At 40.2% G+C, this 288,358-nt stretch overlaps 1 protein-coding gene and 1 pseudogene across 3 annotated transcripts; one reads left to right on the plus strand and one right to left on the minus strand.

The window, feature by feature from the left end:
• The first annotated feature begins 42,834 nt into the window (after window positions 1–42,834).
• On the plus strand, window positions 42,835–212,483 carry PLCH1 (phospholipase C eta 1). Of its 3 annotated transcripts, none has more exons than XM_088020892.1 (23): window positions 42,835–42,913; window positions 127,013–127,159; window positions 129,600–129,843; window positions 140,808–140,937; window positions 144,475–144,645; window positions 157,435–157,528; window positions 159,824–160,027; window positions 168,654–168,774; window positions 173,963–174,134; window positions 177,751–177,858; window positions 186,379–186,540; window positions 191,417–191,488; window positions 193,596–193,690; window positions 194,905–195,002; window positions 198,201–198,380; window positions 198,472–198,579; window positions 199,604–199,728; window positions 202,889–202,973; window positions 205,236–205,382; window positions 205,614–205,693; window positions 207,200–207,259; window positions 207,675–208,029; window positions 210,403–212,483. In XM_088020892.1, the coding sequence occupies exons 1-23, from the start codon at window positions 42,835–42,837 to the stop codon at window positions 212,481–212,483; spliced, it is 5,118 nt and encodes a 1,705-aa protein (XP_087877018.1). The 3 variants fall into 3 exon arrangements, with proteins under 3 accessions (XP_087877018.1, XP_087877021.1, XP_027958965.2); XM_088020895.1 differs by having other exon boundaries at window positions 193,599–193,690; XM_028103164.2 differs by lacking the exon at window positions 207,200–207,259 and having other exon boundaries at window positions 193,599–193,690.
• LOC114209120 (small ribosomal subunit protein uS17 pseudogene) lies at window positions 71,590–72,064 on the minus strand (annotated as a pseudogene).
• Window positions 212,484–288,358: the final 75,875 nt, after the last annotated feature.

Genomic DNA, 288,358 nt, shown 5'->3' on the forward strand with positions numbered 1-288,358 from the left:
ACAACCAAAGTCTCCTTACATTTTGCTTTCCTTGTGTTGACATTTGTTAGTTTCATTCATGAGACCGATGTCCAAATGCTGGTTCTTCTCTAGCACATTTGGTCATGGTTATTCCTTGAGGGTTCTCTAGGGGCTCCTATCATAGTCCCCTGGATTGAGAGATTCTTACCTCTTTCTCTCCCTACCTGCTTGACTCCCAAGTCAGTTTAGTCCACAGCATTTTACTGTTGGATCCCCACCGCCAGGGATGGCAAAGACACATGAGTTTAATTGTGGAACGTGACTGGACTTAATCACTCCACTCATGGGTGTGTGTTGTGGGGAGTATTAGCAAGTAGCTTCAGTCCTGCCACTTTCCATGGTGTCAGTTCAACTTACAGGAAACTTGTGCATCTTTTTAAGATTTTTATTTATTTGAGAAAGAGCGCTTATGCGCATGCATGAGTGAGTGGGGAGAGGGACAGCAGACTCCCTTCTGAGCGGGGAGCCTGATGCTAACATAGGGCTTCATCCCAGGACCCTGAGATGACCTGGGCTGAAGTCAGCCACTCAACTGAGTGAGCCACGCAAGTACCCTGGAAACTCATGTATTCTTAAACTAAGTGGTAGGGATGCAAGCTATTCACCAGCCACTCACTCTCTTTTGCTTCCCTCTTTTTATCATGCTTCTTTCTCCTTCTCTCAGGTAAATGAAGTACTAGAAGGCTCTGTAGCTTAGCAAACATCAGAAAAAAGATAATCACTATTTCCTAACTTAGTGGAAACAGGATATATGGCACCCTCAGTCTAGTAGAAAAGGGAGTGAGGTGCTAATGTCAAATCTTCCTCCCCTGTGTGAACAGGAGAGAGAAGGGATGGTTGCTACTCCACAAATTCTAATTGTTCAACTCTTCCTTATTTCAAGACCTCTTATACATTTTGGTCCTGAAACCTTCTAAATCAGCTTGGTCTTTCCTACCACTGGGAAAGCCTGGGGAATCTGCAGCCAGAAATGCAATTTTTTATTTTTATTTTTTTTTAAGATTTTATTCATTTGACAGAGACACAGCGAGAGAAGGAACACGAGCAGGAGGAGTGGGAGAGGGAGAAGCAGGCTTCCCGCGGAGCAGGGAGCCCGATGCAGGGCTCGATCCCAGGACCCTGGGACCATGACCTGAGCCGAAGGCAGACGCTTAACGACTGAGCCACCCAGGCGCCCCCAGAAAAGCAATTTTTTAAGAACACCTGACTCAAAGAAAAATCAGGGCCACTGATCTCAATAGTTCTGCTATCTCTTGATATGGAACCAAGGCAAATGAAAAAAAATGAAATTTTCTTACTACTTATAGCCCATTGACAAGTCCTTGAAACAGGCAGGGTGACATTCCTCTAGAAATTCAGCTGCCTCGATGTTAATACTTTGCTAAGGGCAAAAGGCAATCTTGGCTTAACATTATCCCGACCTCTGGGATCCTGTAAGACTTCTTTAACATATAAAAATTCCTTTAACTTCTCTTATCTCTCCCCCCCAAGATATATGTTGGCAATCATCCACTAAGCATATGGTCCACTGATATACATCTAAAGGGTCTCATGACTAAGGTTTTACTAGACAGTAATAAATGCCCTTTTCCTAACAATGGCTAACCCCCTCAAGGTCCTGGAAACCTATAGACTTACAATGCCCCTAATAGACTTATGATGTCCCTAATCCCCCTCCCACCTTGAAAGTATATAATCACCACCCTTCACAACCCTAATGCACCTCTTTCTGCCCATGGGTCCTGCCCCTGTGCTTTAATAAAACCACCTTTTTGCACTGAAGATATCTCAAGAATTCTTTCTTGACCATTTGCTCCAAACCCCAATAGGTCCTCATCATCTATCATTTATTCCTGCTCTTTCAGGTGACTCTGAGAATAGTAAAGATCCCAGCCAGTACCTCACACCGACCTGGTGCATTTGCAAAACCTGCTTTGGAGAATTAACCACATCTGAGGCAAACAAATAATGTGCTAAGAGTTCATCTTCTTCTGGATTTCTCCAGCATCATTTGGTTCCTCACCAAGGTGAAGTTTGTAGGGGGAAGGAAAAATAAATTTCCTTCTACTCTTCTAGGTTCTTGGCTGAGACACACCTGTAATAAAGACAGATTAACAGAAGAAAAACAGAATTTAAGAACGTGTTTACCTCCTGTATACCTGGGAGATACCAAGGAAAACCGAGTAACTCCCCAAAATGGCCTAAGCCATCCCCTTAAATAACATCTCCAGCTAAAGACTAGAAGATGTTGGGGGATGGGGAGGCCAGTTATGAGAAGTTACCCTGAAAAGCCCAGTAAACAAGGGTAAGGTTGTTATGCAGATTTAAATTCATGCCTTCTCCACTGATAAATTTCTAGAGATTTAGAGTCAGATTTAGTTTCCTTGGTACACACACACACAGAAAGAGAGAGAGAGAGAGAGAGAGAGACAGAGAGAGACACCTTTACAAATGGAGATGTCCCTTATAAATGTAAATTGTTCTTATAAAAGAGTAACTTTTACTTGGTTTTTAGAACTTGTATCTGCAGTTTCTTAAAAATAATCAGCTCAAGGTAATCCTTATGCCAAAGAGCCATATTTTGGGGTGACCTATTTTGCTCCCGTACATTTGCATCTTTGAGACTTGAGTCTCTCCGTGTGTTGTCAGGGACAGTTTGTCCTAAATCCAATGGTTGTATACGGCATTGATTTGAACAGTGACTTTTCAAAGACACAACGTGATTCAGGAAGCCAAGAAACAACAGCACTTCAGAATTCATGGCACCAACGGAATGATTATTACTTAAGCCACCATTACTAGGGATGGCAGATACACTAAGGAGCTCAGCTACTGCTGGGATAGCGGGGGTGGGTATGGCTTCCGGACTCTTCTTTGTGGTGTGGGGAGGAAAAAGTTTTCCTCTACCTTCTTTGGATCCCTGGCTGGGTCTGAAAATTAAACTGATAAAGACAGAGTAACAGGAGAAAAGGATATAAATTGATTTAATGCAAGTTTTATGTGACATGAGAACTTTCATAAGGAAATAAAGACCTGAAGAAACAGATCTCCAGCTATAGGGAAGGCACTTCTCTCAGGAGGATTTTGTGACCAGTTTCAGGGAAGAAGGGCAAGGGAGGGAGATCGGAATGACCTTCCTGCTCCTGCTGTTTTCTCCGACTCCTTCAGCTTAAAATACTCACTCTGCCAAGGTGCCACTTTTGGGATAGTGTGTCCTGAATCCCATCAGTGGTTTGGAGCTTTCCTCATGCCATTACCAATGCAACTATTTCAATGAAGGCAAGTCACAGGAAGAAAGTAATGCAAAAAATTTTTAAGATTTTATTTATTTGAGAGAGAGAGAGAGAGCACAAGCAGGGGAAGTGGCAGAAGGAGAGAGAGAAGCAGATGCCTCTGCTGAGTAGGCAGCCCAATGCAGGACTGGATCCCAGGACCCTGGGATCATGACCTGAGCCGAAAGCAGACGTTTAAGCAACTGAGCCACTCAGGTTCCCAAAGTAATGCAAATTTATAAAAAGACTGAAGAAAATTAAAAGTGCAAGATTAAAAATTAAAATATTAAGAACAGGGGCACCTGGCTGACTGTCTTTAGAGCATGTGACTCTTGATCTTGGGGTCATGAGCTCAAGCCCCACGTTGGGCATAGACCTTACTTTAAAAAAATTAATTAAAAAATTATTAAAAATATTAAGAACGGAACTTTAAAAGGGAAGTAATAAAAAAAGCTTTAAAATGAACTAACTCTACTTCTGTTTCAAGATGGCTGTTGAGCTCATTCTTTTAACTTCCATTCAAATTACATTAAAATATCAAATATTAAATTAGAAAAAATTGGTATCAGTGATAGAAAACAGGGGAAGATGCCATTAATTAGCTAGATAGTTTTGCAAACCATGATGAAGTGGAATTGGATTGAGATACGATTCCACGGTTCAGTAGTCTTCAGGAAAGAAGGTGATGTTCAGCCAGGAATTAAGTCAATGCCCTAGTTTGGGATCTCTGAATGATATGAATTCCTTTTGGTCTGGGCAGAGTAATTCTTCATGATTTGGAAGTGTAAGGCCAAATGTCAAATCACCCAGTACCTAATGTGGAGGGAAAATAGGATGTCAGGAGTTCATAGTATATATCTTATTCAGCCAGACAAGGATAATGTTGTCTCCCAGTCCTGCAGTGTGTGAATTTCTTGGTCAGTCCTGTCTGGATTTTCCATCTCTGCTCTCCAGAAGATTTTTCCTTATCCTCCACAGCTCTTCAAAGGCTCATCCATTAGGGAGGATCTACCCTTTGAGGGCTGGACTTTAGTAGCTCCTTTTTGTTGATGTCGGTTCGTGGTCAAAGGGTTCAGCAATCACAGGCCTTTTTTTCTCCCAGAGACTTGATCTGTTTGCTCTGAGATCTATCAATTTGCTGGACAGAAGGCGTGCACTGTTGACCACACTTGTTTCTATTCTAAGCACTACTGCTTTGCTGCTTCATTTTTTTTTTTTTTAAGATTTTATTTATTTATTTGACAGAGAGAGACACAGCGGGAGAGGGAACACAAGCAGGGGGAGCAGGAGAGGGATAAGCAGGCTTCCCGCCGAGCAGGGAGCCCGATGTGGGGCTCGATCCCAGGACCCTGGGACCATGACCTGAACTGAAGGCAGAAGCTTAACGACTGAGCCACCCAGGCGCCCCTGCTTCTTCATTTTTAAAGGACATACTGGATCAGTGTTTTTCAACTATTGGCGGTGAACTATTAGTGAGGTATGAAGTCAATTTAATGAGTTGCCACCAGCAATTAAAAAAGAAAGAAAAAAAGAACAGAATAGGGGCACCTGGCTGGCTCAGTGGTAGAACATGCAACTCTTGATCTTGGGGTCCTGAGTTCAAGCCCCAAGTTGGGCTAAGAAAAACAGAACAGAATAAAATACATTGAGTGTATTGTACATAGCAAAGATAAGTGTTGTTTTGTTAATTTTTTGCATGTTATAAATATATTTGAATACGTGTACTGGTTTGCAGTGCAAAAGTATATGGGTTACTGAAAAATCACTGCAGGTCTCATTTCCTAGCACTCTTATGAAGAAGCCTGATGAAAAGATTTCCACAACTAAATTGAGGACAAGTAATTCAGACAGAAGTAGAGTTTTTTAAAAAATTGAGGTATTGGGATAATTCTATTTTCTGTTTTGTTTTGGTTATCAAAACATAGCTTGTAGATACTTTAGCAATGAAATTGAAAAATTAGTGCCCTCTTCTGTTCTTCCATAACACTGAACACCTATCTATTTTAGCACTTGTCACATTATATTATAATTATTTATCTGTCTTCTCTCTTTTCCAAAGTAGAATGGATCCTGTAACTCAAACCAAACTTTACAAATATTGGAGCATTGCTGCTTTCTCCACAGCATTTAGTTCAGTTTCTTGCTCATTGGCAACTCTAGAAATATTTGTTAAATAAAGGTATGAAATAAAGAATGAAGTAGACTGCGGGGCCTGGCTGACTTGGTAGAGCAAGCAACTCGATCTCACGTTTGTAGGTTCAAGCCCCATGTTGGGTGTAGAGATTACTTAAAAAAAAGAGGGGGGGTGCCTGGGTGGCTCAGTCGTTAAGGGTCTGCCTTCTGCTCAGGTCATGATCCCGGGACCCTGGGATCAAGCCCCGCATTGGGCTCCCTGCTCCGCGGGAAGCCTGCTTCTCCCTCTCCCACTCCCGCTGCTTGTGTTCCCTCTCTCGCTGTGTCTCTCTCTGTCAAATAAATAAATAAAATCTTTGAAAAAAAAAAAAGAATAAAGTGAACCATTCCTTTTGCCTACTCATTTTGACCAGAACCTATTTTTTCAGTCTCATTTTCCTCTATACATCTTGTGATCCTACACTGTGAAGATTAATTTGCCTTCAGTGGTCTGAAAGAACATTTTAAAAACTTGTCAATTTTGAAAATGATACTTATTTTGGGCAAACCACACCTCCTTGATACATATTTAGTATAAATATTTAAACAAATGCGACAAAAACTAACATGGCTTTTAAAATACAGTTTTTCCTTTTACTATGTTTGTGTGGACAAACCTAAACATTTGTCTCCCGGTTAAAGAAAAAACAGGTGTTAGTAATAAGAGAAGGCATACTCCATTAGGATTCCAAATAGTACAGAAGTAGGAGAATTTTCCTTATGGTGTAAATTGCCTTACCCCCTCCTCAGCTTTCAAAGCTTTAGAAATTGGTTTCTGGCTTACCAGTTTCTTCATTTTCTCTTCACAATACAATTTGCTCATTTGCATAAACTTTTGTTCAATGTCTATAATAATGATTGCTGTATTACATGACTAATCCACAATTGGATAGATTATGAAGATACATGTTTCTCTTAGTTATATTATGGGATTCTGAAGGAATTTTTAATGTGCAATATATTCCATAATGAAAATATGTAATCCTAAAGTTTCAATATTATTTCCTGGGTCCGAGAAATTACTTCAGTTATGTTGGTCCTGCCCAGCAGGCTCTGACCATCTTGAAAGTTGTAGATACTGGCTCTGTGGGAGGTCTTTCTGGAACAAAACTCACAAAGCTGAGTTGTGAAGCTCTTAGGAGGCAGGAAATGGAGCTCTGTCCTCTGACACTATTGTTTTCTCTAAAGTACTTTATTCCCTGCCCCCCAACCACCAGGAGAAAACGATGAAACAAGTTGGAGAAAAATAGAAAATGGAATAAGTTCACTTTAATTAGCATGTTTTCTGCCTTTTAAAAAGTACTCATTCTGGGGCCCCTGGTTAGCTTTTTGGGAAGAGCATGCGACTCTTGACCTTGGGGTTGTGAGTGTGACCCCCATTTTGGTGTAGAGATTACCAAAAAAAATACACTTAAAAAAAGTATTCACTTAAAAAAAGGTATTTATTCTGTGGTGGGAACTGAACATCTTTTAAGAAGTATAACTGGGGTATAAGTAAGTCTTAGTTGAATTGAAGGACTTCACCTAGACAGGCACAATTGTATTTTCTCTTCACCCAGCATTGACAGGCTGGATTATTTTGCCAAGGTATTAAAGTAGGGAACCTGGAGTTCAGAATTCCGATATCTAGTCCAAGCTCTTATCTGAGCTTGACAAACAATTTAACCTGTATCTCCTTATTTGTAAGGTGAAAAGTGCATGTGCTTATAATATATGTATATATATATATATTTTTTTTTTTACAATTTTTATTTTTTAAGTAATCTCTACACCCAATGTGGGGCCTGAATCCACAACCCTGATATCAAGACCCACATGTTCCACTGACTGAGCCGGCCAGGTGCCCCTGCTTATAATATTTTTGATATTTCCATATAGAAAGGGGAAACAATTACATAGGCTTGTTCTAGAAAAAATATGAATAGCCCATTTAAATGGAGCACTTCAGGGTGCCTGGGTGGCTCAGTCATTTAAGTGACAGACTCTTGATTTTGGCTCAGGTCATGGTCTCGGGGTCCCAGGATAGAGCCTCATGTTGGGCTCCCCGCTGGACAGGGAGTCTGCTTCAGGATTCTCTCTTTTCCTCTGCCCCCTGCCCTCTTTCCCGCCCCCCCCGTCTTGTGTTCTATCTCTCTCTCAAATAAATAAATAACTCTTTTAAAAAAATGGAGCACTTAAAAATATCTACTGGCGAAGAGTTTAGCCTTAACTTTTTTTTCCTCTGTAGGCCAAATACATTTCAATGTGTAGACTTTGCTAGCATTTAAAAGCTTTAAATAGGTTACCATTAATAATAGTAATTTTTTTACTAAGTAATCTCTACCCCTAATGTGGTGTTCCAACTCACAACCCCAAGATCAAAAGTTGCATGCTCCGCCAACTGAGACAGCCAGGCACCCCTAAAAAAATACTGACATTTTTGAGAGCTCATTTTGTACTAGGCATTTTACTAAGAGCTTCACATGTAGTAGTCTTATTTAGTTATTTTGTAGGCAAGCATTCCTTCCATTAACCAAGATCCCAGAACTGCAAAAATGTGTTAATTTATGAAATTAAGTATTTCAGGGGCACCTGGGTGGCTCAGTCAGTTAAGCATCTGCCTTTGGCTCAGGTCATGATCCCAGGGTCCTGGGATCGAGTCCCACATCGGGCGTCTTTCTTAGCGGGGAGCCTGCTTCTCCCTCTCCCTCTGTTGCTCCCCCTGCTTGTGCTTTCTCTCTCTCTCTCTGACAAATAAATAAAATCTTTAAAAAAAAAAACAATTTCAGTGAATTCCTCACATTCCTGAAGAGATAAATGATTATCACAGTATTTTTTTTTAAAGATTTTATTTATTTATTTGAGAGACAGAGAGAATGAGAGAGAAAGCACATGAGATGGGGGGAGGGTCCAAGGGAGAAGCAGACTCCCCGCTGAGCAGGGAGCCCGATGCGGGACTCGATCCCGGGACTCCAGGATCATGACCTGAGCCGAAGGCAGTCGCCCAACCAACTGAGCCACCCAGGCGCCCTGATTATCACAGTATTAATAATTGTTAAAACTGGGTGACCGATACGTAGGGCTTCATTATACTATTTTACTTTTGTTTACATATGAAAAATTTTGTGACAAAAAGTGAAAGACACAAATATGAAGCAACTCTTCCCAAGATCAGCCATCCTGCTTATGTTCCTTTCTCTCTGTTTTCACCTTAGTATGACAGTTGCCTACATATGGGGATGAATGTTTCTCTAGCTGGGGAGGGAAAGATTGGTGGCATTATACTGCGACCCATCTCCCCAGTTCTTCCTAATGGACACAGGAAATTTCTTTTCTCACTTTTTTTTAAATCTCTGTCATACACATAGGAATCTATACAAAAGTGTTAATGGCTTTCTTTGGTGGCAGGTTCAATGGCACAGGTGGGGACCTTTGCTCATTTTATCTACCAGAATCCATTCCTACCCTCATTTGGGAAGAGCAGTTTCCTTCCTATGGGGACCAAATCCTCCCTGACTCCTTATAGTTCTGGTGGGGCTGCTACTCAAAGTACCCCGCCTCTTGGCTATGGGGTTAGGTGTATATCAGAGACTGGCTATACATACACACTCTACTTGTCGTTGACCACATTAATTGACCTATGGATGGACACATGACCTGAACCAGGTCAATTAGGATCCTTTCCTACAACCTTATTTACAGATGGTAAAACCAAAAAAAAAAAAAAAAAGCCTCTCTTTTCCCTGCGATCACTAGCTGAGATCATGGAGCTGTCCTTGGTAATGCTTTCTCCACCCACCACCCTATAGAAGAAGCTCATATATAATAGGAAAGAATAAGGTTGAAACATTGAAAAAAGCAGGGAGAGAAAGGGTAGGATCAAAAGTGAGAATGAATGTGGGAAAGAAATGATGATTCTGAATTCCTGGATCTAGTCATTCCTGAAGCCTTTATTCCTTCCTCTGTTGTAAGGTGGGAGTCAGTACACTGGCTACTTTCCTCCGGTTAGTTTGAGTTGGGGTTTTCTTATTTGTATCTAAAAGTAAGGCCATGAGGAGAGCTACTGCTCTGTACTTCAGGAGTACAATCTGAATTCCAGCTAAGAATTACCATCCAGCGTAGTGTCTGGTACATGGCAAGTACTCAAGAAATAAGTTGGGAGAGATATAACTCATCCTTGATAATTGCTAAGCTCTTTGGTTATTCTTGTGACTTTTTGGTGCCTTGAGTAAAATAGAGACAATATTCATCTTCTTCACTTTCTTGCTTTCTGGATGTAACTTGAAGATTATTGCTGATTAAATTCGACTATCGACTATTTTTGCAACTGAAAGCACCATTTTTGCACAGCTAAAAAAATCGACTTTCAACACCGATTCTTAGTGCAGTTTTCTAAGAAACCCGTTATGATGTGCAGCACAGCGGGCCCTCCTCAAAGCACATCAATCATCTTACCAGCTATCAGGCACCCTTTACAGGATTTTCTGTGATCCTGGTGTCAGCGCACATTCAGTATCAAGGCAGAGGTGATATGTGGAAATCTGGCAGCTATTTAGAAGGGAGGCCAGGCAGTGCTGTGCCAGTATAATTAATGAGAGTCATCGCTCTGGAAGCCAGGGGAGAGTGGGGGCGGGGAAGGATGTCTTTCACCAGTAAATGGCATTTAAGAAAAATCGGTGCTTTCATAGCCCTTTTACTGCACAGAGGAGATTAAGTCAAAGGACTGCTGTAAAGGGCTTTCCGTAACTCGCTGCACAGATGGAGGTCCCCGGGTACGGGGAAGCAAGGAAGATTCAACCCCAGACTTTTCAGCAGGGCTGATTTCAACCTTGAATTGAGCTGCCAGCAGGAGTCCCTTATACTGGGAAAAGGGGTAAATCCTACAAAAAGATTGTAGTTTAGGTGACCAAGAGACCATTCAAAAAAGGTACTGCTATATAGGACTTTTGTTCTACCTGCCCAAAGAACTGTTCATCTAGATCCCATTTTTTCCAATTCCCTTATACGCAGTGAAGGAAGGGGGTATTATTTGTTTTGTTTTTCTATTGACTATTCGGTAACCATGGAAGGGTTTGTGTAACCTAGAGAGGCTGTTTACTACCCACTGTCTAATCCCTTTGTTATCATTCCCTCTGTCACCAGCAGGGAAAAATAGTTCTGTCTGCCTTCTAAACACTTAGCAATGTAACAATATTTTCTTGGTTTTAGTTAGTGATTTTTCTCTGATTAATGGTGTTAAAAAAAAAAAAGCTCAGAGGGAAAAGATACCTTAAAAGATTTATGGATCTATCCATATGTCCTAAACGCTTAAGACCATGATTAAGTATGATTCACATGAAGGGAGGGAGAAGGGCCTGGAGATGGGGTTTTAGGTGTTATCTGTAATGCTTAACTTAAAAAAGAAGGGGTAGGAAGCAATAGTATTATATGGGTATTTGCCTTGATTTCGGTAGGTTTGAAATATCGCATAGTGAAAAAGTTTTGAAGTTCATACAATTATGGAAATTGATTAAAACTTTCAAAATAAAGACTGCATAACAAATAAGTGCTCTTGTTGTGAGCTTTGTGTCTGAGCTTATTTTAACACGTGCATCTGTGGTTTTTCAGGTATAAGAAAGACCAACACAGGAGGTTTGGAGTGGGTAACTTCTGTGGTGGCATGAGGCGTTGTCTTAGTGTGTCGCTCTCTCTCTTATTCTCTCTTGTTGGCCTTCCTATTCACCATGGAGATTACCAGCAAAACAAAGCTCTAAAAAGCAAACGTTTGTGTGCAAAGCAAGAAGCAGTTTGGGGGTAGAAGAGTAGTTACCTGTTTAATTTCTTATAAATTGAGGATTTTTGTACAGGCATGTTAAAAGAAAAATAGGGAGCTTTCTTTCTTTGGAGCCTAAGGACCTTATATATCTTTTCCCAAAGTGAATTTTTCCTGGTACCCTGACATGAAGAAATTCAAGTGACTATTCTGGTGGCTTTTTCCTTTTTTTCCTTTTTTTTGAGCGTCCAGGATTGCTTTCAGGATAAAGTTTCTTCTTGCCCATGGTGCTTTGCTGTGACATTGTAATTGCCTCTGTTGAATTGAATAATACAAATGGGTTGTTTCTATGGTATCGGCTAAGTGGGATGAAAAGGTGAAACCCTAGATCTTGCGCTGAGAGGTCACGGTGCTACCACCCCCCACACTAACTGTCAGTCAAAGCGGACGGGCAGCCCGGCCCGGGTCTCCTAGCTCGAGCACTCATTTGTAACTTCCTGAGCAAATTCACGCATGAAAAAGAAAATGACTTTAGTTTATGTTGTCACTAAGCCCAGAAAATCCCTGCCAACCCTATCCTGCCAGCTTTTCTAGGACCTTCTTATTGGTGGAGAATTTTAAACTGAAGGTGAGTGAGGAGCAGAGTCTCGAAGTCCCTCCCAGCCAGGCTTTGAACTAACAATAGGGCAGGTTGAATGAAGGCTGATAAATGCAAATCCTGGAATCTTGAGACCGGATCACACGGTGGCTGCCTAGGCCGGCGGTTGTCAGCCTTCCCGCCGCCGCACCAACCTGGTCAATGAGCACGTCTTTGCGCCCAGTAGATCTCGTCGTTTCCGTACTATTTGAGTGCCTACTGTGTGCAGGCTTTCCTCCCCCGTGGCTGTGCTCTTACTCACCGCAGGTTGGACGCTGGAGTCTGCCAGCCATTAAATTAATTTGATTGCACAATTGACCCGTTAACATGTAGGAGAAGCATCTGGAAGAAGAGACGGCGGGCGAAATAAGAGTGTTACCTACACTCCTCCCTCTTGCTCAGTCTTAGCTGCACTTTACTCAAGGCAGATCTCCTTGATTATAACAGCATAATAAGTGCTAGTTTCTTAGAATGGCAAGAGAAGGTGACATAAGATGGGCGGTTCGAGATTTTCTTTAAGGTGTGGTTCCGACACTTTTTTTACTTTAGTGCAAGCTGCAAACCGTTCCCATTCTCTGCTCTCTCACTTCCAACTTTATTTCTCCAAACTTCTTTATCCTACAACCATGGAGGCTCTTGGGAACACAGCCTAAAACGGAGTGTCCCTGGGTTTGGGGAAGCTTTGAAACCTACGCGGGAGAAAAGAAGACTTTATTCTCAGAGCTTCTGGCTTTTGCCTGCCAGAGGGCCTCGCAAGGGCGCGTGGCCCAGGGGTCCAGGTCCAGCCCTCGGGCCCCCTACCCCTGGCGGGCTGGGGCCCTTGGAGGCGGTGGGAGCTCCAGTCCACTCTCTCTGGCTCCAGTTCCTGATTTCCTCGGGAGCTGCGGGGCTGGGAGGGAGGGGGCTCCAGTATGAGCGTAAGGATTTGAATGAGAAAGCAGGTTGTGGCGGCGGCGCCCAGCTCTTCCCAGCGCGTCCCGGGGGCTTCTGCTGGCTGTGGGGAGAAGTGCGCTTCTGGGGGGCTTTTCTGGCCCTCGACAGGTCTTTCGACTTGGGAGTCACAGGGGCCCACAACTCATCACCCCAGCACTTTGGAGGTTGCTCCTGTGCCAAGGACTCCCAGGAATCCTTCAACTGCTGAACACTCAAAGTTGGGCAGGTCAGTGCTTTGGGGGGGAACTAGGCGGAACGAGAAACGGAACCTGGTAGACCAGACCAGGTGTGCAAAAGAGCAGGTGGCCCGAGTTCCTCTCTCCTGTCCCGGCTCTTTAGGACTGTGTCAGTATTGTTGTGCGTGGGGAACCCCCAAACCCCCTGTGCGGAGAACTGGACCACCGCTGGTCGTGTGTGTGTGTGTGTGTGTGTGTGTGCACCGCTGGTCGTGTGTGTGTGTGTGTGTGTGCGTGTGTGTGTGTGTGGTGGGTGTCTCGTAATTCATAAGATGTGGGTATGCGTGTGCCCGCACCAGAATTTAATTCGCGAGTCGCCCGTAGTGGTGAGCGGGGTTTCGCCCGTTGGAGGGTGAAGCTTTGCTGCAAGATGCTTCACCCACACGCGGGGTCCCAGGAACCCGTCTCTGACCTCCCCACAGCTCCGAGAGAGCAGGTCCGCGTTTCCCAGCAAGGGGAGTGCGGTGTCCATTACACTTGGGGAGTCTCACGGCTCTTCCTGCGCTCAGTGACCCCACTCAGGACCCTCTCGGAGAAGACCGGGTACGTTCAGCGCCAGGAGGATTTACTCCATTACCCTTTCCTGGAATAAACGAGAGCACCAGAGCGACGCCGAGCGGGGCGGTGGGGGCAAGTCCCGGCCGCGCGGCGTCGCTCTCTGCGCCTGCGCCAGGTTCCCATGGCGACGGCGCCGCAAGTCCGAGATGCCACCCGGTTCGCCCCTAAGCCCAGTCCCCTGTTGAGCGTTGCGGGCGAGAGCCCCTTCTCTCCTCCTCCTTTTCTTTGTTATTTGTAACTCGGGATGAGTTTATGATTTCATTTTTACGTTAGCAGTTCAGCATTAAAACAATAACCAGCTAAACTGAAATGGAAGACTGTCCCCAACCCCCCCGGCCGTTTCGCATTACCATTTTGATCTTAGACGGAAGAACATGGTGAGAAATTGCTTATTGGGGGCAGTAACTGAGACTGTACTCCCACTGAATAAAATATATTTCCTTGGAGGTGAGATATTTTTAAAAAATTCAGTCCGGTGCTTGCTCTTGAGTATTAAGGTTACAGACTTGTGCTTCCTTTATGCAGGTGGTGAGTGGGATGTGTGCAAACTCGAGCACCTGTGTCCTCCTTATGGCATGTTTGTGAAAAGAGATGAGCTCCAACATGGACCGAAGTAAAATGCCAATGAAAAGAAACAAAGGCTTTCCCAGAGGGGGTGATTGTTTTTCCAGTTGCCCCTCAGTTTTGGTCACTTCTGGGGTTAATCTGCAGGGAATGTTTCAAGAAGCCCTTGAGGGGAACCAGTCAGATTTCTCAAGCCTCCTGTTAAACGTGTCATTTTCCTTTTCTTGAAATTGTGAGTCTTGACGGCTCTGTCCCTTTCCAGAAATCCCACTGGTTTACACACAGGTTAGTATTTGGCAAGGGTACACACCTTAAGGGTTAGGTAGAAGGAGCTGCATCTTGTTGCTCATTTTTCTAAGGCTGCAGGATTTCAATATTTGGCAGCAGGATTAATATGCTTACTTGCCATTAAATAAACATTGGTTAATATCAGCATAACTAATAAAAGTTTAAAATGGAGTTACTCTTTCTGGAATAAAGTGTGGCATAAAAATACCCTAGATGAAGTACTAGGGGTACTGTCTTGCTGTACTCTACTTTTAAACAATTTGCCTTCAAGAATAGCAAATGTTTGTGAGTGGTAGAAGTTTTCAGACAATATCCTTCCACCATCAGCAAACAAAGTCAACCTAATATTACTTTCCAGATGATTAGCAAGTAACGTGCTGTTAAAAGTTCTCTCCCCCCATCCCATTCATTATAAATGCCTAGATATGATGTAATCCATCTAGTTCAAGTGTTAAAAAATGTCCAATTGAGTTTTTTCCCCTTTTCTCATAATTAAAAAAAATAGAAAACTCTTAATTTTCAGGTTCAGATACTTTGTGACCCTATTTGGCGGTTTGTAACTGGCTCCAATTCCCTAATTCTCAGTGACATGTGTTTCTGCTGGTTCCAGGAGGTAAACTGCAGTTTAGCAGATCACGGGATAATGAGATTGCGAGTGCTTGGGGGAAGGCTGGGGAAAGGCAATGGGAAGGAGACAAAGGGAGGGAAGGTTGTTGGGCAGAGCCAGGATTTATAGCTGCACCAGATTCTGCATAAAAGCTGTGAAAGGTCCTTACGTCTGTCTTCTGGATACATTTTCTCACATCATCAGTATCAATTAAACTTATTTTTAGAATCAGTCTTCTAAATAATTAGAAGGATAGACTTATAAAAATAGAATATTATAATGGTGCTTTATGTTAGCGTGCCATAATGGAATATACTGGAAAAACTCTTAATTAAATGTTTTCTATGTAATTTATTCATTTAATCCAAAAAGATTTATTGAAAACTATATATAAGGCAAGATGAATCAATCCAGAGTCCTGCCTTCAATAACCTTAGAGTCGAATTCTGAAATCATTCTAACGCTGTTTCAGGTTTTCAGAGTAGATACTTACAGTGCCCTTAAAGAGAACAGTTGATTTAGTCTTGAGCAATCACACATCTAGATTCAGAAACAAATGCTTAAACTTCAATTTAAAAAATACCCTGAACACTGTTTTTGAGCATTTTAGATAAAAAATATATATAGTAAGAAGCATTGTGTGCACCTATTTTTTTTTTTTTTTTTTTTACATTTTTGTAGTACAGACTGGGACCTAAAACTTACTGTCTTCACAAGTGCAGCACTGAGTTTGGGAGGAACAGAAAAACCCTGTAATTCTCAGGTTTCTTAGATGAAGATAAGGTGAGTGATTCAGTAGTCCTTTGTTCTCGTTCCATGTTTCGTGACATCATAAACCTCCTGCAGCTCCCTTCTAAGAATAGTGTTGGTCCGCACGCTTGAAGGATCATGACTGTTATTTCTCTGGGGAAAAAAAAGAGAGATGTAAAATTATGATAGAAGGATGAAAGGAATACAGTAGGGCATTTACACATTTTAACTTTTGAGCTGGCATACTTCTAGGCATTTTTAGTGAGTTTAGACTCTATTGAAATCCACTAGAGCCATGACACCTCCCCTGGCATAATACTGACCAATATTGACAAACTCTTCCTCTTTAGTAGAACACAGAAGGGTAGGGAGGTGGTAGTCTCTTTTTTTCCCTACCACCTCATGGGTTTAACAACAGTATCAGTTCAGAGAATCTTGCTGAAGAGCATCCCTATTTGGTTATTGCTCTTTGTCTAGGAAAATCAGATTCAGCTGTGAAGTGTGGACCAAGTGGTGCAGAACTCATTACTTTGAACAATGCCGCCTCGGCCTGGGAAGCATGTTTTCTCTTCTAACTCGTAGGGGCTTATTCCAGGCTGGCTTTGCTCACAAGGAAAATCATTTAGACACAGTTCAGTGGACACTCACTCACATCTCTTTGACATCCATGACCATTTTTGTTTAAGGAGAAATCGAGGACTGCTGTGGTAGGGTGTGCCGAATTAGAAGTGCATTTTAAGAAGTCCACGAAGAAGTTTACACAGCTTTGTCTTATTATCATCAGAGTCTGTGTCTTCTGTGCTTCAAAGTAGAAGAGGACAGGATGGGTGCAGAGGAAACACCAGGAGAACTTTTATAGCAAAGTTAAAAACATTCTCACCGGCTCTGTATTTTGGATGCACTAAGCTAAGCACCTGTACCTCACTATAGTCATAAGATTACAGAGCCTGTTTCTGATTTCTAATAATCCTGCTGTTTCCGGGAAATCAAGGGCAGGCTCCTATGAAATCCTTGCTCTGGACTTGAAATTACTATCGTTGTACAGGTAAAATGGTCAACAGCAATGTCATATGATTTAATCTAATTTCATTGGGTGCCAAAAAGTGGGCACCTTTTGATTATATATTTGGTTATACACATGTGTATCGCTTACGAACACATGGCTTGCATATATGAAAAAGAGTCTTTTTTCACTTAGTATCTATTTTGGCCTGAGGAATTCTGGCATCATTATGATTTAATATAATGGGGAACAGTTTTTCTGGCTATTTATTTAGTAAATATCTTAAGGAGTTCTGGAAGAAAAGGAGAAAATGAACATTAATATGTTCCAACCACATGCCTAGACATTTACTGTCTCTTTAAAGCCCACAATAATCAAGAGGCAGGAATTATGTAACTGATGAGACTCACAGAGGCTTGTTTCTTTGCCCAAGATCTAAGCCAGCGTAGAACAGACTTGGAATTTGAGGTCTCTCTGCCTATACGTTTTATCGTATCATGTTGCCGCTCAGGAAACAAAGACTAAATTTACAAAAAATACGGAGTTGGTTTTCTTTTCAGACTCACAATTCTATCCAAAGTACGGATAGCTAGAAATGTTTCTGATCGGCTTCTTGGTGAGTGGAGAAGTTGCATTCACTATATGGAGTTGAGAAGGTTATAAATTCAGGCCTGGTTCCAGAAAAACAGTCAAGACTTTGTTTATAAACTGTGTTGGCTATTTGTTTAGAAGTGAGGGGTGTTTAGGTTCTCTTCTGCAGAGGCTTTTCCACATCAAAGTGGCCCACTTACTTATCACTTCTGGATTGTTGTCAAATTGCGGTGGGTCTAAGAGGACCCCTCATGATCTTAATGTGTGTTTTCTGGCATCCCAAGACTTAGATATTGGCTTTATCGTATATAACCTTTGTCCACCTATTTCCTTGAAATAGTATTGAGAGACTTACTGCTGGAATGAACCAGAGGGTGTCTTCCAAATTAGAGATCAGAATTATTTGGATAGTTGCTGAAAATTTATGAACTTAAGCTGGAGTTTTGGTGCTCCTAAGACAGCTCTGCTTTGTTGTTGGGAAATTGAAACTGGATTATACTGGGCTGGTTTCAGATCTGTAGTATTTTTGAGCTGGTTTATCCACGCAGAAACAAGCTTAGGAATGTCCACACTTACACGGCTGAGCTGGGGCTTGAACCTTGACGTTGCCCGCAGACCTCTGGTGTAGTGTCCTTGGTAGCAAACCATGCTTTAAAAGCACACCTCTCTCCCGGGCCTTCTTTACTCCCTATGTCTGATGCTAGTGGGAAAGCGAAGCTTGAGGGTTTCAGAAAATGGATGCTGGGCTCCACTTTGGAAATCAGTCTCGGCTTCAGGTACCAAACGGGACCCTGGAGGGTTCTCTGGGTTTCCCTCTTCTTGAGTCTCTGTGGCTTACCCTACTAGTGGCCTCTTTTCTCTGTGGCTGGTTCTTCTGTACTTCACAAGGGACTTAGGCACCTGTCCAGCTGTTCAGATGCCAATGAATGATCAATTCCCACCGAAAGGCAGAAGGATTTAGATTAGCGCTAGCATATGTAGGTTACTGATTAACTCATCTGAGGCAATCCTGGTTTCTTTTCATCTGCCTTTGCTTCCTTGTTGCTAATCCACAAGAACCAAACCTTCGAATTCAGCTTCCTACTTCCCTCTTCTCTCCCTCTTCAGTTTCACTGAAGGCCCCTCTGAACCGTGGAACAGAACAGGTCTCCAGGGGGTGTTAATGTTACCTCTGCAAAACTACTTTGAAGATCTATACAGTTTTTTTCAGGAATCAGAATCGTGGACCAGAAACTCAGTGAGTTGATTTGTCGTGTAATTGTATGCAATTTAGTTTTGTAGATCTTTTTTTTTTATTCCAAACAACTCTTAACTTTGAGTGATATGGGAGATATTGAAAAGAAACATCTTTTTTTTAAGATTTTATTTATTTATTTGACAGAAAGAGAGACACAGCGAGAGAGGGAACACAAGCAGGGGCAGTGGGAGAGGGAGAAGCAGGCTTCCCGCTGAGCAGGGAGCCTGACGTGGGGCTTGATCCCAGGACCCTGGGATCATGACCTGAGCCAAACGCAGACGCTTAACGACTGAGCCACCCAGGCGCCCAAGAAACTTATCTTTTTAAAAGAGATTTCTTTATAGAAAAGAGTAATGTGTTCATATAAGGAGTTAAAATTATGTAAAGATCCCTTGATTTTTATATCAATTTAAAGACTTGGTTCCATACAACCATTTGTGTAAAAGAGAAGAAAAGGGAAGGTTGAGGAAAAAAAAAAGGGAGGATTTCCTTGTATGCATATAGAATATCTCTGGAAGAATATATATGAAACTAATAATGTTGGTTGCTCGGAGACAGTTATCAGGTAAACTATTATTGTATACCCTTTTGTGCCTTTTGAATTTTGAAACTTAAACTTACTAAAAGTAAAAAAAGAAAGAACACTTGGGTTTCAATAATAAATAAGTAATCATATCTTGACTCCTAAGTGGTAGACGTAGGAGACTGGGAAGAAATTTTAAAGAAAAGTAATTTTCTTACTACCTTTTTTTTTTTAATTCCAGTATAATTAGCATACAGTGTTATATTAGTTTCGGGTGTATAATGTAGTGATTCAACAATTCTATACATTACTCAGTGCTCATCACAATAAGCATACTCTTAATCTCCTTCACCCGTTTCCCCATCCCCTCTACCTACCTCCCTTCTGGTAACCACTAGTTCTCTTTACTTAAGAGTGTTTTTTAGTTTGTTCTTTTTTTCTTTTCTTTGTTGTTTGTTTTGTTTCTTAAATTCTACATGTGAGTGAAATCATATGGTATTTGTGTTTCTTTGACTTTTTTCACTTAGCATTATACCCTCTAGATCCACCCATGTTGGTGCAAATGGCAAGATTCATCCTTTTTTATGGCAGGGTAATATTCCATTGTATACATAGATAACCACATCTTCTTTATGGGTTGCTTCCATAATTTGGCTGTTGTAAATAATGCTGCAATAAACATAGGGGTGCGTATATATTTTCAAATTTGTGTTTTTGTATTCTTTGTGTAAATACCCAGTAGTGGAATTATTAGATCATATGGTAATTCTGTTTGTAATTTTTTGAGGAACCTCCACACTGTTTTCCATAGTGGCTGCACCAGTTTGCATTCCCACCAACAGTACACAAGAGTTCCTTTTTCTCCACATCCTCGCCAACACTTGTTGTTTCTTATGTTTTTGACTTTAGCTGTTCTGTCAGGTGATATCTCATGGTTTTAATTTGGATTCTTTCTTACTATCTTTTTAAGTCTCACCAAAGTTTACATTTAGTAATTTTTAAAAGCAGTTTTCCTTAAGCTCTTTTGGATTTCAATAACAGGGTTGGGGAAGTTTTTTGATTTTTTTTTTTTTTTTTTGTAGTTTTCTTCCCTCTCATAAAACATCACCTATGGGCTGCAGTCAGACTCAGTGGGCCAGTGGCACTCAGACTTGTCCCATCCCTGAGCAACTAAAACCGTCTTCTGCTGGCAGTGTGTCTATGGCGCAAAGGCTAGAAAGTACCCTCCACCCCCTGCCCCATTATTTTCTCCCATAGAGGAATCCCTGCATTGTGATTATTTTTTTATTTTCCTGAGCAGTATCTGAATGTAAATGTCAGAGGAATCTTTTATTCTCCAATTGAAAAAGAAAAAAAAGCTTGTATACAAATGTCTTATTCTGAACCCTAGCTTTTTTTGTTTGTTTGTTTTAAATGGGTTGTGAATTGGAAGTATTTTTCTGTTTACTGAGTGAGTCATTAAAATACAGTCTTGGAAGAGAGTGAACGCAAACTGTATACAAACTTCTTTTTCACTTGTCAAAAGAGAGAAATGTGAAAACTATTATTTAGCATCCAAGTTTCAGTCAAAAGCAAAAACTCAAGTCAAGACCAGTTCTCAACGCATTCTTAAATTTCTCCTCTCAAATTTGGTGAAGTAAAAAATTATATATCTGCTTACAAAATTCTTCCTTTTTTAAGTTTTTTTTAAAGATTTTATTTATTTATTTGACAGAGAGAGAGACAGTGAGAGAGGGAACACAGCAGGGGAGTGGGAGAGGGAGAAGCAGGCTTCCTGCCGAGCAGGGAGCCCGATGCGGGGCTCGATCCCAGGACCCCGGGATCATGACCTGAGCTGAAGGCAGACGCTTAAGGACTGAGCCACCCAGGTGCCCCCCCCCTTTTTTTTAAAGTTAACTATTTTTCTTTTTCTTTTTTTTTTTTAAGTAGGTGCCATGCCCAGCCATGGAGCCCAGTAAAGGGCTTGAACTCCCAACCCTGAGATCAAGACCTGAGCTAAGATCAAGAGTCAGACACCCAACCTACTGAGCCATCCAGGCACCCCTCCCCCAAATTCTTCTTCTTTTTTCTTTTTAAAAATTGTATCTATTTATTTTAGAGATTGAGGGGGAGAGAGAGGGTGAGTGGGGGAATGGGCTGAGAGAGAGACTCTCAAGCCGACTCCACGCTGAGCCCCACACCCCTTGATCTCATGACCCTGAGATCATGATCTGAGCCAAATCAAGAGTCGGCAGCTTGACCACCTGAGCCACCCAGGTTGCCTCCTCCAAATTCTCCTTGCTACGTTACTTTTTATTTGTTGGAAAAGAATGACTGAATAGATCATATGTTCTTATGTTTAACAATTTAAAAAACTTAGAAGGGCATCTAGTGAAAATTCTCTCTCACGTCTGTCCCTCAGCCATCCAGCTGTTTCTCTAACAGACCAACAGTATTACTGATTTCTTATGTATTTTTTTTCAAAACAATACATGTGTGTAATTATGTGTATAATATACAGAGTAGTCTCTCTCTTTTTTTAAATTTTTAAAGATTTTATTTATTTATTTGACAGAGACACAGCAAGAGAGGGAACACAAGCAGGGGGAGTGGGAGAGGGAGAAGCAGGCTTCCCGAGGAGCAGGGAGCCCGATGCGGGGCTTGATCCCAGGACCCTGGGATCATGACCTGAACCGAAGATAGACGCTTAACAACTGAGCCACCCAGGGGCCCCCAGAGTAGTCCCTCTTGTCTGTGATTTCACTTTCCTCAGCTTTAGTAACTGGAAGCAGGAGATCCTCCTCTGACTTTTTGTCAGAAGGTGAGTCACAGCCTAACGTCTGTCACAGTGCCTACGTCACTCACCTCTCTTCATCTCCTCACATAGTCATCACGTGAGTGAGTACAGTACGAGATATTTTGAGAGAGAGACCACATGTATTACATACATAACTTTCATTACAGTCTATTGTCATAATTGTTACACTTTATTAGTTATTATTGTTAGTTTCTTAGTGTGCTTAATTTATACATTAAGCTTTATCATAGGTCTGTATAGGGGAGAAAACATTGTAGGTTAGAGCCCATAGTAGGTATATCCACCATTTTAGGCATCCACTGGGAGTCTTGAACATCTTTTGTGTGGATAAGGGGGGGACTGCTCTATATGCAAATACATATAGATGCTTTTTTCCTCCTCTTAAAAATAGTAGTGCACTAGTCACTTGATTTTGCATTTTTCTTGTAACAATGTAGTTTATCATTCTATATCAGTCTATAGAGCTTCTTAATTCTTTTTTAAAAAAATTATTTCTTTAGAGCAGTTTTAGTTCAGAGGAAAATTGAGGGGAAGGTACAGAGATTTCTCACATACTCCCTGTCTCCACCTGTGCACTCCCTCCCCCATTATCAACGTTCCCCACCAGAGTGGTACATTTATTACAATTGATGAACCTACATTGACATCATTATCACCAAAAGTTCATGGTTTACCTTACGATTCACTCTTGGTGTTGTAAATTCTATGAGTTTGGACAAAGGTATAATAACATGTTCCCATCATTATGATTTGGTACAGAATATTTTCACTATTGTAAAAATCCTGTGCTCTGCCTTTTCATCTCTCCTCCACCCTTCAATTTCTGGCAACCGCTGATCTGATTTTTTTCACTGTTTTGTCTTTTTCAGAATGTCAGATGGTTGAAATCCTATAAAATGTAGCCTTTTCAGATTGGCATCTTTACTCAGTAATATGCATTTAAGGTTCTTCCATGTTTTTTCATGGCTTGACAGCTCATTTCATTTTAGCACCAAATAATATTCCATTGTCTGAATGGACACAGTTTGTTTACCCATTTACTTGCTGAAGCACGTCTTGGTTGCTTCCAAATTTTGGCATTTATGAATACAGCTGCTATAAATACGTGCAGGTTTTTCTGTGAATATAGTTTCTTTCTAAAGATCTTATTTATTGGGGCGCCCGGGTGGCTCAGTCGTTAAGCGTCTGCCTTCGGCTGGGGTCATGATCTCGGGGTCCTGGGATCGAGTCCCACGTCGGGCTCCCTGCTCCACGGGGAGCCTGCTTCTCCCTCTCCCACTGCCCCTGCTTGTGTTCCCTCTCTCTGTGTCTCTCTCTGTCAAATAGATGAATAAAATCTTAAAAAAAATATTTATTTGTCAGAGAGTGAGAGAGCACAAGCAGGGGGAGCGGCAGGCAGAGGGAGAAGCAGGCTTCCTGGAGTCCGATGCGAGGCTCGATCCCAGAGGACCCTGGGGGATCATGACCTGAGCCGAAGGCAGACGCTTAACGACTGAGCTACCCAGGCGCCCCACTGTGAACATAAGTTTTTAACTCCTTTGGGTAAATAACAAGGAGCACGACTGCAGAATTGTATGGTAAGAGTATCTTCAGTTTTGTAAGAAACCACCAAAACTGTTCCAAAGTGACTATACCATATTACTTCCTACCAGCAATGAATGAGAGTTCCTGTGTTCCATATCCTTGCCAGCATTTGGTGTTGTCAGTGTTCTGGATTTTGGCCCCTCTAATAGTTATGTAGTGGTATCTCATCATTATTTTAATTTTCATTTCCTTGATGACATATAGGGATCATCTTTTCATATGCCTATTTGCCATCTCTATATCTTCTTTGGCTGGTGCCTGTTAAGATCTTTGGCCCATTTTTAGTTGGATTATTTTCTTGTGTTTTGAGTTTTTTGTGTATTGTGGATAATACTCCTTTTTCAGTTGTGCCTTTTTTTTTTAAGATTTTATTTATTTATTTGACAGAGAGAGGGAACACAAGCAGAGGGGTGGGAGAGGGAGAAGCAGGCTTCCCGCGGAGCAAGGAGATGCAGGGCTCGATCCCAGGACCCTGGGATCATGACCTAAGCTGAAGGCACACGCTTAAAGACTGAGCCACCCAGGCGCCCCTTATCAATTCGTTCTTTCATGGACAGGGCTTTTGGTGTTGTATCTAAAATGTCATTGTCATGCTCAAGGTCATCTGAGTTTTCTCCTGTGTTACCTTCTAGGAGTTAAAAGTTTTGCATTTTACATTTAGATCTGTAATTTTGAGTTAATTTTTGTGAAGGATGTAAGGTCTTTGTCTGGATTCGTTTTTTTACATGTGGGTGTCCACTTATTCCAGCACCATTTGAAAAGACTGGTTTTGCTCCATGGTATTGCCATTGTTCTTTGTCAAAGATCAGTTGATTCTATTTTTTTTCTTAGTGAGCTCTATATCCAATGTGGGGCTTGAACACATGACCCCAAGATCAAGAGTTGCATGCTCTACTGACTGAGCCAGCCAGGTGCCCCAATCAGTTGATTCTATTTATGTGGGTCTATTTCTGCACTGTCTATTCTGTTCCATCAGTCTGTTTATTTTTTTGCCAATTCCAGACAGTCTTTCTTAATTGTTGTAGCTTTAGAGTATGTCTTGAAGCTGAATAGTGTCGGTCTTCCAAATTTGTTCTTTTTCAATATTGTGTTGGATCTGCTGGGTTCTTTAATTGTTTTAATGGCTGCATATTTTCCACCAAATGGGTATACTGAAATTTTTAAAAATATTTTATTTTTAAGTAATCTCTATACCCAGTATGGGGCGTGAACTCACAACTCTGAGATAAAGAATCACATCTTCTGTGGACTGAGCCAGCCAGGCACCTCTGGATGTACTAAAATTTAACCAGATTAATGGACAGTTAGGTTGCTTCTGATATTTTGAAAACAATGGTGCAATGATTCACCTTAAATATATACCATATTACACATGTCTAAGTACAGCTATAAGATATATTTTTGGAAGTAGAATTGCTAAGTTAAAAGTATGTACACTTGTAATTTTGATAAATATTGCCAAATTGGCCTCCATAGAATTTGTATGTTTTTTACTCTTACCAGAAATGTATTACAATAACAATATCTCCACACTCTTATCAACACAGTTTGTCACCAAACTGTTGATTTTTGCTAATCTGATAGGTAAAAATTAGCATCTTGGTACAGATGAAACTTGCTTTTCTCGTACTCTCTTAGGGGTGTGCAGAGTGTCACGGTAAAAGGTGTCACTTCATTTTTTCCAGTAGAGATCAAAAGATCAACTTTGAAAAAGAAACAAATGAGGGGCGCCTGGGTGGCTCAGTTATTAAGCGTCTGCCTTCGGCTCAGGTCTTGGTTCCAGGGTTCTGGGATCAAGCTCCGCATCAGGCTCTCTGCTCCGCGGGAAGCCTGCTTTTCCCTCTCCCGCTCCCCCTGCTTGTGTTTCCTCTCTTGCTGTGTCTCTCTCTTCTGTCAAATAAATAAACAAAATCTTTAAAAAAAAAAAGAAAAGAAACAAATTAATAGTTTTTTTTATTACTGCCTTGTAGAAGAGCAGGGTCAGCACATTTAACTTTTCTTAGATAATGTGCATTTAGTTGCCTTTCAAATCTCAATGTTTCCCTTATCTCCCTAGGGCTAGGAGAGTTATTCTTTTTTGTTTTTTTTTTAAGATTTTATTTATTTTTCAGAGAGAGAGAGAGAGAGAGAGTGTGAGCATAAGCAGGGGGAGCAGCAGAGGGAAAGGGAGAAGCAGGCTCCCTGCTGAGCAGGGAGCCCGATGCGGGACTTGATCCCAGAATCCTGGGATCATGACCTGAACCTAAGGCAGACGCTTAAGTGACTGAGCTATCCAGGCGCCCCGAGAGTTATTCTTTGATTCCCGAAAGCACCTCCTGTCATACATGCTGGCAGGATGGTATGAACATCATATAGATTGGCTGTGGCCCTGCTTGGTTCCAGTCCTTGGAATTGAAGCTAGCTTGAATTCCTTATTGTCCTTTGTGGCTGCATAGGTTCTTATCTCCTAGCATTACTGAAGGAAAAGAGGAAATGTTGGACATTCAGACTTCAGTGGATTCTGATGCTGTTTGCTTGGATACTCAGGAGATCCCTGCTCTTCCTTGAATGGAGGTGAGATTCTCATGGAATAATGGAAGATTCTGAGGGCAGCTGTGAACAAGACCCAGCCACTAGAATATTGTATCCCCACTCCAGTTCCCATGATTTTAAAGTGAACATATTAGGTATTCAAGGGGAGGAAACTATGCAAGAGAATATAGTAAATGAAAACATAGAGGCCAGTGACAACCAGGAGTTAATTGCAATATCTTTAATCTTTTTTGGAGTAGTTTAAGAAAAAACCCACCAAAATCCACATTACAAATTTCATTTAAGGAATTTATAATACTGTTTGGTTTTATTTCCCAATTTTTCTCATTAGTGTTTTCTGTGACACCTTTCTTTAGATGACAACTTCAGACAAGTTGGTTATTGGTTAGACTTAAGAAGAAAGAAGAACTTACAAGCTTGAAGCGATCAGTTAATGTGAAGTTCAGTGGATGTATTTAACTTGCAATATCTTCACTAGCTTCCTGTTTTTCCCAGAGCTGCTATTTTTTTTGTTTTGTTTTTTAAGATTTATTTATTGGGGCACCGGGGTGGCTCATCCGATTGAGTGACTGACTTTTGATTTCAGCTTAGGTTGTGATCTCAGGGTTGTGGGATTCTCACTCTCCCTCTCCCTCTGTCCCTCCCTGCTTGTGCACGTGTTATCTCTAAAAGAAAGTAAATAACAAAATAAAATTAAAAAGGATTTATTTATTTTAGAGAGAGAGAGAACGTGCGTGCACATGCGTGTGTGGGGGAGGGGCAGAGAGAGAGGGAGGGGAGAATCCCAAGCAGAGCCACCCCCCAACCCCAGCCAAGCGTGGAGCCGGTCATTGGGGTTTGTTCCCATGATCCCGAGATCACGACTTGAGCCTAAATCAAGAGTCCTGGTGCTTAACCGACTGAGTCACCCAGGCACCCCCCCAGAGCTTCTTAAGAATTAAGATTTCAGGGGTGCCTGGGTGGCTTAGTCAGTTGAGTGTCTGCCTTTATAGGTCATGATCCCAGGGTCCTGGGATTGAGCCCCACATGGGCCTCCCTGCTCAGCAGGGGAGTCTGTTTCTTCCTCTGCCACTGCCACTCCCCCTGCTTGTGCTCTCTCACTCTCTCTCAAATCAATAAATAAAATCTTAAAAGAAAAAAGAATTAAGATTTCAGCTCATGAAAAAGCTGATTTGCCACAACTTCAAAATATTTGGCTAGATTTTTTTTATGCTCTCTTGAGCTTGACTGTGCTTATGACCAACTCAGGTTTAATATCCTGTCTCCTTTTGTAACTATTGCTTTGAGGACTTTTTATATTTCCTTCTTAAAATTTCTTTGAAATTCTTGGGGTGCCTGGGAGGCTCATTTGTTAAGCATCTGCCTTCGGCTCAGGTCATGATCCCAGGGTCCTGGGATCCAGCCCCGCATCAGGCGCCCTGCTCAGCCGGAAGCCTGCTTCTCCCTCTCCCACTCCCCCTGCTTGTGTTTCCTCTCTCGCTGTGTCTCTCTCTGTCAAATAAATAAATAAAATCTTAAAAATTTTTTTTTTCTTATATCTGCATATAGCAGGAACTTTCTGTTAATCAGTTAGAGGGTTAACAACATCTCTGCTGGCTTTAGAGAAACTAAACTTTCACTTTATTACTATTATCTTAGGCTAAAATCTTTATAAAATGTCTTAGTATTGCCATTATCCTTCTAAAGAGAGGTCTTTCTCAGGGCTTGCATTCTGAATAATTTATGTTTAAAACGTCCTTGGTGAAATGTTATTTTTACCAGTTTCCTTATATGTTCTTTGTTATATCACATTGCATTTAAACAGCATACTAATAATGTATGTTAGTAATTTTTACCTGGATAACTGAGAGCAGTATTTTGGGCATCTACCGTTCCTTTCTACTAAGATGTCCTTTCCACCTAACCCTCCCTTACCTTCTTCCCTCTTTTATTATTATTATTATTTTTTAAGATTATATTTTATTTATTTGTCAGAGAGAGAGAGATAGAGCGTGAGCATAAGCAGGGGGAGTGGCAGGCAGAGGGAGAAGCAGGCTCCCCACTGAGCAGGGAGCCCGGATGCGGGACTCCATCCCAGGACCCTGGGGTTATGGCCTGAGCCAAAGGCAGATGCTTAAACTACTGAGCCACCCAGGTGTTCCTTATTATTATTTTCTTAATTATTTCTTAAGTATGCTCTACGCCCAGTGTGGGGCTTGGACTCAAGACCCCCAAATCAGGAGTCACATACTCTACCAACTGAGCCAGCCACTTGCCCCTCCTCTTCCCTCTTTTAAACCAACTGATCCTTTGAGATCGGGCTCTATCCAGGCACTCTTTCCTGACTGCCTTGGTTTCTTTTTTTCAACTCCTACAGTATGCTTCATTTGCCGTCTTTCATATATCCTGCCCTTTTCTGTGTAGGTTTTCTAGCAATCATTTTTGTTTCTCTGTATGTCCTGTTTTCCCATCTGGACTGTTAGTTTTTTTTTTAATTAATTTTTAATTTAATTTTTTTAAGTCATCTCTACTGTCAACGTGTGGCTCGAACTCATGAACCCCAAGATCAAGAAGTGCATGCTCTACCAACTAAGCCAGCCAGGCTCCACTGGATTGTTAGTTTCTTGATGGCTGGTACTATGTTTAGGCATCACTCCATCCCCTCAGTATCTATAGTGCCCATTGTAGGGTCCAGAGCATACTTGTGGGTTATTAGATTCATAAACTGATTGGGGGCAGTTTATAGCCTTTTGCATCTTAAAGGCCCCTGGACTCCTAGTTTTGGGCAAAAAAGGGGATGCACTTTGCTGCTTGCCCTGCTGTCTTAATTGGGAAGGAGAAGGAATGTTGACTGGAGGTTTAATTGACCAGTTGAAAGTAGATCTCTTATTGGAGGTACAGTCATTGCTAGGTGGAAGGGGTTGGGAAAGCAGGCAAATATGAGAATCCAACACATTCCCTGTGATAAGTAAGCTTCCTTCTTTCATTGTTGGGTGTGGAAGTAGAAGAAGAGGGTAAGGTGAACTCAGGAAAACTGGGAGATCTGCCCCTCTTTGGGAATGCCTTTTCTGAGAATTTTGGACATCCTTATATATGAAGGAATTGGGGGCAGAGCTATTCTGAAGTCCATTTTCAATATTTAAAAAGTTTGGAAATTTCTGGTTTAGAGACTATTAGTATGAATCAAGCCTTTTTAGGTGTTAGAGCTACACATAGTAGATGAAATTAGAATTGTAAACAAAACAAAACAAAACATCTGGGGCACCTGGGTGGCTCGGTCGGTTAAGCGTCTGCCTTTGGCTCAAGTCATGATCTCAAGGTCCTGGGATCTAGCCCTGCACTGGACTCCCTGCTCAGCGGGAAGCCTGCTTCTCCCTCTCCCACTCCCCCTGCTTGTGTTCCCTCTGTCGCTGTGTCTCTCTCTGTCAAATAAATAAATAAAATCTTAAAATAAAAAAAAGAAAATAGGAAAGCCTGGATTTCATTAGTGACTCTGTCCTACCTAGTAGCATGTGCCATCTCTCTTTATCTTTCTGTCTTTCCCTCTCTTATGTTATTTATTGAGAAGCAAAATTACATGGATCTTAAGAGTGCAATCTTTGGAAAAAAAAGTGCGATTTTTGGAGTTAGATTTTTTTGACTTTAACTCCCAGTGTTGTCACTTGATAGGTGTGGACCTTAAGTCATTGCTTAACATCTCTGTGTTTCTGAAAAATGGGCCCTTAGGATCATTGAAAGGATTAAATAAAATAATACAAAATATTTACCACAATACCTGGCACGTAGGAAGTGTTAAAATATCAGCAGTTATTACAAAGTGACAGGCACCGAATTAATACATTTTTGGGCTAGATCAAGTCCTGATTTGGCTGTCGAACTCCAAGGCTCTGTGGCTTTAAATGTGAATTCCCAGTGTTGAGTTCTCTTTCTAGCAACATGGTTTACCAACACTCTGACTGAAATAATTTAAAGGTGCTGGATACAATGGAATGTTAAATGCAATGAACCAGTATGAGAGTAATGAATATTTAGGCCAAAAGCTAAGTGAGGAGGGATCTATTGCAAAGAAGCTGGCTTTTTCCTTGAGGGCATTTGCCAAACCAGTTTAACTTGTACTTCTTTTTTCATGGTCTTGAGGACACAAGGGATAAGAGACTAGGTAAGACATCTGAGTGGACCCTTTGGTTATAAACCTGGGACTCGGGTGAATTAGAGTGAAAAACAAAAAACTCCTCTCTCTTTCAAACTGTTTAAGACTGTAAGAAAAATCACCTATCAAAAACTCTGGTTCTGAATAAATGCTTGATATTTGGTCCTGAGAATTTGTGAATCTATACCAGCTCTAATACAGATGTGTATGTAGAATTGCAATAACTAGGTGGTCAGAAAAAACCTCAAGATGAAAATTTGATTTAAAGGAGTTCCTATAGGGTGACTGGCTGGTTCAGTTGATAGAATATGGGACTCTTAATCTCAGGGTTGTGAGTTCAAGCCCCATGTTGGGCATGGAGCCTACTAAAAAAAAAAAAAAAGCCTACATTGCAAGTGTCCCTGGTACTGCGCAAAAGTCAATTTCCACCTTTCTTTTGGAGGAATCTATTTTTGTGCTAGACTTCAGAGAATCCCCATCAATACAATTTGAACAAAAATAAGCATTTCATAGTAAAAAAAAAATGACTAAAAACAAGATGTGAGCTGAAAAATAAGAAACTGTAAAGGTGAACCAACTTATTTGAAAAACAACCATACAGAGCTTGAAAAAATAAAGATAGAATAATTGAAAATCAGAACTCAGTGAATGGATTTAACAATAGACTAATTCAGGCCGAATAGGGAAATAGTTAACTGAATGGTCCATCTGAAGAAAATTTCCAGTGGTAACACAGAAAGGCAAAGTGATGAAAAACCCCAAAGAAAGGTCAACGGTGTGGAAGTTGGAGAATTCAGGTCCCACACGAGTTTATAGTTTCAGAAAGAGAAGAGAGAAAATGAGAGGAGACAACATTTAAAAGATAATGCCTGAGAATTTTCAAGGACCAAGAAAACACATCACTGCCCATAATTCATGAAGTCACATGAATCCTAATCATGAGTAAAAAGACTTCCACACATAGATAAGATATAATTAAATTGTAGAACATACAAGATAGAGAAGATCTTAAACAAGGTCAGAAAGGAGAGGCAGTTTATCTTTAAAGACATAAGGGGCACCTGGGTGGCTCAGTCAGTTAAGTGTCTGCCTTCAGCTCAGGTGATGATCTCAGGGTCCTGGGATCGAGTCCCGCATTGGGCTCCCTGCTCAGCGGGGAGCCTGCTTCTCCCTCTCCCTCTGCCGCTCCCCCTCCTAATGCTCTCTCTCAAATAAATAAATAAAATCTTAAAAAAATAAAGACATGATAAATTATCCTGATAATGCAGCAACAGAAGATAGAAGAGAATAAAATATTATCTTTCTTGTACTGACAGAAGTTAACTGTCAGTTTAGAATTTTATTTCCATTAAAAATATCTTTAAAAAATGAGAGCAGAGACTTTGCAGACTTCACAAAAACCTAGAGTTTGTTCTAGCAGATTGTCACTAAAAGCGTATACTTTAGGCAGAGGAAAATTATTCCCAGATGGATGGCCTCAGAAACAAAAAGTAATGAAGAGCAAAGAAAGGGAAAAATTTGTAAGTTAAAGCACATTACTGATTGGATAAAATAATAGTGTCTTCAGTGGGAACTAGAAAAAATAAATGACGTAAGTTGGAGAAGTAAAAGGAGTTACTTTTTTTTTTTTAAGATTTTATTCATTCATTTGACAGAGAGAGAGAGACACAGCGAGAGAGGGAACACAAGCAGGGGGAGTGGGAGAGGGAGAAGGGGGCTTCCCGCTGAGCAGGGAGCCCGCCGCGGGGCTTGATCCCAGGACCCTGCGATCATGACCTGAGCCGAAGGCAGACACCTAACAACTGAGCCACCCAGGCACCCCAAAAGGAGTTAATATCTTATAAAGTTCCTGCATAGTTTGGGAGGAAGTTAGAGATACTGGTTAAATTTAGATCTTGATTAGTGAAGTATGCATGTTAAAATTTCTGAAGCAACCACTAAAAATGACTGAACAACTTTCTAGCTAATGGGGAAAATTGAAATGAGCTGATAGACATGAAAATCACTATATCTCAAAACTGCATAATATGGATTTTTTTCAAACACACATAGAACATTTATAAAAAGTGACTTCAAACTTTGTTACCAGGCAAGACTTAACAATTATTTATTTATTTATTTTTTAAAGGTTTTATTTATTTATTTGATAGGGAGAGCACAAGCAGGGGGAGCGGCAGGCAGAGGGAGAGGGAGAAGCAGGCTCTTCGATGAGCAGAGAGCCCGATGCGGGGCTGGATCCAAGGACCCTGGGATCATGACCTGAGCCAAAGGCAGAAGCTTAACGACTGAGCCACCCAGGCACCCTGAAGTCTTAACAATTATTAAATAATTGGTATCATACAGACCAGATCTGTGACTACAGTGCAATTAAGCTAGAAACTGATAAAAATATAACTATGAGTAATCATAGAATGCTTCAAAAGACCTTTGCTTCAAAGAAGAATTCATAATGGAAATCAAAGTATTTTTAACTGGAAGATGAGAAGAATACTACGGGTCAAAATTCGGGGTTGGGAAAGCAGCTAATGAATGTATAAATGCTTATATTAGGAAAAAACCCCTGAAAATTAGCTAAATGTTGAAGTTAGAAGATTCAAAAAAGGTGCAAAAATAGATTCAAAGAAAATAGAATAGTAGTAATAATTTCCTGTTATTAGAGAGGATCAGTAATGACAAATTTTGGCTTTTGTAAAAGCTAGTAATGTTGATAAACATATGGTAAGATTGACTTAAACAGAAGAAGAGAACAGTGTAAATAAACAATCTCACAAATGGAAAAGCAGATGTTGTAGATACTAAAAAGACAGTATTATGAACTAACATGCTAAAACATTTGAAAGCTTAGAGGAAATTAATAAATTACTAGACAAATATAACTTACCAAAACTGAATTTGAAAAAATAGAAAGGCTAAATAATCCTAGAATTTTTAAATAAAATAAACCGGTAGCCAAATATTTCTCTGAAAGGGAGGTCTAGCCTGAGGTGAGTTTATGGGCAAGTTCTACCAAACATTCAAGAAAAAGATAATTTCAAACTCGCATAAATCCTTCTGGGGAATAGAAATGCGTGTTATAAAACTCTAATAAGTTCAATACAAAAAGTGTCAAGAACAATAAGAGAAATGGAAATTGTAGGCCAACGTTAGGAATATACATGTAAAAATCATAAAACATGAGCAAGCTGAATCATCAATGTATTAAAGAGATAATACATTTTGAACAAATTGGATTCATCCTGGAATTGCAGGGCTGGTTTAACATTGGAAAATTTACCACATTAACAGATTAATGCTGAAAGATCATATCACATACAGAGAAAGTGTGTTAAAATGTTTAATGTCATGTAAAAAACTGTTTAAGAAATTGAAATAGAAGGGAACTTTCTTAATATGATAAAGAATATTTACAAATAATCTACAACAAACATCACTGTTAATGGTGAAACGTTGAAGTATTTTTTTTTAGATTTTAGAGCATTTTCAGCTCCTGATTGCTGTAAAGAAATAAAACACACCATCAACTTAGGGTTTAGTGGTGTCCCCTGTGAGCCTTAAAAAAAGTGAACAAAGTACCCTTTTATTTCTTTCCCTTTGTGTACATAGCTGGGAGGGGGCTAGCTATGGAATTAGGCTGTTTGTAGGGTCCTTTAACAACCAGTTTGGCAGTGCTTAGAAACCTGTGGGAAGAGGGGAGGGAGCTTGTGACAAGGGGTGCGGGGATGGGTACAGGACAGAGACCTGCCAGTTGAGAAGTGGAGTGGGGCACCTCTGCCCAGGGCCCTCCACGCCTCACCCAGGCAGGGTTCTGAACTGCTTTGAAAAGCTGGCAGTTTGGGTCTGGTCCAAAGGAAGAGGAGCTGTGGCCCTTCATACCCCATCCTTGCACTGTGTAATTCTCGTCACTTGAAACTAGTGGACAAATGCAAAGGGAGCAGCTTTCTTTGAAATCTTAGCTTTTAACTGGATTTGGTTTCTCAACTTCTAGGGATACCTGGGTGCAGAAATCCCCAAATGCGTTGTTAAAAGCCATGAGATGCAGGACGCAGTTTTGGAAGCTTCTCCCCTATGCCTTCCCTTTTTTTTTGTTTGTTTGTTTGTTTTGTTTTGTTTTTTAAGATTTATTTACCTATTTTAGAGGGGGAAGGGGCAGAGGGAGAGAGAGAATCTCAAGCAGACTCCCCGCTGAGTGCGGAGCCCCATACGGGGCTTGATCTCACAACCCTGAGATCGTGACCCGAGCCGAAATCATGAGTTGGACACTTAACCAAATGAGCCACCGAGGCGCCCCTGTGCCTTCCTGTTTCTAAGCACTTATTATTTTATGAACATTACTGTCAGAGCCTATTAATTATGTCTTTTATCTCCCAGCGAGGCTTCAAGAAAAGGAAATCAGTACTTCTCCATAGAAGTTAAATGCTATATTGCTAATGGGAATTAGCTGTGCTTTCTCAGGGCTATTTTAATTCATAATTAAAGACGAAGGGATTGGGATATTAAGGAGGGGTTGCCCATAATCCTTATGAATAGAGTGTGGAATATTAAAGGCTGGAAGCCCTGAGAGAGCATCTCATTCACCACCACCCCTTTTTTGTTACACAGATAAGGCAGCTGAAGTACAAGGGAGTGAAGAGATTTACCTGACAGTTTAGTTAGAGGTAGGGCTGGTTTGCACCTCTACCCTCTTAACTTCCAGTCAGGCATTTTCCCAGTGCCCTTTGATGCCTTACTACATCCTGTGAACTAGTTACTCCTTTTCCAACAGCAGGGTGACTTTATGCATTATGTTTTAATTTCTGGCTATCGCCTTCTTCCCTGTTGTTAGCAATTCGGAGAATACACAGGTCTCTCAGACAGTTTTCACAATGCTGCCTGGCCAGTAAACTTGGCCTTGGTGTTTCTGAACTTGGTCCAAGTAGCTCCAACTCAAATTTCATTGCTAAGAAATCTCCCACCATTTGATAACCAGAGGACTGACACTTTACTCTGATCCCTTGCAATCTGTCTACTTCAAAGCCTCCTGGCTGGAGGAACAGGGTATGCAGGTTTTTGAAGTAACATTTCATTTAAGCCTCTCCTCCTGCCTCCTCTCCTTCATTGATTGGCCCCTAGTGGAGTTGGATTGAAGGGTTGGGGTGGGAAGAATAAATCTTCCTGCCTATCACGAGTAACACAGCTCTAAGCTCCTTCCATGGGGAAGCAGAGAGTCAGGGAAGGAACACTGCAGGACAGAGTGTAGCCTTGGACTGGGCCAGTGGATTTGGAGTCAGAAGACATGGGTTTGCAACCTGTTGTTGCCTATTAACCTCTTTGAACTCATGCGTAATAATCAATGACTCCTAGGGCTATTGTAAGTGTCAGTTTTTTCTTTTCTTTTCTTTTTATAATTTAAATATTTATTTTAGAGAGAGAGAGAGTGCGCATGCACAAGCGGGGGAGGGGGAGGGAGAGGTAGGGAGAATGTCAAGTGGATTCTGCACTGAGCACGGAGCCCACCAAGGGGCTCCATCCCAGGACCCCGAGATCGTGACCCAAGCTGAAACCAAGAGTTGGAAGATTAACCGACTGAGCCACCCAGGTGCCCCAATAAGTGTCAGTTTTTTAAAAAGGCAAGATATAAATGGAAATATTGTATAAACCATAAAGTGATTTGCAAATAATATATTATTAAGAGAGAATGGGAGGAATGAGAGTGGGAGTGGCAGTTCTTATGGAAGAGGTGTGCCAAAGGAGAATGGGCTGTGGTGGTAGCAGTTGCAGTAGGTAAAGAGGTAGAGGTAGTAGTCAGCATATAGTAGACAATCCCTCTACTTAAGGGAGAGAGAGGGAAAAAAAGCAACCACGTGGATGGATCTAGAGAGTGTAATGCTAAGCGATATAAGCCAGTCAGAGAAAGACAAATACTATATGATTTCACTCATATGTGGAATTTAAGAAAAAAAAGATCAGAGAATAAAAGATACAAAAAAACAGACTCTTAACTATAGAGAACAAACGGGGTTCCCAGAGGGGAGGTGGGTGGGGGCATGGGGGAAATAGGTGATGGGGATTGAGAGTACAGTAATCATGATGAGCCCTGAGTAATACATGGAATTGTTGAGTCACCATATTGTACACCCATAACTAATTTAACACTGCATGTTAACTCTACTGGAATGAGAAGAATTTAAATATTATATATGTATGTTTTTGTGTATATATATATATATGTTCATGTATATATATATAATGTTCCCTTCATCCTGCAAAGTTCTTTTAAAGATTTTCCTATTTCTTTTGATTCCTTTAGCGTAGTATTAGAACTCTGATTTCCATACATGAACTTGAGTAGTTATCTTTTTTTTTAAAGATTTTATTTATTTATTTGGCAGAGAGAGTGAGAACACAAGCAGGGGGAGCGACAGGCGGAGGGAGAAGGAGAAGCAGGCTCCCCGCTGAGCAGAGAGCCCGATGCGGGGCTTGATCTCAGGACTCTCAGATCATCACCTGAGTCGAAGGCAGACGCTTAACCGATTGAGCCACTCAGGCGCCCTCCTTACTGAGTTTTTGGAGTGTGGAGTCTTTGAGTAGAGTTAATTATAATTTCTTTTTCAAATTACATTTATTTTATAGAAATATGTTGATATGGCTATCAATATATTGTTAGTTGTTGATATGGTATCACAATATATTAGTAAGTTACTAAATAAAAAAAGCAGATGATTGAAAAATAGTAGGGCCTGATTTGTGTTTTAAAAAAAGAAAATAGGCCACAGTGTCCATGGCAGTTGTCTCTGGGTGGTAAGTGATATCACAATGTATGTTTTTTGAGCTTTTCTGTGTGTTTCAAACTCTAAAAATGGATAAAAATAAATTGTTAAAGGTAAATGCATTTATATAGCATTTCCTGTAACTTTACCATCCACTAAAAAAAGAAAATTCCTATTAAGCTTGTTCTGGAAGCAGAATCTGAAGCTAGTTTAAATAGCAATCAGTTACTTCCCTATATAATGTTTCTTAGTCACAGTAAGTTATTAATTTTGTGAATCATTGCAAGGATTGGGTATCTATATGTTTTATAAAGAGTTCTAAATGTAACATGTATATTCCACAGACCTCTTAGGAGGTGGAGTGAGCATTTTGTAAGTCCCAAAGGAAAGTTGAATTAATTTTTAAACATCTCTGCTTTTGCTTGAATATTTTTTTTAAAGATTTTATTTATTTATTTGACAGAGAGAGACAGCAAGAAAGGGAACACAAGCAGGGGGAGTGGGAGAGGGAGAAGCAGGCTTCCTGCTGAGCAGGGAGTCCGATGTGGGGCTCGATCCCAGGACCCTGGGACCACGACCTGAGCCGAAGGCAGACGCTTAACGACTGAGCCACCCAGGTGCCTCTGCTTTTACTTGAATATTAACCAAACAACTTCAAATTGAGTACATGGTGCAATGGAAGCACATCTCTAATGTAATCTAAATTGGTATTTTTTAAAAAATCAATTAAGTATATTTTAGTAGGTATTTTCACATATTGTGTTCACACAAATGGGACCATGAAACACTCAAGGAATCCCTGCTTTGAGACTCCTGAGGCTGGGTTTCCTGCCAGCTTTATCTTAACAGCTATGCTCTCTTGCAAGTTATGCATCCTTTTTGGGCCTCAGATTTTTTTCTGGCTTCACCATGAGAGGTTTAGCTTAGCCAATTTCTAGGGTTCCTTTCAGTCACTTCCCCTTAGTGAGGACTGTGTCCTTGGATTATCTAAATCTGGTGGAAGCCAAGATCGGGTTTATTGTACAACTCTCTCTCTGCCCCAGCCCTACTGATTCCATTAATCTCCACCTCCATCATCTCTAAATTTTGAAATCATTTGCTCTGATTCTAGAGGTCAGAGAAAGCCCTTTCTTCCTTCAGTTTCCATCAGGCAGGAATCCAGGAAATGGGGCATATAAGGAAGGCGTCACTGATGTTTACTAAGGGCCTGCAGTGTGTGCACAGCCTGGGTCTGGCACTCAGAGGCAGCTTACAGCCTTCCCCTGCCCTTCAGCAGCAAGCAGATGCCAGGAGAGGTAAGACGTGCGAGCAATTAAGCAACATAAGGAGGCAAACAGCCTGGAAGTCATAGGGTTCAATTACTTATACCTTTGTACTGTAGCTCAGTCCTTTACATTCTCTCTTAAAACACACCCCCAGAAGAGTTTCTTCAAGGAGTAGAGATAATAGACATGAAGAATGGCTTTCAGCTTTGGTTGTATTTAGAAGTCACCCTGTGGAGCTTTAAAACCCACTGATGCCCAAGTCCCACCCCCAGAGATTCTGATGTAATTGGTCTAGGGTGTGGCCTGGGAGCCTGGGTTCTATGGCTTCCCAAGTGATTGATTTTAATGTGTAGTCAAGGTTGAGACCCCATGATGTAAAGCCTTATCGTAGTTCCTGATACGTAGTAGATACTCAATAATTGGTATGTAGGATTACAGTAGTTCAGCGCATGAGAGAGTTTTAGGTAAATTGGAGGGAGAGATCCTGGGGGCATTTCAGGAAGGCAGTAGCTTTTTTTGTTTGTTTGTTTTTTTGTTAAGATTTTATTTTTTTAAGTAATCTCTACATCCAGTGTGGGTCTTCAGTTCATGGCCCTGAGATCAAGAGTTGCATGTTCTACTGACTGAACTAGCCAGGTGCCCCAGGAAGGCAGTGGCATTTTAACCAGTCCTTAAAGAAAAGGGCAATGATTACAGTGTGAGCAAAAAGATCTGGAAGTTGGAAAGGTGGGTCCATAGAAGACCAGTGCTCAAGTATCTCAGTATTACATACATCTGTGTGAGTTTGTATTTCTGTCTTCAAAGAGTTGAAGGTCTTAGTCCTCACTGAATGTGTCCAAGGATGTTATCTATATTCATTCTCTATTGCTGTGTAACAAATTACCCCAAATCTTAGTGTCTAAGGCAACAATAATTATCATCTTTCATTATTTCTGTGTGTCAGAAATATAGATGGGGTACAGAGGGGATGACTTGTCTCTGTCCCTCTGTATGTGGAGTTTCATCTAGAGGATTTGAAGACTGGAGTTAGAATCGTTTATAGATTCATTCACTCACATGTCTATGGTTGATGTTGGCTCTTGGCTGAGGGCCTAGCTGGTGCTATCAGTTGGAACACTCATATCTGGGCTTTCTTACATGGTGGTAGCTGGATTCTCAGGGTGAGCATCCTGAGAGAGATAGCGAGCCAGGCAGAAGGTGTATCCTTTTTATGGTCTAGTTTTGGAAGACTCATGACATCAATTACAACTGATTTTGTTAAAAATGAGTCACTGAGTCCAGCCTATATTCAAAAGAAGGAGAATTAGATTCCACCATTTGAAGGGAGGGAGAAATGTACAAGAACTTATAGGACATATTTAAAAACTACCATACTGGGGGGTGCCTGGGTGGCTCAGTTGGTTGAGTGACTGCCTTCGGCTCAGGTCATGATCCTGGAGTCCCGGGATCGAGCCCCACATCAGGCTCCCTGCTCAGCAGGGAGTCTGCTTCTCCCTCTGACCCTCTTCCCTCTCATGCTCTCTCTCATTCTCTCTCTCTCAAATAAATAAATAAAATCTTTAAAAAAAATAAAAATAAAAACTACCATACTGGGGCACCTGGGTGGCTCAGTCGGTTAAGAGTCCCACTCTGATTTCGGTTCAGGTCATGATCTCAGGGTCATGGGATCGAGCCCCGAGGCAGGCTTTGTGCTCAGTGGGGAGTCTGCTGGAGATTCTCTCTCTTCCTTTCCCTCTGCCCCTTCCCCAACACTCACCTGCATGCACTGTCTCTCTCTCCAATAAATAAATCTTAAAAAAAGAAGAAGACCCCACCATATTGTATAACAGTCTAGTTCCTTCTAGCCTGTTATGGCTAGAATCTTGGGTTTGGAATCCGAAGCTATGATTTCCAGTCCCATTGCTACCCTTTCCTAGCAGCATGGGTGACTCACTTATGTTAATATTCTCTTCTTTCCTTCTTCCATCTGGTTAAGAGGAGGCCATGTGAGAGTCAGGTATGTTCATGTGCTTTGCTAACCATATACAAATGCACATTATTTTTTCATCTTCTGGTTCCACTAACCTTTCCTGGATTGAGAATGAACAGAGTGCAAAAGAAAGAATGACACAGGAAACCATAAGATCAAGTGAGTAAGGAATAATGAGCATAAATACAAACAGGATTCTCTTTAATTCCATGAAACTCAAAGTATTTCTAATATGAATAATCAGGGCACCTGGGTGGCTCATTCGGTTGAGCATCTGCCTTTGGCTCAGGTCGTGATCCCGGGGTCCTGGGGTTGCGTCCCACGTTGGGCTCCCTGCTCATCAGGGAGTCTGCTTCTCCCTCTGCCTCTGCCCCTCCCCCCATGCTCTCTATCTCTCATTCTCTCTCTCTCTCCCTCCCTCAAATAAATAAAATCTTTAAAAAATATGAATAATCAATACACTTTGGTAGAAAATTGGTACTATTGATCACACTGAAATTATTTCCAATTCTTGCAAAAAGGTATTATTAAAAATACAGATGTCCCGCATTGGGCTCCCGGCTCGGCAGGGAGCCTACTTCTCCCTCTCCCACTCCCCCTGCTTGTGTTCCTGCTCTCGCTGTCTCTCTCTGTCAAATAAATAAATAAAAATCTTTAAAAAAAATACAGATGTCTTTGGGGTGCCTGGGTGGCTCAGTCAGTTGAGCATCTGACTGATTTCAGCTCAGGTCATGATCTTGGTGTCCTGGGATCGAGGCCTGCATCAGGCTCTGTGCTCAGTGGGGAGTCGGCGTGAGGATTCTGTCTCCCTTTCCCTCTGCCGCAACCCCCACTTGTGCATGTGCACACACACTCTCTCTCAAATAAATATTTAAAAAAAAATAAAGATGTCTTTAAAATTGCATGTATGTATATGTATTTTATACATACACACATATACATACATACATACATACATATGTAAATGCATAGAAAAAGAACTGGAATGATACACACCAAACAAAAGTGGTCATTCCAAGAGAGGGGCATGGAATGAAGAAGAAGGGTCTTTAAATTTTTAAGGATTTTTGATGAATTTCAGTGTTGACTTTAAAAAAATTAATGAACATATATAACTACATTATATATGTAGTTTTTTTCTCCTTTTTTAGAGGAGAGCTCTTTGTAGTATTCAGTATTGGGTGGGAGGGGATATTGTCTCCAATAATCAGCTGTTTGCTGTCATCTTTTACATTTGGATCCGTAGGTGATTTTAACTTAGATTTGTGGGACTCATTCTTTTTAAAGATTTTATTTATTTGAGAGAGAGAGAGAGAGAGAGAGCACACAAGCAGGGGGAGCAGCAGAGGGAGAGGGAGAAGCAGGTTCTTTGCTGAGCAGGGAGCCCGACGTGGAGCTCGATCCCAGGACCCTGGGATCGTGACTTGAGCCAAAAGCCGGCACTTAACTGACTGAGCCACCTAGGCGCCCCATCTTTAGCCTGAGGAAGTAGGAGTAACAGCCCGACTTCGCTAAGTGGGAATGAGGCAAGGAGAAGTGGGAGTTGAGGCACAAAGCCAGAAAAAAGGTAGGGTAGGTTGGAGTCAGGTAAGATTGTTGCTGGAGAGGGTTAGGAAGGAGCCTTTGAGCCAAGGAGAAGCTCTGGCAAAAGCTTTGGGAGTCTTCACCAATTATTCCCTGGATGAATAGACAAAGCTCTGATTATTTCTTTCACCGAGTGTCTGACTTCATCCTGGAGTATCTTTACAAAACTCTAGATTGTTCTAATAGGACAGACAACAAATCGTTTCCCACCTGTGGGTTTTCCTTCTTGCCAGCCCCGCTTGGTGTTGCCTGGCCTTACTCTGTGACAAGAAAAGAAGCTGGAATTCTGAAAAGTTGCTTTAGCCAAATCCTGTGAACAATGGGGGCCTTGTTCAGGGTTTTGCACATCAGCTTTTGGAGGAGTTTAATTCATCAGCTCAGATCTCTGCTTTTGAAGCTCTTGCTCTAGTTAGCATCGTGTTTCTCTATGGAGGGGCAAGCCTGATGGAGGGGTAGGCACTGCTTCTTACTCACCCAGCTTGAGACATGTGCCCAGTTCTACTTACACCAAAAAGTGCAGTGTGGGCTGATGCAGGCCTTAATGGTCCTGAATGGACCACCAGTGAATCCAAAAGAGGGAGATGAGCTTTGTTACTGTGTTTGGCTTATCCATGGCTACATGGACACTTAAAATTTCTAAGATTTCTGTGGATTGATTGCATGGTCTACCAGAGGGGTACTGAGCCAAAATTCAGGAACTGGGAATGATGGTCACCTCCCCTCCTATAGATGAAATTTCCTGAGAAGTTATCGGCTTTGGCTGGTTTGGATCCTGGCCACTTATTCTCCGATGGTAGATTTATTCCGCCTTTAGATGGCAATAACTGAGTCCCGAAAGGTGCTGTTTGAAAAAGCTACCGTTTTGGTGCGTTAAATGATATTCTACCCTCTGGGAAGACTTGTGGGAAATTTCTTAGGACTTAGGGGATTCCAGTTCCATGTATGGAGAAGTTGTATGCTGCCTGTGTTGCCTCATCAAGCTGGGTAACTGATGCATTATGTTACCAGGGTGAGCGTGTGGCTGCCATTTTCTTCATTTTTGTCTCATTCTGTTTCCCTCGACAGAGCAATTTGGTTTTGATGCTGTGCCAGAAATCTTCTGACAATGAGCTACTGGAACTTGGAGAAAAGAAACTGTGTGCAGTACCGCAGGCATTTTCTGGTGGACAACAGTGTGTTTCATGGTGAGCTGCCTTTTGTATTTGTGGGGCTGGAGCTTTTATTTTGTTTCTGACAGCACTTTTATTCTAGCACTTCGGATGCAAATATGGTGTCATCGTCGGGTTGATCCAAGAGCTTGAGTTAACTTGTTTATGGATAATTTGCCTGAGAAGCCCCACTTATCTCATCCCCTATAGGTGTAAGCAATGTGCCCACCCCAATAACCATAATGGTGTCACCACTATCTTCCTTACAAATTAGTTTAGATCAGTGCCTTTCCTCTTTTATGCTGTCAACTCCAATAATATCCCTTTCTGATGTCTGAAATTTTGGGGGGCTCGACCCATAGTAAATGTTCAGTTAATATATGTGGGTCATCAGTCAGTGCTTGTTACCAGCATGCTGTGTGTCTACTATCAGGCCACATATAAAAACAGAACAGAGCCTTTCACAGCACTTACCTATCATACTCAGGGTGGATTACTGCAGCCACAAATCAGAAAGGAATCAATACTTCTCATTTTTCCTGGCAAACTAAGATGATTTGCCTTTACCCTGCTGGGGTGTGTGTTTTGTGATACAAAGTCAGGGATAAGTCTGTCAATCCCGCTATCAGGATACCCTTGAATGAAATTTGTTTAAGAGTCAAAGATTTACATGTGGCCCGGATTTTTGGAGTAATCTCCATCAGAAGCCAGGGGAATCGTAGAGGGTAGACAGAGAAATTTCCCAGGGATCAAAGTGCCGTTTAACAATCCTATAATCTAAGCTGCCTTAGATTTTCCAAGCTTAGTGTTTCTTCCCCAATTTGGTGATAGACTTACACTTTATTATTGCTTTCAATTAAGTTTAAGATAAACTCAGCCTTACTTACTTTATTAAAGTACTTCAGAGGTTATAATTTTTTTTGTTCCACATTCATTATGCTACCCCACTACAGGACTTTCCTAGGTAAGGCGTACTTTATCTTACTACAGGTCAAGAAAGGGAAGCAGAAATGACATGACTAGCCCAAGTTGACCTAGTTAATTATTAGCAAGGTCAGAACTAAAATTTCTACCTCTACCTTTCCAGACTGGCTCTTCTGGCATAGCAGTGGTGAATGCAGGTGAATGTCTCCTTAGGGAAAGAGACAGGGGAGTTGTGACCTTACCCTGTGACCCTGAGTTCTGCTTTATTTTGTGAACCTTAGCTAAGGGTTCTGATCATTGCTTCATCTCTCTCTCTCACACAACATTTGCTTTGGGGTATTTTCTGTTACAATTTTTTATTTGTAATAAAAGAGTAAATATGATACGTGAAGAAACACAGGCATTAGAAAAACTAGCTGTATTTTTTCAAGTTTTATTTTGTGCCTGTTTGGACAAAGTTCAGATTTAAATGCCTTCATATAGTATTTTAGAATGCCATTGTCCAGAGATCTCAAAGGCTTTAATGATTTAAAAACAACTTTCTATGTATTTTTATAGTTGTATTATACTTAGTATATTACTATATTATGCTGAGGGCTTGATGAACACTCGTATTGCTTTCTTTCAACACCTTTGCAATTGTTATTATTCATTCTGTTTCACAAAGAGGAAGCTGAGGCTCAGGGAGGTGGTGAAATGGTGATCTAAATTTCAAACTCTGATCATTCTAACTCTAAAATGCCATCATTTCTTTTATTCTAGGCTGCTATCTCCATTTCAGGAGAGAAATTAGCACTCAGGCTTAAGTTCCATTCAGTAGTATTTGCTCTGCTATTAACTAGCCTTTGCTATGATCTGGAGCAAATGGTATAATCCTTCAAGAGCTCCATTCTCTCCTTGTGAAATGAGCATGCTGGTCTTGATGATTTCGAGGTTGTTTCTAGTTCTAATACCTGAGATTCTATTGGAGTACTTCTGAGAATTAAAATGATGGGATTTTGTGAGCTACCTTTTTGCTGAACACGAGATACACAAGGGGGCAGTAGAATACTTAAAATATGAATTGGTTGCTGACATGTTAGAACTACTCTTTTGGAAGGAATTAGAGATACCAGATTTTCCCAAGATTAAAAGGATTAAAGCCAGTTAGAATTATGATTTTATTCATTTATGATAAAGCAATAGCTTTAAGTATTTCTGATAGTGTAAAATATCATTTTGGACTTCTTTGCCTAAGGATATGTAATTCAGGAAAGAATGATGCCTCTACTCTTCCTCTTTATTTACCTCTGCAAAAATGAATGTCTGTTAAGATAGGAACTTACTTAACTTAAATGGAGAGCTGTGAGAAGTCTTGGTATATTTTAAGCCAAGGGAGCTCTAGTGATAATATCTTTGTAGAGGATTTCAGAATGTGCCTGAGAGAAGAAAGAGGGCAGGACCTGTTGAGTCAGAAATGTGGGATATCTTTTGGAAAAGGCTTCTGGAATATGGGATGTGCATTTGGATGCTTTTTCCCTACTCTCTTGGCTTCTCCCTGTCTATTTGATAATTCTTCTCCTATAACCAAATCAATGAAAACAAAAAGAGAAATCTCTTCTATTGCAAACAGAAAAAAAGCCCACTTCTGCTGCAAGATAATAGACTTTTAGACTATGCAGACTTCCCTGTGCAAATTGTGCTGGTCAGACTCTTTACATACAGATTTAAGCAGTAGTTTGAGGAGAAAAGAGCTACATGAAAATGGACTATGTGGGCTACAGTGATCAATAAAAGTAAAAATTACTTTTTTTTAAAAGTAAAAAAGTAACATTCGTAACAAAAGTAACAAAAAAGTAAAAAGTAACAGTTGTATACTGTTTCGCAGTTCATAAAACATATTCATACCCTCATTTTCTGAGTATGGAGGTGGTATGTTTCATTACCCACAATCCCACAACCCAAAGAGAAACACTGTTAATAGTCTGTTTCTGTCTAGTGTTTTATCTTCTCTTTCGTCTTTGCAACAGTCCTAATGGTAAGATTGGAATAGTGGGAAAACTTAGGAAATGATCTATATTGGCTGACAAAATGACCTGGTTGAATTGACATAATTTCTGTGTTCAGTGATGTGAGGAACCCAGATAGGAATTATGAAAAGCTGTTTCTTATTTCCCACTCATCTGTCCTTTGCCCAGATTTTTAGGGAATCTATTGATCCAAAGGGATTGTGCACCTACTGAAGAAGCCAATCGCTGAGGTTTTTTGTACTTGGCTTTTATTCACCTGCTGTGTTTGAAATGGCGGGGGGGAACTGGGGCAAAGATGATTTGTGTTGTATGAATCTTGTTTTTTTTTTAATATTTTATTTTTAAGCAATCTCTATACCCAATGTGGAGCTCAAACTCATAACCCTGAGATTGAGAGTTACATGCTCTACTAACGGAGCCAGGCAGGTGCCTCTGAATCTTATTTTAATAGATTGTACTTGCATGAGTTATTATTATTTGAAAATTACCTACACTGTGTCCTGTTTCTCTTGCTTGTAGTGCATTGTGGTGTTTTTTTCTGACCTGGGACGGATTCTTAAACCAATAAACAGTGTATTTGCAATTAATATATACATTTTTTTATGCACTTAGTTTTTCCACACATTTGAGTTCCTTAATAGAATAAATTTAGAGATGATTTAATTTTTGTTTTCATGCACTGTTAATTATAATTGTGATGTTGGAAAGAATTATTAGTTGCTTTCCTATAAGTTATTATGGTATCATCCCAACTTATATTGAAATTTATTTCTGTTGCTCTCATGTTATATTGAATGTTTCTGAATGACCATCACAAATCTAGAGTAGAAAGGTTTTGAACTGAATTATGAGTCTCTCTTACTACCTAGGGATAAAGTGAAGCATAGTTCTCTTATTAAGTGTGTAATACGTTTTTTCAAAAAGTGCCTTATATGTACTTTTACTTTGCCTCAAGCAACCCTCTAATGCAATGGATTCATTTAGTTAATTGATTTAATGAGTTACTTTCATCTGACCTCCCTTTCTTGGCCTGAGGCCTACTTGGTGATGTGAATTTAGAAACTTGACTACCAATCTGTAAAAGAAAGTAGGCTCGGATGGGGTCCTGGAGACTAGTTCTGTTCCTAGTTTCACTACTAACTTGTGTTGCCTTTGTCACCTTTGGGGATCCTCAGTTTTCTTCTTTCTAAAATGAGGGTTTCACCAGCTTCCAAAGTTCCCAGTAGCAGTAACGCTTGAGATCTTTGTGTCATCAGACATGAGGATGGGTATGTAGTGAATGAGAGTGTCCTACAGTCCAGAGTGTAGGATGGAAAGGCGGGCAAATGGGGATCAGGAGGAGGTAAAATTGTAAACTTTGTAGTTAGCTTTGCACTGGCAGAACGTTACCTTTCTCTTTAGGGAGAAGGTGTGTGTGTCTGTGTGTGCGCATGTGCGCACAAACATGCACGCACCTATAAACGCTCATGAGTTCTCCTGACCATGGAGAGACCCGTAATTAGGACTGATAAGCAAGCTTTCAGCACAAATGTCTTTATATTCAAAAAAGAAGAATGGACAAGTTCACTCCCCCTACACTGGAATTCCATCTTTACTGGAAAAAGAAGGAAGAATGCCAGATCCTGCCTGGTATATATGAAAGGACAATGAAATTACACAGAAGTGAATTATGATTCTCATTAAAGAGGCTGTTTTATTAACATGTTTTGATTTGAGCAGCAGCTTTAGGGGTTTGGGGGCACTACTAGATTTTATATTAGTGTTATTACTGAGCTTAGCTTTTCCATCCAATGATTGTATAAACGTCTTCTAGGTCCAGAAAATACTAGTACACATAGAATTACTATTAATGCAGTGACAGTCAAAATTTTGCAAGCTTCATTAAGGTGAAAAGTATTACCTCTTGGGAGCGCCTGACTGGCTCAGTTGGTAGAGCATGCAACTCATGATCTTGGGGTCATGAGTTCAGGCCCCACATTGGGCATAGACATTACTTAAAAAAAAGTATTATCTCTTGGAGAGTAACTCTGCACGCAAAAAACGTCAAGCATGAGTTAAGAGAGAGGGTGGGAAAAAAAAGTAGACCATAAGGGAGAAAATGTATTGAGTCATTTAAATTTTATAAATTGTAATAGAAGTAATTCTGGAAGCAGCCTCGCCCAGTCAATTCCTCTTTAGCCCTCTTCTCAAGTCTCCCCTCCCGCATCCCTCACCCCCAAAGGATGGCCACCAAGGCAGAAAGCATCTAGTGAGGTATTCTTTCGGGTCTATGATGTTCTGGTGCACCTTGCAAATATGCCAGTGGCAGTGAAGGCCTGGGCAGAGCAGGTGTGGCCTGACCTAGGTGTGGCACCTTGCAGGGACTGCCCTCCAGCTGGGTTGCCTTAGGTGACTTCTCCCTCTAAGATCAAGTTGCCATGTCAGCAAAATGCTGTGACTTAGGACAAATGACTTAAACACTTCTTTCTAAGTGCTTGTGTTTAAAAACTTTTTATTTTATTTTTAACCTTCTCTCCTCATCCCACTTTTAAACAGAGGATAATTGGAGAATTTGCTGTTAATTACCTGACAAAATTGATTTATGCACTTTCCTCTTCCCATTGTCTGAGACAAATTACAGCCAGCCTTACAAAAGTGGCTACTTATGTACTAGTTATAACACAAAGGAAATAACCTTTAATATGAGCTGGTATGAAACAAAACGATTCTATAGCTTTTTGGGAACATGTGCTGTTCCTTCATTTCCTGCACTTAGAGAAAAATTCTCAAGGAAAGCCTCAATGAAATGCTATTTACTTTATGTTTTGAAATTTGAGGTTCATTTCTTTTTTGTCCTTCTCTATGATGGGCATTCCATCTGTGGCTGGTTCATGGCGTATTCTCAACTGAGGGTAGCATATTCAAGAAATTGTTTAATTTTTCTCCAACGAATGATTTTAAAAGTACTCTTTGCAACATTTTGGGTGGATTCTGTAACTTTCTGTCTACTTTTTGGTTATTGAGGGTTTAATCTAATTTAAGACATTCATCTCAAACGCCTTTGTGTCCCATCTCCTTCCTGGCCCCTAGCACAGGCCTGAGCTGCCTGTTGGGGGTTGAGGGTGGAGGCTCAGGGGGCTCTGCTGTACATCTTCCCCTTGAGGAGGAATTCAGGCCTGGCTTCTCAGATTTTGGTACAAGGAAGAGAGATGGGGAAGCCAAGTTCTAGAAGCCACACCTGGGCACCTGGTTTGTATGTCAGTCGTGGCGAGGTGACCCAGCCTCCCTCTGGGTCCATCCTCTGTGAATGTGTAATTGGCGCCTCACCAAGGGACTCTTTTGGAGAGGGCCTGCTGTCTCCCTCCAGCCCCACCCATTGTCCCTTCCGAATTCCCTCGGCTGAGGCGTGGCTCCCTTGCCCCGAGGACACCTGGGCAACTGTCTGGTCCCTGCCCTTCTCTTATCTCCGTGTTTGTTCACAAGGAGTTTGCAGACTGCTGTGGGCTGTGGAGGATGAGGTGGGCTGTGAAGGTTCTGCCTGTTCTTCCCAGATCTACTGACTGTAGTCTCTTGTCTCTTCTCACGCTATTAGAGGGGTGACTCCAGAAGCCTAAAGAAATCTCTGAATCATTCTTTGGTAGCTCTTCCCCTGCTTGTCTCTGGGGGTGAGGGGTACTTCCTCTGATTTTGGTCCTCAAGAGGGTCATCCTGCCACTCCAGGCTCGAGGCTGTACACACAATAGGGGATCAGGGAATGTGACTCTGAATGGATGGAATGCTATCCCCCTAAACCCTGATAGTTCTCCTTGGACCCCTCCAGAGTCTCTCCATTCTGGTTTTTGTCCACTAAGATTTTGAATTAGGGTGACTTAATTTCCCCAAAGATTCTGGTGTTCTTCATTGTGCTCGCTTTGTGCAAGGTTATGTAGCTGGATTGATGGGAACCAAGCAATCATCTAGACTCATATATGTAAGTCCATGCCGAGATGTCTTAGCCTCTTTTCTCCATTAGGGAATCTAACGATAGGGAGATTTTGCTGGGTAATTGAATCCACTGTGATCTTCTTTCTTGTCATGCTTTCTATGTTGAGGCCACTCACATTCCATAATGACAGAGGGGATGAAAAGATCTGGGTAGAGTGCAAAATGGTAAACAGGAGGTCTGGATATTTGGGAAGCCCAGATGGACGAGAAGTAACAACGTTCAGTCTTTGAAGCTTGATGTAGCTTTAGTTGTTAGAAGCAATGAGCCTGTTGCCTTTAAGTGAAATCTGTGGCGGGCCCTTCCTGTTGGACTCAGGTTCTTTCTCTTAAACCTGGCTGTTGGGAGTCCAGCCAAGCAGAAAGGCCCTTGATGGTTTTATTTCTTTATGCTTGGGAATACCAATTTTCTGATTACTAAATTAGAAAGAAGAAATAACATGTCTAATAAACAGTCAACGTTTCCTTCAGATTTGCAGACTTCTCACGTTTTAAATGGTTGCTTATGAGAATTATTTCCCCATAGACCTGTGTTACAAATTTAAGCCTTTGTTCTTTAAGCTGCATTTCCATAATTATAATTAATTTTCCCCTGCTCTCTCATTTCCCCAATTGTCTTTTCTGTGCCTAATATATGCACAGAGATTGATGGGAGGATGAAATGTCTTTCCATGAGTAGATTCGGGGTTCTTTCAGGGCAACGTAATTGTTTAATTTAGTTGCACAAAAGATCCAGGTTTTTTTTTCTTGGACCACAGTAATCATTATTAGTGGTTGCATCTGTAGTCACAAAACCTTCCTATTTCACATTTATCAAAACAGAGGTTAAAAAATGCAGTTTGTCCCTTCATACTGTGTAAATGAAGTCATCCCAATGGACCTGTGATACTTTATATTTTCTTAGGACTCGTTTCTCTCAGCAAGTATGTCTGAGGTTATTACGAGTGCAAACTCTTGGTGTCAAAGGGATGTTCAGATTTCATATTTAAGGCTCGTGGCCTAGTGTGAAGTGGTTTCACCCTCCCACAGCTTCAGCTCCTCTCCACACGCTGGTAACTCCCAACAGCGCCCCCTGGCTTAGAGGGCCCCTTGGTGTTCCATACCGCGATGCACCCTCTCACCTGACACCACTGATGTGGTGAGGACCAGGTCCTCAGACTCAACACACCTGAAGCAGAACTCCTTCCCTGGTGCCCCTCAGCCTCGCCAGCCTCAGTTTCCTCTTCCCCTCCCTCATTAGGCCCCAGCTATGCTGACCTTTGCATTCCTTGCTCCCAAAACTTACTTCTTCTTCCCTTGTCTGGCTTTCAACTTGTTCTTCAGACCCCAGAGTAAAGGTCCTTTCTGCAGAGAAGCCTCTTCTCACTTCCCTGCCTACGTCAGGCCCCTGTTTTAGGCTCTCCTGTCACCCTACACGGCTGCCTCACTGCCTTATCACTGCTCTAATCAACCAGTTTCATGAAAACCAGTTTAATTTCTGTCCCCCCATTCCTGCTAAGTTCCAGGAGAATAGAGACTTTTCTGACTTCTGTTTCCAGTACATAGCAGAATGCATTGCATGCATTATAGTAGGTGCTCAGTAAAATACTGCTGAATGAATGCACTCATTTAATAGGGGAGGTAAGAACCATCTACCCTTTCATTATTTTTGCACTCTAAGCTTGGCTTTTAATCTTTGTGCTGTGGAATGTATCTGTTCTGTGGCCGCAGACCCTCTTCTTTCCTTCACTCCTGCTTTTGCCGTGGGGAACAAAAGAATACCCATAAACCATCCCTTCCTGAGATTGAGAAGGAAAAGGCCACTTCTGCTGAGAATCCTAGTGTGCTTTAGAAAAGATGATTACAAATGTATAATGCCTTGAAATGGAAAAGGACAAACTCATTTCTTTAAAAGAATTTTAGACTTTTTGAATTCATTTAATACTACTTTCCAGAATTTCCATGTTGGTTATATGTGTGTTGAGTTTATTCAACTCTGAATATGGAGGTTTCACTCATTAAAATAACACTATCAGTAAAACCTGCCTAATTGCGGTATTTTGCATACTATTAAAATTCTCTGCTGCCTGTGTCTGAAAAATCTTCAGTCCACAGAAGTGAGTGTTGTCTGTGGACTAATTCTTACCACAGAAGAGCATAGAATAGACCTGCACCAAAACAAAAGCACCAGTTTTCTCCGTAAAAGAGGAGGCTAGGAGGCCTGGGGTACATGAGAAGAATAATCAAACAGCATAGGGCTTCTTTAAAACTTAAGGAAATGCACTTTTATTTCAGATTTACAAACAAGAAAAATGGTCAGCATCTAGGCCTTTCATCTAAGAATCCCAAGCAATAGAAGAGTACACTCCTGACTTCCAGGTAGCAAAGTCACTCAGAAATAACACCTACCTGGGTAAGATAAATGTAGAATTTGAGAAAACATTTTTTGTCCAATTTCGTTTTGCACATTTCTGATCCTGGTCAGAATATGTGACATATCACAGTGTTCTTAGGATATTTCATATTTAAATATAAAAGATGGCAACTTATGCCCAATTAAAAGGGAGAACAGTGAACACATTTATTATTTAGTGCCTATTTTTATTCCTTGCCAACTTGCAATTGAACATCGATGGATATTCACAAATGACCATTCTTTGAAATTACACCAGTGTCAGAATTTCAAGGTATTGTGCTTTTAAGCTGCCAGGAGCTTATCTCTGGATGTGGAGACTTGTATTTATTAACTCTTAAAGCCAGTGGTTCTCCCAGCCTCGGCTGCACATTGGAATCACCTGAGCGTATAAAACTGTTGTCTGCGCCCTCCGATATTCTGATCTAATTGTCTGGGGTGTGGCCAGGGTGTGGGAGAAGTTTTAGAACTCCCTGGGAGATGCCATTGGGCAGCCAGTTAGATTCTGGTGGGTTGGAAACCCCAGACTTAAGGTGACAAATACATATTGTCTCAACAGAGCCACAGAATTCATGAGTTTGATAATGGTTATTTTCTATGATAGCCTATACTTTACTAAATCTTAAAAGTGCGGGAAGAGGGGCATGTAAGAAGAGTCTGGATACAAATAGTGTGAGTATAGAGGAAGCAGGAAAATGGAGAAGCGTCATTTATGCTTGTGATGTTGTGGATGCTGGTTTTCTTAAAAATTTTTTTCGCTTTATTTTTATGATGATAGCAATACAGGCTCACTGTAAGAAAGTTGGAGAGTACAGAAAAGACCAAAGAAACAGGGAAAACAATTGATAATCTCAGTATGTGTTTCATTTTATTTTATTTATTTTAAGCAAGCTCTCTGTGCAACGTGGGGCTTGAACTCACAACCCCGAGATCAAGAGTGGCACGGGTGCTCTACCGGCTGAGCCAGCCAGGCACCCCTCAGTATGTGTTTTATGCCTGCACTTCCTTAAAATGATTTAACAACCAAAGATTAAGTAGCAATTCTCAACTCTGTTTATACATTAGAATCTTCTGGGGTGCTTAAAGAACACTGATGATTGGGCTCTACTCCAGTCCGGTAAAATAATCTCTTGGGTGTGGGACCCAGATGTCTTCTTCATTCATTCATTCCGTATATCTACATTTTTATCTGTATATATATATATATATATATATAAACCCCTATAGCTCTATATGTTTATCTTTAAATGGTTTTGATGCACTGGGAGGGGTGAGAATCAGTGACCTAAGGTTGCTGATTGACTAAAACATCGATCAGTAAACTACATCAGGTATTAGTTTATATGAAAACCTTGATTTTTATGCAGATGGAGGGGCCAAGTGATATGCTCACCTTCATATCAGTATTTTCTTTCCGAACAGGTTTCCCATTTGTTTATTTATTTATTTTTAAATATTTTATTTATTCATTTGAGAGAGAGACAGAGACAGAGACAGAGAGAGCACAAGCAGGGGGAGAGGCAGAGGGAGAGGGAGAAGCAGGCTCTCCGCTGAGCTGGGAGCCGGATGTGGTGCTTGATCCCAGGACTGAGATCATGACCTGAGCCGAAGGCTGACACTTAACCATCTGAGCCACCCAGGCACCCCTCATATTCCTTTTAATATCGTGCATTCTTAGTGTCCTTAAAATGCGGTTTGTCTCATAGCCAGTAGATCTGTTACATGAAACAAAGATAAACCTTTCAGCATTAACTGATCTCACAATGTTATCCATGGCCTCCTGGTGGTGAACAGAAATACTTCGGGAAGGCAACAAAGAACATAAAAATGGTGTTTTGTTTTGATTAATCCATGATGAGGACTACACAGTTCACAGCAGAATAATTTAAGAATTGATACAGAAATAAACATGAAACACAGGAATTGGGGAACAGTACCATCATTTGGAGTACATCAGAAGTAACCCCGAGTGTCATTAAAATGGTCTGTGGGTCTACCTTGGTGAAAGGGGAACCTAGAGGCGTCGAGGATCGCACACATTTTGTTGTAGGAGGCAGACTTTGTCAGACATCTGTTTTACAGGTGAGAAAACTAATGCTCAGGACCCCTTTGTTATTCCTAGAAATTTCAGAGTTAGAAAGGAAAAAGCTTGTCTTAGATTACTCTTATGTTGCATGATACCTCCTTCTTTGCACATGGGGTTGTGTGGGGGACACAGAGAGGAATTTGGGGCTGATGTTAAGATAACCCAGTTTAGACCTAGTCAGGAAGAATCAGTGGGATTCTACATTGGCATATTCTTGGGGCACCATCAGCAAATTTTAGGGTTGATCCTGAATCACAGTCGCCACGAGGATTGGCGATGGCGGTTGCTTTACCAGCTTACCTCTCTTGAGTCTTTCAACAAGACAGTTTCACGGATAAAACTCAGAGAGGTCAATAATTCGCCACAAAACACATTGTTAGATGATGGTGTTCAAACCCAGGTTTGTCGGCCTCTGAAATCTGGGTTTTCTCTATTGTGATACAATGATGTGTTATACAAACTTGTTTCTTTTAAAGCAACTCAGGGTGTGGGTTTGAGTGTTTTAGGAGAGCTTCAAGACCCTTTAGAGGCCACTAAAGGACTCCACAGAGGAACCAATGTGAGTTGCCTTCAGCCTGAGAAGGGCTATTAGGGTACTGTGTGTGGGGGCTGGGAACTGGTATGAACTGGAGCAGTCCTTGGGAGCCTGTGGAAATGCAGACTCTTGAGTCGCACCGGGTACTTACTGAATTGGAATCTGCATTTGAACAAGATTCCCAGGTGGTTTGTAGACACTCTGAAGTGTAAGCAACACTTCTCTGAGAGATCCACTGGGCTTGGGTGTGAGCACTTGAGCCTGAGGGAATTGGTTCCTACTTCCAAGGAACAGGGAGAACAGGGAGGCAGTTAGGGGGCAGAGAAGAACTGTTTCCCACCAAACAACACATTTAGAGGGTAGAAACTTGTGTGTGAGGGGGACAGCTAAAGACAGAAGCCCCAGATGCTATCCCAATGCTCAGATTTCCAAGTGGGAGACATGAGGGCTATAAATGCCCAGGTAATTTGCTTTGTAGAATGGACTTAAAAATGTGAACCTCCTATGTCTAAAACCTCGGAAGGTACAGCTAAGGACATAAACAGTACCCTGGTCTGCAATGATGCATGATGCATCAGAACTAGAAAGGACTTGGGAAGCCATCTGATTGAAGGATTCCAAACTGAACCCGTAACTGGGCTTTAGAACATTAGTGAAATCACGGAACATTATTCAGAACACTCTTATGTATATACGTATACATTTGTGCCTCCTTCTATGAACACAGTCCTTAGTTTTTACCACATTTCAAAGTAATCTGATGTAAACCTCTGCCTAAAACTCGTCTCCTTTTATAGATAAGAAGGTGACTGGGGTGCATACTCTTACCAATCACCTATTGGCAGAGTTAATTCTAAATGCCAACCTTTTGCCATTCCACCTCAACCAGCCTTTATGATCTGAGCTACATATTATGAAATGCTAAGTAGATTTTCTGTGGGATAAATCTTATAAATCTCTGCATTTTCTGATTATTGGAAATGGCTAGATCTTTATAGCATTGGAATATTGTGACATAAAAGGAATTTTACCTGAAAGCATTTCAAAGCCTCTTGTGTATTGGCCAGGTGAGTATGAAGATATTCATTGCAGAACTGCTACAGGGCAGAATGTTCTGGGCATTGGCCCTGTTTGGCCCATCGCTGAGGGCAGCAGGGTTCCATGACACAGGGCTGTCCCCAACTGGTGGCCTCCAACTGACTTTTGTGTGTGTCTTCATAGCTAATAAATGATTATGAACTCTCTGTGGGGAGTCAGGTGCTGAACTTTACAGAGTAATATAATCCATGTAGCATTTAGATCAAGTAATGATTTCACTGTCTGGTAATTTATGATCTGGTGAAGTGTTGATTCTGTGAATCCAAAGGACATTTAGAACATTTTTCATTTCTAAGGATAAAGCTTTTAAGGCTGCTGCTCTGTAACAACCACAGATGAATGGCCTTTAGTTGTGGAAGTTAACTTGTTAAGGTGGGCCCTCTTTGCATCTACCAGAAAATAACGGAGTATCCAGATCTTTGTTGAATTATGTCTGTGTCAGGAGGATGGTTTTTGAAGGACAAATATTTAGTATCTCAACTTGCAGCCTGTGTTTGATTCCAACTTTCATACATGGATGCTCCTATTTTAGCTCCTGAGAATCTATCTGGGAAATAATATTCTCATAAGCCTCTTATTCTGAATCTTTAATTATATTTTTGATCCCCTATCCCTTACCATTTGTCCTAAATTATATAAATCAGTGCAGATGTGTTTAATATCTGGTAACTAGAGGTACCATGATACTAGTAATATAACATTTTTTCTTGGATACGTAACCAGTTCTGCATAAAGTATAGTACTATTTTATTTCTAAATTAGATTAATTTATGTAAAGTGATAAAATGTTATTGCTTTCTTATTTTATCATCTTTAGTATTCATGAAGGAGCAATTCTATCCTCTTTTCTCCAAGGTCTTTAACAAAATTAGCCTTTGTAACCATTTTTGTGCTAGTTGACTGTGAATGAGGAGAACTAATGAAGCAGAAAATTAAAATACTTTTGATGTTTTAATTTTAATACTAATCATTAATCTACACTTCATAGTTACTTTCTCATTGATAAATTTAAGGCTTTGAAAAGTATTTCTATGTTTTGTAATTTTTTTTTTAGCTACAGAGTTTTATTAGATTTTTGAAATTCTTACTATTTGTATACCTTGTCAAGGAACGAGAATTTTGGCAGCCAAAAATCAACTTGATTATGGGCAGAAGGCTTATTTGTGTATGCTCCCAAGCATTTTACTGCCCATGTGTACATTTTTTTTTAAAAAGTCAAACATAGGCCATCTTGAATATATTTTCACCTTTAGGAGAGTATGCATTTTTCTAGGAGTACTTTATTTATTTATTTATTTATTTTAAATATTTTATTTATTTATTTGAGAGAGAGAGAGAGAATGAGAGAGAGAGAGCACGAGAGGGAACAGGGTCAGAGGGAGAAGCAGACTCCCCGCTGAGCAGGGAGCCCAATGTGGGACTCGATCCCAGGACTCCAGGATCATGACCTGAGCTGAAGGCAGTCGCTCAACCAACTGAGCCACCCAGGCGCCCCTAGGAGTACTTTAGAGAGTGGTTGTACCATAATATTCGTGGTATTTTGGAACTAAAAGCCCTGCAATTGTTGTATAGAATTTACAGGGCTGGAAAAGACCTCAAGAACCTCAAGGAAATTATTTAACACAGCCAGTTGGTGAGATCCTTCTAGAATGAAAGCTCTAGAGAACTGGGAACATGACTTTAGGGCCCGGCATGTAAGAGATGTCCAGTAAGTGAATGAATTAGTAACCTCCTGCATTCTGTCAGTGAGGATCCTAAGGCCTGGGAAGGTGAAATGGTGGGCCATAGGGGAGTTTACCTGAACTGTCAGCAAATGGTAAGAACCAAGTCTCTGGTGCAGGGTGTGGTACATACCGTGCCACACGGTGTGCCTATAGTCACGCAGTTCTTGGTCTCATGCTAAATGGAGGCAGCTTCCTTGTTCCCAAATGCTGGTGCAACTATCAACCATCTGTTCCTGCCCCGGGTCCTTATTCCCCAAGCTAGTTTGAGCACAGGATGTTGCTTCCTTTACTGCTTCCTGCCTTAAATGTGTGCTGACCTAGGTTCTGTGCTGGGAATTCAGCAGTTAACAAAGTAGAAATGGTCCCTGTCTGTATAGAGTTTACAGCCTTGCTTCTCCTTTGCTGTTCCTCTCCTCCTCCTTCTCTACTCCCCCCAAGCTCACATGGGACCTTTATGTGATGGACACTTTTTCTTTGGAAATAATTTTATCCTCACTGAAAAGCTGCAAGAATAAGAATACAACAGAGAAACTTCATATATCTTTACCCAGATTTACTTACTGTTAACCTTTACATCATTTGCTTTATCATTACAAACTTGTACACTCACTCCTTACACACACGCACGCACAAAATTACTTTTTCTGAATAATTTGAGAATAAATTACATACCTCATGGTCCTCTGCCCCTAAATACCTCAGTGTATATGTTCTAAGAATAAGGACATTACCTTATATAATCATGGCACAGTTATCAACATAAGTAAATTTAAAACTGATAAGGTCCTTTAAATTTTTTTAAGGTCCTTTATTTTTGAATTTTTTTTTTTTTTTTTAAATCTGATCTCTACAGGGAAACAGACCCGAGGGTAGGAAACTAGCAAACGTGGAGAAAATGTTGTGGCATCATAAAGACTAGAGTTGGGGCTGGCCTGGCATGTGTGTGATCTGTGCTTGCTTTAATGCTTTGCTGTTGCCACCTTGAAATTCTTTATTTTTGGAAAAAAAGCCTCAGGCACCTGGGTGGCTCAGTCGTTAAGCGTCTGCCTTCGGCTCAGGTCATGATCCCAGGGGCCTGGGATCGAGTCCCGCATCAGGCTCCCTGCTCAGCGGGGAGCCTGCTTCTCCCTCTGCCTGTCTCTGTCTCTTCTGAATAAATAAATAAAATCTTTAAAAAAAAAAGAAAAAAGCCTCATATTTTCATTTTGCACTGGACCTGGAGATTATGTAGCTGGTCCTGCCTAGCGTACCTGTGTACTGGGCTAGGAACTTCTGAATCTGATTTTGTAGGTAGTGTTGTCGATAAGGAGACTGAGGCTTAGAGGGATTTAAAATAATTCGGCTCAGGTTGCTGAGCTACCTGGTGGGACGGAGATTCGAACTTCAGTCTTTTTGATTCCATATCCGATGGCTGTCACATCGCTTTCAACTACTCCATGCCCCCACCTCTCCCCGCACCGTGGGGGCATGGAGTGCATTTGGAACTGTCCTTGCTCCTTTTCTCCTCAGGAACTCTACCTTCATTTGGTACCACAGGCTGTTTCTCTTTTTCTTCCTAAATTGCTGGGCTTCTTCTCAGGAGAGTCTCTGATCAGCAGCACAAAGGCAAACAGCCCTGAAGGCGGCTTGGGCTGGGGTCAGCTCCCTGTGCAGAATGAGCCTTGCAGTTTGGTCCCTCCTTAGCCAGGCCTTGGCTTTGGCTGGCCTGGGAGACTTTCCGGAGATGTGGCTGCTGGCTCTTTGGCCTGAGCTGTCCTCTGACTGCAGTCAGGGGCTATGAGTTGTTCTCCACTCTTGTACTCAGCAGAGCCTTGTTTAGAGGGAGGTCGTCTCATCAGCTAGAATCTCCTTCTCCCCTTTCCCCCACTCTTCTTTTCCATGGTTATCTTCGTGTTTGCACTCCTCATGGGACCAATCTGTATATGCATCGTTCTGGGCTTCAGGATTACCAGATAAGGGGGTTTGTATTATGATAACCACGCGTGCCTCCCATTTGAATGCACGTATTGTAATCCCTTTTTAACTGACTATAAACCAAGCCAAGCCTGGGCAGATAATATCATTTACTTTTTTATTAAACCCAGAGATGTCAGATGAAGGCATGTGAAATGCCATCCATGAAAATATCAGCTATGCAGAAGCACGGTTATTACATAAGCAAACAGTCCTGCTTTAGCTGGAGTGCTGGAGAGTACAAGTACTTCGGGTTTATTCTGGACTCTCAGGCTCCCTCTGTCCAGCCCCTCCTCCCAAGGTGGGGGTAAAGGGGCTCCTCTGTTCAAGGGTACAAGTGCCTCCTGAGTGCTATGGGGGAGTTTGAATATGTCATTCCTTAAGTTTTGAGCATTTAATTAAAGCTTCAGCCCCGAGGGAAGATACTTGTGTTAGTATATGTCGTTGTCAACAACTATTAGAGATTCCCATGTGCCTACCTATCTCTGGTTAATTCTCCTCTGTTGATGTTATAATTAACACTGATCAGAACTGATGGTAGATACCTAAAGCAATTGATGCTGATTTATAAAGTCTGGATACCTTTATTTATATCTGGATATGTGTTCACGCAACTCAAATGTCAACTGAATGTTCACATTTTCCCAGTCTCTACTGAAAACCTTTCGAGTGCTGCAAGTGTCACTGGCGGTGAGCTCCTGGGCTTATAACAGGGCCTGTGCATAAAATTTTGCCCGGAAGGTCTCTGTTGTTTGTGTGGTTGGCTCAAGCTGACATCAAGCTCTGAGCCGACCAAGGATTGCATTTTGAATTATATTGACATCTCCATCAAACTGATAGTGATGTGCCTGTGAAATTTTATGCTAACCTATGAAATTTAAAGCGACATGACCGATAGTCATCTTTCAAAAAAAAATGAGAACTTTTAATTTTAACGCCAAGGGTCTTGAAGGGGAGATCAATAAATCATCAAGGAAGCATCATTTCAAAGAGGCAGTCGGCCAAAGAGTGGATCATCTTTGTCCTGTGGAACATAGTAATATTTAATATGGGTAATGCTTAGTTTGTTTTGGGATTCGGATGCTTAAAAATGTGTAGCAATTACTGCCCACTGATGCGTGTCAAGTTTTTAATGAAGGAGGAGGCCAAACTGGTTTATTTGACAAGCATGTGTGATCTATAGGACATGTTCCATATCATTAGAATATGTAGCTCTCTCTCTCCCATGATGAATAAACCAGCCATGGGGAGCCTGCTGTCTAGATAGAACCCTTGTTTCCGACATTCTCAGCATAGTTAAGCAGTCATTGGAGAGACACCTGTACCCCTCCAGCTCTTCCTTGGTTCTCAGGTGGCATTTTTGTAGTACACTGGGTTTACAGTTCCTGGTTATACTCTGTTGGCTAGCAATTAGTTCTTGCTGGCAATAATGTTAAGCCTGTATACAAGGTATGTGGGAAGAACGCTGTTTGGATTAGAAAGCCCAGTTTCAGGTAACCCCCGGCCCCTGTACTGTTGTGCAACATTAGTTTTGTGATCTTGGGCAAGTCATGAAGAGTCTCTGAGGCTCAGCTTCCTCATCTATGGGGGCCAGATGATCGTGGTGCTTCTGCCCACTTCATACAGTTGTTGTCAGGTTCACGGAGGCATCTGTTCCTGAAAGGACTTTGTAAGGGGTAGACTATGAAGGACCATGCAGCAGTGGCAAGGTTATCATGATTTCTGCCATTGGGCATTTAAGTACATTGCATACACCTTTGAGGAGCGCTTAACTTTTTCTTTGAAAATGAACTCACGGTAGTGTTCCATTTTGTTCCATGGCACTTGATGCAAAAGTTCTAGCAATTTTCCGGGATAGTCCTGACAGGGGTTTCGGAGCTTCCTATAATATGATTTCCTTAAATGCATTGGTGATGAATAGGCTATAGGTGTGTACTGTGCTGGTGTGTTTGAGTTGATACATGAGCCTTACTGTTTTTAATCCATTTAACCTCAAGCCTGCAATGACTGCAGCAGCTTTCATCTAGTGAGTTGAGTCCATTGTAAATATAAACTGAGAGGAGATTTCCGGTGCTATCACACAGAAACTCGGGGGCAAAAGTCTCTACCCTTCAGGGAGCTGTTCTTTCATCTCTGTGATTCACATATACCAAGTAATTGGATGGTGCTGCACTTACTTCAGGGCCAGATACTGCTCGGGAGGGCTAGTAAGTACAGATAGCCCTGAGTGGTCAGGGGATTTTGATGAAGGACTGCTGCCCAGTGTCCCCAGAATGACCTGAACCAGCTTGGGGTGAAGAAGGGAGGCTCAGACAGAACAATGCCACAGCGGATAGGTAGATACCCTCTGTTTTATGAAAGCCAGTGGGCTTGCTCATCCTGAGAGCATGTCTCTCCCTGGAGCTCGTTGATTTTGTATGTATGTGTAGGATTCTTGTTGGGGTTTCATTTGTCTGTGTAGTTACATTGGTGATTTTGCTATAGTATATTGAGGATTTGGGGTTTCCTGTGTAGTTGAGTGCATTGTGAAATTTCATAAAAAGAATTAAGTTCTAGTAATTCTCTTTGGTGCTCTAGGAGGCTTTCAGATGAAAAAATAGATTGCAGGATATAAATGATATGCTCGAGATCTCCAGACTACCTTATCTGGTGAAGAACACTGGCCCTGAAGACAGACTGTGGGGATTCAAATTTCAGGTCTATCACTCATTTGCTGGGCCAGCTCAAGGAAGTTACTTGACTTCCCTCTGCCTCAGTTTCTACATTGGAAACTAGAGAAAGGATTATACTTAATTCACTCATATGGGCATTGTAAGGATTAAATAAAGTATGTACAATGCTAGGAGAGGTGTCTGAAATATAGTCAGTGCTTCATAAATGTCAGTAATTCTCAAATAAAGTTCTCCATCATTTCAATACACCAGTGGGAAGGGATTATTTCCTCCCTTGTTGAGAATTACTAAACTGGCTAGACTTTAAAAAATGGTATTTTTTTCCCCTGAATAAAAGAAGTAAATGCTGGTTCTAAAAAATTAAAATATAGTTAAATTTCAGAAGAAAAGAAAAATACCTAGAGATCTCATTGTTAATCTTTTTCATATATTTTCTAGTCCTTCATTCTCTTTCTATATACAAATATTTTACATAATTAAAATATTGTATATTTAGTTTGTATCCTTTTTTTCATATAGAATGTCAGACATTCTCCAGGTAATGGCAATGTCTCAAACATTGTTAATGGCTAGATAGTATTCTAAAATATGAATACATATTTTATTAATCATTCCCTTGTTGATTGGCACTTAGATTGTTGGCAGTAATTGTAATAACTAGTACTAATGAAATATTCTTGTATATACATTTTTATATTTCTGATTATTTCTGATATTAAAATTTATGCTCTTAATTTACAATTTATCAGCAGTGTGTGAAAGGTCCTGTGAAATCAACTCCTCACTAAGTTACCGAGGTGCTTTGAGTTAAGGGGCTGGAGGACAGGGTCTGTGGAAGGGTGTGGTTGGGCACCACCCAGAGGCTCTTTCACTGTGAAGTTACTTCTGCTCACCTCTTGCTTTTGTACTGCTTTGAATGCAGATAAAACTGTGACTGTGCTTTAAAAATTGAATGGCTAATTTGAGATTATGGTTTTCCAGACAATTTTGCTAACTCAGCCTCTCTGTGTTCCCAAGCCAGAGGTCCTAACATCTTCTGCCATTGTGGGAATATTCTCTAACTGGGAAGATTGAGGAATTCTGAATTCAGTCTGAAATCTTGTAGATGGTTTTCATGACCTGAAGCATCGAGCCAGTGGGAAGGATCTGGACCCTGGAGTTAGCTTGAGTTTGAAGCCTGGTTCTAGCACAGCTGTGCAGTCTTGGACATCGTGTCCAACTTGAATCTGTTTCCTTATCTAAATTTAAAATATGAGTACTAATATATCTCCTTGCAGAATTTTCATAAGAGTAGAGAGGGTAATGTTTACGGTGTTTGGTAAATGGTAGCTTTTATAATAATTGCCTCACAAAGTGATGTGGCTCCCATGTTTCTGTCAGTAGGTTTTCTAATTGGACTTGGGGGTCTTGGGGCAAACATGTGCCCTGAGTTGGTCTCAGTTTGGAGTTATGTGACTGGTGAGAATAAGGTATGTGCGGAGATGGTATAGTGTATCACCTCTTCAGCGTGTGACTTGATTAAATAAAGTTCTATCCAACCAGTGATTGGAGTGGCCATTCACTTAACTTCTGGGTTGTGAATACTTATTTGTCCAGGCCCTGGGAAATGGCTCTTGGCCTATACTAGCTCATTTTCTCTTCAGAAATAGCCTATGAGGTGGGTACTGCAGTCTCCACATGAGGCTATTTAGGCTCAGAGAGGCCCGCTTCCATTGGGTTGCCAGATTTAACAAATAAAAGTACAGGAAATATTGCATGGGACATACTTCCACTAAAAAATTATTTGAAGTTTATCTGAAATTCAGACTTACCTGGGTGTTCTGTTTTATCTGGCCACCCTACCCATAAACTTCCCCAAGATCATGCAGTGAATGAGGGACAAAGCTGGAACTTACATTTTCCTCCATCTGACTGTGAAGCCCATGCTGTAGCCTGTTACTCTGTGATGTGTCTGTGAGAAATCAGAAGCAGAACTCAGGTGTGAAAGGTAAGGACATTGCTGTCAGATGGGGTTTAAAGTCCTTCACTCATTGTAAACTGACAAGCTGAACTCAGAGACACTTTTCTCTTTCACCTGATTGGTGGAAGATAATTCCCTAGTAGGTCTAATGGTTAGAAATAGAGACAGCTAATGAGGGGTTATGAGATACCTATTATACATGCCAAGTACTGTGCTAGAACTACTCTGGAAAAAGCCCAATCTTTTCAAATGAGGATTTCAGGTAAGAAGTTAAACATTCCAAAGCTGTGTGGTTGTTGAGGTGACCCGGTGCTTCCTTTGACCCCGAAAGCCTGTTGACCTAGACTTGACATTATACACGACCTTCTGCTGGGAGAACTCTGGGGAGTAACTAGCGGTGACGTGTCAGTCATCCAGTGTCTCTGCCGACCCTAGAGTAGGTGTTTCAGTATGAGTCTTTCCAATGGGCTACACAGAGAATTACTTGCTGCTGCTGAAGAATTGGATATATAATATGGTGTAGATATTTCTGGACTCTCAAAAATCCATGAGTTTTCCTTGGTGGTCAAATGCATATTCAGGGGCCATGCCTGCTTTCTAAAGGCTCATCCACCTGCTTGCTCACCCTGCCATTCAGGATAAAACTGAGGCACTGCCCATCGCTGTGGTGTTGGGCTTCATGTTTGAGCCATAGGTCAGCCTTTCCAGGGAGGAGCCTGGGGAGCTTTGATGGCTAGAGGGCAAGAAGCATGAGGAAGCTCCTGGGAGAAGACTCCCTGTGGATGAGGAAGGGGAGAAGCAGTTTGCTCCCTTTCTCTCTCCTGACTCTCCCAGGATTGTGGTGGGGAATCTTTGGAAGAAAAGGAAAGGGGAGGTTCGCCAGGCTCCACTGGGAGCACTTGGATCTCCCTCTCTTTTCTGGACTGACTGAGAAGTTGACCAAAAGATGCCTTTTGCTTTTCAGGTAGCCTTGTTTCTGGCAAGTCAGAGGAACTAGAAACCCATCATTTGGCACTCATTTTGTGTCTTGGGAACACTAGTGTCTTTTTGTATAAGGTTACCTGGGAGTATTAATCATTTGAACTATTTAACAGGAGTGGGTATTTCTGAGATACCTCGAATTTGGGGGTACCACTCTACATTTAAAGTACTGGTTCGTTCAGATTAAACAATGAACTCCACTGCATTTCTAGGTTGATGTAAAGGATTTCAAGACTAATAACCATGGTATGATAAAGATAATACAAAATAATTGATTCTAAGCACTTTATGAGTATTAAATTCTTGCAATAACATTTGAAGTGGGAACTATTATTATGCCTGTGGTACAAATAAGGAAATCAAGGATCAGACCATTTAAGTAACTTGCCCCAGGTCACACAGATGGTTGGTGGCAGAGTCAGAATTTGAATGCAGGTAGATGGGCTCCTAAACTCTTAACTATTTTGTATAGCTGTATGTGTGTGTGTGTGTGTGTGTGTGTGTATCTGATGCAGTCTTGCAAGAAGGATATCCTAATTATGCATACTCACACACACATCTTTGACATTCATATTTCTCAGAGGATTTAAGAGTAAACAGTGGGGTTTGCAAATTGGATGAGGGGCATGCCAATTGGGAAACAGGTGAATGGGAAGTGGGGTAGAGCATGATACCTCAGGGGAGAGGGATGGGATAGTGGTCTGGGCTGGGTGGTCCTGATGGGAGTGGAGTAGAGGGGTTAATGCTGACATTTGCAGAATAGGTAGTGCTGGGATTGTCAGGGGCTCAGCAGAAGCCGGGTAGAAGGAAATGGCAAGAGGCATTGCTATTAGAGAATTCTGGGAGGAAGGGAGTTAATGCTCAGGATGGAGAGACCTAGTTACAACTCTTAAATGCAAGACTACAGTAAATTGCTTATGAAAGACATGCCCTGCCTCTTTCTTAGACATGCCCTGCCTCTTTCTCTATCTACCTATCTCTCTAAAATGTGCAAATAAATGCTTTTGTATATTTTAGGGAAAATTGTACTTTAATAATATGCTAGTTCATTCACTAAAAACTGGCTTTTTCAGACCCATTCTTGCTACTTAACTTGCCCACAGGGATGTGATTCTTACCTGAGAAGTAGCCATCACTGCCCAAGTATTTAGAAACTGTAACCTCTTTCATTCTAAATTGGAAACATTCCAGTCTCTTCTGTAATCATGGCTATGTTTGTGTGTGGAATAAGGACAAAAATCAAGGAAAAGCATCAGCGCTATCAAAAAATAATATGTGCTCACCTGGACTGGTACCAAAGTAGTGTACTGTGTAGAGGACCACAGATAGCTTATTTTTGAATGGATTGGTTTTGCCTCCAGTGGAGTGATGTTTGCTTCCGAGAGCGTACGTGTCTGTGTGCGCGCTTCTGTGTGTCTCTGCGTGTGTGCATGTTCATTTTCTGCATTCAGCCTGCGTCACTACCATGGTAATCAGTGTTTCTCAATGGCCTCTGTAGGTGAGGAGGGTTTCTTTGAAGGCTAAAGAACTACACTTCCCAGACATTAAATGTGCATAATGCCTGGAGGGTTTTAAGCCCTGCACTAAGCATGCACATCTCATACCCAAAGTAGTCACAGCGCCTGCACTCCCACAATAGCGGCAGCCCTGAGCAGATGCTTCCCTGGCTCTTATCTGGCTGTGCTTTTCACTTTGGGACAAAGTTCTATAATCATATCTCACGGATTTATTTTCTCCACACTGTAAAGCCTGAATTGTGAAGATCTCATCATGCCATAAAGGGCAGCATGAGCCAAGTTCTTGGGGCTGCTGAGGATTTCTTTGCCTTTTTTTTTTTCTTTTCCTTTTTGGAGATGTGTATCAGAAAAAGGCTTTGCCTTTAGAGAGAAATTTGACTGCTCTTGCCAATAATGTGTAACAATATTAAATTTAATGGCAGACCTTGAAGTGTATAAAAACTTAAGTCCAGAAAAAGGTAAGAGTCATACTACTAATTTTAAGGTAAGTGGAATAGTCCTAGTGAAAGATGGGATACATTTCTTATTTTATTTTATGTTTAGTAAAGTTAAAATGTTTATTTGAACTCTTGACAACATAATTGAGATATTCTATTTCAATATGAGATGAAAACGTAAAGTATTTCTGATGAGGCAAAGTGGTTTTTTTCTTGCAAATGTATACTTCTGTAACAGTAAAATCTGCATGCTGATGAATTGGAAGTGCATTGTAATAAAGTGGTCAGTGACAAAACCATTGTATTCTTAGGTTACAAGTCAAGGATGTAGATATGCTTAAAAATTGTATTTGTCTGACACCGATGAACAGTGAGTTTTAGTTTAAACATTTCTTATTCAGTTTGAATAATGAGTAAAGCTGTATTTTCACTTTCTACAATAATCTGGACAGAATGATTCCCCATTTGTATCAGTTAAAGAGAGGCATGTATAGTGAAAATAATTAGCTTTATAAAATGACATGGTTTAAGTACTCAGCATAGATAAAATGGAGGCAGAATCAATGTATCATGTTCTTAGAATCTGTCAGCTCCCATAGCATGAGAGGAACATTTGAAAGTATGAGTTAGGAGATCAGAAATTTAAAATATATCAAGATTGTTCTTGAATTATAAGGAATATTCCTGCCTGGTCAGACAGAATAAATGACATGTCAAGAAATGTCTTCTAAACTTGTCTTCCAACTGAGATTCATCTGTCACTTCAGATTATTCATGTGCGTCTACTCAGATGTAACTTTATCATGTCAGTGCTCCATGTGAGAGCCCGTCTTGAGCCTGTTGCTAGTTTATGGCATCAACTTCAATGTGTCATGTTCACAGTTCCAGCATTGATGCCTACTTTTTATTCAAAATATAAATTAGACCATGGATGAGATTTCTGGAGCACAGCTGAATTTTCGAAGCCTGAGAAGGACCTTTTATGTAGAAATAGGGTAGGATTTGGGGATTTGGTTAACTCGATATGCAGTTTGTCGGAAGAATTTTCCATTTAGAGTTTTGTCTTAATATGTTTGGAAACTCTCCTGTATGCTGAATATAGGAGTAAGTTGAAATGCACAGCATACTATCAGGATTGTCTTTCTTTTCACATCACAGAAATGATGATGAAAATGATTTCCATTACTTTTACCATATAAGTAATTTTTAAGATTGAATTAAGGTTAAAGTGAAACATGATGGCAATTTGAGTGAATTTTTCTAGTTACATAAGCTTTAAAGTGGATGAATGTAAGGTGTCTTGTTTCAGGGAAGATGTTTTCACGTACAGATGGTCTTATCAGAGATTCTTTTTCACGAGCATATATTTCATATTTTACTTATTTTCAATTATTTTAATGATTCATTTTGCTGAGTGAAAAATTTCTTTACTGACTGCCCATCTTGGTATTAATCTTAGTGGATGGCAAGACTATTTTTAAGGAAAGACTATTTTTAAGGAAATCTTTCTTTTGAATTCCAGAACAGTTTTAAGGGAAATATCTTAAATTATACAGATCAGTTCCATTTCAGAGTGTATAAAATTAGTAGATTCTAATTTTCATCAAATCTGAGTTGTATTTACTATTAAACAGTGTTAGTGGAAGTGGTTTCAATTGATGAGGCTATAAAGTTGAAAAATGTTCATTCAGAACCAGAAAGACCAAAGAGAAGAAACCCGAGTTTTGATGGTATATCCCTAGTCTCAAAACTGTGTATTAAGTGTAAAACTCATGTTTGCCCCTACATTGTGTCCTTATGCATTTACTTAGGAAGATATTATTAGCCTCCAATTTTAGTATAATGTACTAAGCCTCTGAGATGGAAGTCATCTCATAACCGTCAAAACTGTAAGGTACGTGAATTGCAACATAAAAACAGAAGTCAGAGGAAGCTTTAGGCATGTAAGGCGAATGTTTTTATAATCTTGTTGTGTCTATGAACCCCAACCTCCCTTTTAGCAACAAGAGCTAATACTACTTCTTACTTCACAAGGTTGTTATAAGAATTACTGGTATAATGCCTCTGAAAGCATTTGGAAGATGGAAGGACCCCAGAAATATAAGATGATATAATTCTAGAAATAAGGTTAATGCAGATTTCATCTACTTTAACTGAAGAGAAATTGTATCTGTTCTAGAGTGCAAATAAAAAACACTTTGACCTAGAACCTTGGTTGCATCTGCCACTAATTTTCCCCTTGACTTAGTATAACCTACATGACAGCAGGAAGAAACCATAGCCACCTTACTCTTTTAAGGAGGAAAAAAAATAGGCTGCACATTTTTCTCTAAGACATGAAGTAGATTTGTGGCTGGAATTGAGCCCTCCAATCCCAGATCATGATGGCTGGACCTACTCTTTTTAATCATATGGATTTTTGCTTTTAGGAGATGCTAAACATTTTAGATACTTGTGATTTCTCTCTTTGTGTCATTTGAATTCTTTGTACAAGGGAGGGGAAAACTGAGAGTTTCTCATGGAATCCATAACTGTTAATAATTAATTGGTACAAAGATATATTGAATGCTTTATATACAAAGTGCTGGTGGGGGATATGAAAGTGAATCAAAGTATTAACCTTTTTTTCAGTAATTCATAGTATAGTACAAAGACAAGCTTATATCACTGTAATTATGGTAACACTGTAATAGAAGAACATTCCAGCGGTAGCTGGTGTGTGGAGAAGTAAGCAAAGGATTTCTGAGGTAATATTTGAGCTAAGCCTTGAAGAATAAGAAGGATTATATCTGGTAGATAAGCAAGGATTGAAGATGAAGAAGTAGGCAAGGGCTGGGTGTTATAATAAAGACCTCATAATCCAGGCTAAGAAATTTGGACATTATTTCTCCCTGCTCCTTCCCTGCCTCCCACCCAAAGGAGAAGGTTTTAAGCTGGGGAGAGATTAATCTGATTTGAATTTCAGAAAGATCTCTGACAGCAGTTTAGAGACTGGGGGGAGAGATGCGACTAGAGCAAGGGAGACCAGGAGGCTTTTGCAGTAAATAGGTGAGAGTACAGTGGTCTCAACTTTCTTAGCTTAGACCTTTCATGAGAAAATATTGGACTCTGAAGTTTACATTGGTGTTCTTTGCCCCTGATCACAGCTGCCCTAGAATTCACACTGCTTCTTCCTCTGTATGCACATTTTATCTAGTTACTATCTTGCATTTGATTTGAATATATTCACTATGAGTAGGTAATTGCCTGATGTGAAATTTAACATTTCTGCTCTTACTAAGTTTACAACCTCTTTTTATTAGACAGAATTTTGCCTGATTATGAGTAGCTCTGTTTTTCTTTTTTAAAACATTTTTTCTTATTTATTTGAGAAAGAGAACACAAGGTTGGGAGAGGGAGAAGTAGCTTCCCACCAAGCAGGGAGCCAGATATGGGGCTCTATTCAAGGACCCTGGGATCATGACCTGAGCCGAAGGCAGACACTTAACCAACTGAGCCACCCAGGCGTCCCTCTGTTTTTCTTCTACAGAGAACGAGAAATGTTTTCCCCAAGAAGCTCAGAGCACTCCAACTCAACCTTTTTTAGGTTATAAGACATTGATTTGAATGTTGTCATGCTGCTTGTGTAATCAGTCCAAATATAAGAGAGTAGGGAGGTCAGTGGCCATATCTTGGTATTAAATTTTTAAAAAATTACTATTTCCCTATTTAATGAAGAAGGTGAAGCTCATGATACTATGTACTTTATTCTGCTTCATAGATCAGAACTAGTTCTGATTAGTCTAGTCTGAACTATCTAGTAGGGTGAGTTCTTTATCATTGTTCTTATTCTTTTTTTTTTTTTTTTTGCTCTTTTCATGTACTTTCTGTTCTAGATAAATTTTAGAAATAGCCTGGATAGTCCCCAAAGTAATTCTGTTTGGATTTTTTTTTTAATTGGAATTGCATTGATTATGGAGCAACTGAGCTGAATCACTAACTTTAAGACACCGAATTCTGCCTTTCAGGAGCATAGTAGGACTCACTAAATTTTAAGTCTTTTTTTAATGTCAGTAAAGATTTAGAGTTTTTTTTTAAGATTTATTTGAGAGAGAGAGAGAGAGAGCATGACAGCATGATCGCATGAGTGGAAGGCAGGGACAGAGGGAGAAGGGGAGAGAATCTCGAGCAGACTCCCTGCTGAGCACGGAGCCTGACATGGGGCTCCACTCACTGCTCGATCCCAGGACCCTGAAATCATGACCTGAACTGAAACCAAGAGTCAGACGCTTAATCGATGGAGCTACCCAGGCACCTCTAGAGTTATTTTTCTTCATGTAGGTTGTCTGCATTTCTTGTCAGGTTAATTCTTGTGGTGGTTTTAGTTGGTATTGTGAATAGATTTTTGTCAGTTGAATTTTTTCTTTCTTTCTTGACAGGGAAAATAACTTTATTTTCTTTGGGGGTATGGGTGGATGTCTAGTCTCAGAATTTCTAGAATTGCTTCTTCGCCCCAGTGGGCTTCATGACTTTGAGCATGTTGAAACACCACAGTTCTGCTCAAGGGCTGGCACTTGCATGCTGTGACAATGTTACCAATCTGGACATCCCTGAAGCAGGGGGACAGGTGCACAGACATGTTCTTGTGGTGTTTCTTGAAGCGGTTGTACTTTCGGCTGTAATGGAGGTAGTCTTGGTGGGCGACAGTGGTCTTCTTCATCTTCATGTTGGTCACCACACCAGACAGAATCTGCCTTTGGATAGACACATTACCAATAAAGGGGCATTTCTTGTCAATATACATGCCCTCTGTGACCTCCTTGGGAATCTTGAAGCCCAGACTGATATTTTTGTAGTATCACGGGACCTTCTACTTGCCATTTTCTCCAAGCAGGACCCTCTTATTTTGAAAGATGGTCAGCTGCTTTTGGTAGGCACGCTCAGTCTGAACGTATGCCATTTTAAACACGGTGGTATGAAAGAACTAGTACAAGAAGTATGTTTTCTTCTCTTAACCCTCTCCACCTCTTTCCTAAATAAATTACTTTTAACTCTTTTACTATCCTTTTTGTAGGGTTTTAGTGTTACCTTCATATCTCTAAATGATGTATCTATAGTACTCTCTGTTGGTTTTTCAATTTTTGATATCATCTATTGATTTTCTTCTGTGGTAGATGAGGAATTAGCTCATAGTAGCATCCCCACATCTCTTTCAGTTACTCTGTTGGTTGGCTATCTTTGTAACTTTAACAATTTCACTTACACTTTTTTCCCCTGCTCTGCCAAATAGAAATTACTCTACCTAGTGATCATAGTACTCCCTTTACCAATCCTTTCTCTCACTTGTCCCTCCTTACTTCTCGCACATATAAGAATTTTTTCATTCTTTTTCAGTATTCATCATTACTCCTTCCATGTTTCAATCATAGGTTGATTTTAAAAGTTTAGTATCAATAAGCAAAGTTTACATACTATGACTGCATAAAGTTATGTGATTGTGACTAAATGTTCACCAGAGCAAGTAATCACCTAATTTAATTTTTAATTGCTTAATTTTAGTCAGGGATACTGCTTCAGAACATGGTATCTGAGGAAAAAAGGGTAGATTCTGGAGATTTCTGTACCAGATAATGGCATCAAATTCATTAGAAAAAAAATCGAGTACCTAAAAGTCATTTTGAAAACTAACAATCCTCATCATAACTCAATGAGATGAGTAAAGTTGTCATCTCAACTTTGGGGATGATGAGTCTGAGGTACAGAGAAAAATAACTTGCCCCAGGTCATAGTGTAATTTTGTAATTGGTAGAGCTGACATTTGAATACTGTTGGCCGACTTTGGAGCCTGGACTTGCAGTCATGTTCTCTCTTAGTGATGCTGTTACTTTCTTGGAGTTGGTAAGATACAGAGGCAAGAAACAATTGACTGCCTTCTCCGTTAAAAAAAAAAATCATTACCATTTTTATAAAGACATCTTGGTTTAATTTCTTCTCTCTGCATATGGTGTTCCCTGGAATAAATGGGCCTGCAGCTGAGTACTTCCTGATTAAGAGAAGGAAGAGCTGTGAGATAGTTGACCTTGGGCTTGGCATAGGGAAGCAGTGGGGGTAAGAATGGGTATAGGGTGGGACCAGATCTTGCAAGGTTTTTAATATCCCCCTGAGGAGTTTGGGCTGGATCTAATGAAGAAGGAAAGAAGACGATGAGCTTTGGAGTTGATGGGTGATATAAAAGTAGTAGTTGAGGAAAAAAGAGTGGTATTTTAAGAAAACGTGGTATTTGGGGGAAAAAAGAAGTACCATGAAGGATTGATAAAAGGTCCTGCAATCTACTTGAGAAATTGGTTCCGCATATCAAGGCCATGAACCCTAGGCGTGGAGGTTTTTACAAACGATGCACTACTATCTCTAATTACTTGTCAACAAAACAGAAGCTATCATGAGTGAGTTAAGAGTTACTTCAGCTGTCTCTTTGAAGAAAGGTAAATGATTATTTCTATTGATCTGTTTAAAGAGAAAGTCATGATTGTAGATGTGTGTAATATAAGGTTTTCATCTAATTCAGTGAACTGTTGCTTCTTGCTTTTTAAAATCAGTGTCCGTATTGTCTGTTTTTCCAGGTAGGTTGTGAAAAGATAAACCTTTTAGAGAATATACAGGCAGGGGGTCTGAGGCACCCCTCCTCCCAAATATAGATATAAAATCAGAAGAGAAGGGACAAAATAAAAGGCAGCTTTAAAGGACTGTTGTGTTACTCTCTCTTTTATAATTTCTCCTTGCACATTTTTTCTCTCATATCTAAGTTAATTTGTCATCATTTGCCCTTTTCTTTATTCTTTATTTTGAATGTCTAAAATTTTATCTGATGACTGTTTTTAAAAAATCAACCAGTATTGATTCATATTAAGTACTAGGTAAAATTGCTCCTCGCCTTTCTCACTCCTTAGATGTCACCATAGTTGCTACTTCGTTTGGCGTCCTTCCAGGAGTGTGTTGTGTGTACACGTGTGTACACATATACAGAAAGGAGCCATGCCACTAGTGGAAGTCTCACAGGGAATTACACTTGTATGTGATGAAGAAGGACAATGAAAAATATAAATTGTGTGGGCCATGTCAACAACCTACCTTCCCGTTGCTACTTGTTGAGCCCCCAGAGGAACATGAGACAGGACTTCAGCCTGGACCTAGTAACTAAATGCCTCTTATATTGTGAGCATTCTCTTGGTGTTAAGGTTTTAAGGTTAACTTCAGTTATTTTGTGCTTTCCTTATTCTCTCATTTTTGCATTTTTAAAATTTACTCACTTCTTTTCTCATGTTCTTATTGGTGTTTTGGGAAAAATGAAAAGGCCAGAAAATCCGCTTGGAAAATGAGAGAAGGCAGGCATGGGGAGCATAATAAATAGGGATATACAAATTTTGGTGGTGGGATGGGGAGGGAGAGGGACCATGTCTCAAGTTGCTTCTTTATCATGTGATTTTAATGTTATATAAAGAATTTGGCCAGTGCTCTTCTCATAGTCATTCTGGTACATAGTCATTCTGAACTTTATTTCATATTCTCTATTTATTTACTTTTTCCGGTCTCAAATGTCTGCCTTTTTTCCTGAAGAAGTGGTGAATGGAAGCAAGATACACACAAGGGGACAAAGGAGGAATAAACGGAATGAAGAATAAAGCTGTTCCATTCTCCTTACGCTTGTGTTTCTTACTTTTCCCATGCTGGGCACTCACTCTTCTATTGGTTGTGATTTTTCCTCCACAAAGTCTTCCTTTTTGTTTCTAAATTTCCTTGCCCTAGTTTTCTCATTTCCTTTCTCTTTTCACAGAAATAAAATTTAGACTATATTTGATTTATAAAGCCATATGCGAGTCCATGAAGATGAGAATCCATGACTGGGTATTACCCTGGCTCTGATGTGTATTAGCTGTAACATGTTGGAGCAGTTGCCTACTCTTTTATTTGGTCTACGGGATCGTCCTAAGATGCTTTCCATGATTTTTCTTGTTCTAAGTTCAGAGAAGTATCATTAAGAACCAACACAAAGCAACACAAATATTGGCAAAAGCCCTGAAGAGCATAGAGAGCAACAAATTGTTGGAGTTCTGAAGTTGTCAGTGGTTAGTGCAAATAATGTCTGCAGCCCTGGCTAACATTCTGTTTCTATTCACCGGGTGGATATCACCCTTATTTGAGGAGAGAGTTCAATTTTGGTCACTGCATTTAAAGAAGGTAGTGGGGAAAGCAGCATACGATAAGGTATAGTAACAGAATGGAAAATGGGTTCTTTCCTTAAGAACAGGTCAAGTTTAAGAGGCTGGCCGTAACATTTCTTGATTGAACCATCCACTTTTATAATTCTGTGGCTTCTATTGTTTTTTTTTCTTTTTTTAATTTCTTCTTTTGAGTAATATGTGTGTGTCGGGGGGGGTGGTCCATGCCCTTGCTTTTTTGTGCTACTTCTTTATCCTGTACTCATCATGTATTATTGTCTTCCAGATACAATTCTAAGTTTACACTTTTTTGTTTAATTTCTTTAATTTCTCATTTACTCAATACTTAAATTTATTTTCTTGTTTTTTATTCATATTGCTGGGATCTTTTCCCATTCTCACATGCAAACTGTTCTCTTTTTTCTTTATCATTTCTTTGTTTCTTTGTATCCCCAATGAGAAAAGAAGGACACTAGTGTCAGGGAGAGCCCCAGAAGTTCTAATCTAGGACATTTTCAATGTTCTGGTGCAGTGGGGGATGGGGGGAGAGTTATGGGATTTGGAGTAAAATAGCAGCAGGAAACACCCAAAAGTTCAATAACAGCTTAGCTCTTTGGGTAACCACCTGGGTCAATTTCTCTGGCATTCATTTAAAAAAATACTGATTCTTGGGCGCCTGGGTGGCTCAGTTGGTTAAGCGACTGCCTTCGGCTCAGGTCATGATCCTGGAGTTCCGGGATTGAATCCCGCATCGGGCTCCCTGCTCGGCAGGGAGTCTGCTTCTCCCTCTGACCCTACCCCCTCTCATGTGCTCTCTCTCTCTCTCATTCTTTCTCTCAAATAAATAAATAAAATCTTAAAAAAAAATACTGATTCTGGGGTGCCTGGGTGGCTCAGTCATTAAGCATCTGCCTTCGGCTCAGGTCATGATCCCAGGGTCCTGGGATCGAGCCCCGCATCGGGCTCCCTGCTCAGCGGGAAGCCTGCTTCTCCCTCTCCCACTCCCCCTGCTTGCGTTGCCTCTCTCACTGTGTCTCTCTCTGTCAAATAAATAAATAAAATCTTAAAAAAAAAATACTGATTCTGTGCCTTTCAAAGAATTGCAAAGATTAGTGAGATGATGTGTGTGACAAGTCTTGCCCAGTGGTTGGTACATAAGCTTTAACTAAATGTTACATCTTTGCCCTAGTCACATATGCCTGCTCGTTTTAGTATCTGTGTTACACACACACACACACACACACACACACACACACCTTGCTTTCTCTCAGGATTGACAACCTGTATCAGTTTTCTCTTTGTATTTTTCCTCTAACCCTTGTGTACTTACCCTTTTGCCTAGCTACTACATAACCAAAACCAAAGTCAAGCATATGACAAAGGTGTGAAAGAAAAAACCTAAGGAACTAATAAGTTAAACAAGTCCTTAATTGATTTTAATTAGCAAGACAGCTTATTATTTAGAGTACATAAATGTGGAAACACATTTCCCACTCAATTCTGATAATCACAGCTTACCCACAATACTCCATATCCCCTGAGGACTAATATTTGATCGTTTGTTCTAACTTGTTTCATGCTGTTTTTCAAATCTAAAAGTTGCTCAGCTTCTAGTCACTTAGACTGTTGCATAAATTAAGCACCCTGTCCCCTTACCAAAGGTAACTTCTCAGTGTTGTGGATTAAGGATTTTCCATAAGCCAAAGAGGATGTTTTAAAAAATACAAAGAAGAGGACTGAAAAATTTTTAACCGTGTTCTTAAAAATTAAAAGAATAAAATACAGTTGTGTGTGTGTGTTTTACCTTACCTGACAGGCAAAGGATAAGAAAACACAAACCAAAAAATCCCAGGTGATATCTAGTGTTGGCAGAGGTGTGTGAAAATGGGCACTTTTCTGTACTGCCAGTGGGAATTTGAATTAATGTTTCTGGATGTCAGTTTGACAGTAGACAAACGCTTCAGCTCAGTGGCTTTACTTCCAGAAACTCTTCCTATAAAAGCACTTGCACATTTGCACAAAGATATAGTGATAGGAATGTTTATTGCAGTATTTTCTTTTGCAATAGAAAGAAAAGGTGAACAACCTAAACGTACACTAGTAGACAGTTTTTTCTTAATGCCTAAATGTATGTGCATAAAAAAAGGTAATGTAAGTCCCGAAGTTTATGCCTCAAACTAGTAATACCAGTTATCTTTGACTACAGGATTATGTATAATTTTCTTCTTCCTAATTCTTTGCACATTTGTAATTAGCATATATTCCATTGAGAAAAGATAAAAATCAAATCTACTTAAAAAAATCTGGTTATTAATATATAGGCTCCCAGCTGTGCTCTGATTAGGCCAGCGCTATCCCGAGACCCTTGAGGTGGTCTCACTGCTTTCAGCCTCTTCCTCTGGTTGGGTGTGCTAACAGCAGGTCTCTTGTTCTTTCCAAGTCCTTTTTCCTCAGTGTTGTACTTTTCCGATGTTCATCTTTGCTGCCTCTTCTTCCATTGCTTAGGTAGTAAACCACCATCAAACCATTTAGAACAATTTGTTCTTTCTTGAAGGCACCCTTTGTTTTTCTTGATATATCCCTTGTCAGAAATATGATCTCTTCTGCCTCATGAGCCTGGTAAACTCCATCTTTCATACCTCTGCTGCATTAGTTAAGGCATACTAGCCATTGTAAAATTATTAAAGCTCTGTATCCTTAGGGCTTAATACACATTTCATGCTGCTTTCACAGGTGTTCCTGGATGAGTGGCTCTCTTCCAGATGGTGATTCAGGGGCTCAGGCTCCTTCTGTCTTGTGGTTCTGCTCTTGTCAACATAGGACTCACAAGGTTGCCCGAGGTGTGTCCCCTCTCCAGCCAGCTGAAAGGGGAAAAGAAAATAGAGAATCACATGCAGATTTTCATGAGGAAATTTTAATGGGCAAGGCCTAAATTCTACCGGCCAGAACCTAAGCACATGGCCAGACCTAATCACAAAGGAGCCTGGGAAGTGTAGTCTGTGTGTGCCCTGGAGGAAGAGGAAATGAATGGGTTTTGGTGAACACATAGTAAATGCTGCCTTAATAGGCAGAAGCTCAACTCCTAGTTCCAGGTCTCGCTGTGTAATGTCTTCAAGTTCTTGAATTTATTTGAGCATTAGTTTTTTTATTTATAAAGTGAGCACACTAAGACCTATCCACCACAACATGTTGGTATGAAGATTAAATTTTGAGTCCTCCTAATGAAATAGCTTTATAAACTCTGAGATGTTATGCAAATACAAGGAGGACACTTTCCTGAACACAGATCTCACCATTTGGCTTTTTTAAAAAAGTGTACCTGACTTGTAGATTAGACCATGAATTGGCAAACTACAACCTGTGGGCCAAACCTGGCCAGCTGTCTATTTTTGTAAATAAAGCTTTAGTAGAACACAGCCATGTTCCATAGTTTATGCATTTTCTCAGGCTGCTTTTGCACTACATGCAAAGTTGAATGAGACTGTATGGCCCGTAAAACCTACAGTGTTTACCATCTGGCTCTTTACAAAAGAAGTTTGCCAACCTTTGGACTAGACTGCGAGTGTCTGCGGTATTATTCATTTGTATTTAAGAGTGTCTGATATGTAGCATATGCCCCACGAATCTTTACTGAGGGGCTGAAATCTCTTTGTAGAGCCCTGTAGTTCAGAAATTATGCATCTGGAAGGCAATTTCAGTAGGAAAGATGCCTCTTCATAGAGTGGATGAACACTATAGGCTCCTTTGCACTCTTTGAATAGCCAAATAGCCAAGATAATCAGGCACCCTGAGTTCCCAGCTGAATCCCCACTACTGTGTTGCCTTTGCCAGGTTCTTTTCTAAACATAAGGAAATGCCCTTTCTAGAACATCATTATAATTGGTACAATCATCAAACTGTTTATAGTGCACCACTATTCAACTCATTACGGTTGGCAAATATTAAGTGAATGATTATTGAAGAGAGTAAAAGGCAGAGTAATGGACAGTTGACTGAGAAATGCTTTGATATTACAAGTGCACTGTCTCATTAATGTTGGTTTCTGCTTGTTACATAGCCTGACTTTTGCTAGTTTGAAGACATAGCAGCCTGAACAATAGTGGTACAAACTCAATATAGTCATTCTTTTCCTCTAATGATTGGCAAAATAAGAGTTTCTATCAGCCAGTCAATACAAATTCAGCATTTAGCATATAGAAATAGTAAGCTAGATGATGGAGGGGAGGTTCACTGAGCTAACATTTATTGATGCTCGGTAGCTGTTACGCATCGTGCATTTTGCTAGGTGCCAAGGACGGTAGGATAAATAAGCCCATCATCCCTGCTTGAGGCACATAGAGCTTAGGGAAAGACGATATGGAAAGAATGGGCAGATCTCTCCTTACCTTTGGCAGATAGGGAGAATTTTGCTGGGAGATACTATTATAGGCATTAATATCTGGAGCAACAGTTCCTTCAACTGTAATAATCAAGAGATTGAATACTTTGGCTGGTTTATAGAAAAGTAGGGGAGGGGGCAGAAGAGGAGAGAGAATAAGAGAACAAAAGATTTCAGCAGTTAGTTAATGATAGAACTGGGTCAAGATTTACTTCTCCATGCGTATTCTTAGTTACCCAAATCTAACCAAAGGCACTTGTCTAAATTGATTAAATCACATTACAAAAGAGGTGTTTTTGCAGCTATATTTAGTACACACATTTTTGTAGCTTTCTCTTTTGTCTTTTTGTTTGGAACAGTTAAATTTTGAAAGGATGCAAAAACACAAGGTATGTACTTAGAAAAATCTCTGTAGAATTTAGCTATTGAAAGTACCTGGTATGTTACTCTTAAGAAATTTGCGGAACAGGGACAGGGTCTCATTCCACTTGGTATCCTTAGAATAGACACAATGTCCTACATGGAGTCTATGCTCAATAATTGTTTATTGATAAAATATGTGGAATTTTGCAATTGGAATGAAAGATTTAATACCCTTTTTAATTACAAAACAAAGGGAGTAAGAAATACATATACCTAGAAGGCAAAGATCAATGAATAGTTCAGAGTTCTCACTGGGGCTGGGATATTTGGTTGCAATGCATTCTCTGTTCTCTCTGGCCTCCTACTTTGCCTAGTCTCAGGCTTGTGATAAAAAAGCTTTTAGATGATGACAGTTCTTCCTCTAATTCTTGTGACTGTCCCCATCATAAGCTCATCTAAGCAGTGCTTTCAAGGTCTTTTATTGAACTACACAGGTGATAGGCTCCCAGCTGGGATATGGAAGATGGCAGCTTCAATTTGGGTCAGTTGTTAGGCTTTCTCTATAAATTCTGCTGATTCACTAAGGGGACCCTCCTCCCCTTTTCTTCAACATGCCAATTCTTCATGTGGCATTATGTTTGAAAACGACAGGCAGATAGGGATTTGGGCTATATGGGATGTTCTGCAGAACACATCAGACCTGTGTTATTTGGTAAATTTCATATGAAATTGAATTACCTATGAAGTCACCCTAAGTGAGCCCCTCATCCTAAGGTAACCTAAGAAAAAGAAAATTGTCAATTTATTTTCCAACAAGTGATTTTTTTTTTAAAAGGAGCATGTTGACTTTCTTTTAATAATGTAAAATCCAAATGCACAAAAGATGAGACAAAACTCATGAGACTGATATGGGTAAACAGGTAGAAGAATTATTTTAGCCACCCACCCCCACCACTCTACTCCTGCTGTAGTTGAAATAATTTAGCTGAAGTTCAGGTGCAGCTATAGTTAGAGCACCTCTGATATTAGGATATTAGGAGAGAATATATGTTTTTCGGAGACAGAAACAGTACTGTTTTCCTTCATAAATCTCTACACCCCTTAGTATAGTGTTGTGTACATGACAGGTTTCTAGGAGCTATTAACTACTGGAAAGTCCTTATTGTATAAGACCTACTTTTGCCGGCTGGAAATGGCCTTGGAGTTTTCTGCTGCAATCTCAATTTCAGATGCCTTTAGTTTCTGCAGCATTCTTAAAAACATCAGCATCTGCTCTGAGAGTTAGCTTGGAGAGAGAATAGGTCAGTAAAAGTGGCTGTTGACTTCCGAAAAGAATATAGCTCCAAAGATGATGTGTTTAGATGGTCACAGGTCTGCGGTTTTAAGAGAAGTTTGACTTTCGATTGTGTTCAGCCTGTTAGGACCATGACACAGAGCGGGCAGAGCCTTTATAGTTCAGGTGCAGGTGCATTCTCAAAAGGGCCATGCATTCTAGAAAACATCTGGCTCCCCCATCCATGGATATAGATAATGAGTCTAAGAAATGCTTTCCATGTTAAGTAAATCACATAGTGGGCCCTTGGCATACCAGTATCAAATGAAGCAGAAAGGTCTTTCTTCTAATGATTGATTGATGTTTGAAAAAGATTAGGTGTGAATGAACATTTCACCCGTGGCAGGTGCTCAGGAGCAGTAAAGGAATATTCTGCAGTTTAGAGCTCCAGAAGGCTCCTTGGTCCTTTAGATATCCTTTGTTATCCTGATGGACTAGGAACTTAAATGACCTGTGCCCAGCATCCTTCATGGTCTTCAGCTCTATTGCTTCTTGATGCTTCAAAGAAACTGGGGAGGCTTGGTTTCCAGTGACTGGTGGGTGGTGATGGGCTCCACACATTTCCAAACGGGATAGCTAGGGAGACGGTTTGGATTTTTGCCTTTCAATGTGGTACTGCCTCGTTGAGCTTTAACTCATGACAAGTAGGTAAGTTGATTCTGTGGTCTGCTGGGTAATTATGTGTTCTAAGTAAGATTAACTTCTTAAGTACTTCGAAGGAGAAGCTGTAATATTGAACTGTGATTGTTTTTGGCAGGTAGTCAGGGAGAAAGCACAATTAAATGTGTGACTACTTCTTTCCAGCTATGAAAGGCATACCTCTAGGTAGGATTATTTAACCACTGGATCAAGACAGATTGAAGTAGTTTCATCAAACATGAATAGAGATTAAATGTAGAAACAAACTTCTTTACACTCAAGTTTTATTTTTTAAGGAATATTCTTGACTAAATTATTTTGTACTTTACTGATAAAGCTTAAGGAGTAAATAATGGGAAATGATTGGAAATATCTTTTCTTTTTCTCAAAAGTACAGTTTCAGATTTTATAATTCAATATTTTTTTTAAGATTTTATTTATTTATTTGACAGAGAGAGACACAGCGAGAGAGGGAACACAAGCAGAGGGAGTGGGAGAGGGAGAAGAAGGCTTCCCGCAGAGCAGGGAGCCCAATGCGGGGCTCGATCCCAGGACCCTGGGATCATGACCTGAGCTGAAGGCAGACGCTTAACGACTGAGCCACCCAGGCACCCCAATATTTTTGAAATAATAGAAGGGAGGAAAAATTCTGTTTCCTGCCACTCTCCTAAGTTCTCTGGCTGGGGCCCTATTAGTTGGATGGACAAAAGGCAGAATAATAAGAAAAAACATACACTTTTTTAAAAAAAGATTTTATTTATTTATTTGACAGAGAGAGAGACACAGTGAGAGAGGGAACACAAGCAGGGGGAGTGGGAGAGGGAGAAGCAGGCTTCCCGCTGAGCAGGGAGCCCGATGAGGGGCTCCATCCCAGGACCCTGGCATCACGACCTGAGCCAAAGTCAGACGCTTAATGACTGAGCCACCCAGGCGCCCCAAAACATACACATTTTTAATATAAGTTTTATATGACACAGGAGCCTTCATAAAGTAATGAAGAGCTAAAGGAACAGTTGAGCCTGAGTGTTTTTATACTAGGTTTGATGAAGAATAAAAAAAAAAAAAAAAGCCTTAGGACAAAAGGGTGTGAGCTAAGGGTGGTAAACTGGGAGAAACAACACTGGCTCTATGTTTGGATTTCTCCTGGCATCCCTGTCTTCACAGGTAAGGATGTGCTTTATAAGGAGGTTTAGGAAGGGCACCTCTCACAAGAGAGCGTTATGTATGACCTACTTCGGAGGAGAAGGAAGAAGTCAGAGAGTTCTTCCTGTACCTGCCATGTCAAATATTCAATATGCCGAGGTGCCATATTTTGGAATAGTGTATTCTGATTCCCTTAATATTATTCTTATAAAGTTAAACTGTGAGTTCTAACTATTTCCTCTAATCCTTTACTTGTGCTAATCAGTACCCAGCTGAAGGGTGACCCTCTGCAGATCTCCAGAGGGCTCTCTCTAAGCAGTTCTCTCCTCTCCTATAACCTGTCCTATGAACTCTATCTAGCTGCCTTGGTCTCCTTGGACTCCCAACTTTGTCTTCTCAACTCAGACCATTGAGCTATTCCTGGGTTCCCCCTTTCTAAGTCTAGAAAATCTCTCCAGGCAGTAAGCTGAGGTAACCATTCAATTCACTTCATGTGATTCCCAGCTCTTGGGGATTACTGTTCTTCATGGTCTGTGATGGGGTTCAAGACATGCTACCCCAGAATATGGCACCTTGGCATGTTGCATATTTTAAACAAAAGGATTTGAGAAATGACATGTGCAGGAAGAACTTTCTGACTTTCCCCTGTAGCAGGTCATAAAACCCAAGAAGGACATTTTTTTCCCAGCTTTATTGAGATATAATTGACATATAACATTGTGTAAGTTTGAAGTGTACAGTGTGTTTTATTTGGTACACTTACATGTTGCAAAATGATTACTCCCCTGGAATTAGCTAGCACCTTCATCATGTCACATAATTACCATTTCCTTTTTGTGGTGAGAACATTTAAGGTGTACACTTCTCACAACTTTCAAGTATACAATATAGTATTGTTAACTATAATCACCATGCTGTATATTAGATCCTGAGAATTTATTCATCTTATAACTGGAAGTTTATACCTTTTACTAATATCTCCCTAGTTCCCTCATTCCTTAGCCTCTGGCAACCACCATTCTATTCTCTGTCTCTGAATTCAGCTTTTTAAAGATTCCACTATAAATGGTATTGCTTGTCTTTCTCTGTCTGGTTTATTTCACTTAGCATAATGCCCTCAAGTTTCATTCATGTCACAAAAGGCAGGATTTTCCTTCTTTTTCATGGCTGGATAATAAATATTCCATTGTATTATGTATATATATGTGTGTGTGTGTGTGTGTGTGTGTGTGTGTGTGTGTGTATGTATACTACATCTTTATCATTGATGGACACTTAAGTTGTTTCCATGTATTGGCTGTTTTGAATAATGCTTTAATGAACGTAGGGGTGCAGATATCTCAGACCCTATTTTCATTTCCTTTGTATATATTCACAGAAGTAGGATTGCTAGATCATATGGTAGTTCTATTTTGAATTTTTTCACGTGACTCCATACTGTTTTCATAGTGGCTATGGAATTTACATTCCCACCAACAGCACACAAAAGTTTCCCTTTTCCTGCATCCTTTGTCAACACTTGTTATTTCTTTTGGTTATAGACATTCTGTCAGGTGTAAAGTGATGCCTCATTGTGGTTTTGATTTGCATTTCTCTGATGATTAGTGATATCACGCATCTTTTCATGTACCTGTTGGCCATTTGTATGTCATCTTTGGACGTGTCCATTCAGGTCTTCAGCCCATTTTTATTTTTATTTTCTTTTTCTAAAAAAGATTTTATTTATTTGACAGAGACAGAGACAGCAAGAGCAGGAACACAAGCAGGGGGAGTGGGAGAGGGAAAAGCAGGTTTCCTGGTGAACAGGGAGCCCGACACGGGGCTTGATCCTAGGACCCTGGGATCATGACCTGAGCTGAAGGCAGACGCTTAATGACTGAGCCACCCAGTCTCCTCCTTCAGCCCATTTTTAAATCAGGTTGTTTGTTGTTGCTTTTGAGTTGTAGAAGTTTTTTTTATATTTTGAATATCAATCTCTTATCACATATATGACTCACAAGTGTTTTTTTTTCCATTCCGTAGGTTGTGCTTTCATTTTGTTGATTGTTTCTTTTGCTGTGCAGAAACTTAGTCATTTGATGGAGTCCCATTTAGTAATTTTTGCTTTTCTTGCTGTGCTTTTGGTGTCCTATTCAAAAATATCATTCTAAAGACCAGTGTCATGGAGCCTTATCCCTATACTTTTTTTTTCTAGGAGTTATGATTTCAGTCCTCATGTTTAAGTCTTTAATGCTTTTTGAATTAGTTTTTGTGAGTGGTATAAGACAGAGATCTAATATCATTCTTCTGCATGTGGTTATCCAGTTTTTTTACCATTTATTGAAGAGACTCCCCTTTTCCCATTGAGTAATCCTGGCTCCCTTGTCTAATATTAGTTGACTGTATATGCAATGGTTTCTTTCCGGGTTCTCAATTCTGTTCCATTGGTCTATGTGTCTATTTATTTGACAGTACCTTATTGTTTTGATTACTATAGCTTTGTAGAGTAGTTTGAAATCAGGATGTGTGATTCTTCCAGCCTTGTTTTTTCTTTCTCAGTATCATTTTGGCTATTCGTGGTCTTTTCTGGGTCCACATGAATTTTAGGATTGTTTTTTCTTATTTCTTTTTTTGGGGAAGATTTTTATTTCTTTTTTTTTTTTTAAAGATTTTATTTATTTATTTGAGAGACAGAGAGAGTGAGAGAGAGCATGAGAGGAGAGAGGGTCAGAGGGAGAAGCAGACTCCCCACTGAGCAGGGAGCCAGATGCGGGACTCCAGGATCATGACCTGAGCCGAAGGCAGTCGCTTAACACTGAGCCACCCAGGCGCCCAAGATTTTTATTTCTTAAGTAATCTCTACACCCAATGTGGGGCTTGAATTTACAACCCCAAGATCAAAAGTTGCATGCTGTACCAACTGAGCCAGCCAGGCACCCTAGGGTTTTTGTTTTTGTTTTTTGTTTTGTTTTGTTTTATGAAAATTGGCATAGGAATTTTGATAAGGATTGCATTGGATCTATAGTATGGACATGTTAGCAATATTAATTCTTCCAATTCGTGAACATGGGATATCTTTCCATTCATTTGTGCTGCCTTCAATTTCTTTCATCAGAATCTTACAGCTTTCAGTATACAGATCTTTTACCTCCTTGGTTAAATTTATTCCTAAGTATTTTACTGTTTTTTGATGCAATCATTAATGGGATTTAAAAAAAATCTTAAGATGTTGTATTGTTAATGTATAGAAATGCAACTAATTTCTGTACATTGATTTTCTATCCTGCAACTTTACTGAATTTGTTGATTAGTTCTAAAAGTTTTTAGTAGAGTCTTAGGATTTTCTTTATATAAGATCATATCATCTGCAAACAAACACAGTTTTACTTCTTCCTTTCTGATTTGGATGTCTTTTATTTCTTTTTCTTGCCTGATTGCTCTATGACTTTCAGTGCTATGTTGAATAGGAGTGGTGGAAGTGGGCACTCTTGTCTTATTTGCAGTCTTAGAGGAAGAGCTTTCAACTTTTCACCATGGGGTATGATGTTGGTTATGGGTTTGTCATATATGACCTTTATTATGTTATATTCCTTATATACTCAACTTGAGTGTTTTTATCATGAAAGAATGTTGTGTTTTGTCAAATGCTTTTTCTGCATCTATTGAGATGATATGATTTTTTCCTTTCATTCTATTAATGAGGCATATCAAATTCATTGATTTGTGTATGTTGAATCATCCTTGCATCCCAGGGATAAATCCCACTTGATCATTGTATATGATCCTTTCAATGTGCTGTTGAATTCTGCCTCTGTGTTCATCAGGAATATTGGTCTTTAGTTTTTTGTAATGTCCTTTTCTACCTTTTGTATCAGGGTAAATGCTGGCCTTGTGAAATGAGTTTGGGAAGGTTCCCCAAAAAGGACTTTCTGACCTTCCCCTGAAGTAGGTCATAAAACCCTCCTGTGGGAGGTGCCCATATGACCAGAGGACATCAGCATCTTTATCTCTGAAAAGGAAGGGACACAGAGTGGAACCTGAGCAAACAGGAATTGCTAAGTTTCCCACAGTTGACTACACTTACCTCATGCTCTTTGTCTTATAGTATCTTTCCACGAGTTTCCACTCTTCATCAAATCTAGCATAAAATCTCTCATGTTTAACTGTTTCTTTGGGTCCTCACTTCCTTATGAAGGCTCCCGTGTTATGTAATACTTACATTAAATAAATTTGTATGTTTTTCTCCTGTTGATCTGTCTTTTGTTACAGGGGGTCCCAGTTGAGAACTTACTAGGGTAAGGGAAAAAGATACCCAAAGTCTTGAAAACTATTGTTTCACATATCTTGTTTGTTTTTTTATCTTTTTAAAAAAGATTTTATTTACTTATTTGAGAGAGAGAGAGAGAGAACACAAGCAGGGAGGAGGGGCAGAGAGTGAAGGAGAAGCAGACCCCTTGCTGAGCAGGGAGCCTGACTTCAGACCCTGGGATCATGACCTGGGCTGAAGGCAGACACTTAACAGACTGAGCTACCCAGGCACCCCTATTTGTTTATTTATTTGGTGTTTTACTCCATTTTGGTCAAAAGCAGAAATCTCTTTTCTGAACTATGCTTGTATGTTTATTCTTTTTTACTGAAGGATCAACTTGTCTAGCTGTAGAACCATTAAATTTGTGTTTGTTTGTTTTTGTTTCTGGGATTTTCTTTCCCATTATATCTTCTAACTAGTTACTATATGATTATAAGATGCCCTTATTGAGTGATTTTCTAAAAAAGAAAATCAGGAATGGTATTCTTTGAATGCCCTGAAGGCCATTTCATAAGTGAGGTTTGTCTGTAGTTATTTTTTTGGGCAATCTTTTATGATGTTAAGTTAGGTATCAGTATTATATATGCTTCATAAAGCAAATTTGGCAACAGCTTAAGATTCTTTTTCTATGTTCTGGAATAATTAAGTAGCAAAGAGATTATAAATTATTTAAAGGTTTGGTAGAATTTCTCTCATAAAACCACATAGGTCTGGTGCTTCTTTTTGGGAGTAGTTTTTATTTGGGAAGAATAATTTTCTCTATTCTATGAAAATTGATATTTGATTTTTATCTGTATTGGGGTCAAATTGGGGAAAGTGCATCTTATTTGGAAAGTATCCCTTTTCTCTAGGTTTTCGAATTTATTTGCCTAGAGCTAGTGAAAGATTGTTTTTTGGTATTTTAAGCATATCTTCTGTTTCAATATTCTTTCCCATTTGTAATTTTCTTATTTTACCTATGCTTTCTCATTTTTTATCTTGAGCTTATTTGCTAGTAGGTTTTTTGGGTCTATTTTCTTGACTTTTTTTTCTCTTAAAAAAATATGCATTTTAAAAAAGTTTATTTAGGGGGTGCCTGGGTGGCTCAGTCAGTTAAGTGTCTGCCTTCGGCTCAAGTCATGAACTCCAGGTCCTGGGATCGTGCCCAGCATTGTCAGGCTTCCAGCTCAGCGGGGAGTCTGTTTCTCCCTCTCCCTCTGCCTCTCCGCCTGCTTGTGCTCTCTCTCAAATGAATAAATAAAAAATCTTTAAAAAAATACAATTTATTTAGTAATCTCACTCTTTTTTATAAAAAAAAAAATCTTTGTTTCCTTTGGTTTACTAGCCTTTTAGAAGGTACCTTTTCTTTTTTTTTGTTTTAATTAATTAATTAATTTAGTTAGTTAAAGATTTTATTTATTTATTTGACAGAGAGAGACACAGTGAGAGAGGGAACACAAGCAGGGGGAGTGGGAGCGGGAGAGGGAGAAGCAAGCTTCCCAAGGAGCAGGGAGCCTGATGCGGGGCTTGATCCCAGGAGCCTGGGATCATGACCTGAGCCGAAGGCAGACGCTTAACGACTGAGCCACCCAGGCGCCCCTAGAAAGTACCTTTTCTTCCCAGAAGAGATTTTTGTTTGTTTCCACCACTTCTAGAATCCCACTGTCCCCTTCTTTTTTCCACATGGTTGATGTCTGATTCTAAGTTTGGCTATGTTGGGTTATAGTATTTATTTTATCACTTATATGTAAATTGAAATTCACAGTGATATCTGACTCCTAGTTATTCTCTGAGTGTGGGTTATGGATGGTTTTACTTGCTTTCCTTTGGTGGATATATGGACAGATCTGGATTCAGGTAGTTTCTACTATCTGCAAGGATGGTGAAAGATTAATTCAATAAAAGATCAATAAAAGGAGAAGGTACGACTGAGAAATATTGACTAAAGGGGAATATTTTAGATGAAAGATCTAAGAAGACCTTTAGAAGAGGTGACATTTGAGTAGAGGCCTAAATAAAGTGAGGAAGTGAACCAGATAAGAGCTAAGGGAAGAGTGTTCCAGGAAGACAATGCAGTCAGTAATTGTAAAGGCCCTAAAGCAGGATGAAGAAGGACCAGCAAAGAGGCCAGGGCAGTAAAGTGAATGATAGGAAAAATAGTAGCACCTGGAGTCAGAGAAGTAGCCAGTGGTCAGACCATGGGATTCAATTTTTTTTTTTCTGTTTGAAAGATTCATTTTTTTTTAAAAAGGATTTTATTTATTTATTTGACAGAGACAGCGAGAGAGGGAACACAAGCAGGGGGAGAGGGAGAGGGAGAAGCAGGCTTCACGCTGAGCAGGGAGCCCGATGCGGGGCTGGATCCCAGGACCCCGGGATCATGACCTGAGCCACCTAGGCACCCCAAGATTCATTTATTTTGGAGAGAGAGAGTGAGAAAGCACAGGGTAGGGGCAGAGGTGGTAGTCTAGTGGACAGTTTGGAGGGGAGATTTTAAAAATGATACAACTAGTGGTAACTGTATAATTAGAGTCTAGGTGAGACCGTTGAAATGGGAGGCTGAGGTGCGTGGGTAGCAAGATTACAGGGAGTGAGGAGGTCCAGCAACAAAAATGCCAGAGTGTTGGGTGTATCCTCCAATATGAAGTCAATGTCACCAGGAATGACGGCAGGAGTAGAAGTAGATGCTGGTGCTGAAATCAGGGGATGGGGCAGAGTACCTGAGGGGCGGTTCACAACTGCAGGAGGCTAGCAGGTGGTATACGCACAGGGGCATACTTTGTTTTTAGGTGTGTGCTGTCTGGGGAATAAAGGATCTTGAAAATGTAAAGCTGTGTTCAAAGTGGGGTCCGCAAATATGAGTGTTCAACAGGGTCCCAAACGAAAACCAGCTCCCTTACTAACCTGAAGGGGTATTCTGGCCTCCTGTATATGAATGTGGATTTGTCCTACTGACTCGAGAGAACGCTGGTGGATCCTAATCTTAGTTTAACCATCTCTGCCGTGCTGGTTTCTCTGTGCATTACATAAATGACGCAGGAAAAGGCAGATTATTAGCAGTCTATGAAATGATCAAATGTAAGAAGTTTAACGTGGTGCTTTTTAGTTTAAATGTCATAGCTGTTTGAGGGATCTAGCAGCATGAGTGATTAAAGTTAACTGGCTCCCCATTGCCCAAACTCTCCTGGAAGGCTTGGAAAAATGAGAGTTAGGGTTAGATGTAAAAAAGTCAAATAAACGCTAACAACTAACTCGGACTTTGCCCTGGCCTCCTGCTCATTTAGAATGATTTGATCATTATGTTCACTGAGAAAGTCAAATTCATGAGCTTGTTCTGCATGGTTAACTGCATGGGTCCAAAGACTCTGAGGTATAACTTAAATATTTTTAGAGATTCCTGGAGGGAGGAAAGCCTAGGAAGTTAGGACTTGAAACATGGAGACAACAGATATTCATGTTTGCTTCTAGTTTATCCTAGGGAATATTGATCATTTCCAAGGACTAATTTAGAAGTAGCACATCTGAGAAGATAATTGGAACGTTTAATCTGCCTATCAGCAAAAGTGAAAGAAGCAGGGATTTCTTTTATTAATGTTTCATGTGAGATCAGCTGGTAAGATAATTTCATATTGAAACCAGAGAGCGATCTAGAAGTAAGGTGAGTAAGAATGGATTATGTTTGCTCAATGTTCAGTTCACTTGCTGAAGGACATTAAGCTCCAAGTTTTTCCATATTAAAATATTTTTATTAGTTTCAGAAATTATAATATTAGTATGTAGTTATCGCTGGAAATTTTAACAATGCAGAAGTATATGGTGTAAAATGTAAAAGTCCTCTTTGAGACTCTCTGCTTGCTGTTCCACACTTTGTAGGTATTCATGACAGTTTGGTGTATATCTTTCCTAACGTTTACCCTATGCACATGCAAATGTACTTTTTTTTTTTTGAAGATTTTACTTATTTATTTGAGAGGGAGAGAAAGCGCATAAGAGGGGGGAGGGTCAGAGGGAGAAGCAGACTCCCCGCCAAGCAGGGAGTCCGATGCGGGGCTCGATCCCGGGACTCCAGGATCATGACCTGAACTGAAGGCAGTCGCCAAACCAACTGAGCCACCCAGGTGTCCTGCAAACGTACTTTTAACAATAAAAATGTATCGTATTATACATTCTATTCAATTAATTGGTTTTGGTTTATTTTCTTCTTTTGCTCTCTATACACACACATTCATATATATTTTTATATTGTTATTTACTCATCTGCCCCATTCTTTTTAACAACCGTATTTTCTCTCTTTTTTTTTTAAAGATTTTATTTATTTGACAGAGAGAGACACAGCGAGAGAGGAAACACAAGCAGGGTTGTGGGAGAGGGAGAAGCAGGTTTCCCGCAGAGCAGGGAGCCCGATGCGGGGCTCGATCCCAGGGCCCTGGGTTCATGACCTGAGCTGAAGGCAGACGCTTAATGACCGAGCCACCCAGGCACCCCAACAACCGTATTTTCTTTCTTTTTTTTTTTTTAAGAGGGAGAGAGCATGCAGGCACACACGCTAGTGGGGTGAGGTAGGGCAGAGGGAGAGGGAGAGAGAGAATCTTAAGCAGGTTCCACACCCAGCATGGAGCCTGTCACTGGGCTTGATCTCACCAACCTGAGAACAAGACCTGAGCCAAAATCAAGAGTTGGCTGCTTAACCAACTGAGTCACCCAAGCACCCTCCCAACTGTATTTTCAATATTATGGCTGTACCATATTTTAAGAAACTAGGTCTCTTTTGACAGTTGTTTGTTTTTTGCTGTTACGAATCATGCTGTAACAGATATTCATTTACATTTGCTTTTGTACCCTTGTGCAGTGTACACATGCCAAGAATTGAAGTTGTAGGCTGGAAGAATAGGAAAATTTTGATGTGGCTAAAGCTCTCCAGTGGATGAGAATGCCTGTTGACCCCCACACACTGGATGACACCAGCCTTTTAAATCCAGTCAACAATAGAATACAATTCTATTATTTTAATCTGCATTTCTTGAATTATTAGCATTGTTGAGCACCTTCTCATGTTAATAGAGTTTTCTCTTCCATCTTGTCTAAGTTCTGTAACCATTTTTGCATCAGTTTATCTTTTTCTTATTGATTTGTAAGAGTTCACTGAATCTGAGACAAATGCATTGTCTGTCACATGTACTGCAAATATATGTACCCATTTTCTTTCAGTTTCTGACTTTGTTTATAGTGTGTTTTGTCATTTCTTTTGCAGTTTATTTTTTTATTTTTATTTTTATTTTTTTTTGAGAGGGAGAGAGAGAGAGTGCAAGTGAGGGTGGGGTGGGGCAGAGGGAGAGGGACAGAGGATATTAAGCAGGCTCCACACCCACTGTGAGCCCTACTCGGGGCTTGATCTCACAATGCTGAGATCATGACCTCAGCCAAAATCAAGAGCTGGTCGCTCACCCGACTGAACCACCCAGCCGCCCCACTTTTGCAGTTTAAAGATTTATTTATTTACGTATTTATTTGAGAGAGAGAGAGTATTCATGAGAGTGTGCATGCGTGGGGGGAGGAGCAGAGGGAGAGAATCTCCAAGCAGACTCTCCACTGAGAGTGGGACCTGAATTTGGGGTTCGATTCCTTGACCCATGAGATCCCAACCTGAGCTGAAACCAAGAGTTGGCTGCCCAATGGACTGAGCCACTCAGACTCCCTGTCCCCCACTTTTGCAGTTTAAAAGAAATATTCCAGTTCGATGACTGAAGGCTAATTTTAAGTTTCTAAATAGCATTTGGTTTGAGGGGCCTCTAGCCCCCTGCCCATAGCAGTCCCCCTGCCAGGTGTGCCATGGTTTTCTCCTCCGGCAGCCTCTCCAAGATAACAGGAGCCCACTGAGTGCTTGTTTGTGGTGCTATTCGATTATTGTGTCCCTTACAGGCAATGTGTTTTAGTGGCAAGAGTATGGATTTAGATTTAGAAGTGTTTGGGTTTTATTTGTTATTTGTTTCTTTCTTTCCGTGCTATATACTAATTGTGTGTGATTTTTGGTGAGTTTCACTCTTGAAGCAAGGATTATACCTGTAATGTCTCAAAGGACTATTGTGATAGTCACAGGATATAATGAAAGCAAAATGACATAAGCTATAAAGGGCGCTGTACTTATTTTTATTATGTGACAGGTCTTTGAGGAAGACCACGGGAAGTTGTAAAAGTGTGACACCATCTTCTCCCATGCCTCCCTGTGCCCTGGGTCACACATTCTGAGTCTTATTAATTCTACTTTTATACTCATTTGTTTTCAAATTTATTGTTAAGTGAATGAATACTTAGAGGACTGTTTTATTTTTTTTAAAGTAAACTCCATACCCAACGTGGAGCTTGAACTCATGACCCTGAGATCAAGAGCCACACGCTCTACTGACTGAGCCAACCAGGTGGCCCCTAGTTTTACTTCTTAAGAGACTGTGGAATTCTTCTCTTTCCTTCCCTTCCTACTACAATCATCCTAATCCAAATCACAGCTGGATCAAAGATGATTCAGCTCGGTAACTGACCAGGGTGCTGTATGATAAGGGAGTGCTAAAACAATTAGAAATATGAAATGGAGAAAATTGGTTAGAAGTGACAAGGGGGGAGAGAAGTGAGACCCTGCCCCTCCCATCCCCCAGTAGGGCTGCTCTGAACTGTAGCACAGACTGAAGGCTGCCTCCACAGAGAGACCTTCCCTGACACCCCAGGCCGTCAGGTCCTCTGTCAGATGCTTTCTCTTTATAGCTTGCTCTTTTGGTAGCACTTACGACCAATAGTACGAACCACTTTGTTGTCTAATTTTTTGTGTCTTGTCACTCACCCTTGCTTAATGAGGACAGGCATTCCGTCTGTCATGTTCATTATTGTATCCTTAGCAGCTAGAAATACATCTTGTATACACTAGACACCCAGAATTGATTTGGGGCAAGATATATCAATACTTGTGGCAATTTGGGAAATTTAAATGGGACCAGGCTTTTGTCCTGCCAGAAGCTGGGCATTTGCCAGGCAAGTGGGGCCTTTGCAAAGGAGGGGCCTCCTTTGGCTGAGGAGGACATCATGCTGGAGCCCTGTAAACATACCTAGCCTATGAATGGTTCCACCTACCCTAACGATGCCTTTTTAATGACGTATTATCTCTTTCAAGGCCACCTGGGCCCCAACATCTTATGGTGATGGTTCCTTTTCCTGTTTTGTCTCTTTGTTTCTAATCTGACTTGATGAATGGGAAAGGATGGAAGCTGGGTATCAGGAAACCCCCACCACCATCCTTGCCCCCTGGGCTTGGGGAAGAATTTAAAGTCCTGAGCTATAACCCTATGGATACGCTACTCCTCTGGCAGGGGATTTTGAGATGACTCTACTGCTAACGAAATTAGGCTTCTTCTCTCATTTGATCCAAGAGTCAAATTTTCAAGTAGTCTTCAGCTTTCAGTTTGAAAGCACGTGCCACTTCCTCTTTCATTGCTTTGCAGGAAACTCAGTGGGTTGAAGACGCAAATTGCTCTTGTCCAGAACCCTGCCAAAATTTCTCTGCTGCATATAGTGAAGACCATCAATACTAGGGAAATGGAAGAGAGTGAGTTAAGTGCCCAGGATGCCAGATTCTATCTAGCTTTGCCATCGGCTCAGGAATTCTTAGACAGAACTGGGTTAGATGTTCCCTAAATGCTTACTTAACACTACTTGCTGAGTGGATCGAAGAACTCTGTTTACTCTGTCTTATCTTCACGGTCATTTCTTTTTCTCTTATCCCAGGGGTTTAAGTATTTTTTTTTTTTTAATTTCTCATTTATTTTTTAAAGGCTTTTGAAGTTTCTTGTGAAGTTTTAGAGCTAGGGTGCAGGTTAACTGTGTTTGCTCAGCATCAATTAAAACCTTTTCCATGTCAAAGACCATATGGGCCTTGCTTTACCTAGGTATTGTTTCTTAAAGCTCTTTGTACATCTTCTTTCTCTCTGATCTCCTAAATTGCTTGCTTTGTTGAACTGCAAAGGAAATGCAATTTCCTGTTAATTGTGTCCTTTGAGCTATCTGCAAGATTCTGCAAGTTTGGGAGAAAGAGGTTTAGGAAATGTGCCTTGGCTTGATAGTGCCGTCCCCAGGATCATTCTTATTAAAGTACTTTTGAATGAAGCAGTCAAGCATCTTTCACCCTGGGACTGTTAAAGTGTATGTAGGGAGTTATTTAATTGTTAGGAGCACAAATGCTTGTTGTTATGCTGGGTGGGGGAGCACATTCATTTTCCTTATTGACTCTCAGGTTAAGAATACATGCATTTTTTATTAGCTAAGCATTTACATCCTCAGCCTGCTAAATAAGAAAAGCAAACGGGGCTGGCCCTGCATGATACTGCATTTATACAAAATCATTTCACTCTCTGGGAAGAGAGTTGGAAATCAAGAATGAAGGTGATGGTTAATTTTGCACAGCTGCAGAGAGTCTTGGCTCTATATCGAATTTGTTCCGGTGATGCATCCTGTTTGTTAGATATGAGTCATTAAGGCTAGTTCATATCCAGAGTTTGAAGAATTGGACTTCATGTCTCCATGTCAGGAGTGTCAAAGAATTTATGGTTATAATTATTTATTTATTTTTTTAAAGATTTATTTAGTTATTTGAGAAAGAGAGAGGGAGGGAGAGAGAGAGGGGAAGTGTGCATGTACCGTAGTGGGGCAGGGGTAGGTGCAGATGGAGAGAGAGAGAGAATCCCAAGCAGACTCCCCACTGAGCACGGGGCCCTGGGTTGGGGGCAGAGCTTGATCTCATGACCCATGAGATCTTGACCTGAGCCGAAATCATGAGAGTCAGATGCTTAACCAACTGAGCCATCCCAGCACCCCTATGGTTATGTTTTAAAACCACCACAGGTTTGTATTGTAATGTCCCCTGTACTTCCTTCATTGCTTCATTGAGCTATTTTATCCAAAGGCAGCCCAGCAAAATAAGTCTGAGACTGGCAGAGGCATGGTGTGTTCACGGGCTTACCTTTGCCGAGTTAGTGGCACGTCAAGGGCATGAGGTGAGGGAGGAGGCAGGTTGTGCAGGAAATGAGGGTGGCTGCTTAGGAGAGCTGCTCCAGGAAGGACCTGGTTTAGGTTCTTTACTTAGGCCTGTGTTTTCCAAATGGTGATGACCTTACCCCCTAGGTCATTTGAGGGAGTGTCGGGATAAAAAAGGGGCTATTCCTAGAAGGCCAGTTTTACTCAAGGATGTTCGGGAACTCTTATGAGGAAGTTGAAGATATAGTTTCTCATATATTTTTTTTTTTGATAAAAAAATCTATAAAGGATTTGAGCATGGGATTTAGGAGGGTGGAGTTGCACACTGAAAGGATTGCTGTTGTGATCAGTACTGAGAAGGGGAGAGGGTGAGGTAGGTCCGTGGCACTAGCTAGCCTCCGGATGTCATTTAAAAGGTTATGGAGAGAGCCAGGGTAGGAGATAAAGAACTGAGTAGGCTGTGTAGTGTAGGAGAATAGAGAAGTCCCTAAGTGACAATGCATCTAGCTTCAGCCAGGGGGCGGTTAGTGACGCCACCCATTCACGAGACTAAAACCAGGTAGAGGACAATGTATAGGTGGGTGTGAAACATTTCTTTTTATTTGCTGTATTTGACACTTTCACATCTGGGGCCTTACTGACAGTGGAGGGGCTAGCTCTCCCGGGGTTAGCTAATTCCTACTGATAGTTAGCAACTCACCTGTTAGCATACTTTTCATATACCAATCAACCAATCCCAAATTCTCACCCCCAAACACCTCCTTTATCAGTCTCTCACACCTGGGTTACTATTCACCTGTCCTAATCACCCCAAGGCCAAGTACCAGACAGCTAAAAACAGGCTTTCTAAGCCCCAGAGCCTGCTAAAATGATCCAAACTAGACAACCTAAACTCGCTCACTGTGCTTCGCCTGCTCCTTCCTATGGAAACCGCACTAAAGGTTCTTGCCCTTATTTGACCCCCCACCCACACCCAACTCAATCCCTCCGCCTCCTGGCTGAGTGCTGTGCTTCCCTGTGTGGCTTCCCTGCAGTGCAGTGCCTCCCGTGGGAACTAGAGTACAGAGAACTTCTGCCTTCATGACAGCCATTTCTGTGTCTGTGTCTCTTACATACACAATAGGATTTAAAAACAAATCCCGGGTACCCTTAAAACAGTGGGGCTGATGGAGAGTTTTATTTTACACTTGAAGTGTTAGGGTCCTGGGGTATCTGGATGGAGATGCCTGGGGGTAATCAGACACAGGACTGGGACTTCAAGGGAAAAATGTCCCCATATATCCTTACCATCCTGTCGCATAAGGTTGCTGTGGAAAATAGGTGAGCTTATGTAGGAGAAGGGGCTGTGAGAATTATGAAGTACTACTAAATAAAAAGTAATCTTATCACTTCCCTTTACAGTCTAGGGCTGTGTGCTGTTGAAATACTGTACTTCACTGAGAGTAAGCGAAAAAGGAATTTTGCCATATCCATTTGTTTTTGAATCTCTCCAGACAGAAACTTTTACAGGAGTTCCACTGGCTGAATATCACTGGCTTGGGTTTGATTTTTAAAAGGGGAGTCTGTCCTACCAACAGAAAAGGGGACTGTTAGGAAGTGAATATTTTTCTTTGTTATGATCCAGAGATAGTAATTGGAGGTGTAAAATAAGAGTACACTAACCATGACAGCATAAAATCAAGATTTGGATTTCCTTTCTTGGAAACTAAGCCGTGTCATATAAGGGAGAAGGATGGTGGTATAAGGGAGAGAGCTAGCTTCCTTGTTCAAGGAAGCCTTGTAATTACAAGATGGCTGCTGCAGTTCCAGCCATCAAATCTACATTCAGATAGTAGGAAGTGTTAAGAATAAAAGGGAACCTGTTAGTTGAATCAGCCCCCTTTTAAAATACCTTTCATAGAAATCCACTCATGAACTTGTACATACATCATATTGGCCAGAATTTAATCACATGAACACCCATATGTGCAAAGGAGGCTGGGAAATATTTTTAAGCTGGGCACATGGCCATGTGCTTGTAGAAGCAATGAGGAGTATCTGCCAGAAGTAAAAAAAAAAACAAACCAAACCATCTCACGCTCTTTTGTATAGATTGATTGCTGATCTCACCATAAACCCATCTTTGTTATCAATAATGGGGCCTGCAAATGTGCATTTCTGATCACATGGGCCATTATTTTTAGGAAAACACATAACAAAATAAAGCCAAAATATATACTTCCCTGGATGAAATGATTTCTGGGGTCCCAGTGTTTGAGGACCATTTTACCAGGAGAATTTGTTTTCCTTATCCCATAGAAATTCAAACACTACAGCTGAAGTTTTTGTATGTGAGAGCATTCTCCATGTGAATTTTCGGCCATTATCGAATCAAGTGCTGGACATTATCCAGATTGGACAAAGAATAGGTGTGCATTCTGCTCCCTGTTTTGTAATTGGGTTAGCTAATTATCATGGAATTTTTTTTAAATGCTTGTTTGCCTAAAGCCTTATCTTCCTGAAACAGAAAATAGGATGTTTAGTCCTAGTTCTACACTGAGTTCTAATTCCCTGATTATTTAAAAAATCCAAACATAAATTTAATGTCTAGAAGAGATGAGGCAAAAGGCAAAATTCTCTACTAGTTAGTATGGGAGATAGACAGTCATTTAGAATAAATTGTTAGATTAATCATGAGGGACGAGGAGGGCTTTAGATCAGTTATTCTTAAAGAAAGCATATTCCCATAAAACAAAACAAAATTTGGTGAGCTACACTAAGGTTAGTTTGTTGAAATTCCTGTACTGGAGGTTCCCCCAACATCCACTACACCAATTGGAGAAAAATCTAAGTTAGTGGAAGGATATTCTCATGCTTTAAAAAAAAAGTTTTTTGGTATCTGTTTTCACTTAAATACAGACCATTGACAAAGGAACAGGTAGCCAACAATATTAATGTGGAAAACTCAAATAGTTGATCATATTTGGTTGATTTCTTTGTTGACATTCTGACTGCCTGCTTTGTAATGATGACTGGTGTGTGTGTGTGTGTGTGTGTGTGTGTGTGTGTGTGATGGAGTTAGTTGTATGAGGACTCCTCAAAGAGCCTGGGTCGTGTCCCAGAAAAAACACTGTGCCCCGGTGTTGCTCTGCCCCCCATCCCACCGTACACTGATAGTCTCTCCCAGCTTGAGGGTGCAGCCTCCTATGACCCTTAATCGGGAAATGCACTTAATCTCTGGGTGCCGCAGGACTGTTCCTTTATTAAAATGATATACGGTAGAAGTCTTCAGGATGCCATTTATTTTTACCTTTGTCTTTTTTAAATTGGCTATTGGTGGAGAGTTTAGAAACTACATGCCCCTGAGATCAAGACTCGCATGCTCTACCGACTGAGCCAGCCAGTCGCCCCCTGCCCCCCTCAACCAAGGCCCTTTCAATGGAAGTGATGGTGCCCTTGCTGGTATAAAGTTTCACCTCAAAGTTGTAAATAAATTGTAATGAACATGTTTTAGAAAGTACAGTCATGTTCTGGCATGCATTGATAAAGAGTTGTGTAACTTGTAAGCAAGTTATGCAAACAGTTATGAAGTGAATTAGACAACTTAGGGTGAAATCAGTCAGAATATATATGACATAGCTGCAGACTGTAGAATGCTCAGGACCATTTTAGTTTGTGTCAAAGCCTGGACCACCAAACAGACACCGAGCATTTCCTCCTTACGTGTCTCTGAAGTGCACTGAGCTGGCTGGAGACTGCCGCACGCTGTAAAAAGTGAAGAGGTCACTGGATGCACCAGCTGCAAGTGAACAGCAGCTGAAGCAGAAGGAAGAATGACCGATCTCCGGACCAAGAAGCTGCCCACCTCATTTCCCTGGCTTGCTTGCAGATACTGCCTTGTTTGTTGGGGAAAAAAGAAAATGGGAGCAGAAAAGAAAAAAAGTGATGGTGGGAACCGCATGGAAGAGCCTGCAATTTACCTTGAGTAAATGTTTTCCTTCTTTCATTGTAGGAAAGGAAGTAGCGATTTCAAATCCAAAGTCACATCTGCGCCTTGGGAAGTAGTTCCGCGTGGGTGCTGGAATCCTCCGCCACACTTGCTGGTGGTGTGACCTTGGGGAAGTTACTTAGCTTATTGATGCCTCAAAATCCTCTGCTGAATGTAGAGTGAATAGTAGCATCTATTCATAGGGTGGTTTTGATTATTAAATGACTCCAAGCATGCCAAGCGCTGTGAATGGTATATTGTGAGTACATATTAAGTGCTCAATAAATTTTAGCTATTTTTTTTTAATTATTGTTAAAGCTTTTGCTATTTTTATAACTGGAAGCCATTTTTTAGTACGCAACCCTTCAGCAGCTGGTGAGTCTTTGAATTAGTGGTTTTACTAAGATTTTTGGCTGATCTAAACAGGATTAATTTCTGGCTCAGTGTTTAATAACTTCTGTGCCAGAAGAGCAGTAGGCGTTTCTGAGGGTTTAATATGAATTTTCAATTAGTAGGATTCAGGTGCCCTAAGATTGAGTTGTGAGGAGGATCTCCCCCCTGCCTTCAAATTTTGACCATAAAATGTATCAAGCTGAATTAGGGAACATTTGCTTTATTATGCAAATAGAAATATGAGGCAGTCTAACATTTATGACCATTCAAGTCTAAGATAAGATCTATAAAGGATCTATAGGCAGCACTGACTTGAGTTATTAAGATTTTTAATTAAAAAAGAAAAACAAACAAACATGGCCAGGGCCAGTGAAATAATCTTAAAAGATGTTTTTATGGTTTATTTTTCAGATTGAAAGTCAGTTTTGAAAATGTATTCCAAGACATGCACCTGCTACAGGGCTCAAGTAGTTGTAGAAAGCAGAGTTCATTCTTACCGCGGAGCCATTATGGTCCCCATTTCAGTACCTGACTTCTGTTCTACCTCTCTTTAGCCAGCTTAATATTCAGTTATATTTAGAAGAAGCATGGAGAGCTGCAAATCTTAAGGGATTTAGAAAGATTTTGTGAAATTAGCAAAAGTACCTGCTACCAAGTGTTACCCTATGAATTCATTTGTTGAAATTTACTTTCAGAGGCTTCGGGAAGGATCTACAACATTCAGGGAGAAATGTTAGAGAGAGTGCTAAAAGATCAGTAGTGTGATACTGTCCCTGGGTGATTCTGAAACACGGCTCTGTTAAATAATGGAAGCTCCCTGGTGACTTAATCTCTAGTCGTCATGATTTAATTACATAATCATGGAGCTTTTGGACTAACAGACTCATAATTTATTGTACTGGGGTGACAAAGAATGAATTTTCATGTAATAGATCTTACATAAAACATGACCTTTTGAAGAGAAATAGCCCGTCTGTTTAAATTATGCCAGCAAGCAGCATCACACATTAGCAACAGATACTTCCCTGGGACCATGGGCTGTTGGATTACCACAAAAACCTTCTCATGGCCCTCTTGCACCATTCCAACCCATTCTCTCTCTCAGCCAGGGAGTGTCTGTAAAGATGAATTCATGGGTTCCTCTGCTTAAAGCCCTTCAGTGGCTCCTAGAGTCCTCAAAGGAAGTCCAGACTGTTACTGCATCCTTTCTCTTCAATTCTTAATTTTATTCTACCCCACAACCCCCCATTTTATTCTTCAGACATCTTGGGTATTGAGTCAGCTCAAGGAACTCAAGATGGCCAAGCTGGAGCTGGATGCATAGGAATCCAAGAGACTGGAGCTGGATGCCTAGGAAATCTTTGAGGCCCCAGCTCTGATTCCTGGGACTCTCCCTGCCATCTGGCTCATTCTCTTTTTCTCCTTTGGCATGCTTGCAGATGGCCATCCCCAAATCCCTGGCCTAGATCTCTTCCCTGCAAGTGATCAGCTGAGATAGGGACTAGCTTCTCAGGCCCTATTGCATGTTCCTGGGAAAATGAATCTGACTGACTAGAGTAAGATGGACTCCCTGTTATTCCTTTGAGCCTGGGGGGATTGTCCCATGGGTAGTATTGGCTGTGAAAGCAGGCTGTTATTTTGCTGGATAGGAGTATTCAAAGTGTTCTGAGATAAAACCATTTCTGTTATTCAACATTTGATATCTCCCCACCCCTGCCAGTTACTCTCAGATTTATTTTATTTATTTATTTATTTATTTATTTATTTATTTATTTATTTGAGAGAGAAAGAATGAGACAGAGAGAGCTTGGGAGAGGGGAGGGTCAGAGGGAGAAGCAGACTCCCCGCCGAGTGGGGAGCCCGATGCGGGACTCGATCCCAGGACTCCAGGATCATGACCCTGAGCTGAAGGCCTTTGCTTAACCAACTGAGCCATCCAGGTGCCCTACTCTCAGATATCTTTAAATAGACTTGGGCTTTTGTCTTTGTTATCAAGAACTGTGATTGCCATCTGCATGGTTTCTTTATGAGAAGCTTTTAAAGCAACCAAGAATTTACTTTTCCAACCATGTTGTATTATCTTGTGAATTTTTTCATTTACTTCTCCATTTGTTTAACAAACATTTATTCTCTAGGTTATTTAAGGTGCACTAATATATAGATGCATGGAATATGATCATATGTAGTTTAAGGTCTAGTTCATTTTTTGGAGGAAACTAATGTTACATATTTAAACTGTATTTACTTGCTTATTCAGGGTTATAATCCTTTATTCATTAACATTTTCCCCCAGATCTTGTCCCAGTATTATGGTGGACAGTCAAATTCTTTCATCATTTGCTTATATAGATGCCTCTGACTTACTTAGGAGTTTTTATTCATTCTAGTTATATGTAGGAAAATAGACATGTTCGAAAAATAGAAATTTTCTGACAGCAATGTTGCATGACACTGAGTTTGACATTAATTAAATAACAGGAGATGGATTTTGTGTAATCTGGGAAGCTGGAGGCTTTAAGATTATGAACACAGCAACTTGCCCAAATCATTTCTAGAGTTGGAGGTAGCTCAAAGTTCAAGTTTTGACAATAAACATGCACATGCAAAGAGGAAAATCATAAAAATCATAGCCTAAATTCAAAATGAAGTTACAGCTGGCTGCTCCAAAAAAAGAGGGGTGAGCTTTGCAGGCAAAGTCAGCTATAGAGCATGTCCAAAGTGTGGGTAGCAGAGCCTAAAACAAACGGAGTTTCACCTCTCTCTTTAGTGAGTCTTCACTTAACTCTTTGTGAGAACTGCCACTGGTGGGACGTCTTGTACATGGCCGAAGGTGTAGCATTGTATTTTTAAAGTTCGATAATGTTGAAGGGGTTAAATCCCTAGATTTCTTAGGGTGATAATGGATGAAAAGTAGTAGACCTCTATAAAGAGACCAGTAGATGAACCTATTTTGTTAAATATTTGAAACCACTTTCTCCTGTAATGAGGGAGGGAGCATACTTGAACTTGAGTTCCTAAAATGGAATACTTAAAAAATATTTGGAAAAGTGTGCCATGATAACCAATGGGAAGTAAATAAGGAGAAGTAAGCCACCCACTAACAAATGCCATCAGTGGATGTGCTCAAGGTCAGCATGATTTTTTTACTCTCAAGCTTCAATGTGAAAATCAGTTTAGCATTCTTAACCTAGTTTCCTTTGTGCCCTGGTTCGAGCTCTCAGGGGACGTCTGGGGGCTTTTCATAAGAAGATGGCGTGTTAATAATTGCATAAAGCGTCATCCAAGAGCTCAATTTGAATACATTTTGAGATGGATGTTATTTTTGCAGTTGGTGATTTGAAAGGTTACTTTAAATCCACTGAGTAAACATACCCAAGTAGGTGAGAGGTTCTTTGTTTGGTTATGAAAATGTGCTACTGATGTATGCTAATTATGGCAAAGGTAATCTCCTAATTTTCAATATTAACTAAGTCTGTCCTGTCCTTCTTTATGGAGAGATACAAGAATTAATTAATAGGATTTCTGTCTGAGAAAATAAATATGATAAGATGTGGGACTATGTACAAAACACATTTCCATAGCAGAAGAGCTGAGTTGCTAATTGAATGTAGGTGATCTTCCTGTTTGAAGGAAAATGTAATATAAACTTGGAATCCACTCCTTAATGACAATGACATTTTGCTCATCGTAAAGACTTTTCTCATCTTGAGGTAGGACAGAATCTAACATGTTTTTTCCAGTAATGCTGATCTGTCAAATTCATACCCAATTTTCTCCTACTCCTACTCCTTTTTCTTTTTCTTTCTCTCTCTCTCTCTCTCTCTTTTTTTTTTTAACTATATGTTGTGTTCAGGTGCCTAGCCAAATGTAAAGGTCTAACCTCTTCTGGATCTGACTGGTTGACCAGATAATGGGTCTCTGTCTTAGCGATCATTTGTTCTAGCCAGTTTTATTTGATAATGCAATTTTTACATTCAAGGAAATTGTACAATATTCAGACCACCTACTTAGCTCTAAAAGTCCTAGACCTTAATTTGGCTTGGAGAAAAAAGCTGCTGAGATTTGTTATGACAGTCAAAGATAAAATTTAAATTGTTCTATGTATAACACTTAAACAAAAGTTAGACAAATTGCGTAGAGCAGTCTGTCTCTGGTGAATTTTTTTTTAATTTTCAGGCGCTTGTGGACTGATAATTTTGTGGAATATAATAAAGATCAACTACTACTAATAAAAACCAAGACACAAGAAGTTCCAAATTTTGGGGCGCCTGGGTGGCTCAATTGGTTAAGTGACTGCCTTTGGCTCAGGTCATGTTCCCAGGGTCCTGGGATCGAGCCCCATGTCTGGCTTCTTGCTCGGTGGGGAGTCTGCTTCTCCCTCTCCCTCTGCTGCTTCTCTTGCTTGTGCTCTCTCTCTCTCTCTGTCAAATAAATAAATAAAAATTCTTAAAAAAAAAGAAGTTCCAAATTTTCCTTAAATTTAACACATATAAAATTAACCTGTCGAATGTTATAGAAGTGTTTAAATTCTTTCAGTTTCTTCACTCATTTCATTTGGGCCCATCACAACCAGTTTGCAGACTAGCATAGGTCCCGGGATTACACTTTGAAACACCAAATCTAATTATTCAGTTGAGGGTGCAAAAGTTAAATCCTATCTAGAAGCTTCTATTTGGAAAACTTCCTAGAATTGTATTTTGACCTAAAGTTGCTATATTAATACTGTTGCCCAACAGTGGCCTCCTTTTTTCTGACAGATCCTCAGTCAGGTAAATCCTGTTCACGGGAAGTCTTGAGTGTCTGCCCCATCTGGGTGAACCTTGGTTAGATTCCTTTCTCCAGTTTCCTCCAAATGATTGGTGTAGGTGGGGACCAATTTTGGTCAATGAGATGTGAGGGAAATTGGTGTACTTCTGAGAAAATTTTCTTCTCAAGAAAAAAGATACAAAGAAATAACACAAGGATATGATGCCTGGAGCTACCACAGCCATCTGGTAACCTATCAGTTTAGGAAGAAACTTGGGTTTTTAATGAATTCTTGAACTGCTAAGTAAATTAGCCATATTGCTACCTTCCAAACGTTTCATCATGTGGGGTTGAAAGAACTATTGTCTAAGCAATGTGTAGTCGATCCCTTTCTTACTCGCAGCGTAAAGCTTGCAAACAGTAATTTAAGAGTAGTTCAATGCATAAATTTTAATAATGAGTTTAGTTTTTAAGGAAAAGCAATAACCGACGAGATGCTTAAAAATCAGTTTTCCATGCAGCAGTCTACCCCAAGGCATGATTTTTTTTATCAGGTGGCAGCTCCTAGATTTGTGGGCAAAAAGCCTACAAGGAATATATGGATCTCTGTCGGATTTGTTTTGCAAGCCAACGATTTTAAGCAGCACATGTACTAAAAACAAAAACAAAAGCAGAAACACCCAAGGTGTACTGTAGCTGGAAAGGCTGTTTTGTTTTGAGATACGGGGCATTTCTAACCTTTGGGACTGGATAGGTTAAAATGAAGTCTGAATCTTTTGAATGTTGACGCAAATGTACATAATACTCTCAGAGCAGGCTGCAGGATTTAGATTATCAGTAACTGCTCGAGGCAGCTCTGACGGAAGGGTTGTACGGTCTTTCTTTTCTTCCCCTTGGGCACTCTGCTCCCAGCCTCTAAGTGTACTGAAATGCCTAGATGGAGGAAGATAGAAACTGCAGGGCTTGAGAAATACCAAGTGGTGTAAAAAGAGCTACCACAAGAACATTTTGGAAGTTGGAGTGTTTGAGAAGTGGATGAAAAGGAGAAAGGAGATGGAGGCCAAGTGAGGCCATGTAAATGTGGCTGGCCTTAGAGCTGTGAGATTTTAATTTTTTAAATTATGAAGTGGCTCTTTAAAAGTCTGACATTATTATATACTGGGTATTGTTCTAAGCATTTTTCTTATATTAATTCACTTAATCCTGAATGAAGCAGATACCATTATCATGCCTATTAGCATGTTACAGATGAAGGAAGTGAGTCCAGGGAAGTTAATAACTTGCCTGAGGTCTACCACCTCCCTAGTCTGTGCTTTTACCATCCAACTATACTCACCCTGCATGGACAAGTATGGAGAATAGTCTAAGAATAACCCAGGTAGCCAATGTTCCACTCTATCATTTAAAGGGATACAACAGGGGCGCCTGCGTGACTCTGTCGGTTGGCCATCTGCCTTTGGCTCAAGTCATGATCCCAGGGTTCTGGGATTGAGCCCCAAGTCGGGCTCCCTGCTCAGCGGGGAATCTGCTTCTCCCTCTGCCCCTCCACTGACTTGTGCTTGCTCTCTCTCTCTCAAATAAGTAAGTAAAATCTTAAAAAAATAAATAAAGAGATACAATATTACACAACTAGTTGGTCCCTGAGCACCTCTCCCTGCTCCCATCTGCTCCCCTCCCCCCCTTTCGGTCTGTGATCTTTCTTTCTCTGGCATGAGGTTTGGTTCAGTTTTCAGCAGAGAGGCTCCATCTACTTTTTTATACCTCTCCCGGCCCTGCTTAAGCAGCAGTTCTGAAAGCGACTGGAAGTGGTTTTCTCCTTCCTGAACCTAGAGCCACACCTCAGCTCTATACCTTAGACAGTGAGCCTACCTCTGGACCCCCATTCTAGGGTGGTTCCTTTTAGCCTTCATTTGATGCTCATTTCCCTGCAAGTGGCTGCAATGCCCCCACTGCCCACTGCCAGTCCTGGTGACCTGCTGCCCAAGATTCAGTCCCTCTTATCACTGTGAGCCTTAGATAAGGGAAAATGAGAAGGGTGATGCCACTTTTGGTCTTGTGATTTGGGGGGGAAAAGAGGCTTCTCTTGTTCAGAGCTCACATGGACAGTGCTTATTCCTTATTCATTTAGGAAGGATATGTGAAATTATTTTAACATTAATTTGATATTGAAATGCAAGTTTTCTGCGCACTTGGGTGGCTCAGTCAGCTAAGCGTCTGCCTTCGGCTCGGGTCATGATCCCAGGGTCCTGGGATTGAGTCCCACATCAGGCTCCCTGCTTGGTGGGAAGCCTGCTTCTCCCTCTGACCCTCCCCCCTCTCATGCTCTCTCTTTCTGAAATAAATAAATAAAATCTTAAAAAAAAAAGAAATGCAAGTTTTCCTGCAACCCTAAGGTGATAAGCAATGGAAAGTTAAAAGGTCTTCTTTAGGATTATTGATTAATACTGCTCAAACATCTCAAAGGAATTTGGAGAAGATACAGATTTTAGCCCATAACCTCCTAAATGTATGTTTACCTTAAGTAAATAAATTTAAAAAAATGATGGAGTCAGGAATGCATTAGCCTGGAGTCTGTGTTATAATTTATCCTTTGATGTATTCATCAACTATTTATTGTGTTTTCACTGGCAGGTATGGGGGGATATAGCAGTAATAAAAACATAAAAATTCTTAACCTCATGGAACTTACATTCTAGTGGGAGAGACTGGTAATAAACAAGTAAGATCATGACATTTAAAATATGTAGACTTTTAGGGCATTTGCATTTTTGGACTATCATATATTTGAGGAAGTGGGCATCTCAATAGTAGGCAACTCTTGGTACTTTCAGCCGTAGGAGCTATGGACCACTCTCTACCCTCAAGGGTGATCCTTTGCATGTTCACACTTCCTGCTCCTTCTCCCGTCTGGCCCCATCGGTAGAACTGACCATTGTAAAAAAGGAAAAAAGAGGTTTTCACACTCAAGGAGGGGGAAATGCTGAGTCTGGAAATATTTTATGGGTAGCCTGTTACCATCATTGGCAATGTTAGCACGTAGAAGTAAAAATGATTTTCCTCTTTTTGAATTTTGATTATGTGTATCTAAGTGGGCCAGGGAAAGGAAGTCAGCCTAGGAATCTGGTAAATTGAAAATGAACTTTTTTTTTAAGATTTATTTATTTATTTGAGAGGAAAAAGAATGGGTGGGGCAGGGGCAGAGGGAGAGAATCTCGAATAGACTCCCCTCTGAACTCAGAGCCCGACTCCAGCTCAATCTCATGACCCTGAGATCAGGACCTGAGCCAAAATCATGAGTCAGGGGCTTAACGGACCGAGCCACCCAGATGCCCTGGAAATGAACATGTTATTAATGTAAAAAATCAAAATGGAGATTACTTCCCTAATGTGATTGCCATGAGTATTCATAATATTCATATTATAGATCATGTGCAGATTGTCCTCTTTAGTTTATTAATAATAGATTCCCATAAATCAAACTTTAAGAAAGCCTGCCTGCCTGTCTTCCTTCATTCTTTTAATTTAATTTCATTCATTTATTCTTATTTTTACATTTTTTTCATTCATTTTTTTCATTTTAAATAAACTGTACCAGGAACAATTTTTTCCTAAGAACTTCCTTTAAGCCGAGCTCTTAAAAATCTTTTGTGATCAAACATTTTAAAATGCCTACAAGGGCATGGCTTTATAGAGATAAGTTAAATTGACTTAGACCTCGCTGTCTCAGAATAAGAAGAGAAAGCAGAAAATTGTATTTTAAAAATGCATTTTTTTTTCCTGGGAAATGGCTAATCTCCAATGATAAACTGCTTTACAGCTGATTTGTTCATGGATATGATGATGGCTTTAGAAGGTAATATACTTGATTCAGTTGCTCTGAACAATTCCAAATCCTGGATTAAATCATGGTAATTGATTTAAAGAAGATATGACTTTTTTGTTGCCTTAAAGATAGAGGGAGTAGTGTGTGCTAAACTGGATTGGAGTTAAGGTATTTTTTGACTACAAATTGGCTGGTTCTGTGGGGTTTCCACCTGGAACGTTTTGGTAGCTGGAATATTTCTGCCACCACGAACAGCCCTTTTCCAACACAGTAATTATCATTTGCTGAGGTGGCCCTCTCAAGTCACATCCTTCATATGACAGGGTTGATGGTCACTGTGAAACTACTGGAAACTGCTATAGGTGAGTCAAGTTGGCCAGTGTGGCTAAAACCTTGGATCCCCACATTGCAAAGCACAGAAGGAAGGGAACATTGGTCAGAAAGGTGATTTCAGTTAAATGAACCTTGTTGATTATTTTTATGTTCTTGATTTGAGAACTTTAAAACAAAAGAGAGTCCACTGGTCACTTGTTCATGAAGGATGGACTTGCTTAAATGGCCCATAGTGGTAATTGTTTCCTAAATGCTGACAGATGCTTTTGCATTATTCATCAAAAGTTTCTTCTATCATTAGAATCACACTGCTTTCACAGTGCTGCAAATATTTTCTGAGATTTGAAGAAGATGTAGGCCTCATTGGTGCTTTTTTATCTTTCAGATGGGGATTGTTGGGATAAATTCTGATGTTTGAATTGCCCTTGTTCTGCTAGAGGAGAAGAATTTCTGATTACAGTAGTTATCAGCAATTGGAGTGCTGAATCAGTTGCACAAATTCAAAATAGCATGCAGACTGGGACATAATTGTCCTGTGACTAGATCTTTGGGGAAGCAGCCTTATGGGATGAGGGTCTGTATATTGTTCATTCCTGCACTGAGTATTGTGACCCAGGCAGGGTGAGCAGGCATCCTGGGAAGGCTTGTGCATCTCCTGGCTATTGACTTGTACTGCTGCTGCAAGTGCAGTGTTTTTAACTCAAGCCCTATTGCTTCAAGCGCATGCATCATGTTCGAATACAGCATACCTTGCATTTAACAACAATCTTAGCATTATAGGGGGGCCGATATAATCACTTATATGCAAGAGCACCGTCCCATTTTTAATGCTTGTAATTTGTTTGTTGGCTATCTATTCTGGGTCTACTCTGTGTTCTTGTGAGTTTACCAAATTACCAGAATTGTTTTCTATGTTATGCTTAGTTCTGGCTCTATGCCAGGCATGTAGGACATAAATGTGGACAGCATAATTTTTTTTTCTTGAGAAAGGTGCGGAGGGCAGAGGGAGAGGGAGAGAGAGAATCTTAAGTAGGCTCTATGCTCAGCGGGGAGCCTGATGCAGGGTTCAGTCTCACAACCCTGAGATCACAACCTGAGCCGAAATCAAGAGTCAGATGCTTAACCGACTGAGCCACTCAGGCGCCCCTGGACCAGTATAATTTTTGATAATAAATTTAGATCTGAATTTTAGGGTTAGATAAATAACCCTTAGAAATAACAGATATTTTTCCCTTAAAAATTAAAAATCAGAAGTTGTTTTGTGGTGAGTGATAAAGAATATTTTGAATTCTAAAATTCTCCTTCATGTTAAAGCATTTTACTATTTGTCTTTTAATTTTCAAATCTTTTTTCAGTTCTTATTCTATATGGGCAAATAGTGTATTAGTTTAAAAAATTAAGTTTTAACTTTAATTTAGTTATTTAATTTTATTATTTTATTATTTATTTATTTATTTATTTATTTTTAAAGATTTTGTTTATTTGACAGAGAGACAGTGAGAGAGGGAACACAAGCAGGGGGCGTGGGGGAGGGAGAAGCAGGCTTCCTGCTGAGCAGGGAGCCCAATGCGGGGCTCGACCCCAGAACCCTGGGATCATGAGAGCTTGTTTGGAGGTTCTAGCAGGGGAGCGCAGCTACTCGTATACCCTTGACCGAAGAACGGTCCTCTCCTCTATCAGGGAAGGTCGTCCTCTTCGACCGAGCGCGCAGCTTCGGGAGGGACGCACATGGAGCGGTGAGGGAGGAAGGGGACACCCGCCTAGCCAGCCAGATCAGCCGAATCAACCCTGGCGATCAATGGGGTGACAGATGTCACAGCCAGATCGCCCTCACATCCAGAACCCCGGGATCATGACCTGAGCTGAAGGCGACGCTTAATGACTGAGCCACCCAGGTGCCCCATATTATTTTATTTTTAAAAATCACTTGTTAACTGCAAAATAAAAAAAATGAAAAACCACAGAAGAGAATAAAGGAAAATATCCGTCATCTGTAACCTTGTAATCCAGAGACAACCAAAGATGGCATTTTGGTATATAGAGCCTTCTAGTCTTTTCTTCTTTTTCCATGATGTACAAATGCAATGTTAGAGCTTCACTTTTGAGTGATTCACCTAGTGTAGGAGTCAGAAGAAAGCACATGTAGATGGTAGACAACCAAATGAGGGAGTGAATCCCAGAAAAACTGAAAGGGCCTGAACAGCAACATAATAATGCTGCCTCATCTATAACACAGTGAAATCTCATGGACAGCCCAAAGACCTGGTTTAGGAAGTTTACCTATATTGAACTTGGAGTTCTGGGAGAATAAAATATTTTGATTGGATAAGTTTTTCAACGAGCTGAGTGATTCCACTATACTCTGAAAAATTTAATAAAACACTTCCAAATCATGTTCTTCATTATTTAGCAGAAGTGACAACACATTGATTACTACGTAAGCTAATAGTTATCATTTCTCACAATTGTATTGACCCTTAGTCAGATCATAGGTTTAAATGCTAAAAATCACTGTGAGACAAACACAAACCGATTCCCAGCATTTTTTAATAAAAGATTTTATTTATTTATTTATTTGAGAGAGAGAGAATGAGAGAGAGAGAGAGCATGAGAGGGGGAAGGGTCAGAGGGAGAAGCAGATTCCCCGCTGAGCAGGGAGCCCAATGTGGGACTCGATCCCGGGACTCCAGGATCATGACCTGAGCCGAAGGCAGTCGCTTAACCAATTGAGCCACCCAGGCACCCACCGATTCCCAGCATTTATTCATAAAATACTCTTTTTTTTTTTTTAATGGCAACATATAAGAGTTGGGGATCTTGTTTAAGATCTGTTCGTCGGGAACCACAAATTCATTAATCCAATGAACAAAAATGTATGGCATCACTGTTGTGTACCAGCCACTGCTCTAGGCATAGGAAATCATGGGTGAATAAAACATTTCTGTCCTCATGGAGCTTACATTTTAGTGGGCAGTAACAGAAAAGAAACAAGTAAGTGGCTATTAATAATTGGCAACCAGGAGGCCTCTTCAGATTTGATCGTCAGGATCTACCCTTCTGGGTTCCTTACTCTCAGACCTGAATTTCAAGAAGGAATCAGTCATGCAAAAATCTGGAGGGCGGGGAGCATTCCAGGGAGAAGGAGCAGTGAGTGCAAAGTGTACTGGGAAACTGTATGGATTCCACTGATCCATAGGAAGAGACTAGATAGAGTGATAATCTTATTTATCTCTCTGTTGGGGTTAATTATACTTCCTGTGGGAGGCTGTTGGCTTGTTTCAAAAAGTCTAATTGACCTTTAAAAAGTACCACATTAGGGGGCACCTGGGTGGCTCAGTTATTAAGCGTCTGCCTTTGGCTCAGGTCATGATCCCAGGGTCCTGGGATCAAGCCCTGCCTTGGGCTCCCTGCTCCGTGGGAAGCCTGCTTCTCCCTCTCCCACTCCCCCCGCTTGTGTTCCCTCTCTAGCTCTCTCTCTCTCTCTGTGTCAAATAAATAAACAAAATATTAAAAAAAAAAAAAGTACCACATTAGCCATGACATGGAGAATTGCTTGTGGGGGGAAGCAGAAGGCCAGCTGTAATACTCAGACATCCAGGAGAGAGATGATGTGCGGTTTGAATCATGGGGTTTCCATCCTGATAGACATGGTGCATTTGGGTGTGCTTTAGATGAAGAGTCAAGGCTTTGTGAAGGATGGAGAAAGGAAATTGATGACTTCTTGGTTTGGGGCCTAAACCATTAGGAGATAGTGGAGCCATTTATTGAGATGGAGTGGCTGGGGGAGAAGCAGGTTTTAGGACTTATGTTTAAGATTCTTACTAGACATCTTGGCTCTGTCATCTGGCAGTTGTACATATAAGCCTAAAACTGTAGGCGGAGGATGGTGTTGGGAGAGTTACGTTTGAAGTCGTCTGAGTGCAGACTAGAATTAATACTCCAGGATAGGCCACATGGCTTGGAGTAGCACAGAAACTCAAGTTCCTTCAACATTTGGAAGCAGTTTTATTGTCCTGCCATAGAATTTTCAGTGATTCAGAATCTGCTGACAATACCTTGAGCTGCTGCTTTTTCTGAGCTCTGATATCATTTGGGAAGAAGGAAAAATAAATAGTATTTGTTGAAAGTCTGATGGGTGCTGAGCAAGACGTTTTCTGCACTTTAATCTCCTGATTCTTGACGTTTTCTGCACTTTAATCTCCTGATTCTTGTGTTTAACATGTGAGGAGACTGGTGCAGAGTCAACAGATAAGGCCAGGTAACAGTGTGACTGAGCAGAGAATCCAGATTCAAATGCAGGTCTTTTGCCTTGCTTTTTGCTTTATCATGTTTGCAGTAGGCAGAGTTACAAAGGAGTGGCAATATTTTCCTTTGCCTTTTCTTGCAAATTATGTGCAATTTTAAAGTAAATATAACATCTCCCATATGTTTCTAAAAAGATGTTTCAAAGCTGTACTTGCTCATGGCAAAGAGAAAAAAACATACCTCAACAATACAAAAGACTTTAAGGTGGGAGTTAAGTATTCTGTCTCTTCTTCTTTAAGTATTATACTCTTTCCACAAATTCCAGAAATTTTCCAAGGCTATACACACTCAAGTAGAATCATTATGACATAAAGGGTTGTAGCTTTTTTTTTTCCCCACTTAATAATGTATCTTGGGCAACTTTCCATTTTGGCAAATTTAGTTCTATAATATTCTTTTTAATGACACCATGATATTTCATTTTATATGGTTAACCCACAATTTCTTTACTATTTCATTTTATGGTTAACCTCATGGACATTTAGATTATTTCTAGTTTGTTTTAAAATAATTACAAACAAGGTGGCAGTGATTGGCCGTATTTCTTTATCACTATCTCTGCTTCATTCTGCCAGTATCTGTACAGGATAAGTCCCTGGTATTATGATTGTAAGGTCAAAATGCATGTTTCTTTTAAATTTGGATACATATTGCCAAATTGATTCAAATAATGTCACCTAATTTATAGCACCAATTTATAATCTTATTATCAGCCCCACAACTTCATCCATAATGGTTTTTAATAATATTAAAATTGGTGCTTATTAAGTAGACTACTATTTTGCCTTGACTTTAAACTTTTTTTTTTTTTAAAGATTTTATTTATTTGACATAGAGAGACACAGCGAGAGAGGGGACACCAGCAGGGGGAGTGGGAGACAGAAGCAGGCGTCCCACCGAGCAGGGAGCCCGATGTGGGGCTCGATCCCAGGACCCTGGGATCGTGACCTGAACTGAAGGCAGACGCTTAACGACTGAGCCACCCAGGTGCCCCGACTTTAAACTTCTAACTACGAGTAATATTAAGCATTTTTTTCTATATTTGTATTGGTCATTTCTTCTGTGAATTGTCTTTTTATATTTTTTTTGCCTATTTTTAATTGGGTTATTTGTTTTCTTTTTCTTACTGACTTGCAGGACCCCTTTATATCATAGATATTAGTCCTTTATCCATTATGTGTCTTTGCAAATATTTTCTTTTAGTTTGTTGCTTATTTTGAATTTTGTTAATGATTTACATAGGTATTTTTATATGTCGTTAAATTTATCATCCTTTTCCATTAGGACTTCTGTCCTTGGTTTACATTATAGGAGGTGTGGAGTCCTTACTCTGGAAAAGCTTCTAGGAGGATAGACTTTGTTATATGGCATTGCCTATGTGTTAAAAACTGTGTAGTCTGTAGTGGCTGACATATATGTTCTGTATTCCCTGACCTACCAATGTCATGTATGATTCTCCCAGCAACCTATGCTTCTGACATTGAGGTGGCTATTGGGTGATCATGATTTTTCCTATCCACCTCTTACTTTTTTCCCTGGACTACAGCTCTTTCTTCTCTTTTGTGTTATCTTTCTTGTCTCTTTTTCACCATCGAAATTGTTTCCAGTTGCTTCTTCTTGCCACTGCCACTGTTGTGCTTAATATTTCCTACTCTCTTGACCCGTCCCTAACATTCCCACTGTCCTCCATGACATTTTTTCTGTCCCTTGTCACTTCTTGTATGATTCCCAAGATTTACTTGAAATACTCCACTGACTATAGGGTAATTGTGGCACTTCTCCACTCTTTATTCTTGCTTGGTAGTCAGCCTCGCACTGCTAAAGATCTACATGACTGCTCATGTTCACAACATACACGTGCGTGTGTTAGTGTGTGCAATTATTTCTGAATGGAGAGAGACTCAAGAATTCTTGTATCCAGATAGTTATGGTTTTAATGCTGGCCTCTTGGATTGACTATTTAGAAAACTTTATAGCACATCTGCTCTGATTACATATGCCAACTTTGCTTCAAAGAAGCTTTCAGTTTTTTTTTCTTCTTCCATTTTTAGACTTTTCTATTTAAAAAAAATGATTTAAGATCTATAGTGCAGTGATTTGGGATAGCAACTCCAATCAAAATTGCTGCTAATAGGCTGTGTGAATGCTCTCACTCAGTGCTGTTTATGTGGTATTAAATTTAAAAAAACAGAAGCTTATGATATTAGGACCAGGGTTTGGATAAGGACAAATGTCTTTTGGAAAATAAACCTGAGAGAATTTTCCCAGGCATTTTCTTTACCACCCAGAGATCTATTTTTATGGTTTTTTTTAGCATGGATCTTTTTTCCCCCCACAAAAACACCTGCCCCAGAAATAAGTTGCCTGCTTTAAATGCCTTACAACTTGATTTCCAACAGGCTGTGGCCAGAAGGCGCCAGGCCTGCTTTAGCTCAGAAGGTGGTCTCAGAAACCTCCTGACAGGCCACTGGCCTGAGAGCAACAAAGGCTTGGAGGGAGGGACACTTTGTTTTCTAGATAAATGTGATCTCTTGTTCCATTTTCTGTTATTTGACTCTTTGATGGAGAACCTTTTAGGACCTCAGTGCACCAGATTAGGACAGTTTGCATGAAATCAGTTAAGCTTTTTTGTCTTTTTTTTTTTTTTTTGCTGTTTTTGACCAAAAAAAGGATCAATTCCATTAATCAATAGTTTGTGAAGGAAATAGGGGCTTGAGAATTGGGTACTACTACAGGTATATGAATTTGTTGGAGGACAGAATAGACTTTCTCTTTTAAAATGCAATTAAATGCAGGAGGTAGGCAGAAAGTGTGTACAGTGACTTTAAGAAATGAATGAGACAATAACCCCCTCAACAAATACTTGCTCTGTGTAGCGCACTGTGGAGTTGTTTTCTTCAAGTTTTGGATGGGGGTGTGGGTGAGGTCAGATGAAATGCTGATTGGTCATTAAGGCTCAAAACTGAGAAAGCACCTCTGTCCTATTCAGCAGCTATCTCCAAGTTATAACAGACCTAAAATTGTGAGGTACTGAGCAGCTGCCAAGGACACAAGAGGTTCTAGAGAAACAGTTGTGAATGTTTATTTGAATATCAGAATTTCGTATCTTTTAACCCTTGCTTTCATTGGGAAATTTCCTATTTTATCAGGAGGGGGTGAAGCCCTGTGCTACTGTCCTAATAGGCAACTGAACAGTAAGTCTTTGCTTCTTTCATTTAAGTGACTGAATTAAGGCCCAGTGCCGTGCCTGGGAAACTGGCCCCCATGGACCACATGCTGAACAGTGAGCGGTGATGCTGCCCAGAGCTGTGGTCTCCAAACTTAAATGGGCCTTAGAAATACTGGGAAGAGCTTTTAAAATGCAGATTCTCAAGAAACAAGGATTTCTGGAGGTGTGGTCTAGGACTCTGAATTTAAAGAAAGGCAAGACTGGGGACCAGTTGCCGTCTTAGGGGAAGTAGGATTTGCCTTAGGAGCACATTCAAATTCTGTCTCCTAATAGCCATGTACACTTCCATTTTGACCTAACAACCAATCAGAGAATAAGCTAGCACTTTGAAATTAATGTTTGATATTGATATTGTAAACTTTTTATTCTTTTTAACATATCTGGTAGAAATACTTTTATGCTCTGCCAAGACAGTGCTTGTAGAACTAAGAGAAAATATCTTGCTGGCTTTGGGGAAGGTTAAGTCTTACTCCTGAAGCTGAATAAACTGCCCTTGCCCAGTGTCACCCAAGAAACAGCCAGGAAGATTAGGAGTAAGAAATAAGTGAAACTGGCTTTCTAGTTACTAAGAACAAGAATTGGAATCTAGTATTTTATATTTTTTTATTTATACAAGATTTTATTTTAAAGTAACCTTCACACCCAATGTGGGGTTTGAACTCACAGCCCCCAGATCAAGAGTCACACGCTCTACCACTGAACCAGCTGGGCACCCCTAGAGTCTTAATTTTTTAATGTGGCTAACAGAGTATTTATAATTCATTTAAAATAATTTCAGCTACCATTTATGAATTCTAAGTGGGGAGGAAAAATGTACACAGACCTAGAACAAGAACAATTGAAAAAAAAAAATGCACCAAGTGTTCTTATTATGATCTTCGGGGGCCAGGCTTAAATTTTGTCTCCTCTGGAGATCATCCCCACCCACCCCCTATCTCCTTAGTCCTTATTGTCCTTATATTTTATATCCCACTCCCTATTTTATTGTTAATTTTTACATACTATTTGCCAGCCTTGTCATTACCATGACACAGTATCACCATGACACATGAAGTTTCTAGAAGCTAGACCTGGTATATTATAGCCTCCTAGTATTTGGTGGAAGGGGTCTCAGGAGCCAGCAAACCTAATTCCTTATTTCTATAGAGCAGAATGATGGAATCAAGACTGCTAAAAAAGCTTACCAGCGATGAGCCAGTTAGGGGCCTGGGCAGGACCTGAAGGCAGACATTCCACGCGGTGAAATGGAGAGAGAGCTGCCCTGGAAAATCTGCGCACCTGGTTTCAGGGCTTGTCGCTGCCATTTACTAGCTTTATTATCTCTGAGAAGTTCTTCACTTCTCTGTTTTCATTCACTCTACAATGAGGGATGTTTAATTATCTCTACTTCACAGGGACATTTAGAGGAATAATTGAGATAACACGTCAGTAGTCTTATCTCTGGATTCCCAGTAGAATCCCTGGGAAGATGAAGCCAACAAACTAACAAAAAAACCCCAGATGTTGGGCACCTGGGTGGCTCAGTCGTTAAGCGTCTGCCTTCGGCTCAGGTCATGATCCCAGGTTTCTGGGATCGAGTCCCACATTGGGCTCCCTGCTCCGCGGGAAGCCTGCTTCTCCCTCTCCCACTCCCCCTGCTTGTGTTCCTGCTCTCGCTATCTCTCTCTGTCAAATAAATAACATCTTAAAAAAAAAAAACAACCCAGATGTTCAGCCCTTTTCCCAGGGACGGTGACTTAATTAGTATGTGGTAGGGCTTTGTGCTCAACACTTCTTTTAAGAAGGTCCTCAGTGATTTTGATGTACATACAGCCAGGGTGGGGAACCACGAGAGAACCTTGTTAGATGGCGATATTCCCTGTAAGTAAAGGCCAGTATTTACTATGGCTTAGGAATTTTGCTTCCACATATCCAGTGCCATGTCATCTCACTGAATAAATGATGGAACAAAATTTTTAGTCTTTTATATGTGTGTATTTTATAACCATATTGTGGAATGGTGAAGACACTGCCATTCCTTATGTTGAGGCAGAAAATTCTTTACATATTAGATAGAACTAAATTTAGAATTTTAAAATTAATTTATATTCCCCTCCCCCATGGGGTAACATTAAATAAAACCAACAAAATCCTATTGTTATGAATTCTGTCTTGTATTTCATTTGTTTCCCTGGGCTAATGATTATGGAGCAGAAGAAACAGTTGTTGAATGCAAAATAGGTCTCATTAAAAAAGAAAATGTTATGTGGAAGGCTTTAACAAAAAAGAAGAAAAGGTTCTGACATTTAAGAGTGACTGATAAATTCCTTTCACCCTTTCTTTGATTTAAATCCCCCATGCGTATTTATCAACTTTGCAAACATATTGACTATGTGCACATAAGGTTTGCAAACAAGTTCCAGAATGTTACCGCTAACCAATTAGTTTCTAAAAACCTTTCAAATAAACTTATCTTCTCCACAAGAGTGATTTAAGCATTGGAAAGAAAAATCAATGAACTCTGCATTGTTTGCTCTTCACTGGGAAGAATCGTGACTTAGTAAGAGTGGAGCACTCCCATGGTTGTTTGTAAGCACATTTATTCATAAGCTGGTATGATTGGACTTTGAGGCTCAACCACTGTCAAGGAAGAGCTTTTCAAGTGAAGCCATCCCCTGTGAAGAGCGCTTATATTTTCTTTTTTTTTTTTTTAAGATTTTATTTATTTATTTGACAGAGACAGGGAGAGAGGGAACACAAGCAGGGGGAGCGGGAGAGGGAGAAGCAGGCTTCCCGCTGATCAGGGAACCCGACGCGGGGCTCTATCCACTTGAGCCGAAGGCAGACGCTTAATGACTGAGCCACCCAGGCGCTCTGAGCAGTTATATTTTCTATACAGATCATTTTAAAAATTCATGTCTCTAGTAAGACACCCAGATGTTAATCAGTTTTTTTTTCTTTTAAGTTATTCTGAGAAGCTTTTGGATGAACAAGAATTTTGAAAGATAAAATAATACTTATGAAAGCTAGATCAGCTCTTTTATAGACTTGCAGAACTCAGAGGAAAATGTACTTTTAGGTTGAGTGTGGAGGGATATTCAGAGATACTCTGTGACCTTCAGAAGTGCACACAGCCAGTTAGTGACAGAGTGTCCCCCTCTCCTTCCGCTCCTGGACCTGAGCCCTGACCGCCATCCGGGGGCACGGCCCATCAATGACATGCCTCAGTACTTCCTGTGTCGTGGGGCCGAAAATATGTTTCCCTCTTCTTCTGCTCTGATGATTTTAGGAAATCTCCCTTTCCTTCCTTTGAGAGAAGCATTATCTGCATTATTTGGCACTTTTTCCACATAGAAATGGAATTGTTTTCAGAAGCTAATCTCTTTCTGTCACTCAGATTTACTCTACTCTGTGGATGCTGGCAAGAAATCAATTCACATTTTTCATGTACCTTTTGCTGAAAGATTCTCTTGCAGAGGATCTGGGCTTTTTTTTTTTTTTTTTTTTTTTGGTTTGCTAATGCACAGTTTGGTGATCACTGTCCCAAAATAGATGTGTTTACAAAAGTGCACAAGTGATATTCTTGTATGGCCTTAACACAGGCCTGCTTGGGGCCCTGTATGTGAGAAGGTGTCTTGGGGTGACATTTAGAGCAGAGAATGAGCAAGGCCCCAGCTTTGCTTATTACTGCTGGAGGTGATATTGCTTCTTGGCCTTTTAAAAGAACAGAGCTAGGAAACGTATGCGGGTGTTTGTGTGTGTGTATACATATATGCATACATACCCATGCAAATATATATACACAAATACTTACATATGTATGTGTATGTTTCTGTTTGCTTTCTCTATTTGTTTTCCCCCCTTCTCATTCTTACTGACCTAATTTTAATTTTGAACATGTAGGGCATGAAGAGAAGTCTCTCCCTTATCCCTTCTACTTGATTTTCTCCATGAGAGTAACCAGCTACATTGTTGTCTGCGTTATCCTTCTTGTGTTTCTTTTTGTAAAGATAAGTATTTGTATCTCTAAAAATTTCCCAAGCTTTTCTTACACCAAAGTAGCATACTATAGATATATGCTTATTTATACTTTGCCTTTTTCACTTACTAATATCTTCTAGAAATTAACCCATATCAGTGTATAGAGGTCTTTTTTATTATCTTGTACAGTTATATAGTAGTCCACTGCGTGTAGGTATATATTATTTTATTCAACCAGTTTCCTATTCAGGATCATTTTTACCCTAAATGGCAGAGGAAGAGTTTAATGTGAATCTAATGTTAAGAGTTTAATTGGGGGCGGGGGGAAGAGAAGACAAAAAACAGATAAACACAGTCATCATAAGAACCTCAAAAATATGCTGAGTGAAAGAAGCCAGAACCACAGGACCGCAGATTATAAGATTTTCATTTATGTGAAATATCTAGAGAAGACCCATCCACAGAGACAGCAGGTTAATGGTTGTCTAGGGCTGTGGGTGAAATGGGGGAATGAAGGCAAATGGGCATGAGGTTTCTTCTTGGGGGTGATGGAGATGTTCTAAAATAGGATCAGCTCACAACTCTGTAGATATACTAAAGTCATTAAATTACACATTTAAAACAGGTATATTTTAATGTATATAAATTGTACCTCAATAAAGCTGTTAAAAAATTAGCATCAGGTGGTATGTTAGACATTCCTAGAATATGATGACTTCTAATTCCAGCATGGCTTGAAGAGTTAAACTCTCTTAGATGTCATATATACTTAGTGGAAATGTTGGGAATCTCTCCTCCAATGATATATGGTCTCTTATACCTCAAATCAGAAGTTGCTGTTTTTTTTGTTTGTTTGTTTGTTTTTTACAGCATTTTCTGCTTGAGGGTTTTAGTGAACTGATAACCCCTAAGGACATTTACTTATTTTAAACTGACTGTGACAAAAATTGATTTAATACTTTTTTTTTTAAGATTTTATTTATTTATTTGACAGAGAGAGACACAGCGAGAGAGGGAACACAGCAGGGGGAGTGGGAGAGGGAGAAGCAGGCTTCTGCTGAGCAGGGAGCCCGACGCAGGGCTCGATCCCAAGACCCTCTGGGATCATGACCTGAGCCGAAGGCAGACGCTTAATGACTGAGCCACCCAGGCGCCCCTGATTTAATACTTTTAAAGAATTGAATTCTAAAGGACCTTGTAGACCACTTTGTTATGCCTTTCATTTTACAGATAAAACTGTTAAGAGTTTTAAAACTCTAATTATGTAATAAAGTTAGAAATACAGTCTTCTACTCATCTGTTCTGCTCTTTAAATATTTATGCTATTCTGTTAGGCAGCCATTAAAATGATAATTATTAAGACTGTGTAGAAACATGGAAAACTATTATACAAATGAAAAAAAGCAGCGTGCCAAATGACCTAAATATCATGATTGCAACCAGTATGTCAATTTTGAGTACATATTGAGGCCTAGAGCATAATAGACAAAAACACTATGTGTGTTGTGGGTGTTTCTCTTTTAATATTCCTGAATGTGGCTGTATTATATCAAAATAAACTTCTTTTCTAAAAATATTAAGGCTACCATAGAAAGAATGTGGAAACAAAGGGATGGTGCTTATGTTGGTAGCTACCTAAATTTGTGGCCTGCCTTTGCAGACTTTCCCAGACACCTTCTGGCAGTGGGAATGTGTGTGATAAGGTTGTATCATTCTAAGCTCCTGGAACTCTTCCCTTGTTTACCTGCCCCTGGAAGTCTTCCTTTGTTCCCTTGTTTCTCGTCCTATTTTATGGAATCTACGGATCTGGCGTGGTTGAAGAATGACTTCTATGTGGGTGGTAACTACTGTTATCTATCTCTACAGAAGGCAGAACATAAAGAAATTGGCTTAAGCTAACACTTCGTGGTTTAGATGACATTGGAAGAATATTTCATCTCCAACATTGAATGAGTTACAAAGAATGACTGAGGGTGTTCCTTCTCTGGTTAGCTTTACAACTCAATGGATTGTGTACAATGAGGTCTGAGGAATGGAGAAGTACATTAGGGAGTCTCTCAAGACTCCCTTGGACTTGATTTTTCACTTTGACTCTAACTAAATGGCTTTTCCATGTGATAAAAAGCATAAAGGAGCTACCTAAACAATTTAAGCAGTACACTGTTTCAGAGCCTAGCTCTGCCAAATACATTTCAATCATATATACCTGTTTACTGCAGTGGATGAAACTCGAGTCTTAGCCCAAGGCTGAGTTGGTGGGATAAATGTGAAGCTAGTGAATTTTAACATATTATATAAATGCCCTTCCTTGAGGGATTGGATCCTACTTTCTAAAATATTTGGGTTTCTCTGAATGATGATTTTGCTAAATGGTAGATGGTATTTATTAGCTCAAATAATTGATTACACTTTTATATCATTGTGCTCTTTCTGTTAAAGTGTTGAGATTTGGGGCGCCTGGGTGGCTCAGTCGTTAAGCGTCTGCCTTTGGCTCAGGTCATGATCCCGGGGTCCTGGGATCAGGTCCCACATTGGGCTCCCTGCTGGGTGGGAGGCCTGCTTCTCCCTCTCCCTCTGCCCCTGCTTGTGTCCTCTCTCTTGCTGTGTCTCTCTCTGTCAAATAAATAAATAAAATCTTAAAAAAAAAAAGTGTTGAGATGTTATGGCCATAGCAGTTCCATTTTAGGTTAAGAAAAGGAGGGGGGGGCTACTGTGGAAAGGAAAGTGAAGGAAGGGGCAGTGTGAACAAAGCAGAGGACACTATGTCAGATGTATAGGCAGTGCTTGCTGTTAAACCTTTGATAGTATAGTTAATTCAGTTTTCCACTCTGGTTTAAACAATTTATTTTATTCTCTCTTCCCAAAGAGACATCTTCCTGAATTATGTTGTTTTTTTTTTTTTTTTTAATTTTAATCCCACCAATCCTTTGCTCAGAAATGTCTGGTGAATCTCTCATGCCAATGGATTAAGATCTTATTCTACCAACATCCCTGACTTCCTACAGCCTAGTTTTATCCAGCCCTTGGAATCTTATGTCCCATCATTTTTCTTTTGAGTCACTCTTCCAAAGTTGGAGACCCATTGTTCCCTACCCTCTGAGCATACCTCTACACTTTCCTGTCCCCAGGCATCCAATACTATGTTATTATCACACTTCTCCTCGTTCTAGCCCACTGTATTCTCCTTTCTCTATGGAATCCCATAGTATTTTTGTCTTTACTTTTGACTTGGCATTTATTTTTTTAAAGTTTTCAAAAATAAAACCATAATAGTAGCTACCATTGATAGTGTTTATGATATGCCAGGCACTGTTTTCAGTACTTTACATGAGTTGATTCATTCAGTCCTCAACAACATTTCAAGATTGTTATCCTTCTTTTATAGGTAAGGAAATGGAGGCACACAGGGACTAGGTAACTTGCCCAAGGTCATACAGCTAGTTAAGTGGCAGATCTGGAATTCTATCCTAGGCTATCTAGATTCAGACTCTGTGTTCTTGACCACAGCTCTAAGCTACCATTAATAAATTATCTTTTTAGATGTTTTATTGTCTTAAAGTTAACCTCTTTAAGTCAAGGACAAAGTCTCCTTGTTCTCTGCTTTGTGCCTGAAACAAGGAGTTGCTCTGTGAACATCTGTTTATTGATATGACCTATTATTATTATTATATATTTTTAATTATTATTTTCTTAAAGATTTTTAATTTTAAGTAATCTGTATGCCCAACGTGGGGCTTGAACTTATAACCCTGAGATCAAGAGTCACATGTTCTACCAACTGAGCCAGCCAGGAGCCCTGATGTGACCTATTATTATCAGTGGTCAGTCAAATTCTCAGGTTTTTCTAGGAGTTTTGGCTTTGTTGGTTTGACTTCATGATTTTATCCTGATACACTGACACTCTGTTCTCTAATTACTGGTGTGAGATGGTCAGTGTGGCTGCCAAGAATTCAAATCTGGGGCTTTTGTTACCTAAACGAATGGTGCTCAGTAGTGGGTGACTACTAATGTGTGCGAAACCAAATCTCAAATTTTGCTCTGTGTTTTGAAGTAAATATTTTAAGTTTGTGTGTTTGTTTTCTTCAGCACTATTTTTATTACTTTTGGATTTTTGATATGTCAGATAAAATGAGAAAGAGCAACCTATACGTCACTTTCCTTGCAATATTAAATCCTAAAACCATACTTAATTTTATGCAGTTCCTCCTTGATTTCTTTGGAGAAGAAAAAGCTCTTCATGCAGGGAAGAGTGAAAGTTGGTTATGTTGAAGTTCCTTTTAGCGAGTACCCTGCACGTATAACGTTAAGCTTTAAAATCACATTATCTCTCCTGGTAAGGACAGATACATAGTCAAAAAAGCTGAAGTCTCATGTTGTTGGAGTTTATTTTTTGTGTTTCTTTTATCTGTTTCTAATGGCATACCACTTGATAAGAGGTACTCAAAGCCAGATGTTTCCAGTGCTCCAGTGGTTATATATGTGCCTGTGTGTTGGTTAGTGAAATAAACACTATCTCTGGCTAATGTAATAAGAAAGTATTTGGAAGAATATTGAATAACTTGCAGAATCAAGGGGAAAATGTCAGCCTCAAGGATATCCGTAACAACTATGGAATCTTAGGGTGCCCAGGCAGGAACATCTCTTAAGTTTTGGCCATTGAAATGCTCAGTTCTGTTTCCTGTCCATGCTCAGCTCAGGATTTGTGTTCTTTGGAAGGGAGTCAGATTTGCTCTTAGCTTAAGTCAGTCAGGTGCCCATTTCTTAGTTGGTGTGATTGATAGGCCATCAAAAGCACATGAAATGGGAAAGGAGTATTTCCAGTTACTGAAGAAGGGGAAACGGGAAACACCGACAGATGCCCACATCTAACAAGGTTCATCTCAAAGCAGAGAGAATTTAAATGATAGTTTTAACTTGGACAATGAGAGATTTGGACATTATCTGGATTAAATCACTAAGTTATTCTTCTAGGTGGAAAATCTTAGCAGTTTGTTTCATTAAACAACAAGTGTTTTATGTTGAATTGCAAAAAAGTGATTTTTTCTGGTCACATTTTAAAAATATTTATTTTCATGTTTATTTAAATTTTTTAAAAAGATTTTTTTATTTATTTATCAAAGAGAGAGAGAGCACAAGCAGGGGGAGCGGCAGGCAGAGGGAGAAGCAGACTCCCCATTGAGCAGGGAGCCCGATGTGGGGCTCGATCCCAGGACCCTGGGATTATGACCTGAGCCGAAGGCAGACGCTTAACCGACTGAGCCATCCAGGCGTCCCTAAATATTTTCATATTTATTCTGTCTTCAAATATATACAAAAATATAATATGAACCCATAAGTAACCATTATCCAACTTCAAAAATTGTTAACATTTTGTCAATCTTGTTTTTGTTGATTGCATTTGAAAGAATTAGCATAAGATGTTTTTACAACTGACTATATAAAAACTCACAAGATTTACTCTGAAGCCTGAGAAATGCTTTTTGAACATAAATCCAAGCATCAAACAATCAATCTCAAACCAAAAAGTATGTTGCCAGTTAGAACAAAAGATGACCCTGATTAATGCAGTGTTTATCAGGAAGTAAAATTTTCTTTCAATCACGAAAGCTTTTTACTGGCTTAAGACTGGTGAATCAATGCCTCAATGACTCTTTCCAGATTGCCTTTCCCAACTTTGTCTTCTGGTCCTTGGAATCTTTGGGGGTGAATCTGAGGTTTCATTTGACAGTAATTTTTCAGAACACCAGTCTGCATGTGTACTGTGTAACAGCTGAATGTGTTCTAATCTCTTTTGCAGTTGAAAGATGCATGAGTGTGATGCAGTCCGGGACACAGATGATCAAACTGAAACGTGGGACCAAAGGGCTAGTCCGGCTCTTTTACCTGGATGAGCATCGGACCCGCCTCCGATGGAGACCCTCTAGGAAGAGTGAGAAGGCAAAAAGTAAGACCAACCTTTGAATTCTTTGCTTGACTTGATATAGTAACACATAGGTTATATTTGCTGGGCTCTCTGGAAGTTTCAGATCTATGAAACTTTGATATTTTTGTAAGTTTTGGGGTCAGTTGCTAAAGGATGCGGACAGACTGAATAAGTAATGACCATTTTTGCCTTTTTATTTGTTCTGTTTTTGTTTTTTTTAAAGATTTTATTTATTTATTCGAGAGAGAGAGAATGAGAAATAGCACGAGAGGGAAGAGGGTCAGAGGGAGAGGCAGACTCCCCGCTGAGCAGGGAGCCTGACATGGGACTCGATCCCGGGACTCCAGGATCATGACCTGAGCCGAAGGCAGTCGCCCAACCAACTGAGCCACCCAGGCGCCCACCATTTTTGCCTTTTTAATTCCTTGGGAATTTTAATCCATAAAAGTTTTCTTGTCCATGAATGCTGTACATGTTAACATTTCCCCTGTGGTGGAGACATGGTAACTGTTTTTAGTTGGGATATGAGGTTTTATAGCCTGAGGCTTTTTATTTATTTATTTTCTTGATAAAAGGTGAGGGGTATTATAAATCTAATGGACCTAAAAGTGTATTGCCATATTCTGAGCACAGGTAACTGATTAGTGAGTTAACTTTTAATGAGATCAAGCAAAAGAACTTTGATCTGACCCCTACTTAAAGCCTCTCTCCCACACCTTGTACCTTCATCACCAAGTTGGTGTTGGGTCCTGTGTAATGGCTCTCTCATCTCCTTCCTTCCTGTTTTCTTAGGAACCTCCCTGGTCTAGGGTCTCTTCACCTATCTGGCCTATTGAAAAGTCTCCTAACCAGTCTCCATTTTGCTAGTTTCTTCTGCTTTTGTCTGTTACGATGCTTTCATCTTCAAATAGCAGAAGACTTTGACTAAATTAGACTTACATGAAAAATAAATGTGTCATCTCACATAACAAGAAACTCAGAGATTGGCAGGTCCAGGTGTGGGACATTGAGTCTTTAGTTCTGTTTTCCTCGGGGCTCTTGGCTCTCTCCCTTGTGTTGGCCCTGTAGTCAAGGCAGCAGCAACATGGTGCTTCCTTTTTAGGAGAGAGGAACGCCTTTCCAGAATTTTCTCTCAAAGCAGACTGCCCCATGTCTCCTTGGTTAGAACTGAGATATATTCCCACACCTAAATCAATCATAAGAGATAGGAATGGGGCCACCCCCAATGGCTTAGACGTACCAGAACCTGCCCTGGGCTGGGCCTCAGCTCATTTCTCTGTGAATCATGTGGGGAATGAGTTGATACCAGAAGAAAATCATGACTTTGCCACGAAGGCAGAGTGGAGGAGAAGATGATGTATAGAGGCAATCAATGAGATTGCAACACTTCTGATTCACGCTTAAACACAAGCAAGCAAACAAATAAAAAAGTACTCTTCTAATCGAAGTAATCATCCCTGCTAGTGCTGTTCTGATCCAAATCTGCAGTGTTGTTCCATTACCTAAATGATGCTCATCTCTGGTCTCTTATTCCAGGCTTTCTGTGATCCAGCCTCTACCTACCTTTCCAGCTTTATCTCCCACCACTCTCTCTCTTGAGCTCTCCAGTCTAGCATAAGTGGCCTATTTAACATCCCTGGAGTGGACCTCATGTTTCTGTATCTTATGCTTTTTCTTCTGGGACACCACCTTATTCCTCTCTACCTCTCTAAGCCCTGCTCGACCTTTACCATCCTGGCATTCTTTCTGGAGATGCCAATCACATTTAGCTGTGCTACTCAGTTACCACCAAATGTTTTTTTCCTTCTAATTTTTAACTGTTGTCTTACGCATAACTCCAAAGTTGGTTCTAGGTCTTTGTATGTTTTCCCTGGGCAAATATGTAAACTATAAGTTTGATATATTTATAGTCTCCTTTTCTACCAGTCTTTTTGCCCTGATGTGTGTATCGCTCTTCCTATCATAAATTTCAACATGTCCTGACTCAGTGCCTGGGAAGGCATTGTCCAGGCTGCCCAGGAAGGTAAAGTGGTATGTGGAGAAGGTTCCTAGCAGGAAATGATAGGGCTTGTATTTCACATTTGAACTTAATACTGCAATTTACAGACAGTGAACTTGTTCATGCTTATTTTTTCTTTTTTAGATTTATTTATTTATTTGAGAGAGGGAGAGAGAGAGAGAGAGAGAGAGGGAGTGTGTGTGAATGTGGGAAGCAGCAGAGGGAGAGAATCTTCAAGCAGACTCCCTGCTAAGTGCGGAGCCCAATGCGGGGCTCGATCATAGGACCCATGAGATCGTGACCTGAGCCGAGACCAAGAGTCAGGTGCTCAACCGACCGAGCCACCCAGGCGTCACTGTTCATGCTTATTTTTAGAATTTAAGATGATTTTGCCATTTTTTTCTAAATCCATTATACATATCTTCACCTGCCATGTAACTGTGTGTTTTACTTTCCTCACAGTACTTATTGACTCCATTTACAAAGTCACCGAAGGTCGGCAGTCTGAAATTTTCCACAGACAAGCTGAAGGGCACTTTGATCCCAGCTGCTGCTTCACCATCTACCATGGTAATCACATGGAGTCTCTGGATCTCATCACATCCAACCCCGAGGAGGCCCGCACCTGGATCACAGGCCTCAAGTACCTGATGGCCGGCATCAGTGATGAAGATTCCCTTGCCAAGCGGCAGAGGACCCATGACCAATATCCTCCCTAGAATGTTAATTTTGAGCTGTGTGTGTGTGTGTGTGTGTGTGTGTGTGTGTGTGTATTAGACTGTGTTTTATTTTTTCCTATAATTTTAAGGCTTAAACCTGCTTTCCTTTCTTTCCTCTTCTTTCCCCCTAGCACCTTTCTGCCCCCTCCTCCCTCTCACCCCAAGTAGATGAATGCATAGAACATATAGAAACAAACTTGCATGAACTCAGGAGCAGACTTCTCTGGAGGAGATTGATTTTAGCTCCAAATTCTGAGAGGTCTCCAAATGTAGCTTAAAGTTTCCTAAGAGAGGTGAGGTAGCTGGGCAGGTGTTTATTTGGATTAGAGAAAATCCTGCTTTGTGATCAAATCAGTTTAGTTTAACAAGTACTTTTTGAGTTCTAATTACATATGAGGTATTAAACTCCTTCCTGCTTTTTCTCTCTCTCTTTAATTTATAGTTTGGAAACTGATTGATATGGAAGGGGAAGTTATTTTTTACTTCATACCATTTACCTTCTCTAAATTGTTCAAGAAACTAGGGACTCATCTGAGTCTCCTTGATTAAGCCCATTCTTGAGGTCCTGTAGTACTGACAAGATAAATAGTTAACATGCTTGGTCTGAAGGCACCTCTTCTGCTGGTATTGAGTGGCTCATGGGATATGGCCTTTGTGGCCTCAATTTCCTTATCTGTAAAGTGAAGGCAATAGAGTTGTTGACTGCTTTGGTTCCCTTTTTCACATTTCTTTTTAAATATTTTATTTATTTATTTGTCTTTGAAAGAGAAAGAGAGAGCACAAGCAGGGGGAACCGCAAGCAGAGGGAGAAGCAGGCTCCCCGCTGAGCAGGGAGCTCCACGTGGGGCTCAATCCCAGGACCCTGAAATCGTGAGCTGAGCTGAAGGCAGATGCTTAACCGACTGAACCACCCAGGCACCCCCTTTTTCACATTTTGAATGATCTTAAATTACACGTGCCCCTGTGTATGAAGGGAATAGGACTACTTCCTTGCTGTCATTGGAATGTATGCCCTAATTTTTTCCCCCAGAGTAGTGATAAATTTGTGCTGCTCTACTTATAATTCCTCACCCAGGGTATTGTTTGAGCAGAGTGGAAATATTCAGCCCATGAAAGGAATTTTGACAGTGTGAAGGTCTGAGCTGATGAGCCATGATGTTTTCATCAATATTCACAGCATGCAGATAAATGCACCTGGGATTCATAAATGAACAGAACACAAACATAGAAACTAACTTTCTGTGCTTTATTCTGTTAATTTAGTTCTTCACTCCTTAACATTTGGTAAAAAACAAAAATACTGAATAAAATTGCTTTCTGGTATAAGCCACGGATCTGTACTAACAGTGTCCCGAACTAAAGGAATATTCATTTTTCATGAACAGGACATGTGAGATGGGGCAGTTCTCAGGTTGGTTAATCAGTGGCTCAGGGATGTCGTCGGAGACCGGGGTTCTGCCAGGCTCAGCCTGTCGGTGTGGTCCTTCAGTGGCTGCCCCTTCGTCAGACAGAGGTATAGCTACTTCAGGTAGCAGCTCCAAACACAGCCCTGTTGAGAGGGATCATAGTTTCTTCTCACAGACCTTTTTTTAAGAGCAAAGTAAAGACCCCCCTCAAAAGACCCCATCATTGGCCAGAATTGCTGTTACAGGCCCATTCCTAAACCAGTCTTCAGCAAGATAAAGCAATTAACATAACTGGAGCTCTGACTCTTGCACTCTTAAAAACTGAAAGGGTTTTTGTTTATGTGGGTTTCATCTATTGATACTGTCATATTAGAAATTAAATCTGAGAATTAAAAAAATACTTAATTCACTTAAAATTATAAACTATTACATGTTAACATATTTTTATGAAAACTTTTTCAAAACAAATTAGTGACAAAGAGTAGTGTTGCTTTCCTCTTTTGCAAGTCTCTTTAATATCTAGCTGAATAGAACACATATATTTTCCTACCTGCTTCTGCATTCAATCTGTATGTTGTATTGTTTTGGTAGAAATACGTGAGGAAAATTTAGCCTGACACAGATAAATGGTTGGAAAAGGGGGGGAACCTCATGGTTATGGGGATGCTTTGGATTATACTTTGGGGACGGCTGTACTAAGGCCAATCAAGATTCACCCTCTGCCTCCATTGGAGCATGTTTGTTTTTTTTTTTAATTTTTTATTAACATATAATGTATTATTTGTTTCAGGGCTACAGGTCTGTGATTCCTCAGTCTTACACAATTCACAGCGCTCACCATAGCACATACCCTCCCCAATGTCTATCACCCAGCCACCCATCCCTCCCACCCCCCACCACTCCAGCAACCCTCAGTTTGTTTCCTGAGATTAAGAGTCTCTTATGGTTTGTCTTCCTCTCTGGTTTTGTCTTGTTTCATTTTTTCCTTCCTTCCCCTATGATCATCTGGAATATTATACAACCCTCAAAAAATGAAATCTTGCCATTTACAACGACGTTGGTGGAACTGGAGGGTATTATGCTAAGGAAATAAGTCAATCAGAGAAAGACAAGTATCATATGATCTCACTGATATGAGGAATTTGAGGAAATTGGAGCACATGGTTCTTGCATACCTGAACAAAACCGAGGTTTTTCAACAAGGAAGAAGGAAGGAAAACAGTTGTAGGGGAAGACAAGCAATTCTAGAAGTTGCTATCCTCACCCAGTTAACTAGGACAAGTTCACAATGTTCCAGAGCTTTTAGCCACTTATATAAATGCCTCTCATAAGCTCTGCAGTAGACCAGTAAGAGCAATGGGCATCTTGTTGTTTCTTTTTTTCTTTTTAAAGATTTTATTTATTTATTTGAGAGAGAGAATGAGAGAGAGAGAGCACATGAGAGGAGGGAGGGTCAGAGGGAGAAGCAGACTCCCTGCTGAGCAGGGAGCCCAATGCGGGACTTGATCCTGGAACTTCAGGATCATGACCTGAGCCCAAGGCTTAACCAACTGAGCCACCCAGGCGCCCTTGTGGTTTCTTTCTAAATGGTGGCAACATTTACCCCTTTATTAGATTTTCCTAGCTACGTGAGAAATGCATGCTCATTGCAGTAAGCCAAAGAATACAGAGCTACATAAAGAAAAGATCAATCATCTTTATCCCTGTCTATGAATTTTGCACCTTCTCCTCCAAGGTTACTGATGTTAACAATTTGATGCACACCCAATTGGGTTGTCTGTTTTTCTGTTGTTGAGTTTTAAGAGTTCTGTATATTAATTCCTTATTAGTTACATGATTTGCAAATATTTTCTTTCGTTCTGTTGGTCTTTTTACCTTATTGATAGTGTCCTCGGTGCACAATATTTTAAAATTTTCATGAAGTCCAATTTGTCTGTTTTTTCTTTTGTCACCTGTGCTTTAGTGTCATACCCAAGAAATCCTTGCCAAATCCCATGCTGTGAAGATTCTATTCTGTTTTCTGTTAAGAGTTTTATTGTTTTAGGTCTTACATTTATGTCCTTGATCCATTTTAATTAATTTTTGTGGATGGTATTAGGTAATGATCCAACTTCATTCTTTTACATGTCAATATCCAAGCTTTCCAGGCCCATTTGTGGAAAAAACTGTCTTTTTTTTTTTTATAAAATGGTCTTGGCGGCCTTGTCAAAAATCATTTGACCATAGGTGTGAAGGTTTATTTCTGGGCTATTTTGTTCTATTGGTTTATATGTTTGTCTTCACGCTAATACAACACTGTTTTGATTACTGTAGCTTCAAGATAAGTTTTGAAATCAGGAAGTCTGAGTCTTCCAGTTTTGTTCTTTTTCAAGATAGTTTGGCTACTCATAGTTCCTTGATATTCTGTATGAATTTTTGGATGGATTTTTCTATTTCTGCAGAAAGTGTCACTGGGATTTGGATAGAAATTGCATTGAATCTGTAAATTGCTTTGGGTAGTATTGACATTTTAACTAAATTGTCTTCCAGTCCATGAACATGGATTTCATTTAGTTATGTCTTCTTTAATTTCTTTCAGCAACGCTTTGTAGTTTTCATTGTGCAAGTTTTCGACCTCCTTTATTAATTCCTAAGTATTTTGTTATTTTGATGAGATTGTAAATGGAATTGTTTCTGTAATTCCTTCTCAGATTGTTAATGTTCATATATAGAAATGCAGCCAATTTTTGTGTGTTGACTTTGTGGTCCTGCTACTTTGCTGAATTCATTTATTCTAATAGCTTTTTTATGGAGTCTTTAAGGTTTTCTATATATAAGATCATATCATCTGCAAACAGATAATTTTACTTCTTTCTAACTTAGATGCCTTTTCCTTCCTCCTTCCCTCCTTCCTTCCTTTCCTCCTTCCTTCCTTTCCTCCTTCCTTCCTTCCTTTCCTCCTTCCTTCTTTCCTTCCTTCCTTCCTTCCCTCCTCCCTCCCTTCCTCCTTCCCTTCCTTCCTTCCCTCCTTCCTTTCTTTCCTCCTTCCTTCCTTCCTTCCTTCCTTCCTTCCTTCCTTCCTTCCCTCCTTCCTCCCTCCCTTCCTCCCTCCCTCCCTTCCTTCCCTCCTTCCTTCCTTCCTTCTTTCCTTCCTTCCTTCCTTCCTTCCTTCTTTCCTTCCTTGCTTCCTTCTTTCCTTCCTAATTGCTCTGGCTAAAACTTAGCACTGTGTTGAATCAAAGAAGTCAAAGCTGGCACCCTTGCCTTGTTCCTGATTATAGAGGAAAAGCTTTCAGTCTTTCACCATCGAATATGATATTTATTGTTTTTTTCATATGTATCTTTTATTATGTTGGGGTAGTTTTCTTTTATTCCTGTTGTGTTGAGTGCTTTTATCATGAAAAGTGTTGGATTTTGTCAAATGCTTTTCTGCATCAGTTGAGATGATCATTTGGTTTTTTTCCCTTCATTATGTTGATGTTGATCTATTTTCATATGTTGAACGATCAGTATATTCCAGGAATAAATCCCACTTGGTCAAGGTGTATAATTCCTTTAATATACTGCTGAATTTTATTTGCAAGTATCTTGTTGAGGATTTTGCACTACTGTTCATTGGTCTGTATATATTTTTTTTCTTGTGGTATCTTTGTCTGGGTTTGGTATCAGGGTAATGCTGGCCTCATAGAATGAGCTAGGAAATGTTCCCTCTTCAATTTTTTGAGACGGTTTGGTGTTAGTTCGTTTAATGTTTAGTAGAATTCAGTGGAGCTATCAAGTTCAAGTATCAAATATCGAGTTTTCTTTGTTAAAAGATTTTTGGTTACTGATTGAAACTCCTTACTGGTTATAGATCTATTCACATTTTATTTTCTTTGTGATTTAGTCTCTGTAGGTTTTGTGTTTCTAGGATTTGTCCATTTCATTTAGGTTATCCACTTTGTTAGCATGCAATTTTTCATAGTACTCTCTTAAAATCCTTTTTATTTCTGTAGAATTGGTAGTAATGTCCTCTCTTTTGTTTCTGATTTTAGTAATTTGAATCTTTTCTCTTTTTTTGTTAATCTAGGTAGCTAAAGGTTTGCTAATGCTGTTGATATTTTCAAAGAGCCTGCTTTCGGTTTCATTGATTTTTCTCTGTTGCTTTTCTGTCTCTATTTCATTGCTCTTTCCTCTAATCTTTCTTTTTTTTTTTAAGATTTTATTTATTTATTTATTTATTTGAGAGAGAGAATGAGAGAGAGAGAGAGCACATGAGAGGAGGGAGGGTCAGAGGGAGAAGCAGACTCCCTGCTGAACAGGGCCCGATGTGGGACCCGATCCCGGAACTCCAGGATCATGACCTGAGCCGAAGGCAGTCGCTTAACCAACTGAGCCACCCAGGCGCCCCTAATCTTTCTTATTTTCTTCCTTTTCTGCTAGCTTTGGATTTAGTTTGTCTTCTTTATTTTTTTTTTCTAGTTCCTTAAGTTGTAAAGTTGATGGTTACTTTGAGATCGTTCTTGAATTTTATTTTTAGTTATTATTTTAAAAACTTATTTATTTTTAAATCAAAGTATAGTTGCCATGCAATGTTATTTTAGCTTCAGGTGTATTTTCTTTTTTGTTTGTTTGTTTGAATGTAAGCATTTGTAGCTGTAAATCTCCCCCTTAGCACTGCTCTCACTGTATAAGTTTAGTATGTTGTGTTTCATTCATCTTTAAGTGTTTTCTAATTTCCTTTATGATTTCTTCTTTGATCCATTCGTTGTTTAAAAGTGTGTTGTTTAATTTTCATAATTTTGTGAATTTTCTAGTTTTCCTTGTTAGTGGTTTCTAACTTCATCTCATTGTGGTCAAAGAAGATACTTTGAATGATATCTATGTTTTAAAGTTGGAGACTTAAATATGATCTAACCTGGAAAATGTTCCATCTGCACTTGAGAAGAATGTGTATGCTATTGTTGGTTAGAGTGTTCTGTTCATGTCTGTTAGACCTAACTGGTTTATTGTGTTTGTATCCTCTGTTTCCTTATCTTCTGTCTATTTGTTCTATCCATATTGTTAGTGGGGTATTGATTTCTCCAACTATTATGTAGAAGTGTCTACATCTCCCTTCAATTCTATTAGTTTTTGCTTCATATATTTTGATTTGTCATCAGATGTATCACTGTTATAATCATCGTATCTTTGAACCTTTTATCAATGTATAATGTTCTTATTTATCTCTTAAAAACTTTTTTTGATTTAAAGTTTATTTTGTCTGATATTAGAGCCACCTCTGTTCTCTTTTGGTTACTATTTGCATGGAATATCTTTTTCCATCATTTCACTCTCAATCTGTCCAGGTTTTCTGGATCTTAGTTGAGTCTCTTAAAGTTGGGTCTTGTGTTTTTATCCATTCTGCCAGTCTCTGTCTTTTGATTGGAGAGTTTAATCCATTTACATTTAAAGTACTTACTGATAAGGAGGGACTTATTTCTGTCATTGTGCTATTTACTTTCTATATGCTTTATAGCTTTTTTGTCTCTTGTTTCCTGCATTACTTTTTTTTGTTTAGTTGATTTTTTTTTGGTAGAGAAATTTTAAATTCCTTTCTCATGTCCTTTTATGTATAATTTACAGTTGTTTTCTTTATGGCTACCATGGGGATTACGTTTAACATCCTAAAGTTATAATAATATTCTAACATGAATTTACACCAGCTTAGCTCAATAGCTTTTTGAATCTGATTTTGTTTGTCCATACGTACTGGCAGTAGGAAGTTTTCATGTTTCAGTTAACCAGGTTGACAGCTGAGGGATTTCACGTTCTGAAAATCTGCTACCTGGAAAGCAAGTGTACCCCAGAACTGCACAGGGAACAATTTTATGAGAAATAGAGAAACAGGTGATGCTTGTGTCAGTGAGGAGAGAAAAGGAAAGAGGAAATTAATGAATAATAAAGAAGAAGCTGATGTCAAAAATAGGGAAAGTTAGGTTGAATCAGGGAATGATTCTCATACAGATTTGTCAGAATTTGATAGGGTTTTAGGTAATATTCTCATAACAGAATAACATCCTTGATTGGGCATACATTTAATTACATTAGTTGAGGAGAACAGCTTTGGAATGTTCATTATTATTACATTTCAAATAGGCCTGAAACTTTCAACTGTGAATGAATACTGCGAATAATGAATCTTCAGTGGCTGTATGAAAAAAAATCCATCCAGTGTAAAATGTAATTCAGGTTATTTCTGCAATATGGCTATGTTTCATGGAGGTAGATGCAGTACTCGTATCTATTACAAGCAATATAGTATTGTGTGTAAGGACTCAGACTGGCATTTCACTGCCTGGCATTCAGCCCCAATTCTGCCATGTACTGTGTAACTTTGGATAAGTCACTTAAATTCTTTTGCCTTAGAATCTTTGTCTGTCATGGTGATATTAATCATGGTGTGTGCCTTATGTAGTTTTGTGAAGATCAAATGAGTTGATATACACAGAGTGCTTAGAACACTGTTATTAAACACATAGTAAGCACTTATAAATAATAGCTACTATTTTTATTGCTAAAGAGAGGTAAGTACTGACAAATTTTTTGCTTTCGTTTTCAGATAGAGTCTGAAATCTCAGTGGCCCCAGCCTGCAAGCCTCACCAATTTTCTCCATCAGTCCATTCTCCTCCATGATTTCACCACCTTATCTCTTGACCCTACAAGGGAAATTATTACCTCTAGAAGACTTTAGGCAGTCCCTTATGGATGTTGTGAACTAAAGGTTCACACCTTCCCTATGAATCAGGAATCCTGCAAACTGCAGCCTGTAGGGCACATCTGGCCTATCGCCATTTTTGTATGTGCTCCTGAGCTAGGAATTGGTTTTCAATGGCTGAAAAAAAATCAAAAGAAGAGGAATATTTTGTGAAATTGTGAAAATTATATGAAATTCAAATTTCAGTGTCCGTAAGTACAATTTTATTGGAACATAACCATGCCAATTAATTTCTGTTTTGCCTGTAACCACTTTCATGTCACAGGGGCAGAATCGAATAGCTTGCAACTGAGACCCAATGGCTTACAAATCCTAAAATAATCACTATCAAGCCTTTTCCAGAAAAAGTTTGCCCACCCCTACGGTAAATACTACCATTCAATGCTTTACATTTTCCTGTTTTTTTTTTTTTTTTAAGATTTTATTTGTTTATTTGACAGAGAGGGATAGCGAGAGCAGGAACACAAGCAGGGGGAGTGGGAGAGGGAGAAGCAGGCCTCCGCCAAGCAGGGAGCCCGATGCGGGGCTCGATCCCAGGGCCCTGGGATCATGACCTGAGCCGAAGGCAGACGCTTAACAACTGAGCCACCCAGGCGCCCCATACATTTTCCTGTATTTTTTGATAGAAAATTCTAGGCCATAACTTGTCATTCAGTTTTTACTCTCCCAGTTTTTCTTTGCAGAATGATAGTTTCTCTTCTTAAACTTATCCTGTCTAATGATGCAAATCATTAATTTAGAGCTTTCTTGGGCACTCCTATCTTAATTATGAAGAATAGCTTTAAGATATCAGAATACTTTTACTTGTAATTGTATCGTATACCATGTGTACCGTTACTGGAAGAGAATGGTTTTTCCTTTCATAGAATCTTAGAGTTGGAAGGGACTGCCAGGTCATCTAGTTGTGTTCAATGACATTATAGATGAAGAAATGGAAGACCCAAGAAGTGACATAAGTGACCCTCTGTCACAGGGCCAGGTCAACAAAGAATCAGGACCAGTGTGCATTTCTCGGTCTGATTCTCCCTCTGTTTATGTCTTACCAAACCCATATCCCCTAAACCAATTGTCAAAGTCAGCTTTTGCATTGACACTGAAGGCCTTGCAGACACAGGCCCACCCTAAGGGTTTGTATCAGCAGAATACTCATCCTTAGGGTTTGCTTGTCTTTACCTTTTCTCTGGAGAAGTCTTTGAGAGGCTTTGGTAAAGAAGTATAAAATAAAAGGATGAGAATATTATCACTATTGGACTCATTTCATCACTTCTTTGAACTCTGGCACAATACCTTGTTGGGCTCAGAGCAGTGTCCACAGGCAAAAGAAATAGACAGAAAACAGAAAAAAAATGACATTCAGTTACTTATTAATAATTGGCCCAAACGTTTCACTCTTTTGATTCTTCAGTTATTTTTACCTTCATCCTGGGTCACCTGTTAACTTCCAGGTGTCAGATATAATGAGGTCCTACCTGAACTCTATAAGGAGAAATTGAATTAGAAAGAACTGGGCTGGTTATTTTCAAATATTATAAAGGGAACAAAATGTGAAATGAGGTATTTACAGTATGAAAATAACCTCTATATATATTTAGAAGAAATAAGACTTTCTGGTTGTTTTTTACTTCTTGAGGTAGAGTCTCCTACAACCATAATTTGAATCACCTAAGAAATGTCAGTATTCTGTGTTACCACTGGGAGGACTGTTAATATTTTGGCTTTGAAGATCAGTTTGATGTCATCTGCTTGATAAGCAAATATTATCCATTTCCCCCTTTCTCTCACCTTACTCCCATTCTCCCATTTGTTGGTTTTAAACCTATACCTTTCCCTTACTTTGATTTTCTGCTTTCTTTCCACCACTTGTTTCTTCATTCTTCATTCCCCTTCAAATTTTGAAGCTCAATTTGGTTTTCTAAATATACACACGATTCCTGCCTTCTGTAATTTACCCCCAACAACTATGAATCATTCATTTTTTTAAAATATCAGTTCATCCACTGGTTACCATTTATTCTGCTTCCTTACTATGTAAAACAACCCAAGAGCCATTCCCCCTGAGGGTTTTTTAAAACCTCAATTCACCTGATGTAAATCTTTTGTATCTAAACTCAGCTTCATACCCTCAGTCACCTAATATCATACTGGCATTTTGAGGGTAACCTCCAGCATATCAGGCTTGCCCTGAAGTTAGAAGTTTGACACTATTAGGCAAGAACATTTAAAACTAGTAATAGGAAGACGAACATAGTCTAGAGATAGGCCTTCTGCACAGAAAACAAGAGTACTAGACCAGGTTGCCAAAAACCTGGATCTCTTACTAATTTATCCTTAATGAATTCTCTCCTCTCCTCTAGCTTTATATCCTCATCTGAACAATGAGGAGATTGAACTAGACAGTCTGAGTTTCTAAATGTAGGAGGGGGCCAAGAAAAGGGAACTGAAGATGTTGTCTAGTGGGGGGGTGTTGTGAAGGTAAAAATATACTAAATGGAAGGTCGTAGAGGAAGAAGGTAAGGCCTAAATTTGGTATATTTGGGGTTTCATCAGCTCATATTCCTTAACGGATTGGATAAGAATATGTGAGGTAAAGCAGCTCTCAAGACATGGTTTGACTCTCCTTTTAAAGTGAAGGGAATCAGATACAAGTGCCCATTCTCCTGTTGCTTGTGGTAACTATTGGCGGCTCACTCGCCTGTGGATCGCAGGCAGGGCCTCCTCAAAAGACTTTCTTCTCAAGTTCCATGTTTATGATAAATGTCCTTGTGAGTGTTCTGTGAGAGAGCAGTTTTTATTTTGATGAAAAAAGTATTTTTCTTGACCTTTCTTCATGTGGGTGAAGCAGACCTTTGAGGAAGCTGATAAGAATGGTGACGGCTTACTGAATATTGAAGAGATACATCAACTGATGCACAAACTAAATGTCAATCTTCCCCGAAGAAAAGTCAGACAAATGTTTCAGGTATGTTTTCACAGTTGGGTTGGACTTGTGTAAAATACTCATTGGAAGTTACTGTTGTACTTGGATATTTCAAAGGCTGTTTTGTTTTGTTGAAAGTTGATATTACCTGCTCTGTATTGTTGCATTTTTCTTTGATGAAAAGAGAGGTGTTTTGTTTTGGGAAGGAAAAAAAAATCTTCCTAAACTTAACAATTTCACTTCCTAGGATGCTTTTTTTATTGTTGCTGTTTTCAGAGAGTAATTATAAGCGCTTTACCTGGCACTTAGATAATGGAGTAAACCTGATCAAGGCCCTTTGAGGGAGTGATAACATCTCATGTGCCTACCTCACGGAGCTCTTGTGAGGATCAGAATCAAGACTAGATAACATGAGAAAACAGCACTTATTGAAGTCCTCGAGAGGCTCTGTTTCATTTCATAGGAGTTTAAGATTTAGAATCCATGATGCTTAGAAGTGCTGCATCACTCCTACTGTTTAGGGAACTCTCCAGAATTCCATTCAACTGTCTGTTGGTATTAAATGAGATGCTCTTTCCCTGTTGGTCAGTCCTTGAGGAAAATCCTTGGGCCAAAACTTACTCTGTGGCCCCCAGCTGGGACTGTACCTAGTCCTCCATCGAAGGTGCAGAAGTGAGCTCTGTTGAGTGAGTGCAAAGACAATGTTAGATTATTAATAATTGCTAATATCCTAATTTAGGAAGTGCTGGAGAGAAGAATTTGGAGACCAGTCATATGCACAATCCATGTTTTGCAATAATTTTCTAAGTGATTAGGTGATATTTTGTGCATGCAAAAATAAGCAGAGTGTGTGATATTTTCTGATGGTTAATGTTTTGTGCTGCTTTTGTTTTCTAACCATTTGTTCTTAGAGGCAGTAAGGGCAGAAATAATGTGAGGGATGAGTTGCAATGATGAATGGAAGGTGGAGGCTGGTTCCATTCTGTGACCTCTTACCGTGGTCCTGTCCTTGGGAAGCTCTTGGCTGGACATGGTTTGCAACGAGGGGGACTTGGTCACATTGCCCTGGAGAGCAACAGAAGAGAAAGGAAAGAAGAGGAAGGCGTATGCTGTAGAAAGAACCCCAGAGATGGAAGAGGGGCTTTGGAGGGGAAATGTATTGTCACAAATAGAGTGAACTGTCTTTCAACTATATGGAAGGGTTTGCCACATTCCTGGCACTCCCTGTGATATCTCCCTTTTGTCCTGTTGTGAGCCCCACACTCCTAGCTGTTCCTTTCCACAGAAAATGCTCATGGTACTGAAGAGGTAGCTGCTGATCAAATTAGAGGGGCCAAGCTTAAAGAGGAAAGGCAAGGTCTATACCTACAAAAATAATGGTGTGGGGTACTTTTTGGAAGTTAGGTAAGGGAGTAACATAAGATACTGATCTATTTTTATTTATGCATTTTTCTCCTTCAGACACCTTTTGTTTCTCATGCACTAAGCATTTTGCAGGGCAAACCAGGAAATGTTTATGTCAAATGTCTTATGTGTTCAAAGTGAATCCTTTAGATAAATTTTAAGAAAACATTAGGGGTCTCTTTTTGTGACCTTAGGTTTAAAGACTTATCAAGCCAGAAGTAGGATAAGCAGTAGGACCTGCTGGAGAACATTTCCACTGCAGGCCTTGTACCTAGCAGGATTGTGGAAATGCTCTTTGTGGGGGTGATAGGACCAAAGGTCTTGGTATTATTTCAGGAACATTCTTCTTCTGGCGAATCGCTGGTGCAGACATTGAAGCCTTCCTAGGATTTTCTTTGCTTTTCTGTTGCAGAGCAAGATTCAAGTAAAATTTTTTTCAAAATAATCTTTTACGTTATGGATAGCTACTTTTTTTTTTAAGATTTTATTTATTTACTTGAGAGAAAGAATGAGAGAGAGAGAGCACGAGAGGGAAGAGGGTCAGAGGGAGAAGCAGACTCCCTGCTGAGCAGGGAGCCCGATGTGGGACTCGATCCTGGGACTCCAGGATCATGACCTGAGCCGAAGGCAGTCACCCAACTGACTGAGCCACCCAGGCACCCCTGGATAGCTACTTTTTAAGTCTCTAGATGCTATTGTTTACATGTCAGTTTTATGTTCTTAATTGTTTAGGCATTTATAAGGAAGTCTTGAAAAAGTTACTTCTCTGTATCTAGGGTTAGATACTTTGAAACAAAGTTATGGCAGAAATTTGAATATTAGACCCAGTTTCTTAAAACACAGTGACTCTACAAACAAGCATCTTGCACACCAAAAATGTGGACATTCTATAGACCATTCTCCTTCTACCTTTAGAAGGACAGAAGGCAATCAGCTCCATAATGAAACTGTGTGTTATTTAAATATTGGTTAAAGTGTGTGCTCATAATTATCCCAAGGTTAGCAAAATTTTTAAAAGTATATTTTTCATGAGCACATTGACTTTCAAAGCTATGTTTAAAACCCTGTAGCAGCTGAATATATACATCCCAAAACCTGTGCAGTTCAAGATGCCATTCATTCCCTGTCAGTTTGGGTTCAGTTATAACTGTGTTCACATAAAATGAAGATCATGTAAATGGATTGGCTGCTCATTACATATTCCCAACAATTTTAGGGTTTTCTGACAAAGTCAGCCAATCAGAAGGAAGATAGATGTTGAAAGATTCTTGCTCAATATTACTAGAAACAAATAATTTCAACTAGAAATCAGTCCAGGTGGATTTTTCAGACTTCTGTGGAGGGAAAACAAGCAAGTACCAATGATCCTGATGGCTGCAAGAGCAATAAGCTACTTATGCCGAATTAAGAGAGATTCTGTTATATTTAAAAATTATATTAGAATTACATACAGTTCAGAACCTGGTTAGAGACTAGTATTTTCATAATGTGTTACATATTTTTTCTCTTTTGCTCATGATTTGTCTCGTCCAACATTTTTCTTTTTTCCTTTTTTTTTTAAGATTTTATTTATTTATTTGAGAGAGAGAATGAGCATGAGAGGCGGGAGGGTCAGAGGGAGAAGCAGATTCTCTGCTGAGCAGGGAGCCTGATGTGGGGCTTGATCCCAGGATCCTGGGATCATGACCTGAGCCCAAGGCAGATGCTTAACGACTGAGCCACCCAGGAGCCCTTTCTCTAGCTTTTTGAGTTGAATTATTATCTTATCTGTTTTCAGTCTACCTTGCTTTCTAATAAATTGAAAACTTCATTTCCTTCTAATTACTGCTTTAACTCATCACACAAATTTTAATATGTAGTGTAAGTGTTCACCTCTATGTCTCATTTCCTATTTAGAAATGTATTATGTTGTCTTCAGAATTTTTTTAAAGCTTTTCTTGTTGGTTTATAAATTTACTGTGATCAGAAAAATTGGTTTTTATAAGATTGATTCTTTATAACATGAAATGTTTTTTGTGGCCTAATAAATAGTTAAATTGACCCATGTGTGCTTGAAAAGAATGTGTTTACCATTTGTGAAATGTGTTCTAGCCTTTTTATAGAAAATATTATTTCCCAGTACTGAATTTCCTATTTCAAACTCTCACACTGCATTGGCTTTTCTCTGACTTTCAGGAAGCTGATACAGATGAGAATCAGGGAACTCTGACATTTGAAGAATTCTGTGTTTTTTACAAAATGATGTCACTGAGACGGGACCTTTATTTGTTGCTCTTGAGCTACAGTGACAAGAAAGATCACCTAACTGTGGAAGAACTGGCTCAATTTTTGAAGGTGGAGCAAAAGGTATCATTGGACTGTTGGATTGAATGTTTACTTAAAAATACCTAAGAATATACAGGTTTCTTCTGGTGTTGGATATAGGTACACTTTATTTTTAGGATAGAGGGGTACATATCACAATTCCACAAAAAGTCTTATGAGTTATTTATAACACGTTTCTAGCAGCTTTTATAAGGGAGTGATAAATTGAACACTCACATAATTTTTTAACTTAAGTACGTTGACTATAGATAAGCACATTTTTCCACAAAGTAATGGATGTTAACTCATGTGTTTCATTTTAGATATAATGGTTATGTTTTCTTTATACTAATAATATAGGTAGATATTTGTTAACTATGGTGTAATTCTTAACTAGCAATATAGTAATCCATTGATAATTCTGATAGGAAATTGACATTGGATCATATCAGAAGACTAAGTAAATTAAGTCCTGATTAGCAAAGAGAACCCCTAAATGTGTTTCAAATAAGAACTTTTTAAAAAAGATTTTATTTATTTATTTGAGAGAGAGAATGAGAGAGAGAGAGAGAGAGAGAACATGAGAGGGGGGAGGGCCAGAGGGCGAAGCAGACTACCCCCTGAGTGTGGAGCCCAATGCGGGACTCGATCCTGGGACTACAGGATCATGACCTGAGCTGAAGGCAGTCGCTTAACCAACTGAGCCACCCAGGTGCCCTAAAATAAGAACTTTTAATTTTAATACTATGTAGTCTGAACTGTGGTCACCAAGGCTTGTCTTCTCATATTTTTTTTAATATCGCCTTAAACTCTTTCTTACTGATGTAGAATAAATGAATTTTTTTGTTTTTTTAGCTTTATTGAGTTACATATGACTAAAATTGTATATGTTTAAGGTGTACAATGTGAGGTTTTGATATAATGTGTACATTGTAAAATGATTACTACAATCAAGCTAACTAACATATCCATCACCTCACATAGTTATGATTTTTGTGTGTGTGTGGTGAGAACACTTAAGATCAACTCCTAGCAAATTTCAAGTATATAATCTAGAATTATTAACTATTGTCACCATGCTGTACATTAGATCGCCAGAACTTATTCATCTTGCATAATTAAACCTTTGCGGTCTTTGACCAACTTTCTCCCCTTCCCCCTCCAGTCCATGGCAACCAACCAGCATCTACTCTGCTTTTATGATTTTGACTTTTTAATTTTTTAAGATTTTGGTTATTTATTTGAGAGAGCGCGCACAAGCGGGGGGAGGGGCAGAGGGAAAGAGAGAAGCAATCTCCCCGCTGAGCAGGGAGCATGACCGGGCTTGATCCCAGGACCCTGAGATCATGACCTGAGCTGAAAGCAGATGCTTAACTGACTGAGCCATCCAGGTGCCCCTATGATTTTGACTTTTTTAGGTTCCACTTTATCAGTGAGATCATTTGTCTTTCTTTGTCATTTCATGTAGCATAATTTCCCCTAGCTTTTAAAGATGTCACAAATGGCAGGAATGATTTAATCAATCATGCCTACATAATGGGACCTCTACTAAAGGCCCTGCACCATGAGGTTTGGAGAGCTTCTGGGCTGGCGAAGCTACACGGATGTATTGGAAAGGGGAAGGGGTATACCGTGAGAGGGCATGGAAGCTCTGAATACCTTCCCACATACTTGCCCCGTGCATTTCTTATTTGGCTGTTCATGAGTTGTATACTTTGTAGTAAACCAGTCCTAGTAAATAAAGCACTTTTCTGAGTTCTGTGAGTCATTCTAGTGAACTACGGGAACCGACAGACTTTCTCCTTGACTAAACTCTTGGCAGGCTCTTCTGAGTTCTTTTTTGATGAGGTCCTGTCATTGGGCCTTGTCTTCAAGCGTCCAGCTGTAGCAAGAATCCTGCTAAGTCTCTTTAACCAAAACCTTCATCTTTGATACCTGATCACCTCAATATCTGATAAAATTCCTTATCTTTCACCATCTCCTAAGTGATATTTGATCACTTTTTTTCCTTCAGCAAGAACCCTGTTAGGGAGGTTTAGCCAGAATCCCCTCTTACCCCTGATGTTTCCTCCACTGACCCCGACCCAGCTCCTTGGGTATAAATCTCCCTTGTCCACCCTGTATTTGGAACTGAACCAGTACTATATACTGAGTTCTTTTTTCCCCTATTGTAATAGTTACTGATTAAAATCTGTTTTTATTGCTTTAAATACTGTCCAGTTCTGTTTTTTCTTTTTTTCTTTTAAAGATTTATTTATTTGAGAGAGAGAGAGAGTGTACGTGTGCACGCAAGTGGGGGGAGGGACAGAGGGAGAGAATCTTTAAGCACACTCCCTGCTGAGCGTGGAGCCTGACAGCGGGACTAGATCTTAGGACCTAGGAGATCCTGACCTGAGCCAAAACCAAGAGTCAGACGCTCAACAGACTGAGCCACCCAGGTGTCCCATGGTCTGTTTTTTCCTTGATAGAACTCCCCGATTTGTAGTAGGCCAAGCAGAAATGCATGTATCCTGAACACCTCATTTGCGGCTAGAATCTGAGGTGGAACAGTCTATGGGATTGAACACTTAACCTGTGGGGTCTAATGCTAAATCCACATAGTTAGTGTCAGAACTAAATTGCATCGTTGGGCACTCAGTGTTGGAGAATTGAGAACTTGGTTGGTATTAGAAAAAGATACACTAGATTTGGTAATGATTTACTTTACCCCATTCCACAGTCACATACATTTTAGGAGTAACAGATTCAGATTTAATAAATTTTGGTGTTGCTTTCTTAAGGATTAAGGGTTACCAAAATGTTTCTATCAAAATCCGTTATTTTAATTAGTTTGCTAATTGGCAAAGGCAGAGATTCTCCATTAACAAAGTTAACTATAACACAGGTAGAACATGGGGATGGAGTAATAGAAGAATTTTTTTTCCCTATGCCCTACTACATACATCTCTTCTCCTCTTTTCTGCCTTTATAACTACTTTTGCATTCTCACCTGGACAACTCTTTTAATACAGTAGAAAGAACATTAGACTGGGAGCCCAGAAGACCTACATTCCATACCCTACAGCCTTTATTGGTTAGAGAATCTTGGGCAGTTCATTCATTATTGTTTCTAAGCTTTTGTTTCCTAATGTATAGAAGGGAGTTGATATCTACCTTTCCAAACTCACAGTGTCAAATTGAACATTGATTGTAATGATGAATGTGAAGGCCCTTTGACACAGATATTCAGAAGCACAGCAATATAACAAATTAAAATTACAATATTTAAAACTACTGACTTCAAATTCATTTGGACAAGTGGAATTAATCCAGTCCATTTGAATAACAATAGTGAATGTCACTCACTAAGGGGCATGTGTTTCTTCCCTCCTTTTGGTTATATTGACATTCAACCAGTAAATTTTTGTTAGGGAAAACAGAAGCCAGTGTTCTATGACATCTGCCCCTGGCAGACGATTACCTGCATCTAGTTTAATTTTCTAAATTAGCTTGAAGCTACATATGGGCATAATCTGAAAGATATTTTATGTTTTTATTTTTTATTTTTTTTAAAGATTGTATTTATTTATTTGACAGAGTGAGCGAGCGCAAGCAGGGGGAGCAGCAAAGGGAGAGGGAGAAGCAGGCTCCCTGCTCAGCAGGGAGCCAGATGCAATGCGGGGCTTGATCCCAGGACCCTGGGGTCATGACTTGGCCTGAAGGCAGACGTTTAACCAACTGAGACACCCAGGTGCCCCTGAAAGAAATTTTTCAAAAATTATCATACATCAAGATACATAAGCCATAAAGGAAAATATTAATGTCTTGAAACTTTTAAGTTTCTGTGTAGTCCAATTTATCAAACACCATAAAATTAATGTCTAGCACAAACTAGGAAAATACTTGTAACATACAAAGGGAGAAACAAAATTCCTTAATATGGAAACTGCTGTCATAGACTACTGAGGAAAAAAATGAATACCCAATAGAAACATGGGCAAAACATTTGAAACATAAAAAATTTCATAAAAAATCAATAAGCCTATTGAAAAGTTCACCCTTCATTAGGAATTCAAATATATGAAATAAATGAAAAGACCATTTTTCACCCATCAAATTAGTAAAGGTTAAAAAAGTACTATCAGACATGGTGTCTGTTTCTTACATTTCCAGTGAAGTTGTGGAACAGTATAATCTTTCTTTAGGACAGTTTAATTATCAAATTTTATATAACTTATAAACCTTTGACTAATCTGTTTTACTTAGTTCATTCTAAGGAAATAATTGTGTACATAAAAAAAAAGATGTGAAGTTATGCATTTCAGCGTTCTTTAAAATAGAGAAAAATTGGGCACAATCTAAATATGCAGCAAGAGAGTCATTAGTTAAGAGTTTTGTGGGATTTTGAGTTTTAAAACGGGATTTTCACAATCGAACAAATTGGAGGCAATTTGACAATTCATATGGCAGTAATTCATTCACTTTTGATGGCATAAGATTGGTGTATACACCAGAGTATTCAACTTTTACAGATTTACTCAATTGTGAAATGAAATATCACTGCTGGTCACATATGTTGTCAAAGATTATGTGAAATCAAATATTGGCCCACGGGTCAGATTTTTATTTCACTGAAGCTCTCTGAAACCTGAATTCATACCTTTGACAGGTCCAACTGCTGTTTGATTAGGTCTTTCATTTTTAAAACCTGGATGTGCTAGGGGAGAATTCTCTCTGTCTTTTATATCCATGAAGAAGTGCCAGTTAAGAAGAAACCAACTGGCTGACATTTCTCTTTCATTGCTTCCTTGCAACCACAAATAAAGATCGCCGACATCCACAAGCCTGTGATTCCAAAGTACTAGGTCAGGTTGAGGTTTTTTGGTTTCATTCTTTCCCCGCTGTGTTTGCCAAAAAGCAATCTACGTCTCCTCCAGATTTACTATCCGTTTGCTGGCACTGGGGTGGACTGTACTTTGTGTTCAGTGCTTTTCAGAGTTTTGGTTCAGGAATGATAACTGGGTTTCATTCCCCCATCCCCCTGACAGCCTTTCTTAACAAGCCTCTACTTTCTTTCTATCCTTTTGTTTCTTGGGCTCGAGGAGAGAGGAAGTGAAGGCAGGACAACTGAAGCATCCTTGCAGTCTGAGAAACCACCTAGCTGTTTACTGAGTGCAAAGGCTACACCTCCGTGAATAAATCAAAAGCAGATTTCTCTTCATGCAGATTTCACTTTCATCTGAAATATACATATGGGTGGTTAATTCCAGGGAAATTTTCAGAGCTTTACTGATCTCATGCTAGAGGGCCTTCTTATTGTTACTTGTTTATCTGACATAGATCTATACCTTATCTCATTGTGGTGCTTCTAACAGTTATCCCCTTTGTGTCTTTATTCTTTCTGCTAAAATAGTCCTTTGATTCTTCTGATCCAATTACCAGCGTCACTTGTGCCATCTCCCTTCATTATCCTTTACTGAATCCAGAATGATTTGGTGAGAGTCATGGTCATTCTAACCTTATCTCTCTATAAGAAATAATTATAAACATTTATTCGTTTATAACTACACCTTTTGGTGCCAGTGTACCTCTAATTTTTTTTAAAGCATTTTCCTCATCATAAAAGCATTCCTTTAAGAGTCCTTCCTGAGGGCACCTGGGTGGCTCAGTTGGTTAAGCGACTGCCTTCGGCTCAGGTCATGATCCCGGAGTCCCGGGATTGAGTCCCACGGCGGGCTCCCTGCTCAGCGGGGGGTCTGCTTCTCCCTCTGACCCTACCCCCTCTTGGGCGCTTGCTCTCTCTCTCTCTCTCTCAAAAAAAAAAAAAAAACCAAAAAAAAGAGTCCTTCCTGAGTTTCTGTTTCATTTACTTATTCACAGTTAACACAATTGAGAGAGTTTTCAGAGTAATTGTATCTTGTAATATTTTTGCTGCCTTGAATAGAGTTCCCAAATGACATTTTCTGTGAAGTAGTCATTACATTCAAATGCTTTGAAATATGTGGTTGAATATTAGGATGAGTTAGAGGTAGCCAGTTTGGGGAGATAAATTGTTCCTTATTCAGCTGAAAACTGAAGGACCGTTCATTTAGAGATGTTCCTCCACTCCCTCCTGAAATTACCCCAAGATACAGGAAAGAGACTTTTTTTCTTCTGTGTAAAACTACAAGGACAAAGAGAACAGGGAAAGAGACAGGAACAACAAGATCTTGAAATTTGTCTGATCTAAAGGAGACCCCAGAGCACTGAAATTCAAGCCCACAGAGCAAGAAACACAAAGCAACTTCATTCACTCAGTGGAATCCCGGAGAAGCTCAAGAATCAAAGTTACATGATACTCTTGAAAATAGGAGATGAGGAGGGGTGACAAACACAAGCATTGGTTGGAAGTGGGTTCTAGATCCTCTCTCCTACCTCTTGCAGCAGGGTAACTGTCCCTCCTCCAACCTGGCATAACAGTGGAAGTCAGAACCGGAGAAGGATGGCCCGGAAGGGTCTAGATTGAAGCATCCCAGGCCCCCCTGAGTACTGGACATGTGGTCTGTGAAGATGGCTGCAGGAATTCCCCCATTCCTGTATGTGTGCCCCTTGTCAATATGACTTTCCTTCTCCTCCCATCAAGCAGTAGACTCTCCTTTCCTGCCCCTTGAATCTGGCCTGGCTTCGGGATTTGGTTTGACTAATAGATTGTGGCAGAAATGATGAACAAGGAGCCTCTGGAAGCCCTGATGGTTCTACTCCTACCCTGTTGGAACTGTGTGACTACCACATGAGGAAACCGGGCTAGTGTTTTTGAGGATGAGCGACTCCCCAGAGAAAGAGGTCCAGAACCAACAGCCGGCACCCACCACAGGCATGTGAGTGAGGCCACCTTAGACCACTGAACTGTAGTCAGGCAACTGGGTGCCTATAGTCACTTGAACAACCCCTAGATGAAAACAGCAAAATAACTGTCCAGCCAGACCCAGTCCCACTTGCCATCCTGCACAAATGTGATTTAAAAAAAAAAAACAACAACAAACAAACAAACATGGTTGTTGTTTTAAGCTTCTAAGTTTTGGGTGGCTTGTTTCAGAGAAATAGGTAATGAGTTCAAGGACAAAGTGAACATGTGTGCATTGAAGTGGGAGAACCATAACCCTCTTCTAATACTGCTCCTATGTTTATATAGGGGAAATTACAGGTAGGAAATAGGAGAATATGACAAGCCATAGTGGGTTGGATAGTGGCCCCAGAAGATATGTCCCAAGTCCTAACTCCCAGTACCTGTGGGTGTGACCTCATTTGGAAATAGGGTCTTTGTAGATGTAATTAAGTTAAGGATGTTGAGATGAGATCATTTTAAATTCAGGATGGACCCTAAATCCAATGATGAGTGCTCTTAGAAATGACAGAGAAGACAACCGAGACACACAGAAGAAGGCCACAGAGGCAGAAACTGAACCTACAAAGCCCCAAGCCAAGGAATGCCAAGGTTTGCCAGCCATCAGCAGATGCAAGGACAGAGGCATGGAGCAGATTCTCCCTAGAGTCTCCAGAGGGAATCGACCCTGCCAACACCTGGAGTTTGGACTTCTGGTCTCTAGAACTGTGAGAGAATAAATTTCTAAGTTTGTGGTAATTTATTAACAGTAGGCCTAGAAAACTAATATACCAACCCCAGAAAAAAAAAACCCAAACCTGAAGATATTTACATCAGATATCTAGTAAAATAGTACAGCCAGGGACTTCTACAGTGAAGCCCACCAGTCAATCAGCTCTGCTCAGGAATTACAGAGCTTCCAACTAATTTATTTTGATTTTAAATACATGTTTAAATAATTTAAAAAATGGGTTTTAAAAAGGCAAGGTTACCACATGTTTGAGGAAATCCTCTACCATAAGATACAGAGACCAAGGTAAAGATAGAGCATCAGGAAACTTGGAGAACGTAGAGGCAGCTCAGGGAAAAGGACATTTTTTTAAAAACTGCCATTAATATCAGAGTGATGCAACGCGAAACTGTAGCCATGAAGCCAGAGCAATACGCTCTGGGAAAAGACGGTTCAGAGGAGGAAAAGAGCAGAGAACGAAATTCAATAAATGGCTTGGGAGATGGTGAGAAAATTGCCCATAAAATAGAGCAAACACAAAGAAATGGAAAATAGAAAGAAAAGATAAGGAAATTAGGGGGTCAATCCAGAAGGTCCATTCTCTGAATAATCGGAGTTACAGAAAAAGATAAGAAGAAATATAAGGGAGGAAATTATAAAATAAATAATACAAAAAATGATTAACATGGAAGGTTAGAACTCTCTAGGCTGGCAGGGCCACTGAGTGCCAAGTGCAGTGAATAGAAGATCCACAGAGGGGCACCTTGGTGGCTCAGCTGAGCGTCGGATTCTTGATTTTCCTGCAGGTCATGATCTCAGGGTTGTGAGACTGAGCCCCGGGTGGGTTCCATGCTCAGTGGGGAGACTGCAAAGATTCTCTCTCTCTTTCTCTCTCTCTCTCTTTCTCTCTCTCTCTCTCTGTCTTCTCACCTCTGTCCCCCCTGCCCCCCGCACTCGCGCACTCTCTCTCTCTCTCAAAAAAAAAAAAAAAGGATCCACACAGAGACAAATCATAATGAAATTTCACAATGCCAAGGATAAAGTGAAACCCTAAAAGTTTACATAAAGCAAGAGAGAGAGGAGAAAAAAAACGTCGATGCAATTAACAAGCAAAAACGGGTGCTGTCAAAGGACTGGAATCAGTATGGCATCAGACTTCTCAACAGCAACTCCGGAAACCAAAAACATAGGAGCAACGATTTCCTGACCTCAAATTTTCACCTGGCTGATCTGTCCACCGAGTGTGTGTGCAGAGGAAAACACACATAAGAACACAAAAACACATGCAAGAAATAAATAATTTGCTTTCTGAGTGTTCTCTGAGGAGTGTGAGGGGATGAAGTCAGAACAAAAGCTGATTGAAGTGCTGGAATCCCACCAGCCTGGAAGAAGGACCTTTATAGGGGATAAAGAATTGGAGTTCATGGGTTATTTGTTGCCTTTGGTAACTGAGAGGCCATTAGAGTCACTAGGAAGAATTTATGAGAGGGACACTAGAAATTAACCAAATTGGTAGGCATTGCGGTAATTAACAGATTGGAAAAAATTCTGTAAGAAATACAATCATGGGGCGCCTGGGTGGCTCAGTCGTTAAGCATCTGCATTCTGCTCAGGTCATGATCCCAGGGTCCTGGGATCGAGCCCCGCATCAGGCTCCCTGCTCAGCGGGAAGCCTACTTCTCCCTCCCTCACTCCCCCTGCTTGTGTTCCCTCTCTCGCTGTCTCTCTCTATCAAATAAATAAATAAAATCTTAAGAAAAGAAAAAAAAGAAACACGATCATTATACAATAGACTCAGTATTCAATATTTGCATGATCAGAATAATTCAAAATTGAATAGTAATTTGATAAAAATTAAGATATAGCTATCCTCGGTGGAGGGGTAGAGGGAGAAAGTTTGCGGGCCCAAACTAGCTAAATCTTTATCTAACACAATAAAAAGTCAAGAGATAATGCTTAAAGTGTATAAAAACAGAAAAAAATCATTAACATAATAATTAGGAATATAAACGCTCCTTTCAATGGAAATATCTAGAAATGTTGACATTATTTTTATTTGGAGAGTGGTTCTCAATATAGAAGGGGGAATTCTGCTTTCAATCATAAGCATCTTAGTTTTGACTTAATTATGAATATCTTACTTTGATAAAAATAAATTGAAAAGAGTTTAGCAATATTAAAATTCTCTGCAAATTATATTATGATTTTTGTGTTTGGTGTGCTTTGGGAATCATAGCTATAAGAAATATAATTATTTACTTCTGACTTTGTTTTGAAAATTCTCACTCACTGTCAAAGCTTTGCCAGATAACATACAAGAAGTCTGGGGATAAATATTTAGTATCAGAATAATAGTATGTTGTATAGAGATCTATGACTTTGATTTCTACAACGAGTCCATCTGGAGTGGATTGACCTTTAATATGAGGGCCAGTTAGTCTTTTTTGGATGAGATTAAGTATTATAGAAAACAAGGAAAAGAGAAATGGAGTCCAGCCTGGAATAATCAAAGAAGTCAAACTATAATAACTAACTTGAGAGCTTAAAACATCTCAGGAAGTTAAGATTTAGGAGTTTCAGCTATATTGAAAAAACAGTTTTGAAAGTAAGCATTTCAATTTTTCAGTACAAATAAAAACTCCCAGATGATAGGTGTAGTGTAAAAGAAAAGGCTTTGGATTTGAAGTCAGAAGGTTGAAATCTTATCCTTGGTCCTGCCTTCTGTTGGTTTTGTGACTTTGACGTAGTGAACATTTCCTAGCATAAATTTTCATATTTTAAAATGGGAATTAAAATCCCAAGTTTACAAGACTGTTGTAAGAACTATTTAAGATTTTATGTGTAAAGGCTTTTTATAAACTTCACAGCATTGACTGCATTATATAAAGATAAAGAATCATTATTATATTCAGGTTTTTTAAAGCTCTTTTAGCACCAGTTGCCTGGTATAGAAAGAACAGTCCTCCGTGTTGGAAACAGCAAGTGGCTCAGATACTGATAGCAAACAAAACTTTCAAAAGAGCTCCATGAAAAATAGGAGTAGAGTAGAGAGAAGTTGTTTTCTATTATTAGCTATGTCACAAAACAAAGGGGAAAGGAACCATAAAGAGCCTTAACCTATGTTGAACCACATTCACACAGTAAAATCTCACGATAACTTTTTAAGTAAGGTCTAAAATTCAGTTGTGTAAAAATGCAGGATTTTGCTATTGGGAGGTTAATAAATTAGACCAGGAGATGGGGGAAGCGTGGAAGCTGAATGAGTTGTACATTTCCTTTCTCATTATTATGAGATTTTACTGCATGTCACTGAGTTAATCCTTAATACTTGAATTTTGGTAGAAAATGGATTTTCTTTCTTTCTTTCTTTCTTTCTTTCTTTCTTTCTTTCTTTCTTTCTTTCTTTCTTTCTTTCTTTCTTCTTTCTTTCTTTCTTTCTCTCTTTCTCTCTTTCTCTCTTTCTCTCTCTCTCTCTCTCTCTCTAGTAGTCTCCACGCCCAACGTGGGCTTGAATAATGACCCTAAGATCAAGAGTCGGTTGCTTACTGACTGAGCCAGCCAGGCACCCCTCACATTTATTTTTATATGGTGCCCAGAAAATTGTGAGCATACTAGAATGTCCACTGATATTTTTGCCAATTTACTGAATACTTCTCAAATGGGATACTTTTTGTTAACACATTCTGCTTTGTATCTTGAACTAGTAAGATGTTCTCTGCTCATCTCCAATTAGTTCTATCCCGGGATGACAGTATTTTGTTGTTTGGTTTTTAGATCTCATGGGTTCCTGGTAGACTACTTGAGTCCAGGACAAGACCCCTACATCTCTGAACAAATAGCCTCATAAACCAAATAATTGCAATGTAAACTCAGGCTTCCTGTGGCACATGAATTTTTTTTGTTGTTATCAATTTGGCTGTTTTTATTTTGTGAGAAATTATTTGTTTTTTAGATTGCACGTGATAAATCTCTCTAGTGTATTGCGGACAAATTAATGACCTGCTCAAAGCCTGAGTAGGGTAATAGAGTTCTTATAGGTAGCATGGTTTCACTTATTTTATGGTATTTTCTGATGTTGTCTGGCAATATAAGCCTCTGAATGTAGTAAGGATTGTAAAATTTACTCAACAGATGCATCAGCCATTGCACAGCTAGTTTGGGGGAAAAAAGCATTCTATGTTCTTTCAAGCAGGCAAAAAATAGCTGCACAACAGAGCTTAGATTCCCCTGAAAAAGGTTTAAATGCTGTTAAATAGACAGTCTAGAAAAATTAGATTTCACTAAAACATAAGTATTGAACCTAAGAGATAATAAAATATTTGAAATATGAAATACTGGCTCATAGGATTAGCTTCCTCTATCACTATTCATTAGTACTTTTAAATGTCACTGTTAGACTGTGGGGCTCAATGGAATTTTGATCAAAATATCACATCCTGCATTTTGCTATTTAATTAAAGAAATTATTCCTGAAGAGTTTGCTTTTCCCAGTGACACTAAGTATTTAATGTTCATGCAGCAACCTTGAGAACGACTCTTAATAGCATCACTGCCTTTTTGATGTCACACTTTGATAGTAATTCATTTAATTCTCACAACTACCTTATAAAATAGCCACAGAGAGGGTAAGTGACTCATTCAAGATCCCACTGTTAATGATATAAGCTGGCCGATTTGAACCCAAGCCATCTAGCTTCAGAATTCTTTGTTACGCTAGCGGCTTCACCTAGCTTTTTGGTTTTATTTTCTCTTGCTAATCTTTGTGAGCTTGAATCATCATGGCAGATGGCTCTTGTGATTCCGTAAGAAGATCTATAGATCTACACACACATGTATGGATTTACCTAGAGCATTCTGTTTTGATAGGGAGTCATTTTCTTTCTATCTGTATTTATGATTGGCAAATTTTAGTGTTTGTGTAGAAAATATTAATTTGCAGAGAGCTACTAGTTTATAATAAGTAGATTTTGGCAGTGGATTTGCATTGATTATTGGTTTAATTTTATTAATTTTGCTTCATGGAGTACATTTGTCTAGTGCTTGAAGGGATGTTTTCACTGATTAAATCTGAGAGATAATATGGGAAGATTGAGATGAGAATTTTCCAAAGATGAAGTTACTGCGACATTAGTAATCTCAAACACTGCTCATTTAAACACGTTGCACTGTATCAGGAATGCTTAAAAAGTGGGCCCTTTTAGCATAGAGGAAAATATCTCATGAAATTGCCGGGGCTCTACTAATGTTCTCTTTTGTTTAGATGAATAATGTGACAACAGAGTATTGTCTTGACATCGTAAGAAAATTTGAGGTTTCAGAAGAAAATAAGGCGAAAAATGTTCTTGGCATAGAAGGTAAAATAACCAATATTCTTCTTTTTTTTCCTCTTCCTTTCAAGATTTATTTAAATTCATGTTAGTTCACAGATAGTGTATTATTAGTTTCAGGGGTAGAATTTAGTGATTCATCAGTTGCATAAAATACCCAGTGCTCATTACGTCACGTGCCCTCCTTAATGCCTGTCACCTGGTTACCCCATCCCCCCACCCAGCTCCCCTCCAGCAACCCTCAGTTTGTTTCCTATAGTTAAGAGTCTCTTATGGTTTGCCTCCCGTAAAATAACCAATATTCTTAATTTCTCATTTCTTAATTCAGTCTGCTAAGTTAAATTGTAGCAAAATTTTTAGAAAAAGAAATCAGGAGATATTCATGGATTACAGACGATTCAAATAAAACTCACAATACAGCATATTTTCCTACAAAACAGATGCCATAATGTTGCTCTTTCTCTTACTTTTTTGATGATGATTTTCCACTCCAAGCAAGGCAGCTCTATCCCACCATGTGTATGATAGATGTCAAGAAATATTTGGACTTTTCTCAAATGGCTAATTTTGGAAAGCTTCAACCTGGTAATTTCAAAAGAGGAAATCTGGTCTCAAAATAACTAACCTATGACACTGGCGACTTGAAAGTACATGTTTCTTTAAAAATACTGGCAATGAACTTGTTTTACCTCGTTGGTAGCTGTGGAGAAGTTGTAACCACAAATTTTGTTAATACAACTATTTCATTATATAGTTGAGGAAAGTGAGGCTCTCAAAGAAATTAAGTAATTTGCCCACAGTTATAAAGTCAGAATCTAGCTTCTGGATCTTACACATAATTGTGAATATAGCTACATGTATGTATAAGTTATATGTATTTAAAATATGTGGGAAAATAAACTGCATGGTGCTACCCAATAGGAGATCAAGTCCCGGGCAGAACCAACAATCTTAGCGAAAGACCACTGGGGCAACCCGTTGCCTTCAAGAGCATCCAAAGCTATGGTTTATCTTACTATTTTAGATTGTTGGCCTCTGTTCCTCCCGGCTTTCAGGCTCAGTGTGGACAAGAGGATTTTGATACCCCCGGTTTAGTTCTTGGGGTGGAGGGTAACTAAAAGAAAGGAGTAATTTAAAATGTATACCATTTTTAAAACAACTGGAGAAGATAAACTAATCTGGGCCTTTTCTTTACTAAGAAATGAACGTTTTCCTTGGTGGAGCCCCCAAAATGGAATTAAACATGATTTCTACTTTATGGACATAAGGATAGGCATGAAGAAATTCTCCAGAGACTTAGAGGATAGTTACAGACACAGTTTTACCCACATAATCCTTGAAGACCTGAAACAATCTACCCTGATGATTCCACTTAGGTACTTGTGGATCATTCCTGTATTTATTCATATATTAATGAGTGCCTCTTCTACTCAGGTATTATGTTTTGAAAAACTGTGGAAAACTGATAGGGTTTTCTACATAATATGTATTTGTTTATTTGAATATAGCTGATACACAATGTTAGCTTTGGGTGTACAACTTAGTGATTGGACAAGTTTAAATATTACGCTGTGTTCACCACAAGTGTAGCTACTGTCCGTCTTGTTACATCACTCTTATGGTATCGTTGACTGTATTCCTCATGCTGTGCCTTGTATTCCTGCGATTTGTTCATTCCAGAACTGGAAGCCTGTACTCCCTCTCCCCTGTACCCATTTTACCCATCCCCCCCCACGACCGTCAGCTTGTCCTCTGTATTTCTGCATAATCTTTAAACACTATTTTAAAGTTATAAAAAGTTGCCAGCTATTAGCAGCATCTTCCCAAACCAATTTCATAGTCAAATAACCACACTCTGAATTTAGGCTGTGCCTAACTTTTGACCTGCTGCCTCAACTATGGTACTAACAATACTGTTTTTTAAATTAATAACTTATCCAGTTGCTGGTTGATTGGTGTAGCACTTTGCGTCAGTATGGCTTTAACATTGCATCAGTCTCCCATTAGATCGCGCTACATAATCATAGCTTGAGTTCAGTAGCTACTGAATGGCTTTGCAGTAAGCCCTCTCCTACGGACTCAATCAAAATTCTTGGAAAGTCGACTGATTTTTCTGTACGTTATGTTTAAACTGCTATTCCCCAGTCACTTTTCAGTTTCTGACACTCTTTGACCTGAAGCAAATCTCCTTGCCTTAGTATTCCTCCCAGTAGCTGTCCTGGTGTAAATAAGCTAATCACTATGATCTCTGTTGTCCCCGGTGGGGTCGGTTAAGTACCTATGCCTGGAAAGCTACAGTACTTCGCTCTCTTTCTTCCAAAGGGTTCACGAACTTCATGCGTAGTCCTGCTTGTGACATATTTAACCCACTGCACCATGAAGTGTACCAGGACATGGATCAGCCGCTGTGCAACTACTACATCGCTTCCTCTCACAACACATACCTGACTGGGGACCAGCTCCTTTCTCAGTCCAAAGTGGATATGTACGCCCGGGTGCTACAGGAGGGCTGCCGCTGTGTGGAAGGTTCGTGCCTCGTCTGAGCTCCGCTGCGTGTTGTTGAACGTGCCCTTTAGGCAGTCAGTCAGGTCTAGACAGGGGAGACCTGAACTATGCACTCACACGAACCAGAACCATTTTTCTGCTCATTGTAGAGTCATTCTTAACTTGTAATGCTCTCTGGTTCCTCCTTACTGTCCAGTCAGGAGGGAAAGAGAGATGAACTAGAAGTTAGGAAACACACCTGCAGTTGCTGAAAGATTGTGATGAAAATGAAAGCTTTCCTCAAAAGATATTTTTGATTCAACAATGGCAAACGTAGTTCAGGGTAACTCTTTGCTTTCAAGACACTTCCTGATCTCTCAGTCAACAACATTTATTAAATTTCTACTGGGATCTTGATTGTGGGGACATAGATCCAGGTGTCTGTCTGCAAGGAGCTGACAGTTTAGCAGAATGGGTGGCCATTAAAAACAGTAGGACAGTGTGAGAATTCCACCAGGCCAATCATATATATGGTGAAGAAGTGGTGGTATGAAGAGTAAGATGTGAGATAAAATGCGATGAGAAACAGGTAGGCTGGGAAGGTGAACTTGGGTCAGTCATGAAGGGTTAAAAGGCTTGAGGAATTCTACCTCTAGCCTTTGGTAACAAGGGTCCAATGAAGGGTCTTAATGCATATAGTGATATGATCAGACTTGTAGTTGAGAAAGATCACTTGGGTCACCATGTAGGAGGACAATTTTTTTTAGAATATGTGTTTGTGGAGAGAAACAGGGGTGAAGCTAGAGAGAGCAAGGAGAATGGTAGGAAGGCTCTTAACAACAATTCAAAGGAAGGGTTGTAAAAACTTGGACTAAGGGAGGAGGAGAGATGATTACATCGATAATAAAGAAGTCAACTCAGCAGGACCTGGTGCAAGAAGTAAAGGAGGGTGAGAGCTGTAATGAGTGAATGGTGCCACAACCGACCGTGGGGAATCTAGGGGGAAGAGCATCCACGAGTTCAATTTTCCATCAGTTGAGTTTATCGTCACTTTGTATCATTCACATGGACATTTTTGTCAGCCAGTTGGATAATAATATCTGAGCAAAATGGAAAGATCCGGGGAAGATAAGGATTTCATAGTTCTGAGTTTTGTATGTGATAGTTAAAGTCTTGAAAGTGTACAAGATCACCCCCAGAGAGGAGTGGACAAGCGAATGAGGACTGAGGAGTTAGTTAAGTGATCCAGCAGTTAGATGTAGGAAGAGCAAGGGGAACCAATGGGGACTAACACAGAATGGTCCCTGGGACCTGAGGGATGAAATGGTCAAAAATGTCCCATGCAACAGAAAAGTAAGTTAAGGCAAAGACCAATTATCGAGTCTGGTTACATTTGACAGCTGGAAGGTTATTGGTGTCTTTTGATAGATAGTTTTGGTGACATGCTAGTGGGAAGTTGGGGGTAGCTGCTGTGGGTTAGTCACTTGGCATTTTTCTGCATTTGAAGAAAACTGGGGGGTACAGTTTGGGGAGGTTTTAAAACTTGGAAGAAGAGGAAATGAGGACCCAGGTTCTGTTTTCAGATGGGGGCCGAGATTTTGGAAGGGTTCAAACCTGATAGCCTCTCCTTTCTCTGGGAAGAGAGCATCATCTACTAAGTGTTAAGTGGGTAGAAGTCGGCTTGGGGGCTTAAGATCAACAAACAATGGGAAAGGAGTTGACAAGGTAAACTAGGGAAGTCCTAGTTAATTTCAAAAACAGTCTTGAAAAAAACTGTCCTTTTGTTCTACAAAATCTGCATGCTTAGACTCCTCCCATTCCATTCCCAGGAAATTAGATATAGGAGCTGTGAAGTAGATTATAGAATTGATCCAAGCCTCTAGGTTCCTTTTTTTTTAAATTTTATTATTTTTTAAAAGATTTGTATTTATTTATTGAGAGAGAGAGAATGATAGAGAGAGCACATGAGAGGGAAGAAGGCCAGAGGGAGAAGCAGATTCTCTGCTCAGCAGGGAGCCCGATGCGGGACTCGATCCCGGGACTCCAGGATCATGACCTGAGCCGAAGGCAGTCGCTTAACCAACTGAGCCACCCAGGCACCCCAAGCCTCTAGATTTCTAAGTCGTATAAAATATCATCAAGGTGTTGGTGAGAGCTCTTTTAAGTAATTAGTCGGTAGGTCCTTGAGTCTTAGGAAGAGACGTGAATAAGGGGCTACAGAATGAGGGAAGACTTCCAAGAGATAGAAAGATGGAGAAAGTTGTCATCACACATAAAAAAAATAACAGAGAATTGTTATCACAGAGTGGGATTTTGGATGTAGTTACAGGTGATGATTGTATCCAGGGTGTGTCATGGGTGAGCATGAATGAAGAGTGTAGATAAGATTGTTAGCATTGAGAAGGTCAAAGCTAAGAGATTGAGTAAATCGCCCACAAGGACTTTTAACTCACAAAGGATGTTGACAGGTAGATCCATTATTAAAAATTTTAAAGATTAAAAATTGGAGATTAAGAACTGTAAGCCAGATACTTAAGTGCAAAAAGAATGCTATAGGTAAGGCACTTAGAAGATGCCAGAAAGGTAGAGTTGGATAAAGTGAGGTTCAAAAGTGGGGGGTTTTTTTTTTTTTTTAATGAATAGAGGAGAACAATTATTTAAAAGTAGCAATAAAGGCCTAGAGCATGCCTTCTGGTCTGTGATTTATACAAAAAAACGTCTGTGGAGAAAGGTAGTGTCCTCCCAGGCAAGCTGATTGTTAATCAAGATAAGGAAGTTGAAGGAGAACTCCAAAAAGAGTCTGATGATAAAAGGGAATTTGTGATGGAATGGAGATTCCATGGAGCAAAGAGGAATCACATTTTGGTGGGGATGTGCTGGGGATTAGCAGTGGATAATAGGTTCTTAGGATAGTGGAATAGCGTAGGGGAAATGAATAAAGGAGTAGGGTGATAAGACTCGTACCTGGATGGGTCTTTGTCAGAGAGTTTCTGGCATGTTCCAAGGGTTAATTAACATTTTAAAACTGAACAGGAAGTAAAAACTGTCTCCATACAAAACAATTAGAACCACTCCAAATTTAGTGTTCTGGAAATTTATGCTTTAAGACATGGCATTTTTGCAGTCAGTGCAGAGAACACCTGACATGAGTGACTGACAATTGAGTAGCTTAAACAACTGAGTAATGAAGATGCTTATATAATATTAACATAAAGAAAAACCTTTTAGAAGGTCTTGAGATGACATTCTGCTCTCAGCCATTATTCAACCCTTTGTTCGTTCAGCACTCAAGAAGTTTTACGTGTCTGACATGCATAGAGGTTCCCTGGGTACATACCCTCATTGGATTCACAGTGATGGTTGCCTATCATTTTAAATGGTGACATGTCCTTGGAGGCCAGGTGTGGAAAATGACTTGTAATGACTCAGTGACAGATCGTTAACTCCAGACCATTTTGCAGTTTTGTTAACTGCCATGTCCTGTGCCGTATTTCTTTTGCTTTTCAGGTCTTTCAGGTACCCAGTCTTCCCTTTTTTGGTTTTGCTCTCCAAAATCAGGGTCTTACCCAAGCCTAACCTTGTTCCCATGATCAGCTCCTTATACTGAATCAGAACATCTCACCTCCAGCTTTGTTTGGGGTATTAAGAAAGGAAGTTATCTGATTAAGACAATTTATAGCAAGGTAAAAATGATTTTTTTTTTTTTAAGGTACAGATGACTTTTAATCTTGGTTTTTTTTTAGGGATCTTTTAATTTTAAAATGTGAGCTTTTAGAAATTGTGTGCGGTAGATGATATTGAACATGGACCTTCTCTTGTGTCTCCCTTCTTTCTTCCTAACTGCCAGTCACCAAAGTAATAGAAAGAAGCTTTCTAAAAGCTTACCTTGCTCCAGATCTTCACACCAACTGAGAATATGTACAGCTCTGCTGTAACTTTAAAGGACATGCAATCTCTCCAATACCTCCCTCACCAGCTTGTATCTGCAAATCCCTCCCCTGTTATTTGGCTTACTTGAAGTTATGACTATTGGAATAATCTGTAAGTGGGCAGTGAAAGTCAAACTCCTGTTACTGGAAGGTTTTTGTTGAGGAGAAGAATTTATATTTATTTGAGGGATTTGGTCAGCTTTGTCTGGGATCTATTTCATGTTCAAAATTATGGTTATCACTTCAGCTTAGAATGCACTGTAGGAAGGACAGAGGAACTACTATGATTTCAGCCCTTTTTGTGAGCTAGGTCCTGACTGAGTGCTCTCCATACATTCTCATGTGATTCTTATAACTTAAGGGGGTGGAATAACCTCAAGAGGACACCCCAACTTGGAGTGGGTGAAGGGGCTCAAGTTCCCATAGCTAGGAAGCTTGGGAGCAGAGCTTTGAACTCAAGTTGATTTAACTCCCCTACTCCACTGTTCTCTGGGAAGTCTGTGTGCTTTCTGGAGGCACAAGCATTGAATGGCACGATCAGCCCTAGGAGGGATCAAATGAAGGCCATCAGGTCACATAAGGAAGGCTAGAGAAAGTGAAGTGAAGCACTGAGAGGACGGTGGCTTTAAAAGAAGGAATTTGCTTTAAGATTAGGACTTCCATCTAAATATTTAGATGTTCCTGAAGACTGAGAATTTGATGACATGATCTTTTGTGCTCTCCTAACAACTTCTGTCAGCCCTGTGCTTTGAAGATGTGAGCTCACAGCTGAAGCTTGGGCCTGAGACACCGGTGTATATATACCCAGTGCTATGTCATCTACCTTGAGTCCAGATCAAGTTGTTTTTACACTGAAATAGCTTTAGCTAGGATTTAAAGAACCCGATTTATGGAATCTAGCAGGTCAAGGATTGGAAATTTCAGGTCCCATAAATATTTTTTGGAAGCAGCTTTTGCCAAGCATAGCACTTAGAGGTAGAGAGTAATGATTCTGGACAGGTTCTTCATGGTACTGTGACCTGAAGAATTTCTCCGCTTTTGAGCTTCTGCTTTGATAATGTTGTATTTTCCGTCTCCATTAGTTCAGCTGAGGAATATCCTTGGTCAGGATATATATAGTGTCTTGGGGAAGACTAATAAGTCTTTTTTTGGTGAAGTGGGTTTGTCAGCAAATAAACTGGATAACATTTTTTACATGGCCTTTCATTCCCTTGATTTTCAGCCCAAGTTGCCTGATAAATATGGATGTTCTGTCCAGGGGATTTTTCACCGTCATTATGGAACTGATGTCGCATCACTGCTATAATCGGTTTACAACCTTTCCTGTTATCTCTGGAAGCGCTATCAGGATGGAACGCTTTTAAGTTCCATTATGAAAAGCTGTCATGTTAGCTGCTTGGCTAGCCTGCAGAACTGACCAACGCTTTGTCAGGGTGCTTTCGGGGGCCTCTAATAGGTGATGTGATTGAAAAACTGGCCCCTGGTAATTTTGTGGCTAGGGGAATTTGTTAGAGGAATTTCCATTACAGCATGAGCTCTTACAGGAACCTTCACTGTCATTTGAACTTGGCTATGATTGCCATGTGTTAGGATGCCAGTTACCATTTGGTAGTGTTATCCTCATTTAGCAGACAGGTGATGAAATAGATCTAAAAAGTGAGCATTAGAAGAACCATCCTCGACTACAGGTATTCTGCCTATGTTATAAATGCTAGCAGAAGAGCACCTCCTTTCATGACCAACGTAGTTTTAAGAGCTACTTTTATGTATACGTGAGAATCAAACGGGCATGGCATTGCCTGGTCTACATCATTCTTTTTGCGAGGACGTTGTTCATTTATGAGAAAGCCTGTTATGCCCTTTTTCCTCCACAAGGGGGCCAACTCAGGGTCTAAATTATTCAAATTCCATACTTTGAAATATCTGTTCCTTCTTTCCATACCTTTATCCAAGGACAAATGAAAGAATGTCAAGTCCATGTCAAAAGATGGATGGAGCTTCTCCTCTTAGGAAATGTCTTTGAGACGTTTGACCTCATTTGTAGGCCCAAAGGAATAGTGCAACTTGTTACTTTAGTATCCCAAAAGCTTTGATCTTCTTAACAGCATCTTTAAAGTTTGTTTCCTATATTCCTGTGGTGTTAACCTTGAAAGTTTTGTTTTCCTTTTATCTTTTCCATTTTTTCCTCCAAGGATAATTTAACAGCCAATGTTTAATTGTAATATAGGTAACTTATTAGGGAACAGAACTAATAGGATCTCTCTCATATACATGAGAGAAAGAAAGATTGGGTCAATTTTAAGAAATTGGCTTACATGATCATGGGGATTTGCAAGTCTGAAATATGTATAGCAGGCGAGGAGGTTGGAGCCTTAGGTAGGAGTTGATGTTACAGGCTTGAGGAGAATTTCTTCTTCAGGAAATGGGAGTCTTTACTCTTTTTTTTTTTAAAGATTTTATTTATTTATTTGAGAGAGAATGAGAGAGAGCACATGAGAGGGGCTAGGGTCAGAGGGAGAAGCAGACTCCCCGTCGAGCAGGGAGCCCCATGCAGGACTCGATCCAGGGACTCTAGGATCATGACCTGAGCCGAAGGCAGTCTGAGCCACCCAGGCACCTGGGAGTCTTTACTCTTAAGGCCTTCAACTGGTTAATGAATCCCACCCACTTTATGGAGAGTGAGTAACTTTACCCAAAGCCTACTGATTTAAATGTTAATCACATCTAAAAAATACCTTTAAGGCAACATCTAGACTGGTGTTTGATCAAATAACTAGGCATTTTAGCCTAGCATGGTTGACACATAAAATTAACCATCAAAGCCTATTAGGGTTATGGTGAACAGCTTGAAAGTTTTAGAAAAAAAAAAGGACATACCATTTCCTGATATAATATACAAAGCACACGTATGAGGAAGGTACTACTTAAAATAAAGAACAGGTGTGGTCATGAACTGCCTGGCCCTAATTAAAAGTCAAAGTTTTAACTGGCATTCCATTAGCCAAATCCAGCCTGCAGAATGTTTGGCTCATATTTGTGATTTTAAAAAATGGATTAATTGCCAATATTTAAAAATTGGGAAAATTCATAGCAGTAAGATCTAGAGTTGTGACCTTTCTCAGCTCTGGCAGGCAGAGTTGCCCGACTATGCTATATGGAAGGGCAATGTCATGAGAGCTGGCAAGATTCTTTGCGGGATCCTAGCTTAGCCTTGATTGGGATTTAGATAAGGGAAGTGAAAGAGGGCCTTTTGGTTGACCCTAAATGAAAGAAGCAGAGTCGTGGAGGTAGGGTTGGTTGTATGTGAGGAAACTTGCCTAACGGAAGAACACGTCTGTGAGTGTAAGGTGTAGGAGAAAATAAGGTTGACTTGTCAGACAGGAGCTAGGGTATTATGGCAACTTAAGTTCCTTTAAGAGTTAAACCTAAAATCTCTGTGCCTTAAAACAACTGAAATTTATTTCTTGCTTATTATAAAGTCCAAAATAGGTGTCCTTAATAGGTGAATCTTTCACGTGATGATTTAGGGTCTAGGCTCATGCCATCTCCAGCACATGTCTTCTGCAGAGATAGCAAAAGAAGAGAGAGTATGGATGAATGTGTAGGGAAAGTTTTCACAAATCAGACCTGGAAGTGGTGCACATAATTTCTGCCTGCATTTCAATGTCTACATCCCATGGCAAGGGAAGGTTGGGCAGTGTAGTCCAGCTGCGTGCTAGGGCGAAAGTGGATAACAGGCTGAACTGCTAGCCAGTCTCTAGCCCAAAAGATAGAGACCTTGGGGTTAAGCAGGCAGGAGCTGCTGTAAGGGTATTAATAAATTCAACATGTATCTACTGAGTACATGCTGTATATGGGTTGGATGCTGTGTTATGTGTTGAGTAGACTTTTGAGCAAAGGAACAACATGGTGAAAGCATTGTTTTAAGAAACCAGGCTCGTGGTCAAGTGTAAAGCAAGGAAGGCAAACTCTTAAGTCGGGGTGGATGGTGGGGGTTGTCTTTCTGCAGCTGGGAACCAGTGAGGCTGTCTATACGTATAGCAATATCAATATTACCAATAACAATCACAATTGCTATGTACTGTGCAGTATTATAAGCAGCTTTACATAGTCATCACTCAAATTTACGAAGCAAATTCGACCATTATTTCCTTTTATCAGTGGGGGAAAGCAAGTCTTTAAATGATTAAATCATTTGCCCATATTCACATAAATCTTGGCAGGACCTGAGGATTTGAACTTAGGAAGTCATTGTTATTTTATAGCTACTGTAGAATTTATAAAGTGAAAATTGAATAGAAACATAATGAGTTTAAGTGTACAGTAATGAAAAACTCTGTTATTGATTTGAGAGGGTCACTGCAATTTACTAAAAGACTTTAGTAAACTGAAAATGAAGAAGTGACATCAGAAAAACAACCTGTTAAGAAGTATCACTATCCTTGGGCATACTTGATTGGATTTAGATGGATTTCTAATGAGCGTTCTTAGGAAATGCTAGGTTGCTTGTGAATATGACATCTTTGTTAACTATAAGCACTCAAATCGTTTATTATCTTTAATTCCTTATTCTGATAAATATGCCAGAACACCCATCTCTCTGTCTGATATCTTTGTCATGATCATAACATGTATAATCTTAAATAATAAATGTAAAATAATATTGGTCTGATAGTTCCCGAAATATTAGCAGACACCAGAAGCTTTGCGTTGTTGATATAAAGTTCTATTTTTGGCAGTTGACTGTTGGGATGGCCCAGATGGAGAGCCAGTGGTCCACCATGGTTATACTCTGACTTCAAAAATTCTCTTCAGAGATGTTGTGGAGACGATCGACAAGCACGCCTTTGTGAAGAATGAGTAAGTACAGCAACACTTGGCTGCTAAGCTAGCACACAGAGCATTGGCTGATGTACCACAACTACAGCACTACACACCCTTCCTTGGAGTCCTCATCTCCCTTTCTATGACCCTAGTTCTCTCCTTTCTTCCCAGCCAAACGTTGTGAGCAAGTAATATGGGCTCCGTGTTTGTAATTTCTCATGCTCCATTTATTTCTTAGCCCATTCTCTCTCAAGACATTGCCTCCTGGAAGCATGTTCTTGCAAAGACTGACCTCATTTCTACAGAGTGTTCATAAACTTTGGAAACATAGGTTACTATACACGATAAATAGGTTATTGATATTATTTTACACTACAGTAAAATAGTAACAGCTAGGTTTTCAGACTTGCTGGGTGTCCTATATATACTGAAGTGTCCAGCCTCCTTGCGTCGCTTTACTCTTCCTTGGCATTGGATAACGATCACTCTTTTCTCCTCAATACTTGCTTTCTTGGGGCTTCTACTATAACATTCCCCTCTATGCTGTCATTGCTTCTCACTCTTTTTTTGGCCTATGGTCTTCTATTCCATTTCCTCATTCCTCTAATAATCACTATTTCTTAAGTTATTGCCATTGTTCTACTTTTGGGTTATTTAATTATATGTCCAGAACTTCCCCTTCAGTTTCAGACCTATGTAGAAAAATTCCTTGTAAAAATCCATCTGAGTATCCCGTAGGAACCTCAAAATCAACAAATGTCATTATTTCTTCAGGTATTTAATGGTGCCTACTCTAAGCCAGGCATACTGCAGTAGGTGCAGGGAACCACAGCACTGAACAAAAGAGAAGACTCCTGCCATCACAGAGCTCACATCCCAAATTGAACTCAGCATCTCATTCTGCCAAACCTCCTCTGGCTCTATTTCCGTTTAGTTAGGGGTAGCACTGTCTACCAGTGTCTTAGCCAAAACCTGAGCCATTCTAGATTCAGTCAGTTCTTGTCAATTCTACTTCCTAAATTATCTTTTGACTCCATTGCCTTCTCTCCATTTTCATTTCTCTTTGGGTCATCCTCCACACTAGGGCAATATTTTCCTTTCTGAAAACATAAGTATGATGTTGTATGTCTTAAAGTCCTTCACAAGCTCCCTGTGGCACAGTCATGTCTTCCATGCCCTTCAGGGCTTGGCTTCTTCTTTCTCTTCCAGGGTCTTCTTCCACCATTGCTCCACAGAGATGGAGGATTTTGCCTTTGTTGTCTCTTGGATTCCCTAGTGACCCCAGTTCTTTCACAACTCCCTACCTCAATGTGCTGTTCTCTCTGCCCGGCACATTCTTCCCATTATTCCACCTGCCTAATCTTTATTCATCCTTCAAGACTGCTTAGGCATTGTCCCTCTGGCAAACTTACTGATACACCAGCTGATTTAAATGCTCCTTTCTCTGTTCTTTGCACCCTGAGCATATTTCTATTATATCTATATAGCACTCTGTTATAACTATTGGCTTTCTGCCTTCTTTTGAGTCTTTAAGACCATGACCTCATTGGAACTAGGGGGCTATGTCTTATTCATTCCTTATTGCCTAGCAGGTGCCTGCAATATACCAGACAGCTATGTATATAAAGTCAAATAAATGACTTTTTTTGAATTAAAAGAAACAATTACAATTGCATAAAATTAATGTTATAAAAGTTAGTAGCCTTTAAAATTTTTAATATTTGGTCTTCTTATTTATTAACCATGAGGCTAAAATGGTGTTGGAATGAGAGATGCGTGCTGCATGGCAGGTTTGGTTTATGGTGTCTGCTACATACAAGCATCCCAAGTACTGAAATCTGACGGGTCTTTTCTACCCTGATTGCTACTAGTTTTAGCAAAGTCGATGAAGTGATTTTGCCATTGTTTTCCAAAATGTGAAGTTGGGTGTTGAAAAGCCCTGCCACCTTGGAGCATCCTCTGATGACTTGCCGGTGCTTTACTTCGTGTTTAGGAATACTTAGGAGAAGAGCACTTCAAACGAAAAGTTGATACGCTTGTCTAGTACATTTTAAAAGTTCAGTCTTTTTCTTTTCTTTCTTAGGCCTTCTTAATACCTGGGTTTCCCAGCCTTGGCACTATTGACATTTTGGACCAGATAATTCTTTGTTGTGGGGAACTGTCTTGTGCATTCTAAGAAGGTTACAGCGTCCTGACTTCTCCACACTAAATTATCAGTAGCGTTCCCCGCACCCTCCGCCCCGTATCGTGACCACCAGAAACGTTGACAAATATCTATTTGGGAAGCCGGACCTCATGGCCTCCCTTGTCCCCTGTTGAGAAGCACAGCTTTATGTTGAGTATCTTTAGATCCTAATAGGCTTTTTACAAACAGATGGCTAATTTAAAAACCCACCGTTAGAACACCTTGATGTGATTGCACAGACAATCTCTAGCTAGCTTGTTGTTGTTTTTCTCTCTTTCTAACATTCTGGGGTGAAACCCATGTGGACACAAGAGCAAACAGATTGGAGTAAGGTAACCCACTCCGGCCACAAAGGTTCATCTTTTCTATTACCTCTGGCATCAGGTTTTACTAATGAAGAAAGGATGTAATTTCAGGAAGCCATAGGCCCTCCTGTGAAGCAAGTGCTGTCATACAAGCCCAGAAGTAAAATTTTTTTTCTCTACATAGATATATTAGCCAATTTAAATATTGGTTTATATGCTCTGGAAAATATATATGGCCTATTACTTCAGAAGACATATGACAGAAAAGTAGGAAAAAAACAACAAGCTAAATTTGAAATAATTTCTTACTCTGAAGAAAAAACAACGTCAGAAGAAGAGTAAGATCAGTGATCAGGCCGAGTTCCCTTTCTGCCTTGGCCACCAACTCCGGAGGCTGTCTTTGGTAATCAGTCTACTTGGGTTTCACATTCTCTGCACAGGAGCCTGAGGACTGGGGGAGAGTGAATGCTTGACTTTTTTTTCCTTTCTGAAAGTAAAGACTAGTATATAAAATTCTATCCAAACAATTTTGAAATGCTTGGCATAGGATGCCATAAATCACGAAATTCCATTATGCTGTTTTATCCTCAATAGTGATTTTCAAGCTGGGGGCGGATAATATATTTTTAAATATCTATACTTAATGGTACTCTGTGGTCTGTTAGATATTTTTAGACATTTTTTAAATTGAATTTACCTAAGTTTTTATCCTGAAGCTTATTTTTTGTTATTTGAGTATAGTTGACACACAATGTTACATTAGTTTCAGGTGTACAACATAGTGATTTGATGAGTTTCTACATTATGCTGTGCTCACGACAAGTGTAGCTACCGTCACCATACAATGTTATTACAATCCCACTGACTATGTGCCCTATGCTGTACCTCTTATTCCCATGACTTATTCATTCCATAACTGGAAGCCCGTACCTCCCACTCCCCTTCACCCAGCTTAGCCCAGCTCCTCATCCCCCTTTCCTCTGGCAACCATTAGTTTATTCTCTGTATTTATAGTTCTGACCCTGCTTTTTGTTTGTTTATTCATTTGTTTTCTTCTTAGATTCCACATATAAGTGAAATCATATGGCATTTGTCTTTCTCAGTCTTATTTCACTTAGCATGATACCCTCTAGGTCCATCCATGTTGTTGTAAATGGCACAACCTCATCCTTTTTTATGGATACATGTATGTAATATGTAATATTCCATTGTGTGTGTGTGTGTGTGTGTGTGAGAGAGAGAGACACACACACACACACACCACATCTTCCTTACCCATTTGTCTATCAAGCAATGGACACTTAAGTTGCTTCCATATCTTGGCTATTGTACATAATGCTGCAATAAACATAGGGGTGCGTATATCTTTCTGAATTAGTGTTTTCATTTGGGTAAATACCCAGCAGTGGATCGTATGGTATTTCTATTTTTAACTTTTTTGAGGAACCTTCATAGTGTTTTCCACAGAGGCTGCACCAGTTTACATTCCCACCAAGAGCATATGAAGGTTTCTTTTCTTCACATCCTCACCAACACTTGTTTTGTCTTTTGTTTTTGATTTTAGCCATTCTGACAGGTGTAAGGTGATATCTCATGTGGTTTTGATTTGCATTTCCCTGATAGTGAAGTTGAGCATTTTTTTATGTGTCTGTTGGCCATCTGTATATCTTTTTTGGAAAAATGTCTATTCAGGTCCTTTGCCCATTTTTTAATTGGATTTCTTGGAGGGCCTTTGGTGTTCAGTTGTATGAGTTCTTTATATATTTTGGATATTAACCCCTTTTTGGATATATCACTTGCAAATCTCTTCTCCCATTTAGTAGGTTGCCTTCTGTTTTGTTGATGATTTCCTTCACTGTGGAAAAGGTTTTTATTTCAATGGAGTCCCAAGAGTTTATTTTTGCTTTTATTTCCCTTGCCTCAGACATATCTAGGAAAATGTTGATCCAGGTGATGTCAGAGAAATTACTGTCTGTGCTCTCTTCTAGGATTTTTATGGTTTGAGGGCTCACATTTTAGTTTTTAGTCCATTTTGAGTTTATTTTTGTGTATGGTGTAAGAAAGTGGTCCAGTTCCATTCTTTTGCATGCTGCTGTCCAGTTTTCTCAGCACCATTTATTGAAGAGATTATCTTTCCCCATTATCTATTTTTGCTTCCTTTAGATTTTTGAATAAATAAGACAAAATTACGTTATATGAGTTTTCTTTCTTTAGGCTTATCTCTCTTAAAATTGTTTCTTTTTTTTTCTTTTAAAAGAGATATAATGTATGTGCCCTTTTTTAAATGCAAAATATTAAATGAAGTCATCCCACATGGTTTTGTTTTGTTCAGCCATTATGCCTGGCAAAATATATTTGGTTGGCAGCATTTCTTAGAAAATGCATCTTCCATGAGACACCTGGGTGGCTCAGTCGGTTGAGCGTCTGTCTTTGGCTCAGGTCATGATCCCCGGGTCCCGGGATCGAGCCCTGCATCAGGCTCCCTGCTCAGCGGGGAGCCTGTGTCCCCCTCTGCCTGCTGCTCCTCTTGTTTTTTTTTTTCTCTCTCTCTCAAATAAATAAATAAAATCTAAAAAAAAAGAATGCACCTTCCATCTTTCTCATTTTAATCATCATGGTTCTCACAAATACTGTCACTAGGATTGTAAGAACATAATGAATGTAGAATGATGTTCAAACACCCCTGCGAGTTGCCTGTATGTGATGCCTTTAGAATCTGTTGCTGTGCTCCTAGGTTCCCGGTCATCCTGTCCATTGAGAATCACTGCAGTGTCCAGCAACAGAGGAAGATTGCTCAGTACCTGAAAGGAATATTTGGAGACAAACTGGACCTGTCATCTGTAGACACAGGAGAGACCAAACAGCTTCCAAGCCCTCAAAGTTTGAAAGGCAAAATCCTAGTGAAGGTAATTACCTCAAGGAATGCCATAAAAGGCATTCATGACCAACGAAACCCTCCCTCCCTTAAGGACTAAAAACTGGTTTATCAAGAGAACAACAGAGTCAATCCATGAAGGATCATCTAGATTTGTTTATGCATCTTGTTGCACTTTATTGGTAGTTGTACCTTCAGAAAGAGCTTGTTATTCACGGATCACGTATTCTGGGATTTGTTTTTGTGAAGGGAGGAGATCAATACTGTAAGCCAAGTGTTTACTATTTTAGTCTGTAAGAGTTTACCCTGGCGAGAAATAGATGTGTAGGTGCAGGGGGTACAGAGGAAGAGGAGGCTCTTGGTGTCCATATCTGAAAGTATTTCTTTCAGATTCTTCTCCCCCACTTCAAGCTCCAATAACTGTCCGTCAAAAGAAGAAAAGAGAAAAAGAAAGAACAGACAACAGTCTTTACGGTTGATCAGCCTTGGTTATGTAAGTGAGAAGAGCTTGCTTCCCAGGCACGGACATAATGCCCCACAGGACTCGTGTGTATGCGAAGGAGCAGTAGGTGAATAGAATGACATTTTATGAATGGATTTTCTGAGGGAGGAAATTTACTATCTGCCGTGGATATTATTAATACAAAGAATAGCCAGAAAAAACAGTTGAGATCTCACATGGCTGACTTTGTGATTTTACTTAATTCCAGTTAATTTTGTGTGTTTGGACTAAGTCCATCTTGGATAGTCGTATTATTTTGAGACTAAAGATCTAAGGAAGAGCAGCAGGGTATTAATATCCAAATTGGGTTACATTTTACTGAAAAGAAATGTGTATCAAAAAATCAAATATCACAAAGGAGGCGTAAGAAAGTCAAACAGTGTAATTTCCTAGGAATACTTTAACAGGGGCTCGAAGGGAGGGCAGCAAATGGGAAAGATGTGGAGTACTCTTTGGAATTGGTCAAAACCTATTTTTCTGTCAGTTACGTGAGGATTATAGACTGAATCCATCAAAGAGGTATTGTCGGGCATTTGTATGTGTGAAACCATTTTGAACAAAAGCTCCAAATAATGTAGGAGATAACATTAAGGTCAATTTTCCTGAAGTCTTGCTAAAACAAACTCCTCTGTGGTAAAAACTGATTGCTGGGTTAAAAAGCTAAATGTCACCTTAATAGCTTTGTAAATGTTTCCATGTTTCCTGTAGTTTTGAGCCAGCAGTCAGAAGGTTAAATGCAGAGTAAGTCCATGTGGTTGAAATACTTCCCTTTTGGACAGTGGAAGTTAAGGTAGATATTTAATAGGAATTGAGTCCCTTCTGCATAATTGGACTTTGAGCCATTTGCCATAGAATGTCCCAGGGCTTATGGGAACCAGGGTACACCAGGACCAGATGATCTTGGGCACTCATTGGGAGGAGTGGCAACAGCATGGACAGCGAGCATTTCAAGGCATTTAAGCTTCATTTGCTAGTAGCAGCGTTCTTCAGACTTTAAGGAGATCGCCCAGATCTATGGGCCAATGCATTTCCATTTGAAGCAAAAACAAAGGAACTGATTTTCCTACATCCCTTTAGGAGCAATCTTTGGTCCAAAGGCACCATTTTAGTGGCTCCTTACCACTTTAGAGATTGACAAGTTGTTTATTATTATAATACACATACTTTCCAACCATATATATACACACCTATCTCCTGAAAAGCAAATAAAAAGTTGCTTTTGAACAAAAATGATAACAAACTTAGTAGTTTTCTCTAGACTCTTATTGCTGAAAGAAACTGTAGCTATCTGGTCCAAGCCTCTTACTTTTTACGGATGCAAATCATAGGGTCATTACCACACTCCTTGGGTCATGCAGCTTGGAGCTGAGTGGTAGCTATGGTTCCAGCCTCTCACAATATTTCCATGTATCATGGACCAATTAAATTAATTCTTGGTAACTCCTGCATGCAATAGTCTGTAGATCAGAAAGAGACCCCTAAAAGATACCTGGGCATTCTTTGTTTATATCAACTGGACCACAACTAAGTTCCTTGAGTCATATTAAGTTCTGCCTTAATTTATTCTGTGATTTCCCTTAGGTGTAACTATTGATTTAGAAGCATTAAGAAAGTGTTCTGTTGCATTGCTTTTCTTCCTATCTGCCTGGATAAACTATCTTTTGAGAACCAGGAATGTGGAAGAGTTGGAAAAAAATATGGCCCTCATGTCTTTTAATTCAGTTTTAGATGGATGGAAAATTAGGGCACCTGTGGATGCTCAGAGCAGGAAGCTTTCTCTTTCTCTGTTCTCTCACCCACCACCACACGTACATGAAGGGGGGGCAAAGCTGGGTACGGCTGCCCTATCAGCTCATCACTGCGTACCCATCACAGTTACATTTGGTGGTATCAGAACTGTTTCTGTCATTCAAGGATTGTTACTCCTTCCTTGTGGATGTTACTTCTCATATTTGTTAGCTCTGTTCTGCTTTACATTTATAAAATATGTTGGCTTTGTTCTATTTCAAAAGAGGGAATTGCTGTCATTACATTTTAAATGTCTTGGGTACAGGTCCATCTTGGTTGTCTGTCATTGTGCCCAAAACAGAGACTCTGGATAAGTAGTTGGTGGTGAATAAATGAAGGAGATTGTTAACTTGATGTCTATATGTTCCTGAACATGTCAACCGCTTAGTTGAGTCCCTTATTTCTGGTGCTGCTATATTAACATAGCGACTCTCTAGTGCCCTCTCAAATAAAGAAAAATAAATTCATTTTATAGAAGCCTTCCGTATTAGAAAAGACTTCAAATAATATAGAGACATAAATACTTTAATTCTGAGCTGTTTTGTTATTAATGATACATGGGAGGAAGTGAAAAAATGTTCTGCCACATTTACTTAGAAATATAGGTATGTATATATCCATATATCTACATCTATTTATCTCTAAACATGTTCATGTGAAAAAGAAAGTGTAGTTTTCACTTTGCAGATAGCATGTACAAATATATACATATCAGTACAACGGAAAATTAAATCTCATCCTTTTAATCCTATAAACGACCCTCTGTAAGTTGGAGAAAATAAAGAAGAAAAATTTAAATATCCAAACCCCAAGAGTTTGGAGTCTTAATATAGATCTAGCTTTCATTATGTAAATGATTTAATCAGCTTTGAAACTATCGCTGTTCTAAGGACCCAGGGTCAAGAGCTTTGGGTAATCAGGGAAGGTACAGGAAAATAGGGACAGAGAGTTCTCTGAAAACCTTACTATGCTGGTGATCCTGGGCAGGGTGGGAGTGGGCGAGGGAAAATCCAGCATGCTGAAGAAGGCCAGTGATGGTGTGGAGAGCGGGAATACTAAAAGTCACTAGGGTCTGAGTTTAGAGAACAGCAGCCTGGATAGCAGCCTGGGATGATATTTAGAAACTCATCATTATTTTTGGCTGCCGGGCTTATGAACATCCTTCCATCCTTTTCCATCCCTGTATTTTAAGGAATCCCCTCATAGTGGCCAAAAATGCTGGACATTTGCTTCTGTAGCCTCTCGGGGCTAGAGTGTAGGCACATGAAATAGATGCTACCAATCCAGTGAACCTGCCCCAGACAGCAGACATCTACACTATTGTCATTTTTAAATTGGGTGTGTTGCTCCTTTTCAGGGCAAGAAGTTGCCTTATCATCTTGGGGATGATGCAGAGGAGGGGGAGGTTTCCGACGAAGACAGCGCAGATGAAATTGAAGATGAGTGCAAGTTCAAGCTCCATTATGTGAGTTACAGATTTAGTTACAATTTTTACCCTCAGTGTGTTGCAGTAAAAATTGCTGCCGTGTTGGAATCCTCACAATATGGTGGCTGTGGTGCAAAAGGAATATTTATTGAAAGTTGCTTTGTTTGGGGGCACATAGACACTCAGATGCTCATTGAGTCAAGGATTTTTGTGTTTTACAGTTGGAAGGAATGTTCATGATTAACCGATCTGACCCTCCCTCTAGGGATCAATCCTCTCCTGTTACAGCTTTGTCAAAACTCAAATTGCTGTTGGAAATGTCATGGTCTTTGATGAAATAAACTGGCTTTAGCATTCTCTCCTCTGCCTCCTGCTAGCAGTCTAGTTCACACTAGGCTGCTTGTCAAGGCTGGCTTGCAGAACACAGCTGTATGTGGTCTGCTTCTCTAGGGATGCCCATCCTTGCCCTAAGAAAATGTAGCTTGAATCAGGATTTCCAAGCTCTTCCAGAAATGGGACTCTTGGCTAAATCTTATAATTTGCCGCATTTTAGATAAAGTTGCATAGGATCTTCATGATCCTTCAGAACCCTGTCTTAGATCAAGGCTCTGCCTTTGTAGAAAAGCATCATTTGGCCAGGTAATCTAAAGCAAATGCAAACCTAGAGGAAAAATGTAGAGCCTAAAGAGATACTCCCTCCTCCATCTCTCCTTGGCGGGGCTAGGATTTCTTGCCCCTCCCCCACCTCTACAACTCATATGATTGTCAGGGTCACATGACAGCCTGAGAGTAGCACCCCTTCACGTTAGTTTGTTATAGGGTTTGCAATTTCATTTCTATGGAAAAGTGGTATTTCTGTAGAGATCAGGACTTACTCTTCCCTCTAAAAAACAGAGAAATTTTGTATAAAATCTTCTAATTTGCATCATTGCTCTGAATTCATTTATTATATTACTAAAAACAGTCCATTCTCTTTGTAGTATATAGTAGTAACTAATATGGCTTCCTGTAGTTATCAAAGGGAGCCAGCATTATTACAAAGTGGGCATGAGTATAATGACAGCTGACCTCTCACTAGACACTTTTTCTTTGGCTTTAATGCAGTTTAAAAAGGATGAAGTGGGAAACATGCAGCTTGAATTGAAAAGGAATAATTGCCATCTGTATTCATCTGTTGTCTTTTAATAGTTTATATTAGCTCAGTGAAATACCACTAATAGGGCTATGGTCGCAGAAAATTAATCTAAATAGATTTACATAAGTGAAATTGTTAATATATTAAATTGTTTATTTTTTCCCCTTCCAGATATTTACTATTTTTGTTATTACTTATATGCAATTATGGATAATGTAGCTCTATTTTTTAAGCTTTATTTTATAAACCAAATTTTTGTTTCTGATCTTCATTATCTTGGCATCTTATTTCCAAAATCTCTTGATTGCCAGCTTCAGAGTAGTCTATCATTTGAAAGCAGGGAACAGAGAGGCTTGACTAAGGTATATAGTTAGGGAATGCTGTTTTTAGGGAAAATGAGTAGTGGAAATTTAGGTACTATCACAATGTAGTCATTTATTGCTCTGAGTGAAACCCAAGTTGTTCTGGTTTCTAAATCCACCCAGTTATATAATTTTTCCTCTAATATCAGTGAGCTCCTAACTTTTCATGTTAAGTATCTGTAATTATAAAGGAGAGTTCGCTGTAGTTTTATGGAAACAAATCACTAACTTCACCTGTGAAAATATCCAGCTGCTTCCTCCTAGCTTCAAAGCCTCCTGGTAGGTTTCTAGGAAGCCACACAGGGAGATAGTTCAGAACATGATTCTGTAAAGATAGATACAATCTTTCATTTGGATTCTTTGATCTGGGCTTTAGTAAAAGCAAAGAGCACCTGAATTGTAAAGTTTTACAGGCATTTCTTTGTTAGACTCTAGGAGAGAATATACATAAAGGAACGAATATTCTAGTGGAAATATATAAAGTTTTTACTCCACTTTTTTGACTCCTTTTTTTCCTATTTTTAAGCTCCTTTTTTTTTTTTTTTTTTTGAGCTCTGCTGAGAAAAGGCAAAGCTGTGTTTAGAAAGCCAAAGTGTTATTCGGTAATCAGTCAATTTATAGTCTTACTGTCAGCACAGGGCTCAGATGCTTATCTGAGTGTCGAATGCAAATTGCCTGATCACATTTTTGCAAAAGAGGATGTACTGTGTGTGCATAGCTTATGTGAAACCAATAATTACCTTAGAGGAGTTCTTAACCTCAGTTTTAAGTTAACAGACTGTGGTTGGATTTACAAATTATGTCTGAATTATTGCAATAAATAAAAATTTTAGCTTAGCATTCATGAACACCAGATCACTAATTCTCATGAGGCTTACACAAGGTTCATGGGCACGTTCAACACATTTTTACTGAGCATCTCCTTTTGGAAATGCAGCCATCATGTTGTAGGTGTTGGGCACCTATCAGTAAACAAAACACAAAAATCTTTGCCTTCATGAAGTTTACACATTAATGGGAGAAGAGAAGGATGAACAAGAAAAAACAAATAAGTAATCTGCATAAGTACTAGGCAATGATAAGTGCTAAAGGAAAAAAAAGGGAGGGAAGGGGTACCTCAGTGACAGATTCTTGATTTTGGCTTAGGTTGTGATCTCAGGTCTTGGGATCAAGCCTCAGGTGGGCTCCGAGCTCAGTGGGGAGTCTGCTTAAGAATTCTCTCCCTCTCCCTCTGCCCCTCCCCCTACTTGCACTCTCTCTCTCTCTCTCTCTCTCTCTCACTCAAATAAAAATAAGCAAATCTTTATAGAAGAGAGAGAAGGAGTGTAGAAAGTGTGTGTGTGTGGGGGGGCATACGTGCATGTATGTACTAAGTGAAGAGTCCACTGAAGTTTTAGATAGGATGGCCAGGAATGGTCTCACAGAGAAGATAACAGAAGAGCAAATACCTGAAAGTAGTGAAGAGTTAGCCATGTGGATATCTGGGGAAGAACATTCTAGGCAGAGAGAACAGCAAATGCAAAGGTCAGAAGCAGGACTTAAGGTTCCCTTGCATTACCTGATGTTAGAAGCAGAATGGGAGGCAGGACCCTCATACAGGGTTTCTTATTCCTCCTGGTCTACTGTTACTCCTTCTTTTTTTTTTTTTTTTAAGATTTTATTTATTTATTTATTTGAGAGAGAGAATGAGAGATGGGAATGAGTCAGAGGGAGAAGCAGACTCCCCGCCAAGCAAGGAGCTTGATGCAGGACTCAATCCCGGGACTCCAGGATCATGACCTGAGCCGAAGCAGTTGCTTAACCAACTGAGCCACTCAGGCACCCTCTACTGTTACTTTTTTTTTTTTTTAAGATTTTATTTATTTACTTGAGAGACAGAAAGAAAGAGAGTGGGCAGGAGGGAGAGGGAGAGAGAATCTGAAGCCGACTCTGTGCTGAGTGCAGAGCCTGATGTGGGGCTCAATCCTACAACCGGGAGATCAGGACCTGAGCCAGAACAAAGAGTCAGAGGCTTAACCAACTGAGCCACCCAGGTGTCCCTACTGTTACTTCTAACTAAGGGATTCAGACCACACTGAAAGTTTTTTGCTTGTGTAATAAATTCTCTCTGTTGTTGAATTAATTGAATCCTTTAAGCTTCTGCCTTGTATGATTTTGTGGCTTCAGCCATAGAGAAAATCTGGCCCATGATATATAAGCCCCATGGAAAAGCCAGGGTGTTGTTCAGTGACTCAAGAATCACACAGCTTGAAGACACAGGGGACAGTTTCCTTTCAACCACAGTACAGTTATCTAACCAATTTGATTCAGTGAGGCCAACTCACCGTTATTCATCTTTACGGGGTCCTCTAACGCCAGTGTGACTTATGGACTTGCACCCCTGTATTTTGACTTCAATGGCTTTTTTTTTTCTTCACTGAGTTATTCACCATCTTTTTTCTTGTGCTCTGTGAATCTATATTCAGCCAGCTTCTTAGGCACAAATATTAGCTCTCTGTCTTGTACGTGACGCTCATAAACACTAAGACTTCCCACAAGTTTTAAATGAGCCCTTGTACAGTAACACATGACAACTTTTTCACAGCCTGTAAAGAACTCAGAACCATTCCTGACGCATGATTTGTGCTCAATAAATATTAGATGTTGTTAGTAACAAGAAATAGCAGGAGCAGCACAATTATTGCTAATGTAAGTCCCGAGCTGGTCCTTGAGCGGAGTGTGTTTTCAGGGAGCTGCAGGAGCAGACAGGAGACAGTGGAGGACAGGAGTAAATGCACAGACTTGAACCGCTGAGAAGCTCTTCTCTAGCCCAAGACCCTCAGATACCAGGCTGGGAAAGCTCAAGGCCCTCACGCAGAGGCAGAAAGATTCCAAAACTTGTCCTGTCTCCAGATTTCAGCCTGGGGGCAGGGGAAAAAGGCATTTGGGGATGGTGAGATATTCCAGTGTTTTGTTTTGTTTTGTTTTAAAGTAAAGGTCCTCAGCGTTGGCTGCACATTGGAATGACAGGGGAGCTTTCAAAATTCCCAATGCCCAGGCCCTGGCCCAGAGATTCCCACGTAATTGGTCTGGGGCAGGGTTTGCTTCCCAGTCTGGAGTGGTAGCGGGTGGTTCTGGCTCTCTGCTTTTCCAGCCGTCCTTCGATTTCACACTGGAGAACAACCAAGAATGTATTTGTGTGAGTTATCTATTTTTGGTCGATATTCCTAGAACAGATTGACCTCTTAGAAATAGGAATTAGGAACCCCGATTTCTTCTCTGGTGGAAACTACTCCCAACCATAGTAAAGGGCTGCTTCCTGCACATGCGCTGCCCCCCTCCTCCCCTGTTCCAGCTGCAACATCCTTCCTCCACGGCCCCCCCTCCAGCTGCAACATCCTTCCTCCACTGCTCTCCCTCCCCCCTCCAGTGGCAACATCCTTCCTCCACCGCCCTCCCTCCCCCGCTCCAGCTGCAACATCCTTCCTCCACCGCCCCCCCCTCCGCCCCCTCCAACTGCAACATCCTGGCTCAGGGAACAAAAGAGCAAGATGCATATGGCTTTCCGCTGTGGTCCCAGCTGCGGCTGCACACTAGCTGACAGGCCGCAGGGCTAAGTGTCTGTCTCAGCTTTCTTTCAGCAGTGCTTCTGGGTTCCAGGACGGAATGATAACACATTAATGAAACCTCAGCCCCACATTTATTTGTTCTCCACGGCTGCTAATTTTCTCGTGCTGTAAATCACAGAGAAGGGAAGGATCAACAGGCAGTACTATCATTCCTTCGGCAACTCCCAGGGTTTGGAGGTTGTGAAGTGAATAATTAGAGCCTTTGTATTAAGCCTCCATTATTTCCAGCACCGGCTGGCAGGGCTTTGTATGTGCAGCCTTGCTTTGCTGCCTGTGACAGTGTCTGGGCATAGCGGCCACAGTTCATCTCCTCCCCATCTCTGACTTGTGCGGCCCTGAGCCAGGGAAGGGAACTGAGGTTGGTTTGGGGCCGTCTGTGTGACCTGGGCGTGCTGGGTGCTCTCACATGCCTTCTCTTTTGGGGTCCTCCCAGCAGACGTGCCCCCTGCCAGGCTCTGGGTCACTGGATCCAATGTGCTGGGAGTTGGACCCCTGGAATTCTCTTCCTTCTGAACTTAAGTGAAACCTACACTTTCCCACAGAGGGATTGTGGGGACGTATTTCCCAGATGTCCTGTAGGTTGTCAAAACATAAGCCTGCTTGTGATTATTTTGACTCAAGAATTTATCTTTTTCTGTAACCATAGTAGAGGGATGGCTGCAGCATTATATGATGAAATAGACACAGAATTTTGAATCGGAAGTCCTAGGTTCAAGTTCCTATTCGGCCACTTCCTAGGCATGTGCGTTTGGACAAGTTTTGAATCTCTCTGCCTCTATATCATGACTAAATTTGGCTAACCCTAGAGGCTACCTTCAAGGGTACTGGGTAGCTCAAATGAAGTATCATTATATGACTGTACTTTGTGAACCTTAGCACGATATACAGTCTTAGCTACTTTTTTTTATATTTCCCTGTGCTTTTTTCCCTACGTTCGTGTGGTTACTGGTTCTTACTGATACTGTTTGTTTTCTGCACACTTTCACTCATGTTGGAATGCTGTCCCTCTACTCTCTGCCATATTATCAACTCTCCCTCATTGTAGGAGGTTGATGTGGGGCCACCGAAAGATATGTTCAAAGCCCTACCCCCTGGTACCTAGGAATGCGACCTAATTTGGAAAAGGAGTCTCTGTAGGTGTTATTAAGTTAGGGCTGTGGAGACGAGATCATCCTGGATTAACCAGGTGGGCCTTAAAAATCCAATGATGAGTGTCCTCATAAGAAGAGGAGACACAGCAGAAGCCGGGGACACACGGAAGAAGGTCACGACATGAAAACAGGCAGAGACTGGAGTTATGCTGACAAGCCAAGGGACACTAGGAGCCACCATAAATTGGAAGCAAGGGGAGGATCTTTTCCTACAGGAGGGAGTCTAGCTCTGCTGACACATTGATTTCATACTTCCGGCCCCTAGGACTGCAAGAGAATACATTTCTGTGGTTGTAAGCTACTGGATTTGTGGTAACTTGTTACAGCAGCCATAGGAAATGAATACACTCATCTTCCAAAGCTTGGCTCAGGTTTCCTCTGTTCTTGGAAGTCTTTCCTGCCTTCCCAAGGCTGGGGGAGGTGCCCCTCCTCTATCTGCCCGTGATCCTCCTGACTTCTGTCACTTACACCTGCTTGTGTCATCAGCCGTTCAGGTGTTTGTCTTTTCCGTGACACCGAGGGTTCTGTGGCAGTGGGGTTGGGCTTTAGTCATGTTTCTCACCTGGCATAGAGCAGGCAGCTCCATGGGTTTGTTGTATGCAAAATGAAGTTTGCTCGCTAGCTCTCCTCTTTGTTAAATCCCTCCCCGGCTCCCGGCACACTGGCCTAGGCTCTTCGCGCTGGTAGTGGGAACCAGGGTGTCAGGCTTTTCCTCTCTAGGCCCCTGTCCTCTTTCTGCACAGGCTGCCAGGTTACCATTATTTCTAAAACACTACTCAGACACTTAGCTACCCAGAGGCTCTCAGCAGCTGCCCACCTCTTGCCTGCAAGTACCTCTGCCATCTGGCCCTAAAGGACATTTCCAGCTTTCTCGGCCAGGCCCCTCTTCTGTAAACTTGTGCACTAGGAAACCCCTGCCAGAGCTATGGATAAGGGGGAAGTCTCCATTGCTGTTGCAGAGCCCCCAGACCCTTCCCCCTCTTCTTGGGGGACTTCTTGGTCACTGGGGCGGGAGTGCTGTGTTCCTCAGAACTGCTGTTGCACTGGCCTCTGTGCTTCCGTAGGCCTCTCTAGCATCTGAGCCTCCCCGCACATCAACTCTTTCCCATCTTTGCATCTCCTGCAGAACCTGAGGGCCTGCAGTGAAGTGAGGTGCCTTGTTAACTGGGTATATTAAAGACATTCATGCATGTGGTTTTAATACTGGGAATGTCAGCTACCTATTCTGATGTAGGCTTAGTTCCCCCAAATTTCCTGTAGGGCATTTATGTGGCTTCTCTCTTACCAGATTCTGTGAAAATAGAAGACATTACTAGAAAACTGCCTGGTTCTACAGGGTTTACATATAATGACTTCTTAGTAACAAATGTGCCAGTAGAAAACAGGCCTTAAACTTTTGGTGAGGAATGTAGGCATTGTCCTCGTGCAGGAGGACCACTTTCCTTCCCTGTGGCTGGATTGGCTTCCAGCAGGTGGCTGAAGAATTAAGGATGGGTGCTGGATCTAGGGAGACGTGAAAGGAGCTGAGGAGCCCGGGGCTGCTGGGGTCAGGCAGAGCAGGGTGGCCCAAAAGCCAAGCTAAGAAAGACTTAAAGGAAATCTGTGTCCCTGGATTACCTAAAAATTGCCTGAGTTTGTCATCTGGACACGAGCATAGCTTTATTATCCAAAACATTTGAAGTTATTTTTGATCTTAAAGTAATTTTAATGATGAATCATGGCACAGGTCAGTAGTGAGATCCCTTTAGTTATACATTGGGATCAGAGATAGGAAGAAATTTTATCTCAGAATAATCCTCAATTCCAGAGAGTTCCATAGCATTCTTTTCCCCTCAGTGAAGGAAGTGATTTTTTTAAAATAGCATATTTTTTGTTCAAATTTACCTATGTAGATATAGAAAACTTAGTTTTCAAAAACTCTCCTTCACCTTCCCTCTATTGAAAGTGCAATGTAGCATGGTGGGAAGGATTTAGGGGCCCTAAGTTTGAATTCTGCCTCAGTTACTTACTAGCTTTGTAACCCTGAACAACTTAATTTCTCTGAACATCAGATTCTACATCTCTGAAATGAAAATGTTAAGACCTTGTAAGGTTCTCGAGGGTTGAATATAGTCAGAGTAATCATTATTTGGGGGGATCAGTGTGTGTGTGTGGGGGGGAGACTAAAATGGTATAATGTGCTTAACTTCTTTAGGTAATTGAAAGGTAATCAAATTATAGAAGCAACGTTGGCTTGAATGAGGGTTGTGTTCTCATTCCGTGTTTCTTAAGGGAAATAATTTCCATTGCTTAATTCTTTGCAGAATAATGGGACCACTGAGCATCAGGTGGAATCTTTCATAAGGAAAAAACTGGAGTCGCTGTTAAAAGAATCTCAAATTCGAGACAAAGAAGACCCTGATAGTTTCACAGTGAGAGCTCTACTCAAGGCCACGCACGAAGGCTTAAATGCACACCTAAAACAGGTACACAATTCCCTCTTGTACTTGCCCTTCAATAGGAAAAAGAAAGGACCTCATATTCTGTTTCTGATCCTTTGTCATTTGTGAAATTCTCCAATTTCTTCCGTTTCTCTCCTCATATTGCTCGAAAAATGAAAATCTCCTATTGCAAAATGATGTGAGAAATTGTTAAAAGTGGATGGGCAGGGGTAACTCAAATTCTGCTTCACTGGGACCCTCAGGACAAAGCACAGTGGCCCCGGGCTCATCTTCCCCATGCCTGCTCAGCTGAGGGAAAAGGCTCGAGCCCACCATGTGCGGCATCCCCCCCCCACCCCGGCCGGTCATCCTCCATGCTCCATTGACTGGACCTCCTGAGTGCGTCTTCCATCTGTCCGCTTCTCGTGTCTGTGGCTGGGTCCTCATCTAGGCCAATGTCAACTGTCACCTGGACCTTTCTTGCCCTCCTTCAATCTGATCTCCACTCTGAAATTAGCATGATGTTTTAAAATGTAAGTCTAATCATGTCACTCACTCTACTGCTCAAAATTCTCCAGTGGCTTCTCTTTATGATTGGGATAAATTACAAACTCTTTAACCAGGCTTTCAAGGACCTGTGTCATTGCATCCTTATCTACCTCTCAGATCTTCTCATTTTCCCTGTCACACTGCTTCCCACAGTTGTCCCACCAATCACAACTGTTTGTATGTCATTGTCTTCCTCATGTTCTTTTCTCTCTGCCCGGAACACTCCATTCCTACCTCTGCTCTTGCTAACTCCTACTTAGTCTTTTAAATTCCAGCTTCACCATGATGCCTCAGATGAGTCTTGCCTTGGCCTGGGATTAGGTTAGTTATCTCCTTTATATTGTCCGTGGTAGCCTGTTACAGCTTCTCTTTTCTGAAGGTTTTTTTTTTTTGTTTTAACACATATACAATTATTTGCTCAATATCTGTCTTCTCAACTCGATTATAGATTCCTTGAAGACAAAACCATGCCAGTCTTAATAACCATTATTTTTCTGACTTGTTATATGAAGTTGCTGAAGGAATGCATGGTTTGGCCTCCGGCTGAGATTTTAACTCTGTTTTCTAATAGAAATATCAGAAATGGGCAAGGGAAAAGAAGGGTGAGTTTATTGATATTATCATTGCAAGGCATTGAGGGCACTTACTCTGGCCTAGAGGAAATCCCTGGAGTCACTGGCTCTGCTAATAGCAGATTTCCCTGCTACTGCCACCTGCCCTCTGGGACTCAGGGATCCCCAGGCAGAGGGAGGATCATATGGGGTGACCATGCTTGAATCTAAGTGATGACTCAGCATTAGTGGTTACTCTCTAGAGTTTGTGCTGAGCTCTGATTGGGCAGCTTAGCTCATATACCCACCCCTCACCTAATCACCGTGGCCCTGAGTACATGTCCTGCCTGGAACGATAACTTGCCAAGGATGTAGGATAATACTGGCTTGTGAATGCCAGGGAACTTACCGCTGGAAGTGGTGCCAAGGTCAGCCCCTCAGACACTGCATGTTAGGTAGAATGGAATACTGGGGAGGCCACCGAAATGTAAATTACAGTATTACCGCCCTTACCATTGATCATATAATTCTGAATTTTCTTTAAAGTTTCTATAAATAGCAATAACTTCTTCCCCTCACCCTCCCCTTCCAGCCACTTAGTTTTAACCACACAAATGTCTATAAAATTGGTTAGCTCATTCAGTTAGCTCACCTTGATTTCTGCTTCTCGTTCTTCGTGAACTCTCATTGGTTAATCTGGGCCAGCCACTTCCCCTCACACTTTTGGAGAAGTCTTTGCTCCATCCTAGATCATTCTGATTGGACAGGCCACAGCAGGTCTTAGAGATTTGGGATGAAACAAATTAAACCCATCCTTCTTTTGCTCTTCATGGAAGAAATCCTAGTGATAATTTCCCTATCAGGTAGGATGGTAAGGGATCTCAAATTTCCAACATGTGGTAGAATAAAACTCATCCCCCTTTTTCTTATGTTTTACTTTCCATTCATTCTGGGTGACCACAAAAATGCATTATACTCATAATGTGGAGCCTATGACTTTAATAAACTGGGCTGTAAAGTGTTGAGGTTTTTAACACTGCTGTTAGTTTTTAAAACATCGTTCTGGGTTCAGTGGGCAAAGACAAGTTACTGTTGAGATAAGTCCTCCATCTGTGTTGGATACACGTGCATATAGAGAACCAAGGCTGAGGATGGACCGTGTGGTTCAGGGCAGCGTGTCACCCAACTTCCTTCTTGCTGGACTGTCATTCAGCCATACAGCACTGTGTTCCCCTTGTGCTCTCTTTCCCCTGGCAAGCCCTGAAATAAAGAAAAATGAAGTGCTCATCCTTCAGGCTTAAAGAACATAGTAGACACCAGAAAGATGTCTGTCCTTTGGAGTTCTTAAATCTTTTTTTTTTTTTTAACATACCATTGGGCAACTGTCTGGATGGCCGTAATTATTCCCTAAGCAGACTTTTCCTGCTCGTCTGCTGTCCCACTTGCTCTAATTTTTCAATTATCCCGCTATCGTAGTGATATTTCAGAAATGGGCATCAGATAATGCCATTCTCTTGTTTTAAACCATTCAAAGTCTCCTCATAGTGTGGAGGATAATGTTCACCCTCCAGGATATAGCCCATAAGACCCTTTCCCCATGCTCTGGTTCTAGGTCTGACTTGTCCACCAGTACGCATGCATACAAGTATGCACTCAGCCTACTTCCTTTGTCTCCTAGCTGGTACTGTGTTCTTAGCACTTGGCTTTTGTGTTTGGTCCTCCCTTGGCCACCACACACTTCCTCCTTCTCATCTCACTTAGAAAGGTCTACCCATCTTCCGGCTTCAGCTTTTGCCTGTATCCGTGGAAGTCCTCCTTGATCCTCAAGCCTGGGTAGGTGGCCTTTCCATGCCATCCTGCCATGCCCTGCACTTTCCCCATGAGAGTCTTATTACAGTGTGTTGTGTTCATTTGTCTCACCATTAGATTGCAAGCTCAGTGAGGACAGAGTCTGCATCTCTTTTGCTTGCTGTTGTCCTCGTATTCATGTCAAGTTCCTAGCACAGTGTATGATCCGTGGATTCATTAAAAAATGTGGTACTGATGCTCAGGGAGAGGTCAAGTTGAAGACAGGTATTTGTGTGTATTACCCTTCTACATAAAGAGGTCATGCGAGATGGGAGAAGTTGGGAGAGAGCAAGCCAGAGAGATGATTTAGAGCTACACAGAACCCCTGTTTTATCACCGACTAGCTTTGTAACTTTGGGCATATTATCTAACTTCACTGTATTTCAGTTTTTCCTATTTGTAAAATGGGATTTTAACCATATTTCTCTCTGAGGGTGGTTGTATATATTAAATGAGAATATGTGTAATGCACTTAGCATAATTCTTGGGGCATAGGAGGCGCCTACTAAATAGGATGACCATACACTTCAACTTACATGGGACAGCCCTGCTTTATGCGTATTGTCCCAGCGTGATTGTTAAAAGCGCCTCATTTCACTCTTCCAAGGGTTTGTTTTGGACAATAAATGACATGGTCCCCTGACTGGTAGGTGCGCTATTCGAAGTAGAAAGGAATTCAGAGGTTAATTCATCCATTCCTCTCCCATTTCACAGGTAAGAAAACTGAGGTCAGGAGAAGGGGACAAATGGACAAAGGACATTTAGCTACTTGGTGTCAGGACTGGGTCTTCTAACTTAGAAAGCCTATCTGGCTACCTTCTTAACTCTAGGCTTCTTGAACAGTTAATGATCAGCTTCAGTAGATCTTCAGAAGGCAGTCAATAGACATTAACCAGTCCAATGAAATTACCCTGTAAACCCCCTCCCACCCCTCCAGCACTTTCTGAACTGTCTCTTTCCCCAATCAATTCTTAATCTTTCCCCATCCCCACTCCCAATTATATCTTGATTAGTTTCTATGGATATACGTCAGTGCCTCCCTGGCCTTTTGCTCACCCACATTTATTCCATTTATGTGGTTATCTCTGCTTCTTCTTTGTTAGCCAGAAGGCCTAGGAGGATAGGGCCTGCTGATCTCTCCTTATACCATGTCCTTAGCCGTGAACCAGCTAATACATATTTTTAGGGAGAACAGTCAAGAAAGAGCCTAAACCCCTTTGGCCCGGTGGCCTTTCTTTCCCCTAATGAGAGGTGGGCTTGAGTGAGGAGATCTCTAGCCTGGAAAATTAACCCACATGAGGAAAATTTCAGAGGCTGCAATACCTCTTCTAGATGCTCACCACAGAGGGAATTAATTTCAATGAACAGATAAGCTCTGCTGTGGTTTGCTTAAACAAACAAAAACAATCTTATTACCTAATAGATGTACTTGGGTTTTATTTATTTTTAATGTTTTACAATCCCAAGTAGCAGTATTCAAGCAATGTGATGATGATGATGATTTTTTTTAGTCAGCAGAATTGGCTCTTAAAGACTTTTGGCCATTTTTCAAAATTAAATCTACTTTTTTTTTAAATTTTTTATTGTTATGTTAAATCTACTTTTAACTAAAGATGATTATCCCCACTCAGGGTACTCAAAAGAATACATCTTGTGCTGTGGAGAGTCTTGTGACCAGGCACTAGAGGGACCAGCACAGCTGGACATTCCTGAGAGGCCCTTGACACCAGTTTGGGGAAGCGGTTGGCAGTTACTGTCTCCTTGTTGGTGCCCACAGTTCTCCAGTCCAGTGTCTCCCTCTCTTGAGGCAGACTCCACAACTTTTGGGGTAGTGAAGGTGTGGAACAGGAGGAAATGGACGGGACCTGCTTGTTCTACCCTAAGCCAAAGAGGGTTCCCCGCCATTTCACCAGAACTAAGGCAAAAACACAAGTGAGGAAGAGAAATAGTCATATTATGTTTTATTTACTCAGCATCCAGATGTGAAGGAAAATGGAAAGAAATCACATGGACGATCCCTCATGACCAACTTTGGAAAACATAAGGTATGAATTAAGAGTGACAAAGGGACATAATCCAGTTAATTTAAAGAGACTGGAAAGTAACAGGACAGTATCATCACAACCTTGGAGTAGCTGAAGATTTCTTAAATAGGACCCCAGAAAAGAAAAAGATTGATAAGCTACTTTGAAATTTAAGAACTTCTCAAGAAATTCTTATTCTTATTCCTTAATAAGCAAGTTGCATACTGGGAAAAAGTATTTTTGACACACATATCCAACAAAGGACTTATATCCTGAATATATAAAGAATTCTTACAAATCAATACAAAAGATACCATAATTTTTTTAAAAAAAATATTTATTTTAGAAAGAGAGAGAGAGAGAACACACACAAGTGGGGAGAGGGGGAGAGGGAGAGAATCTTCAAGCAGACTCCCAATCCCACGACCCCATGAGATCATGACCTGAGCCAAAACCAAGGGTCAGAGGCTTAACCAACTGAGCCACCTAGAAGCCCCCATAGTATTTTTTTTTTTTAATGAGCAAAAGACTTTAAGTGGTCTTTCACAAAAGAAGATTTCCAAATGGTGAGTGTCGAAAAGGTGCTCACCCTTATCAATCCTCTCGGAAATGCAAATTAAATGATGATGAGATTTCATATATTCCCATATATATACCCATCACAATAGCAGACATAAAACGATTGACAGCACCAAGGGCTAGTGAGGGTGCTGAGCAACTTGAACTTTATTCACTGCTGATGGGAGTGTGCATTTGTGCAACCCCTTCACACTATTTCAGAGCATCTACTAAAGCTGTGTTATGCACCGTGTCTTATCAGTTCCATTGTTGTGTTTCAGCCTCATGACATATACCTAATATTTGTAGTGGTATTAGTTGTAATAGAACAAACAGGAGCCCCGTGGGTTATTTTAATAAATATGAAGAGTATTTATGTTGAAAGTCAATATTCTGTAGCTTACAGAATGACTTTCCATACCACCTCATTTAATCATCACAACACTAATCCCTTAAAATAGTTGTTACTGTCCTTTCCTTAAAAAAAAAACAACAAAAAACCATAATAGGAAGCTAGAGAGGTTGGCCAACTAGCCCACTTAGTGAGAGGCCAAGCTGGAATGTGAGATCATCAGATGCTGGTGTTCCCACACCATGCACTCTGAGGTTCTCAAAACATCAGTAACACCTGAGAAGGTTCTGGACTAAATTGGCGCCTTACTGTCAGTGAAATAGACTTGAGTGTGTTTATGCCAGCAGTGTGGCTTGGCGTTTTATTTGTTGAGTAAGAGAAAATCTGGGGGGTGACATGGTCCCATGGTAATGCAGGGGTGGGCTCCCTTTTCCTTTCTAAGCCGCAGTACTCAGATGTCTAGGGTACCCTCTAAAGATCTTACTTTGTTTGTGGAAGCTGTTGTTTTGGTGCTGAGCTTTTCCGCAATTACAGGGTCCCTTCCCAACATTTGTTTTTTCTGTTATGTATTGCCAAATATTGGGGTTATCGCTAATGTGTTGGGATAAAACAGCATCATTCCAAAGTCTTTATTTCTGACAGCCTTTAGTCCTGCTGCCTTTCAGCCTGAATCCTGTGGGTAATAATTTTTATTCTGTTGGTAGAAATTAAAATGGGTCAAAATCTCAAAAGTGCGGTTTGACTTAGTTATTTAAGTGCACGCTAATCAAAAGCAGGAAAAAGTTATTCATAAAAAAAAATTACTACTTGTCTTTTTTGTCAAATCTGTCTTTTATAAGTCAGCAAGAATAGTGAATTTCCTAAATAAAAGAACATTTTATCCCCTTGTAGTCATTTGAATAGATATTATAACTGTGACCCTTCTGCTCTTGAGACCTTCAAGGCATGACTAATAGTCTTTCTAAAACACACATCTTTTGTGGCTTAGAAGTCAGTTTTACAGTAAGAAACCCACACTTTTGCCTTAATATTATAATATAATTATGATCATAGACATGCTTGTTATTAATGGTAAGGCAAGCTGCAATATTTGGTTAATTTGTTTTCTTCCAAGTAATTGTCCTTTTTGCATATATTATAATGCCCAGTCCATTCTCTGTATGTTGTAGACGTACCTGGTGCACTGAGTTTGTTGTTAAGTTTACTGTGATTTTCCAGCAGAAAACCACAAAGTCACGGTCTAAGTCGTATAGTACCGATGATGAGGAGGACACACAGCAGAACCCTGGCAAGGAGACTGGTCAGCTGTACAGGTAAGAATGTGTCTCCACGTGTCTTTCTTAGACTCCTGGGGCCTCTTCAGCTTGGCTGTTGTAGTTGTTTGTGTCTAGAGAAGTGGATCACAAGGTCAAGTGCTCAGTGCAGCAGGACGTGGGAAGGTGAACTGGGTATGAGATAATAACACATGGAGGGGGCTTACACTGTGTGCCTGGCACACAGGGAGCTCTTGCTAAGTGCTAGCTGTGGCAGTGGTCAGGTCTCTTCAGAGAAGAGAGAGGGGCCGCAGGAGCTAGTCTGGGGGGTTCTCCTAGGAGACTGAAGGAGATGATAGGTGATGAGCACATGTGAAGAGCTAGATACCTGAAATCAGCCAGACTTGAAACTCTTGTTCCTTCACCACTAACACGGGACAAGTTAGGCTTCTCTTATGTTTTGTTTCTTAGGGTCATTGTGAAGATTAAAGGAATTAAACTGCTTAGCCTGATAAGCCCTGTTCCAATTAACTAAGCACTCAAAAATATTAGCTGCTGTTTTCTTTCTTATTGCCAATAGAATTTGAGATGAATAAGATGATTTTCTGGCAGCTTGTGTATACAGTAAAGTCACAGAGGAACGCAAATCATATCATAGATAAGTGCGTGCACACACACACCCACACACACCCACGCCCTTGTGCCTTTATTGAAAGACTGAAATTAAATGAACTTAGAAGCATAAAGCGGTCTTGTAGGAATGGATGACATTTAGTGCGCAATTAAATTTTATATTTAGCTTCGCTTCAACAGGATGTCCATACATAACATGGTAACTAGGAAGGGCAGAGAGGATGTGTGTGGTTCCTACCTTTAGGATACAGAAAATTCAATACATAGTTACAGTAAACGAATGGGATCACCTTCCAGGAGACCTCTGCTGTGAATGTTCTCAAATAGAAGTCCGGGTTCCCTTCCTGCCAAAGTGGAGGAGATGCCTGGTGAACTCCGGTGTTACTCACTACCTGGGGAATGGTAGCAATCAAGCCCTTCATGGCAGAACTCACAAATACCTGATAAGACACTGATTCTCAGTGGAGCAGTGAATAAGACCACATGAGTAGGGTATTGTGGTGGAAAGAGAGCTGCACTAGGACTCTTACTTGGGTTCTAATTCTGGCTCCACTAGGAGCAGGTTAGGGAAGGTGGAGTAGCCACAGGCCCAAACCTCTTCCAGCTCTAAATGACATGAGTCCTGGCTGTGTATGTCACAGGTTGGGTCGCCGCAGGAAAACTATGAAACTCTGCCGAGAGCTCTCTGACTTGGTGGTGTATACAAACTCAGTGGCGGCCCAGGACATTGTGGATGATGGTAAGGAGAGAGTTTTTCTTCTTGGGTAAACATTCTTGACCTTTCTTTGTCAACCACTTACTAATCATTTGTTAATCAGATCATCAGCACACAGTTCTGGAACTGTGTATCATCCAACGTGTCAGGAAACTGACTGCCAGTATAAAGCTTCGTTCACAGTGGGTGCCATATTGATTACTGTGGTAACCTGATTGGCTGGGCAGAGGAAGACTTCATTATTATGTAAAGACAAATGCATTATAGCAACGTCTTGCCCAAGGTGTGAATTATGGAGGCCTGACCTGGTTTGGTGGCCAGGTCACAGACGGATGTGACGTTCCTAGTGTGAATGACCAGAAGAAAGAAGAAAGCTAAAATAACACCTCAAAAATTCCACTATTTTGTCATTGGAAATTTGACTTTGTTGAAGATAATTTAACCCACAGACTGAAGTTTTAACAGAAAGGGCAGGAATTTCAGAAGCACTGATCCTTTCACTGATTTTCACCTATTATCGCATCATGTTGTGTTGAGAAATCCTAGTCACAAATGTTCTTACCCCTGACTTTCCACTGAGTTGCTCTTCTTCCCTTTATCTTCTTCCTTTCTCATTTCTGTTTTGTTCCGTTACTGAATGCTTATAGAAATAAACTCCAGGCATGTGGCTTTTCAATCTAATTTTAATTTTAGTAGAAGTAAAATGTAAAGTAAAAATCTCTCATTTTCCCAACAAATCTTAGTGAAGGAAAACCAACATTGTGTGGAGCCTTATGTCTGTAGCAAATCTCCAGGATTCTCTCCTCAGATCTTTCTTTTTTGTTTTTCCCTTTCCACAAGTGTATCTTTTTCTGTCTTACCTTTGGTGTTGATTCCTTCCTCAAATGGAGACAATTAAAAAAAATTAATTTCACATGCAAGAACATGAGAAACTGTCCTTATAATAACTGCCCATAGCTAGAAAATAAACTCAGTGAGAGGTTTAATGAAGTGAAAGGTGTATTTGGTTTAGAGGAATATAATTTTTTTAAAAAATTTATTTATTTACTTGAGAGAGAGAGAGAGAAAATGAGAACATAAGCCGGGGGGAGGGGCAGAGAGAGGGAATCTCAAGCAGACTCCCCACTGAGCGCAGAGCCCGATGCAGGGCTTGATCCCAGGACCCTGAGATCATGACCTGAGCCAAAACCAAGAGTTGGACGCTTAACCAACAGAGCCACTCAGGTGCCCCAAAGAATATAATTTCTACTAAATACCTTAAAGAGACCATGATTGTATTAACTTAATGGAAAATAATATTGAGTACTCTTGAACTTAAGGAGTTTTTGTTGTGTGTGTGTGTGTGTGTGTGTGTGTGTGTGTGTATAGCCACAAAATGAGCAATAAATAACGAATGTGTGTCTCATCCCAATGCAAAGCAACTCAAATCTATTCATATGCTAATTGATACTATGCCTAACTAGCAAGGTCATCTTACTGATAATGTGGTGTACACATTTATGTGGAGAGACAGAGAAAACAGTGGCACTGATTATAGTGTTACTGCACCCAATGGCTTGTCAAAAAGACTGTGTATTTTCTCCTATCATGTTCATAGCATTACTCATCAAAATCTGCAAGTAAGATTATTTTTAGTCTCCTTGACAAATGTAAACTGTGTTAACAAGTATGTCAATAAAATATATGTGATACGTGATAAGGAGAGTGTATATGAGGGAAATCAGATTAAAAACTGTAATTTCTTTGCCTCCATCTTGTATTTATGATCATGCCAAGTTGTATCTCTAGAGTGTAATTGTTGGTCATTTGGCCGGCATTTAATGTCTAAGTTTATGCAGTCCTGAGGACAACCGGGGCCCTGGGAGACTGTGTGCTCCAATTAACATGCACAGGGTGGATATAATTCAGGTCCAGTTGGCCCAGCAAGTCTATATAGTTCAACTCCTTGGCTTCATGAGCCGTGTCCTTCCGTCTGGGTTCAGACACACTCAGCTCATCAGAGTAAAGACTGGAATGGGAATGAGTCTATGGGCAAGTTTGGGTCTTTATTTGGGCCAGCTTCTTCCAGCAGGTCCAGAAGACATATGAGTGGTCATTTTGGGGGTGGGGTGAGGATGTTTGGTGAAGGGGTAGGAGTAGTAGGGGCATTATAGAAATGGGATTGGGAGAAAAGTGTGGGGTATTGAATGCTTGGAGTTTAACTCCATCATGACCCTCAGATTTGGTGCTTCCTTGGCCCTGGATTGACACCACCTGATGACAGTCCAAGCAGAAACTTTAATATAGGCTTCCTATTCTTTTACCTCCCTTTATTTTTTCCGTGGTTTATATGGATGGTGGATGATTGTTCTTGTTTCTGAGATTTTATTTTTTTATAATGCTCTTTTAAAAATCTTTATTATTATTCCTTTTGCCCAAAAACTTTTGACTGGTTTCATAATTCTGTTCAAATTAACATTAAAATTCAGTTTTTCTCCTTTGGAATTGGTCTTTTATTTTCTTGGACCCTGAACGTTATCAGTTAATATGTGCTTCACATGTGGGCTTTTTATTTATTTTTAAAGATTTTATTTATTTATTTGAGAGAGAGAATGAGAGAGAGAGAGAGAACATGAGAGGGGGGAGGGCCAGAGGGAGAAGCAGACTCCCTGCTGAGCAGGGAGCCCGATGCCGGACTCGATCCCGCGACTTCAGGATCATGACCTGAGCCGAAGGCAGTCGCTTAACCGACTGAGCCACCCAGGTGCCCCACATGTGGGCTTTTTAGATGAGTGCCTTCAATGAATGTCTTCCTGTTATCAGGAATAAGTTACGTAGTAATAAGTTACATAGTTTTATTTATCCATGACTGTCTGTATCTTTGGCAAAGATATTCTGTTGGAATCATGCCCCTAAAAAATAATTTTTCTGCCAGCCCTCTTCATACTAGCCAGATAGACATGAATTAGTGAGATGATTGAATTCCTGGGAGAACATGGGACTCAGAAATATGCAGTTATCCTTGCAAGATGAGCAGCGCAGATTTGACCTCAAAATGGTAAAAGAGTCCCGAGAATGGGATTTTCTGGATCTTTCTTGGTCAGAAGCTACTCCTACTCTGGTTGAATTCACTCTTTTGCTCTGCATTTTATTATGGATATAATCTGATGTCTTAAAAAGTCTTTTGTGAGTGGTGGTTTTTGACTGAGGTTCTCACGTTTCTTTTTTATTAAAAACTGCCAGGAACCACAGGAAATGTGTTATCATTCAGTGAAACAAGAGCACATCAGGTAGTTCAGCAGAAATCGGAGCAGTTCATGATTTATAACCAAAAGCAACTCACGAGGATTTACCCCTCCGCCTACCGCATTGATTCCAGTAACTTCAACCCTCTGCCCTACTGGAACGCAGGTTGCCAGCTAGGTGTGTATGCCTTGGGAAAGAGCAGTTCTCTGTATGTCCTGACTCCATGCTGCTTTCTTGCCTAATTCTCTCAAACTTTGAACTTGTGCAGTGGCACTGAACTACCAGTCTGAGGGGCGAATGATGCAATTAAATCGAGCCAAGTTCAAGACAAATGGCAATTGTGGGTACGTCCTCAAGCCCCAGCAAATGTGCAAAGGTGCGTGTTCAATTCATAGTCATCTTTCTGATTGCAGGCACCTTACTGAAGGATCTCTCTGGAAAATGTGATACTTCAGTGTTTTGCAACATGATTTTTTAAAAAGGAGATAGGTGAAGGTGTTGGCATGTAAATTAGAACTCTTGTCACAACTATTTAACATTTGGGTAGCATGATGTTTAGAATGTTCTCTTGGGAGGTTATGCACATGAAGAGGGACACGAATAGCAATGGATTGTCATCTGAGATCCAGTGCCCCCAGCATGATACTCACTGGGCATTACTTATAAATTGTACTGCCTTGTAGGGTCTGAGTCCTGTCTTTCAGTGAGTCTGAAACCTGCTAGCAAAATTAAAATACCACCTGGAACAATTTTATCAAGCTCTTTTAGTCATTGGAGTCCAATTATAAAACAGTGCCAACAACAGGGAAAAGATAATGTAGTGTTAGATCAAAAAACACTTGTTTTGGGTTCTGCTCTTTAAAATTCTTCAAAAATTTTCCAAGTTGGATTTTTAGCAATTCAGGTAAAGAAGTGTTGACAGATGTGCCTTCAGTATTTTAGGCTTTGCATGTTTTCTTGCTCTGCTGTTGACTTCCTTTCAGGTCCTCTTTCTGTTTGTTACAGTCACTCTATATCCCTATGATAGTTTGAGTTAGAAAGTTATTTGAATCTGACATAACTGCTCCCCTTCTTCTACCCTGTTGGCATTCCAAGAAAATTCCTCTCTTCCCCCTCGCCATGATGGATAATTGCACCACAGACACTTTAAATTGACCCATTCCTTTGCCTTTGGGAGCATGGATTCTCACAACAACCCCCAGCTATAGAAAATGCCAGCTAGCATTGCCTTCAGGTAAAAGCCACACTGATAGTTATGTGATCATTTCTTTGCTCCAAGAAACACTGTAGTCTTTCAGCATTTGTTGTTTCTTTGTTCTGCATGCTTGAAGGGTGTGTGTGTGTGTGTGTGTTCCCATGTTACCAACCTCAGATTTTAACCTCTGCTTTACTTGGCTTAGGTACTTTCAACCCTTTCTCTGGTGATCCACTTCCTGCCAACCCCAAAAAGCAGCTCATTCTGAAAGTGATCAGTGGACAGCAACTCCCCAAACCTCCAGACTCCATGTTTGGAGACCGAGGCGAGGTAAGCCATGTGTATGACCAAGTGGTTAATTACATGATTATGACTATTTTATTGTGTTTACATTTTTTAAAGAATATTTATTTATTTGACAGAGAGAGACACAGTGAGAGAGGGAACACAAGCAGGGGGAGTGGGAGAGGGAGAAGCAGGCTTCCCACTGAGCAGGGAGCCCGATGTGGGGCTCGATCCCAGGACCCTGAGATCATGACCTGAGCTGAAGGCAGACGCTTAACGACTGAGCCACCCAGGCGCCCCTGTGTTTACATTTACCTGAAGTATCTTCAGAGTTCTCTCTGTCTCTGTATGTGTTTGTAAACGAGCACTGACCTCAGCTCATCAGATATCAACTGACTTATTGGCAAAATCATCGACAGTTCCTTCTGGAATATGGCACACCATCTATTTGGGAAGCATGCCATGTCTTTCCTCTCAGGAGTGGTTTATCACCTCAGGCTCCTTGCCACTCCTACTTGTTAAACCAGCATTTTTGGATCTTGAACGTTGAGTGCGGACACCACACAGCCCTGCTGTTGGGTTCCGCCACAAACTCTTTGTTGCCAATCTTAGCTGACCTGTGATGCTATGCGACCGTCCGCTTCACTTTGTCAGCCTTCGATCCCATTCTCCACAGGGGCTGTTTCCAGCCTTCTCTCTCCTCAAACGGGTGTTCTCATCACTTTCCTTCTCATCTTCAACAGATGATACCGTGTCCTACTCCTCAGAAAGTAGGAGCTTCGTGTGGGATCGTTGGTTCCACCTCTGTTGCCTCCAGCCTAATCCACACCCCCGTTGTCTTTCGTCAGTTCTGCTGAGGTAGCCCCGCAGCTGACTGGTCTCCTTGCCTCCGTTCTGTCCTCCTCTTAGCAGCAAGAGCAGTTGTTTGGACATTATCAGAAAACGTAAACTTACCCCTTCTTTCATTTTTTATTTTCTTCACTGTCTGTAAAAATGAAGACTCACTTCCTGTTTTTTCTCTCAGACTTTTTATTTTGAAAATTTTTGAACCTCAGAAAACTTGTGAGAATAGTAAAAGTAAGGCCATTGCTCCCGCATCTAGATTCACCGATAAAATTACTAAGTGTTGTATTTGCTTTCTCTCTCTTTCATGTGTAGATGTGTATATGTCTGCGTGTATATGTGGATACACACATACCTGAGAGATGAAGCAAATGTAACAAAATTCAAAAATTATACACACATGTATACATATATTTGCATTTCTTTACAGAGTCATTTGAGAATAAGTTGTTGACATCTTGACCCCTAAATACCTACGTACTTTAGCATTTATCTCCTAAGAATAAGAACATTTTCCTCTATAACCACAATACAATCATGACATTTAATATTGATATAATAATATTATCTAATATAAAATCTATATTCAGTTTTCTCCAGTTGTCCCCAAATTGTCCTCGTATCTTCTTCTTTTTTCTTTTTTTCTTTGTGTATTCAGGATCCAATGAAGGATCACACATTGCTTTCAGTTGTCGTTACTCTTTGGTCCTTTTAAAATCTAGAATAGTTCTCTAGCTTTCTTATTTTGTTTTCATGATATTGACATTTTACAAAATGTCCAAGCCAGTTATTTTCAGAATGTCCTTCCATTTGAATTTACCTGATTGCTTCTTCATGATTGGAATAAAAAGAAATATATCTGCCCCCATCCAATTCCGTTCTTCCAGCATCTCATTGAGATTACAGTCTGAAGAAGCTGATACCGGGGTCTTAGGTTTGCAGACGAGGAAACTGAAGCATAGGTACGTAGTTTGCCTCGGGCAACACAGGAGCCCAAGTTTTGAAGGAGGAAGTTACTCTTCAAGCCTGTGGTCCTCTTGAATTCCTTATGAACAGAAGTCATCCTCATTAGCTGCCCCCCAAAATCTGAGATACCCAGTGGTCCAGTTTTACCACAGGGTTCTACTGAAAGGAAGAACTTCTAGCATCAAATGATTAATTGAAAATGAGTAAACTTCATGGTTTATTTAGTGAGCAAAAAATATGTGTATTCACCCAATGTTCTCATGTTTTTCCAACGTACAGCTAGCTCTTATTCCCTGAAGCTCCCCCCAAAACTCCGTATTCTCCTTACTTTCCAAATTCCTAAAACGTTTTCTCAGACCTTGTTACTCTCTCTCTTTACACTTTTAGATCAGCTCTTTCTGGGTTCATATGGTTTCAGTCTTTCATTGCTCATTATTCAGAACTTGCATGATAAAAGAGAGCTTACAAATCACCCAAAAAGCAGGGTCCCTTCTCCTGGAGGGGAGGGAATGTGGGGGAAGTGGGAAGGAAGACTAAGCATTCATTTTTCCTATGGGTTCCTTTTTAATCTTGTTATTTTTTGATACTTTTTAAGTTACATTATAGTACACAATTGATTTAAATACAGTAAAGTGAACATATCAGATGTGCATAGCTTGATTAATTATTATGCAACACAGAACATCTGAGAACCCCCCAGAAGTCTTCCATTCACCCTTCCAGTAAATATCTATTCCCAACCCCCCAAATCAAACACAAACCCCTATCGCAACAGATTAATGTTGTCTGTGTTCAGACTTTATGTAAATAGACTCTTATAGTATATGCTCTTTTTTTTTTTAAGATTTTATTTTTTTAAGTAATCTCTACACCCAACATGGGGCTTCAACTCATGACCCCAAGATCAAGAGCTGCATGCTCTTCCAACTGAGTCAGCCGGGTACCCCTAGTATATACCCTTTTATGTATGAATTATTCAACATTATGTCTATGTTGCAGAACTTTTTCATTATTGTATGGTAGTCATTAAATGAATAATCCACGATTCATCCATCCTACTCATGATAGACATTTAGGTTGTTTCCAGTATGTGACTATTATGAATACAGCTGCTCTGAGCATGGACAAAAGCTTTCATTTCTGTTAGATATATACCTTGAAATGGAGTTGTAAGTTCATTGGATAAAACTGTAGTATCAGTAAATATTGGCAAACTAAAATTTAATCTTTGTTTTTCCGTTTCATATACCTAAATCTGTTGTACAGTTTCTCTTTCTTAGTAAGCACCTAATAAAATGGGTTACTATTGAAACGTGGACATTTTGGCCAATATTCTCAATTAACACACATAGAGAAATGTATTGGTTGTAATAATACCCTCTCTTTATTTACATAGATCATTGATCCTTTTGTTGAAGTTGAAATTATTGGATTGCCAGTAGATTGTTGTAAAGATCAAACCCGTGTAGTAGATGACAATGGTAAGATGATAATCTGTTTCCTTTTAATCAAGAGGCTCTAGAAATAAAATTTGCACTGAAAAAGAAAAATTTGTCTATGTAGAAGAGAAACAGATGCCTAAGATTCATAACTGCCATCTGAGTTTATGTTAGTCTTTTAAACACATAAAACTGAGTAAATGTGGGATTGATGCATGGTAGGTTTTGGTGGATTTGTAATCTAGGCTCTTAAATTCTTTGCTTTTGAAGCAAAACCTTTTTTCTAATGAGGAGAATTAATGGTATCTTAAAGGACTGGGTTAAAACTTAGGAAAATGCCTCCATTACATTTTGTATTGTATTTTCATGATGTAAGTTGCTTTAGAGCTCTCATTCATGATGCCTGTATGTCTTGATTATTTTTCATTCTTTTTCTGGAATGTGTAAAACTCTATAAAGGTAAGTGTAGCATGTTCAGGCAAGTTTACTTCTTAATATGTCCATGCGGTGGATGGGCGGCATTCTTGTATTCTGGCCATGATATAAAAAAAGCTTTCTTAACCTAAGCCTCGTGGTGTTTGTTCATACATTTGACAAACATTATGGCATACCTATTTTTCTCAATCTCTAGTCATTAATACTCTAAATCTAAATCACAATCTTCAAAACATTTAAGAAATTAGAGGTTCATAGTGAGACCTTAAGAGGAGTTTTTCTTTTTTTTTTAATTTAAATTCAATAAGCCAACATTTTGTACATCTCTAGTTTCAGATTCTTTTTTTTTTTTTTTAAGATTATTTGAGAGAGAGAGTGAGCACGAGCCTGAGCAGTGGGAAGGGCAGAAAGAGAGGGAGAGACAATCCCAAGCCAACTGTGCACTGAGTGTGAGCCAGATGCCCGGCTCAATTCTGCCACCCCAAGATCATGACGTGAGCCAAAATCAGGAGTCAGACACTCAACCAACTGAGCCACCCAGGCACCCCATTAAGAGGAGTTTTTCTAAGTGCTAACTTAAGGAAAGGAATTTGGGGATTCAAGAGTAACATAAACCTATTACTTTAGGAAATAACATGCTTAGAGGATGGAGACTTCCTATATTGCATTTTCCCACCATTGGGCATTGTTTTGTTTTTGTTTTTGTTGTTTGTTTGTTTCTTTTTTGTCTCAGAAGTAATTGAGAAGTCATTACTAAGATAACAAAAACACAATCTCTTCTCTTGTTTAGAAGGGACATTTCAGTGATTTCAGTCTATAATTATTTCCTTAGCTGAGATATTTTAAAGTAAGATTAAGTAGCTGATGCCTCCTGAATACATGTATTTAATAAAATTTATTTTCATTTTTAGAAAAGAAAAACAAACTTAGAGAGTACTTGAATTTTTATCAGTTTATGTAATTATTTTATCCGAGAAAATTTTATCAAGAAATAAATGTATTTTTACCTTTCAGAATATGAGTTGAATTATATATCTTTATATTTATTTTCAATAGCTATGAAAATGTATCTTCCATGTATTAAGGTCTTGCTTCATGGGAAGGCACTGGAAAACAATAGTGCACAGTCTAATTTGGCTCTCTAACGAGCTGTGTGACCTTAGGTGCATTATTTTCTCTGCATATCAATTTTCTCAACTACAAAATGACTTATAAATACTTGCATTTCTTACTTTAAAAAAAGCATTTGTTACTTGTGTAATTTTTAAAAAAATTATATAGTTTTGAAAGCTAATCATAATGTATTTTTTTCTTAATTAGAAAATAAACCACAAAAACCTTGCTTTGCCATCCTTCGAGGATTGCTATAAAAATTAAATAAGATGCTATATGTACAGTAGCAGCATTGAAACCTACATAGCACCTTATAAAATGTTCATAGCAGTAGAATTTTTTGTGGGTGAGAGGCAGGATTCTTTATTTTTCTGGCAAGGTGGGAACTTTCTTTCTCTTTCTTACTTTTTTTTTTGCTAAAACATTATTCTTAGATCACTACTAAAGATATTTTTTGAGCTTATTGAAGCGTTCTGAAATTGCCTAAAAGGAACTTCCCCTACAATGCAATTTGGGCATCAAAGATTATTAGAATTGATGTAATCATTTATAGGCAATCTTCCTACCAATTATTTTCTAGCAATGGGGCGAATTCCAAGACTTTATTTCAGTAAGGCATCCTGGAGTTGCTTGGTCATCTTCACGAGTTTAATAACCATTGCAAGCAATTTTCAGTCTGCTTTGCAGATGTTGCTGCCAATTCATTTTTAGCCAAGCCCTTTGCTTTTCTGATTTTTCTCTTCCTATTTCTCTGAGGATTTAACCCTGTGTGGGAAGAAACCCTGACATTTACAGTACACATGCCAGACATAGCTTTGGTTCGGTTCCTGGTGTGGGATCATGATCCAATTGGACGAGACTTCGTTGGACAAAGAACCGTGACCTTCAGCAGCTTAGTGCCCGGTAGGTAGGGGCTGGCCTTTCCTCTCTAGGCTGACCATTCAGTTTTCTTTGGAAGGTTTAATATATGATATGTGATATGTGTGATATATAAAATATGTGTTATATGCGTGTTAACATGTTTTATGAAATGTAAAGAATTATAGTAAAGTCAAATACTTCATTTAGTTGCACCCATGGGAAAGCCAAATGTAAGTCCAAGTTAAAGGAAACTATTTTCTCTGATTTTCTCAGGCTACCGGCATGTCTATTTGGAAGGACTGACAGAAGCATCTATATTTGTCCACATAACAATCAATGAAATCTATGGAAAGGTGAGAAAGATTGTAGGGCTTAAAGCCACATGTGACAATAATATGGTCCTTATCAAAGTTATTTTTTTGACTAATCGCTTAAAAGGCACATGCATCTTGACAAAGTTGTTCTTTAGCAGAAAACTAGCGAGAAGCCCAGCGAGCCCCACGTGCTAAGCCTGTCAGGTCCTGTCCTGATCTGTATGTGCTCCTTCCCTTGTTTTGGGGTGTGGAAAAAGCTAATCTCTCAGATGGTCCTTTGTTTCACTACAAGAATAAATATATACTTAAACATTGAATTTTATTTTAAGAAGACCTAGCCGGCTGCAGCAGGAAATGGGGCGTCTCAGATGTCTGACGGATTACCAGTACTAACCAGACTGTGATTCCAGCCAGTGGTTCATTCATTTGGTGCCATTGTATTTAGCTGAAAACCTAAAACTCCACAAATGCATTTAAAGCCACCCACAGAACTTTTAAAGACGTTATGAGGATTTTCTTTTAAGAAATAGACTACAAAAATGTATTCTAGTTTTCTCCTGATGCGACTCTTCATTATACAACTCATTTGAGGTTTACAAATCAATAGGCTGTCTTAGTCATGCCAAGTAACTGGGGACTTGGCCACTGGAATGAATTTCCGGGACCAGGTGTGATTTGGAGGGACTGTAAGAGTCTTGGCTAGCACCTGGGAATGTCCAGTGCTCTATATTAGAAAAGTCTGCATTGCTTTGGAGTTTCTCCTGTAGAGTTATAGGCATTCTCTGTGCATTAGCTTCCTCATCTGTAAAAAGTAGGGTAAAAATATTACCCACCTCATAAAAAACCACATTATCCTTAGAAAGCTGCCTGCCTGGCATATAGGAAATGCTCAAAAATGTTGGCTAATATTAATATTATTGGGACTACAAGCCAATTTCTAGGGAGTGGACCAGTGCAGGCTGAATTAGGGGGTATAATGTTTCTCCTTAACAGCAGTCGGTATGGGAGGGGCACTAAGGATTCTAATTTCTAAGAGTAATGAAGTTTTATTCTACGACTTTGTGTGTTTAGTCCTCGGTTTTTGCCTGTGCTTCTTGTTGTGATGCTTTCTCTGGCATAAATGCACACAAATGTGAATGACTGAAAATGATTCTTGAACTTCTAGGGATCCCAGGTTAGCTAAGTAGTATCTCTAGCATTTATCCTGCTTGAAGGAAACAATAACATTCAGAATTTATTTAAAACTTGAGCCAGAAAGGAATTAAAATATGAAGAAGAAAGTGTTCTGTAGGATTTCCTTTCTCCTAAATAGATGTCTACGTCTAAGTCACATTATATGTTACTTTCAAGGTATATTTGGGTTGGGATGCATAAACCACAATGTGGCGGTGATGAGTAATGAATGAACCTGTGACTAGAAATCACCGAAGGTGGAAGAAAGGGTTTATAGAAGCATATGCATTCTTGTCTTTTGTTGTTACTTGTGCCACTTTCTTGAATGAGCCCAAATTGTGTTCTGTTGTGTTTTGTTTTCTTCCCTTGCAGTGGAGCCCTTTAATACTCAACCCCAGTTACACTATATTGCACTTTCTAGGAGCTACAAAGGTAGTTTCTCAGCATGGTGCCTTGTTCTTGCTGACATATTTCTTTTTAAATGGTTATGGCAGCATGCTCCCTCATATCACTCCATTCCTTGCTTCCCACTTTGAAACGTGCATCTGTTGCTTTAAGGTGGCTGAAGTTCATAGCAGTCTGTTAAGTGTGGAAACTTTTCCTATCTCTGGGTAGGAAGCTTCTGGGTAGCTTGGTTGCAAAAAGGGAAGGCTGCCTGCTCACAAAGTAAGGTTAAGAAGGCGTGCATGATGTTGTGCAGACATGCTGTGAGCTGCTGTTTTCTCGATTTGAATATCCTTCAATGCTGTACAATTTTGTCCATTTCTCATGGAGCTGTCATTTAAAAGGCAAGTCGTTGACACAATGGGATTTGCTTAACTCGCGCTTCCTCCTTTTGTGTCTTCAGAACAGACAGCTCCAAGGTCTGAAGGGATTGTTCAATAAGAATCCCAGGCATGGTTCGTCAGAAAACAATTCCCATTATGTTCGGAAACGATCGATTGGAGATAGGATTCTGAGACGCACAGCCAGTGCTCCGGCCAAAGGCAGAAAAAAGAGCAAAATGGGCTTCCAGGAAATGGTAGAGATAAAGGATTCTGTGTCTGAGGCCTCAAGAGATCAAGCCGGTGTCCTGAGAAGGACCACACGGAGTTTGCAAGAGCGCCCTGTCTCTTTGCCTGTTGACAAAGGTCTTCTGGGGGCTTTGTCACTGCCTATATCTGCAACAGCAAAAGACACTGAAGGAAAAGAACACTCCCTGGGTAAGATGCTTTAAGTTTCTCTAAGAATAACTCCTTCGAAGTCGTATTTTGGTCCCCGATTACAATTATGACCTGGTTGACATTTTATAGTCAAAGTAAAAATATACTAAAAAATAAATAATTTTTCATGTTAACTTTAGAACAGATTTTAAACTTCAGGGAGAGGGGGAAGAACTATTTCCTAGTCACCTAAAGCCTTAAAATAACATCAACATTGGAAATTGATAGTGAGGGATAAGGGGAATAATCAGGTGTGGAAGGTATGGAGCCCGGGGGTCTGTGAGGTGCCCTCAAGGGAGGTGAAACAGGCAAAACAGGAGCAGAGATCTTGGTTTTCCAAGTGGGTGTAATATTTACTGCTTGTTCTGAGGTTAAATAGAATTATATTGGTTTTTGTTTTATTTTGTTTTAGATTGAATAGAGTTGTATTTCTTTCCCCAACATACAACACATTTCCATGATTAGAAATGTTTATGGAGAAAGAAGTCAAGCCAGTTGTTAAAAGCAAGCCATCTTCTTCACTTGAGAAATCTTTGCTTCCTCAAGAGGTAGCTCAGGCGATGTTTTCCTATGGCCTCATTTCCCCCGATCCCTGGATGCTGGCAGGGAAGGAAGCATGTCCTCGGCGCCTGTCCAGTTATAGGCTCCTCAAGCCTACAGATCAAGCCTTACTTGTCTTTTCCCCTAATCTGAGCATAATGCTTCACTCATACCAAGAACTTGATAAAGAATAATGCCTGCTTTGCAAGGTACCAGAGAGCTCCTGAGTTGTGTTAGTGACTCTTGCCCCTTCCTGCCTTTGGTAATGGAAGTACCAAAACTCTGCCCATTTGATGGGTCTTCACAACAAAAGTGTTTTAATTAAATCAGGATCATCTCAGACAAACATGATATCTGTTTACTTTAGGAAAATTCTCCTTTTATCATACAGTCTAAATTTCAGTGTTCTATCTTCTCACAAACTCCATTTTGCTTATATTGATTTTTATTATAAGATATTCTAGGGAAACAAATGAATTTTTGAATGGCTTATTTGAAGAGAAAAAGGAAGTTGAAAAGTTTGAACATTTGCTAAGAGCAGTGTCAGAAGAGATGGAAATATGTGCTTTTAAGTTTATTTCAAAATCCCATTTTGGGAGAAAATAAAGCTCTACTCAATAGAAATAAATACTGGTTAATCCAGAAAGCACTATTGAGTTGATGCGTATTTCCTCCCTTTAACAACTTTATAAGTTTGTCATTCTCATTTATATTATATGAGACTTGTGGTAAATATAGAACAAAGCCATGCAATGATTCAAGTTATAGCGTAGGAAAAAAAATAAGTGGAGAAAATACAGAATACAAAATTCCATGTATAATTCTGTCCCTCTAAGAGCTTAAAGTAGCTATCTCTGAGTGGTAACATCATAAGATATTTGATTTTTTTCTTTATAATTTTTGGATTTATCAAACTTTTTATGATGAATTTTTCTTTAGTTAGGAAGATATTTAATAAGTTAAATAAATTCTTCTTTCTTATATATCTTGACTGAAAACATTAAAAAAACAATTAAAATAATTAGAGCAAAGATAATTGAACATTTGATACTGTCTTAGCAATATCCTAAGCATGATGGGGTACCCCAAATTCCTGTGAATTGTGTGTTTTTATAGATTTTTCCATACTGTGCCTGCTAACTTACTGCCTCTTTTAGGGGAGAATACAATATGAAATTTGCGTATTAAAAACAAAAATATGATTAAGAAAAAATTAGATATTAACAATGGCATAGAATTGGTGACCGCATCTTTATTTTTACATCTCAAAGTCAATAGATACTGGTATTTTAATACATTTATTGCACCTTCCAATCTGCTTTAGAAACTGATTAAATTAGTTCTTTTGCCAAAGTGTTTTTTTTTTTAAATAATATGGTTTGCGATTTTTACTAATCCATGTGTAACTTTGAAAGCTTGTAGTATCTTGCTTACAGGTACCACAATACTTTGTTTAACAGAACTGTCTTGTTCTATTTTTATTGCCATGCTTCTGTGTAGTACAAATCTGAATAGGAAACAACTTAAGGTAATCCTCACTGTAAAAGTATGGTAACTCATTGACATTTTTTTTTTTGACAATGAATATTACATCCTTAGCTGATGTAATAGATACTCAAAGGGAAGCTTCAGTGAGATTCCTATGAATATATTTTACCATTTATTCATCACACGGACACTTTGTTGCAAACCTCTGCAATCCATAACTATATCCTGTCACGATGTAACAGACTTACATTCTCCATTTGTCTGTCTGAAGACAAACATGAGTGTTTGTAGGGCCTACAAAAAGTGATACATATTACCTAAAACGTTGTGTGTTTCATTCCGCAGAAGATAAGGATGGAAGAAGAAAAGGGAAGGCAAGTATAAAAGACCAGCATTTTCCCAATTTCAACAAAAAGTTATCCTCTTCCTCTAGCGCCCTCCTCCTCAAAGACATGGGCCAAGGGGGCTCCACCGTCTCTGTTGCCAACACGCCAGTCCCGGGAGAACAGTCGGGAGTGCCAGGTCCTACGCGCGGGAGAGCCAAATCGAACGTATCAGGTGATGGCCAGGAACCGGAGCGCGCCGGCAAATCCCTCTTGCCAAGGCAGCTTTTGGCTCCTGATCCTACAGTTACCCTGACACAGGGTCCATGCAGTGTGAAAACCAAGGCAAATGGGAACGCTGGGGGCTTTGTGGAAGAAAAAAGCACATTGTCGGGAAGCATTTTTTCTCAGAGCAACCTGGAGATTAAGAACTTGGAAGGGAATTGGGTTAAGGGCCAAGCTGCAACATCCTTTTCTTTGTCAGATGTCTCTACGCTCTGTTCTGACATACCTGCCTCACATTCTACTGCCATTCTGCAGGAGACTGACATTTCCCATCTTATTGACAATGTCACATTAACCAATGAGAATGAGCCGGGCAGTTCCATTTCAGCACTGATTGGCCAGTTTGAGGAGACCCGTGATCAGGCAAACCTCACAGTTGTTTCTCAGCTCCATAGCACCAGTGTCATGTCAAGTCACCCTCCCTTGCCCACCTTGGACCGAAAGATTCCCTTCAAGCATGACTTTTCCACGGGAAAACCCAAGTCATCCTTCCTGTGCTCATCTCCTGCCCCGATTGCATTCTCAAGTCCTGAGACCTCCAAACACTCAACACACGCAGTCTGTGAAACTACCTGTACTCCTCTCTCTAAAGCCAAACCAGATGACAGCCTTCCTGATAAGGCCAAGACAGGGGGTCTGGAAAACAACCTGCCTGGGTCCTCCAATACTTCTCACTGCTGGTTACCAAAAAGTCCCACCAATGGCAAAGAATGGGAAATGCTGAAGAACCACAGCCCTATCACTTCCACCAACTTGGCACTGGAGGATGTAATGGCTGAAACCATTCTCTGTTTAAATTCTGCAGAGAGCAGTCTCGTGGAAATGGACGGAGACTCAGAAAATCTGTCCCTAACAACCTATGAATATAGAAGAGAGGATGCAAGTCACCCTGCTTCTCCTTTAAAACCACAGTATGGTCAGGATGTGGCAGAACATTTTCAAAGAGGTTTGAGAAATGGCTACTGTAAAGAGACTCTCCACCCTTCTGTCTCTGAAATATTCAACAATATTCAAGATGTCAAAAATCAAAGTATTTCTTCTCTAGCCTATCAGGGCGCTGGTTTTATGCACAACAACTGCTCAAATTCAGACGCAAAAATGAACCAGACCTGTGTGCCCCTGTCTAGTGATGAAGGCATGCATGCCCCTGCGCCCAAGCAGCCCACACATCCTCCTCTGCCTGCTCTGAAGCTGCCCAGCCCTTGCAAATCCAAAAGTCTGGGGGACTTAACATCAGAAGACATCGCCTGCAACTTTGAAAGCAAGTACCAGTGTATTAGTAAGAGTTTTGTTACAACTGGCATTAGGGACAAGAAGGGCGTGACTGCGAAGACAAAGTCCTTAGAGCCCATAGACGCCCTGACCGAGCAGCTGCGGAAGCTTGTGTCTTTTGACCAGGAAGAGGGCTGTCAGGTGCTCTGTTCAAAGCAGGATGCCAGTCAATTCCCCAGGGCACTGGTCAGAAAGTTGTCATCCAGAAGCCAGAGCCGAGTGCGCAACATTGCCAGCCGTGCAAAGGAAAAGCAGGAGGCCAACAAGCAGAAGGGCGTCAACCCCAGCCACGTGGGTGGAGTGGTTCTGCGAAACAAACCCTCCGCACCCCTGCCTGCGGGCACCCGGCACTCCACGGGCTCGTACATCGCTGGCTACCTGCGGAGCAGCAAGGGGGGCGGCGTGGAAGGCCGCGGCATCCCGGAAGGGGCGTGTGCCGCCTTGCGCCCCGGCTACGGCGACCCGTTTTGTTCCGATAATTCCATTTTGCAGACCGAGCCCAGCAGTGAGGATAAACCAGAAATTTATTTTCTTTTGAGACTGTGAATTACATAAAGCTGCATTTTCAGTGTTTACAAGGTATTCTGTAGAATTGTCAGAGTTTTCAGTAAACATGGTCTTGGCTTTGAAACGATTTTAAAATGTATTTTTAAACTTGTATTTTTGGTCTCCCCTTGACTCCATGTGTTCTTCCCGTTTCTGCATTTGTATATAGATCGGGGTGACATTTCCCTGGTGCGTATGATCTTTCTCCCCTGAAGTGTAAACGCTCTCGGTATGAAATATGTGCATGCCTTGGTTGTGAAACTTCTCAGCAGCTTGGGTTACGATGTCCGTCTGTTTCTCCACCACACTCTCTACTCTCAGTCCTCAGATCACAGTCACAAATGTACTCAGTTTTACTCATTGTTGAGGTCATTAAGAAACTTTGCAAAGGACAAAGGGATAAATTCTTTATTGTAAAGCCATTATCATCATTCCTAGTTTTCCTTCTTCCTTGAGAAGCCCAGATGCATTTTTATAACTCAGTTAAAAGAAGATTAAAATAGTTACCCTACCTTTTAAGATTTCTCTACCCCATGCAGAATGAGTTCAAAGGAGATTGGTAGCTGCCCCACCCCCCCCAACACACACCCTCTCATTTTCGAGTAGGCTGTGAGGGTATAAGGGTAAAGCAAACTTATGTATATAAAGACAAAATTGTTTGTTTTACATAAATTTTGTTACATATTTTTGCTAATGGCTTTGTATGTAACAAGAACACGGTCGCCAAACTATTTGTGTACTTCTGAATTTTCTGATTAAATTATAGATGGCAAATAATGGCTTTCAGAATGAGGGACTTCTGTCAGACACTAACAGTAATAGTAGCACAGATTGAAAACATCCCCAAAACTGTCAAGCAAAAAAAAAAAAAGAAAAAAAGAAAAAAAATATTTTCTCATAATAAAATCCAAGTAAATAGATAATTAGAAGAAACCTTTTCCCTTCATGGAGCTGAGTAACTATATTTTAGTATCAACATACATTATTTTCACTGTGAATCCATTTTTTTATTGCATGTTCAGATGTCCCTCTTTGCTTTTTTGTAATATTAACTGCAATGATGTTCTTCTTGGAATTCATGGAAATATGATTAAAGCAGATTTTTAAGCACTTGGTGAATATTTTTTTCCAACTGAAGTTCATACGATGACTGCTGAGTAATTACAGGGCCCAGAGCACTCAGAACTATTTTCCTTTTCATCTCTTCGCAGAAGAAGAGATAGTTTCTACGATAGTTTTAAGCAGCAATTTATGTCTCTGAGTGTTTTCATTAGGCTTTAAAGACCATATTTGTAAGGTGACTTGAAAAGAAATCAAACGTAATGAGTTTCTTTGCATTTTGTGTTGATATTGCTAGTTTAAAAATAATTCTTCCCAAATCCTGCCCTGGGGGTGGGGGCAGCCAAGATGCTGTGTTTGGCAAATCAGACCACTTGAAGGTTTGTCGAATGGGGGAGGAGTGGGGAGGAAAGCAGTCAGACCCTGATTACCCTCAGTCCCCAACTCTGAACTCTGCCCCAGTGCTGAGGATCTTCCTCTCTTTGGACAAACCCTAGGGTGCTGGTTGGGGTAGAAGTGTAATGGTGAAAGGGAGAGGGACCCAATTTCATTCCTTTACTGAACCTGAGAGACTTTTGGCTTCTTGGGGGTTTGGAACCCACAAAGTTCTATCCTTGGGTCTTGGCTTGTTTTCAAAGAGATTGACATGATGTAAAGTTGTTGAAATTCATTTGCAAAAGCATAGAATTTAGCTGCCCTGTTTGGTGGAATCAGTATTCTTTAAGAAAAAATCCAAGAGTTTACATTTGGATGTCAACCCTATTTCAGAGTGATTTTAGTAGTGACATAAATGGTTGGTGCCAAGTGTAATACAAGTATTCTTCTACTGATAGGACTTAGGAAAAGAGGAGAGAGTGACTTCGTGATTACTATTTGGAGATTGCTAATAAAGAAGAGGAAGCCGTGATGCTAAATTTTAGTACGAGCTTGCAGTGTTCGGATTGGACTCCTGATCAGGGTTTCACTTGTTTGGAGGACGGATCAGGGACTCGTCAGTCCCAAGGAAATCACACAGCAAGTGAGAGCTCAAGCATATATTAACAGGTTTTCTAATTTTCTTTTGAGAGCTAGCAGGGAGCCCCCAGTCTCTGCAAAGTCTGACTAGAGCAAGCCCTGTGAAGTGTCAAAAGTTTCCCACTTGACTACTTTCTTAGAGGCTAGATAGATAGACTATTCCAAGGCTGAGCAGCAACAGGGGGCTGGGAGAGTTGCTTGCGACAGTAGCAATATCCACAGAGGGTGGAAGTAAAGCTTCTTAATATTTATATTAAACCATCTTAAAACCCTTTAGTGGATCCCCCAGATATATGAAATAAGGTTCCATAGCCTTGCATATAAGGTCTTCTTTGATTTGGTGCCCTTGTCTGTTTTGGTCTCCTCTGCCTTAGAATGCCCTTTCCTCCTTTGCTCACTACATTTTCCAAGACGTATCCTGGAGGATCCTTTATTCTAGAGAGCCTTCTCTGATTGTCATCTCCTTTTCCCTAGTTGTACCCAACCCATTAGGAATTACCCAAATTTGGCAAGGGGAGGAGGGCTTCGATTCCACTCAATGTATCAATCTGTACACATGTCTGTCTCTTCCACTAGACTTAGACTTCTCTGAGGACAGGGGTTGTACCTTGTGCCTTTTTGCTAGCTCCAGGCCTGGTACCTATTTGCATTGGGTAAGTATTTCATAAATTGGTGAATAAGAGAACTTGAGGAAAATGTGAGAGAAAGCATGTGCCTAACATCTGTTGTGTGCATGGGAGGAGGAAGAGGTACAGAATCTTGTTCCAAGTCATTTGAATGGGGATGGCTGAGTTTATCTTTGTTTTCCTTTAATTTTCTTATCTCCTTGTTTCCATCCGGCCCTTCCTTCCTTTTCTCTCCCTTTTATTGTAGCATCTATTTGGTCATTTACCATGAGTAAGAGTAGCTGATTTTTGTTGGGAAAGCATTATGCAACTTAAAAATACTTACAGGTGGCACATCTCATTTGGTCCTTACAGCAGTTTCACAAAGACATGAGGTCATCTCCATTTTATGGATTCCGAAAATGAATCTCAGTAAACATGTGATTTGCCCAAGGTCATAGGGAATAGGAAATAGCCAAGCAAGGTTAATCCAACTCCTACATTGGTCCTCTTTCTCCTGCCCACCATTGCTTTTCCTGAAGACTTTAATAAACATTTAGTGACATCTCCTCTGGGCTAGGCATTCATCTGGGTGCTAGCATTATTGCAATAGGGATTTGTCTTTAGGGAGCCACAAGCTGATAGAGATGCTGAGACGTAATGTATTGGTTTTGTTCCAAATGTTCAAACACTTAGAAACTTATTACTTATGGTAGTTGAAAATATAAGGAAAGAATTATAAGGTTATGTTGCTGTACATATGATAGCCATGAATACCCCACTTTAAAAAATTAGTAAGTTTTATTTTTAAAGCAGTTTTAAATTCACAGCAAAATTGAGCAGGCGGTACAGAGATTTCCCATATACCCTTCCCTTATACACACAACTTCCTCCACTATTTACATCACCCACTACAGTGGGTACATTTATTATAATTTATAACTCGCATTGACACATCATTATCTCTCAAAGTTCATAGTTTGCATTAGAGTTCACTCTTGGTATTGTACATTCTGAGGGTTTTGATGAATGTATACCAAGTATCCACCATTGCAGTGTCATACAGAATAGTTTTGATGCCCTAAAAATACTTTGTGTTCCGCCTATTCATTCCTACCTGCACAAACCCTGGAAACCATTGTCTCTTCACTGTCTCCATTAGTTTTACCTTTTTTATAATGTCATATACTTGGAATCATATAGCATGCTCATACTGGCTTCTTTCACTTAGTAATATGCATTTAAATTTCTTTCATGTCTTTTCGGGGTGTGATAGCTCTTTTTAGTGCTGAATAATATTCCATTGTCTGGATGCACCATAGTTTATTGATTTACCTACTAAAAGACATCTTGGTTGTTTCCAAGTTTCAGCAAACGTGAATAAATTTGCTGTAAATATCCATGTGTAGGGTTTCTTTAAAAAAAAAGATTTATTTATTTTAGAGAGAGAAAAAGAGTGGGTACATGAGCAGGGGGATGGGTGGAGGGAGAGGGAGAGTGGCAGACTCTCCACTGAGTGCAGCGCCCGTCAAGGGGCTGGATCTTACCACCTTGAGGTCATGACCTGAGCTGAAACCAAGAGTTGGATGCTTAACCAACTGAGCCACCCAGGTGCCCCCGTCTGCAGGTTTTTGTATAGACATAAGTTTTCAGTTCATTTTGGTAAATACCAAGGAGAATGATTACTAGATCCTATGGTGTAAGAGTATGTTTAGTTTTGTAAGAAACTTCCAAATTGTCTTCCAAAGTCGCTGTACTATTTTACATTCCTGCTAGCAATGAAGAAGGGTTCTTACTCCACCACATCCTTGCAAGTATTATTATTTTCCTTCAGTTTTGAGTTGGTTGTTCTGGGTCTTCAGATTTTCATATAAGCTTTAGAATCAGTCTGTCAGTGTCCACCAAATAACTTTCTGGGATTTTGATTGGGATTATGTTGAATCTATAGATCAAGTTGGGAAGAACTGACATGTTGGCAATATTGAATCTTTCCATGAACATGCAATATCTCTCCATTTATTTCATCGTCTTTAGTGACCTTTCATCAGAGTTTTATAGTTTTTCTCATATAGATCTTCTCCATATTTTGTTAGGTTTATACCTAAGTTTTTCATTTTGGGGGGTTGCTAATATAAATGGTAGTATATTTTTAATGTCAAATTCTATATGTTCATTGCTGGTAGAAGGAAAGCAGTTAACTTCTGTATGTTAACCTTGTATCCTGCAACCTTGCTGTAATCCCTTATTAGTTCCAAGAGGCTTCTCCCCCACCCCAATTCTTTCAGATTTTGTAACGTAGACAATCATGTCGTAAAACAAAGAGTTTTATTTCTTCCTTTCCTATCTGAATACTTTTTATATTGTTTCCTTTTCTTGTCTTATTTCAATAGCTGGGACTTCCAATACAATATTGAAAAGCAGTGGTAAGAGTAGAGACCCTTTCCTTATTCCTCATCTTAGCAGGAAAGCTTTGATTTTTTTCACCATTGTGATGTTAGCTGTTGGTTTTCTGTAAGTGTTCTTTATCAAGTTGAAGATGTTCCCCAATATAGGGAACTATATATATATATATACATATATATATATATATATGTGTGTATTTATATATTCCTAGTTTTCTGAGAGTTTTGTTTTTTTTTTTATCCTGAATTGGTACTGGATTTGGTCAAATGCTCTTCCTGCATCTGTTAATATGACCATGTGATTTTCTTTAGCTTGTTGATAAGATGGATTACATTAATTGATTTTTGAATGTTGAACGAGCTTTGCATACCTGGCATACATCCTCCTTGATTATAGTGTATAATTCTTCCCATACATTGTTGGCTTCTATTTGCTAATATTTTGTTAAGGATTTTTACATCAATGTTCATGAAAGATATTAAGTGAGATATTAGTCTATAGTTTTTTGAACGTCCTGTCTGGTTTTGGTATTAAGGGTAATACTGGCCTCATAGAATGAGTTAGGAAGTATTCCCTCTGCTTCTATCTTCTGGAAGAGATTGTAGAGAATTGGTAAAATTTCCTTCTTAAATGTTAGAATTCACTGGCAAACCCGTCTGGGCCTGGTGCTTTCTGTTTTGGAAGGTTATTAATTATTGGTTCAATTTCTTTTTTTTTTTTTAAGATTTTTATTGATTTATTTGAGAGAGAGAGAGAGAGAGAATGTGAGGGGAGAGGGGCAGAGGGAGAAGGAGAAGCAGACTCCCCGCTGAGCAGAGAGCCTGACATAGGGCTTGAGCCCAGGATTCCAGGACCCCAGGATCATGACCTGAGCAAAAGGAAAACGCTTAACTGACTGAGCCACACAGGTGCCCCTATTGGTTCAACTTCTTTAATGAATATAGATTTCTTCTTTGATTTCTATGTTACTTAGAAGTGCGGTGTTTAATTTCCAAGATTGGGGATTTTCCAACTGCTGAGTTCTAGTTTAATTCCATTGTGGTTTTTAGAGCAGATATTATATGATATTTATTCTTTAAAATTTATTAAGATGTATTTTATGGTTCAGAATAGTGTCTGTCTTGATGAATTTTCATGTGAGTCTTGAGCAGAAAGTGTAATCTCTTGTTTTTGGCTGAAGTAATCAGTAAACTTCACTTATATCCAGTTGATTCACGGTGTTGTTGAGCTCGAAGATGTCCTTATTGATTTTCTGCCTATTGGATCTGTCCATTACTGATAGGGAAGTATTAAAGGCTCTAACTATAATAGTGCATTCATCTATTTCATTTTCCCCCCATGTATTTTGATGCTCTGTTGTTAGGCGAAAACACACTAAGGATTATTATTACATCTTCTTGGGGGTACTGACTTCTTTATCATTATGTAATGTCCATTTTTATCCCTGATAACTTTTCTTGCTTTGAATCTGCTCTATCTGAAACTAATATAGCTATTCTTGCTTTTTAAAAAATTAGTGTTAGCATGGTATATCTTTCTCTTTTCCTTTACTTAGATCTATATGTGTTTTTATATTTATAGTGGATTGTCTTATAGACAACATATAGGTGGGTCTTTTTTTGGATCCACTGTTACAAGATCTTTTAATTGGTTCGCTTAGATCATTGACGTTTAAAGTAATTATTGATTTGGTTGCATTAATATCTTCCATGTTTGTTACTGTTTTCTATTTGTTGCCCTTCTATTTTGTTCCTATTTTTATCTTCCACACTTTTTTTTTGCCTTTTGTGGTTTTAATTTTAGCATTTTATATGATTCCATTTTCTCTTTTTTACTTCTTTTAGTGGCTTCCCTAGAGTTAGCAATATACATTTACACCTAATTCACTTTCAGGTAACACTACATTTCACAGGTAGTATGAGTACTTTATAATAGCAAAATAATTCTAATTCCTCCCTGTCCCTGGTATCAATGTTGTCATTGATTTCACTTATAGATAAGCATACATAAGCACATATACATACATACATATATATATATACATATACACGTAAGCATACATAATTGAAAATGTTGTTGCTATTATTATTTTGAACAAACTTAATTGTTACATGAACTAAGAATAAGAAAAGTAAGTTTTTACTTTCTCTTCACTTATTCTCTGATACTCTCCTTTTCTTTATGTAGATTTGAGTTTCTGACCTATATAATTTTTGTTTGTCTGAGAAAGTCTTTATTTCTTCACTTTTGAAGGATAATTTATAGGGCACAGAATTCTAGTTTGATAGGTTTTCTCACTTAACACTTTAAATATTTCATTCTACTCTCTTTTTGCTTGTATGGTTTCTGGGGAGACATTGGATGTAGTTCTTATTCCTTTATAAGTAAGGTGTTTTTCCCCCCTCTGGCTTCTTTCAAGATTTTTCCTTTATATTTGATTTTCTACACTTTGAAAGCCAAGGTGTAGGTGTTTTGTTTGTTTGTTTGACATTTATCCTGCTTGGGGTCCTCTGTGCTTCCTGAATCTGTGGTGTCTGACATTTAATGTGGGGAAATTCTGTCATCATTGTTTCAAATGTTTCTTTTGTTCTTTTCTCTCTCTCTTTTCCTTCTAATATTTTCATTATGTGTATATTGCACCTTTTATAGTTGTCTTACAGTTTTTGGATATCCTGTGCTCTTTTTTGGTTTTGGTTTTCAATCTTTGTTCTCTTTTCAGTTTTTGAAGTTTGTTGTCACATTTTCAAGCTCCAAAGATGGGCTTCAGTGAGCCCATCAAAGGTGTTTCTTTATCTCCAGGATTTCTCTTTGATTCTTTCTTAGAATTTCCATCTCTCTCCTTATGTGTTCTTATTCTGTTTTTGAATGTTGCCTACTATTCCCATTAAAGCTGTTAGCATATTAATTACCCTTTTTTTTTTTTTCAAATTCTTCTTCCAATAATTCCAACCTTCCTGTCATATCTGACTCTGGTTCTGATGCTTGTTTATGTCTCTTCAGACAGTATTTTTTTGTCTTTTAGTATACCTTGTAATTTTTGGTTGAAAGGTGAATATGATGTACTGGGTAGCAATAGTTCTTTAGTCATATGATGGTAGTGTGTGGGTGGGTGGTGGAATCATTCTATAGTCCTATGATTAGGTCTCTGGCTTTTGATAAGTCTTGCCCCTGGGCAGTGAACTTCACCAGTATTTCAAAGTATTTCTCCTCCCCTCCCTTAGGTGGGACAGGATGGTTAGGAGGGCCTGGAGTTGAGTATTTCCCTTCCCCCTGGTTGGTTAGGCTCTAATAAAACCCCAGCAGGCTAAGTTCAGGTAAAATAGTTTCTGCTAAGGACAGCCTTGTTAAGAAGAACAAAACCCTCTGGAATATTTCGACATGGTTTCTTTCCCCTTCCACAGCTGGAATCTTGAGGGGATTTTTCTACAATATTCCTGGTAGAGCTCCTGGAGGTAAGACTCCCAGAAGTGTGGGACCCTTCTATGACTGGGTCCCCCTTGGAGATTTTAACTGTCAGATCTGTCCACATTGAACCTGCAGCAGTTCATCAAGTACAGCTCAGGTTTTCCTACCCTGGCACCGGTTCCCATGGAGGTGGTGTCTGCTAATGGGTTTCTCTTCTGGTAAGTTGTGATTTTCTGTGTTCACCTGTGTGTTCCTCCAATTTTGGGGGCAGTTTGCTCTGTGACCTCACTTCTCTGCCAGATCTAAGAAGAGTTGTTGATTTTTCAGTTTGTTCAACTTTTTACTTACTGTTGGGTTGCAGTAGGTGACTTTTAAGCTCTTTACATGTTGGACTGGAAACTGAGAGTCCTGAATTGCTCACTTTCTTCTAAAAATGAAAATACTTGACATCCTTAGCTCAGGATCACAGAAAAATTACCTATGACAAAAATCTATCACACTAACATTTTGTTGGGGGGAGTAAATTCTCAGAGAAGAAAGAATGAGGTTAAAAAGGAATTGAGACAGAAAAGGAAGGAGAGAAATCCAAAGAGATGAGTTACTAGAAGGTCACAGCTTCACGACACAATCAACCAGATGCTTAGATTTGCAGGATGTCTCCAGAGAAGCCCTATGGAAAGACTGCATCTCAGAGCAGTCCCTTGAAGAGAAGGAAGGGTGGGAAATAAATCTCCTGATGTCCTTTCCATCTACTTTTTTTCTGTGGTGAAGTCTACCCTACAAGGCATTAACTTCCTGTGTGTCCAAGTTGTGTTATGCAGCCACTGGGGCAGCTGGAGCCTCTGGCCTGCAGTGCAGGAGTCTCTCCATGTCAGTTCAGGCTACATAATGGGATCCTCAGTGTATGACGGCAGCAACAGTGGCTGGAACTTAACCACTCTAGGAATATTCTGAATAGCCGGAAGCATTGCAAATGGTTGATGCCTGTGCAGGGATGAGTGGATCTAGGGTGATACGTAAATTGTTTTTCTTACACTACATCCCTTGCACCAATCAGATTTACTTGAATCCTGTTATAATATCCTGGACCTTGTGTGAGGACAAGATGCTTTCTCTACTTCCTTAAGATGAGTGGTGAGATGCAAGGCCAGTCCTTCTAAGTAGTAGTCACTTTCAGTCCCTTAAACTTAAGATTCAGAGGAGATTAGCAAACCAAACTCTAGTCCTCATGGCTGCAGTTGGACCCAGGGTCATAGCTGATAGTCATCAGCTCCCTTACTTGTCAACCATTCTAGTTTCTCTCACCTTCAGTTAGCATTTCAGCTGCTGTAGGTTACTTGCCTGATAGATTGAACCCTTGGTTGTTTTCCTTTGATCAGGCAATAGTTGGCTCTGAGTGTCCATTTACAACTATCATTGGGCAAGAATCATCAAGAGAGTGAGTCTCAGTGAGTCCTATTGTCCAGATATACCCCCGTCTTTGCCCCATTTTGTAACAACAACCCTAGCTTCTCATAATAGTCAAGGTCAATTAAACCAGTCTGTACAGTAATTCTTTTCTTGCTTGTCCACTAGCATGAGGAGTTCCAAGTGGTTTAATTTCCAGTTCGGTGAAATATTTAAGTGTTTTCTAGGAAGCAGTGCTCCCCTGGGAATCAGGATCTCTAATCCAGCAGATACAAGGTTGTAGGGACAAAAAACAAAACAAAACAAAACAAAAAACAAACACAAATTCTGCAACTGGGTCATGAAGAAAGATAGTGAGATGGACTGATCCTAGTTCTACCCCTTGGTTTCTGGAGCCCTTCCTTCCTTCAGATCTATATCTAGGATCTGAGCCTGTCACCATGTCCACATTTAGCCCACTGCAAACAGTGGATTGACCAAAGAGAAAAGCTCGCTAACACCCAGAAAATAGGTCATCCTATTTACCTCATTGTTGGGAGCCTCCTTGTAGTTATGCTTATTCTTTCAGAGTCATTCTTTTTTTTTTTTTTTAAGATTTTATTTATTTGAAAGAGAGAGAGAATGAGAGATGAAGGGCACGAGAGGGAAGAGGGTCAGAGGGAGAAGCAGACTCCCTGCTGAGCAGAGAGCCCGATGTGGGACTCGATCCCGGGACTCCAGGATCATGACCTGAGCCGAAGGCAGTCGCTTAACCAACTGAGCCACCCAGGCACCCCTCAGAGTCATTCTTAACAGAGACTGTGTTGTTGCAGTGATCCATTTCTATAGAATCCCAACAGAGCATAGCAAACTGTTTTTCAATTGGATTCAAGGTCTTTCTTTCTCCTCAGTTGGTTGTAGGGAATTTCCCATGAGGCCACAGGTGTGAGCTGAGGAAGTGGCACCAGTGCAACAGAGGTGATATGTCTAGCCCAACAAGTCATGTTTTTTGTCTTCTAGACATATGAGTCTTTTCCTAAGTCTACTATTTCCTTTATATAGTAGTTTGTTTCTATGCCTCTCAACCTTTTTGGGGGGAGTTTCTGTTAACACCAAGCTCATGATGGACAGCTCCCAATTGTATTTTATTAGGACATAATTAAGACTTGCTAGACATTAAATTCCAAGTTATGAGTGAGTTGTCCATTTCAACATATTCTCTCCTGTTCAGTCTTATATTCACTCCCCTGGTCTAACACCCTCAAGGTCTACCCCCATGGATGTTTCTCTGGTTTTGCTTGATGTATTCATGATCTGGTCTTACCACCTGCTTCAGAGCCATCTATAACTTCCTTTTTTTTTTTTTTTAAAAGATTTTATTTATTTATTTGAGAGAGAGAATGAGAGAGAGAGAGAGAGCATGAGAGGGGGCAAGATGAAAGGGAGAAGCACACTCCCCACTGAGCAGGGAGCCCAATGCGGGACTCAGTCCTGGGACTCCAGGATCATGACCTGAGCCGAAGGCAGTCACTTAACCAACTGAGCCACCCAGGCGCCCCATCTATAACTTTCAAAGAATGCCTTCAAATGACAATGAGCTGAACCTATCAAGGATTTCAATGCCATCATAGTCACCCACTGCTAAAGTTCTGTAATTATCCCACCCCCATATTGGTCAGTTGCAGTGGCAACTTGATTAGCCCAATGCTCACCATAAACCTCCACTGTATCCTAGTCAACCACAAGTGAGAACTTCAGCAATTCTGATGCCATAGTATGCCAGCCATTATTACTAACCCACTTTGGGTTCCAGTTGTCTCAGACTGGCTTTCTCAAAGAAGACAGTCTGAAGGGATAGTTTTGTCCCAGTCCCAGGGAAGCGAGAGTAAGGGGAAAGGAAAGAGAGGCAAAGAAGGAGGGAGAGAAACCACGAGAAGTATTGCCAAGCTGGCCATGGCTTCAGAACAAACATAGCTGGGTGCCCAGTCTTACAGAGAGGCCAAATAAAATGACTGCATTTCAGAACAGTCCATTTGGGGAAGCAATGACAGACAAATATCTCTGACTCCTTTCTATCTCTTGCATTTCACTGCTCAAATCTTTTTCCTTAGGGTATTAACTTTCCCACCTTCCTAGGCTGTGTTACCCAGCCTTTCCCAGCCACCCTGCGGAAGACAGGTACCTTCTGGCAAGTGTTCAGACATGGCGACCTCTCCTTGTTGGAGCTGCATGGAAACTTCATGGTCAGTGGTGGTGGCAGTGGCCACAGCAGGCAGGTGTGATCCATTGCTGGGCTGTTCTGGCTGGGAAGTGAGGGAGGCAACTGCAGCAGGGACGGTGCATAAATTAGGTTCAGCTCGGCCAGTAGCGTTTTTGTCAGGCCATTGAAACACAGATCAAAGGCCTATTGAGACGCGGTTTCAATACTGAGACCTAGAAATTAAATACATACACATATATATATATATTTGGCCAAATTCTTTAACCTTATGAAGTTTACAAAATATTTTAGAAAGCATACATATAAATAGATATTAACATAATGTGCTAAATGCAGTGATAAATACAAACATGGGGCACAGAAAGGGGCAGTTAGCTCGGTAGCTCAGTTGGGGCCTAGCTAGGGACAATTTCTTGGAGGCAGGACCAGCTTCATGGGTGTGCAACCAGTAGCTCAGGGCCCCACTCTCAGAAGTGCCCATGATGGGGGTAGTGCTTTATGGCTCCCTTCTGAAACCCTTAATAGTTTTAAAGTGAAGCCCAGTGGGACAAGGAAGCATATGCTCAGGGACTTAGAGCCTCAGCTCAGTGCAGTCCCACCTTCCGCTGCTCCCCTGTCTCCTCGGGAGAGGTTCTTAGCAGCACATTCCCAGCCTGTTGAAGCCATGAGGCAGCATCAAACTGGGCAGGGGGAGGCCTGAATATTGCTATTACCCTTCATCTCCAGCAGACACCGGGGCGCAGGAGCAAGGAGGGTCAAGGTCAGGTTTGGGCCCTGCAGTGTCTTGGGGTGGGGCAAGGTGGCAGTTGTCCCCACCCTGCTCTGGCAGTGCCACAAGCATGTTTAGCAACTTGGTGGGGCCTCTCTCCCACCCTCAACTGAGGTACCAAGGGTGTCCCCGTGTAGAGGTTACAATCCCTTGGGTTGGGGTGGCCAGCTATGTGATGGGGCGATTGACTCCACCCACATTCTCATTTGGCACTGGGCCCAGAAAATTATTGATCAGCTCTGCCTGAGGGTGATCATGCTGGAACCGACTCTTGAAGGATAAATAGGAATGTTCTTGGTAAAAAGGGGAGGAGAAGGAGCTGAAAGGATCCCCTAGGAAGAGGGAGACACATGAACATACGGAAGCATAAAATTACACCATCTATGCAGAAAATGCTTGTGTGTGTGTGTGTGTGTGTGTGTGTCTTGAACAACTCAGTGGATGGTGATTCCATTCCCTTAGATGGGGAGGAGAAGGTATGGGGAGATCAGGGGAGAGTTCCCTCCTGGTCATGACAATTTGGGATTTCTGTTAGACATTGATTTGGAGATGGCAAGTTGACAGATTCTGTAGTGTCAGGCAGAGGACAGGGCTGGAAACAGTTTTGGGAATCTCTGGCACTGGTGGCTTAAAGCTGTGGGATCAGGTAAGGTTGCTCAGGAGGAGGATGTAGATACAACAGAGAAGGGGATCCAGGACACCCTCATTTTAGATGATGAGCAGAAGAGGAGAATCCAGAAAAGGAGATGAGGAGCATCCAGCACAGAAAGAAGAAACTACCCAAGTATCATGGAAGAAAGAGTAAGAGTGTTTTAAAAAGGAGGTCTGCACATAGTTTGAAAAGTTATAAGTAAATATCAGAAGGTCAAGATAATTTCATAGAAAAATGTAGATTTTCCAACCTCTCTTGAAAAATCAGCAGGTCTGACAACACTTGGGCCCACATTCTGTGTGGTAAAAACCCGTTGTAGCCACACAGAACATGGTGCCCAGCAGTTGACATGCGCTCTCTAGCTTCCCATTCTTCCCCCTCCCCCCACTCCCTGTTCTTTCTGATGATTAGGACTTGTCAGTCCTCATTTATCATCATGTTTACATTGTTAGATATCCCGCAGGACAAAACTATTTCTCTGTCCATGTCTCTCCATCAAAGCCAGGAAAACAAAAGATAGTCCAAAAGTGCTGTGTGTTTAAAAGCAAAATCGGAGAGAGCATATTTCGTTGTTGAAGTAATGAATAGAATATTTGTTCAATAAGGAAACAAAGCCTCTTCAAAAGAAACATTTCTGCCTGTTTTACTTGATTATAATCCATTACCTCTTTGGCTTCTGTAGGCTTTTGAGTTGACCCTCCTCTAAATTCATTTGCAAATTCTCCCAGAACAAATATCAAATGTTTTCATCATGTTATTTTTCCTATTCAATTAACCTTAGTGAGTCCTGACTGTTGGTGTCCATATTTTCTGAACACAGAATATATGAAGTGATTGAGATCTAAATTCACGCGTAGGAGAATCTGTCTGCTGTCCACCACTGACTCTCCTCCCGGATGCCAATTTGGAGCCAAGTGGTACCTGTGACAAAGCCTGATGTCACCAGTTCAAATTCTACCTGAACGACCATTTTCAAATCATTCCACATGCAGGAGACTATCCTGGGGACTAGGCAGTGTCTGTATGACATGAGTAGGTCACTCTGGTCCCTTGAGAGCCTTGCCACTAGGAGCTACAACCAACCTCATTAACAGGGAGGGTGTGGGCTCTACATCCTGAGGTCTGAGCCTTCTCACCACCCCTTCCCTACCTTCAACTCCTCACCTTGCTGCCCATGCCCTAGTCCATCCCCTCCTGGTGACAGGAAGGTCCTATTTCTGGATACTGATTGTTAAGATATAACAGTATTATAATTAGAAACTTCATCTCCCAGGAGAAGGGGAAACTAGTCTGTTTAGTCAAGTCTTTTCTTGAAAATTCAAAGCAGTGCAATTGTGTGGTTAACAGCTTTACCTCTGGGTTGAACTGCTTACAGTCAAATCCCATTTTGGCCATTTACTTTTTACCACCATCTGTAAAAGGGAAATAACAGTATGTCCACCACCAGTGTTGTGAGGATTATGTGAATTAACATGTAAAGTTGTTGATTAAGAGTGGTTGGCATATACTAAATGGTCAGATTTTGGCTGCTATACTGCATCATTATTTTATGGCATAATATTACATATTCTTTTCATTTTGTTGTTGTATAACCACTGGACTGATCAGTTTCTTTCTCTTTTTCACAGAACTTTCTAACTTATGCACAATTTATCCACCCTTTCCTACTTACAGAGATAGAAAATTCTATTTATAATTTATAGACACACGCATACTTATTAGAAAAAAGAGAATATCTATGTTCACCGATAGAGATGTACATATTTATAAGTATCAGAAATTAATAGGCAGAAGGAAATCACTCATATCTGGCCTAGTCCTTCACTTGTTTCCAGTCAAATTTTTCTTAATAACTGTCAAATCATTCTTCAGTCAGTTGTTTTTTCTGAACTCCTGGACATTTATGCATTGAATAAGTGGTCATTTTGCATTGTTCTTTGTGCTGTTTTGTGATTTTTTTTTTTACATCTAGTTTCTTATTTCCATTTTGCTTTTCACAGTGAGATCACAGCTTGCTTTGAACACGTGTGATTTCAGAGGGCCTAAGCAATATCTGAATTATTTTTCACATTTATTCCCTCAGTGTCTCTTCCACCTCCAGCTGCTATTTCAGTGCATGTTTGTGGAATTGACTTTAATGTTTTGAACTTACTTTTTTTTTATTTTTGAGTTTTCATTTTGAGATCATTTAAGACTTATAAAACAGTTGCAAAAATAACACAAAGAATTCCTGCATACTCTCCACCCAGCTTCCCTAAATATTAGCATCTTATATAACTGTCGCACAGTTATCAGAAAGAGGAAGTTAACATTCACATAATACTATTAACTAATCTAAAGTCTTTATTCAAATTTTATCAATTGTCCCATTAATGACCCCTTTTCTGGATCAGATTCCAGCCCAGTATCCCACACTGCACTTAGTTGACATGCCATCTTGGTCTCCCCCAATCTGTGAAGGTTCCTTAGCCCTTGTCTGTCTTCCAGTGAGGGTGGGGCAATATCTTCCACTGTTAAAGGAGTCTCATCAGACCTTAGGAGCTCAGTGCCCCCAGCTCTTTCAGGGTCTTCCCACCACCCCATGCCATCTTACAGGATCCCATTCTTTCCCAACCAATGCCCTCACTTTAGCAGTTGATACTCTGTTAAGTCTGGGAATTCAACCTGTGTTCTAATTCAGTTAATCACAGGATGAGATTCTGCTTTTGATTTTCAGCAATTTCAGTGCTGCAGCTACAAGAAATAAGCATCCTTCAGGGCACATGCAAAACTTTCAGGTCATTTATGTGGTGCCTGAGCTGGGAATGCGAATCCATGAGTTCATCCTTTTTTCCCCCACTGCTTTGGGTAGCAACATCAGGAGCAGCCTGCCAACCTCATTATATTTGCTTGATTGCCAAAAGTGTTTGAAAGTATCCTATATACCTATCATCCAGCTACTTCTTATAAATGGTTGATTAGGAATATCCAATGCAAATATTTTATATCTTTATTACCAAGTCGTGCCATGGACTATCAGTGCTCTCTTTACTACTGGATACAGAGACATTAGTATTTTTAAATCTAGTCAGATTGGGGAATCAATTCCAGACAATCCAGACTAAAGTCAGAAAACTCAGCCTTAAAATTCTGTTCCTCTAAAACCATTCTCAGTACTAAAATATCTGTCTTAATCAGGGTTCTCCAGAGAAACAGAACCAATAAGAAAGTGTGTGTGTGTGTGTGTGTGTGTGTGTGTATGTGTGTAATTGGCTCATGTAATTAAGGAGGCTGAGAACTCCAGGCCCAGGAGAGCCAATGGTGTAGTTCCAGTCTAAGTCTGAGCCCAAAGTCTGAGCCCAAAGGCAGGAGATGGCTGATGTCCCAGCTTGAAGACAGTAAGGCAGAGAGAAAAAATTCTTTCTCATTCAGCCTGTTTATTCTACTCAGGCCTTCAACAGATTAGAGAAGGCCCACTCATATTGGGGAGGATAATTTGGTTTACTCAGTCTACTAATTCAAATGTTAATTTCATCCAGAAACACACTCACAAATACACCCAAAATAATGTTTAGCCAAATATCTGGGCACCTCATTACTCATAAAATTAACTGTTACACCTTCTCAGCATATTAAATCAGGAGGCACATGATGCCATTTTGTCTCATTACTGGTGATATTAACTTGGATCACTTGGATAAGGCAGAGTGGTCCAAGTTCCTCCACTATAACATTGCTATTTTCCCCTTTATATTTGATAACTATCTTGTGGGGAGTTATTTGAGACTATGTAAATATTTTGTTTTTTATCACCTTATCACCTGCTAATTCTAGCATCCATTGATTATTCTTGACTGAGATAATTATTACTATGTCACCAACTGATTGTATTCCCACTATTCCTTCTACATTTATTAATTGGAATTCTCTCCCATTTATTTATTTATTCAATTATTTATATCAATATGGACTCACAAATAGGTATCTATTCTGGGTTAGAATCCATTACCCTCATTATTTAGTTTGTTTCTCAACTTGTCTTAGATGTGGGTATTAGGAGCATCTTCCTAAATCATATTTAAATAGCTTTTCTCTGTGAATTTTCATGTTCAGTTATGTAAGATTAGCATAAATAAAGTTTCTCTATGATTATAGCATTATGTATGTCTTTGCATAGAAATCTCTTAAGAACTTTTTACTCTTAAAAACATTTGATTAGAGGGGCGCCTGGGTGGCTCAGCGGTTAAGCGTCTGCCTTCAGCTTGGGTCATGATCCCAGGGTCCTGGGATTGAGCCCTGCATCGGGCTCCCTGCTCGGCGGGGAGCCTGCTTTGCCCTCTCCCACTCCCTCTGCTTGTGTTCCCTCTCTCGCTTGCTTTCTGTCAAATAAATGAATAAAAAAACAAACAAACAAAAACATCTGATTAAAGATTCTACACCAGATAATGGGAACTTAATAGCCACCCCAGATAAAAACAAAACAACAGCAGCAACTACCATGGCCACCAAGTTATTTTACTCTTCCAGATTAATAACTGTGGGAATTATGTTAAAATATTAGAAAGACATTCTCATCAGCTAGAGATGCCATTTCAAGTAAAATGTGAAGAAACATGAAAACATTGACATTTTAAAGTGACTTCTATGGATTTGATTTTATGAATAATAAATATATAGCATTTAGTGCTCTTATACTATTTATAACTCATTCATTTTTATAACAAGATCTTTATAGCTGAAAGAGGCCTAATATATTATCTATATTCATTGATTTCTTTGACTGCAGGTCCCAGAAAGCAATTCTAGCTATCTCAGCCCAAAATGAATTTATTGAAAGGTTATGGAGTAACTCTTAGGACTGGGGGGAAAAAACTAAGAAATCTGGCTCAAAAAAGACTAGTGTCAGAGGGGCTGTAGGAATCTATAAGAAGGAACTAATGAGTAGATCCTCTGAAGAGCCTCCGCCTCCCTGAAGATAGTCTTTGTGTGACTGCATTCGAGGTCCAAATATCAAAGACAGGGCAAGTAATGTATCTTCATTGACAGTCCCAAAAAATTGGGTCCACTTGGGGAGAAATAGTATCTTGGGCTGGGTTCTCCCAGAGTCTGACTCTGAGACAAGGATTCAAGAACAAGTGGTTTATTTGGGAGCTGACCCCAGGGATGTTTATTTGGTACTGTGGAAGAGAGACAGGGAAGGGAAAGAAGCCAATAAAATACGTGTTACCAAAGCAGTTCTCACGCTGGGCAACCAAACTTTGACCCTAAGGGAGACAGTTTAGAACACAACAGGGTTACCTGAGAGGGGAGGAAGGTAGGATATTTTTCAACCATATATCTTTACAAGATTTGTTGAGGACTTCTGGGACATTAACTATTGGGTACTTCTGGTTTATCCTGTATATAAATCGAACATGCTATCACAACTAGAAAAACGTTCTCTGGCATAGAGTCCTAGGGGTTTGCAGCGAGCAGCTTTCTGTGAGTAGAAGTGAGTGCTGAGAAGACATGGTCTGGGAAAGACATGCTTACTACTGTGATTTCCTTAAGCAGAATTGTTACTAGAAGATGGAGGCTGGAAGCTAGGCAGACAAAAATGGTAGATACTCCCTTCACCATGAATGCAACCCTCTTTTTTTAAAAAATTTTTTATTGTTATGTTAATCACCATACATTACATCATTAGTTTTTGATGTAGTGTTCCATGATTCATTGTTTGTGCATAACACCCAGTGCTCCACGCAGAATGTGCCCTCTTTAATACCCATCACCAGGCTAACCCATCCCCCCACCCCCTCCCCTCTGGAACCCTCAGTTTGTTTTTCAGAGTCCATCGTCTCTAATGGTTCGTCTCCCCCTCCGACTTACTCCCCTTCATTCTTCCCCTCCTGCTAACTTCTTCTTTTTTTTTTCTTAACATATATTGCATTATTTGTTTCAGAAGTACAGATCCGTGATTCAACAGTCTTGCACAATTCACAGTGCTCACCATAGCACATGCCCTCCCCAATGTCTATCACCCAGCCACCCCATCCCTCCCACCCCCCCACCACTCCAGCAACCCTCGGTTTGTTTCCTGAGATTAAGAATTCCTCATATCAGTGAGGTCATATGATACATGTCTTTCTCTGATTGACTTATTTCACTCAGCATAACACCCTCCAGTTCCATCCACGTCGTTGAATGCAACCCTCTTATTTTACAGAAAAAGTTGTTTGCAGGTCAAATGGCTATCCCCGTTGTATCAGTGAGGATGCTTTCAGCTCTACTAGGAGCATATCAGCCATGATAGGCTAGTGTGCAGTGGTAACAACCTCCACCAGTGGCTTAACACACTAGAAGTTTATTTCTCACTCATGCTAAGCCAGCAGAGAGTTCAGGCCATTCTCCACAGCAGCTGCTTTTAGGCATTGGCGCTCATGATTCCGACCGCTTGGATCTTCGGCGCCTCCGTCAGTGTTCATGCTCCCCTGATTATTCACTGCAGGGAAGAGCAGCGGGGAATCATGCACTGGACAGGGCCCACAATGCTTCTGGTCACATTGCATTTCAAGTCAATGGACCATGCTTTGGTGGCAGAGAAGTGCTGTCCTCCTGTGTGTCCAGAGTAGGATACTGGCCACCGGAGGCAGTAAGTTCTCTCAAGGGCTTCTTTTTTCTCCAGTAGAAAAATCTGGAAGTACATAGTCCCAAGGTTGTTTCAGTAACTCAGCAGTTATTGAAGACTGAGTTGCTTCCTGCCTTTCCAGTCTGGCATCTCTGATTTGTCAGGGACAGCTTTTTGTCACAAGGTGACTACTGCGTCTCTGAAGATCACATCGTCTCATGTCAATACCCAAAAGCAGGAAGAGAGGGGTGGCGTCTCTTTGCCTCTTTTCAATCAGGAGGAGGGAGGCCTCTCTCTTTCTCGGTTCCCACCCTGATTTCTTAGGGCAGAAAATTGTGCTTCACATCAGACTTCCTATTACACCTCACTAGTCAGAAGTGGGTCCTGTGGCTGCCCCTAGCTACAAGAGAAGATGTCAAAGTAAGCATCTGACATTTTCATTCTCTCTTACGAGAGACAGGCTCTGCCGGCTTGGGTTCAAAGGAAACAGGATACCAAGTGTCTGCCATGCACGACAGCAGTGTTATCAATGTCCAAGTACAGAGGAATCAAATATTTGCCCCAAATCACTATGCTCTTGAAATGCAACTTCCTGAATTCCCACCTTGTGGGACTCTGAATCCCAATCGCTGGTGGCACAGTTGTATTCAATCACAACCTCCTGTTCCTGAGAAAATTGAGTATTCCCTGAGATCTAATATCAAGGCACCTCCTGGGAACAGGTCTGTTTGGCTGATCAGATGAGAAATGATGGCTCTTGCTTGATAAGTCAGAGCAATTTAAAGGAAGTTTCCATTATACAGAGTCTTTCAGATCTGCCAATCAAATTGTAGACTACAAACGAGTAGGAAACTAGGGCTTGATTGTGAAAAATTTCCCTCCTGAAAAATAAACTACAACTTGGCTTATTTTTCAGAGAATCAACTTCTCAGACTCTAGGCAGAAAAACAAACACCACTAAATAAACTGTTACTGTATATTTCAGAATCGTCCTTGTTATCTGGCACTTTAATAACAAACAATAGGAGAGAGAGTAGTGGAGGCTCCTGCTTCAAATGACAACTGTCTAACAGCTTCCAATTAAATCGCTTATGACAACAGACAAAAAGATTGCAATACCATCAAAAGCTGAAACGTAAAAACGATTATAATAAATAATAAATAATAATTTGGGTAGAAATGTACTAAAGTCTAAAGCAAATGGGGCTGGGCTGAGGAAAAAAACATCCTATTCAGTATTTTATTCTGGAAACAAAGAGAGCATAAAAACAGTAGGAATAGACTTTCTGTTTCCTCTGTCTGCCTCAGGGAGCCCAGAGGGTACACCAACCAAAAAAAGACACTTCTCTAGGAAGGCTAGAAGAATTTCCCCCTAGTTCTGCCCCCAGATTATTTCAGAGATCTCACTCCACCCCTTACCCCCTGAGAAATACAGTGCAGGAAGTGTGAATGCTGCAGTTTCTAGAGTGCAGTGCGCCATCATAGATTTCCCAAGTCACACCCTGTGAGAAGGGGGTTGGGTAGGAAGAACTCTGGTGGTAGTGCATTCGGGGATTGTAGAATTCCCCGAGTTGTTCCCCTCATCTGGTGTCACAACCCGGGTGGGGTCAGGCTAGCAACACATTTGTGAGGTCAAAAGGGCTTTGAGGGAAAACCCACACTTACTGGAAATTCCCCTTTTCTACCCTCAGCACCTAGTAATGACAACCGCCAGCTCCAGAGGACTACAAGCACTACTTGTGAGCATTGCTCGCTTTATGTGTGCAGTGCGTATTAACTAACATTCCTGAATTCCTATCATGGGCTATGCACTATTTTAAACACTTCACATGGGTCAACAAGTAATCTTTGCAATAACCCCAGGAAGTAGGTGCTATTATTATTTATTCTCACTTTACAGATAAACTGAAGCACAGGGAAGTTAAAAATCATGTTCAAATTTTTAGTCAGTAAATAGCTGAGCTGGGATTTGAACGTAGAAGATCTAGCTCCCAATTCCATCCTCTTAATTATCTTCTATACTGCCCTTGAAATATACATAGTGAGATAGAAGTTTGTATCAGTTTTGTATTTACATAGGTATAAACATATATAGGCTTACATTTGTCAGCTGATCAAGATGATGACAAAGTCATTAGCTAATAAGTGGGTGCTAATATGGTGCAAGTCAGGGGAGGTTATATGTTAGTATAAGTAAAATTCATATTTCAAGCCAGGGGCCCCCAAATACAGAGAAAATAGGTGAGGAGACCCAAGTGGAGAGAAAGATGGACACTCACACTGGGTAAAATACTGCTGCTGTAGACCAGGCTCCTGGCCATGCCCACGTGGTCAGACTACAGTCAGCTAATGGCATGGCAATCGTAAGCAAGCTACCTCAAAAAGAAATAGCTTTCATGGACTGTGCCTTACTCAGAATTCTATAAGGGGCCTCCCTCCCTGCATGTCATCTGCAAAGTAGTGTAGGAAAACTGCTCCGTCTCGTTCTATTAGCTGCATGTTCTTTATCTCTTGATGCCCACCGAGACCTAAGGTGATAGGTGATAGGACTTCTTCCACTCTTCCTTTTCTCCTTTCCGTTCATCGTGGGTAAATAAGTAGCATGGAGTGGGAAAGAGACAAACAACATCCTTTCAATTAGGCCTGCCTTTGTTTGCTATCAGGTCTTCAGTTAACTGTTGGTAGCAACAATGACAGAAACGTGTAAGCGCCAACGTATTTTAAAGCTCTGGAAGGATAGAAATTGGTTATATAAAACTTCTAAATTTGTTTTTAAAAGGAGGCAAAAAATGCAACGAATTCCAAACCAAAATAAAATCAAAGCATGAAAAATAATCACAGAAAAAGAAGATTGCTGAGAGAAGTCCGGAGTAGGTCAATACTCATAATAATTGTGAGTGACTCTCAGACTGGATTCAAGTCTATGAGTGATGTGTACATGAGCTATGTAAAATGAAATGACTTAGAAAGACTGAAAAATAAAGAAGTAAAAAATGTATCCCCGGCAAACAGTTGTTAAGGGCACGTTTTCTCATCCTTATCTGAGCTGACAGGAAACTCCAAGGACAGCCTAAGGAGTGCCAAAGCCATCAGGGGTTCTTAACCTGGAATTTGTCAACTTGGATGGAAAAACAATTTCACCTTTATTTTTACTAATCTCTAACAGAAATTCAGTATTTCTTTCAATCACCGTAGCATCAAACCATAGTAACTAAAAGTAATTCTGAATTCCTTGAATACCACCAGTCCTTTCTCCTATGCTAAGAATCCTCAGGAGTGTAATAAACAAATAAAATAACAAACAAACAAATGAACAAATAAAAAAACAAAATGCCTTTTTTTCATAGCAATAGCCGTCAAATAGAAAATAAAAGGGAAAGAGTGATTAAATTCCAAATAGCTGCTAAAAATATTAAATGTTTATTCAACAAGTTCTATATAAGGAAGTGAAAATATTTTATTGAAGGACATTCGCAACTTGATTAGAGAGAGCTGTTGAAGGGAAGATTCGATTTGTGGAACTGTCAATATTCCTTCCTATGATATAAATAAAAAATATAATGTAATCTCAATCACATAACAATGTATTAAAAAAACCCAGAAACAACAAAAATTGCAGAATGATCTTAATGAAGGATCTATGTATAGGAGTTTTTTTAAAAAAAGAAGTGTGGTGAAGAGGTTTAAATCTATGTTGAAAGTATGAATTATTTAATAAATTGTTCACCAATTGACTAATTTGCTAGGGTGGGATGGAGAGCAGAAGAGCAGTTAGCTTCCTAGTTCACATTTAAATCTAAATGAATTCCAAACCATAAGAGACTCTGCATCATAGGAAACAAACTGAGGGTTGCTGGGGGGGGGGGTTGGGGAGGATGGGGTAACTGGGTGATGGGCATTAAGGAGGGTACATGATGTGATGAGCACTGGGTGTTATATAAGATTGATGAATCACTGAATTCTACCTCTGGAACTAATAATACACTGTTAATTAATTGAATTTAAATTAAAAAAATTTTAAATAAATCTAAATAAATTCCAGATGAATGTAAGTATAAGTATAAAAAATAAAACCATAAAGCCTGCAGAAAATGTTGGTGAATATTTTCATAGATTCAAAGTAGAGAAGTCCCTGCTCAGCCAGATATGAAAGGTAGAAACAGCAAGGTACAATAAATAGATTTGATGTCATGAAAATTTAAATCTTTGGGACATTAAAACCACTTTAAAAATATAAAGACAGATGATAAAATGAGAGAAAAGAAAAAAAATTGTATAACATTTAAAAGACAAAGGGTTAATAATATTAATACATAAAGAGCTCTTGTATGCCAGTGAGAACAAAGTGAATGAATACCCCAGATGAGAACACATGCAAAGGAAACAGTCATTAAATTGGTAACAACAAGTTCCAACTTAAAATCAAAGACATTCAAAACAAAACAATGAGCTACTTTTTTTAATGACCATGTTAATAGAGTAGATCTGTATTTTGAAGATCATTGCCAATATAGGGGAAAGAAGATTTTCGTTTATTACTGGTAGATTTATAAATTAGCCTTTGTGGAGAACAATTATTGAAATTTGTCAGAAGTTACTAATGATAAGAAAAATATTCACATTACTTAGCTAAGTAAAGAAAAAGTCATTTATAAAATGATTTACGTTGTAAGTATATTTTCAGAGATGAATTTTATACGGAAGTTATACATAATTAAACATAGAATGTTTACAACTAATACAAATTACTCTCTAATGAGAAGAGAAAATAATTTCATAGGTAGTAATTCTTTCAGTAATTATAAACCACTGTATTTAATAAAAAAATTTAAATACCAATGAAATCCTTTTAGAGTGCTACTGATTTAAATCTGGTGCTTAAATTTTTGTTTAAATTTGCAGACTACAATGTAAGACACATACGAGAGTGATTTACTGCAATCTTATGAATACCCTCTGTTCTCAGACCCCTAAGCCTTTACCAAGAGAGCACAAAAAGAAAGAAATAAAATCAAAAGGGGGGCAAGAGGGAGAAAAGATGTATTCCACACAGTATAAAGTTTTTATAAAACATATTGCTTAGATAATTTAAGGGTTGGTAAACTAAATGGAATGTATTTCCAATATTATGTGCATTATAGTGTGATATAATTATGTGCAATTGTGGAAGGGCAATTACCTCTCTTTTTTTTTCCATCTTCAAAGAATATGACTCCTGATTTTCTCTTATGTTGGTGTTCCCCCTCATGCCTTCATCAAGAATATAATTCTAGGTCAAGTTAACCTGAGTGATTTGGGGATTTTCAGGGTTCTATTATCTTGCTTTACAAGATAAAGGAATGAAAGCAAGCATTAAGTTAGTTTTTGTGCTGCACATACCATTTAAAAATAGCAGATTGAATCTCTATGAAGCCTACTGCTGGCTGCAGATATGTGCTGGGTCCAGTGTTGTTAATTGTTGGTTTACCAAGAAATATATAAGCTCGAGTGCCAATGAAAAAGAAACCTCCATTTCCGTGACTTAAAAGGAAGCAAGTCAATGGAAAGTAAGCTCCTGTTTTTCATGTGGCAATCCCAGGGGTCATGGCCTTTAATGGTTAATTTTATGTGTAAAACTGCCTGGATCATGGGATGCCCAGATATCCAGGTAAGCATTATTTCTGGGTGTCTATGGGGTATTTCTGGAATAGATGAACTTTTGAATTGGTGGGCTAAGTAAAGCAGATGGCCCTCCCCAGTGTGAGTGGGCCTCATCCAATCTGTTGAGGGCCTGCATAAAACAAAAAGGCAAAGGAAGGCTGAATGAGTTCTGCCTGGCTGTTTAGCAGGACATCAATCTTCTCTTGCCCTCAGCTCCCCTAGCTCTCAGGCTTTCAGAGCCAGACAGGAATCCACACAGTCGGCTTTTCTGCCCTTAGGACTTTAAACTACACCACTGGCCTTCCTGGGTCTCCAGCTTCCAACCACAAATCATGGGACATTTCAGCCCTGTAATCATGTGAGTCAATACCTTTTAATAAATCTCTTTGCATATATGTCCCCTATTGGTTCTGTTTCCCTGGAGAATTCTGGCTAATACGTGGACCAATAAGAAACAATTCCCAATTTCTAATTAACTGACTTGAGGAAAAGCACGGAGAACAGATCCTGGTTAGAGAACTGAAAATAACCTACTCATTTAGCAAATGCTCTGAGATCACATTTCACTTCTCAGCTTCCAGTTAACTAAGAAACTGAAGTGGAAACCCACAACCATCTGAGCCACGATCCAAAAGGAGGCATCTTCTTCCTGCCAGCCATTCCATGGGAAATCTTCCTCTGAGACTGGGTCTATCCACCACCACATCACAAATCGAGATGATTAAATTGCTTATACAACTGCTAAATATTGATATATCATTCATAATTGCCCAGAGGAAGAAACTGAGATGCAGATTACTCCACAAATCCCAAAACTACTGAAATGTTAGTAACTTTGTTCATTGGGTTAACCCGGGCAACACAGGAGATGTTGCCTGGGATGGGGAAACCCAGAGGTAAAGATGTAGGGTTGGAAATGAGGGTTGCTCTTAGGAACCAGGTGAGCTGGACTGTCAGTTTCTCAGACTTGTATCTGTCATACCAGGCGGAGTTGTGCCTGCTGTGAGTTCAAAGGGGCCAACCCCCTTGAATGTTAAGACTGGATAATATTGAGAGCAGATAAATGGGCTGGGAGGCCACCTGGGGCACATTTCTAAAAATAGGTACTAAGGCCAGTAAAGTTAGTATAGAGGGATATTAACTACCTATATCCCAAAGTGATATTGGATATTAACAAGCTGTCTCAGTTATTTAGTGTGACACATTCTCCCGGGTATTCTGCCTCCCTCCCCAGCAGTTGCACCATCTAGAATTGGCCTGATTCAAGTATGTGAGGTTCAGATGACCTCACCCTTCCCGAAAACTTTGGGTCACTCAGTGCTTCACAGTCTTCACCTAAATATAACAGAAGAAAGAGCTCATGTTGCTTCTCAGCATTGATTCTTCTCATTGGGTTTTCATTGGGGGAATCTCCAGAATTCTTTTTGGGTTTGCATGGGAAAATAAAAAAAATATTTAGACCTTTATGAAAAGAGAGTATTGTTCTAAGAGGATTTGGGGGAAAAATAGGATTTAGGCTTTATCAAAACTTAAAAGATGAAAGCAAAAAGTGATCTTAGTTTCTGAAATAGACTCTGGGCCTGAGGGGCAGCTGTGATTCTGAAATTTTAAATCTGTGTAAAACCAATACTTCTAGAAATCTTATTGCTTGTCTGGCTTAATTTGTCTTACAGTACCATTTGTTCAAAGGACAACAGAAGAAGGGTTATTTTTTCAAAGAATAAACTTCATTTTTTAAAAGATGTATTTATTTATTTTAGAGAGGCGGGGGAAGGAGCAGAGAGAATCTTAAGCAGACTCCCTGCTGAGCATGGAGCCCAACGAAGGGCTTGACCCTGAGATCAGGACCTGAGCCAAAACCAAGGGTTGGACGCTCAACCGACTGAGCCATCCAGGCACCCCATCAAGGAATAACTTCTAAAGTAGGTGACTTTTTTCAAATTTCACCAAACATTTCTTTAAAAGTTCCTAATAACTTTTAAAGAACTCCCCGGAGCCCTGAGCTAAACTGGGCACATATGTGAATGATAATTTCTTGATCTTGCCCAGTATAAAATATAAAAAAGCATGTTTGTAAGTGCCCAGGCAGTACAAAACAAAAAATTGGCAAGTGGAAAACTCGTTGTCTGTGCAACTTTATTCACTCTGGCAACTTATTCAGCACATACTGTTAATTCATTAGAGTTAATAAATGTCAACAAAAAAGTCCCATAATTATGTACAGTATTATGAACAAAATTAATTGAAAAATACCAAGAACCATTTTAAAATTACCCATTTGAAAGTTGAGCTTTAAGATGCCAGGAATTCACATTACATACAGAAAATTGGAATAAAAAAATGTTTATTGATGCTATGGAATTGATGTAATCAATGAATCTGTGGGTGGGAGTGTTTTGTTGTTGACTGAACATCAAGGTAAAAACTAGACAGAATTCTTTTCTAATTGCCACTAGAGTCTTAGTCTTATATCAGGATGATGCTTTAATCTGGGGGTTCTTGAACAGTCTATGAATGCGCAGTGTTGTGGGTTGAATTATATGAACCCCTCCCCCCCAAAAATATCTAGGCTCCTTACGGACGTAATCAAGTTAAAATGAGGTCATTAGGGTGTGTCCTGACCCAATACGACTGGTGTCCCTATAAAAAGGGAAATTTGGACCTAGATATAAACATGGATAGAGGAGACACAATGTGAAGAGGTACAGAGCAAAGACAGCCATCTGCGAGCCAAGGAGGGAGGCCTGGAATAGATGCCTCCCTCACAACTCTCAGGAAGGACCAATCCTGCTGACACCCTAATTTTGGATTTCTAGCATCCAGAACTGTGAGACAATAAGTTTCCATTGTTTAAGCCACTCAGTTTGTGGTACTTTGTTATGGCAGCCCCAGCAAACTACACAGGCGGTAAGAGTGTATCTTCTGATTGTGTACAAGATTTTGTGAGTGGAGGGACATGGTTTTCCTCCTTTCCCTTCTTCCTAGCATAGGACATAAAAAGTGCTAGGATGATGAAACAGGTTCTATAAGAACGCATAATAATATTAAACAAATGGGCAAAAGTAGATCGGTGTGCTCTGCTGTAGATTCTGAATGCCTCAGACGTTTGGGAAAGGAGCCCCTGTTCTCGGGTTTACATTGGAGAACTGGGTGTTATCAGACCCCTGACTGAGGAAGACAAAATGAACCCTGGAAAGATATTCACATTCTGCTGAGAAGTTTTGTCAGGCAAGACTCCTCACCACTGCCCCTGTGGGAATGGTGTGGGCAAAATCCTCAATAAGAAGCCTCTGGGCCATGGGCAGCGGACAAAGGGGAAAGTAAGCCCTCTAGCAGGGAAATTACATGACTTTTCTGGGACCAGGGGGCCTCTGCTCCAGAAATGAAGTGTCCTATTTGGAAATAATCCCATCTAGGTCCAGGGTAGTGCATGATCACTTGAGCCACTTGGGGAGGAAAGATGCACAAGGGGTACTTAGGGTCATTCTTCTGTCTCTCACAGTGGGGAATGTGGTGACAAAATGAAACTGCTGGGTCTGCTGTATTCAAGGAAAGTATCTTCCCAGAAGTCAGTGCACCTAGAAATCATTCAATCAGCAAACCCCTAGAATTAATTAACACTGACTTTTGCTTGTTTGTTTGAGGGCTAGACATTTGAACCTTGGTGATAATATTGGTGACAATGGACTATTTACCCACTGTCCCCCTCCACCACCCCAGGCTCACATCATACAGGTTCAGAAAAAAGATCTTAACAATTTAAAGATTCTTCTCTTGGGCCCATTTTGATCAAGGAAGAGATTTTGAGAGCTGTTTACCACTGAAAGTGGTTCAATTGTTTGGGATGAAAAAGTCGAGGACTAATCCCTTGTCACCTGCAGAGGCATCAGCAATCCAGGGCACTTAATAGATGGTACTCAACAGTATCTGAACCCAACATTCAGTCTAATGAAAGGCCAGCTAGGATACCTTCAAGTTTATAAAGTTTGTTTGAAGTTTGGACCTAGCCAGGGCTTAGAATGCACTCTCATTCATCTGGGAGCTGGTAGGGAGAGGATCTGCTATTTTTCAGAAAACTGACCTATCTCCTATGAAGAGGTTAATAGGCTTGATTCCAAAGTCAGGAAGAGTCCCCTCCACTCTCTCTAAGGTGATGCTTGAGGGCCTAGGGGCTCAGTGATTCTTCCCCTCAGGTGTATGGGGAGATTTTTTTTTTTTACCATTCCTAACCAGGGAGGAAGTGTACCCCTTGTAAAGAACTTAATCTGGAGCCAGCAGTGTCCAGGTGGGGATTATAAATGGTATACTGGAACCTGAGTGACCTATGGTGTGTGTGTACAGGTGTAACAGAGGGAGTGTTGTTGGTGGAGAGCAGTGCAGAAGCTGTTGGTCCTGAGAGCTACAAGTCTAGAGACTGAATGGTAAAGGCAAAGTACATATGGAGAAACCTTAGTACCTTTTCACACACAAGTAAGGTCAGAGAGAGAGACTGGCCTTCGTGAGGACTGAGACGTTCCCACACAAGGGGCATAGCAGGATGTTTCTATTTTCTCCCTTCTCCTTTTCTCGCTGGTAGAAAAAACACCTAAGAACACTTTGGAGATGATCACAGGATTTTCTGGGCAGCTTGAATGTGTTCATTACCAGGAAGCTATGCATCTTAAATGAAGACATCTCTGAATGCCTCTTTCCCTCCTCTCCTCCACCTCCCAGAATGCTGTGCCTGAGAACCATCCAAATGGCATTTAGTGGAGTGAAGGGATGATTACTGGCACACAAAAAGAGAATGCTCCAAAGGCACAGAATGAAAGAGGAACCTCTTTGTTTCCAAGGAGGCCTGGGGAAGATAAAGCTGTAATGGGAGAGATTTCTCTTCCGTCTCTTAGGTGGTGGCTATGTGGATGCATTAAATGTTAAGAACTAAGTTCCCACCCTAGTCAGATGTCAAATCTGAAGAAATGCATTGTTTTTTATATTCCTTTGGACTCTGTGTGTCTTGATGGGTTGACAGTAAGACAATTTGGATCTAGATTTTACTACCCACCTTTTCTGTGAGAAGCTAATAACCCTAGAGTTTCAGGAACATGTGTGATTTATTTTTTCCTAGACAGAGGGCATACTCCTTAAAACACTGGATGTAATTTAAGAACCATTACTTGAATTAGGGTTCTTGTGTTTTTCCTTGCCAGCCTGTTACAGCTGGGGAATAGGGGAGATGAAAGATGTGATGACCATTACTAGATGTGAGCCTACTATGTGCCAGGTTCATGTATACATAAAACCTTATTAATCCTCACAAAACTCCAAGAGGTAGATATTATTGCCTTCGTTTTCCGAAGGAAGGACTTGAATCTCAACAAGTTTAAATGGTTGATCAAGGTGAAGAGTTTAGATTCAAATTTAGTTCTGCCCTATTCCAAAGCCCTGTCCAAGTTCTGCTCATTTTATCACACCCATTTCCTAGGATGTATATGAGTGTGTGTGTGTGTGTGTGTGTGTGTGTGTGTGAAGAGTCCTCTTTCTTTTTTTTAAAGATTTTATTCATTTATTTGAGAGAGAGAGAATGAGAGATAGATAGCACAAGAGGGAAGAGGGTCAGAGGGAGAAGCAGACTCCCTGCTGAGCAGGGAGCCCGATGCGGGACTCAATCCCGGGACTCCAGGATCATGACCTGAGCTGAAGGCAGTCGCTTAACCAACTGAGCCACCCAGGCGCCCAAGAGTCCTCTTTTGAATAGAATGGCACCACTTACATGACCAGAGGCCTTTTTCTCTTAGGTCTTCATCTCAGCAGCTTTAGGACAAAATGGTATGACTGATCCCCACCTCCATCTTGAAGGCTGGAATGAGGCCTAAAGCTGGGATCATCTCGTTGAATTATTTTTTAACTGTCAGTATCAAGTGAGACATTTCTAAATGCATTATTCCTCTGAATGTATTCATATGTGGGACACTGAGTGAATTCAGTGGGAGACTAAAAGGATTTGGGGGCCCTCAACAGAAATGTTGATTTATATGCACATATTTTGCCAAGTGAGATTTGTAAATTATAATATTTTATTCAATCCTTTCTTCTTAGCCATGCAAAATATTCTGGAAACAACTTACTTCATTACACTAAAGAGCAAAGAAAGAGCTCTGGAGGTGATAGTACCAGGTCTGTTGTGGTGGGGGTCGGTAGGGTCGGGGAGAATGAAACAACCTTTAGTGAAAATTGAAATCCAAATGGCTACAGATGATGGAGTTGATATTGTGCCATTTAACTTGTTTTGATGACTGCACTTTTTAGAATCTCCCGTAGTCAACAGTAAACAAAACCTTTGAAAATGTTACTTCTCGAGGCGCCTGGGTGGCTCAGTCGTTAAGCGTCTGCCTTCAGCTCAGGTCATGTCCAGGGTCTTGGGATTGAGCCCCGCATTGGGCTCCCTGCTCCGTGGGAGGCCTGCTTCTCCCTCTCCCACTCCCCCTGCTTGTGTTCCCTCTCTCGCTGTGTCTCTCTCTGTCAAATAAAATCTTAAAAAAAAAAAAAAAAAAAAAGAAAAGGTTACTTCTCAGAGGTCTTACCATCACAGGAGAAAAATCTGATTCCAGCCATTCTTGCCTCTGTTTGATAAGGAGATCAGAGTTTCATTTGCTTGTCCATTTTGTGCTGTGCTTACAAACATATTTAACATGTTGGTTCTCAGTAGTTTTTCTTCTTAATGTAATCACTGACCAGGGGCGCCTGGGTGGCTAAGTTGGTTAAGCGTCTGCCTTTGGCTCAGGTCATGGTCCCAGGGTCTTGGGAATGAATCCCGCATCGGGCTCCCCGCTCAGCAGGGGGGTCTGCTCCTGCCTCTGCCTCCCCATTCATGCTTTCTCTCCTCATGCTCTCTCTCTCTCTCAAATAAATAAATCTTAAAAAAAAATTTTTTAAATGTAACCACTGATCACTTATATAGTTAGAGACATTGCCATACTTTTTGTCTTTGGAAGGGTCTCTGAATCTGTTATATCTTACAAAGCTGTGCTTAGTCATAGCATGGTGTCATTGGGAATGCGGGAGGGAGGTTTTCTCATATCTCTGTTAATGTTTAACATGCTTTATTTAGTGGTAGAAAGCAAAGAAAGCCGTAAATAATATGGGAGAGCTATGAAATCCGGAAAAATTTCCTAGAAATTCTGAAACAAATTAGTGATTTTCTTTTAATATATAACCTGAGAATATGATCAAGATTAATATTCAAGGGGCTAGGCAACCCCCTAATAATCAACTACGAGGGAGAAAATTATGTTTAGTTCTGATGAGCCAATGACAAGAGAATGATACTATATTTACTCATATTTTTTCCAGGTAGGGATACCTGCCCATTTCCCGCCACCCCTGCCAACTCTGCCTCTAGTTTTGAAGATAAAATCTGGTTTCTCCTCAGAATCTGCCATAGTTTTCTAGTATAGGTGCTGTAGTTGGCAATGGCAGCAGCTGATGTGGGGAAGCCCTTGTTAGGGCAGTTGAAGGAGCCAGAAATTTCCTGTTCCTTCAATGTTTCCTAAGTGTTGTCAAGCTGGATAGTTTCTTAGCCCGTAGCTTCCTTCTCCGGGGTCTCCAGGCCATTGTTATACTTGAAGGCATTATAACATGCATGATTTCTCCTCACTTTCCCATTAGAGTTGTAAAATATTTTCCTTAAGGGGGAGATGATTACTTAAATAAATAAAGAATACTTCTGTAGCTGCCTCCTCATGTTGATTCACCTGGAATGAACCTAGTTCCATTCAGAACATCCATAACAGAAAATGCAGGGTTTATATTCTCTCCTGTCTCAGGTTTACAAATGCTCATCAGTTGTAAAGGCTCTTCTTCCAGAGGAGTTTAAATGATATTTAGGTATGCCAATGTTAAATTTTAAAAGCATAGAAGATTCTTGGTTTTTAGTTTCATATAATAAACACTTAGAACAGTTCCAAGTTGAAGATGTTTGTTAATTTTCATTCAATATTTCATTCTTTCTTTTCTTAGGTTATATTAGATCTTCCTCACCAATCCCAGAAAGAACCATAGGGGTGGGATTATTGTTGTTATTATTTTGTATAACTGTCCCTACTACAGAACACACTAGAGAAGTTTTTAGCCCTCTGCCTATCTCTTTTCAGTTTCTCTATTGGGTATAATAGAAATCCTAATGCTGGTGGTAAATATCTAGTCTTGGTTTTAGAAACAGGCCCACAAAAGAATTAAATAACATAGAGAATATTGAAAATAATAAAGGAGAGAGAAATGTTAATGAATGCCACACAGGAATAATGACCCATGTAATAGAAAGTATTTTAGTCCAGTTGGGCCTGCTATAACAATATACTGTCAATTGGGTGGTTAATAAACAATAGTAATTTATTTCTCACAGTTCTGAAGGCTGGGAAGTTCACGATCAAAGCACCTGTGGATTTGGTGTCTAGTGAGGTCCACTTCCTTGTTCATAGATAGCTGACTTCTCACTAGAACCTCACATGGAGGAAGGGCCAAGAGAGCTCTTGGGACCTCTTTTATAGGTGTATTAATCTCATTCACAAGGACTCCAGCCTCATGACCTAATCGCATCCCCAAGACCTCACCTCCAAATATCTTCCCAATAGGAATATATTTACAATATATAAATTTTAGGGGAACACAAACGTTGAGTCTATTGCAGTAAGGAATTAAAATGAGGCGTATTTCTCCAGAATTTATTTCTTTAGTGTCTCAAGATTGAACTTCTGAAAAATGCACAAGAAAAAGTCCCTCACTTTAAGGACTTAATACAATGGAGATCTCTTCAGTATCCAGTGAAACTATCCCTTGCTAGAGTAAGGAGATTCAAAAACAGACAAACATAATAAGGAGAGGCTGAAGAGAGGTCTATAAAAGTATCCAAACCGAAGTACACAGAGAAACAAAATTTAAAATACAGAAACAAATGTTAGAAACATGTGGGACTCTGGTTAACACATATGTGATTACAGAATATTAGAAGAGCTAATGGGTAAGAGTTTTCAATGATCTCTAAAAGACATCAACTCACAAACTGCAAAAGGCCCACAAATTACACATGAAATTAAAATTTCAAACTTCAGTCACATAATATTTTTGAAAACCAGAGACAAAAATATTGAAAACCAGAAGCAAAAAGAACATCTTGAAAACAGAATAAAGACAGAATCCTTTCAAAGATCAACAGTAAGATTTATAGCAGACTTCTCAGCAGAAACAATAAAAGCCTTGGGTGAACTGAATGATATTGTAAAAGTGCTCAATAAAAATTTTTGCCAACTTAGAATTCTATATAAAATCAGCAAAAATGAAGGTGAAATAAATTTTGTGTAAAATATCATATTCCCCGTCCTTAAAAAACAGTGTACTAGGGGATATGGATACACATATAAATTATAGTGTAATAGCACCATAAGTATTAAAATAATAACTTTGTCAATAGCTGGCATTATTGGACATTTCTCAAATCTAAGGCACTGTCTTTTTTCCCTAGCTTTATTGAGGTATAATTGGTATGCAAAAAACACACATAATTAATGTATACAATTTGGTGAGCTTGGATAAATGTATGCACTCATGTTACAGTCAAGGTAATAAATAATATCCATCACCTCTAAAAGTCATATCTCTTCCCTTGGTAAGAAAACAACATGAGATCTACCCTTCTAAAAATTTGTTGGGTGTACAATACCTTACTGTTAAATATGGGCATGATGTTGTACAGCAGGTCTCTGGCACTTACTCATGTTGTATAACTAACTATATACCCACTGAACAATGACTCCCATGTCCCCTTCCCCCCAACTGTGTGTAACCACCATTCTAACGACTACTTCTATACCTTGGACTATTTTGGATGCCTCATATAAGAGGAATCATGTAATATTTATCCTTTTGTGACAGACATTTCACTTAGCATAATGTCTTTCAGGTCCATCCATATTGTCACAAATGTTAGCATTTCCCTTTTTATAAAGGTTGAATAATTTTCCATTGTATGTATATACCACATCTTTTTTTTAAGATTTATTTATTTTAGAGAGAGAGACAGAAAGAGAGAGCAGGGGGGAGGGGCAGAGGGAGATGGAGAGAGAGAATCTCAAGCAGACTCCCTGCTGAGCATGGAGCCCAAAGCAGGGCTCAATCTCACGACACTGAGATTATGCCCTGAGCTGAAGTCCAGTCAGACTCTTAATTGACTGAACCACCCAGCTGCACCCCCACATCTTCCTTATCCATTCGTCTGTCAGTGGACATTTGGTTTCTTTCTACATCTTCGCTATTGTGAATAATGCTGCAGTGAACATGGGGATGTAGGTATCTCTTCAAGATCCTAATTTCAGTCAGGTTATAGATACCCAGAAATGGAGTTGCCCAATCATACGGTCATTCTATATTTAATTTTTTGAGGAACCTGTATACGTTCTTCTATAGTAATTGTACCATTTCACCTTCTCACCAACAGTGTACAAGCGTTTCAGTTTCTCCACATCCCTACCAGCACTTCCTGTTTTATTTTTTTGATAATAGCCAATCTAATAGCTGAGAGGAGATATCTTGTGGTTTTGATTTATATTTCCCTGCTGATTAGTGATTTTGAGCACCTTTCAGGTACCCGTTGGCTATTTGTATGTGTTCTTCGGAGAAATGTCTATTGCTTTGGCTGTTGGGGGTCTTTTGTGGTTCCTTATGAATTTTAGGATTTTTTTTTCTATTTTGGTAAAAAATGTCTTTGGGATTTTGATAGGGATTGTATTGAATCTGTAGATTGCTTTGCATACTATGGACATTTAAAAAATGTTAATCCTTCTAGGGTGCCTGGGTGGCTCAGTCGGTTAAGCATCTGCCTTCAGCTCAGGTCATGATCTCAGGGTTCTGGGATCAAGCCCCACACTGGGCTCCCTGCTCAGTGGGGAGTCTGCTTCTCCCTCTGCCCCTCCCCCCTGCTTGTGCTTTCTCTGTCTCTCTCTCAAATAAATAAATAAAAGCTTTAAAAAAGTGAACAAACATTAATCCTTCTAAACCAAAATGTGGGATGTCTTTCCATTCATTTGTGTTTGCTTTAATTTCAATTTTTATAGATAAAAAAACTCAGACTGAGAGAGGTTACTTTCTTTTTATTTTCTTCTCAAAGTTATAACCTAATCAGTGCAAATCAGGGTTTAAATCTTGGCCTTCACATACTGTAGCCACTATACATAGATTTCTATGGGAACAGAAAAGAAGAGTATCTATCTTAGAGGAAGAGGGAGAGGAATTAGGACGTTACATCTAAACTAAATCTTGAGTTATTTAGGGACAAAAGAGGAGAATGAAAAAGTATATATAAAGTTGTATATTGCCTGTGCAAGAGAGCTAGAAAATTCAGTAAGTTAGGGAGAATGCTTTGAGGAATCCATGCCACTTTGCAATACGCAGATTTACCATTCTCCTTTCTAAAGTTAGGATTATGGTTCTTAAAAAAAAAAATTAAGATTCAGGCTGTGGCCATTTCTGAGGAACAAGGTCAAGGTCCTGACATGTATAAGAAGATCAAAGATTTTTCCCACTGTCCCTCTTCCATATACAATGAAATTGAAGGAGACAGTTCTACATCTAAGCACATGGGCTTATTTTTTAAAAAGTCTCATTCTGGCAAGTTGGAAAGAGATATAAGCAAGAAGGATTGAAAAATGTAAACTAGAGGGATGAAAAGTTGAATATTATGCCTTTTCACTGTGGTGTGCTTGGCTTTTACCTTTAAGCAATCACATTCATTTTGAAACCTCACAGGATGGCTAATCTGAAATGATGAAATGGTGTAGGTCACTTCACCTTGGAAGAATAAGATGAACCACTTAAACTTTGCAAAGCACGTACTTTATTTTTTTCTTTAAAGTAAAGATGAATTTTTGCCAAAAGCAAGGAAAAATCATTAGAGTATTTAATTTTTCTCTGACAATGTCACTTATTAGTATTCTTTGAATGAATTGTCCTTTAACTTTTTTTGATGGGATAAAATGATCTTCTCTAAGTACTGAATTTGAAGTAGTCATGGAAGAGAGACAGAGGTGGGGAATGGGAGATGAGAGAGAGACAGAGAGAGAGATTAAAAGCAGAATAGATTATGAGGGAAATAACATATTACCATGGCCTTCTGGAAACACATTTACTCTTTCTCCTTTTCAGCTACCTTTTAACATTTCAGAATAGAAGTTTCTGGGGAAGAACCATGGTGAGTTCATACAAGGGTGAGTGGGAGCCTTGGAATCTCTGCTGGCGGCTCTTCCCATCTTTACAGGCACAATATGCCACTTGACAGATGTTAGGTGAATGAAAGGACTTTTTAATCAAAGAAGAATTAAAAGATATTTTCAATATGGTCACATCCCAATTCCAACAATGTCAAAAATGGACTTGCAGTTGAGATTACTTTTGTTAACTAGCGTTTCTAGCTTAGTTTACCGGCTCTGCTGCTTGTGTTCCTTCTTGTGCTGGGCATTCCTTGGACTAGTTCTGGCAATGGTTAGCTGAGTTAGCTTGTATCTAGATGAGCACAACTTGGAGGTAGCTTGAAATGTAAGTGATGTGGTATAGTGCTCAGAGCATGGCACTTGGTAAAGATCTGAGGTCAAGTTTGGTTAGGGGCCTCATCTAGTGGCTGACCATTGGAGTCTCTTCTTCTGCATCTGCAAAGTGGGAGTACCAGATCTACTCTGTTTATTTGGCACAGGGAGCTATGGTAATGGTCAAATGAAACTGTTACATGTGAAATAGCTTTTACAAGTACAGAGAACTCCACAAATGTAACAGAAGGCCATTACCAAAGAGAAACTTGCTTATTTGGAAGCCTGGATTCTTGGGCCAGCCTGTGGAAGGACTTAGTTAATGCAATAGCTTCTTATTCTTGTAAGGGATGCTATGAAGAGGACACTGGGTTTGTTGCCAAGTCTAGTATTTTGTTTGCAGACTGTGCCAGAAAGGAAGGCACCCTGATGAGGTGTAGTACATCTTGGTCCCGCTTCAGAGAGACCAAGCTGGACGCCAGGGGAAAGTCTGGAATTCATCCAACAAGGCAACTATATGAGAAGTTTCCTATGAAAAAGACCTGCATCCTTGTCCCTGTCAGCTCTGCTACAGGTGTCACCAGTGACTCTGGGTGGGGCAGAAGGGAAGAGAGTGGGTCACTTTAACAAACATCACACATGCAGTTGGGGATGAGAATCTGCTGTTTTTCATTATTTTTTTCAAACAGCATTTATTGAGCACCTGCTCTGTGCTAGGTCATATATTAGGAGATTAAAAGATCAAGAGAGGCAGATGTGACTGGGATATGGTTCCTGCCAGTAGGATGTGTACCCGGTGGAGAGACAGACATGGAAAGAGCCCAGTGGTACAATGGTGTGATGCTGTCCAAGATCTTGCACAGGCAAGTGGTTAATTCTGCGCAGGACAGGGTGAGGCAAGACTTCACAGACTTCACTGAACTGGGTCTTCAAGAATCAGTATGGACTACCAAAGATGACAAGGAGGGAAAATTCTTCCCAGTCAGGAAGCAGCATGTTCAAAAGTATGAAGGGGGTGAATAAACATGGTGTGATTGTTGGGAGTGTAAGTAGAGTATGAGGATGAGAGTGGAGAACAGTGATGAGAGATGATGTCAGGAGTGTAGAAAGGTGCCAGATCATGAAGGTCCTTATTTATCTGGCTAATAGACCAAGGGCTCTTAATGATAATCTTGGGTTCCCATTCTGTGATATTCTCCAAGATCCATGAAGGTAACTTACTCTGTCAGTAGAATGGGACCCAGCAGTTGTTCTCAAGGTGGGGGATAAAGAAGGATTCAAGTGTTTTAAATTCCTCTAGGGTGCATATAAGAAAGAGTAGATAGGGCGCCTGGGTGGCTCAGTCGTTAAGCGTCTGCCTTCGGCTCAGGTCATGATCCCAGGGTCCTGGGATCGGGCCCCACATCAGGCTTCCTGTTCGGCGGGAAGCCTGCTTCTCCCTCTCTCACTCCCCCTGCTTGTGTTCCTGCTCTCACTATCTCTCCCTCTGTCAAATAAATAAATAAAATCTTTAAAAAAAAAAAAAAGAAAAAAAAAAAGAAAGAGTAGATAAGCTTGAAAAAGCACCCCCAAAGATTCTCAATGGCCCCTACAGAAAGTCACAGGACCAATTTGGGATGAGAGGAGCTGGGGACACAGATCTGTTCACTCAGTGTTTGAACAGTGTTACTGCCTCACTCTGATTCTCAGGGCCAGATGCCCCTGGAATGTGGAGATAGCTCTCACAAAAGGCTGGGTTTGAAGTAGAACAGATAATTCTCACTAGAATGCTTCTACATAAATTCCTTAAGGTTGACCTTCTGAGATGCTTACAGAATTGCAGAGAAGCCTTATGCCTTTTCACCTTTTGGAGTAAGCTTGCAGCCTTTGATTTTCTCCTTAAGGAATCTGAAGAGCTGGAACAGGATGAAGAATGTCCTTCCATTAGCCGACAATTCAGCATATGCAGGCACCTCGTGTATTGAGCCATCTTCTCTCTTCATTTTATAAGTACCTATCATTTTAGATGCCATTAATTTTATTACCACAGTTTTAACATGAAACCACCTAGTATATTGCAAACAAGATACCACTTTATCTTCTGTATGTATTAATTGTTGTAGTTGTATTATTATTATTGCTTCCAGTACTTAGAGCCGTAACTACTACACTATTAACAGGACTTCCTTGATCAAAATTTTTTTTTAAGATTTTACTTATCTATTTGACAGAGAGAGAGAGAGAGAATGAGAGAGGGAGCACAAGCAGGGAGAGCAACAGGCAGAGGGAAAGGGAGAAGCAGTCTCCCCACTGAGCAGAGAACCCGATGTGGGGCTTGATCCCAGGACCCTGGGATCATGACCTGAGCTGAAGGCAGGCATTCATCAGACTGAACCACCCAGGCACCCCTCCTTGACCAAATTTCATATGAATATTTATTTTGATTCTTTGAACTTCCTGAAAGATTTATTTTAATTGTACTTGGATTCAGAATAATTTTACTTATGGTAACATATAATTCAGGATCCAAATTAGCCCTTTGGTTATATAGAAATAATATGAACAAAAAAAAAAAGATAATATGAACAATACCATCAGTTGGATCTTCAGAATATATTGTGAGTATATCATATAGTTACTATAGAAATAACATAGAAATGTGCATACTTCACATTTCCTACAATAATTATTGCTTGCCTAACATGGGTAAAATTGTTCAATTGACTAGATACTTTACATAGAAGAAATATTAAATGATGGCCAGATATACTATAAGCCTTAGGCTTTATTTTCCTATTTACTGTTGTTGGGTGTGATGGTTACTTTTTGTGTCAACTTGGCTGAGCTATAGTATACAGTTATTTAATCAAACACTGATCCAAGTGTTGTGGTGAAGATATTTTGTAGATGTAGTTAATATCTACAATCAGTTGACCTTAAGTAAAGACTAACTTTGATACTGGGGGTGGGCCTTATCCAATCAGTTGAAAAGCCTAAACAGCAAAAACTGAGGTTTCCTGTTGAAGAAACTTTGCTTCAAGACTGCAGCATTAAGTTATGCCTGAGTTTCCAGCCTGCCAGACTACCCTGCAAATTTCAGATTTTTCTCGTTTTCACTATGTCCTGTCTATAGGAGTGTGTGGCTTTATATACTGATTCCCATCATTTTCAGGATGTACATCATGTTACATGAGCCAAAAGCCCACTTTACAATGATATTCCTGAGGGGTTAATTTAATTCCCTTCCCCCAAACAGTCTCAGTCTTTCCACTTTGCTATAATGGTGCTCAGACTTACATAGCATGAAACATTGTCTCATCTATAGGGTCATTTATTTCACTAAAAATAGTAATCCTAATAGTTGGCAATTGGAGAAGCATTTGCCTGAGACAAGAAGTGTGCTCTCGATCGTATCAAACACTTAAAGAACCAATTTTTATAAAAGCTTAGGTATTCAAAACATTTGAAATACCAAAAGACCCAACAGCTTGAGAATCAAATTTCTCAAAATTAGTTTCAATCTCATAACCCTGAGACTTTTCTTCACAGATAAATTATTAGTAAAAATTATACAACTTATCAAAGTGACTTATTGATTAAAATTCCTTGTGCCATGATGGTGGAGCATTCCAGCTGTAGCTTCACAATGCAAGTTCTCCTGTTTTAGAAAAGTTTTTCTATTTCCATGACCATGCCCTTATAATTACATTTCATTATGTGCAAAATTATCTTCCGCAAGCACAATAGACACGAGGTAGAAACGGTATGAGCTTTGTTATCTGCAGTTATTTTCATTTTCATTTTTTTATCTTTGTGAATTCTTTGCTTAATTTCCATTTTTAATGGATAAGATTAGTAACCTATTCTTAACCACGAAAACAGGACATCAATGATATTGAAGTTATGAATATATAGACTATGAAATCTTAACTTTGATTCAAACATAATTTCAACACAGACTGACTTAAAACCTGGAAAATTTCATCAACTAGAACTTGATAATCAAATAGTTCTACTCATAAAATTTTAGATCCATATGTTAATCTCATCAAAAGATGTGCTGTATTCCTGAGCTGTGTCATCTTTAGATTTAAAAAGACGGATGTTATTCCAGGAGTTTTAAATAAAGCAAAATTAATATTCACAAGACTTGGTATCTGTTAAGAACTGTGCTTTGAAATCACAATTCAGCCCAGAGTGCTTGAAATGGCACCTATAGAATATTTCAAAAGCTGATCTGCATGCATAGTATAAATTGAGCTCATATAACATCAACATTTTCAGTTACACATTGAGAATTTAAATTGCTCCTCAATGACATGCCCCAATTAGATACAACTAGCACTCTTACCAGGAATTCTAGCATCATTTAACAATTTTTGATTTAAAATCTCTGATTTTCTTTTTTACACTATCGACCTTGCTCAAAACACTTGAAATACCAAAAACACCCAGCCCCTCGAGAAACAAAATGAAGCACAATGTATTTGCCTCTTTCATTACTCCATAATATTAGAATTGCCTATTGTAATCTTGATTATATTTTCAACAATTTTGTTCCTCTTCCCAAACCATTTTATTAGGAACTGCATAATTCATTACATTCCAACAGTGATTAGTCTGATGACTTCATTCATTTATTTATTTTTAAGATTTTATTTATTTGACAGAGAGAGGGAACACAAGCAGGGGGAGTGGGAGAGGGAGAAGCAGGCTCCCCGCTGAGCAGGGAGGGAGCCCAATGCGGGGCTGGATCCCAGGACTCTGGGATCGTGATGTGGGTTGAAGGCAGACACTTAACCGAAAGTTAATTCACAGCCACTGAGAACAAACTTGATCGCTAATATTTGTGTCACTTATTTTTATTTATTGGGACTACAAACTTGTTAGAGGTGCTATACCAGACATTCACCCTAACCATTCAAATCTCAATAACCCTACAAATAGCAGTCTTACTCTAATCAGCAGAAACAGTTATTACTGGTTTCCATTATAAAACCAAGACCTCATTGTACATTTTATACCCCAAGGCATGTCTGTTTCACTTACCCCTGTGTTGGTAATCAACCAATAGAACTTGCCATGTAACTTACAGCAAATGTTACAGCTGACCATCTATTAACTCACCAAATCGGAGGAAGGATATTAGCCCTATTGTCAATTTGTCCACTGATACTATCAATAGAACTTATTATTTTAGTACTTCTTATAGTTTTAGAGTTAACAGTTGCCTTAATCCTCATGGTCTTCACTCACTTAGGAAATAAATCAAGACTCACCAAATATACACTTACCATATAGGAAACCCAAGCCCTTAGCCATTAATAGGAGCAGCATTGATTCTATAACCTATTAATTATCTCAGGTAGTAATTCTATTACCTATTAATAATCTGATTCTACTTCAACTCATTAGCCCTCTTAATACTAGGATTATTAACCACCACATTAACAATATACTGATGGTGATGAAACATTGTATAGGAATGTTTTTTCCAAGATTGTTGCACATCAGTTGTATAAAATGACTTTGATATGGAAAAATCCTCTTCATTCTGTTAGAAGCACTTTTCTTTGCAGGATTTTTCTGCATTTTCTCAGACTTACTACTTGTGTCAGGACTTGGCAGATGCTGACCAACAATAGATATTTACTTACCCACTACATCCACTGGAAGTGCCATTATTTGATACTTTAATCCTTCCAGCCTCTGGCATTCTTATTACTCGAGCCCACTACTGTCTAACAGAAAATCGCAAACAGATAGTACAACTAGTATTTATCGCCATTGCTTAAGGAGTTTACTTTATTACAAGCTTCAGGATAATATGAAAGAGATTCCCTGTTCTCTGACAACATCTATGGCTCAACATTTTCTAGAGGAAGAAGTGTCCTGGGTAGCATGTAATCACTGATCTAGCACTCCTTAATCATAATGCTTTCTGCATCAAAGAAAATGCCATTTCACATCGAATCAGTGCTTTGAGTTTGAAGTTGCTGCCTGGTACTGACCCTTTGTAGATGTCATGTGACTATTACTTTATGTATTAATTTATTGATGAAGAGGCTACTTTTCAAGAATTAATAGTATAATTGACTTCAAATCAGCTACTTTTGACACAAATCTAAGAATAGCTTAATATGATCGCTAGTAGTTAATACACTGTTCACTTCTGTATTAGTAATTATCACAATCTCTCAACCACAATTAAACATAGTCACAGAAAATCAAGTCCGTATCAATCCCGACTTGACCCATTAGGATCTGCTTGCCTACCACTTTCAATAAAATTCTTCACAGGGTCAATTACATTCTTACTATTTGACTTAGAAATTAGGCCTTTTGACCACTACCTTGGGTTTCCCACATAATCAACCTACAAACTATGTTATAGCATGTATTTTTATTCCATTATTAGCCAACCCACAAACAAAGAGGTACTTAAAGGAGTAAAATGAACCTATGCAGGAAGTCTTGCTTTCATTTTTAAGTTCTCTCACCACTGTCTTAACAACTACCGTATCAACACCTTATGTTAAAACCTGTTTTGAAGTCCTTGACATGGAGAAAGTGCCCTGCAGTAGCAACTTCCCCTCTCCTCTCATGCTCCTATAGTTCTACTCTGGACAGACTTGTCTCTGACTGTATATATTTTGATTGCTTGTCTTTTTTTCTTGCTGAACAAGTCAGCGAAATCAAGGGAGAGCCTCAGCCCACCATGTGAACAGACAAGAAGCACATGGGCAGCAGTTGGGTGCCCTGCCTGCACTTTTCCCTCTTCTTAGCCTGTTGAATCATGCTCCTCACAGGTTCTTCTACTGGAGATTATCCCATCAGCAGCAAGAGCTTATGGCCTTGTCTTACTTACTCCTTAGATCTGCTCAAAGAGGTGGAAACTAATTATTATTGATTCTACTGCTTTACTGTGCTCAGTACATAGTGACACTTAGAAGTCACAGCCTTCTTCGAGCTTTCAATCAAGTGGACCAGCACAAATCTGTCCAGTTCATTTTACATACAAACCAAATACACCAGATATCAAATAGGACTTCCATCCTTTTGGATCCTAATATCACAGAGTTGAGATAATTACACAGAAAACTATAAGGATGCTTCAGTACAAGAGGTGGTCCTAGGTCACTGGCAGATTGGGGCACCAAGGACCCAGAATCATTCAGGCACACCCTCACTTTCTCAGCTCTCCTTTTCTCATTTCACATATAACCGAAAGACAACAGAATTAGGCATTTCCTTTTTGGGGATAGGCTCTCATTTAGAAAGCCAGTTGGGATTTGACAAGACAGTGTGGACCCGGTTTGTGCTCTCGGCCCCTCCTCTCTGCCTCTTTGGGTCTGCCATTTTAGTTGACTCACTATCGTCTTCCTCCAACCTCCTCTCAAGGTAGGATCTGGTAGGAGCTGATGTCAGTTGTGTACCTTAGCGTGAACAGAAGTCCTTGGTTACCTGTTGTTCTGTAAGAACAAGAGGCTTGGTCTCAGTTGGGAATCTCATAACTGGGTCGTGTATGTTAGTGGAGGAGGGTTGGTTTGGCTGGGCTCATTATGTCCCATCCCTAAGGCCCTTAAAGTGGCGGTTCGCTTTGTGTTGTCTTTGGATCAGTAGTGTCTACATAAGCTGGGAACTTCTTAGAAATCCTCACACCTTGCTCACACCAGATAGACCTACTGACTCAGAAATTTGGGAAAGTGAGGGGAAGAGGCAGCGATGCAGGCTCACCCTCAGATTTGAGAACCACTGTCCCAGGAGTCACTGCTCTAGGCCCATGTAAGCAAGGGAGGTCCAGTTGCTGTGGCAGTATCTATTGTATGAAGTTATTATGTGTGGAAAATTTGTTGTAATCATTTGAACAAAGCACCGGGCCAGTCCTAGGGATTAATATTTGTGATTATGGGAGACCCTGGGATTAATTTTTGTGATGAATATTACTCTGCAATGGGATTTTTATGCATCCAAGAGAATATGATTTGCTAATGGAATTAAGAGCACAAGCCAGGGAAATGCTCATCTATTTGTGAGCCTGAATTTGCATTCAAACAATGAATAGGCTAATTACAACTCTGATCCGTAAAAGCACAAGGTTTTCTTATTTTCTTTTCAAAGTGTTGTCTTTTGTCCTTGGAAGTAATGAAACTGTATTTCTTTTAAAATGCTCTCAGATCCACCAGACCATTTGTCCTCAAATAGGGAAAACATGCAGGACTTTATAATTTTGAAAATCCTCAAATCTAGCATCAGAGAACCAAAACCATTAACAATGAGGAAAGGAAAGAGAGAAAGAGAAGCTCATGGTATGAAAGGTGTAATTTGGGAAGAATGTCAACCTAAAAATAAGAAACCAATTCAAGGGGCAAAGTGTTTATTTAGAAACAAAGAACTCTAACTCAGGGTGTACAAATTTAGGTAAAAACCCAAACAATGTCCTGATTACAGGGGAGGAACACAGGGTTTTTATGGGGGGAAAAAAAAGATTAGGTGAAGTTATTTTTAGGAAGAGATCATTGGGACTGATGAGCAGGGCTAGATTTGTACTTCATTGATTGGTCAGGCAAAGTGGTCACTAGGCAAAAGTTCACTTCTACCGGTCTTTTCAAATAGCATTTTCACATTCTTGCTGACTTCTTGGAATGTTGATGGTTTGGCCCAGCTCAGAGGTTTAGAAAATAGGATGTGCAAGGCATTTCAGAAAATGACTCCTCCAGCTCTATTTTCAAGTAGACTCACTTTGTCACTTTTCACATTTCCCCCTTTTGATCAAGTACTTAATCTGAAAGCATCATTGAGCAACCACTAGAATTGAGTTTTCTCATGTTTTTTGATATTTAATCCTTCGCTGCCAAGGAGACTCATTAATTCCTTGTGGCCAGGAAGGCCCGTTCCTGGTGTTTCTTGTCCTGAGTTGGAGGGAACCTGGCTTCTTTAGTACCCTGTAGGCCACATTTGAGCAAGCGCATCAAAACGGAGGAAGGCTTATTATCAAGTTTTATAAAATAAACAAAATTTGGTAAAGTTCTTTTAACTGGCCAAATAAATATTGGAAATCAATTCAAAATGTGTGGAGTTTTATAGCACTGTGATAAACAACAGAGCAGTCTTATAATAATAACAATTCCAAGAGTCACATGTGGGACACAAATTCCAAACTGTGTAATAGGTTGAAACCATGAGGTTATCTCTAAGGGTGGTCAACTAAACGGGTCCAAAGACCAAGAGCTTTCTTTTTTAAGATTTTATTTATTTATTTGAGAGAGAGAGCATGCGAGGGGAGGAGCAGAGTGCGGAGGGAGAGGGATAAGCACACTCCATGCTGAACTCGGAGCCTGACATGAGGCTTGATCCCAGGACCCCGAGATTGTGACCCAAGCTGAAACCAAGAGTTGGACACTTAACCGATGGAGCCACCCACGTGCCCCAAGACCAGGAGCTTTCTAGAGGTACCTATTACACCTGCTTTCTAGAGGTACCGCTGGGCTTATTCTCTGATTTTGTGCAGTGTGTTTCATCCAATCCTGAAGAACTTATCCAAGTACAGCAGGTGGTATTAGCAATAGAGCAGATGCCACCTTGCTCTGCTAAGAAATAATCAAGAGCAATTCTGTTATGCAAAACAACTCAAGCACGTGAATGCAAAGATTGTTCTTGGGCATCTATTGCCTTAGCAGTAGATTCAGCAATATCCCTTAAAGTTTTACATAAGTTTATGATCATGTATGCCTTTGCATCAGCACCCCACCATGGAAAAAAGATTTTCAAAAATCTTATTCCTTTAGTGTCAGAGACACCTTCTGGCAATTCTCATTTTAATGTGTGATATGGGGGATGTCCAAGTCTGAGTCTCTAATCATGTAATGAAGTAGGTGTGACCAATAAGCCAACTGCCTAATAACCTCCAAGTTGATAAAGATTTAAGTAATGTGTTCCCCATAAATCTTTCTGCCACTACAAGAAAAATAAATCTGAATGGGACAGAGATCATGAAGTTACCATAATGATATTGATTGAGCCAAGGATTTGAAGGATGCAAGCAATTAAGAAGGTTATCTGCAGGTGGAGTAAAATTATATTGACATAAAGAAGTAAGAGTTACAGAAGAAAAACTATTGAAACCTGGGATGCCTGGCAAGCTTAATGTTTCAGTTTTACAAATGTTACCTCTTAAATCTTTGGAGGGTCTATTGGTTAGGCAAGTTCTAGAAGGAATCCAGATAGACCTTACACAATGCAATGGTTTAATAGGACACTTAGCACAAGGAATTGGAGGAGGAATGGTGGAAAGATTGATAATTAAATGTACTAACAGATCTCTAGATTTATGTGTAGAGTGAAGCTTTTGATGGCAAACCCTGTTGATTTGTCAGGCCAGGGGAGCAGGAACTTTCTTTAAATGGGAAACATGGAATCCAGGAATCAATACCATTGAGCTTTGCAGCACAAAGTTTAGGGAAAAGTACCGATATGGTCCTTTCCATCTTGGGTGTAAGGAATTCTTTTGGATATGTCATTTTCAATAAACAAGATTGCCTGCTTGTAAGTTTTGGTGTTTTATTTCTTTGCCTCCTGGAAGCACATTAAAAAGATTGCATAATTTTTGTTCATGACCTTATGAGTCCCTTAAAAAAGTGGAGAATATCTTCTTTAATTAGTTGAGCATTAGATGCAGCCAGGACCAGATGCAAAGTTCTCCCAGTTATACCCTTGAAGGGAGAAAGCTTATGTTTTCTGAAAGGAGTGGCCCTTAAATTCAATAGGACCATAGAAAATGCTGTAGGCCGGGTCAATTTAAATATTTCCATAAGTTTAGCCAGTTGCATTTTAATGATGCCATTTGTTCTTTCCACCAGTCCACAGGACTGAAGGTGGTAGGCACAATGGAAATGGTGTAATATAAGCCAAATAGAGCATATTTGCTTCATGGTGTGGCCGATAAAGTATGGTTCAAGGTCACCATGTAATTCCAAAGGTATGCCCCAAGCAGGTATGATCTTTTCTAACAATCCTTTTGCAACAGTTAAAGCTGTAGCATGCCAGCAAGGAAATGCCTCAACCCAATGAGAAAATATACAGATCATGACAAGGACGTGCTTGTAAACTTGAGAAGGAGACAGCTGGATAAAATCTATTTGCCGAACCTCAAAAGGCCCACTAAGTAATGGCCCACTAACAAAATGGCCAGCAGCTGTCTGAATCATTTTCCTTGGGTTAAATTTTAGACAAATAGTGCAGGTGAACTGTACTGCCTTAGCAGCCTTAGAGACATTTCCTCACCAGTATTGCTTCATAAAGCTTATAGCTTTGTCATTTGCCCAGTGAGTCATTTAATGAGTCATTTCAAGGAGGATTTTTTCTTCATAAATTCTGGTAGCACTGGTTTATTGTTTGGACCACACCATAAATTTATTAATGAACTGAAAATTCAACCATTGTCGGTCCAATAAAGTTCTCTCTATGGGAAGTCTTGGCTCAGACACCCTTAACAAGATTCAAATCTTCTTTTGGAAAATAATCAATATTTCTTGGTTTCTGTGGAACTTAAGGCAGCTGTTTTTGCTGCTTGATCAGCTAGATTATTTCCTTGAGCCTCATCCAATTCTAATTTTGAATAGCCAGGGAACTTGATAATGGCCAAGGTGGAGGGAAGTTGAGCTGAATCTAACTACTCATTGACAAAAGCTCCATTTTTAATTTGATAGCTTTTGGAGGTGAAAAATACTCTTTGTTTCCAGAGCATACCAAAATCATGAATAACCCCAAAGGTGTAGTGATGTCTGGGTAAATATTTGCAGTTCTATCTTTGGCTAAACTACAAGCTCTAGTTAAAGCATAAACTTCTGCCTGTTGTGCAGATGTAGCCATTGGGACAGGAGCTGCTTCAATTATTTCAAAGGTAGTGGTAATAGTGTACTCAGCACAGTATTTCCCTCCATCGTTCCTTATATAGGAACCATCAGTAGACACGAGCGTTTGTTTGGTATTCATAATGGGAGTTTGCTATTGAGTCAGTTCTAGATGTCAGTAGTTGGTCAGTGAAGGTTAGAGAATGGTGGGGTGTCTTGTCAACAGGTAAAGGGAGGAGAGTTGCCAGATTAAGACCGCGGAGTGAGAAAGAGTAACGTAGGGAGAAGTTAGCAGAGGTGAGCTGGCTTGCAGAACAATGTTGAGTGTGATGGGAATTTAATAAATCTTCCATGGTGTGATGGTGAGGGGAGAGCCCATGACTATCTCTTCTGTTGACATGTAAGAGCCGCTGTAGCTGAAAATAGCTCTCATGCAAAGAGGAAGTCCTTTGGCTGTTGGGTCTGATTGCTGGTTATAATAGCCAAGAGGTCTATGTTGACCCCTGTGTTTTGGGTAAGGACTCCCAAGGCATTCCTCTCTTTCTCATGTATAAAAGAAAAAAAGGGAAGCTGATAATTAGGGTGCTGCCATGCAGGAGGGCTGAGGAGTCTTCTTTTAGTTGATGGAAAGCCATGTGAGCATTTTCTTCCCATTCTACGGGATTGGGTTTGTCATATTTTAGTAAGAAATAAAAGGGTTGGGTTATTAGGGAAAAATTGGACGTACAATTCCTAAAATATTCTGCAAGACCTAAAATTCCTTGAAGTTTTCTCTTGATCTGTGGCTGTGGGAAGTTTAGGATACCCTGGAGTCTAGTCTGTTAGGGTCCTAGAAGAATCATTGGTCTGAGATTAAATGTTCCAAATATTTAACTTGAGTCTGGACAAATTGAAATTTTTCTTTGGAGACTTTGTGGTCTTTAGCTGTTAACAATTCTGCTCACTTGCTTCTTTAGAAAGGAGCAAAGGAGAAGATCATCAACATACTATAAAAGGGTTGATTTTTGTGGGAAGTAACCTCTGCCAAATTTGCTTTTAAGATTTGTGACAACTAGGAAGGGCTCTCTGTGTAGCCTTGTACAATAAAAGTCCAAGTGAAGGACACTTTCCAAGTGAGGGCAAATAACAATCGGCATTAAGGATCCATATCCATAGGGAACACTAGAGAAGACACTACAGAGATCAGATATAGTGAGGGGCTTACTCTTTGTGGGAACAGAGTTGGAGAGTGTGAGGGTTCGTGACAACTGGGTGTCAGGGAGTGACAGTGTTATTGATGGCTCTGGGTCCTGGACAAACTTCCACCCTTGTCCATGGGGTTTCTTTACAGGAAGGAGGGGTGAATTACAAGGGTTGGTACAAGGAATATATTCCTCTATAATTGGTTTACTTGCTGCAGTAGCTTCAGGGTTTAAAGGATATTGTTTGATATTAGGAGGGGGTTTGCTTGGATAAACCTGAATCTCTATTGAGGAAGGTGAATGGATCCACCTGATAATCTGTTGTGGATTTTGACCAAAATTCTTCAGGGACTTTATCTAAGACAGTTCAGTATTAGCTGATTTAAGGGAAGAGATTGTTGGGGTATTAAAGGGTCTTCCATGCTGCTCATCCAAACAGAGGCTGAGTCAATTTCAAGAATGATTTCTCCCTACTGGGAAAAGGAGATGGCAGTGTGATCTTTACCTAAGAAGTCTCTTCCAAGTAGATGAACAGGAGGTGAATGGACTAGTCAAAAAGAAGGACTTTCTTGAAAGGGTCTAAATGAAAAGGGAAGGGAAGAGACTTTTAAGCTTTTAAGGGTTTATTAGAAATCCCCACTGTTTGAATTTTTTCTGTACTCTAAGGAAGGGGTTGTTAGAGGTTGGTGGGATTGAGCACAGAAAGAGTTGCTCTGGTGTCATTTAAAATGGTAAGGACCCCATTTCTGGTCATTGAAGAAGTTTTACCTGGATGATTAAGAGGCAAAATTGGAAAAAAAAAAAAAAAAAAAACCCTTGTGTTTTCTCAGACAAGCCTCAGTCCACTAGTGGGGCTGAGGGCTCCGTGTTAGTGGATCACCTTAGGTGTTTCAGTTTAAGGCATTTCTGGAAGGGCTCTGAGGTTTTGTAAAAATGGCAAACATTTTTAGGAGAAGCTGTTGGTCTAGTTTTTGAATGCCATGGCCGATACAGCTGCTTGAGTTGGAAATTTAGGGTTTTAGTTGACTTTCTTTTAGTAACATCCTCAAGGGCTCTGGATAATTGATTGGCTAGACTGACTAGAGCAGGTGTAGACACAGTCTCTCATTCCATCCTAGTTCTTTTACCTAGGAAAAGTGTTCTTTTGCGTAGGTAAAAGGCCATTTACAAGGCCATTTACAAACATGTAATTGAAGGCCACCTGGATGGAATCCACATCTGAAGGAAAGCCCGAGTTTTCCTTAAAAACAATTTGAAGCATATTATAGTAGTCATGAACTGCTTCCTCAGGCTGAGTACATGACCGGATTTTATTTCAATCAGTGGCCTTAGTGAAGGCATGGGGAATGGCTTCATGTGAAGTTTAGCAACCTGCCCTCAGGTTCCCTGTTCTATGGTAAGACCGCCTAGAGATTGTCTGATGGCGGTTCCATCCAGCCTTTGACGTCCAGTGTTGGGTTTGGCCCTCTCTGACTAGGAGATGGAGTAAGTGATAGAGATCAGAGAAATCAGTCTGGTGGGTTTGGATGGCAATACTGAATTCATCAGCCAACTGATGACGGTCTTTAGAGACCCTTGGAAACTCCTTAGCAATTGCTCTCAATTCAGCCCTTGTCCAGGGAGTGTACGAAATGTTTAGGAATATACCCTCTGAACTAGGTCTAATCTTAAGCAGGATAGTGGGAAGATGATAAAACAGGAGGGTCATGAGGAGCCTTAGGATCTTGGGTAAAAAGGATGTCCGGCCAGAGAGGGGTAAAGAGGAGTAGAAGAGGTAGAGGAAGAGCAACCTGAGGCAGCAGGGGGAGACTGAAGAGAAGAATTGATGAGGCCTTATGGGTCTTTTCTAATGGAGAATTCTCTGTTAACTTGGAAACTGCATTCTGAAGGGAGGTAATCTAAGAGACTTGAGTTCGTTTTGAAGCTTCCAAATACCAATTTAAATAAGCAGCCTATTCAATTTGTTTGGTTTTAAATCCAAGACTCTCAAGTCTAATCTGAATAAAGAGAAGTTTTGGGAGTTCAAAAGAGCCCTGAAGTGACCACTGTAATTGTAAATTGTCTTTGGTATTATTTTCTGCCAGGACGGAAATTTGTAAGAGGAAGGACCATGTTTCTTAAACATAAAGCAAGCTGGAGTCCCCGAGGGAGGAATCCCTCAAGGAGACTTAGGAAAAGGGAGTCCCGTCATGTAGAAAAGCACACAAACAAAAGGTAGAATACTCACCAAGCAGGGAAACCCTGGATCAGCAATGGCTATGATCTGGCACAAAGGGACAGCTGTCCCCAGGGCAACCATCCCCTGATCCCAAAGAAGGGCAACGACCTCAACGAAAACAAGGGAGGTCAGAGGAGATGGAGGTTTGGGGAAGCGGCAAGCACAAAGGGCTTATGGGGGTCCCACACCTAATTTCAGGGGATGCCAGTTCATGAACATGAGGTCCTTTCAGGTCCCATTTCTGACACCAGGAATGTCAACCTAAAAACAAGAAATGAGTTCAAGAGGCAAAGGGTTTATTTGGGATCAAAGAATTAACAATTTGGGGTAGGCAGATTAAGTAGAAACCCAAATAGTGTTGTGTTTTTAAGAGGTAGACTTGGGGTTTTTATGGGAAAGAAAGAGGAAGAATAGGTAAGCTGTTTTTAAGAAGAGTTTGTTGGTGCTGGCAAGCAGGGCTAGATTTGTACTTCATTGGTTGGTCAGGTAAAGTGGTCGCTAGACACAAGTTCAATTTTATCAGTCTTTTCAGACAGAATATTCTTATTCTTGCTGAGGTGGTTTGGCCCAGTTCAAAGATTCAGAAAACAGGATATGCAAGGAAGTGCCTCTGAAATGGCCTCTTTGGCCCCATTTTAAAATATGCTACTTATGTCATTTTCCACAAGCCATTGGCTTGCACTGACCTGGCACTTCTTCTACGCCTATCTCTGAATTAGTTTGGGGCAAATGTGTACACTTTGCTAAAGGTTCAGAACAGGGAACCACCTCAAAGCAAGGTGTCTTCCTGCATGGTGGTTGATGAGCTGCTCACTGGGATACTTTGCAATGGATGTGACCCAGAATCTTTCAGGACCTGAAAGGAGGATTTTCCTCTAAAAGCCCTTGCATGCTATAGCCAATCTGAGTGCTTGGCTTTCTGTGACCATGCTCCTTGCTCACACTGGCCTCCTTCTGTCCTCAGATGTCCCGGGTTCCTCCATACGCAGGGCTTCCTAACACGCTGTTCCCTCTGCTTCCAATGCTTTTCTGCTTCTTCACGTGGCTGGACATAATCCATCCTTCATGGGATTAAACATCCTTTCCCTAGGTGCCCTTGGCTTCAGTCTGGGTATCTTCCTTTGTTTTTCATTCTTCTGGTGCCCTGTATTTCTCCTTTGAAAAGATTGTGTAGGGGAGGAAGAATTTTCCTCAGCCCTCTTAGCGTTCCTGGCTAGGCCTGAAAGTGAAATGGACAAAGACAGATTAACAAGAGAAAAGCATACACAGTATTTAAGTTTTATGTGACATAGGAGCCTTCCTAAGGAAATGAAAACCCAAAGAAATGGTGAAACGTGCATGTTTTTATGCTAGGCTTGATGACGAGTGGAAGGTCATGGCAAGATGTGATAGAGTAGGACAAAGGAAAGCTAAGTATAGTAAACTGGGGGAAACTCATCAGGGCCTTTTAGTTTAGATTTCTCTCTGTCTTTGGAGATAAAGATGCTCCTTTCTTCTCACATGAGGGTTTTACGGCTTGCTTCAGGGAAAGTGAGAAAGTCTTTTTTGAATATGCCATTTCTCAAACTCCTTCCATTTGAAATATTCAACATGCCAAGGTAGCATATTTTGGGGGAGCGTGTCCTGAACCCTGTCCCTTATCAAATTGCACACTTATTTGTGTCATTATTTGTTTAATGTCTGCCTTGCCCACAAGAATATAAGCTTCCTGGGGGCAAGGACCATGTCTGCCTCCACTGCTGAATCACACACCAGTGCCTGGCATAGCCCAGTGCCTGACACAGGAGACATACAATACATTTGTGGTGAATGAATGAAAAGTGCAATAAAAATTCTGTGACTACTCTCTTCTGCTAAATCTAATTCCCCATGGATTAATCTAACTGCTGGAGTTTCTCTTCTCTGTTCCAACACACTCTGCTCAGTCTCCCCCAAACTGGCATGTTTTCTGCCTGAAAAATAACCTGCATCTTCCTCTCAGAGACCTAATAGCTTGTGTGTCCTGGTTCTGCCAGTCTCTTCCTGGCATTTGCCTCTGTCCCTCACCAAGCCTTTATTCCTTATTCTGTCATTTGTCTTTACTCTCTACAAGGGAAGGAGAGTTTGGAGCACTGAGGGTCCTTTTCTTTGCCATTTAAAAACAAGAGCTCCGTAGCACATTACAAAGAAAGGAGCAACTGCTTAGCTCAGGGTGCAGTCACGTGGGCTCTGAGCAGGACTATTTCTAGGCACAAGCTTCACATACGTGCTGTGGCAACCTAGAAGGGACAGTCTCATGGCTGAGAGCAGATTTTGTGGGGACTAGCTGTCAGGGAATAGGTGTATGCCGTCTGCTGGTTTGGGGAGCCGCTACTGTGAAGACTGCTGCTGCAGAACTCTCCAGGGGCTCCATTTACGGAGACTACAGTGTGAGGGGCTCCTCCTGGAGTTTGCAATGGGTAGGGCTTGCGGTTGTGTGTTCTTATGGATGCATCATTGCAGCCCTTGTTAATGGATAAAAAAACAAATTCAAATGTTGTTCTGTGGCTTTTAGGATGAAGTTGTCTGAGTCGGGGCCTTTAAATCAAATAGGCAGTGACTTTATTAAGTGACAAACATAAAATATCCCATAGGAAAGTCTTAATTTTCCAAGTCAATAAATCTGAAAACCAACAACCAGACTGAAATGATTATATTAAAAAGAAAGGAAGAAACAAACAAATCTTCTAAGTTTCCATGTAGTCAGTTTCTAAGTCTCTAAGTATTTTAAGTGTCACTCTTGATGTTAGCATCTGATGAGTTTCTTTCTCCCCCTAGACAAGGTACATAGTAGGTCAAGTTCATCTGGGGTTTGGGTCATGTAGACAGTCTGTATGAAATGACCCTGGGGCTGAGCGGGTGAGAATGGAGGTGAGGGGAAGATAAAGACAATGGGTTCTTCTGTTGTGTTTTTGTTGGGAATTTTTCCACTTGTGCACAGAACAGAAAATCTAAACAACTGTTTTCAAAATGCTTATGTATTGAATGCATGGATGATTATTTAGGTCTGGTGATGGAAAGGGCTCAAGGCTATGAATGAGATAACTTGAGATTCAGCCAAATCTTTCCACTAAAGGGATAGGACGTGGACAGGGAATATCAGTTAGGAGTCTCAGAGAAATTCTAGAAAAAGATTGTAAGCATTGAACCAAGGAATTGCTATACAGCAAAGCCTTTTTTTTTCTTTCAAATCTTGAGAGGGAGAGAGAGAACATGTAAGTATGGTGGTGGAGGAGCAGTGGGAATGGGAGAGAGAAACTCAAGCAGATTCCTCGATGAGTGCAGAGCCCGTCACAGGGCTGGATCCCTGAGATCGCGACATGAACCAAAATCAAGAGTCGGATGCTTAACCTACTGCACCACCCAGGCACCCAGCAGCAAAGGGTCTCTGGTGGCTTTGAGGACACATGACACTTTGGGTTGGCTACTTAATTGCCATTCCAATGTACTTTCATTAACTGCCTCCCATTATGGCAGCTGGGAAAAGTCAAATGCTAACTTTTCCAGCCTTCCTTGCAGCTACAGTTTCCAGCCTTCCTTGCAGCTACAGTTGTCCATATAACCTGGTTCTGTCCAGTGAGACTAGAGAAAGTCAACTGAGGTTATTAAAAGAAAAAAATCTACTCCCTGATAGAAGGAGAGAAGACCATCATGATGGTTCTTTTTCATATTCTTCCTCCTGTTATGCAGCTGTCCACTCCTCTTGGTTTTGGACATGTTCATGTAGGCCTGTTGCCCGCATTGCGCTGGCCCTCTTATGATCAAGGAGGAAACTCATGAAAAGTGCAGAGATGCTGACTCAGGGTCCTGACCTTGTGTTGCTTTTGAGCCAGTTTTGGAACTATCCATGTCCAGATTTAATTTTTTTATAGCTTAAGATACTCTTAGTTTTATTGTTGTGGTTGTTACTTATAGTCCAAATCATTCCTGATCGATACAGAATGTAATATAGTTTTTACTAGACCAGGGAAGCAATGTGGACTGATGAGGAAAAGCCTGGGTTTCATTTGGAATCAGACAGACCGCTCCATCATTTATTAGCTATGTGAACTTGAGCAAGGTAATATATATCATGTGTTAAATGAGAAAATTGGAAAAATGGATGCTAAGATCATACCATGAGGAAAAAAAATAGTCCTAATGTGATAATGGTTAAAAAAAAAAAGGGAGGGTGCAGAATGACAGCGTATACCGTAGGGACAACCAAAGGAGATATATTATGTCTCAGTGTTCCATAGATTGGGTTCAGTTGCCCCAGACATGACCTAGCATTGTGCATTCACGGATTTTATCTATGACAGCTCTGTTCTTGCTAAGAGCTTACCTCCAAACCTGACACTATCTGTAGCATATCAGGGGGCGTTTCTTGTTGCCTTAATATATAATTAGCGGCTACATCTTACTGTTGCTGTCAGCTCTGAAGACCTGGTCTCTGTGGAGTCTCTGAAGCATCTAAAGGTGGGGCTGGATGGGTGCCCTGTTGCCATGGCAACAGCTAGACTCCTAGCACCAGGAATGTGCTTGTTTTTTCTAAGAGCCAGGCATTGCCATTCCACTTTGGGGGGGAAAAGATGCTTTCTCTTTCCAGAATTCTGCCACAGAAGTCTCTGGCTCCACTTTTAGCCAGTGGTTATCCCACAACAAGACTTCCTCCACTCAGCTGGCCAGACAAATGCTGTGGTTTTAGGCTACATGTGGGATAGAACTTTCTGGGCCGGGACTTGTCGAAGTAGACACTCATTTGGGGAGAATGCCCTGGATCTAGCAAAGTGCTACTTCTGAAGGGAAAGAAAGGAATTTGATGGTATACATCCTGTTCTTTAAAAAGCAGGTTTCTTAGGAGGTTACTGGCCAAATTCTCGTCGGTCTTTTCTAGGAGATCAAATCAGCTCTGCCAAGAACTAAGAATTATAAGTAAAATGCTGGATTCAGGGGGACGCTTGCTGCTTGAGGGTGCTTAGAAACTAGAAAATATGTGTTCAACTTTTTTCCCAGAAAGGTCTAATCACAGCCTGACCACCATAGTGGCTCACTATGTTCCACTCTGACTTCATCAGTCTATCATCCCTTCCCTCTGCATGCCAGGCTGCCAGGGCTGAAAGAAGCAAGAAAATGGATGAAAGCCAAGGCCAGGACCCACACTGATGTAAAATCTTGAACAACCAGAGTTTCTTGAGTTTTCTCTCTTATCAAAGAGGGGTATCTGAAGGCGTGCGTTTTTTCTTTCAGTGAAGGATTTAATTATAATAGTATCTTCAATTTAAAGAAATAACAGCCATGTTCTATTTAATTGTTTATACCTAGTGTCTCACCTTCCAGGTGAGAGAGGAGTAGAGATACTGGTTTGAGCCTAAACTGAGTTTATTTCTGGGATTTGGAGCTTTCTGGGCAAGTCTAGGATATGGGATGAGGGATAGGAGGCAGGACCACCAGGAGTCTATTTGCATGTGGAAATAAGAAATCTACTGGAAGTAGAACTCCTGAGGGATAAAGAGTCAGGACAAATTTTGCCCAAATTTATGGTCTCAGTCATTAAAGTGAGGGGTGGCTTTGAGAATAGAACAGTGCCTGAATCTCATTTATTCTCTGGATGCTGAACCTTTGGTACAGAGCTGTTAAGTGAAAAACAAAATAAAATAGAACTGTTTTCACACAAAAGTCTCTGACAGGAGCAAGATAGTCGGTCTATTTTGTCACAGTGTGGGTTCAGCCATCCTTGAGGAAGGGCATGGAGGGTTAAATGGTACCAGCAGGTTCAGCAGCAGCAATAGGTGATAGAAAGAAAACTAGTCCAACAAGGGCCACTGTCTGGAAATGGAGACTGGAAGTAATCTCTAGTAGGACCTCAGTATCTGGTGTAGACGAAGGGACTGATTCATGAACAAATGTGAAAATTCCCACAAGGACTCCCACAAATGTGAGAAGGTGATTTCAAGGGTGCAGAAGATCCAGCCAGAGTGGGTCGGCACCAGAAAAAGCACAGCTCATTTAGTTAGTGATCCTGCCTGGGGTGAAGCGCTTGTACAAGTGTCTGATTCTAATATAACGTGGTAAGTGCATGATAGACGTGATACCAAGACACTGTGGGACACACCAGAGACACACTCAAATCAGGTTAAGGGAAGTTTCTGAGAACATGTGATTCTGCAAGTTGGCTTGGAAGGACAAGAACTAGTCAAATAAAAAGGGTCAGGAAGGGCATTCAAGGCGGAAGGAAGAATATGTGTCAGGACAGAGGAGGCATGATGTAAGCCCGTATTTAAGTGGCTTGCTAAGGGTGGGGCATTGGCTGCCCGTAGGAGGACGGCGTGGTGGGAGGTTTTTTGTAAGGGGGGTTGACCATGCAGGCAGATGACAAATTGGGAAGGGCCCTCTGTGGTATGTCAAAGAGTTTGGGCTTAATCTTGAAGGCTGAGGTGAGACTTTTTAGTTGGGGGAGCAACATGGTTAAATTTCCTTTTCAGAGAACTACTATCAGAGGTATATGGGCAAACAACGCAGAGAGTCAGACTTCTTGTTAGGAGGTTCTTATAGCAAGTGCAGCAAAAATGATGAGAGCCTGAACAAGCTGTTGTATTGCAGGTGTCTCTCCAGAGAAGGTCAGACTGTAAGGATGTAATGTGGTGTCCATAAGTGTAAGGGGCGTTGTGATATTCTGGGAATATAGAGGGTTTCCTTGGGAGCAGACAGTTGTGGATTCAGATCCCATAGCCTCTCTTGACTGACCAAGTTGCCCTAGTAAGGTACGTATGCCAGGTGTCTGAGTCTACATTTTGTTCATTTATAAAATGAGGATAATTCTACCAACCTCAAGATGCTGTGATGGTTGAATGAAACATGAGGTACGTAAATAGTCACTCGTAAGTGGATTAAGACATACGACTTCCTTTTCCTGCGCTTCTCACGGGGTATGTACAAAAATGAGCCATGTTGTGGTTACCTAAGTCCAAGCACTAATTATTATTTTCCTACCAAATCCCCGCCCCATTTAAACGTTACTATGGAGACATGACTCTCCCAAGAAGCTCAGGAAAGAGGGTGAAGCAATTAGTTGTCATAACCCCTTGTGATTTATGCCTGCATGAATATAAATTTGATAAAACAAAGGGACGTCCCTCTAAAATGTACTTTTTAGTGATGCTTTTCTAAGGCCTTATCACCATAATTTTAAAGAAGATAAAAATATGGAAAAAAAATTTCCTTTGAAACAAAAGGATGCATCTGAAAATTCTTGGAAATAGAGTGTATTAACTGACTTTTTGGATATATTTAAGCAGGTACAACAATTTAACACATGTTGTATCAGCAGTCTTTTTTTGTATTCATGAACTTGGGGAATAGAGATCCTGCTAATAATGGAATAAGGGGCACTTTCAGTTCTGAGCAGTCCAAAGCTGACTTCTCATAAAAAAAAAAAAAAATGGTGTCCAAGTTGTTCCTGATAGAGGAATATAAAAGAATAAAAACTGTACCTTGAGCAGTGGAAGCAAGCACCAGCATCTCCTGGAGGTCTTGTTAAAACACAGACTGCTGGGGCCTAGCCCTAGAGTTTCTGATTCAGTAGGTCTGGGGTGGGGCCCAGGGATTTGCATTTCCAACAAGCCCTGAGGTAAGCCTATATTAGTTGGCTTGGACTGCCATACAAAGTACCATAGACTGGGTAGCTTAAACATCAGGAATTTATTTTTTTACAGTTCTTGAGGCTGGGAGGTCTAAGAATCAAGTAGCTGGCTGATGTAGTTGTTGGTGAGGACTCTGTGGCTTGTAGATAGCTTCCTTCTTGCTGTGTCCTCCATGGAGGAGAGAGAGAGTAAAGATGAGCAAGCTCGTTGGTATCACTTCTTGTAAGGGCACTAATCCCATCACAGGAGCCTATCCTTATGACCTCATTTAACCCCCATTACCTCCCTTCAAAGGTCTTCTCTCCAAAAATCATCATCTTGGGGGATAGGGTGAATTTTGGGAGGGACACACATTCAGTCCATAAAATTCCATCTCTGGCTCCCCTAAATTTATGCACTTCTCACAAGCAACATACGTTCATTCAATCCCAATAGCTCCCAAAAGTTTTAACTCATTCCAGCATCAACTCTAAAGTCCAAGGTCCAAAGTCTTATTTAAATACCATCTAGGGGCACCTGGGTGGCTCAGTCGGTTAAGCTTCTCCCTTCCGCTCAGGTCATGATTGAGCCCCACATCGGGCTCCCTGCTCAGTGGGGAGACTGCTTCTCCCTCTTCCTCTGCCTGCCGCTCCCCCGGCTTGTGCTCTCTCTCTTTCTTGCTGTCAAATAAATAAATAAAATATTTTAAAAAATATCATCTAAATCAGGAGAGATTTAAGGTACGATTTAACCTGAAGCAAAATTCCTCTCCAACCGTGAACCTGTGACACCAGACAAGCTGTGCGTTTCCCAAATGCAATCGTGGGACAGACATAGGACAGACATTCTCCTTCCAAAAAGGGAAACATTTAAAGGAAAAAAGGAATGATGGGTTCCAAGCAAGTCCAAATGTTGGCCATACAAATTCCATGAGATCTTAGGGCTTGAGAATCCTCCTCTTTGGTTTGATGCTCTGCCTCCAGGCCCACTCAGCTGGCAGTGTCACCCCCATAGTTTGGCAGGGTGGCTGCCCCTTCAGCTCCACAGAGCACCACCCTGACAGCTCTCTGAGAGGACCCCACGCTCCAAACTGAAGGAGTAAGCAGCCTCAGGCCCGGCAGAGTGGTAGCCTGGATGATGTCTGAATTTCTTCCCTTTTCTTTCCTATCCTTGAAGAATAAAACATGTTTGCAGTTGGATAGCTGTGTTCATTCCTACTGTTTGGCCCTGTAGAATCCCAGAAGTCTGACAGTCTTCTTTCATTCTATCCCATTTTTTTTTTCCCTGTTGTCTTTATTCTCAGCTGGTAGTGTTTTTGCTGGTCTAATCCTATCTCTGTTCCTGACTTCTGGGGAGAGGACTGGTTAAATCCATGAGTCACACCATAATCTCTTTATCAAATGATTGGTGGGCCATACCCTTAGTGTCTAATAATCTTTTCACAATCTCCCAGTTCAGGTTCCTTTTTGCTTGACAGTTCCTTCCTTAATTCATCTCTCCCCTTATCTTTTACTATAAGCAGGCCGGAGATAACTAAGCCACTTCTTTAATCCTCTGCTGAGAAATCTCCTCAGCTGAATATCCAAGCGCATCCTTCAACCAAGTTCTATCTTCCACAAAAACTGAGAACACAGTTCAAAGATTTTATTTATTTTTGTTTGCTAGAGAGTGTGCACACGTGCAAGAGAGAGTGAGCGAGAGCACAAGCAGGGGGAGAGGGAGAAGCAGGCTCCCCGCTGAGCAAGGAGCCCGATGCGGGACCCAATCCCAGGACCCCGGGACCATGACCCGAGCCAAAGGCAGATGCTTAACCAACTGAGCCACCCAGCCATTCCCCGAGAACACAGTTCAGTTAGGCCAAGTTGTTTCCTACTTTATAGCGAGGATCACCTTTCCTCCGAGTTCCAGTCATCTGTTCCTCATTTACCAGAATGGCCCATCCACATTTCTGTCAACCATTCTGTTCACAGCAATTTAACAGATGAATTTTGGAGAGGCACAAATATTTTGTCCACAACAACGCTGCTGGGTCTGAAGATCACACTGAGAGCCGTAGAACTTAGTAGGTCAGCTGTTGCATTTTATCTTAAATACTTCCTAGGAGACAAACTAGTTTTATGACTCTAAGTGTATTGTCAAAAAGCCACTGGCTGCCCATGCCTCCGAATCTGTATCACTCTTAGACTTGACCATGTTGAGTCCTGCTCTGTGTCCTTGCTTTAAATGGCCCCATTCTGGCTTTTCTCTGGCCTCACCCCTCCCCATGGGTAAAGAGTCCATGAAGCCAAGTGATTTGCCACCGTGGAGCCTGTCTCTTCCTTCTGGACCCGTTCCTCTGCGTTCCTGGGACACGAATTCCCTGTCCAAAAGGCCCCGAGCCCGTTCTTTTCCCAGGGTGGGGGGAATAGGAAGACAAAGGGGGCAGGTCTGGACAAGGGCAGACATGAAATTCTGAGAATTCTACACTTGAACCCGGTCTTCCACAGCATCGTGAAGGCATATTTGTCAAGACAGAAGACAGAACATTTTTAAACCCCTCTTTTTTCAGCCTCATTTATAACTTTTAAATATTTATACAGATGGTATATGGAAGTCCTTCTGTACTCTTGCCCTGGGCTCCACAAATGTTATCACAGACCTGCTTCAACTAATAATAAAATAGGCAGGAAGCGTTACCCAAGGTCTCTTAACTTATAAAACACTAATGTATCTTTAGATGTTCCCTACTAATTCTACTCACACTCTGGTTCCCGGACTGGCGGCATCACCTTCACCTGGGAGATTATTAGAAATGCAAATCCTTGGGACCCACCCCAGACCTACTGAATCAGTCTGGGGGTGCAGCCAAGGCATGGGTGCTTCATCAAGTCCTCCAGATGATGCTGATGCCTGCTAAAGTTGGAGAATCCTTGTGCTAGACCACTGCTTCTCAGGTTTAGTGTGCGTAAAAAAAAAAAAAATCACCTAGGATTTGGTTAAAATGCAGTCCAAGATCAAAGTGTTGCAGGCTCGTTTTCTCCTGAGGCCTCTCCCCTTGGGGTGCAGATGGCTCTCTCCTTGCTGTGTCCTTAACAAGGTGTTACCTCTGTGTGCATGCATCCCTGATGTCTTACGCTTTTCTTATAAGGACACTAGGCCTGTTGGATTAGAACCTCACTCTCATAACTTCATTTGACCTTAATGAATCTTTTTTTTTTTAAGATTTTATTTATTTGACAGAGAGAGAGACAGTGAGAGCAGGAACACAAGCAGGGGGAGTGGGAGAGGGAGAAGCAGGCTCCCCGCTGAGCAGGGAGCCCTATGCGGGGCTCGATCCCAGGACCTGAGCCGAAGGCAGGGGCTTAACGACTGGGCCACCCAGGTGCCCCAACCTTGATGACTTCTTTAAAGGCTCTATCTCCAAATACAGCCATTTTCTAAGGTCCTAGAAGTTAGGACTTCAACATGAATTTTGTAGGGCACAATTCAGCTCATTAACGACATTGTGTAGTGTGCAGGGAGCCCCTGATCTGGACTGGAGACCAAATCTGGACTTCTGGAATGACTTCGCTGTTAGTGGAACCTATTTCTGAAGCTTTAAATGGCTTGATAACTACTTGTTTTGTTTTTGACAGATGCTCTGTCTACCCAAAGTGGGGCTGTAGCTGTTCTTGTCCTTCCTACATCCTGAGGTTCCCCACACTCTCGCCTGCAGCCCTCTCTTATTCCCTGCCAGGCAGTCCACTTGCTCCCGAGTCAGGCAAGTTGTCTATGGGTTTGGCTTACATCTTAGGGTCACTTCAAAGCTTTGCTATCCTGTCTGTGCACAGACTATACCTCCTCCTTCAGCTAACTTTTCTAAACTGGTGTTATCTGCCTACCTGTTAAAGATAAACTTTTAACTTGGGGTGTACTGATAACTTACGGACCTCTAGTTAAGAGACAAGGCAGCTAGTCAGAAGAAGGGAAAAGGTTTCTTTAAGTCAATTTTCTTTTCCTCTCTTCTGACCTGTCAAGTACCCTCACCTTTTAGAAAGCAAAGCTTATTTTGCTACCATTAAAGAGTGAGCCCTTTAAGCACCCATATGACCTCACTGATATGAGGAATTCTTAATCTCAGGAAACAAACTGAGGGTTGCTGGAGTGGTTGGGGGTGGGAGGGATGGGGTGGCTGGGTGATAGACATTGGGGAGGGTATGTGCTATGCTGAGCGCTGTGAATTGTGCAAGACTGTTGAATCACAGATCTGTACCTCTGAAACAATGCAATATATGTTTAAGGGAAAAAAAGGAAGAAGATGGCAGGAAGGGAAAAATGAAGGGGGTGGGAATCAGAGGGGGAGACGAACCAGGAGAGACGATGGACTCTGAAAAACAAACTGAGGGTTCTAGAGGGGAGGGGTGTGGGGGGATGGGTTAGCCTGGTGATGGGTATTGAGGAGGGCATGTACTGAATGGAGCACTGGGTGTTATATGCAAACAATGAATCATGGAACACTACATCAAAATAAATAAACAGATAGATAGATAGAACGTGTGCTTTGAAGAGAAAAAGGCTAAGTGAAGTTTTCCTGATAACAGAGTCTCCTAAGTGACCTTTGAGACAAGTGACTGAGTTTGGAGAAGTGCTCTGCTTTTAGGGACACACTTTTCCCCTGGTCATCAGAGTTAGGATCTTAAAGAAGCCCTGGGAGCAACCACATTCACAGAGCAAACGGAAAAGTTTGATTGCTCCCACAGAGCAGCTCTGGAATGGTGGTTTTAATATGAACTCTGGGAAACCAAGGCCTTAAGCTGTTTCTAGAGGGTGAGTTTCTGTTAATGATCATCATAGTATCACTGCCTTAAATTGCAGCATGGGTCTGGGCCCCACTTGGTATTCTGGTCAGATACTCAGGGGATGTTTTATCACCCTTGTTTTAAAATCAAGGAACAGATTCAGGAGAGTAACGTGACTTGCCAAAGCCACACAGCTAACCCATGGGAGGAGTGGGGCGAGGACTCAGGTACGGCCACCGGTACCGCGTCGGAGGTGGGCAGCAGCCCCAGAGCTGCCCTACCTCACTCACCACGTTTTGACGATGACATCTACAGACTTGATTCTGACATCCACGTCATTGTTTGAGAAGTGTGAAACACCATCACTTATGAGAGACCTAAATTTCTCACAGAGGTTACATGTACCTCTTGGCTTACAGACAACTTCAATCTCAGCCATACAGAATAGGGTAAGTTAGCCTGCTCTGGATCTCTGCTATTTCTCCTGTCTCTGAACTGATTGTGGTACCTGATTGGAGATGTTATGAAATCCTTTCTTTTCCTGACCTAGCAGGGCCTCGCTTACAGTGAGAGTCATCCTGAGTATCAGAAATGTTGACATAGGGGCGCCTGGGTGGCTCAGTTGGCTGTGTCTGCCTTCGGCTCAGGTCATGATCCCGGGGTTCTGGGATGGAGCCCCGCGTCAGGCTCCCTGCTCAGCGGGGAGTCTGCTTCTCCATCTGCCCCTCCTGTCGACCTCAGAGAGTCGAGGACCTGGGGCGGTGAAGGAACTAAAAGAGACGACAGTATAGTGAGGCACAGGGGACCCCGAGCAAACACCCCGAGGTCCCAAGGTTTATTTTCCATAATCTTATATACCTTCTACAACGATATAGATCTATAATGATTTACAGCAGGGGCCTAGTAAGGCACATTCCTCCACGTACCCAGGATTAGTCAAGCACTTAAGAATCTTTAAAACAGAATAAAGGAACAAAGAGGGGAGTGCCCAGTGTGCTATTTACAGGAGAAGGGAACAAAGAGGGGAGTGCACAGTGTGCTGTTTACAGCTGGCTTCCTATCTACAAAACATCTTCTGCTGCGTACTTTAGAACGGACCACACACATCCCAAGGGCATTTCATTCTGATCCTTTTGGGTTATTTTCAACCCTGCAATCTCGAGTTTTCTCAGAGATCTTGGAGTCTGAACGAACGTGCACCAGTGGTTGTTGTGGCGTTCTGTTTCCCACACCCCTCCTGCCCTTGCGTGCCCCACCTTTGCTCGTGCTGTCTCTCTAGCTTGCTCTCTCTCTCTCAAGTAAATAAATAAAATCTTAAAAAAAAAGAAACGTTGAAATAAACATGAATCATCAAACAGGAGAATTTGATGAAGGGAAGGTTTGAAGCTTTGTCCAAGTTTGTAGCATCACCTGGTGCAATGGGTCAAGTTGCGAATCTGCCCAAAATTCAGAAGTTGAAGTCCTCAGCCCCCACGTGATAGTATTTAGAGAGGGCCTGTGGGAGGTACTCAGGGTTAGATAAGGTCAAGGGGGTGGGGTCTTTTCTTCGTGGCTTTACAGGAAGAAGAGAGACACATTAAGAAGGGACCGCCTGCAAGCCAGGAAGTGGGCTCTCGTCATGAACAGAATCAGCCGGCACCTTGACCTTGGACTTCCCAGTCTCCAGAACTGTGAGAAATAAATGTCCGTTGTTTAAGCCATTCAATCAATAGCAGACAGAGCAGACTAATGTACCAGGTCTTAAACCCAAGGAATTCCCTGGGAAGAAAACCCTCTAGGACCGGTATTTCAGACTCTTAAAAAGCACGACGAAAGGAGAAGAGCCCAAATGTTAGTGTATTTCTCACAATCATAAAGTAGGCCTGTTACAGTGATAATCTTCATTTTCAGAAAGGAAAGACTATCCGCCTGTTGGATCTACCAGTGGTATCTCAGCCTTCAGTCAGGAGCGGGAAGGTTGACGTAGTGCAGGAAGGCAGTAAGAGGCAGGCAGTGCAGTGGGAAGAGTGGGGCTCAGGAATTCGTTGTGAAATTGAGTCTGGCCTTGGCTACCAGTTGACTGTATGAGTTAGAATAAGCCACTCATCTGCACTGATAACAGCACTTCCCTTGTGAGATGGTTCTGTGGGTGGGTGATAAGTCAGGGCAGTTCCTAATGGGCTTTTCTGCCTCCAGGGGCACCGCAGGGACCAGGCCTCCCATCATCTCGGCTGGCCATCAACAGCCACCTGACCGCTATCCCCACTTCGCTTTCTCCCCCTGCTCCGGACCATTCTCCACACAGAAGCCAGTAGATCTTAACACATAAATCAAGTCATGTTCCTCCTGTCTAAAGCCTTTTAATCCCACGGGTATATAATCAAATCCGAACTCCCAACCACAGTTTATAAGGTTCGGCCAAATCCAGAGCATGTCTAGATTTTTGAGGCTTATCATCTTACCGTGTTCTGTTTTGATTTCTTCTCAGTTCTTCAAACGTGCTCAAACCTTTTCTACATCAGAGCCTTTGCATATTTGCCTAGAATGTTCTTACTGCTTCTGTTTGCTTACCTAATTTCCTTCTCATCTTTCTTTTTTTTTTTAAGATTTTATTTATTTATTTGACAGAGAGAGATACAGTGAAAGAGGAAACACAATCAGGGGAGTGGGAGGGAGAAGCAGGCTTCCCGCGGAGCAGGGAGCCCGATACAAGGCTCGATCCTAGGACCCTGGGACCACGACCTGAGCCGAAGGCAGATGCTTAATGACTGAGCCACCCAGGGGCCCCTCCTTCTCATCTTTTGATTTGCCTTCCTGAATTACCTTTCTACCTTCTTCATAGCACTCAGCACAAACTGCAATTGTTTCCTTTTCCTTTGTTTTCTAGATCTATTTTCTCTGAAAGAATGGAATCTACTTTGAGGATAAGGACCATGTCAATCTTATTTATCACTGATTCTCAGTGCCCAGCACAGTGCCTGGCACAAACAAGCATTGTACAAATACTACTTGCTTGAGTAAATTTAAAAAAAAATGAATTGTTTACCACTTAAGTTGCAGATTTAACTCTAAAATATAGAAAATTTATCCCATTCTTTTTGCAACTCTTTCCTCTTGGCATTGAATTGAGAGTGCCATTGCCACATGATCATTCACCTACACGTTGCTTTTTGCTTTTCACCTCTAGCCATGAAGGCTGGAAAAAAAAATCTTTATACACCGTGAAATCCTAAAAACTACACACACACACGTGTGTGTGTGTGTGTGTGTACACATATATATGACATCATTGTTTATATATGATAACATCATTGTTTAAGGAGGTTACGTATACATACACACACAACATACACACACGTGTGTATGACGTAACCTCTTTAATGATGTTGTCTAATGCTAGTACATAAAACAGAGGACATCCCTCTTTTAAATATAAATAAATGATTCTAACATAAAGCTTTCAAAACCACAGAGTTCAAATTTATTAAAGGATAAGAATCTATTATAATTATTCACAACTATTATATTAAAGGCATGAAAATCCTATTTTCTCTGTCATTTATATTGTATAAAAACATTGCTTTTAAAAATATTAAAAGACTTGATTCAAACCATATGGAAGCAGGCATTAATGAAGGTAATTGTGTGGAGCTCATGTTAATATCTAAAGAAAAATGCTTCTGGGATCACGTTTCAGGAGAGGCTATTGATTAGGGTTCATTGATGACACAGAGAATGAAGTTGTAGATTCACAGAGGTTGAAGCAAATGCTTAAAACCAAGTCTTAAAAGATGACAAGGGTCTTTGCCATCTGGCGGAGTGGAAGTGATGCCGGCGTCAGTGATGGTGGCGGTGATGGACTGAAATGTGATGACAGAACTCACAGTGGTGGTGGTGTTAGCACTAGTGTTCGTGGGGTGATGCTTGTGTTATGTAATCAGAGTGTGTGGAAGAATGAAGAAAAAGAGTGTGCTAGAAGACTATAGATTTTCAACATAACTGGTACCAAAGAGCGTGGGTCTTTGGAAAACATGAAGATAAAGAGGAAGGCAGGAGTAGCACAGTGTGCTAAAAAGTTAGTACTTTATCCTATGAGGGTATTGTGATCTTAGTAGATCTCTTATCAGAAGCCTTGTCAGGGTTTATTTAGCAGATGGAAAAATGAGATTTGGGTTAGAAAGTTCATTTTGGCAGAGTGGGATAATGGATGCAGGGGAAACAGTGCCTTAATGGGTCATAGGGCAATTTCTTCTCAATTTTGACTTATCTCAGGCCCTAATTCTTTTTCTTTTGTTTTTCAAACCAGTTTATTGAGGCATGATTCACATGTTAAGAAGCTACACATACCTAATGTATACAGCTTGATGAGTTTGGGGATAATATATACTTGTGAAACCATTACCACCATCAAGGCCATAGATATATTCATTACCTTCCAAAGTTTCCTCCCACCCCCTTTGTTGTTGTTATTGTCATTATTATTATTATTTTTGGTGGCAGGTGCACTTATCACAAGATCTATCCTTTTAGAAAATTTTAAGTATGTAATACAATATTGTTAGCTACAAGCACTGTGTTGTATAATAGGTCTCCAGAACTTATTTATCTTAAATAGCTGAAACTCTGTACTGTTTTACCATCATCTCCCCATTGCCCACTTCCCGTCAGCCACTGGCAATCACCATTATTCTGCTTCTATGAGTTTATTTCAGATTGCACATATAAGTCATAACATACAGTATTTGTCTTTCTGTGTTTGGCTTATTTCATTTAGCATAATGTCCTCCAGGTCCATGTTGTCACAAATGGCAGGATTGCCTCTTTTTAAGGCACAATAGTATTCCGATGCATGTATGTACCACATCTTCTATATTAATTAATCTGTCCATGAATATTTAGGTGGTTTCCATATCTTGGTTTTTGTGAATAATGCTGTAATGAATATGGGAGTGCAGATATCCCTTAAAAGATCCTGATTTCAGTTCTCTTAGAAATATACCCAGGAATGAGATTACTGGATCATATGGCAGTTCTATATTTAATTTTTTGAGGCACCTCTGTGTTTTTTCCGTAGCAGCTTCTCCAGTTTACGTTCCCACCAACAGTGTACCAGGGTTCCCTTTCCTCCACATCCTTAACAACACTTTTCTTTTTTGTTTGGTTTTTAATAATAGCCATCCTAACAGGTATGAGGAAATATCTTGTGGTTTTGACTTGCATTTTTCTCATGATTAGTGATGTTGAGCACCTTTTCATATACCTGTTGGCCATTTGTATGTCTTTTTTGGAGAAATGTCCATTCAAGTCCTTCACCCAGATTTCAATTGGGTTATTTGGGTTTGTGTTTTGTTTTTGTTTTTTTTTTTGCTACTGAGTTGTTGGAGTTCCTTATCTTATCTATTTTGCAAATTAAGCCCTTTTCAGATATATGTTTTTCTCCCATTTTGTAGTTTCCCTTTTCATTTTGTTGATGGTTCCCTTTGCTGTGCAGAAGCTATTTAGTTTGATGTAGTCCCACTTGTTTATTTTTGGTTTTGGTGCTTGTGTGTTTGGTGTCAAATCCAAAAAATCATTATCAAAACTGTCAAGGAGCTTACCCTCTATGTTATCTTCTAGGAGTTTTAGAGTTTCAGAGCTTACATTTAAGTCTTCGGTCTATTTTTAGTTGTATTTTTTTGTGTGGTGTAAGATAGGGATCCAATTTCATTCTTTTGTATGTGGCTGTCGAGTTTTTGCAACACCATTTGTTAAACAGTCTATCCTTTCTTCATTTTGTATTCTTGGCATCCTTTCAAAGATTAGTACACTATACATGTGTCAGTTTATTTCTGGGTTCTCTGTTTTTTGGTCTATGTGTTTGTTTTTATGCCAGTACCATACTGTTTTGATTACTATACCTTTGTTTTATAATTTGGAATCAGCAAGTATGATGCCTAAAGCTTTGCCTTCTTTCTCAAGATTGTTTGAGCTATTTGGATATCTTGTGGTTCCATATGAATTTTAGGATTGTTCTACTTCTGTGAAAAATGTCATTGGATTTTGATAGGGATTGCATTGAATCTGTAGATCACTTTGGGTAGTACGAATATTTTAACAATATAATTCTTCTAATCCATGAACATGGGATATCTTTCCATTTATTTGTGTCTTCTTCAATTTCTTTCATTAGTGCTTTATAGTTTTCAGTGTACAGATCTTTCACCTCCTTGGGTAAATTTTTTTCTAAGTATTTTATTCTTTTTGATACTAGTTTAAATGGGATTATTTTTCTTAATTTCTTTTTCAGGTAGTTCATTGTTAGTGCATAGAAAGGCCACTTATACTTTTTTATGTTGGTTTTGTATCCTGCAACTTAACTGAATTTTTAAAAAGATTTTATTTATTTATTTATTTATTTATTTTGAGAGAGAGGGAAGAGAGAACATGAGCGGGGGAGGGTCAGAGGGAGAAGCAGACTTCCCCACTGAGCCAGGATGCTGATGCGGGACTCCAGGATCATGACCTGAACCTAAGGCAGTATCTCAACTGAATGAACCACCCAGGTGCCCTGAATTTGATTATTAGTCCAAATAGGTTTCTGATGAAGACTTTAGAGTTTTCCTTGTAAACAGGTAATTTTATTTCTTTCCTTTCCATCAGGTCCCAATTCTTATCCTAAGAAAGCATAGGCAAAACAAGTTAATTTAAAATTGGAGGAAACTAAATATAATTCCCAGCTTGGCCAAATACTTCTTATTTACTTCTTACCTACTTAGCCCAGGAATATCTGTTTTCTGCTATATGCCTGGGCTGAGCACTGATATCTCCCCTAATTTTTTTTTCTGTTTCCCCATCCAGAATGTTCCATGCCTGACAGATATGTCTTTTTGTAACTCCTTAGTTCCTTTACTAACGCATCATTGTGTATAGTCATGAAACTTGCAAACCATGGATGAGGGTATAATTTTACCCTAAATGATTAATATGTGTCTTCCACTATCATTTCACCTGACTAAGCTGAAACTTAATCTTGTATCATTCAAAGCTAGTCACTGCTGGATTTTCTCAGATAAATTCAGGATCTCTCCCTTTCTCCCTAGGATCTCATCTAAATTCTGAGGGTGGGAATGATGAGTGGTTTATATGGGACACTATATAGATGGAAATGGGGTATTGTGCCCTTGCCTGGCATCCACTGTTGATGTAAACCATCTGTTTTCTAGTCAGCATTTATCCTCAGGTATCTACTAAGGGGGCCAAATCTCTCAAATGGCTTCCAGTCAAAACCAGGAGCTGTGTTTTTTAATATGGATACGATACTCTTGTAGATCTGCCTCCTCTACATAACATAAGTGTCACATGGGAAAAAAACTGAGCACCAGATTGAGGACATGTAGGAAGTATCCATTTGGCTGCCCTAGCCCATTGCCTCTATCCCACATTCATTGACCCATGTTGCTTCCCCTTGCCATGGGTGTTGTTGGAGAGACCCTGCATGCTTACCCATATCCTGATATAGGAAGAATACAGGCTTCCAGTTACAAAATGAATAAGTCAGAGGAATACAAGGTACATCATAAGAGATATAGTCAGTGACATTGTAATAGCATTGTATGGTAACAGATGGTAGCTGCACTTGTGGTGAGCATAGAATAATGTATAAACTTGTTGACTCACTATGTTATACACCCGAAACTAATGTGTGTCAGCTATACTCAAATGAAAAAAAAAATGTTAGGAAGAAACAATACTAGTAATGGAGGCCCAGGTGGTATATAATCTTAGGTCCTCCATTAGTAGTATTGATTCTTCCTTTTTTCACTGCCTTCTTCCTGATTATTTTAATATTTGGATTAATTGAGATTTTCCCGTCCTCATGAATTAGGTATTCATGTGCTATTCTAAATAGACCAGAAGAGAGAAATACTATGCTGCATTCACTCTTGTCAGCACATGATATGTGGTTAAATAAGAGTTAATCAGCTTTTGACAGTTACAGAGAAATTCTGGGTGTTGTGGGAGTGATATCTTAAAGAAAAAACCCACGAGAAGGGAAGAAATTAAAAAATAAAGAAGGAAACCAACATTGAGTCATGCTTTCTGCCTGGTTGGTGTGCTTGGCCTTTTCATATGTGGTGATTTTTAATATGTAAAACAGCCCTGTGAGATAGGCTTGGTCCTATCCTGCTTTTGGTACTTTAGCCATCATTTAAGACTGAAAGCCAGAATACTATGCCTACATTGCTGAGATTCTTGGAGAATTTATTCTAATCAAATTGCATATTGATTAATATTGGAATGAAGAAACAAAATCATCCTAGCACATAGTGATTTCAACAAATACCTATTGATTAAGTGAGAGAGTTCTGATAATAAGAGTTTTGGGGGGAAAGAAGACACTAAAATGTAGATACAATAGATTTAAAAATATATTTGATAGAAAAATCTTACTTGAATGAAGAATAACCATTAATAATTAGAATAAAAGTTCCGTAATGTATCCAAAAATATTATGTATCTTTAGATCATTCGAAAATAGAACCAAGTTAGCCTTTAATATCAGGTTGAGGGTCAACTGTAGAGAGAATGAGCAGAGGAAGAGATGCATGCTACTGTTTTGAATAGGGATTTATTTTAGCGGATTATTTATATTAATAAACAGTCTCAATCCAGCAAACTAATCCTCATAGGATGTTCTCCTTTTACTTTGATTTTGTTCAGTGCCTTTTACAGTAAAACAAATGAACAAAATGAATGCTTTTATTCTTAATGCCACTTCAGACTATTGAATTATTGATACGGGATAGAAATCACACTGTTTCCGTGGCACCAACCATTTGGGTTAATAAAAAATGGGATGAGTCTGTTATTATGATTCAATATTTTATTTCTTTGCAATGTGTATAGAATCTCTGAGTGCATTACTTGGGTTATAGTAATATTCCTTGCCCTATAAATTAATAGCAGTTTTCTTATTTGGTGAGTTAACCCTCAGTGAATAACTTCTGAAAAATACACATGATTTTATGGTACTTAAATGTCTTCCTATTTAAGAGAAAATAATTCTTATTTATGTAAATGTTCAAGCTGCTGAAATGACCCCAGGAAATATTAGGATGAATCTTTTGATCTTGCCATCTAAGGTGAGAATTAAAATGCTCGTCACCATTGAAATGGTTGTTTTAAGACAGGACCCTTCCTCTTTGCCCCTCAGCCACTGTCTCGATTCATTACCAAAATTTATAGAAACTAATTTGAAAAAATGACTCCATTTTAGCTTACAAACAAGCCATCTGAAACCCCAAACTTCTCCACATGGAATAAATGGAGTAAGAATATCATTCTGCTAGGTTGACAGAAATATTTAACAGGAGTATAGCTACTATTCTCCGTGAGTCAGCTAAGAATGCTAACACTCTGACAGTCAAGGTCAGGACTGAGCAAAGGACACTTTTTCAAGGGCACTAGAGTCACATCAGAAACAGCTACAGCCCCACTGTCTGCCTAATTAGGTTGCCTTTGGACATTCAATTTAGCATATTGAATCCCTATTATGAGCAAATGGCTGTGTTTGAGGAGTGCCTGCTTTAGCAGGCGAGGACAATTGGGTCAAGAAAAAATCTTTTGGGTTTATAAATACTTTGGGTGTTACCTAGTCCCATACTCTTGATACGCTGCTGAGGAAGCTGATGTCCTCAGAGGTTAATTGACCTCCCGAAGGTCACACTGCTGCTGCCATGGGTAAAGCTAGGGCTATCACACAACCCTCCTGAATTTCAGTTCAACTCTATTTCCACATCATCATCTGTCTCCCCATATGTCTGTTTTTTGCTTACTTTGCACAGTAAACAGATGGTTCCTCTCCACTTCTCATTTAACTGAATGGCTATAGCATCTTGGACCTTAGCCATGCTGTATTCTTTGCAAGAATGAACTTGCCTCTCTTCGATCTTCCCCTAAATGGTGAAGCATTTTGATCCTCAGCTACCAAGAAGAGTTCATGAGAGCACAATGGCTACA

This window comes from Eumetopias jubatus, unplaced genomic scaffold (genome assembly GCF_037043125.1).
Source record: "Eumetopias jubatus isolate StellerSeaLion01/CBP00866 unplaced genomic scaffold, mEumJub1_p1.0 scaffold_1, whole genome shotgun sequence".
NCBI classification, from domain to species: Eukaryota; Metazoa; Chordata; class Mammalia; order Carnivora; family Otariidae; genus Eumetopias; species Eumetopias jubatus.

Bases quoted from the DNA above. Each gene is read 5' to 3' on its own strand.
- PLCH1 (XM_088020892.1), top strand. From the start codon at position 42,835: ATGAGCTACTGGAACTTGGAGAAAAGAAACTGTGTGCAGTACCGCAGG. The intron at 198,381-198,471 runs GTGTGTATGCCT...GAACTTGTGCAG, and splicing joins GAACGCAGGTTGCCAGCTAG to TGGCACTGAACTACCAGTCT. The intron at 208,030-210,402 runs GTAAGATGCTTT...TTCATTCCGCAG, and splicing joins AGGAAAAGAACACTCCCTGG to AAGATAAGGATGGAAGAAGA.